Here is a 288,358-nt window from a genome sequence, read left to right as displayed (position 1 = left end):
ATGTCATATTGCACCGGGATAACTTTCTCAAAATTTATATTGAAGAATTCTTTGGAAGATTGCCTGATGGCATATAAAGCAGCTAAGGAAGCACTAAAAGATTTCCATAAGACCGATTTTGCCCATAATGACATAACAGAATCAAATATAATGATCAGAAAGAAAGGACAAAATTACATAGCACATCTCATAGACCTGGGTAATGCAGTAGACAAGACACAGAAACCCAAGCTTTACAAGAAAAAGAAGGAAAATGATAAAAAGTATTTGAAGGAAATACGCGGATTCATCCTGCAAGACAAGAAGATGACTTATTGGTGAGTTATGAAACCTAGGATCAAGTTCCACCGTTTCCTGTGATCACCGCTCCTTGAGACCACCGTTCCCTGCGACCACCGTTCCCTGCGACCACCCATCCCTGCGACCACCGTTCCCTACGACTACCGTTCCCTGCGATCACCGTTCCCTGTGACCACCGTTCCCTGCAACCACCGTTCCAAGCGACCACCGTTCCATGCAATCACCTTTCCCTGCAACCACCGTTCCTTACGACCACCGTTCCATTCAACCACCGTTCCCTGCTACCACCGTTCCCTGCGACCACCGTTCCCTGCGGCCACCGTTCCCTGTGACCACCGTTCCCTGAGACCATCGTTCCCTGCGACCACTGTTCCATGTGATCACCGTTCCCTGTGACCACCGTTCCCTGAGACCATCGTTCCCTGCGACCACCGTTCCATGTGATCACCGTTCCCTGTGACCACCGTTCCCTGTGACCACCTTTCCTTGAGACCATCATTTCCCGAGACCAATCACTCACACAGGCTTGAGTGTACTGAGGATATCGAGCCTCCACCATTCTTCAGACCACCCTTCACTAAGCCCATTGTTCCTCAAGTTTTATTAGTTCAATATCTTTATTATGTACCCTATATCCAACACGCGAGTATCAGTGAAAAGATTGCAGAAGTACATAATGGGTCCAGGGACTGTGTCGAAAGGCTTTGATAGCTGACTACTTCAGCATTGCTCGCCTCATTACCTATTTGGACATCTTGTGTAATTGTGACCTGCAAGTCTGGGTCCAGCAAGCATTGTTCATGGATGTGAACCGGCGGCCTAACCTTAAAATACTCCAAGAGTTACTGCGGATCGCTCTTAACAAACATTGAGTTTACAGTTGCCCATCATTCTGTTTATAAAGGAACTGTTATCAGAAATAAGACACCATCTGTGTGTTTTAGTTAACCAAAAAAGAAAAAAAAAAAAAAAAAAAAAAAAAAAAAAAAAAAAAAAAAACAGAGATGATAGTAAAGGAGGTGTATTTATGTAGGTGTGAAAACCTGGGTTTATTAAGATAAGATAAGATTTCGTTCGGATTTTTAACCCCGGAGGGTTAGCCACCCAGGATAACCCAAGAAAGTCAGTGCGTCATCGAGGACTGTAACTTATTTCCATTGGGGTCCTTAATCTTGTCCCCCAGGATGCGACCCACACCAGTCGACTAACACCCAGGTACCTATTTGCTGCTAGGTGAACAGGACAATAGGTGTAAGGAAACTGTGTCGGAATTTCCACCGAATTTCCAATCGAACTCCGTGTGTGAAGCGGGAGTTTTAGCCACCAGACCACCGGGCCACCGATATTAATGAATTAGTTACATGTTCATATCTGGTCACAATCGCAGTGAGTTATAAATACAGACATGAATTGGATCACCATTCCTTGACTCCACCATTCATGGATCACACATTTCTTTAACCCATTCATTAATCTCACATTTCTTTAGCCCCACCATTCATGGATCACACATTTCTTTGACCCCAAAATTCAGGGATCACACATTTCTTTGACCCACGATTCATGGATCACACATTTCTTTGACCCCACCATTCATGGATCACACATTTCATTGACCCCACCATTCAGGGATCACACATTTCTTTAACCCCACCATTCATGGATCACACATTTCTATAGTGTATGTGACGGCGATTAATGAGGCTTCTAGGCACCGTCGGCGTCTGAGGTCTGGTTCGGTGAGAACGAGTTGTGCCTCATTCCAGTTCATCAAATGCCCCGTGGAGTCTCTGTGGAGGACACAGGCGTACCTTATATCGTCTCTGTTAGAGGCATTTCAATGCTCATTCAGGCGGACTGCAAGATCTCTGCCTGTCTCGCTTACATATTTCTTGGGACAGAACCCACAGGGGATTTCATCGTCTACCCGTCCTCATTACAACATGACATTCCTCAGGTCACGTGCGTCACTCACACCTCACTCTCCGCTTATATATATAATGTCTTTCTCCCTCTTTGAGTTAGAAGTGATCAAGGTCCCAGGACCGAAACGTTTTCTAATAAATATGTCATAGTGTTTGCTTACGTGTCTTTCACCACTGAATATATCATTGCTTAGTTAATCTTAAGTTAATTTTAAGCCTGCCCATAATGCTCTGCATACAAGGGGCTTTGGCATGTTGCACTGCAATACCTGTATTCCTTTGTACTTCACTGTATCATGTTCAGATTAATAAATAAATAAATAACTCACCTACCAGACAAACATAACTCACCTACCATACAAACATAACTCACCTACCATACAAACATAACTCACCTACCATACAAACATAACCCACCTACCATATAAATATTACAACATCATAACATATGACCTCTTGCGTAATAGTGAACCACTCACTTTCCTCACTCTAGCTATATTATATGATCGTCCTTCTGTTAATTATATTATTAATCATCCCTTCTATTAACTATAATATTGGTCATCCCGTCTTGGAAATATATTATTGGTAATCTTGTGCATTAACTATATTATTGGTCATCCCTTCTATTAGCTAAAATATTAGTCATCCCATCTCTGGAATATATTATAGGTAATCTTGTGTATTAACTATATTATTGGACATCCCTTCTATTAACTATAATATTAGTCATCCCGTCTTTGGAATATATTATTGGTAATCTTCTGCATTAACTATATTATTGGACATCCCTTCTATTAGCTATAATATTAGTCATCCCGTCTTTGGAATATATTATAGGTAATCTTCTGTATTAACTATATTATTGGTCATCCCTTCTACTACTACAATATTAGTCATCCCGTCTTTGGAATACATTATCGGTATTCTCGTGTATCAAGTATATTATTGAACGTCCCGTGTGCAAAATATACTGTTGGTGATCAAGTGTATTAACTATATTTTTGGTCAACCCGTCTATTTTAGGAAAGTGCTCAGTGTTTCTTGAGATCTCTACTTGAGTTTTTCCTGAGGCAACAATCGTTTCTTCAATGGCAAAAGTGGAAGGAAGAGAAGACGATTTCTTCGCTAAGACTGCTGACGGACAAGAAGCTGACAGTGAGACTCAGCTTCTTATGAAGGACTCTCTCGATATGTTAAATGATACAGCCAGCTACGTCAGTGCAAACTTTAAGAGACCTCCCTCCACATCACCTCTCACCTCACCTTCCAAAAAGCCAAAATTGGATGTGACTCTCCTCCAGGACAAGAGTGCTGAATTTGCAGAGAATTTCTGCACCCCAGACAGTGAGACAAAGACAGGTGGATCCACCAGCGACACTGTCATCCCTGTATTATCCTGGAGCAGCCTGGATATCAAGAAAAGACTTGGAAGAGGGGGATGTGGAGAGACTTCCAAAGCTATCTTAAAACAAAATGATGGTTCCACAACCACCGTCGTCGTCAAGGAGTTCTTCGGTGACATTTATGTGGAAGAAGCTGTGAAGGAAGCCAGAGCTCTCCTGAAAGTTGATGGTGCTGGTGGAGTTCCCAAACTTTATGGAATAATTTATGAACCTTTGGCTATCGTGATGTCATATTGCACCGGGATAACTTTCTCAAAATTTATATTGAAGAATTCTTTGGAAGATTGCCTGATGGCATATAAAGCAGCTAAGGAAGCACTAAAAGATTTCCATAAGACCGATTTTGCCCATAATGACATAACAGAATCAAATATAATGATCAGAAAGAAAGGACAAAATTACATAGCACATCTCATAGACCTGGGTAATGCAGTAGACAAGACACAGAAACCCAAGCTTTACAAGAAAAAGAAGGAAAATGATAAAAAGTATTTGAAGGAAATACGCGGATTCATCCTGCAAGACAAGAAGATGACTTATTGGTGAGTTATGAAACCTAGGATCAAGTTCCACCGTTTCCTGTGATCACCGCTCCTTGAGACCACCGTTCCCTGCGACCACCGTTCCCTGGGACCACCGATCCCTGCGACCACCGTTCCCTACGACTACCGTTCCCTGCGATCACCGTTCCCTGTGACCACCGTTCCCTGCAACCACCGTTCCAAGCGACCACCGTTCCATGCAATCACCTTTCCCTGCAACCACCGTTCCTTACGACCACCGTTCCATTCAACCACCGTTCCCTGCTACCACCGTTCCCTGCGACCACCGTTCCCTGCGGCCACCGTTCCCTGTGACCACCGTTCCCTGAGACCATCGTTCCCTGCGACCACCGTTCCATGTGATCACCGTTCCCTGTGACCACCGTTCCCTGAGACCATCGTTCCCTGCGACCACCGTTCCATGTGATCACCGTTCCCTGTGACCACCGTTCCCTGTGACCACCTTTCCTTGAGACCATCATTTCCCGAGACCAATCACTCACACAGGCTTGAGTGTACTGAGGATATCGAGCCTCCACCATTCTTCAGACCACCCTTCACTAAGCCCATTGTTCCTCAAGTTTTATTAGTTCAATATCTTTATTATGTACCCTATATCCAACACGCGAGTATCAGTGAAAAGATTGCAGAAGTACATAATGGGTCCAGGGACTGTGTCGAAAGGCTTTGATAGCTGACTACTTCAGCATTGCTCGCCTCATTACCTATTTGGACATCTTGTGTAATTGTGACCTGCAAGTCTGGGTCCAGCAAGCATTGTTCATGGATGTGAACCGGCGGCCTAACCTTAAAATACTCCAAGAGTTACTGCGGATCGCTCTTAACAAACATTGAGTTTACAGTTGCCCATCATTCTGTTTATAAAGGAACTGTTATCAGAAATAAGACACCATCTGTGTTTTTTAGTTAACCAAAAAAAAAAAAAAAAAAAAAAAAAAAAAAAAAAAAAAAAAAAAAAAAAAAACAAGAGATGATAGTAAAGGAGGTGTATTTATGTAGGTGTGAAAACCTGGGTTTATTAAGATAAGATAAGATTTCGTTCGGATTTTTAACCCCGGAGGGTTAGCCACCCAGGATAACCCAAGAAAGTCAGTGCGTCATCGAGGACTGTAACTTATTTCCATTGGGGTCCTTAATCTTGTCCCCCAGGATGCGACCCACACCAGTCGACTAACACCCAGGTACCTATTTGCTGCTAGGTGAACAGGACAATAGGTGTAAGGAAACTGTGTCGGAATTTCCACCGAATTTCCAATCGAACTCCGTGTGTGAAGCGGGAGTTTTAGCCACCAGACCACCGGGCCACCGATATTAATGAATTAGTTACATGTTCATATCTGGTCACAATCGCAGTGAGTTATAAATACAGACATGAATTGGATCACCATTCCTTGACTCCACCATTCATGGATCACACATTTCTTTAACCCATTCATTAATCTCACATTTCTTTAGCCCCACCATTCATGGATCACACATTTCTTTGACCCCAAAATTCAGGGATCACACATTTCTTTGACCCACGATTCATGGATCACACATTTCTTTGACCCCACCATTCATGGATCACACATTTCATTGACCCCACCATTCAGGGATCACACATTTCTTTAACCCCACCATTCATGGATCACACGTTTCTTTGACCCCACCAGGCCCGGTGGCCTGGTGGCTAAAGCTCCTGCTTCACACACGGAGGGCCCGGGTTCGATTCCCGGCGGGTGGAAACATTTCGACACGTTTCCTTACACCTGTTGTCCTGTTCACCTAGCAGCAAATAGGTACCTGGGTGTTAGTCGACTGGTGTGGGTCGCATCCTGGGGGACAAGATTAAGGACCCCAATGGAAATAAGTTAGACAGTCCTCGATGACGCACTGACTTTCTTGGGTTATCCTGGGTGGCTAACCCTCCGGGGTTAAAAATCCGAACGAAATCTCTCTCTCTCTCTTACCATTCATGGATCACACATTTCTTTGACCCACGATTCATGGATCACACATTTCTTTGACCCCACCATTCAGGGATCACACATTTCTTTGACCCCACCATTCATGGATCACACATTTCTTTAACCCCACCATTCATGGATCACACGTTTCTTTGACCCCACCATTCATGGATCACACATTTCTTTAACCCCACCATTCAGGGATCACACATTTCTTTGACCCACCATTCATGGATCACACATTTCTTTGACCCCACCATTCAGGGATTACACATTTCTTTGACCCAGGATTCATGGATAACATTTCTTTGTCCCCACCATTCAGGGATCACACATTTCTTTGACACCACCGTTCAAGGAATATACCTGGAGAGGGTTTCAGGGGTCAGTGCCCCTGGGGCCCGGTCTGTGACCAGGCTCGCGGTGGATCAGGGTTTATTTCTTATATTTATTTTAAAACACGAAACTTCAATAGATCTCTGACATAAAATGATAAAGATAAATTATGTGAAAAGAAAAATGTTGTTGTGTTGTGACGTATATTGTGTAGTGTTGTGTTGTGACGTATATTGTGTAGTGTTGTGTTGTGATGTATGTGTAGTGTAGTGTTGTGATGTATGTTGTGTTGTGATGTATGTTGTGTAGTGTAGTGTTGTGATGTATGTTGTGTAGTGTAGTGTTGTGATGTATGTTGTGTAGTGTTGTGTTGTGATGTATGTTGTGTAGTGTGTTGTGATGTATGTTGTGTTGTGATGTATGTTGTGTAGTGTAGTGTTGTGATGTATGTTGTGTTGTGATGTATGTTGTGTAGTGTAGTGTTGTGATGTATGTTGTGTAGTGTTGTGTTGTGATGTATGTTGTGTAGTGTTGTGTTGTGATGTATGTTGTGTTGTGATGTATGTTGTGTAGTGTTGTGTTGTGATGTATGTTGTGTTGTGATGTATGTTGTGTAGTGTAGTGTTGTGATGTATGTTGTGTAGTGTAGTGTTGTGATGTATGTTGTGTAGTGTTGTGTTGTGATGTATGTTGTGTAGTGTTGTGTTGTGTTGTGATGTATGTTGTGTAGTGTTGTGTTGTGATGTATGTTGTGTAGTGTTGTGTTGTGTTGTGATGTATGTTGTGTAGTGTTGTGATGTATGTTGTGTTGTGTTGTGATGTATGTTGTGTAGTGTAGTGTTGTGATGTATGTTGTGTAGTGTTGTGTTGTGATGTATGTTGTGTAGTGTAGTGTTGTGATGTATGTTGTGTAGTGTTGTGTTGTGTTGTGATGTATGTTGTGTAGTGTTGTGTTGTGATGTATGTTGTGTAGTGTTGTGATGTATGTTGTGTAGTGTTGTGTTGTGATGTATGTTGTGTAGTGTAGTGTTGTAATGTATGTTGTGTAGTGTTGTGTTGTGATGTATGTTGTGTAGTGTTGTGATGTATGTTGTGTTGTGATGTATGTTGTGTAGTGTAGTGTTGTGATGTATGTTGTGTAGTGTTGTGTTGTGATGTATGTTGTGTAGTGTAGTGTTGTGATGTATGTTGTGTAGTGTTGTGATGTGATTATTGTGTAGTGTTGTGTTCAGATGTATATTGTGTAGTGTTGTGTTGTGATGTATATTGTGTAGTGTTGTGTTGTGATGTATATTGTGTAGTGTTGTGATGTATATTGTGTAGTGTTGTGATGTATATTGTGTAGTGTTGTGATGTATATTGTGTAGTGTTGTGATGTATATTGTGTAGTGTTGTGATGTATATTGTGTAGTGTTGTGATGTATATTGTGTAGTGTTGTGATGTATATTGTGTAGTGTTGTGATGTATATTGTGTAGTGCTGAGTTGTGATGTATATTGTGTAGTGTTGTGATGTATATTGTGTCCTGTTTTGTTGTGGTGTATATTGTGTAGTGTTGTTTTGTAATGGATGTTGTGTAGTGTTGAGTTGCAATGTATATTGTGTAGTGTTGTGATGTATATTGTGTAGTGAAAGGAAGGTGGGGTAGGGGTTGGCCTAGGAAAGATTGGAGGGAGGGACAGAGTGAGTAAAGGTTTTGTATGCGAGGGACTTCCAGCAAGTGTGCGTGAGCATGTTGGATAGGAGCAGGTGGAGGCAAATGGTTTTTGGGACTTGATGTGCTGTTGGAGTGTGAGCAAAGTAATATTTATGAAGGGATTCAGAAACCGGTTAGCCAGACTTGAGTCCTGCAGGTGGGAAGTACAATGTCTGTGCTCTGAGGGGGGCATTGGTATGTTGCATTTTTTGTTTTTAACTGTAGTGTAGGCACACCTCTGGGAAGACAGTGATTTAGTGAATGATGAAAATTTTTCTAATTTTTTGGGTCACCCTGCCTTGGTGGGGAAACAGCCATTGTGTTAATAAAATAAAAAATGCTTGTACTGTATACAGTACTATCCTAACTAAACCTACTTTTGCATCATCCAGTTTTTCTCATTCCCCTCAAGGGATGATTCCTTGATGCCAGGAAAGGGGTCTTGATAAAAGGAATTAGTGCTATCCTGCCTTTCATTTTATTATTATTATAATCAAGGGGGAAGCACTAAACCTGGAGGATTATACAGCGCCTGGGGGGGATGTGGAAGGCATTCAGGCTTAATTCGGGGAACTGGAGCACAGATCCAATTACCTAAATCAAGAGCCCCTCACCAACATCAAGGAACCTTCCTTGAAGGGCCTTTCATTTTATTAATCCTGATTGTCTCCAAGTCCTGAGGAGCTATATCTCCCTTGGGTTTAGCATTTCCTCATAAATTATTTTTTTTTTACTTTTACGAAAGGGAACCCTAAGTCGAGAGGCATCATCTTTCCCAACTGAAGAATTATTATTATTATTATAATCAAAAAGAAGCGCAGTGGCTACAGCATGAAGTAGGTAACTTGGAAGAGCGAACTGCCCGCATTATTATTATAATCAAGGGGAAGCGCTAAACCCGGAGGATTATACAGCGCCTGGGGGGGTATGTGGAAGGCATTCAGGCTTAATTCGGGGAACTGGAGCACAGATCCAATTCCCTAAATCAAGAGCCCCTCACCAACATCAAGGAACCTTCCTTGAGGGGAAACTGCCCGCAGAGCTACCTTGGGCATGTATTTGGTTCCAGATGCAACTGTGCTTATCAACCACCTCCAGGCTATCAAGATGCTTCTGTCAAAGCCTACACATATAATAATCATCCCACAAGCAGGTATTTTTACCATATATTCTCAGTTTGGGGTATACTTTCAAAAAATCAACTTTGAAGATTTGACCATAAGTTGCATTTATTTTCTACAAGAACTTGAAGGAAGCTACCAGCATTTAAGTTGCTAATCTTTTTATTAAATTTTGATCAAATACCTTCTAGGTTTTTCATCATGAAATATTTTACTTCTATTAATATTTGACAAAGTATAAGATTTAATAATATTGCCAGTAGTAATAAGAGGCAGTGTGGTTTTGGGTCATGTATTGGGGTTCAACAGTAATTTGTGAAAGTTCTGTCCTGATTTATTTAATGAGGTGATTTTTTTTATTTTAAGGTTTATTTTTTATTCAGGTAGGATCCCCAAATCCACAGGGGATGCATTCCAAGGATCTGCCATGAATAGTAGCAAACCCTGTATATAAGTCCTATACATGCATGATAATTATTATAATAAAAAAGAAGCGCTAAGCCACAAGGGCTATACAGCGCTGCAGGGCAGGAAGGAAGTGAGGGCATCAGGTGGCAAAAGGGAGATGGATGAGTAATAGGTTACGGAGAACAGTGGGGCAGTGGGTGGTGAAAGGGTAAAGGGCAGCAAGAGACTGAGCTAGAAAGGGCTGAGGGGAGTGCAAAAGGTATCATCATCAGAGTTTGTGGAGTAAATCAGTCGTTGTCAAGAAGTCAATGAGAGAGTCAGGATTAAAGGAGGGTCCATCAGAAAGAAGGGAAGGTAAAGAGAGAGTAGTAGAGCGGAGACGACGACGGAGGTAAATTCTGCGTGCTCGTTGATAGAGAGGGCAGTCTAACAGAATGTGGCTAATCGATTCGGGAACTTGACACTGCTCACAGGGTGCCTCTCCATGAGATACCCATGAGTAAGATGAGTGTGGCCAATGCAAAGGCAGGAGAGAGTGGTCTCCCAACCTCAGCACTGATGACAAGAAGACGGCCAGTAACCTATGTTCGGTTTAATAGAATGAAGTTTGTTACCAAGCAGAGTTGACCAACGTTGTTGCCAACGGGTGTGAAGGTGGGTAGCTATTACAGCAAAATAGCCCAGAAATGGAACACCTCTATATGAAATTGGTAGGTCATGTACTGCTGACCGTGCAGCAGTGTCTGGCTGTTCATTGCCCTGTACGTCGACATGGCCAGGGACACATACATGATAAATTATGCACAATAAGAGGAAAATTGCCACTTATTCACTGATGGGAAGTATTTCACAGCTTCTCTTAGACTTTGAAGAACTGCCAGCTTCTCTACTTTTGTGTTTTGGCACCAATATTATGCAAAATTAAGAGGTATTTTTGGGCCACAGTAAACCGTGGATAACTGAGACTGCGGATACTAAATCAGTAAAAAAGTGCATCTGAAATGACAAGATCTTTTAGCACTTGGGAATTACCTTAATTTCTTGTAATTTTAGTTTTTTGTTTTACATAAGCTTCTTGAAGTGGGCTTCAGTGAATCTGCAATATTAGTGAATTTTTTTTACTAATACAGTTTGTAGTGGTAATAATTTCAGTGACTACAAGAGTTTGGAAGGAAGTTTGAAAAAATAGATAATACTAAAATATGATGTTTTCATCTGTAACAATGCTTTTCTCCATTTTTATGTGGGTTCATCTCTGTGAATTGAATGGGATGAATATTAGAACATACTGCTGCAGTGTGGTTAAATGAGTCTGATTGTAAAGCATGTTAATTTTATCTTTACTCAGAATATCCTTTTCAGCTATTGACTTGCTTGATCAACAAAAGCGGGAGAGCTTGGGTGCCCGTGATGCTATCCGCTGGCTGGAGATAAAGTTCCGTCATGGCTCACGCTTTATCAAAGCCCAATGCCCACATGAAAGAACTCGCTTGCCTCTTATTAAGTACCCCAAGCGGAAGGACAAGGAAGCTTGGTAAGGCTAATGCTACTATTGTGTGTTGGTACTCTTCAATATATTTTAAGGTCGACGGTTAAAAATCTGTGCAAAGCAATCCTGTTATACACAGTACAGTAGGGATATATTGGTATTAAGGAAAAGTTAATATGTGTAAAGAGTAATTTATAATTTATATATTCCATACATTTGCAGATGTTGCAAATGTATGGAACACGAGGTAGGTCATTGAAAGCGATGAAAAGTTTTTATGAGGATAGCGAGGCTCAGGTTAGAGTATGTAGGCAAGAAGGAGATTCCTAGTGAAAGTAATCCTTAGACAGGGATGTGTGATGTCACCATGGTTGTTCAGTATATTTATAGATGGAGTTGTAAGAGAAATGAATGCTTGGGTGTTGGCAAGAGGTGTGGGGTTAAAAGACAAAAATCTGAGGAGTCTGGAGGAAAAGAACTTTATCCACGAAAGCAAAGAGGGGAATGTATGAGATTAGTTATACCAATGCTCTTGTATGGGTGTGAGGCATGGGTGGTGAATGTTGCAAGGAGGAGGTTGGAGGCAGTGGAGATGTCATGTCTGAGGGCAATGTGTGGTGTGAATATAATGTAGAGAATCCATAGTTTGGAGATTAGGAGATGGTGTGCAATTACCAAAACTATTATCCAGAGGGCTGAGGAGGGGTTACCAAGATGGTTTGGACATGTAGAGAGGTTGGAATGAAATAGAATGACTTCGTGTGTATACATCGGTAGTGGAGGGAAAGCAGGGTAGGGGTTGGCCTAGGAAAGGTTAAAGGGAGGTGGTAAAGGAGGTTTTGTGTGCGAGAGGCTTGGACTTCCAGCAAGTGTGCATGAATGTGTTAGATAAGAGCAATTGAAGACAAATGGTTTTTAACACTTGACATGCTGTTGGAGTGTAAGCAAGGTAACATTTATGAAGGGATTCAGGAAAACAGGCAGGCTGAACTTGATTCCTGGAGATGGGAAGTACAGTTTCTGTACTCTGAAGGAAGGGTGTTAATGTTGCAGTTTTATAACTGTAGTGTAAGCATGCCTCTGGCAAGACAGTGATGGAGTTAGTGATGATGAAAGTTTTTCTTTTTCAGGCCACCCTGCCTTGGTGGGAAATGGCCAGTGTGTTAATAAAATAAATGTAAAATATTAATTTTCATACATGTTTAGCACTTTTTTTTTTATATAAAATGCCTTTCATGGGGTGTCTTGATGCTGGTGAAATGTTCTTGATTTCAGGAAATGGAGCTAGCATTCCTTTCTTTGGAATAAACCTGATTGCCTCTCATTTCTCAGTTGTTTGACCCATTCTCATTTAGCTCTTCCCCATGTATAATAAACACAATATACAAATGTTGGAATACAGTGTAATATGTACACACTTGTAAACTGGTAACTATCAATCTTTTTTTATTTATTGTAGGGAGTGGTATCAAATAGTGGAATGTTGCCATTATCTGAGTGCACAAGTGCAGCAGAATTCTATCACTGTCAAGACGGCAAGTGACTCTACTGACTGCAGAGAAACACCCACCCAGTTCCACTTTCATTCACTCTGGCCTCACCCAAGCTGCAGGTTAGTGGAGGAAATGGCAAAACCTCTTTGTTTACATTTTACTTAGGAGTGTGGGTTTGTTTTTCCATAATAGATTTTTCTCTTATGACATAATTTGATAGTCATGTTGGCAAGATGATTTCCCCATATCTTAAGAATATTTCTCAGTCTCTGAGTCAATTAATGTATGTCTAGTTACTATTAAGTACACGATACAGTAACTATCTTTCCAAGGTCATATTAAAGATTGTGCTGTAGGATTTCAGTAATTTTGATATCTACATATTCTGGTATTATGGCAGAAAATAAGTTGTAAAAGTGAAAAATTAATCTAATGGTTAAATAACAAAAAGGCACAATACTGTGACTGGAACAATACACAAATAACTGGCACATTGGAGAGAGGAACTTACGACGACGTTTCGGTCTCACTCGGACCATTTACAAAGTCACACTAACAGAAAGGAGAGGGTATAATTATAACCCTAATTTTTAAAGGGGTGAACTGGTAAGCCAGGAAAAGGCCTTAGTCAGATGACCAAAAGCTCCAATGGTGGGTCATTATATGATTAAGACCTGCATCAAGAAACACTTGTCCTGTTTCCTGATGAATCTTTCCTAACCTAACCTAATGAAAAAGTATCTTTTGAAATAAAATTTTGTAGGCTTGCCTACCTATGATCCGGATGCAAAAATTTTGAAAAAATTGGTTGGTAAGTTATAAAGATATAACTAAGTTTAAGAGTATTGCAGTATTGCATATTAAAAAGCCTTTCATCCTCAGAGAGGTGTCATGGTGCATCTTATTTATCTGATATAGAAACATTTGTGTGTTGACATTATAAATTATTACTTTTTTAGGCGCAGTATTGGAACACATTGAGGAGTTCATGCGTAAATGGCAAACATCTACCAAAGGGCATAGCTGAAGAGATAAGATACAAGGCAAGTGTAGCAATTTATTTTATTTATTTATTTATTTAGTGTATTTGCAAACAGTACATTGAGATTGTGTATATACAATAGTGGGTTGCAATGCGAAGAGAGCCTCTATTATGCCTAGGCATTATGGGCCAACTTAACATTATTGGCTTGCATTATACTTAATACTAAGGAGTAGTATATCATAGTTGTACAGTAGGAAAGTAATTATTTCATAGTTGTACAGTAGAATATTAATTATAAATGAATCAAAATTTGAATAATACAAAGATATATTTATATTCTAAAATGCTTTTGTTGAAAACAATGATTCAATTGTATTGTAACCTATATTATCCTTAATATAAATTTAATATTCCAGCCTTTCCCCTCCAAGGTAAGGTAACTTGAAAAAAAGGTAACACATCATTCATTCAGTAGCTTTCTTTCATTAAGTGTGCAGACATTACAGTTTATGCATGTAATTATTCTTCTTTCAACACACTGGCCGTATCCCACCGAGGCAGGGTGGTCCAAAAGAAAACTTAAGTTTTCCCCTTTAAATTTAGTAAAATATACAGGAGAACAGGCTACTAGCCCCTTGCTCCTGGCATTTTAGTCACCTCTTACGACATGCATGGCTTGTGGAGGAAGAATTTTGCTCCACTTCCCCGTAGAGATAAGCAGAAGTAAACAAGAACAAGAACTAGTAAGAAAATGAGAAGAAAACCCAGAAGTGTGTGTATATATGTAATATCACTCACGAAATCGTAATGACACGATTGCAAACAAACCATGCCAGTGGCTAATGCGACGGTCTGGAGTTTTGAGACTCTGATCGCGGGTTCTATCCCGCCCGTGGTATGGTTTGTGTAATATCACCATGGTTGTTTAATATATTTATGGATGGGGTTGTAAAAGAAGTAAATGCTAGGGTATTAGGGAGATGGATAGGATTAACCTGTAAACGGTCCAAACGTATATAGTACCACTACAAGAATTGAGAGAAAGATGTTTTTCAGTAGTGATAGGAGTAGTATTGATATGCGAAAGGAGAGAAAGATCATGAGCTTGGGTAGCATTCGGGACAGTGACGATGCGCGTACCGCTCTTGAGAGCATGAAATGAAATATCTCTACCAACATCATGGCGCAGGAGCGCTTTGCCAATACTATGGTCAGAAAGATAAGCAGAAGAAGGAGTCGGTCTTAAAGTAAAGAATTTAGTCCATTGTGTGGTCCGAAACTGAGCGTGGAGAGGGAGTGCAAAACGTGTCGGTCTTTTCCGAATAGAATGGGAAGTTAACGAAGTAACATCATCAGGAGATTGTCGTTGGGGTTTAGGAGTAGGACCGGAGCTGGTCCGACGTGAAGCGGGCTGGCAATTCGAAAATTGCCGTACCGTAGAGGGAGAGGCCGGAAGCATAGTTAAAGGAGAGCGGAGGTCAGACAAATCAAAGGAGTCAGTGGAGGCCCCAGTACCTGAAGCGGGTGAGGAAACAGCACCAGCAAGAGGTACAGGGGCATCAGGAGTGTCCGAAGAGTGGTCAAAAAACAAGGAAGGGTCAGAATGGGGTGTGGTATCAAGAAGGGGCCTGGGGGTAGTAGGTTCATGGACTGGGTTCTCCATGATTAGGTTACTTCTTTGCATTTTGTTTTTAAGAAAAAAAAAAGAAAGAAGAAAATAAAATAAAAATAAAAAAAAAAGAATAAAAAAAAGGGGGGAGCTGGGAGGAATAGTTCCCAGGAGGAATGATAGGGCCGGAAATCTCCCTCTGCGCCTAAGAGGACCTCAGCACCGCTAGTAGCGCAGATGCAGCATGGAACCCGTGCCATACCCTATCCTTCATGCCAGTAAACCAGCAATCTGGGATAGCAACCTCACATCTGCCGAGCTACTTTGGTGGACAAAAGAGAGGGCGGCCGGATATCCACCACAAAGCATACCTCCTTCGGCCACCACCCCCGGAATCCGAAAGGTGGCTTCCAGAGATACACCCATCGCCCGAAAGACACCCAAAGCCACACTCCGGGATACCGGAGAGGGATCGAGACATCCCCCAGGCGATCCAGATTCCATGGCAAACTACACCACTGCCAAGAACCTCAACGGAATGGGATGGACCCCGGTACCCTTTCCCCTACCTAGGAACTAGTGCTCCTGTGGGAAAAATCCCAAAGACCAAAAAGAGAAAGGGCAAAAGGGAGGGGTGGGGAGGAGGAGGAGGAGAGGAGGAGGAAAGGAAAAGGGGAGGATGGAGAGACTGGGATAGGGAAGGGGGGGGGGGTTGGGAGGTAACTAGGTTCGGTCTGAGGAAGGAAACCAACAGGTCTAATTCCTCAGACCAAGAGCCTCTTCACCACAAGGAGCCTCCCTTGAAGAGGAGGAGTGAATGGAAATGAATGGTTTTTGGGACCTGACGAGCTATTGGAGTGTGAGCAGGGTAATATTTAGTGAAGGGATTCAGGAAAACTGGTTATTTTATATAGCCGGACTTGAGTACTGGAAATGGGAAGTACAATGCCTGCACTTTAAAAAGGGGGTTTGGGATATTGGCAGTTTGGAGGGATATGTTATATATCTTTATATATGCTTCTAAACTGTTGTATCTGGGTGCCTCTGCAAAAATGGTGATTATGTATGAAGTGAAAGTGTTGAATGATGATGAAAGTATTTTCTTTTTGGGGATTTTCTTTCTTATTTGGGTCACCCTGCCTTGGTGGGAGACGGCCAGCTTGTTGAAAAAAAAAAGTACATGTTTAATGTGACCTAAGTGTAAGTAGAAGTAACAAGACGTATCTGAAATCTTGCTTGTTTATGGGACAGGAAAAAGACACAAGCATGTAGTTTGCCACAAAAAAAAATTTCTTCGGAAAATATACTATTTTTTTTTCCCCACTAAGAATTTGTTATAAAGAAATTTTTTCATTTCATTGTGGCCATCAGAATTCTTGTATTTTCCTCCAGTTTGTTGAGACCTTGCTTGTGTTTAAAACTAATAGGAATGTGATATATTTTTTTTATGCCAGAATCCCATTTTTTAGAATTCCCAGATCGTCTAATGTGAAATGTGTAAATAGTTTTTTTTTTCACATTGATTAAAATTTATTGTATAATGTGAACTATTGGGATCAAGGGGCTAGTAACCCCTTCTCCTGTATACATTACTAAATTTAAAAAGAGAAACTTTCATTTTTTTTTAGATCACCCTGCCTCAGTGGGATATGGCTGGTTTGATGAAAAAAAAAAAATGAACTATACAGCTGCTGCACTAATAAAATTTTTGCTTTTATTAAACATTGTGTTATGGAACTGCTGCACTGTATTATAATATACAGTGGACCCTCGAGTTTCGGCAGCATCAACTCGTGAAATTTGGCAAGTTTTTTTTGGCAAAATTTGGCCTTGAGTTTCGTGATTAGACTAGTGATTCGGCGACCGTCCGGTACCCGTCCACCCATCGCCACACACACAAAGCCAGTCTCCCACGCCATTCACGCTCAGTGTGCCATTGTTTACCAACACGTGACCATCACCCCGCAGGTTCATACATTTCATAATAATCCATTGTTTTTTGTGCTTGCAACTGCTAAATAAGTCATCATGGACCCAAGGAAAGCTAGTGCAAGCCCTTTGGTAAATAAAGTGAGGAACGCGATCCAGAGGGATTTTGAAGGGTTTGAGGCAGACCCTGTCCCTGCCGACCCTCTGCCTGTTGTGGAAGGTGTTGTGGCATTGGGCAAGTCCATGGGGTTGGAGGTGAGTGACCGGGATGTGGAAGAGTTGGTGGAGGACCACAGGGAAGAGCTAACCACTGACGAACTGCAAGAGCTTCAACTGGAACAGCATCAGACCACAGCCAAGGATCTTGCTTCAGAGGAGGAGGAAAAGAGAGTGAAGGAGGTTCCTTCTTCAGTGATTAAAGACATGTGTGGAATGTGGAATGAGTTGCAAAGTTTTGTTTAAAAGTATCACCCTGACCAAGCTGAAACAAGCCATATCTGCAACATGTACAATGACAGTGCTGTGTCCCACTTCAGGGAAATCTTAAAGAAACACCAGAAAAAGACCTCTCTGGACAGATATTTTGTGTGACAGGGGTCCAGTGACTCAAATTGTGCCCAGTGGCATTAAAAGAAGAAGGAAAGTAACCCCAGATAAGGACTTCATACCTGAAGGAGATTCTCTTTCCAAACAATAGTGTACACCTTCCTATCCCCTCCTCCCGTCTTCCATCCACGCAGAAGTCTTCAGTAAAGGTAAGTGTAAATGTTATTATTTTTTTAAATGCATTTACTTGATTTCTGATTGTTTTCATTATGTAAATCTATTTAATTTGAAAAAAAAAAAAAATTATTTTAATATTTTTGGGTGTCTGGAACGGATTAATTTTATTTCCATTATTTCTTATGGGGAAAATGGTTTCGAGTTTCGTGAATTTCGACCTTCTGCAGGCTCTCTGGAACAGATTAATCACGAAATTCGGGGGTCCACTGTATTTCAAGCTGTAATATAACAATTTTTTTTAATTTATAATCTTTTCAATTGTATTTCTAAAGCAGTTTGAGCTAAAAATAAAAATACTAAATTACATATTCTGAGCTATAAAATTGCTGTATTATTATTAAATTTGATAAGCAATGAAATATGATTTTATTATTATTTTCCTCAAACCAATTTAACAAATAATTCACTGTTAACACATTGATGATTTCTTCAAGCACCTAATACAGTGAAACCTTGATTGAACAGACTAATAAGTCTGTTAATACTGAATGTTAAATCCAAATAAAGATTTTTTTTTTTTTTTCAACAAGTCGGCCGTCTCCCACCGAGGCAGGGTGACCCAAAAAAGAAAGAAAATCCCCAAAAAGAAAATACTTTCATCATCATTCAACACTTTCACCACACTCGCACATTATCACTGTTTTTGCAGAGGTGCTCAGAATACAACAGTCTAGAAGCATACACATATAAAGATACACAACATATCCCTCCAAACTGCCAATATCCCAAACCCCTCCTTTAAAGTGCAGGCATTGTACTTCCCATTTCCAGGACTCAAGTCCGACTATATGAAAATAACCGGTTTCCCTGAATCCCTTCACTAAATATTACCCTGCTCACACTCCAACAGATCGTCAGGTCCCAAGTACCATTCGTCTCCATTCACTCCTATCTAACACGCTCACGCACGCTTGCTGGAAGTCCAAGCCCCTTGCCCACAAAACCTCCTTTACCCCCTCTCTCCAACCCTTTCGAGGACGACCCCTACCCCGCCTTCCTTCCCCTATAGATTTATATGCTTTCCATGTCATTCTACTTTGATCCATTCTCTCTAAATGACCAAACCACCTCAATAACCCCTCTTCTGCCCTCTGACTAATACTTTTATTAACTCCACACCTTCTCCTAATTTCCACACTCCGAATTTTCTGCATAATATTTACACCACACATTGCCCTTAAACAGGACATCTCCACTGCCTCCAACCGTCTCCTCGCTGCTGCATTTACCACCCAAGCTTCACACCCATATAAGAGTGTTGGTACTACTATACTTTCATACATTCCCTTCTTTGCCTCCATAGATAACGTTTTTTGACTCCACATATACCTCAACGCACCACTCACCTTTTTTCCCTCATCAATTCTATGATTAACCTCATCCTTCATAAATCCATCCGCCGACACGTCAACTCCCAAGTATCTGAAAACATTCACTTCTTCCATACTCCTCCTCCCCAATTTGATATCCAATTTTTCTTTATCTAAATCATTTGACACCCTCATCACCTTACTCTTTTCTATGTTCACTTTCAACTTTCTACCTTTACACACATTCCCAAACTCATCCACTAACCTTTGCAATTTTTCTTTAGAATCTCCCATAAGCACAGTATCATCAGCAAAAAGTAACTGTGTCAATTCCCATTTTGAATTTGATTCCCCAAAATTTAATCCCACCCCTCTCCCGAACACCCTAGCATTTACTTCCTTTACAACCCCATTTATAAATATATTAAACAACCATGGTGACATTACACATCCCTGTCTAAGACCTACTTTTACCGGGAAGTAGTCTCCCTCTCTTCTACACACCCTAACCTGAGCCTCACTATCCTCATAAAAACTCTTTACAGCATTTAATAACTTACCACCTATTCCATATACTTGCAACATCTGCCACATTGCTCCTCTATCCACTCTATCATATGCCTTTTCTAAATCCATAAATGCAATAAAAACTTCCCTACCTTTATCTAAATACTGTTCACATATATGCTTCAATGTAAACACTTGATCTACACATCCCCTACCCACTCTGAAACCTCCTTGCTCATCCGCAATCCTACATTCTGTCTTACCTCTAATTCTTTCAATTATAACCCTACCGTACACTTTTCCTGGTATACTCAGTAAGCTTATTCCTCTATAATTTTTACAGTCTCTTTTGTCCCCTTTCCCTTTATATAAAGGGACTATACATGCTCTCCGCCAATCCCTAGGTTTTACAATAATTGGAATGATAACGGATAATTCTGGAAATTACTAATTTTGTCCATTGTTTCTGAAAATAATTACCAAGAATATAGTAATAATAATGGACAGTTCTGCAAACTGTTGTATCTGTGCACTTCTGGCAAGACAGTGATAGTATGGATGATGATGATGAGGGATTTTTTTTTTTGGGTAACTCTGCCCTGGCAGGAGATGGCCAGCCTGTTAAAAAAAAAAAAAAAAATCTGGAGGCAAAGGGCTTTGTTTCTGAAATACATTTACCCGGCAAGTAGTAAAAATGACAATCAGTTCTGCAAATGATGGACCTTATCCAGATATCTGGATTTTATCCATTCTCTGGATTTTTGTATGGTAAATCTGCTAAACTGAGGTTTTACTTGTAACAATTTCAGGTGCCCCTCCTAGAGCATTCTTCTCATTATTGACATTGTCATACTAGTTATAAGGTTTTGTATTTCTTCCATACTCACATCACTGTCATTACAATCCTTTATTTATAATTGTACAGAAATGCAGGCCTTACATTACTTTACTAAATTTTTGTAGGTTTGCTCCTGACCGGTCATCACTCATCGTCCCTACCAGCTGTGCATCGAAAGGGCTCTTCCTCCCTCTAATTGGCCTTGTGTGCACATTATTGGCCTTGTGTGCCCACCTTCGGTCTTGTGGCCATTCCTGTATACATACATGTGCACTGATGATAACCAACAGTGCAAAAGAGCCGGGTTCACATGTATGAAGGAGTGATCACATAAAATGATATGCATGCACTCGGGTGTCCTTTGTGCATTTTTCAACTCCAGGTTGTCCCATTGCATATCTGTGTGTGTGTGGAAGCTTCTGATTGGCTGTGGGGAAATTGAGTTCAGAAACCATCATGTTTGGAATGCTGTCCTTGATTATTCATAAGATATTTAATAATTCAAGTGTACTGTGCTCTTAATAAAGTAGCACACAGCTCAAATTTTGTTTGTGACAACCCATTTCAAGTATACCTTGCAGAATACGTTTTGGACGTCCAACAGTGCATGTTAAATCCGTTTGATTTCTCATGAAAATTCTGCAGTACCTGACCCTAAATCCTAACTTATCTGAAATATCTTGCAATTACCATTTAGAATTTTTTTCATTTCAACCTGAATTGGTCTTTTTATTATACACCTACCATCCGACTTACGACCTGCTCGACTTACGACCACTCTACTTACGACCGTGTTTTTTATGCCAAATTTCTGGGAAATAAACAACTATTTGTGTTGTACACAGTGTTTATTCTAAACCTTACAGTATAAAATACAGTACTAAGAACATAAAAAGTAAAGTAAAACATGAAATACCAAAATAAAACAATAAAATAAAGTCATTACAAAAATGTTTTGTTGATATTCAGTAGTAAAGTTCGACTTACGACCATTTCAACTTACGACCGGTTTCTCGGAACCGAACTCAGTCGTAAGTCGGACGGTAGGTGTATTTTGTTTTCTTGTTTTATAGATTGGCATGGTCAGAAATACACAGTACACTGTCATCTCATAAAATTACTTTTAAGCAGTGCGTGATCAGTTGTAATTTGTTTGTTCTGTAGGGGTGAAAATCATATGCAATTATGTATTTGAAAATGTGAGATGTTTGTAAAGCTAATGTTTACTTAAATTTAATTTTTTTTCTATATATTTAGTTATGCAATTGTAAAATTCTTATGTCATTGGTGTGTTCACCATTAATTTGCACACTGGAATATTTGGTGTGTAACACTGAAAATTGGGACATTGTAATATTTATCACGGTAAAAGTTGGAACATATTAAACTCAACCTTTGTGTTAATTTATAATGTGCCAAATTTTCAAGTTTTGACTTGCTCATTTTAATTGTTTTTAGTACATTTTCCCTGTAATTGCTCACAACAATTTTAATTTATTAATACTAGATGTTTTGATGAAAACTATTACATAATTTTTTTCTAGTATGAGTAATCATGTAAAGGAAAGTTTAACAGTTGCAGTGAGAAAATGTAGTCTGTGGTGCTGACAAAACATTAGACATAACAATTAGGTTGTTCTTTATGGTGTTGCATCATGACTTTTTTTGAAGTTACTTTTGTTTCTTATTTACTATCTCAATTATGTAATTTGTCCTTTTTTAATTTGTTGGATTAATAAATAAAAGTGGACTCATGTGTGTACTTATTTACCAAGGTGATGAGCAGTTTGGACTTCCAGTAAACATGCGTGAGCATGTTAGGAGCAAGTGGAGACACATGGCTTTTGACTCGACGTGCTGTTGGAGTGTGAGCAAAATAACATTTATGAAGGGATTCAGGGAAACTGGTTAGATGGACTTTAGTCTTGGAGGTGGGAGGTACACTTCCTGTGCTCTGAAGGAGGGGGCACTGATATGTTGTGGTTTAACTGTAGTGTAAGCATGTCTCTGCCAAGACAGTAATGAAGTTTCTTTTTTTTTTTCTAGTCCCCCTGCCTCAGTTGGAAATGGCCGATGTATTAATAAAAAAATATTTTAGCTTGCTTTTCTATTGGTAATGTTATGCAGAAGCAAATGTCCCATCCTTGAATGATTGTCGCAGTGCTCACTGCCTCTATTTTGTCTGCTCTCATGACCTTTGCGATCCTTCTACATAAAAGATAGTAACGAATGTTAGCAGAAGTCCATCATTTGTTCACTGCCTATGTACTCCATCCCTTTTCTCTTCGTCTTTAATTGCTCTCATCTTTTCAGTTGCTCCGTTTATATATTCATCTAGCATCTAACTTTTCACTTCCCCATTGGGAAGTTCCAACAGTCAAGTGTCTGTTCTTCCCCACTGCTGTGTACAAAAGCCCAAATCCCTACAGTCTGATCTTCACTATTTTTTGTACTGGACTGATGAAGCCACTGTGGCAAAATGTTTCCTCAGTAATGATACCCAAGTGTTGCAAGTCTAATTTATCACCATCATTAATGTACATAATTGAGAGACAATGCTGTTGAAAGGCTCTTGATTCAAGTACAGTGCTGTGTAACCCTTGTGGGTTTAACACTTAACTTTGATTATAATAATCTTTATTTAAATTATTATTATAATCAAAAAGAAGCACTAAGCCACAAGGGCTATACAGCGCTGCAGGGTAGGGAAGGAAGCGAGGGTATCGGACGGCAGGAGGGGGGAGGGATGATCAGTAGGTTACAGAAAACAGCGGGGCAGGGGATAGTGCGGGGGTAGAGGGTAGCAAGAGATTGAGGTAGAAAGGGCTGAAGGTATCAGAGTTTGTGAAGTCAGTCATTTGTCAAAAAGTCAATGAGAGAGTCCGGATGAAAGGTGGGTCCATCAGCGAGAAGGGAAGGTAAAGAGAGAGCAGCGGAGCGAAGACGACGACGGAGGTAAATTCTGCGTGCTCGTTGATAAAGTGGGCAGTCCAACAGAATGTGGCTGACTGATAATGAAACCTGACAATTCTCACAGAGAGGAGCAGGACGCCTCTCCATGAGATATCCACGAGTAAGACGAGTATGGCCAATGCGAAGACGGGAGAGAGTAGTCTCCCAACCTCGACACTGGTGACAAGAAGACGGCCAGTAACCTATACTCGGTTTAATAGATTGAAGTTTGTTACCGAGCATAGTAGACCAACGTTGTTGCCAACGGGTGTGAAGGTGGGTAGCTATTGCAGCAAAATAGTCCGTAAATGGGATACCTCTATATGAAACTGGTAGGTCATATACTGCTGACCGCACAGCAGTGTCTGCCTGTTCACTGCCCTGTACGTCAACATGACCAGGGACCCAGCAAAAAACAATCTTTATGCTTGGTAAAGATGCGGCGTAGCCAAAGTTGGATACGGAGGACTAAGGGGTGAGGTGTATCAAGTATAGCGGCACTAAGGGAGTAGACCAAAATGATTAGGATACGGATAAGGACTAAGCAGGGTAGTAGGTGTAAACACTGCTGCGAATCCTATTTCTCTGTATAGCTTGTAAAGCACCAATGAAGATCCCCAGTAGACTAAGGGAGTCTGAGACAACCACAAATGATGACACAGGCATAGATGCAATACGGATAAGTGCTGCAAGACTGGCATACAATTCAGCAGTAGAAATACTAGCCGAAGATAGTAAATGCCTTCGTACGACACTGTCCGGAAACACTGCTGCGAATCCTACGCCGTCAGAAGACTTAGAGCCATCTGTGTACACTGCAATGGCATGAGAATGAGAGTGGAAGCGGTCAAGAAAAAGAGAGCGGGAAGCGACCGTAGACAGTTGGGCTTTCGAGCAAGGGAGAGGGAAAGAACAGACTCGAACAGCTGGAACTTCCCAGAGGGGTAGGGAAAAGTGAGATGCTACATGAACATAGAAAGGTGGTAATTGAAGAGAAGATAAGAGCGAATGTAGGCGAAGAGAGAAGGGACAGAGTAAACAGGGGCGGCGAACAAATAAAGAATGTCTACTAATATCAGTGACCATTCTATATATGGAAGGATTGCGGAGATCATGAGAGCGTACATAGTAGCAAAGGCAATGAGCATCATGGCGATCGGATAAGGATGGAACGTTCGCTTCTGCATAGAGGCTCTCAACAGGGTAAGAGCGAAAAGCACCAAGGCATAAACGTAATCCTTGGTGATGAATGGGGTTAAGGCTAGAGAGAGTAGCAGGAGATGCCGCTGAATAGATCTGGTCACCATAATCAAGTTTCGATAAAATGAGGGTGGAATGTAGGCGAAGAAGGGTTTGACAATCAGCTCCCCATGAAAGATGAGCAAGGGTTTTAAGAAGGTTCAGCGTGCTGTGACAAGTTGCCTTCAGAGAGGTAATGTGAGGTTTCCAGGATAACCTACAGTCAAAGAGGAGGCCCAGAAACTTGACTGTATCACGTTCAGGGATACGGGAGCCATAGAGGTACAAAGGATGATCGGAGATGACAGAGCGTCTAGTGAAAGTAATTTGGTAGGTTTTAGTGCTGGAAAATTTAAACCCATGTGTGGTGGCCCAATTGGAAACACGGTCGACCGCATGCTGGAGAGAAACTGTAATGAGGTGACAGTCAGCGCCTGCACAGGCAATAGCTAAGTCATCAACATAGAGTGATGACCAAATATTTGATGGAAGACTAGAGGCCAAATCATTAGTAGCAAGAAGAAAAAGTGTTGTGATCAAAACACATCCCTGGGGGACACCTTCAGCTTGGATAAAGTCCGGGGAGAACACATTATTAACCCGAACACGGAAATGTCTATCAGTTAAAAAGTTCTTAAGGAAGGATGGTAGATTGCCTCGGAGTGGGCTTGGGCCAAAATATTATACCTCCAAGTTGTGTCATATGCCTTCTCAAGGTCAAAAAATACGGCAATAACTGAGTGGTTACTCGCAAAGGCATTACGAGCATACGTATCCAAGCATAGTAAGGGGTCTGTGGTAGAACGTCCCTTACGAAAGCCATATTGATGAGTGGAGATACTGTTGTGCGTCTCTAAATACCACACTAAACGTCTATTTACCAGGCATTCCATCACTTTGCAAACTGCACTGGTAAGAGCAATGGGACGATAGTGGGAGGCTTCATGTCCCATAGTGCCTGGTTTGCGGAAAGGGGGAACAATGGCAGATTTCCACAGCTGTGGAAGAACTCCTTGTGACCAAATAAGATTGAAAAGGCATAATAGGACTGCAAGGGCTGACTGATGTAAATGTTGTAGCATACGAATATGAATGTCGTCAGGCCCAGCTGCCAATGATCGGCAAGCTGAGAGTGTTGCCTCCAGTTCTTGAAGTGTAAAAGGCACATTATACTGTTCTTCTCTGAGAGAAGAAAAGTCCAAGGGTGATAACTCTCTGGCAGACTTTGAGGAAAGAAATGAGGGGCATAGATGGAGCCCCTGAGAAATACAGACCAGATGATTGCCAATTTCATTGGCAACATCTAGTGGGTTTGCTATATCAACACCGGTAACCCGCAGAACAGGAGCCGGGTCAGGAGAATATTTACCACTCAGTTTTCGTACTTTTTTCCAGACTGCATTCATAGAGGAAGCAGAGGTGATGGTGGAGACAATCTCGCCAGCAAGTGCGTTTAGCGTCACGGATGACATGGCGAGTGATCGCACGCTTCTGCTTAAAATCAAGAAGTCTCTCCGTGGTTCTATTGTACCTGTACCTGCCCCATGCAGCGCGTTTCAAACGTACTGCACGAGCACAAGCATGAGACCACCAAGGCATGCATTTCTGAGAATGCCTGCCCGAAGTTTGGGGTATAGAATGAGAAGCTGCGGTTAAAACGGAGGACGAGAAGAGGTGTAAAAGCTCATCAATGGAGGACGAATAAGGAACCTCATGAAAAACAGTTAGTTGTGAGTAAAGGTTCAAATTTGCCTATCAAATTGCTAGCGTGGGATATGAAGAGGTGGTGAATATGAAGGGGAAGTAAGAATGATTGGGAAATGATCGCTGTCATGTAAATCCGGGAGAACAGACCAGGTTAAGTCTAATGCGGCGGAGGAAGAGCAGACTCAGAGATCGATGCAAGAGAGAGTGTGAGTCCGAGGATCAAAATGGGTGTGAGTACCTGTATTTAAAACATGGAGGGGGTGGGTAGCAAGAAAAGCCTCTAACTGAATGCCATGGGAATCACAGTGAGACACCCCCAGAGGAAATGATGGGCATTAAAATCGCCAAGTAACAGAAGCGGTGGCGGTAATGACGAAACAAGAAAGGCAATATCCGGAATAGATAATGCCCGAGAAGGAGAGAGATATAAAGAACAGAGCGTATACCACCTATGCAAGTGGATACGGGCTGCTGTGTAATGCAGCGAAGTACGAACAAATAGCTGATGGTACGGAATATCAGTGCATAGAAGAAGGGCACTTTCATTAAAGGTCCCATCAGGAAAAGGATCTGAAGAATACAATAAATTATAGCCTGAGATGGGATAGATAACAGCAGAGTGTAATTTTGGTTCCTGTAATCAAACACCAACAGGGGAAAACTGGGAGTAACATCTGAAGCTCACCCCTATTACCCCTGAGGCTGCGTATATTCCACTGTAAATAGGCCATGATTGGCAATGATAAAGATACCTGAAATCCGCAGGTAAGGGTTCCTACGGACTAGAGGGGTTAGAAAAGTCCACATGCGGAGGCAACGGAAAACGTTCAAGCAGCGAAGGCACGGTGCGCTGTGAAGAAAGGAGTTGCGCAGATGGAGGAAAGGAGAGAGAAGGAACAGAGGGTGGATCAGTGTACATTGATGGTTTGGTCTCTGCAATATATTCAGAGATTGCTTCAAGTGTTTCGGAATTCAGAGACGTCGTATGGGAGACAATATTGGAGATGGTAGGGGGAGGATGAGTAAAGATTGGAACTGTAATGGACTGTACCAAGGTAGGGGGGGGCGAAAGGGTGGAGGGAACTGGAGAATAAGCATGGAAGGGGACAGAAGAGGCAGAAACCTGGGAGGTGGCAGAAGAGGAAGAAACTTGGGAGGGAACAGGGGAGGAAGGTACAGTACGAGGAGGAGGGTGAACCTCTACACTTGTAACAGAGCCAGTGAGAGGGGAAGAACCCGATACAGAGACAGGGAAGGTAAAATGAGGAGGTGGAAGAAGGGAAGGAGGGGTTAAAGGACCTTTTTTTGACTTCTGAGAAGTAGAGGGACGATTGGGAGGAGGTGTCATACGAGATCTCGTCGATACTGAGGCTTGTGAGGGAGAACATGAAGAAGCGAGAACAGACTGAGGCGTTGAAGTAGGGATGTCTGAGCCTAGGACAGCAAAAGAATTAGATACAGGAGTGACTATGGGAGAGGTAACCACAGAGGAGGCTGCAGATGGGACCCCAGAAGTGGGGGGACGTTTTGAAACACGGGAATAAGAAACACAAGGTAGTCTCCCTTGGAGGCGGAGATGCCATGGCATAAGGGAGACCTTCTGCCTCTTTGAGGTAACGGATTTCCCGCTCCTTTAAGTAGACTTGGCAACAGCAAGAGTACGAAGGGTGAGCTTCATGACAATTAAGGCAAGAGGGAGGTCGATTGCAAGATGTATTAGAATGGTCATCGGCACCACAGACTGGGCATTTGGCTATGGATCTGCAATATTTCGCTGGATGGCCAAATCGCCAGCAATTTCTACACAGTTGCGGTGTAGGGATCACCTTTCGAACTTGTAACTGATGTCCTGCTACATAAACTGAGGATGGGAGTTCACGACTTTCAAAAGTTAAACGAGCCACATTGTTAGGGTATCGTCTCCGCCCGCGGGCAGGAAGAACATAAGTGTCTACCTTGAGGATTGGGAGATCTTGGAGTTCCAGCTGTTCAAGAATGTCATTGCCACATGTCTGGAAATTTTGTTGAACTATGGTATGGGGCAGAATGACGGTACCACTACAAGAATTGAGGGAATGATATTTTTCAATAGTGACAGGAACAGTATCGATATGGGAAAGTAGAGAAAGATCATGAGCTTGGGTAGCATTCTGTACAGTGATGATGCGTGTACCGCTCTTAAGAGCATGAAAAGAACTATCTTTACCAACATGGCATAGGAGTGTCTTGCCAATACTGTGGTCGGAAAGATAGGCAGTAGAGGAAGTCGGTCGTAAAGTGAAGAATTTAGTCCATTGTGCCTTCTGAAACTGAGCGTGGAAAGGGAGTGCAGGACGTGTCGATCTTTTCTGAAAAGAATGAGAAGGTGGAGAAGTATCATCAGCAGGTAATTGTCGTTGGCGTTTAGGCATGGGACCAGAGTTGGCCCGACGTGGAATGGGCCAGCGATTCGAAAATTGGCGCACCGTAGAGGGAGAGGCCGGAAGCAAAGTCAAAGGAGACTGGAGGTCAGATAAATCGAAGGAGTCAGTCGAGACCTCAGTACCTGAAGCGGGTGAGGAAACAGCACCAGCAAGAGGTACAGAGGCATGAGGAGTGTCCGAAGAGTGGTCCAAAGACGAGGCGGGGTCAAAACGGGGTGCGGTATCAAGAAGGGGCCTGGGGGTAGCAGGTTCATGGACTAGGGCTGCCATGGTTAGGTTACTTCTTTCTTTTTGTTTTTAAGGAAAAAAAAGAAAGAAAAGAAAATAAAAATAAAAAAAGAATAAAAAAAGGGGAGACCGGGGAGGGATAGTTCCTAGGAGGAATGAAAGGGCCAGAAATCTTTCTCCGCACCCAAGAGGACCTCAGCACCGCTAGTAGCGTAGATGCAGCATGGAACCTGTGCCATACCCTACCCATCATGCCAGTAAACCAGCAATCCGGGATAGCAACCTCACATCTGCCGAGCTACCTCGGTGGACAAAAGAGAGGGCGGCCGGATATCCGCCACAAAGCATACCTCCTTCGGCCACCACCCCCGGAATCCGAAAGGTGGCTTCCAGAGATACACCCATCGCCCGAGAGACACCCAAAGCCACCCTCCAGGATACCGGAGAGGGATCGGGACATCCCCAGGCAATCCAGATTCCACGGCAAACTACGCCACTGCCAAGAACCTCAATGGAATGGGATGGACCCCAGTACCCTTTCCCCTACCTAGGAACTAGCGTGCCTGTGGGAAAAAATCCCAAAGGCCAAAAAGGAAGGGCAAAAGGGAGGGGTGGGGAGGAGGAGGAGGAGGAAAGGAAAAAGGGAAGGATGGGATAGGGAAGGGGGATTGGGGCGTAATTAGGTTTGGTCTGAGGAAGGAGACCGACAGGTCTAATTCCTCAGACCAAGAGCCTCTTCACCACAACAAGGAGCCCCCCTTGAAGAGGTTTATTTAAAGAACCCCTCAAGTGAGGCTCTTGACTAGGGAATTGGATCTGTGCTCCAGTTAACTGAATTGTCTGAATACCTTCCACATCCTCCCCCACAAAGGCGCTGTATAAATCCCCGTGGGTTTAGCATTCCCCCATAATAATTGATTCAAAGAAGTATATCTACCCTCTCTTTCCTAGGAAAGTGTGATTACCATACATTCTCAAAGGTGCTGTATGACCTCTGTGGGTTTAGCACTTCCCCATCAAAAAAAAAAAAAAAGTTACTGTAAACAGATTGTGTGAAGACTGCCATTCTTGATATGCTTTATGAAGAAAGGCCCGTATAGCAAAAATAGAATTTTTTATCACTCATTTTTTCCATATTTTGTATATAAATCTTGTGTTCCCTGGGATGGAGGTTGTGTCACTTTAGTTGAAACTAGATGTGGAAAACTTCTGTTGAGATAAATGGTAGAATAGGCATTAGGTGAAATACATGGATAACTGATCAATAAGCAACATAATTATATATTATAGTACTGCTTTGTATGACCCTTGTGGGTTTAGCACTTAGTTATGATTATAATAATGCACTACTGCTTATATTGCTATCATTATTATTAGAGAAAAAAAGAGAACAAGATATCGACCTAATTTTTTTGACCAAATTCATCATTTACTTCCAAAGTACCTGGGTGATCCACCATTCATTTGATACCTGTCTTACCAGGAGTATTCGGAAATTTCATTTCAAATAACCCTCTGAAATGCAACCCATCAATAGAGGGTCCTTGACCCTGATGAAAGGCTCTTGATCCAAGGAATTGGAATTGACCTATCCTTCCTCACAGGGCCTCAGAGAAATTTTGCAAGGCGGAATAAAGATGCTTTGGGGCCCCTGGGGGCAGGCTGAGGCCCTCAATCTAAGTACTGGCTGAACACCCCCCCCTCCCTCACATAGGCCCTGCTTCCTTGGATTGAACCCTATTGCCTCTCATTCCCTAAGGTGATGCATGACTCTTATGGGTTTACCGCTATCTCCTAGGAATTAAGTAAAATCAATAAGATTAAGGCAAAAAAAATAAAAAAATGGATTAAGCTGCAATGGAAAATCAAACAGAAAAAATAACAAATGTTTGAATGAAAGCAGCATATTTAAAAAAATTACACAAAGACAGAGTGGTGTTTGTTATGGGTGAACCAACACTAAGTGTATTAGGTACAGCTACACAAGTACAATTAACATACATAGTAATACATGTATATATGTAAATTACCTAGGATAACCCCCTCCCCCCCCAAAAAAAAAGTGAGTGACTTATTTCCACTAGGGTCCTTGGAATATCTTATTATTTAAAGTCTTTCTGTAAGTTACTCTGGAAATTAGTCATGATTATAACCCTAAGAATTAAAACAACTAACTCACTGTGAGAGCACCCATGACTGTCCAAGATAAGGTAGCCATGATGTGTCTAGCGACTTCTATGAAAATGCTGGGAACTCTATGAGCAGCCACCTTCACTTGGCGAGTCCTGGGTATTTAAGGTGACTGTAGATATATATACCTTTGGTGACTTTTGACCCTCACTACTCTCGGAGCCCGGCCATGGGCCAGGCTCGTAATTGAAGCATCACTTATGCAAAACTGCTGAGAGCTGCTCACTGTATATATTGTTTATATCAGGACAATATACACTTACCTGGGATCAAATCTGACTGAATCCATTCCACAGTAGTTGTACGATCACAAAGAGTTTAGCACTTACCCATGAATATACAGCAATCCTAAGAAAATCATAGATTTAAGAATGTAACAGCTTATATAAGGCTGGGCAAAACGTACAAGAGAGAGAGACAGAAACGAGGCATACAAGAAGCCAGTAACTTACAGAGAAATCACGACGTAGAGCTAGAAGTACTGCCAACTACTTTAGAGTTATCATATCTCTGTAAACACAAATATTAATTATATTAAAATCACGATGGGTGATTTGAGGTGGTAGGTGTGATACTGTTTATGTTTACTGATAATTGGGTGGACAGGTAGGCTAGTGTAACACCTTGATCACTGGTCAGGCCATCAAATGTTTAAGACCAATACCAGGGAACCTATATCCCTGCCGAATGAAATATATCTTCTTCCCTGGATCCAGACATGATATCCCTAATCAGGTGTCAACAAGTCTTCTGAGAATGAATAACATAACAGTACATAAATATCTTTATCCCAAGTACACTGGTCCGGAGCCTGGCTGTGAATCTCTGAAGGGGCCCTATGACCACAGACTTTTTTTTTTTTTTTTTTTGTAATTTCAACTATTTTTAATTTATTTAGAAAAGTGTGTAAAATCCACTTAGACTGGGGGTCTCAGCCTGCCCCCAGGGGCCCCAGAGCAGTCTTGATCTGCCCTGAAAAATTTCCCTTGGAGGCCTTGTAAATTATCCCTATCAGTTTCTTAAGAGAATACCCCTCCTTAGCTGCCTTAAAGGAGCATGTAAATCTAAAGTTCATGTATCTCTGTATAAGCTCATAAATGCTCACCTAGGAGAAACATATACTACATGTTTGTGGTCAGCCACAAAAAACTACAGCAACACACCCACCTTGGTAGTAGCCATGAGTAGGAAAACAACCTCTTCTCTTTTATACACTAAAGCGTCATCAAGAGCTTTATTTCCATAACTATTTTTACTCTCTATATCCAGTGGGCACTGTAAAAGAGCATTAGTGATAATTAAATTATTATTGTTATTGTTGGTTACTTACTAGGGTCTAAAACCTATCAACTACACGAGGGTCATTCTGGCTTCATGACAGCATTTTCACTACCAGGCAAGACTACATTAATCTTAAAATTGGGATTAAACTCTCAGCATGTACCTCTCTATGTATTCTTCTAGTACAACAAAATCTGAACTGTTTGGGTAAAAAGGATATTGTCAGTAGTTCTTAGTATAAGATATTATAACACATTTATGGTCTGTGAATTTAATATATTTGATGTTTTTTGTAGATATAACAATAGTGTAAACTGAATACTATTTATCAATAACTATATATATTAATACCTGGGTTTTTGCTGGGAGGAGAGCTTTAACACAGTCTAGGTGACCATTTCTTGATGCCAGTATAAGAGCAGTGTCCACATTCTTGTTATTCGTACGCAGGTTCATGCAGATGTTTCGATGACTTAACAGCTTTTCTACTACATTAAACCGGCCGTTTTCACATGCTGTGTGTAGCATCGTCTTGCCGCTGTACATCGCGTTCACGTTGTCATTGGTTTTCAAGTAGTTTGATACTTTAGTGAGGTAACCATTTCTGGCAGCGTCGTGTACTTCCTAGCAAGGAATGGTAATGCACTGATAAAATGCTCATGTATGATCTCTCTCTCTCTCTAAAAAAGAAAGAAAAAAGAATACCACAGGTGGGGGTTAGAACCCACGATCAGTCTCATAACTCCAGACAGTCGCGATAGCCACTGGGCCAGTTCGTTCTCTCTCTCTCGTTCTCTCCCTCTCATTTTCTTTCTCTCTCTCATTCTCTTTCTCTCTCTCATTCTCTCTCTCTCTCTCTCTCTCGTTCTCTCTCTCTCTCTCTCTCTCTCGCTAGAGCGAGTATAAGTTAAAACCAGAAGTAGAGTATATAAGGGTATCTACATTAGATTCGTGCCACAGATCAGCAAAAGGCTGGATCAAACCTGAAGTTCCTGAGTCCTTAGGTTATATAGGTGAGGGTAAATAGAAAAAGCGTCTGTCTAGTGGTCAGCAGATGGAGGATCAAGCCTCCACCACGTCTTGCACTAATAAAGTTACGTATTACACAGCTATTACCATCTCTTACCAAGTTATAAAAAAACTTACCTTGGCTATACCGAGTTCCATCAATATTTAACTTAAGATGAAGAAAAAATGTTGCAATAAACTACACATGAATGTAAAGTTACCTAAAAATGACTAATTTATAGACACGAAGTCTCACTGAAGGTATAAATGAGGAATTATTTTTTTTACAAGCGTTCTGATAAGATACGAATGTACTATTATCTGTGACAAAGAGTAAATGGCGACATGTACTTACATAAGGCAGGTCACCACTTGCACTGCATCGACATATTTGTGGTGTTGACTGTAGAAAAGGAGGATATTTAGTATGTCAGTTCCTCACCATACAAGTATAACTCAACTACCATACAAACATAACTTACCTACCATACAAACTTAATTCACCTACCATACAAATATAACTCACCTACCATACAAACATAACTCACCTACCATACAAACATAACTCACCTACCATACAAACATAACTCACCTACCATACAAACATAACTCACCTACCATACAAATATAACTCACCTACCATACAAACATAACTCACCTACCATATAAATATTACAACATCATAACATATGACCTCTTCTGTAATAGTGAACCACTCACTTTCCTCACTCTAGCTATATTATATGATCGTCCTTCTATTAATTATCTTCTATTAACTATAATATTAGTCATCCCGTCTGTGGAATACGTATATTATCGGTAATCTTCTGTATTAAATATATTATTGGTCATCCCTTCTATTAACTATAATATTAGTCATCCCATCTTTCGAATGTATTATCGGTAGTCTTCTGTATTAACTACATTATTGGTCACCCCTTCTATTACTATAATATTAGTCATCCCATCTCTGGAATATATTATAGGTAATCTTGTGTATTAACTATATTATTGGTCATCCCTTCTATTACTATAATATTAGTCATCCCATCTCTGGAATATATTATAGGTAATCTTGTGTATTAACTATATTATTGGTCATCCCTTCTATTAACTATACTATTAGTCATCCCTTCTTTGGAATAAATTATCGGTAATCTCCTGTATCAAGTATATTATTGGACATCCCGTGTGCAAAATATACTGTTGGTCATCAAGTGTATTAGCTATATTTTTGGTCAACCCGTCTATTTTAGGAAAGTACTCAGTGTTTCTTGAGATCTCTTACTTGAGTTTTTCCTGAAGCAACAATTGTTTCTTCAATGGCAAAAGTGGAAGGAAGAGAAGACGATTTCTTCGCTAAGACTGCTGACGGACAAGAAGCTGACAGTGAGACTCAGCTTCTTATGAAGGACTCACTCGAGATGTTAAATGATACAGCCAGCTACGTCAATGCAAGTAATGATATGTCATCCTGTGCAAACTTCAAGAGACCTCGTTCCACATCACCTCTCGCCTCACCTTCCAAAAAGCCAAAATTGGATGTGACTCTCCTCCAGGACAAGAGTACTGAACTTGCAGAGAATTTCTGCCCCCCAGACAGTGAGACAAAGACAGGTGGATCCACCAGCGACACTGTCATTCCTGTATTATCCTGGAGCAGCCTGGATATCAAGAAAAGACTTGGAAGAGGGGGATGTGGAGAGACTTTCAAAGCTATCTTAAAACAAAAAGATGGTTCCACAACCACCGTCGTCGTCAAGGAGTTCTTCGGTGACATTTATGTGGAAGAAGCTGTGAAGGAAGCCAGAGCTCTCCTGAAAGTTGATGGTGCTGGTGGAGTTCCCAAACTTTATGGAATAATTTATGAACCTTTGGCTATCGTGATGTCATATTGCACTGGGATAACTTTCTCAAAATTTATATTGAAGAATTCTTTTGAAGATTGCCTGAAGGCATATAAAGCAGCTAAGGAAGCACTAAAAGATTTCCATAAGACCGATTTTGCCCATAATGACATAACAGAATCAAATATCATGATTAGAAAGAAAGGACAAAATTACATAGCACATCTTATAGACCTGGGTAATGCAGTAGACAAGACACAGAAACCCAAGCTTTACAAGAAAAAGAAGGAAAATGACAAAAAGTATTTGAAGGAAATACGTGGATTCATCCTGCAAGACAAGAAGGTGACTTATTAAACCTAGGATCAAGTTCCACCATTTCCTGTGGCCACCATTCCTTGAGACCACCGTTCCCTGCGATCACCGTTCCCTGTGACCACCTTTCCCTGTGACCACCGTTCTCTGTGACCACCGTTCCCTGCAACCACCGTTCTCTGTGACCACCGTTCCCTGTGACCACCGTTCCTTGAGACCATCATTTCCCGAGACCACTCACTCACACAAGTGATGAGTTAAGATGCTTGAGTGTACTGAGGATATCAGACATATAGTTGAGCCTCCACCGTTCTTCAGACCACCCTTCACTAAGGCCACTGTTCCTCAAGTTTTATTAGTTCAATATCTTTATTATGTACCACATACCCATCCTGCGAGTATCAGTGAAAAGATTACAGAAGTACATAATGGGTCCAGGGACTGTGTCGAAGAGCTTTGATTGCTGAACAAGTTACAATAGTAATGAACTAGTTACATGTTCATATGTGGTCAGAATTGCAGTGAGCTATATATACAGACATGAATTGGATCACCATTCCTTGACTCCACCATTCATGGATCACACATTTCTTTAACCCATTCATGGATCACACGTCTTTGACCCATTTATGGATCAAACATTTCTTTAATCCCACCATTCATGGATCACACATTTCTTTGACCCCAGCATTCATGGATCACTCATTTCTTTGACCCCAGCATTCATGGATCACACATTTCTTTGACCCCACCAATCATGGATCACACATTTCTTTGACCCCAGCATTCATGGATCACATTTCTTTGACCCCACCATTCATGGATTACACATTTCTTTGACCCCAGCATTCATGGATCACATTTCTTTGACCCCACCATTCATGGATCAAACACGAACTGCAGACACATTCATCACCTTCAAAACTACCATTAGAAAACATCTTATCTCCCTGATAAACCCCATCAACTAACTACACAAATACCACCTGGTGGTTCACACTTACACTCACTCACCCATTTGACCATAAACAGAAATATTAATCTCAATCTTAAAATAATGAATCCTATGATACTCCAATACTGAAACTATGTACTGTGCCAAAACAAAAACATTCACATTGCTAAACTCACAAACTAGTATTTAGTCACTTAGCCATAATACCAACTTACCTCATAATTTGTAATATTTTAAAATAAAGAATTAAACTAAGTCTGCCCGAAATGCCTAGCCATGCTAGGCGTTCTAGTGGTACACTCTGTAATCATTATTTAACTATATGTAAACCACACAACAACCAAATTCTGTAAATTCAACATTGTAATCTTTATAGAGAATAAACTTTGAATTTGAATTGAATTTCTTTAATCCCACCATTCATGGATCACACATTTTTTTGACCCCAGCATTCATGGATCACATTTCTTTGACCCCACCATTCATGGATTACACATTTCTTTAACCCCACCATTCATGGATCACACATTTCTTTGACACCACCGTTCCAGGAGTATACCTGGAAAGGGTTTCGGGGGTCAACGCCCCTGCGGCCAGGTCTGTGACCAGGCTCGCAGTGGATCAGGGTTTATTTCTTATGTTTATTTTAAAACACGAAACTTCAATAGATCTCAGACATAAAATGATAAAGATAAATTATGTGAAAAGAAAAATGTTGTGATGAGATGAATATTGTGTAGTGTTGTGTTGTGATGTATATTGTGTAGTGTTGTGTTGTGATGTATATTGTGTAGTGTTGTGTTGTGAGGTATATTGTGTAGTGTTGTGATGTATATTGTGTAGTTTACCTGGAGTTTACCTGGAGAGAGTTCCGGGGGTCAACGCCCCCGCGGCCCGGTCTGTGACCAGGCCTCCTGGTGGATCAGAGCCTGATCAACCAGGCTGTTGCTGCTGGCTGCACGCAAACCAACGTACGAGCCACAGCCCGGCTGATCCGGAACTGACTTTAGGTGCTTGTCCAGTGCCAGCTTGAAGACTGCCAGGGGTCTGTTGGTAATCCCCCTTATGTGTGCTGGGAGGCAGTTGAACAGTCTCGAGCCCCTGACACTTATTGTATGGTCTCTTAACGTGCTAGTGACACCCCTGCTTTTCATTGGGGGGATAGTGCATCGTCTGCCAAGTCTTTTGCTTTCGTAGTGAGTGATTTTCGTGTGCAAGTTCGGTACTAGTCCCTCTAGGATTTTCCAGGTGTATATAATCATGTATCTCTCCCTCCTGCGTTCCAGGGAATACAGGTTTAGGAACCTCAAGCGCTCCCAATAATTGAGGTGTTTTATCTCCGTTATGCGCGCCGTGAAAGTTCTCTGTACATTTTCTAGGTCGGCAATTTCACCTGCCTTGAAAGGTGCTGTTAGTGTGCAGCAATATTCCAGCCTAGATAGAACAAGTGACCTGAAGAGTGTCATCATGGGCTTGGCCTCCCTAGTTTTGAAGGTTCTCATTATCCATCCTGTCATTTTTCTAGCAGATGCGATTGATACAATGTTATGGTCCTTGAAGGTGAGATCCTCCGACATGATCACTCCCAGGTCTTTGACGTTGGTGTTTCGCTCTATTTTGTGGCCAGAATTTGTTTTGTACTCTGATGAAGATTTAATTTCCTCATGTTTACCATATCTGAGTAATTGAAATTTCTCATCGTTGAACTTCATATTGTTTTCTGCAGCCCACTGAAAGATTTGGTTGATGTCCGCCTGGAGCTTTGCAGTGTCTGCAATGGAAGACACTGTCATGCAGATTCGGGTGTCATCTGCAAAGGAAGACACGGTGCTGTGGCTGACATCCTTGTCTATGTCGGATATGAGGATGAGGAACAAGATGGGAGCGAGTACTGTGCCTTGTGGAACAGAGCTTTTCACCGTAGCTGCCTCGGACTTTACTCTGTTGACGACTACTCTCTGTGTTCTGTTAGTGAGGAAATTATAGATCCATCGACCAACTTTTCCTGTTATTCCTTTAGCAGGCATTTTGTGCGCTATTACGCCATGGTCACACTTGTCGAAGGCTTTTGCGAAGTCTGTATATATTACATCTGCATTCTTTTTGTCTTCTAGTGCATTTAGGACCTTGTCGTAGTGATCCAATAGTTGAGACAGACAGGAGCGACCTATTCTAAACCCATGTTGCCCTGGGTTGTGTAACTGATGGGTTTCTAGATGGGTGGTGATCTTGCTTCTTAGGACCCTTTCAAAGATTTTTATGATATGGGATGTTAGTGCTATTGGTCTGTAGTTCTTTGCTGTTGCTTTACTGCCCCCTTTGTGGAGTGGGGCTATGTCTGTTGTTTTTAGTAACTGTGGGACGACCCCGTGTCCATGCTCCCTCTCCATAGGATGGAAAAGGCTCGTGATAGGGGCTTCTTGCAGTTCTTGATGAACACAGAGTTCCATGAGTCTGGCCCTGGGGCAGAGTGCAAGGGCATGTCATTTATCGCCTGTTCGAAGTCATTTGGCGTCAGGATAACATCGGATAGGCTTGTGTTAATCAAATTTTGTGGCTCTCTCATAAAAAATTCGTTTTGATCTTCGACTCTCAGTCTGGTTAGCGGCTTGCTAAAAACTGAGTCATATTGGGACTTGAGTAGCTCACTCATTTCCTTGCTGTCATCTGTGTAGGACCCATCTTGTTTAAGTAGGGGCCCAATACTGGACGTTGTTCTCGATTTTGATTTGGCATAGGAGAAGAAATACTTTGGGTTTCTTTCGATTTCATTTATGGCTTTTAGTTCTTCCCGCGATTCCTGACTCCTAAAGGATTCTTTTAGCTTAAGTTCGATGCTTGCTATTTCTCTGACCAGTGTCTCCCTACGCATTTCAGATATACGTATTGACCTCTTTTAGCCGCTCTGTTATTCTTTTCCGTCGCCTGTAAAGGGAGCGCCTGTCTCTTTCTGTTTTACATCTACTCCTCCTTTTTCTTAGAGGAATAAGCCTTGTGCATACATCGAGTGCCACCGAGTTAATCTGTTCTAGGCATAAGTTGGGGTCTGTGTTGCTTAGTATATCTTCCCAGCTTATATCGGTTAGGACTTGGTTTACTTGGTCCCACTTTATGTTTCTGTTATTGAAGTTGAATTTGGTGAATGCTCCCTCGTGACTAATCTCATTATGTCGGTCTGGGGCTCCGCGCATACATGACTGAACCTCAATTATGTTGTGATCTGAGTATATTGTTTTTGATATGGTGACATTTCTTATCAGTCTAGTGTATTCTCCAGTCTAGTAGGCTCTATTATTTGCTGGTTTAAATTGAATTTTGTGCAGAGATTTAAAAGCTCGTGTGAGTGTGAGTTTTCATCAGAGCTGCCTCCTGGTGTTATTACTGCAACAATATTATTTGCTATATTCCTCCATTTTAGGTGCCTTAAGTTGAAATCCCCCAAGAGCAAGATGTTGGGTGCAGGAGCTGGAAGATTTTCCAGACAGTGGTCAATTTTTAACAGCTGTTCCTGGAATTGCTGGGATGTTGCATCCGGAGGCTTGTAGACTACCACAATGACTAGGTTTTGGTTCTCGACCTTTACTGCTAAAACTTCCACTACATCATTTGAGGCATTAAGCAGTTCTGTGCAAACAAGTGACTCTGCAATGTACAGGCCAACCTTCCCCCCTTTTGCCTGTTCACTCTGTCACATCTGTATAGGTTGTAACCTGTGATCCATATTTCGTTGTCCAAGTGATCCTTCACGTGGGTCTCAGTGAAAGCCGCGAACATTGCCTTTGCCTCTGCAAGCAGTCCATGGATGAAAGGTATTTTGTCGTTTGTTGCTGGCTTTAGACCCTGTATATTTGCAAAGAAGAATGTCATCGGACTTGTGGTATTGTTGGTACTGGGGGGGGATTTTTTTTCCGGCATTAGTATCTGTATCTGTTGGTTTGGAGTGGAGGCCATCGACTGTGGTTCCACTCCAGGAATGACTGGATTTGGTGTACGATTTCTGCCATTTCCTGCCAGTTTTTTTTCCTTCCTGGCACTAAAAAACCTCTTCCTCGTGATGTATATTGTGTAGTGTTGTGTTGTGATGTATATTGTGTAGTGTTGTGATGTATACTGTGTAGTGTTGTGATGTATATTGTGTAGTGTTGTGATGTATATTGTGTAGTGTTGTGATGTATATTGTGTAGTGTTGTGATGTATATTGTGTAGTGTTGTGATGTATATTGTGTAGTGTTGTGTTGTGATGTATTTTTGTGTAGTGTTGTTATGCAGGGTTCTGCATGACATTGTAATGTATATACAGTAGAGAAGGGTGTCATAATAGTATGAATGCTATAATTGTAAAACATAATTTTATAATTCATACTGTACATTTGGGGGTACTGTAAAGTAGGTGAAACTGGAATTATAAAGAAATCCTGTCAGGGACTTAAAAGTGGGATACCTGGGGCCTAGAGCCTTGTGTAAGGGCAAATGTAAAAGTTACACACATCAGGCATAAACAGGCCACACAGGGCTAACCCAGTCAAAACAGAAAGTGCTAAACCTGTATTTGTTACTTCAATGGGTTGGTTAACAGGTTAGGCAAAAATCCTAGTTAGGAAAATATATCTATTTATTCATCATAACACTGTATACACACTCTAGAGAACACCTTCATGTATCTCCTATCCTAAACGCCCAAATAGCGGACACAAGCAGCAGGCGGCTGGTGGTCCAGCAACCATAACACTGGGCCTAGTCAACGTCAGGTTGTCACTACTCCAATACCAACCCCATTTCTTATTTCCTCACTCATCCCACAACACCCTGGCCATGTCAGAGCCTAGGTGAACCATAGAAGAGCCTAGTTAGGAAAATATATCTATTTATTCATCATAACACTGTATACACACTCTAGAGAACACCTTCATGTATCTCCTATCCTAAACGCCCAAATAGCGGACACAAGCAGCAGGCGGCTGGTGGTCCAGCAACCATAACACTGGGCCTAGTCAACGTCAGGTCGTCACTACTCCAATACCAACCCCATTTCTTATTTCCTCACTCATCCCACAACACCCTGGCCATGTCAGAGCCTAGGTGAACCATAGAAGAGCCTATGGCTTGAGTTAGCTAAACAAAAGGTGTACACCACTACAAAACTTAGCTTAAATGCACAGCGTCTTCTTTCTTTCTTTTCTTTGATGGGTTTATCAGGGCCACTGACAGCATACGCTGTATCGAGCCCGACTTCTCGATGGGACAAGAAAAAATTGTTGCCCAAGGCTGGGCGATGAGAGAAAAGGAACAAAAGTTCCTTTGTAAATAGAAATAGAAACTTGAAGTTTCCAATTAGATCCGGTAGACTCCCTTGCCAAGCCCCAGCAGAGAGGGACACCCACACTCCCACCTGAGTTCAGTAACCGGCTTCCCACCAAAGACCGTTAAAGAATTTTCAGCAGAGCGGAAAAAAATGGAGCTGGCTAAAGTAAGCCGATGAACAGGTGCCCCTCCTGTAGAGTGCCCGGCGGGAAAAGTAGATGAGGACATGCGTCCCAGAGAGAACGGTGGAAATTTGTCACCGATACTCAGGCGAGAGGGAGACGTCCACACCCGACGAAGGCTGACGCAGAAGTCCTCCATATCATGCTGACCACGCCTGACCCCCAAGCCATGCTTATCAGTGTATAAAAACACAGTTGGAAAATAAATCCCTGATAGGATTTCTTTATTTCATGATCGTAGGACTGGGAAATGTTATCTAAAGTAACGGTGTAGTACTCTTCAAGACAGAGGTGATGCACGATTAGTGAATGGAGGATCGAGCCTCAACCACTCCTTAATGACCCAGACGGTTTTACCGCTTCACAAAATCAGATGCTTATAGTCCCTCAATTTTCATACACAGTCATCAGTGCAATTATTTCCTAAAAAACACTTCCTCGCTCACTCTCGATAAGATAAAACCAAGCTCTTGACATCCTTAAAAGTAACTTTTGAGTCGGGTAAGTAAGTAAGTAAGTAAGTTTATTCAGGTATACACAAATACAGTTACATAGAATTATCATACATAGCAGCATATGTGTAGAGAACCTAGGATAACCCAAAAAAGTCAGACAGAGTGACAATAAGGGTACAATAAAATTTTCATGGAATTGTATAAATCGTCGTCGCCACCTAGACTGTTATATTTGAGCATGTAGGTTAGGTTCGTCAGGAAACAGGACAAGTGTTTCCTGATGTGGGTCCTTAGTCATATGGTGACCCCACAGCTGGAGCTTATGGTCATTTGACAGAGGCCTTCAGCTGGCTTACCCTTCTACCCCTTCAAAAATTATGGCCATGGTGAGAATGTAGATCATGTGACTGGATATTTCGTCACTGCAAAAAACTTTAACCTCGACGGCTTTTTGTTTTTATATGTGTTGATGCATTAAATCAGAGGCGACAGCATTTACCAGGTGGACTATATAAAGAAATGGAGGTAAGAAGTATGTGGTACATATACCTGCTGAAATTGTAGAAGCAGCAGCACTTCTAGACATTAAAATACATAAAAAAACGCCAGATAAAATAGGATATGTATTTAATTAGCAGGAAATTTGCTGTTCCAGTGAAGGTGAGTTGATATGTGAACCATCAGGTGTATCATGTACGAGATAAAGCAATGTTAGGTAAGGTTTTCTTGGAATACAGTGAAATGGAAGCTAAACGCCAGCCCTGGCCTTCAAGTTACGTCAAGCAGAACCAGCCTGACTAGTTTTATAATAATAATAATAATAATAATAATAATAATAATAATAATAATAATTACCTGGAGTTTACCTGGAGAGAGTTCCGGGGGTCAACGCCCCCGCGGCCCGGTCTGAGACCAGGCCTCCTGGTGGATCAGAGCCTGATCAACCAGGCTGTTGCTGCTGGCTGCACGCAAACCAACATACGAGCCACAGCCCGGCTGATCCGGAACTGACTTTAGGTGCTTGTCCAGTGCCAGCTTGAAGACTGCCAGGGGTCTGTTGGTAATCCCCCTTATGTGTGCTGGGAGGCAGTTGAACAGTCTCGGGCCCCTGACACTTATTGTATGGTCTCTTAACGTGCTAGTGACACCCCTGCTTTTCATTGGGGGGATGGTGCATCGTCTGCCAAGTCTTTTGCTTTCGTAGTGGGTGATTTTCGTGTGCAAGTTCGGTACTAGTCCCTCTAGGATTTTCCAGGTGTATATAATCATGTATCTCTCCCTCCTGCGTTCCAGGGAATACAGGTTTAGGAACCTCAAGCGCTCCCAATAATTGAGGTGTTTTATCTCCGTTATGCGCGCCGTGAAAGTTCTCTGTACATTTTCTAGGTCGGCAATTTCACCTGCCTTGAAAGGTGCTGTTAGTGTGCAGCAATATTCCAGCCTAGATAGAACAAGTGACCTGAAGAGTGTCATCATGGGCTTGGCCTCCCTAGTTTTGAAGGTTCTCATTATCCATCCTGTCATTTTTCTAGCAGATGCCAGCAAAAATAGAATATTTGCTTGAAATGTGTGGTATATTGTTTTTATTAATAAGGTACTAAGACATATCATGTAAGCTATTATATTTGTGTCTATTTTCCTCAATAAGATGAAAATCAAGTACATAGTTAAACAAGCGATACTTAACTCATGAACAAAAATATAAACTGCCTCAACTTACATAGTCGGAGCCCATGCTGATCAGCTAATGTACTGAAACAATGGCTAAGCTGATGTAGTGTGTAGGAAGTGTCCTCAGAGGCTAGATGTTTCAAGGAAGGATGCTTCCTGCGACGCCTGAGTGCCGTCTGAAGACCCCCAAGATAAGCTCCTGGGAACCTGGGTGCTGTCTTCAGAACGACGTAGGTAAAACTCTCAGCAAACCTGATACATCCCCTCGCTGGCTATCTGATGCATATCACTGGCACCATTGCTGGTTATCAAAAATAACACTGTGAATGTAAGCTTGGGGACTGAGCATTGTGCCTGCGCCACAAAATTAAATTATTTTATTGATTTGTTTATATAATATCAGTACTGTGATATAAATTATGAAGGAGGGTCGGCGTGGGATTTATGGGGTAAATAGATCGAGCTCAGCGCGAACAAAAACTTTGTCGAAAAATTCACAAATTGAGTTAATCATATAGAAAAATAGCTTAACTCTCTGGCAACATAATGGTACAAGAATCATTGTTCTACGACATTCCTACAAGGAATTATGGTCATTTAAAACACCTAGGGTGACGTCACCACCCGCGGCAGGTCTGCTCACCTGTCGTCAATTTAAATTTTTTTCCCCGATTTTTTTTTCCTGTATTTATTGTATTATTCTTTCTAAGATAATAATTGACGATTTGGCATCATAATACAGTGGGTGGGACTTCTTCTTCTTATGACCAGAGCTTTGGTAAGATGGGTAAGGAAGGATAGGTAAGGATAGAAATATTGGAAAAGGGTGGGAGGGGGGATTATTATTATTATTATAATCAAGGGGAAGCGCTAAACCCGGAGGATTATACAGCGCCTGGGGGGGGATGTGGAAGGCATTCAGGCTTAATTCGGGGAACTGGAGCACAGATCCAATTTCCTAAATCAAGAGCCCCTCACCAACATCAAGGAACCTTCCTTGAGGGGGTGGGAGGGGGGAGAGTTTACCTGGAGAGAGTTCCGGGGGTCAACGCCCCCGCGGCCCGGTCTGTGACCAGGCCTCCTGGTGGATCAGAGCCTGATCAACCAGGCTGTTGCTGCTGGCTGCACGCAAACCAACGTACGAGCCACAGCCTGGCTGATCAGGAACTGACTTTAGGTGCTTGTCCAGTGCCAGCTTGAAGACTGCCAGGGGTCTGTTGGTAATCCCCCTTATGTGTGCTGGGAGGCAGTTGAACAGTCTCGGGCCCCTGACACTTACTGTATGGTCTCTTAACGTGCTAGTGACACCCCTGCTTTTCATTGGGGGGATGGTGCCAAGTCTTTTGCTTTCGTAGTGAGTGATTTTCGTGTGCAAGTTCGGTACTAGTCCCTCTAGGATTTTCCAGGTGTATATAATCATGTATCTCTCCCTCCTGCGTTCCAGGGAATACAGGTTTAGGAACCTCAAGCGCTCCCAGTAACTGAGGTGTTTTATCTCCGTTATGCGCGCCGTGAAAGTTCTCTGTACATTTTCTAGGTCGGCAATTTCACCTGCCTTGAAAGGTGCTGTTAGTGTGCAGCAATATTCCAGCCTAGATAGAACAAGTGACCTGAAGAGTGTCATCATGGGCTTGGCCTCCCTAGTTTTGAAGGTTCTCATTATCCATCCTGTCATTTTTCTAGCAGATGTGATTGATACAATGTTATGGTCCTTGAAGGTGAGATCCTCCGACATGATCACTCCCAGGTCTTTGACGTTGGTGTTTCGCTCTATTTTGTGGCCAGAATTTGTTTTGTACTCTGATGAAGATTTAATTTCCTCATGTTTACCATATCTGAGTAATTGAAATTTCTCATCGTTGAACTTCATATTGTTTTCTGCAGCCCACTGAAAGATTTGGTTGATGTCCGCCTGGAGCCTTGCAGTGTCTGCAATGGAAGACACTGTCATGCAGATTCGGGTGTCATCTGCAAAGGAAGACACGGTGCTGTGGCTGACATCCTTGTCTATGTCGGATATGAGGATGAGGAACAAGATGGGAGCGAGTACTGTGCCTTGTGGAACAGAGCTTTTCACCGTAGCTGCCTCGGACTTTACTCTATTGACGACTACTCTCTGTGTTCTGTTAGTGATGAAATTATAGATCCATCGACAGACTTTTCCTGTTATTCCTTTAGCACGCATTTTGTGCGCTATTACGCCATGGTCACACTTGTCGAAGGCTTTTGCAAAGTCTGTATATATTACATCTGCATTCTTTTTGTCTTCTAGTGCATTTAGGACCTTGTCGTAGTGATCCAATAGTTGAGACAGACAGGAGCGACCTGTTCTAAACCCATGTTGCCCTGGGTTGTGTAACTGATGGGTTTCTAGATGGGTGGTGATCTTGCTTCTTAGGACCCTTTCAAAGATTTTTATGATATGGGATGTTAGTGCTATTGGTCTGTAGTTCTTTGCTGTTGCTTTACTGCCCCCTTTGTGGAGTGGGGCTATGTCTGTTGTTTTTAGTAACTGTGGGACGACCCCCGTGTCTATGCTCCCTCTCCATAGGATGGAAAAGGCTCGTGATAGGGGCTTCTTGCAGTTCTTGATGAACACAGAGTTCCATGAGTCTGGCCCTGGGGCAGAGTGCATGGGCATGTCATTTATCGCCTGTTCGAAGTCATTTGGCGTCAGGATAACATCGGATAGGCTTGTGTTAATCAAATTTTGTGGCTCTCTCATAAAAAATTCATTTTGATCTTCGACTCTCAGTCTGGTTAGCGGCTTGCTAAAAACTGAGTCATATTGGGACTTGAGTAGCTCACTCATTTCCTTGCTGTCATCTGTGTAGGACCCATCTTGTTTAAGTAGGGGCCCAATACTGGACGTTGTTCTCGATTTTGATTTGGCATAGGAGAAGAAATACTTTGGGTTTCTTTCGATTTCATTTATGGCTTTTAGTTCTTTCCGCGATTCCTGACTCCTAAAGGATTCTTTTAACTTAAGTTCGATGCTTGCTATTTCTCTGACCAGTGTCTCCCTACGCATTTCAGATATATTGACCTCTTTTAGCCGCTCTGTTATTCTTTTCCGTCGCCTGTAAAGGGAGCGCCTGTCACTTTCTATTTTACATCTACTCCTCCTTTTTCTTAGAGGAATAAGCCTTGTGCATACATCGAGTGCCACCGAGTTAATCTGTTCTAGGCATAAGTTGGGGTCTGTGTTGCTTAGTATATCTTCCTAGCTTATATCGGTTAGGACTTGGTTTACTTGGTCCCACTTTATGTTTTTGTTATTGAAGTTGAATTTGGTGAATGCTCCCTCCTGACTAGTCTCATTATGTCGGTCTGGGGCTCCACGCATACATGTCTGAACCTCAATTATGTTGTGATCTGAGTATATTGTTTTTGATATGGTGACATTTCTTATCAGATCATCATTGTTAGTGAAGATGAGGTCTAGTGTATTCTCCAGTCTAGTAGGCTCTATTATTTGCTGGTTTAAATTGAATTTTGTGCAGAGATTTAAAAGCTCGTGTGAGTGTGAGTTTTCATCAGAGCTGCCTCCTGGTGTTATTACTGCAACAATATTATTTGCTATATTCCTCCATTTTAGGTGCCTTAAGTTGAAATCCCCCAGGAGCAAGATGTTGGGTGCAGGAGCTGGAAGATTTTCCAGACAGTGGTCAATTTTTAACAGCTGTTCCTGGAATTGCTGGGATGTTGCATCCGGAGGCTTGTAGACTACCACAATGACTAGGTTTTGGTTCTCGACCTTTACTGCTAAAACTTCCACTACATCATTTGAGGCATTAAGCAGTTCTGTGCAAACAAGTGACTCTGCAATGTACAGGCCAACCCCCCCCCCCTTTTGCCTGTTCACTCTGTCACATCTGTATAGGTTGTAACCTGGGATCCATATTTCGTTGTCCAAGTGATCCTTTATGTGGGTCTCAGTGAAAGCCGCGAACATTGCCTTTGCCTCTGCAAGCAGTCCACGGATGAAAGGTATTTTGTTGTTTGTTGCTGGCTTTAGACCCTGTATATTTGCAAAGAAGAATGTTATCGGACTGGTGGTATTGTTGGTACTGGGGGGGGATTTTTTTTCCGGCATTAGTATCTGTATCTGTTGGTTTGGAGTGGAGGCCATCGACTGCGGTTCCACTCCAGGAATGACTGGATTTGGTGTACGATTTCTGCCATTTCCTGCCAGTTTTTTTTCCTTCCTGGCACTAAAAAACCTCTCCCTCTTGAGTGGCTGTGGCTACCCAGGTTTTCCCATGGCCTGGATGTTTTGTATCTTTTTGTCCCCTTTAGATGGTATGCCTGGCAATTTAAGTTATAGCACAGTCTTTCCTGTACTGAATAGGTACACGGTTCAGGGTGAAAAAGCTTACAGGAAGGGAGTTTGCATTTTCCTGTTGTCATATGGGCATGGCATTTTCTAGGGTGGTCATAGTTGCACGTCCCATCTGTTTTTCCAGATTTCCCATGCCAGCAGATACCAAGTGCATAGTATGTGCACAGGCTTGGTTTCCGTTTGCCTTGGGTTTCTGTGACTGTATTTCCTGTTGGTGCATGTTTCCCTGCCTTACTTCTATCCACCCTAGCACCAACAATGGAGCTCCCACCAGATAGGATATAAAAGATAAATGGCCCAACCACTTTGGTGTGAGACGGGTCATCGCAAGACTGAGACCCGTGCCAGGACTACGGTCTTGGCGAACATTATACATACATACCACTTTGGTGTAATTTAAAAGGTGTATGTGAAATAATAAGATATTCTTGAAGGGGTTTAATATTAACCCATCAGAGTCACATAGATATAACAGATATATAAGTACATGACTCTGAATTGGTAGTAAATATACAAGTTCCAATTGCCTTTTTTTGCGATTACACAACGGATATTTAAGCGACAATGAAGGCAATAATTTTGCTGACGTCATGGAAAATTCCAGTCTCGGGATGACCGGGGAATATGCTTCAATATAACGCTATTATAGCTTCTACGGCTTATTTATCTATCACAATGGATCTAATATGACATAATAAACAATATAAATAACAAAGAAATATGGTAAATACTCCAGAATGAATAATATAATTGTTTTACAAAACGATGTTTATCTTTTTGAGATATCATAATTTGTTTTTGATTTTTGTGAGGGCAAAAGTCAGATATTTGGCTGAATGTCAAAACCATACAAACTTTATTTTTTTTAAGAATGAAGAAAGGATAAATTACAGTAAAGCTAAACATGATAAATAGTGTTTAGCATTGTTTTATGCGTAGATAATGCCAAAACAGCTTCTCCATGTCCCACATCGACGGTACCTTGCAATATGATTATTAGTAAATAATTTTTTTCTCAGTTGTTTTTTGAGCTATCTTATTGAAACTTGGTCACATTACAATGTAAAGGTACTTCTTTACGTACAAAAAAAATGAAAGAAATCGAACGAAAAATAAAGAAGTTCAGGTGCTAAAGTTTGGTGTCCCCTTCAACCTTCGCTTGAACACGACGGGTTCAACAGGAATGAGAACCTGTGGACCTCAAGACTGTTTTAACATGAGTGGAAATATCAACACAAACCACTCCATACGTTTCATTTCAATAGTGACAAAGTTTGTGGCTTGTGGCTAGAGTAATGTCAGTTTATTTTAACCTTTGTCCTTATCGTTGCTTTTGCGTAAAAGAATGTGTGTTTGTGCACTCACTACCATTGTTTCTTGGAGCTTATCATACTTGGTATAAACCGTGGTAATAGATACCGACAAATTAGTTTCGGTCCTTGGACCTTGATCACCTCAAGGTCCCAGGACCGAAACGTGTTCTAATAAATATGTCCTAATGTTTACTCACGTGTCTTACTAAGCCTGTCATACTTACCTTGAGACAGAGGTATGATAAAGCTCACGGTTCAGGGAGAGTGACCTAGTAGCGACCAGTGAAGAGGTGGGTCCAGGAGCTCGGACTCGACCCCTGCAACCTCAACTAGGTGAGTACAACTAGGTGAGTACAGTGTGTTCGGAGTTTGTGTTCACTGCCAGAGAACTGATGAAGCATTTCCTTACAACACTGTGATCAGGTTGAATCTCTGTTGTTATATTCCTGTCCCTCTCATGCCTCTGAATATCTTGTATGTCGTGATTTTGTCTCCAATGATTCTTCGTTCTTTCAAGGCACGAGATTCTACTTCATTCCTTCAACTGGCAGACCTATCTGGTTGTGAACCTCTAACCTTCCTCAAGCCTCTATACATGGGTGATTAATTGCAGCCTGCAGTCGAAAGTTGCAGAGATAAGAACATAAGAACGGAGGAATATTGCAGCAGGTTTACTGACCCATAAAAGCCAGGTCCTTATCAAAACCACCCAGACGCTAGCTTTGACCTGACATGTATAGTAACTTCAATTACTTTTTGTTTGTGTAGGTTCCCGAAGGCTTACCAGCCTTACATTCACTGGTGATATGATGCAGTATGTGTCCCACACAGGGCCGGGTGTAATGAAGCATGCTCAACATATCCACCCGTGCCGGGGATTGAACCACGGATACTCAGTGTGCGAGGCGAGTACGTTGCCAACCGAGCCAAGGGACACATTCCACTACAACTGTAAAGAGTGTCTTGATTTATTCAGTTTAAAGATATTTATCATTAGGAAAATAACACTCCAAATTCGTCCTATGTCATTAAATATATTTCGTTCCCAAGAATAAAATACAGCTGTAAACTTATAATAGTCAGAAATGTGTCAGACATGGGTTCACGGCCGGATTTAGGCATTATGCAAATGTAAACTAAATTCTGAAATTTTGGGAAGCCCTTAATCCTACCCGGGTCCCACCAGATCCTTGCTCATTATTACATCAGTTTTTATTGTCCCATATTTCCTATTTGTTCCTCAACATATATATATATATATATATATATATTATATATTATATATATATATATATATATATATATATAATATATATATATATATAATATATATATATATACCTGGATTACCTGGAGGTTATTCCGGGGATCAACGCCCCCTGGTCCATGACCAGGCCTCCCGATGGATCAGGGCCTGATCAACTAGGCTGTTACTGCTGGCCGCACGCAGTCCAACGTACGAGCCACAGCCCGGCTGATCCGGCACTGACTTTAGGTATCTGTCCAGCTCTCTCTTGAAGGCAGCCAGGGGCTTATTGGCAATTCCCCTAATGCTTGATGGGAGGCTGTTGAACAGTTTTGGGCCCCGGACACTTATGGTGTTTTCCCTTAGTGTACCAATGGCGCCCCTACTTTTTATTGGGGGCATTTTGCATCGCCTGCCCAGTCTTTTACTTTCGTAGGGAGTGATTTCTGTGTGCAGATTTGGGACCATTCCTTCCAAGATTTTCCAAGTGTAGATTATGATATATCTCTCCCTCCTGCGTTCCAACGAGTACAAGTCAAGTGCTTCCAAGCATTCCCAGTAGTTAAGGTGCTTGACAGAACTTATACGTGCAGTAAAGGATCTCTGTACACTCTCTAGATCTGCGATTTCACCTGCTTTGTATGGAGATGTTAATGTACAGCAGTATTCCAGCCTAGAGAGAACAACTGATTTGAAAAGGATCATCATTGGCTTGGCATCTCTCGTTTTGAAAGCTCTCATTATCCACCCTATCATTTTCTTTGCACGTGCGATCGTGGCACTGTTGTGATCCTTGAAAGTGAGATCCTCAGACATTACTACTCCGCTCTATTGTATGGCCGGAGTCAGTAGTATACTCTGTTCTAGTTATTATCTCCTCCAGTTTTCCATAACGGAGTAGTTGGAATTTGTCCTCATTGAACATCATATTGTTTACCGTTGCCCACTGGAAAACTTTGTTTATATCTTCTTGGAGGTTAACCGCGTCCTCAGCAGATGACAGCCTCATGCAGATCCTAGTATCATCCGCAAAGGATGATATGGTACTGTGGTGTATATCTCTGTCTATGTCTGATATGAGGATAAGGAATAAGATGGGGGCGAGTACTGTGCCTTGTGGAACAGAGCTCTTCACTATGGCAGCCTCCGATTTAACTCTGTTGACTACTAGTCTTTGTGTTCGATTTGTTAGGAAGTTGAAGATCCATCTCCCCACTTTCCCAGTTATTCCTTTAGCACGTATTTTATGGGCTATTACGCCATGATCGCATTTGTCAAGTGCGCACATATATATGTGTCATGTGAGTTCGATAAGCGTGCCCGTTGAGGCTGGCAGACGTGACCTCTCACCTGCCGGCACCCCACAAACAATTTTCTAAAGTCTGAAATACCCGTAAATCCACTCCCACACTGCTGTCACCAATTTGTCACGTGGGTTCGATAACGTAGATGGGAGTAAGAACACTCACGTAGGCTGGTTAGTACGTATAATTATAACGGAAAGTATGGGAAGCACCATACCACCCTGCCTCTCTCTGCTCTCTATCTCAGACTGACCCACCAGTGCCTAGACTAGAGGGTGAGCGGTGTTTAAAAACATGCTATGGTCAGCAGCAACGTGAATAACAGTCAGTGATTCACACAGACGGTTGGTAGTGAGTCATCTACTGGTAACTCGTTACTGGTACTATTGATATATATATATATATATATATATATATATATATATATATATATATATATATCTATATATATATATATATATATATATATGCAAGGAATTCGCGAGAGCAGGCGAAATATACACAAACACTGATCTCTGGCTGAAGGAGACTCGAACCTACGAACCTTAGGACAAGGTACGCAGTGCTTTACCAATCAACCCACACTGGACAAGACCTTGGCGTGTAGCTTGCGCTACACGTTTGATCCAAGGCAGCCAGCTTTTAGGGAGAAGGCTTACAGCTTTTCATCTCATCCCCTGCATGCATCAGGCTTACTAGAGATTTTAACAATGCAAGGAATTCGCGAGAGCGAATATATATATATATATATATATATATATATATATATATATATATATATATATATATATATATATATATATATATATATATATATATATATATACATACATACATACATACATATATATATATATATATATATATATATATATATATATATATATATATATATATATATATATATATATATAATATATATATATATGTCGTGCCGAATATGTAAAACTGGTCAATTAGCAAGAACTCATTTAAAGTTAAGTCATTTCTAAAATTTTCTCTTATACGTTTAAAGATATATTTTTTTCATTAATGTTAATGTAAAAATTTATAATTTTGCACCAAAAGAATCTTAGAAAACTTACCTAACCTTATTATAACAAGAACAATTTATTTTAGCCTAACCCAACTAAATATATGTTAGATTTGTTTACAATAATTTAATACTAAACAAACACAGTGAAATATATTTTTTTCGTTAGATTCAGAATGATTTTGGCGAAATTATTGCATACACAAATTTTCACTTGTCCTATATGGCAAGATGAGCGTTGCTATTTAAGCCAAGATCGCAAGTTCTGCCTATTCGGCACGACATATATATATATATATATATATATATATATATATATATATATATATATATATATATATATATATATATATATATATATATAATTTTTAATTATTTTTGTACTCTGTAAAGGCATTAACTGCCGAATTAAAATTTCCAACTGTAGCTTCAATAATTCAACTCGCTACTGTACAGATTTATACAAGGTCGCGAGGGACGACCCATACATTACTTACTGCACTAATAAAGTGAAACCCCTGGCAACCCCTGTGTTGTTTCTCCCTCAGCGTGAGGGGCGAGTCCCACCCAGCTTCCCCTCACCACTACCCTAGCTTTGAATACTCTCTTGCCTCCTGACGCTGACACCAGGGTTGTGTCGACACCATGGCGCACGGCCAGACAAGTGTGCTGCAGCACTTTGAAATTGATCATTATGTGGAGAAATTAGAGTGCATGGGTATAGAAGATATACTTTCAACAAGGTTAGTCAGTGTGTTGATAGTTTGAGAGCGTCCCCCTGTTGTCATGGTGATCAACCATCACACCTGTCTTGTGCTACACCTGTCTTGTGTTACACCTGTCTTGAATGTTGCGACAACTGTTATTGCTAGTATTACTATTCTACTACTAATAGTAGTAGTACTAGTACTACGACTACTACTACCACTACTAGTATTATTACTACTAGTATTACTACTACTACGAGTAGCACTAGTACTATGACTACTAGTAGTAGTATTAATACTACTGCTACTACTACTACTACCACCACCACTAGAATTATTACTACTACTAGTATTACTTCTAGTAGTATTACTACTATTACTAGCATTACTACTACTGCTACTATTACTACTGCTACTAACTTATTATTATTATTCCTATTATTACAACAATGGGGATCGCTAAACTCGTAGGCGTCATACAGCTCCTGAGTAATGGGGAATGGGAGGTAATCAGCTCGATCCAAGAAAGGTGATGATATTTAAGCGCATCAGAAATTTATGTCACACTCTGTACTGTTCCTTTCGCATGCACTGAGGCAAAGGAGTATGGCATACGGGGCTCACTTTTCTCGGGTTGCGCCGGGACCGATACAATTCTAGTTTCATCTATATAAGGGTGTTTTTCACATGTGGGCGGCAGGTGGGCGGTATGCGGGTGTCGGCTGGTGCAGTTGGGCGTGCAGGCAGCTCTGGAGGCCACCCACGGCACCCATGACTACGTTCAGCACTCTATCACCCTTCAGAACAAGGTCAGTCTTCAGTTCGTCCTCCAAATTAAGGTCAGTCTCAGCTTAAGTTTAAGGTCAGTCTCAGCTTAAGTTCCTTCTACCCCTCAAATTTAGGCATTGTTTATATGAGTATATACAATGAGAACTTTATTTAATCCCCGTTTTAAGGGTTCGAATATTCTTGAGGTTAGCGTATGGTGAAGAGTGGTCCTCATGGCCCTAATACCCGTCATGGCCCTAATACCCGTCATGGCCCTAATACCCGTCATGGCCCTAATACCCGTCATGGCCCTAATACCCGTCATGGCCCTAATACCCGTCATGGCCCTAATACCCGTCATGGCCCTAATACCCGTCATGGCCTTAATACCCCTCATGCTGATGACTGACAACCCAACAACTCTCACATAAGGATAACTTTTTGAAACATTAATTTTCATAATGTTTATTAATATCAGCATACCATAAACATTATAGACGAGGAGTGAAATGTGTAAAAAACCATAAAAGCAAGTTTTTGAAGGTGAATCTCCCGCTAGCGTGGCTGTGTCGAACTCTAGTTCAAGTCTCCTAGTTGGAAGAATCTTATTGTAACCAATATGAGCATCTGTTGACCTTTGTTAAATTAATAAATTGAATGATATAACGGTTACTTAATAATAATAATTTACTGATTTGGAGAGTGTCAGGGAGATGAAGGTATTAACTGTCACCTACAGGGACTGACGGTGGTGTGGCACCTACTGACAGCTGAGGCCTGGAGACTGCACCTACTGCCTCACCTAGTGAACCACCCTCACCTCACACCTACCTCATCTCTGCCCTTCGTAGCAGTGGTGAGTTAACACAGACAGTACATCTTATTCGGATTATTGATCCCAGAGGGTTAATCCCAAAACAAGACAAGTTGTGTGGCTTATTTTCCACCGGAGCTTGTAGGTACTTCCCCAGGATGCGACCACAAGAGTCCACCAGCGCTTGTAAGTGGGAATAAGTGAACAAAAGCAAGTGGATGTGTTCGTGTCTTGTAAATATTTCAAGTTTCCTGATAACTACATTTTCACCCAATTATACTAGCCTAATTATTTTGGAAAATGTCGGTTCATAACTCCTGGGCCCCCGCTCTTACCTAGTCACATGTCCACCGTCATAAAGGATGTCTAACCCCGAAGGTGAGATCGTATCTATCCTCGAAACTCTGTATGATGATTGCATCCCTCTCATCTCGATCTAAGGAACTAGATCTATCCTTCCCTTTCTTGGATCGAATCTCGCTGCATCCCATTTCTCAAGACACTGTATGACCCCTGCTCGTTTGGAGCTCCTATATTAACGTAATAATAGCTAGATTCGTTGCGGTCACTGCGTGATCTAGGAAATGTACCCCGAATTAAACAAGCCTAGCCCCCTCTACCTCACTGCAAGGGAAATTAATAGTACAGAGTGCAGCGTAAGTTTCTAACGCAGTTATAATTCAGAACTGAAAATTTGAAGGTAGAAAAGGCATTCATAATTTATCGTATGGAAACTAATATATCAATTTCTTCAATAAAAAAACCTACACAGCCCAATACCAGTTCAAATCTTCCACTAAGTAATATATGCCAGTTTTAAAAGTTTACAGCCAATCAGAAGAGACATTTACTAGTTATTACACACAGACCACTATTCCCAAACTCACCATCACTTGAAGTTTGAAACCTTAGCTATAGTCTCATGCCTTGCCCTCGAAAAACCTCTCCTCCTCTTCGCTACCTCTCTTCTGCTCTACACTTCTCTCTACCTCAGCTGCACACGGAGGCGGCGGCACTGGGTCTACTGGAGAACCTGGTCTTCCACGAGGACTCAGCTGCAGCCCTGGAGGGCCTCACCCTCGATGTGATCGACTACTGTGTGAGACAACTTAACCGTCTGGTGGTCCATGCTCACAACCACCCAGAGCAACCACTCCTTTATCAACCTCAGGATGCGTGGCCCACCGCCACCCCTACAATGAATAGTAAGAGAGAGAAAGAAGGAACAGACGAAATCCTTAAAGCACTTGTAAACAATTATCAGAGTAACAAAAGTAAACAGTAGTCATTTCTCTGCTATAATTTGCAACCAAAACAGGATAAACTTGTTAGATTTCGACTTTTTGTGATTGGAATTCTCATGGGTTCGCAGTTCTGTCGCCTCTTGGAATGATTCTAAAATTATGATTTTAATGGATATTATAGGCATAACAGAGTTTTTCTCGGGTCGAAAGAAATTCTGACTCTGTTTATTCATCATTTTCTTCCGTGTAGGAAAGACGAAGACTGAGGTAGGAGGAGGTGATGACGGAGGGAATGAGGAGAACCAAAAAAGTGTAGTGATGGAAGTGTCCTCAGAGGAGCGTCGTGTAGGCCTGGCTCTGGGGTGTAGAGCAGCTGGTGTCATCCACCTGTTGGCCAGCTGTCGTCAGCGCCTTCCGTTGTGTGCTACCACCCGCCTGCTGCAAACACACGACGTACCACAGCTTTTGGCCTCCCTGCTATACCTGGCACCCTGGAGGGCGCAGCTTGGCAGCCGCCTGTATGTGTTTCAGGAGGGCCAGTGGGTGGAGCAGCAGGGAGAAGCTCCCGCCCTCACACCCACAGAATGCCAGCTGTGGGCGGCGCTTCACACTCTTCTGATGGATCAGGAGACACTTGCCATGTACGAGGTGAGCAGCGGCAGGAGGGCGGCTCTTCTCAAGCTGCGTGGTCGACTGAATGCTGCTGCCCTGGCTCAAGTGCCATCACTGGAGTCTCTCTCACGCTGGCTGGCCACCCTGGCACTCACAGCCCCCCAGCAGGCACGACCTCCGCCCCTCGTCACCACAGTCTCACAGGTGAGTGCTTCTCTCTTTCATTCTTTCAGTAACCCAATTTGTGAGGAATTAAAATCATGTGCAACACCTGGGAATCTTTATTTGAAGATTTTTCGCCCACCAGTGTTTTTTTCAATTCAATACAGGGGTGATATACGAAGGGATTCGACAGTATTTTCAAAATTGAAACTTACATTTGAAGCACTTCATTTCAGTATTATTGTAACCATATTCCTTAAAGGCTTAGAAAAAAAAGCTAGAAAATACTTTTACAGTACAGGACATGTGAATACGTGGAAGGAGCTTAATAGAGGTCAGATACCTGCTACACCAGCCTTTTGAAAGCTAAGAGGCAAATATAAGAACGGCTGTTAAAGATCTATGCAGATGCTCCTTCGGATCACTCTGCAGCACATGCGTCAAATCAATCTTCGAGTAAACAGCACCAGTGTGAGGCCCTCACCTAGGCAATCACAAAGCGAAACTCAGGGAAGTTCTCATGCATGCTACAGGCCTCTTCCCTGAGTTTAGCTATGAATTGAGACTGCCCGAGCGAAAACAAACCTTGCCTCTGGAGAAACACAGAACGAGGAATGTGATCACAACATACAAATACTCCGGGGTATAGACAAGGTAAACATAGACATGATCCTTATCAGGAAGGGAATATAATAACGAACACACCCAGAAGAGTTAAGGAAGCAGGAGGAAAGCAAAAATTTGATGTAAAAGCAGTAAGGAAGTAGAACAAAGTAGATACCGACGCAATAGAAGCCGACTCCTCACTGGAGCATTATGACCAAGATAATTCATCTATTGGAACACAGTGTAACTATCATTTATTTGGTATAAACCTTGGTAACTGATACCGACACACTGGTTTAGCAAGACACGTGAGCAAGCACTAGGACATATTTATTAGAAAACGTGTTAGAAGTGATCAATGTCCCAGGACCGTAACGTTTCCTAATGTCCTAGTGGTTGCTCAAGCGTCTTTCTTAACCGATCATTTATCAGTGTAATATGTAATATCTATAATGACTAGGATAGCCGCACATGGCTGGTGTAGGTACGTTTGGTAACAAATAGGTATTTATTAGTAAATAATAGGACTCTCACCACCACTATAACACTGAGGCCACAACACCACAGCTGGGTGCGGGCGTGGCAGGCGTGTGGGAGGACCGCTGGGAGGAGCTGGCGGCTGTGCTGGAGCCTAGGTTCCTCACGCCCACGCCTGAAGCCTTGAATATCCTCGCCAAGAATCTGGCCGCGGCCTGGGACCTAGACGCTCTGGAGGCTCTCCTGCCAGACAACCCCGTCTGCGCCCTCTGCGGTGAACCAGCTGGCCGCAGGTGCTCCAGGTGTCGCGCTCACTGGTACTGTCGCAGGTGAGATCCTTCTTGAATAACAGTTCTCTGAACTCAAAACATCTTAAGAATAAAATACCACTGAAAAATAGTATGGTGATACCGACAAGATGTGGAACAAAACACTTATGTACTATCCAGGACATGTATTCTTCAGGACTGAAGAAGTCACTCGGGGCGAAACGTTTCCTCAAATAAATGTCCAGAACTATACATAAATGTCTTTTTATCCACATAGAATACCATTTCCCCACAAATGTCTGCGTAGTTAAGCCAGTGTTTGAGAGCACCAGTCTTGATTTAGAAGAGACAGACATAGCTTTACTTAAAAAAAAAAATATGTTTTATACTGTGTCCGAAGTACAAAGAATAAAAAAAAAAGAAATTTTTCTCAGGCACGAAATCTATGGAGCCCAGAGAGTCTGAGATAACGTGCCAGAAGTTACAATGTTGACCGGGGATGAATTTTATGATTTAGCTCAACTATTGGAGATTAGGTGAGACTAGAGTGCACAACGTGTGCTCTTTCACACCCATCTGATTTTCTTTAAGAATATATTGTTTAATTTTTTAAAATAATGTAGAGACATTAGAGAGGGTTCATGTAAATAAGTCAGGCGGGTGAACCCATCACTAGACTACAACCAATATTCAGCTGTGGATCCCCATATACTACACTAAACTTGAGTTATATAGACACTAACGGGATGAAATTGTGGACCCAGTGGCTAAAGTTCATTCTTAATTTGTGTAAAACATCTTATCAGTCTGTCTGTATATCTCTGTATCTACCTGTCTATTTATGTCTCTGTCTCACCGTCTCTCTCTCTCTCACATCATTTCACGGACCGAAGAAAAGCGTATAAGCAGCACTGGTCTATTATAAAGTAAATACCGTACGGAAAAATAAGGTGTGAGCTCAAAACTGATGCAAACATGTAATAACCTATAAATACGCACGAACGAGGAAGTGAAAGGATAAATATGTTTAATAAGATACATATCCTTTGCATGAGTTAGGTTAATATGTCTCTTCTTTTTCACCTTTTTACCCAGGGAGTGTCAGGTCAAGCACTGGCCCGACCACAAGAAGCTCTGTGACCTTTTGGCCTCCGACCTCACAGCAAAGAAAAGCACTTTCATAGAGTAGAAGAAGTTACTGATCTCACACTCCTGCCGCCGGGAAATCCATTCCTAGAGTGAAGGCAGCAGCTATGTCATCTGACTCGCTATAAGGAAAGCCTCTTTCATACGGTGAAGGAAGCAGCTATGTGTGGAGTGGTTTTTGACCGCATCGCCATACAGTGAAAAAATGAAAGTATGTTAGAAGAGGTTGTGAGTCGACAAGTGGCTGTAAAAGACACAGGCACACATATAACATTCGAGGGGTAAAATGTTCCCCCTTGAAGAGGAATGTCGTTGTCATGAAGTTTTAGTTTTGCCCTTTTTCACCCGTAGAAAATATTGTAGGATAGATTCTGTGGCCTTGGTAAGTACGCATGTTGTGTTAAGAATAAATAAGGAAGATTGTTATATATTTTTTGTTTCATTACGATAGCTAGACGATGCTGGTGTATACAAGTGTGGGGTGTATTTGTTTGAGTTTTGATTTCTATTTTGCTTGATTCTGTGTGTGACTGTTTATTTCACCCGAGACGCGCACTTAGGAGAGAAACCTCATAACGACGTTACGGTCCCTCCTGGAACCACTCTCAAGTCGTATATTGAAAGGTATTCAGTAGTGACAAGTTGAAGAATTCGATACGTGTTCAACATATGGGTATCTTTATTTCTAGACATTTCGCCACTGGATGGCGAAACGTCTACAATAAAGATACCCACATGTTGCACATGTGTCTCATTCTTCACTCTCGAGTCATAAGTGCGGGTCTATGGTGAAGTGTTCCAGCCACGGTACTGTGACTTTTGTTTTTTTAGTTTAGGTGTAAGTGAGGTTGCTTCGTTAGTGTGAGTATGCCTTGGTTGGGTGAAGTTGTGGTTGTCATGGCGTCACACTCGTAGCACAGTTGTGGTTATCATGGCCTCACACTCGTAGCACAGTTGTGGTTATCATGGCCTCACACTCGTAGCACAGCTGTAGCTGTCATAGCCTCACACTCGTAGAACAGTTGTGGTTGTCATGGCCTCACCCTCGTAGCACAGTTGTGGTTGTAATGGCCTTATATAGCACAGGTTTATTGATATCATTAGCCATGAAAAGCAGAAATAAGAACTAGAGGTAATCTTCAATGTGTTTTTCTTGAGATCCATATATTTTTAGGCAGTTTAAGTGTAGATAAAAATTTGACAAATACGTGTCTCTGTTTTCCAATATCTTACAGAAATATGTAAGTCACAAAATGAAACCTTGGAAACCTATTAATTTATTGGCGTACTAATTTGTTGACAGACATCAAAGCAAGAGGTTTAAAATGCATTCCATTATTTCTCTTCTGATTATAAAATAATTGAGCCGTTATAACTACCTTAGGATAAAAACGTAATGACAAAAATGATTTGTCTAGGGCGGAGCAGGACAGACTAACTTCCCACTAGTCTCGATACGACACCTGTAACATTTATCAGAAAATCAATTAGCGGAGCCTAACTTTCTGAACTCATTACGTTGTTATACTTGTCCAATAAACGTGTTCTCAGTGGTGATAAAAATAAAACACTGCAGTCCATTTTTTGCTCTGGCTAATCGTGGTGGAACTGAGTAATTTCGTGTAATAACACGGCCTTTTTTCAGTGCTAGAGTTGAAGAGTCCAATTAGTATGTCCGGTCTGTGTTTATAGGCTATCACAACCCCAGTACATCCCACAGAATGTGCAATGAAGACACATGCCACCATTAAGGTATTCACTAGAAGACGCTTTGCCCTGGTCAGGGACTGGGCCGCGGGGGCGTTGACCCTTGGCACGACCTCCAGGTAGACTTCAGGTAGTCCTGAAGCTTTATTGACTTGATAAAACTCACAGCAGGCGTAATTGTTACTGATAAATATTCTAAGTTTACTAAATTTAAAACGAAAAACTTTCGTTTTTCTTTTTAGGTCACCCTGCATCAGTGGGATACGGCCGGTTGCTAAGTGTTGCTTGTGCACAATTTGTGGCTATATTATACGTAGTATAATATAAGGGTGTTAATGTTGCACTTTTATAACTGTAGTGTAAGCGTGCCTCTGGATAGACAGTGATGGAGTAAATGATGGTGAAAGTTTTCCTTTATCGGGCCACCCTACCTTATTTAGTGCTTGTATTGTTTCAGAGAATGATTTGCCATCGCCTGTAGGTATAATAATGATGTTTCTGCTTATATCAGTCAATTGGCGAAATTGACGGTATTGAATACCATTCTTGTACAATTTGTCAGACACTGCAACATCATGTAATCTTGATACTGAGGACATGTACATAACCTTCACGACTACGACAACTACCACTACTACAAACCCATCTCTTTGGGTAGGACCTACCTCCACTGGGGAATCCCGCCTACCAGTGACTATGCCCTCGATTGCTACACGTCCCCTTTCCACGTGACGTTAGTATATAAGCGCCAGGCTCCTTGCCTCTGCTTCAGAACCTCAATGCCTCACGTGCCTCCACCTTCCTCCACCAATGAGAAACCGCCTCCAACACGAGCCACCACATCCATCAAGACACGAGCAGCGTCCTCGTCTTCCAACACCAACAAAGGTTAGGTTAGGTAAGGTTCTAAAACAGGACAATCATCGACTTCACTTGTCGCTCACTCTAAGGATAAACAACACTATAATACGATACGTGGAGTCTCTTTCTTCACTACTCCTGAGTATCCTAAAGAAATGGATGCAAAGACATTGATCCCCCTGCTCCAGAGCGACGAAGTCAAGTTCGTCTGTAGACCATCACGTGCTCTCTTCCTTAGAGAACTCATCAATCTCCTTAATGCTCCAGAGATCGACCCAGACCGCAAATTTAAACTCATGACCATGCAAATACCGTAGCTCCAGAATCTTTGTAATGGGTCAGTAGCTTAACACACCTCAAGCCGACCTCCACCAATACAACTCATCCTGCTTGCTGCCTTCTGACACTCCCAGCTCCTGCCGCTGCCTTCGCCATCCTCCCCTATCGAGCCAAGTACCGACATCATCCAAGCCTCTCCATCTACGCCTCCAATACTTCGGTACCACATGTCCCAAAGTGGTTGGGCCACTTGCCTTGATTCCTCCTCTTCCCCTGCTTCCCATCCTTTTCCAGTTACTTCCATCCTTCCCATCTCACGACAGCTCTCGTCGTCTTCTTCGATTCTTCTTCTTGCTTCAGAATCTCCACGACCACGGTGTTCTTCGCACCAACTCCAAGGCTGAGAGACTGATTACCTCATCTTCTGTATATAGTTCTACTGTCTTCAAATTATGTCCTGGAATTTTTATTGATAAAGCCACTGGATTTCGAAACGTCTACAATAAAGATACCCAGATGTTGCACATGTCTTAATTTCATCTTGTCGGTACTGTATACCATTCTTCTACAGTCAATTGGTGTATGAGATCTAGCTCGAAAAAATTATGTAGCTACTTTAACAGATGGTGCATTTATTTTACCATTAAAGAGGTTGAAAATCATTGACTATAGCTTCTACTTGTACATCCATGGTATACAGTACCGCAAGATGATGAATTAGACACATGCGCAGCACCTGGGTATCTGTATCTGTAGGCTTTCCACCATCCAGTGGATTGCGAAACGCCTACAAATAAAGATACCAATATGTTGCACATGTGTCTAATTCTCTAACTTCTAGTTGTTTGGTGACTTCGCTTTGCGGTAGTTAAGATTCACAGTCTAACTTAATTAACCCACTCTTCAATTCTTGGCTTGAAGAAGGTCTAATTTGACAGTGGAATGATAAAAGAATGAAAAGTATGTGTTTTTTTTATACACTTGTTAAATATGCTGATAGGCCTATCTGATAAGGACCTGTTATAATTCGGCTAAGATTACAGTTTTCACAATGGAATCAAAACTGTTACACGAGAGACTCTTCAAAGGTGTTAATGACTCGCTGTCTAGAGCTCAAGATCCAGTAGGAGAACGCAGAAATGAAGATGAAGTCAGTGCCAATACCCCAGGTGATCCCAGCTAGATTAAAGATCCTGTCATACTGTGGAGGGGGTTTTTTCGGCGCAGGAGACGGGATCTTTGCTAAGGTTTTCTGGGAACTAATGCTTGACACGTATTTAAGCTCCAAAACAGTGTTAATATCCGTCGATTCTACTTCGGATGATGTGTCTCCGTCTAGATCCCTTTCACTGACTTCGTGAATGCCGTTCTCCGTCGTAGACACTTCTCCATTCTCAACCCTTTGCCTCTCTTCTCTCTTTTTGCGGCGGTTTTCAAGCAGGTAGAGAACCGAGTGGTGGGCAAAGGTCTTGAAAAGACGGACGATGAAGTAGAAGAAATACACGTCGATGACCTTGGGAGAAGAAGACTGAGGAATGGTGAAAGTGATCTGGGAGTACAGGGCCGCTATCACGATCAGGCACGAGAGCGTCACGCTGATCCGTTCACTGAAGACATAACCACAAATCTTATTAGAAACTAGAGACACAAATTAATGAATGGACACGCAAATGACGATGAAAACAAATTTAAATTAATTAGATTTCGCTGTTGATTAGAATTTTGGCGCCAGTTACTCAACAGTTGATTTGGGTGATAATGGATTTTGAGGGCGGGACCAGCTAAATGCAACAATTATATTGCAATATTTGTATGGAGTTCTCATTACAAGTTTTGTAATGTGGAAAATGTGAAACAATGATTTTTAATATAGCAAGGAAGTACGATAATGCAGTAAAGGTCCCAGATTTGCTCTGACAGATTACAGTACCTTAATTAAAGAATAACTTGGCTAGCGTAGAATGCGATAACCTGACCAGTGGTTGTAGCATTGAAGAACTTACTAACGAAGAGAAATGCCAATATATCTTTCTAAATATTGTACAAGCTGGTAATTAGTCTATTCAAAATATCGCTTCAAACGGGTTTCGTGCTGAGGATATTTACGACTCACTTTACATGGGTTCAAATCCCACCCGTTCCCTGGTTTGTTTATCTGCGTTATTGCGAGTTTGTGAGTCGTGATGACAATGCACAAAACGGGAACTAAATCTCTACCCTCAAATTATCGCTCAATAAGCCTGACCTCAATAGCAGACATTATTAAAATCAAGTATAACTGATATACTTGGAAGTCAACCCTTGACGAATATAATTTGATTAATGAGTGACAACACATAGTCACAGTGTACGACACACCTGAAGTCCGAGGTTCTGAAGTAGAGAGTAGTGAAACCAATGATTCCCAGGATCCAGCAAGGAAGGAAGGTAGTCAGCAGGTATGCTCCGAACTGACGACTCAACAACACCTGAAACACCACCATCAGTGAAGCTGTGTTGTGCTCATTAACCTTTATAATACATATGTATCTATACATCTTACAAGTATATATATATATATATATATATATATATATATATATATATATATATATATATATATATATATATATATATATATATATATATATATATATATATATATATATATATAAGAAAATTTTTTGGAGTGAGTTAAACAAGTTAAGAAAGCCTAGAGAACGAATGGATTTGTCACTTAAATACAGAGTAGGGGAGTTAGTAGATGGGGAGATGGAGGTTTTGGGTAGATGGCGAGAATATTTTGAGGAACTTCTAAATGTCGACGAAGAAAGGGAAGCGGTAATTTCATGCACTGGCCAGGGAGGTATACCATCTTTTAGGAGTGAAGAACAGGATGTGAGTGTGGGGGAGGTGCGTGAGGCATTACGTAGAATGAAAGGAGGTAAAGCAGCTGGAACTGACGGGATCATGACAGAAATGTTAAAAGCAGGGGGGGGGGATATAGTGTTGGGGTGGTTGGTATTTTTGTTTAATAAATGTATGAAAGAGGGGAAGGTACCTAGGGATTGGCGGAGAGCATGTATAGTCCCTTTATATAAAGGGAAGGGGGACAAAAGAGATTGCAAAAATTATAGAGAAATAAGTTTACTGAGTATACCAGGAAAAGTGTACGGTAGGGTTATAATTGAAAGAATTAGAGGTAAGACAGAATGTAGGATTGCGGATGAGCAAGGAGGCTTCAGAGTGGGTAGGGGATGTGTAGATCAAGTGTTTACATTGAAGCATATATGTGAACAGTATTTAGATAAAGGTAGGAAGTTTTTATTGCATTTATGGATTTAGAAAAGGCATATGATAGAGTGGATAGGGGAGCAATGTGGAAGATGTTGCAAGTATATGGAATAGGTGGTAAGTTACTAAATGCTGTAAAGAGTTTTTATGAGGATAGTGAGGCTCAGGTTAGGATGTGTAGAAGAGAGGGAGAATACTTCCCGGTAAAAGTAGGTCTTAGACAGGGATGTGTAATGTCACCATGGTTGTTTAATATATTTATAGATGGGGTTGTAAAAGAAGTAAATGCTAGGGTGTTCGGGAGAGGGGTGGGATTAAATTATGGGGAATCAAACAAAATGAGAATTGACACAGTTGCTTTTTGCTGATGATACTGTGCTTATGGGAGATTCTAAAGAAAAATTGCAAAGGGTAGTGGATGAGTTTGGGAGTGTGTGTAAAGGTAGAAAGTTGAAAGTGAATATAGAAAAGAGTAAGGTGATGAGGGTATCAAATGATTTAGATAAAGAAAAATTGGATATCAAATTGGGGAGGAGGAGTATGGAGGAAGTGAATGTTTTCAGATACTTGGGAGTTGACGTGTCTGCGGATGGATTTATGAAGGATGAGGTTAAATATAGAATTCATGAGGGAAAAAAGGTGAGTGGTGCGTTGAGGTATATGTGGAGACAAAAAACGTTATCTATGGAGGCAAAGAAGGGAATTACCTGGAGTTTACCTGGAGAGAGTTCCGGGGGTCAACGCCCCCGCGGCCCGGTCTGTGACCAGGCCTCCTGGTGGATCAGAGCCTGATCAACCAGGCTGTTGCTGCTGGCTGCACGCAAACCAACGTATGAGCCACAGCCCGGCTGGTCAGGAACCGACTTTAGGTGCTTGTCCAGTGCCAGCTTGAAGACTGCCAGGGGTCTGTTGGTAATCCCCCTTATGTATGCTGGGAGGCAGTTGAACAGTCTCGGGCCCCTGACACTTATTGTATGGTCTCTTAACGTGCTAGTGACACCCCTGCTTTTCATTGGGGGGATGTTGCATCGTCTGCCAAGTCTTTTGCTTTCGTAGTGAGTGATTTTTGTGTGCAAGTTCGGTACTACTCCCTCTAGGATTTTCCAGGTGTATATAATCATGTATCTCTCCCGCCTGCGTTCCAGGGAATACAGTTTTAGGAACCTCAAGCGCTCCAAGTAATTGAGGTGTTTTATCTCCGTTATGCACGCTGTGAAGGTTCTCTGTACATTTTCTAGGTCAGCAATTTCACCTGCCTTGAAAGGTGCTGTTAGTGTGCAGCAATATTCCAGCCTAGATAGAACAAGTGACCTGAAGAGTGTCATCATGGGCTTGGCCTCCCTAGTTTTGAAGGTTCTCATTATCCATCCTGTCATTTTTCTAGCAGATGCGATTGATACAATGTTATGGTCCTTGAAGGTGAGATCCTCCGACATGATCACTCCCAGGTCTTTGACGTTGGTGTTTCGCTCTATTTTGTGGCCAGAATTTGTTTTGTACTCTGATGAAGATTTAATTTCCTCGTGTTTACCATATCTGAGTAATTGAAATTTCTCATCGTTGAACTTCATATTGTTTTCTGCAGCCCACTGAAAGATTCGGTTGATGTCCGCCTGGAGCCTTGCAGTGTCTGCAATGGAAGACACTGTCATGCAGATTCGGGTGTCATCTGCAAAGGAAGACACGGTGCTGTGGCTGACATCCTTGTCTATGTCGGATATGAGGATGAGGAACAAGATGGGAGCGAGTACTGTGCCTTGCGGAACAGAGCTTTTCGCCGTAGCTGCCTCGGACTTTACTCTGTTGACGACTACTCTCTGTGTTTTGTTAGTGAGGAAATTATAGATCCATCGACCGACTTTTCCTGTTATTCCTTTAGCACGCATTTTGTGCGCTATTACGCCATGGTCACACTTGTCGAAGGCTTTTGCAAAGTCTGTATATATTACATCTGCATTATTTTTATCTTCTAGTGCATTTAGGACCTTGTCGTAGTGATCCAATAGTTGAGACAGACAGGAGCGACCTGTTCTAAACCCATGTTGCCCTGGGTTGTGTAACTGATGGGTTTCTAGATGGGTGGTGATCTTGCTTCTTAGGACCCTTTCAAAGATTTTTATGATATGGGATGTTAGTGCTATCGGTCTGTAGTTCTTTGCTGTTGCTTTACTGCCCCCTTTGTGGAGTGGGGCTATGTCTGTTGTTTTTAGTAACTGTGGGACGACCCCCGTGTCCATGCTCCCTCTCCATAGGATGGAAAAGGCTCGTGATAGGGGCTTCTTGCAGTTCTTGATGAACACGGAGTTCCATGAGTCTGGCCCTGGGGCAGAGTGCATGGGCATGTCATTTATCGCCTGTTCGAAGTCATTTGGCGTCAGGATAACATCGGATAGGCTTGTGTTAACCAAATTTTGTGGCTCTCTCATAAAAAAATTCATTTTGATCTTCGACTCTCAGTCTGGTTAGCGGCTTGCTAAAAACTGAGTCATATTGGGACTTGAGTAGCTCACTCATTTCCTTGCTGTCATCTGTGTAGGACCCATCTTGTTTAAGTAGGGGCCCAATACTGGACGTTGTTCTCGACTTTGATTTGGCATAGGAGAAGAAATACTTTGGGTTTCTTTCAATTTCATTTATGGCTTTTAGTTCTTCCCGCGATTCCTGACTCCTATAAGATTCCTTTAGCTTAAGTTCGATGCTTGCTATTTCTCTGACCAGTGTCTCCCTACGCATTTCAGATATATTGACCTCTTTTAGCCGCTCTGTTATTCCTCCTTTTTCTTAGAGGAATAAGCCTTGTGCATACATCGAGTGCCACTGAGTTAATCTGTTCTAGGCATAAGTTGGGGTCTGTGTTGCTTAGTATATCTTCCCAGCTTATATCGGTTAGGACTTGGTTTACTTGGTCCCACTTTATGTTTTTGTTATTGAAGTTGAATTTGGTGAATGCTCCCTCCTGACTAGTCTCATTATGTCGGTCTGGGGCTCCACGCATACATGTCTGAACCTCAATTATGTTGTGATCTGAGTATATTGTTTTTGATATGGTGACATTTCTTATCAGATCATCATTGTTAGTGAAGATGAGGTCTAGTTTATTCTCCAGTCTAGTAGGCTCTATTATTTGCTGGCTTAAATTGAATTTTGTGCAGAGATTTAAAAGCTCGTGTGAGTGTGAATTTTCATCAGAGCTGCCTCCTGGTGTTATTACTGCAACAATATTATTTGCTATATTCCTCCATTTTAGGTGCCTTAAGTTGAAATCCCCCAGGAGCAAGATGTTGGGTGCAGGAGCTGGAAGATTTTCCAGACAGTGGTCAATTTTTAACAGCAGTTCCTGGAATTGCTGGGATGTTGCATCCGGAGGCTTGTAGACTACCACAATGACTAGGTTTTGGTTCTCGACCTTTACTGCTAAAACTTCCACTACATCATGTATGAAAGTATAGTAGTACCAACACTCTTATATGGGTGTGAAGCTTTGGTTGTGAATGCAGCAGCGAGGAGGCGGTTGGAGGCAGTGGAGACGTCCTGTCTAAGGGCAATGTGTGGTGTAAATATTATGCAGAAAATTCGGTGTGGAAATTAGAAGGTGTGGAGTTAATAAAAGTATTAGTCAGAGGGCTGAAGAGGGGTTGTTAAGGTGGTTTGGTCATTTAGAGAGAATGGATCAAAGTAGAATGACAGAGATCATTTAAATCTGTAGGGGAAGGAAGGCGGGGTAGGGGTCGTCCTCGAAAAGGTTTAAAGGGGTAAAGGAGGTTTTGTGGGCGAGGGGCTTGAACTTCCAGCAGGCGTGCATGAGCGTGTTCGATAGGAGTGAATGGAGACGAATGGTATTTGGGACATGACGATCTGCTGGAGTGTGAGCAGGGTAATATTTAGTGAAGGGGTTCGGGGAAACCGGTTATTTTTATATAGCCGGACTTGAGTCCTGGAAATGGGAAGTACAATGCCTGCACTCTAAAGGAGGGGTTTCGGGATATTCGGTGGGAGACGGCCGACTTGTTGAAAAAAAAAAAAAAAAAAATATATATATATATATATATATATATATATATATATATATATATATATATATATATATATATATATATATATATAGATAGATAGATAGATAGATAGATAGGCAATCAAAGTCATATAAGCTCTAATCATAGTGACAGAGCTGTGAAATCACACAAACACGCCTTTATTAGAAATACGTAATTAAAAATAAATGAAAAGAACAACCACATTAGGTTCGTACGAACTCCCGTCTCTGTATTCTGAATAATAAAAATAATTTTAAACTTTTTACAACCTCTGACAATATTTTTTACGAGAATCCGTTCACTAGCACACACTTTTCTGAAGTTCACTGAAATTTTAATCAATCTCATGCAAGAGGTTGACTGACTTACCCTGAAGCTGATGGTAGAGATGGAACCATTCTCCCGCTGGTACACATACCGCAGCTCCGAGGCCTGGAAGAGCGTCAGCGTCGAGGGTTCTGACTTTATCCAGATACTCTGCCAAAAAAAATCTAGGACATTAATTTGCAGACAGTAGAACTATATACAAAAGATAAGGTAATCACTCCCTCAGCCTTGGAGTTGGTGTGAAGATCACCGTTATAGAATTTTTATGCCCTTCTTTGTGGTAGAATTGAAAATTAAGTATTTTATCCCAATAAAATACACTGACGGAAAATCCCACTTGAATATAACGGAGGTTATATTCACATGGTCAAATATTGCATCATTATTTTATTTGCACTGTAGCTAATAGAACCCTAACTTAGCCATTTTTCATATATCTGTAATCTAATGTACCTTTACAATGTCCAGAGTAGATATTATTAGATTAACCTCCATTAATATGCCTAGTAAACAGGCACAAAAATGCAGTTATATGAGACATTTATTGGTGACGTTAATAATGGAATACAAAACATAAGAAAAAAATAATCTTTGCAGTTAGGTCCAACTCCATGAACACAATATTTAAAAAAAAAATCATACAAAATATCATTTGTAACTCACTGCTAAAGGAAACGACCGAAAGTATTACTTTCGTTTTGGTCGAAATGAGTAACGAAGTTTACCTGCGGTTCAAAGGTGGAGTGGAAAGTGCCTCTGTTGATGATTGAAATGTTGATGTGGCACTCGTGCACATCGAAAGGGAAGTTGGTGAGATCGAAGTCACAGATGCAGGCAGCCATGAAGTTCTCTTGGCGCTCCAAGATGGCGTCAGTACTCCCGTTGTACACATAGCCTGGTGGTGGTGATTGTAGGGTCAGTGGTGATACTGGTGTTAGTATAGTAACATCTGAAGGAAAAGCTGCATTTTAAAGGCAACGTTTCGCCCACTCATGGGGACTCTATCGATACATGGCACATGCGACATGGCAATATATACAAAAAAGGTGCGGTGAAAGTAGGCATTTTGAGGTAATGATGGAGTGGTGATCTCAGGTTGCTGGATCACCTGCATAACTGTGTTTTGGAGAATTTTTCAAGGTGAGTCTAGTTAGAAATTCTGTAATGCTAAATGTCCGCTTTCTCGGTTCGATGGTATTGGAAGTTTGTTTGTGTCCACCCTCTAAATGCAGTCGTTTCCTATTTTCTTCTTTGACAATAATAATTTTAGCCGTTGTCTATTATTATTATTGTTGTCATGGGGAGCGCTAAACCCGTAGGGAATATACAGCGCCTGTGGGAGGGGGAAATGAAAGGCATTCAGGTTCAATTCAGGGAACTGGAGCACAGATCCAATTCCCTGGATCAAGACCCCTCACTAGAGTCAAGGAATCTCCTCTGAGGGGGCAACCTTTGTACTCACTTAATTGTGGTTGCTGGGGTCGATCCATAGCTCCTTTGTCCAGTCCATTAGATGCGCCTGTTTGTTCCCTTTGAATAATGCAAGTACTTTCTTTTTATGTATCTTGCAGGCATAGTTGTGTTCAAGGACTCGTGTGAAAGCTCCTTGCAGTCTCCTAGCACACCCAACACAGGTCTGGTAATATCCTCACTGGTTTAAGAAGTAGCTACTGCACTATTGATGCTATTCGTGACAAAAATAATTCTGAAAATCCTGCCATTCCATAAGAGTAATAATTTACCTCATCCGCATATAGGTTGTATATGATGAATGTAAACTGATAGACGATACAAATTAGTACATATAGTGAAGAAGCACTAAAGGGATCACACGATTCCTGTTGAATGGGAGGTAGTCAGGCTTGACCAAGAACCCTTCACCAGCGTCTAGGATCTTCAACAGAAGGGTGCGAGAAGGAGCTTTAGTCTCACCCTCGTAGCCGTCAATACAGTCAACTTTGCCTCGCGTGACCCGAGAGGCGAAGGTGACCAGGAAAGAGTTGCGGTGTTGAGCATAGGAGACACGGTCGTGAAAGACGGCGTTGGTGAGGGAGTATCTGGGGCTCCAGACAGTCTCCTCCGGCAGGATGTTATCCAAGGATGTCTCACTCAGCTGCGACAGGAGTACCCGTCCATCCCTCCACTGAGTATTGAGCTGAAAGAGTGAGAAACATGGGTTTAGCTGCCCGAAGAGCTTAGAGCATTGATACTGGTGAGATATGTAGGGACTTAAAAGCATGTAGATACACATCTGATGTATGTTTATGTGTATTTAACATACAAAGGCAATCGGTAACAAACATACCAAAAAATTTGCATGAGGGGTGTTTGTGACACACCTGGAGCCAGGCGGTGATGTGATTGTTAACAACATCAACATGGTGTACCCGCACCAGCTTGGCTGTGAGTGCCAGTGGTGTCCGGGGCAGCGGGGAGCGGTCAGCACGGTAAGACGACGGTAGCGGCAACAACACGGAACACAGCTCATCCGAGTCGTCGCCACAGTCGTTGACACCATTGCACCGAGACGACAACGGGATGCACCAGCCGTCGTTGCACGTAAATTCCTCCTTTAAAACAGAAATAGTGCCATTATGGACATCCAAATAACAGAAGTTTATTTTTCATGATAGTATTATATTTTACACAGGTTTATTGTGCATGGAAAAAATCGTAGTTATGCGTTAAAATTTTGTCTGTCACGACGTTACGGTTTTTAACTAGCAAATAGTATTCTTGTATAGAATAGTATAAAAGATGGTCTCAGTTACCATGTACATTTCTTAGTATAGGAACACTGTTTCACAGGAAAAATACATTAATAATATGTACTACTAGGGCATCTTTTAATTTCATACAGAACATCAAGATATTAAGAGATGGTATTATCTAAGTCGCTATGAACGTCTAATCAAAGTTTTGTTAGTTCTAACAAACTGTAGTGATCCTTTGCTTATTGAATGGGATGTAAAACCTAACTAGGGTAGGTCAGCAAGGTTTTATACCCCAAGGATGCTTGACCACTGCACGGGTCATCACCTCATTGAAACCCATGAAGATGCTGTGTTGCTTTACCTGGAGAGGGTTTCAGGGGGTCAACGCCCCCCGCGGTCCGGTCTGAGACTAGGCCTTCGTGACAGATGAACCACCGTCACCAGTCAGGAACACTATAGTAAAATAACATAAAGGGAACACGCGTAACTTCCCTTGATCTACAGTAATGCAAAAAGCCTCTGATAAACATTACCCTTACTAACTGACGGTCTGGTAGTTTATTGTTTTTATTTCCCGGTCTCAATTTTTTTATTCCTATTATTACAATCATAAGTAAGCGCTAAATCTAATGGGTCATACAGCGCTGCATTTTTTTTAGGTATTTCGTTTACCAGCGCCCTCTTTAGGTCTGATCTAGGCATGTTTAGTTTGATTCCTGTTTATTTCAGCCTAATTTTTCTTCTTTCTACCTTTACCTGGGTAGAGAGGAGCTGTGTGTAGAGTGGTTGTGTACCTGCTTGCAGACAGTAAGAACCATGGTCTTGGTGGTGTTGGTGTGAGCGTCCCTCCACAAGTGTCGTCCCATCGGCTTGTATGTGCTCATAGTGGCAGTCGCCAGCAGTGCTCCCTCGTAGTCATGAAGAGCAAGGCTTTCAGGCTCTGGGGAGGATATCTGGCGGCCTCGGGGGGAGAAGAACCTGGGCTCTATCCCACGGGGCTCCAAGAAGAAAAGGTCATCAGCACCTGCTGGGCCGTTGTGTCGTAGTTCAATAGGAGACGACCAAGGCACCTTAAAAGACACACAACAAGGAATATTAGACACCAGAACTCTCATTCGAAGTGAGTGTAAAAACGGCTTTAAACTGATCTGAGATACAGTAATTCACGGAAAAAATATATTGCCATAAATGAAAGATATAACTACTTTAATTATACACAAAACATGCAACAAACTAGTGTTCTTGCCGAAGACGTTTATGATTTAATGTCTGAGGAGCTAATTATATGCATGTTATTAAGCTGACTGAATGTAATTAAAGATTAGAGAGGTGCAAAGAAGCTTTGTGAAAACGTTTCTATGTACAGTTTTTCAGCACTAAGTTTATCTTGCTATTAATGACAGACACTATCGACAAGTTGATGAATACGACACATGTGCAACACTTAGGTAACTTTATTGCCCGCAGTAAAGATACCCAAGTGTTGTACATATGCCTTATTCAACACCTAGCGTGTTGATCAGTGGTGAAGCCATGAGAGTCGTACTCACCTGGCAGAGGAGTTTGTCAGCCAAGTGGCTGCAAGAGACGGACATGTCTAGGGCCTCGGCCTCCAGGGGCTGCAGGCTGACCGACCTACAGCTGCTGCTGTTGACACCACTTGACTTGATCCAGGCGAACAGCATCATGTTAGGCAACTCAGTCATCAGCTGCAACATCAGGCAACGTTTTTATTTGGTATTTATACCCTGCTTAAATATACTTAGTATTTCTTCGGAATTTTTTTATTTACTTATATTATCTATAAAATTTATAATAGTACACACACACACACACACACACACACACCAAATAACTGCTGCAGCATACGGGCGCCTGGCAAACCTGAGAATAGCGTTCCGATACCTTAATAAGGAATCGTTCAAGACACTGTACACTGTGTATGTTAGGCCCACACTGGAGTATGCAGCACCAGTCTGGAACCCACACCTGGTCAAGCACGTCAAGAAGTTTGAGAAAGTACATAGGTATGCAACAAGGATAGCCCCAGAGCTCAGGGGAATGTCGTACGAGGAAAGGTTGAGGGAAATCGGACTGACGACACTGGAGGACAGAAGGGTCAGGGGAGACATGATAACGACATACAAGATACTGCGGGGAATAGACAAGGTGGACAGAGATACGATGTTCCAGAGAGGGGACACAGAAACAAGGGGTCACAACTGGAAGCTGAAGACTCAGACGAGTCACAGGGACGTTAGGAAGTATTTCTTCAGTCATAGAGTCGTCAGGAAGTGGAATAGCCTAGCAAGTGAAGTAGTGGAGGCAGGAACCATACATAGTTTTAAGAAGAGGTATGACAAAGCTCAGGAAGCAGAGAGGGAGAGGACCTAGTAGCGATCAGTGAAGAGGCGGGGCCAGGAGCTGAGTCTCGACCCCTGCAACCACAATTAGGTGAGCACACACACACACACACTCACGGTACAGGGAGAGTGACCTAGCAGCAACCAGTGAAGAGGCGGGGGCCAGGAGCTTGGACTTGACCCCTGCAACCTCAACTAGGTGAGTACACACACACACACACACACACACACACACATACATTCAAACGAACCCACACCTGGCCAAGCACGTCAGTAAATTAGAGAAACGAAACTAGTCCTGGAGCTAAGGGGCATGTCCTGTGAGGACAGGTTAAGGGAACTCGACCTGACGACACTGGAGGACAGGAGGGATAGAGAAGACATGATAACGACATATAAAATACTGAAAGGAATCGACAGGGTGGTAGAGACAGGATGTTCCAGAGATGGGACACAGCAACAAGAGGTTACAATTGGAAGTTGAAGACTCAGAGGAGTCAACTCTCCCCAATACACATGTTAGGAAGTATTTCTTCAGTCATAGAGTTGTCAGGAAGTGGAATGGAATGAAAAATGAAGTAGTAGAGGCAGGTACCATACATAGCTTTAAGAGGTATGATAAAGCTCATGGAGCAGGGAGAGAGTGGATCTAGTGGCGACCAGTGAAGAGGCTGGACCAGGAGCTATGAATCGAGCCCTGCAACCACAATTAGGTGAGTACCCACTTGTCTCTGGTCACCCCGATCTAACACACTAACACATGACTGTTGGGTATTCAAGCTCCTACCGCTTAACACTCCTTTGCATCATTCCCCCCCCCTTTCCTAACCTTCCTAGGACGACCTCTACTACTCCCTCTTTGCACTCTCTTGGATAACCTGTTTTGCTCCATCCTCCTTAAATACCCGAACTACCTCAACAATCCCTCAGCCCTCTGAATAATACATTCACCGTCTTCCAAATTCTATGCTCCTATAATTTTTTATAATACTCACACGAAACAATATTCCCAAACTCATTATCACCGCTTCCAGCCTACTCTTCGCTCCAAAGTTTAAAATTTCCTTTTTTATCCCAATAACATACAGAATATCCCCATGGTTTATTCACTTCAGTCGCCTACGAAACCCACTGCTTACAGAGGAAGAACTCAAACAGGCTTCTCCATGCAACTGAAAGGAAATATTACAAGAGTAAGAACTAGTAAGTTAACGCAAAAGTTAGACTAGTTTGTACACACACACGTACATACACATTCATATATTTTTTACGACTATTGGCTATTAAATATTTTTTCTTAGTTTGTGTTTTACGCAAGTATAGAGGTTGTTAAAGTGTTTATTATTATAATTATTATTATTATTATTATTATTATTATTATTATATAAAAACAATAACCATAAAGTGAAGAAAAAGTTGTTTTCAACACAAAGTTTTCGAGAAACAATAATCTTCGAGTAAGAAATAATTGCTTCATCAGCGAGATCTTTACCCATTCCTGTCGACATGTAATTATTTTATGAATTATTTAAAGTGACCGATAATTACCCAGCAATTATCGAGGCACATGCACTCTATATAATTGAGTCATGGAATGGAGTAATCAACAACCAAACGTTATACCCTTCTTGTATGGAATATTTGATTAGGCAATATATTCTACGTCACTGATAACACTGTACCACACTGTGGATTGTTGGATGGACTTAGTCTTCATGCTGGGCTACGTAGCTTATATGCCAAGGGTAAACAATGTATATATTGGGAAGCTTACCTTGGGATCATGTGAAACTGGGGATATCTTTCTTGAATGGTTGAGGTACTGGGGGCTGTGTTGATGTGATATAGAGGATACTTTTCTTGGATGGTTAAGGTACTGGGGGCTGTGTTGATGTGATATAGGGGATACTTTTCTTGGATGGTTAAGGTACTGGGGGCTGTGTTGATGTGATATTGGGGATACTTTTCTTGGATGGTTAAGGTACTGGGGGCTGTGTTGATGTGATATAGGGGATACTTTTCTTGGATGGTTAAGGTACTGGGGACTGTGTTGATGTGATATAGGGGATACTTTTCTTGGATGGTAAAGGTACTGGGGACTGTGTTGATGTGATATAGGGGATACTTTTCTTGGATGGTTGAGGTACTGGGGACTGAGGTTATGTGATACCTCTCTTGGATGGTTGTGGTAGTGGGGGCTGGGGGTATGTGATACCTATCTTGGATGGTTGAGGTACTGGGGAAGGCTGAGGTTGTGATACGGGGGATACCTTTCTTGGATGGCTGAGTTTCTATGGGCTGGAGTTGTGATACGAGAAAACCTTCCTTGGATCGCATGGTGACCAAAACAAGTCTAGGTTTATGCTTCAGAAAAAAATCTTCCGATACGGCCATCGTTGGCTTACGGATTAATATGGTACGGAAAAAGTTTGTATCACATCGTAAGATGCATATATATATATATATATATATATATATATATATATATATATATATATATATATATATATATATATATATATATATATATATATATATATATATATATATATATATATATATATATATATATATATATATATATATATATATATATACATATATATATATATATATATATATATATATATATATATATATATATATATATATATATATATATATATATATATATATATATATATATATATATATATATATATATATATATATAATTATATATATAATATTTTTTTTTTCAACAAGTCGGCCGTCTCCCACCGAGGCAGGGTGACCCAAAAAAGAAAGAAAATCCCCACCACTTTGACAATTTTCTTCTTCTTATTCTTTTTAGTAATCTTTACAGGAAAAGGGGTTACTAGCCCATTGTTCCCGGCATTTTAGTTGACTTTTACAACACGCATGGCTTACGGAGGAAAGATTCTTATTCCACTTCCCCATGGATATAAAAGGAAAAGTAATAAGACCAAGAACTATTAAGATAAAATCAAAGAAAACTCAGATGAGTGTGTATAAATAAATGTGTACATGTATGTGTAGTGTGACCTAAGTGTAAGTAGAAGTAGCAAGACATACCTGTAATCTTGCATATTTATGAGACAGACAAAAGACATCAGCAATCCTACCATCATGTAAAACAATCACAGGCTTTCGTTTTACACTCACTTGGCAGGACGGTAGCCCAGGGAGGTACTACCGTCCTGCCAAGTGAGTGTAAAACTGAAGCCTGTAATTGTTTTACACGATGGTAAGATTGCTGGTGTCTTTTTTTATCTGTCTCATACACATGCAAGACTTCAGGTATGTCTTGCTACTTCTACTTACACTTAGGTCACACTACACATACATGTACAAGCATATATATACACACCCCTTTGGGTTTTCTTCTATTTTCTTTCTAGTTCTTGTTCTTGTTTATTTCCTCTTACCTCCATGGGGAAGTGGAACAGAATTCTTCCTCCGTAAGCCATGCGTGTTGTAAGAGGCGACTAAAATGCCGGGAGCAAGGAGCTAGTAACCTCTTCTCCTGTATATATTACTAAATGTAAAAGGAGAAACTTTCGTTTTTCCTTTTGGGCCACCCCGCCTCGGTGGGATACGGCCGGTGTGTTGAAAGAAAGATATATATATATATATATATATATATATATATATATATATATATATATATGTATATATACACACACAAACACTGATCTCTGGCTGAAGGAGACTCGAACCTACGACCCTTAGGACAAGGTACGCAGTGCTTTACCAATCTACCCACACTGGACAATACCTTGGCGTGTAGCATGCGCTACACGTTCGATCCATGGCAGCCAGCTTTCAGGGAGAAGGCTTACAGCTTTTCATCTCATCCCCTGCATGCATCAGCCTTACTAGAGATTTGAACAATGCAAGGAATTCACGAGAGCAGGCGAAATATACACAAACACTGATCTCTGGCTGAAGGAGACTCGAACCTACGAACCTTAGGACAAGGTACGCAGTGCTTTACCAATGGTAAAGCACTGCGTACCTTGTCCTAAGGTTCGTAGGTTCGAGTCTCCTTCAGCCAGAGATCAGTGTTTTTATATATATATATATATATATATATATATATATATATATATATATATATATATATATATATATATATATATATATATATATATATATATATATATATATATATTTTCAACAAGTCGGCCGTCTCCCACCGAGGCAGGGTGACCCAAAAAAGAAAGAAAATCCCCAAAAAGAAAATACTTTCATCATCATTCAACACTTTCACCACACTCGCACATTATCACTGTTTTTGCAGAGGTGCTCAGAATACAACAGTCTAGAAGCATACACATATAAAGATACACAACATATCCCTCCAAACTGCCAATATCCCAAACCCCTCCTTTAAAGTGCAGGCATTGTACTTCCCATTTCCAGGACTCAAGTCCGACTATATGAAAATAACCGGTTTCCCTGAATCCCTTCACTAAATATTACCCTGCTCACACTCCAACAGATCGTCAGGTCCCAAGTACCATTCGTCTCCATTCACTCCTATCTAACACGCTCACGCACGCTTGCTGGAAGTCCAAGCCCCTTACCCACAAAACCTCCTTTACCCCCTCTCTCCAACCCTTTCGAGGACGACCCCTACCCCGCCTTCCTTCCCCTATAGATTTATATGCTTTCCATGTCATTCTACTTTGATCCATTCTCTCTAAATGACCAAACCACCTCAACAACCCCTCTTCTGCCCTCTGACTAATACTTTTATTAACTCCACACCTTCTCCTAATTTCCACACTCCGAATTTTCTGCATAATATTTACACCACACATTGCCCTTAAACAGGACATCTCCACTGCCTCCAACCGTCTCCTCGCTGCTGCATTTACCACCCAAGCTTCACACCCATATAAGAGTGTTGGTACTACTATACTTTCATACATTCCTTTCTTTGCCTCCATAGATAACGTTTTTTGACTCCACATATACCTCAACGCACCACTCACCTTTTTTCCCTCATCAATTTTATGATTAACCTCATCCTTCATAAATCCATCCGCCGACACGTCAACTCCCAAGTATCTGAAAACATTCACTTCTTCCATACTCCTCCTCCCCAATTTGATATCCAATTTTTCTTTATCTAAATCATTTGACACCCTCATCACCTTACTCTTTTCTATGTTCACTTTCAACATATATATATATATATATATATACATATATATATATACATATATATATATGTATATATACATATATATGTATATATATACATATATATATATATATATATACATATATATATACATATATATATATATATATATATATAATATATATATATATATATATATATATATATATATATATATATATATATATATATATATATATATATATATATATATATATATATATATATATATATATATATATATATATATATATATATATATATATATATATATATATATATATATATATATGTCGTGCCGAATATGTAAAACTGGTCAATTAGCAATAACTCATTTTAAATTAAGTCTTTTCTAAAATTTTCTCTTGTAAGTTTAAAGATATATTTTTTTGATTAATGTTAATGTAAAAATTTTTAATTTTGCACCAAAAGGAACTTAGAAAACTTACCTAACCCTATTATAACAAGAACAATTTATTTTAGCCTAACCCAACTAAATATATTTTAGATTTGTTTACAATAATTTAATACTAAGCAAACACAGTGAAATATATTTTTCTCGTTAGGTTCAGAATGATTTTGGCGAAATTATTGCATACACAAATTTTTACTTGACCTATATGGCAAGATGAGCGTTGCCAAGATCGCAAGTTCTGCCTATTCGGCACGACATATATATATATATATATATATATATGCATATATATATATATATATATATATATATATATATATATATATATATATACATCTTTCTTTCAACACAACGGCCGTATCCCGCCGAGGCGGGGTGGCCCAAAAGGAAAAACGAAAGTTTCTCCTTTCAAATTTAGTAATATATACAGGAGGAGGGGTTACTAGCCCCTTGCTCCCGGCATTTCAGTCGCCTCTTACAACACGCATGGCTTACGGAGGAAGAATTCTGTTCCACTTACCCATGGAGATAAGAGGAAATAAACAAAAACAAGAACTAGAAAGAAAATAGAAGAAACCCCAGAGGGGTGTGTGTATATATATGCTTGTACATGTATGTGTATTGTGACCTAAGTGTAAGTAGAAGTAGCAAAACGTACCTGAAATCTTGCATGTTTATGAGACAGAAAAAAGACAGCAGCAATCCTACCATCATGTAAAACAATTACAGGCTTTCTTTTTACACTCACTTGGCAGAACGGTAGTACCTCGAAATAATATGAATGTCATCTTGTGTTTCTGACAAAGTAAAATCTGACGATAAATATTCGAGTGTATCAGGAAGTGGTCAGTAAGTGATCTTTAATCACCTCCGTCCAAAGTCTGAAACACCATATCCAGTTTCGTCGTAAAACTAACCTTTTTATAGATAAAATGTTCCCCTTGAATAAGTTATTGAGGTGATGACTCGCTGATCTAGATAATAACTACAGCCTCTGAGTGAAAATGATGCTTATTACCTACTTCCTCGGTAATTAGCAGTCTTACCTCCCTCGTGGCCTCCAGCATGTCTTCCGTGAGGGAAGGGGGTAGCGTACCCCCGTAGATAGCGCAGAGTCTCTCTGCCATGTAGTAGGTGTGCCTGTCTGCTGCTACCAGGAGGTACCTGCGGGTGGGTCGGGGAGAACACACGACCCGCGCCTCAACTCTACCCAGCACCTCCTCCACTGATGAGTGACCAGCAGCTGGCGACCCTGGCCACGACTCAGACGAATGTCTGGGCCAGAGGAATCATAAGTAATCGTGGGTTAGGGGAGAAGTACCCTCTACAGATGGGGTGGCGCTGGTAGTTGGGTGGGTGAGGCAGATGGGCAAGGCGTTATGAGAGGGTCACTGTTTACTACACACACCCTCCCCCTCCCCTCAGCGGAGAGGGGGGGAGGCGCTGACTGGTCCTGACTCGACAACACCAAATCCTCTGAAACTGCACAACACTTCAACTATTTACGCTGCACACTATGTCCGATCTTCTCAAAGCATTCACACTGAGTTCTGTTAAGTAGGGACCTGGTCAGCCTCTTTGACCAGGAGCTATCCTTGAAAATCCCGCAGCTACCTGAATAAATTTACTTTACTTTACTTACTTACTTAGCTAGCCCGTTACACAACCTGCCGTGTCGGCCATGTTGAGCCCTGTGACACAATTCTGTGACTGGAACAATACACAAATCACCCGCACATAGGAGGGTAAAGCTTATGACGGACCGAAACGTCGTCATAAGCCTATGTGCGGGTTATTTGTGTATGAATCACCCCTCAAGGAAGGTTCCTTGATGTTGGTGAGGGGCTCTTGATTTAGGGAATTGGATCTGTGCTCCAGTTCCCCGAATTAAGCCTGAATGCCTTCCACATCCCCCCCCCAGGCGCTGTATAATCCTCCGGGTTTAGCGCTTCCCCCTTGATTATAATAAAATGTGTATGAATCATACATGGTAACATACGTATCAGTTACCTAACGATAACCCCAAAAAATATCAGACATCATAAAACTATAATCCTCTATTGCTTTAGCTATGATATGAGAGAGTAAAAGCTATAATAATGCGACTAATATTATAATGGGTTTATTACATAGGTAAGAAAAATCTTAGATTTTCTTTTCAAAGTCAATTAAATATTTTAATTTTCTACCACTCCATTTTTTATTTTTTAATTCATAAACACACAACATATTGTATTATAATTAATGTGATGGTTTAACATTAATATGGGGTAATATTAGCATAATACGGATTCGTATTAAATGCATGAACAATGCTGAGACTAGATTTTTACCCGGTTAAGTTGTGTGGTTCATAGGAGTCGCTGTCCCAGGATCTACGTCGCACCGAAGCTCCTGTACTACTGCCGGGCTGCTGCTCCTGGTACCTGTGGTGGTGCTGGTAGTGGGAGTGCAGGTGCTGGTGTAGCTGGTGGTGGCTGCGGGGATTGGTTTCATCTCTATGAGTGGAGATGATTTTCCACTCTCCGCCACCACTACCATTATCATCCTCTTCACCCAACACCTCTCCTTCAGGAACTCCCGTGCAGGTAGCCAGAGCCAGTAACTGAGGGAGGTAGTTGTGGTGATAGTAACAGCCTACAGATAGGAAGCCTATCTATAAGTAGCTGGGATTATCTAAGTATACTACACAAATACAAAGTAACACTACTGACAGATGAGACTCTGATCCACCACGAGGCCTGGTCTCATTATTATAATCAAGAGCCCCTCACCAGCATCAAGGAACCTTCCTTGAGGGGGCCTGGTCCCAGACTAAGCCGCGGGGGCGTTGACCCCCGAAACCCTCTCCAGGTATACTACTGCTGCTGCTGTTGGTATTTCTGCCACTACTTCAGCTGTTATTCTTGACTTTATTTTATGCCTAACAATACTTTATTGTAGACTACATACATAATCTTTGTACAGTATACACGGAAATAAAAAAAAACTGAATTTTGAAAAGTCTGTAAACACCAACGAGGTACAGCGAATAACACTTAAACGAAGAAGATGCCTTCATTATCCACAACGTTTCGCCCAGACAGCCAACTTAGTCAACGTCACTGTGTGGGCGAGGTCGTGCATTGATGCTGTTGAAGGGCTCTTGATCTGTTGAATTGGAGTTACCATCCCCTTCCTTGGATGAAATCTAATTAGCTACCAATCCCCTAACGTGTTTATCGGTACCTTTTCAACACAGTGCTACTACTACTACTATTACTGTTAATAATCCATACCCCCGGCCGGGGGTATGGTTTATTTGCAATCGTGTCATTACGATTTCTTGAGTACTGTTAATAATGATAGGATTATCATCAAAAGCTGAAGAACAACAAAGCAAGCATTTTTCTCCCGTTATACCCAAAACAAATTAAGCTTTCTCTAACATACCAGATTTTCCCCAAATCTGTTTACCAATATTTTCAACATGTGTAACAGGATTTTTTTTTTTTGAAGTGACCTCCTGACCTCGTCCTCTGAGAGCTTCCTGAAGAAGACGCGAGGTGGCGTGTAGTAGGCGCCCACAGGTCCCATGGTGGTAAGGTCAGTAAACCCAGCCGGGACCCCCAAGGTCAGGTTCCGCGATCCCTACACAGAAAGTTTATTCAATTCAATTCAAAGTTTATTCTCTATAAGGATTACAATGCTGAGTTTACAGAATTTGGTTATTGTGTGGTTTACATGTAGTAAAATAATAATTACAGAGTGTACCACTATTCAGATACAGGTACACATAAATACAGTTACTTAATTTATCATACATTGCAGCATATGTATAGATTACCTAGGATATCCCCCCCCCAAAAAAAAAAAAATCAGTGACTTGTTTCCACTGAGCAACATTTAGGAATTTTTATTCTGGAAACAATCCGCCAGCCAGTGGCCTCTTCAGTCCAATATAGGGAAGAATAGTGGAAGATGAGGAGTTTGAGGTAATCAATTCCTCGGCCTTAAGTCGATGTTTTCAGTCCATCAATCTTGATGTAAATAATCCTGATGTAAACAATCTTGATGTAAACAATCTTGATGTAAACAATCCTGATGGAGTAAACACGTCGACTCCAGGTTGAGGGACTTAATTACTTCAAGCTCCTCCTCATCTTCCACCGATCTTCTCTGTATTGGACTGAAGAAGCCACTGGCTGGCGAAACGTTTCCAGAATAAAGATTCCCAGTTGTCTCAATTATCAACCCACATGGAGACAAACTTGGAAGGTGAATGTCTTCCGACAAATTCATCTTCCGAATTTCTGTCTCAATGTGGGTTATTACTGAGCACTGATAAGTGTTCATTACAATTTTAAAGGTAATTCAAAGTGGTTGTTAGTGAGTGATGGAGCTCCCTTTACTCACAACCCAAGTATTTTCTCAACTACCCGCGTGTACTCATCAAAGCGGGGACTCACGACAAAGAGGGTTGGTTGTCCCTGGTCTCCCTGGCGGACGCCGGGCAAGTAGCGACCTTCTATGCCCACACCCGCCTCCTCCCCCATTAGGAAGCACATATGCCGCCAAAGCCGCAGCTTAGCCACCTTCTGCGTCCACCAGAAGTATTTAGAGTTGAAAAGCGCGTAGTTGCCCTCGTATACTGAGGAAAAGAGACTGGTGAAAGATATAATGGAAAAGAGATGAAGTTACAAAAATCAGATTTTTTAAACGATATAAATGTACGCGATTCAGCGCGATGAGCTGTTGAGGCTCGACCCTCAGTCTACTAATGGCAAGAACGATGAGCTTCGCACCTAGTTCTGAAGGATCATAACAGCGTTTCGCCCATGCAGTGCTTTATTTTAAGTGATTGTCCCTTCAGGATTGACTGGAAAAAAACTCACCTCGAAACGTTGTTAATAAGGACCTCATTACACTACATTTAACTTTTTTTTCATATCCTATCGTGTTCTTTTCCTACCTACTTTATGTGAGCAGTACGGAACCCCGAGCCTCTTACTGGCAGCGAAGTGCGTGCCGTCCACCCTCAGGAGGATCGCCGGGTCGGTGTATAGGAAGAGGATGCGGAAGTGGAGGCAGACAGTGAGGTGGGTCACCACTCCAGGAAAACTCACCTCCCTCTGCACCCACGTCAGCCCTTCCCAGGGAGGCGCCTCCGTGTGCAGCCTGTACACCACCACTTGCCCGGCCTCACCCACGCCCTCAACCTCGTCTGAAAGGTTAAACAGATGTTGGTCAAATAAGCACAAATGCAGTGACTTGATAAAACCCACTGCGTGGGCTTTATCAAATCACAAACAGATCTACATGGGTAGAGTATACTAGCATATATAGTGTGGAGAGTCAGGTGGAGAATGTTGGGTAAGTTGTATTTGAAGTCTTACCTCCAGTCAATAAAGAATTACATTATACCGCATTAGTGTTTATTTTTCCATCGTGTTGGTATTCTATGCCACTTATCTCCACAGATGTTGCAAGTCAGCAACACGGAACGTACCCACCGTTCCAGAAATGGCTTCTCTTGTAATAACACAAGAATCGACCTGGTCCATTACCACTCAGATAATGATTCAATGACCAACACTCGGGTAATAAAACTATGACTACTCCCAGTAATTTGGCACAGCCACTTCAGATGCTGACAAAAATCAATCGCTAATTAGACAGTTAAATAAATCGATATACGCTGGTGATGGCAGCCTTTTTTAATCATGGTACTAGGATAACGGAAAACAAGAAGATAGAAACAAAAGGATAATCTGATGAACAAAGGCTAGAGGAAATAGAAAGAAGAAGAAAGGAAGATATTAAAAAGTACTGCCACCTGTACTTAGGTTGATTAGGATGGAAAATCAAAAGGCTCTCTCCCTAACCATTATTCCCTCTGGCTTGAAGCAGTTCTCAGGCGAAACACTGGGATGTGGTCCGTGGTACTGTATTACAGAAGTGTCTCAAAATTTGGCATTAAAGATGGAATTGCGAACCTTATCCTACTGCTATTGTTATATCTGGATACAGAATGACAACGTAAACATTACCAACACATACAAAATCAATACATAAATCTGACCAAAACATCATAAATCAACACATAAATCTGACCAAAACATCATAAATCAACACATAAATCTGACCAAAACATCATAAATCAACACATAAATCTGACTAAAACATAAATCACCAACACATGATGAACATTAATACATCACATCACCAACATCAACACGTCACAACAGCACGTTACTACTAGCACGTCACAAACACATCGTGAATATAACCAACACATCACAAGAATCAACACATGACAAACATCAACACATCACAAGCATCACGTCACCAACACATCACAAATACATAAATATGACCACATCACAATCACCAACACATCATGAATATGACGAACACATCACAAACGTCATAAATGGCAAAAAAATGACGATACTAAGGCTACCACAACACCAACAGTGCCATCACAACACAAGGGCAAGACAACATCGTTACTGCCCAATACCAACAAGAACACAACACCACTGGCCAACACAACACCAATATTGTCAAACACACCGCAGTACAATCATCACCTTCGCCATGACTGAAGGAGAGACTGTCACTCCTCACCATCATTTTCACCGTCGACAGCACCGTCACTATCGTCAGAAGCCTCATTTCCAGCACTGCCATTTTCTCTGGCCTCTCTGCTCGTCCTGGACCTCTAGTGAGGGAGGGAGGGAGAGGTACGACACTCGCTGGAGGACACAATGGTACTTGTAAGTAAACATTTGCTACGGTACTTTGGAATGAGGTATCCCTCAAGGGATACCTTTTAAGTAGTTGCTTGAGAGCACCTCATTCAATAGGCTTCAAATTTTGGACGCTGGTACTTCAGGATTCTTGCACTGGGTTCGACAACTTTTAATCGCCTCTTGTAAATGGCTTCAAACACTTAACACTGACGTATTCTACTTAGAGGAAAATAAGTGCAAATATAAGTGCACATTTACCAGTACTGTGTACAAAAAAAAAAACTATTTCTCATGGTTAAATCACTTTAATTCATATATTTGCGTAAAGCGCTAAACCCATATTGGTCACTCAAGGAGAGGACGGGTGAACAGTGTGATACTTTCAGAAAGCTTTGATCAGTTTTAAGCTTTCATTATTAGTGTTTAGCGTTTTGTTATGATTATAATAATCAGTGTTAGTGTGTCTTACTGTATGGAAGGTTTAGTGTTTGTAGTCTCTTATCTACAAATTTTATTAATGTGATTAGGCTACAGTTTAAATGTTGATTTTTTTTAAATGATGTGGTTTATTGTGTGTTCTTTCATAGTGCTTGTCTTAAGCACTGTATGATCCATAAGGGTTTAGTGCTCAAATGGAAATAATAATATTGAAAATAATAAAAATATACTACTACTAGTACAATAATAATAATAATAATAATAATAATAATGTCTGTAGATGAATGGTTCAGAGAACCGACATGTTGATAAATTAGACACATGTGCAACTCTTGGGTATCTTTATTGAGGAAACGTTTCGCCACACAGTGGCTTCATCAGTCCATACAAAGGAGAATCTTGAAGAACAGGAGGAGAATGAGGTAATCAGTCCCTCAACCTTGAGTCGATGTGGTCAGTCCATCAATCTTGAATAGAATACGGCATACGTGCTGAGAAGGAGCTTATAAACCGTTGGCAGGAGAGGTGCAGAAGTCATAGGTCGTCTAACATTTGTTCAATGCTGAAGTAGGTCGTGCCCAAGAATTAGGCAAGCGAAGAATTCCCAAGTATTAAGATCCCAAGAAGTTGCAGTGTATGACAGGTTTGTAGATGAATGGTTCGGAGAACCGACATGTTGATAAATTAGACACATGTGCAACTCTTGGGTATCTTTATTGAGGAAACGTTTCGCCACACAGTGGCTTCATCAGTCCATACAAAGGAGAATCTTGAAGAACAGGAGGAGAATGAGGTAATCAGTCCCTCAACCTTGAGTCGATGTGGTCAGTCCATCAATCTTGAATAGAATACGGCATACGTGCTGAGAAGGAGCTTATAAACCGTTGGCAGGAGAGGTGCAGAAGTCATAGGTCGTCTAACATTTGTTCAATGCTGAAGTAGGTCGTGCCCAAGAATTAGGCAAGCGAAGAATTCCCAAGTATTAAGATCCCAAGAAGTTGCAGTGTATGACAGGTTTGTAGATGAATGGTTCGGAGAACCGACATGTTGATAAATTAGACACATGTGCAACTCTTGGGTATCTTTATTGAGGAAACGTTTCGCCACACAGTGGCTTCATCAGTCCATACAAAGGATCTTAATACTTGGGAATTCTTCGCTTGCCTAATTCTTGATTTTGTACAGTAACACACGTGGAAACCGAGAAGTGAGTGTGAGTGAATGTTGCGAGATCCTGAGAGTCGAGTGAATGTGAACGAGTAACAGGGTAAAGCGAGTAAATACTAGCGAGCTGTGTACTCAGCGGGTGTGCCGGGAGAGTTGTGGTCAACCTGGGATCACTGGAGCGAGTGACCGTGTACTGAGAAAACGGATGTTTGTCTGTAGTAGTCCAGTATCGAGCCAACGCCCTAGTTTTGAGTTGCGCCTGTCATATCCCTGATTGTTTGCCTAGAACAGGTGTGTGGGAGGAGGGGAGGATGGGCCTCAAACTATTTTTTTTTTTACGCCACATACCCCCATTGAAGAGTATGACAGTCCGCGCACCCCTGTCGTCACCTTTGTCACTGTTTACAAAGGCACACTCCATGACGCATATCTATTACTTCTTTATACAAATATCGTACTCACCTAATTGTGGTTGCAGGGGTCGAGACTCAGCTCCTGGCCCCGCCTCTTCACTGAACGCTACTAGGTCCTCTCTCTCCCTGCTCCCTGAGCTTTATCATACCTCGTCTTAAAGCTATTCCAGACGGCCAACGTTCTGATATATTATGAACATAAATTATAATGAATAATAATAATAATAATAATAATAATAATAATAATAATATTATTATTATTATTATTATTATTATTATTATTATTAGTATTATTATTATTATTATTATTAAGTAGTTTGGAGAAGAGTTCTTCTCCATAATCTGGAACAATGCGGTGAAACATGAGAATGTGGCCTTATATACTGTCGAAGATGAGGCGCAGAAAATTCTTGAACACGCCAGTAGAGGCGGGGCCCACTAATAATAATAATAATAATAATAATAATAATATCTTTATTTACTACAGTTACATGTACATGGTATACAGGCCTAGCTGACAACTATGTGTGGCCCGGTGGTCTGGTGGCTAAAGCTCGCTTCACACACAGAGGGCCCGGGTTCGATTCCCGGCGGGTGGAAATTCCGACACGTTTCCTTACACATATTGTCCTGTTCACCTAGCAGCAAATAGGTACCTGGGTGTTAGTCGACTGGTGTGGGTCGCATCCTGGGGGACAAGATTAAGGACCCCAATGGAAATAAGTTAGACAGTCCTCGATGACGAACTGACTTTCTTGGGTTATCCTGGGTGGCTAACCCTCCGGGGTTAAAAATCCGAACGAAATCTTATCTTACATAGAAAGCCCCTTGTTATGCTCCGCATGTCGGGCAAATTAGGTCAGTGTCCCAGGATGCGACCCACACCAGTCGACTGACACCCAGGTACTCATTTTACTGATGGGGGACATAGACAACAGGTGGAAAGAAACACGCCCAATGTTTCTACTCTGGCTGGGAATAGAACTCAGGCCCTCGCCGTGTGTAATAAGCCTACTGGCCCAGGCTATAAGTAGGACGCTCTCAAATCCAACTTTTCTTACTTGTAACTAGTGGTTAGGCAATAAAATTGTCGAAGATGTCCTTTGTACCAAGTTACCGTTGTGATGCTGTGTCAGACACGTATTATGTAAATGCATTTACATAATGCAATTAACATATCCTGCATGCAAAGTATATATATTTTTTATCACACTGGCCGATTCCCACCAAGGCAGGGTGGCCCGAAAAAGAAAAACTTTCACCATCATTCACTCCATCACTGTCTTGCCTGAAGGGTGCTTTACACTACAGTTTTTAAACTGCAACATTAACACCCCTCCTTCAGAGTGCAGGCACTGTACTTCCCATCTCCAGGACTCAAGTCCGGCCTGCCGGTTTCCCTGAACCCCTTCATAAATGTTACTTTGCTCACACTCCAACAGCACGTCAAGTATTAAAAACCATTTGTCTCCATTCACTCCCATCAAACACGCTCACGCATGCCTGCTGGAAGTCCAAGCATAGTTCCTTGACAATGTGAGTAGTCACGAAAGCGCTTGAAATTTCACAACTCTTTCACAGTGGTTGTTTTGCATATTTATATATATATATATATATATATATATATATATATATATATATATATATATATATATATATATATATATATATATATATATATATATATATATATATATATATATATATATATATATATATATATATATATATATATATATAGAAATATATATAGATATATATATATATACATATATATACATATATATATATATATATATATATATATATATATATATATATATATATATATATATATATATATATATATATATATAAATATATATATATATATGCAAAACAACCACTGTGAAAGAGTAGTGAAATTTCAAGCGCTTTCGTGACTACTCACATTGTCAAGGAACTATGTTCCTTGACAATGCTTGGAATTTCACTACTCTTTCACAGTGGTTTTTTTGCATATTTTAAAATACCTGTCTGGAAAATCTGCCAGCTCCTGCACCCAACATCTTGCTCCTGGGGGATTTCAACTTAAGGCACCTAAAATGGAGGAATATAGCAAATAATATTGTTGCAGTAATAACACCAGGAGGCAGCTCTGATGAAAACTCACACTCACACGAGCTTTTAAATCTCTGCACAAAATTCAATTTAAATCAGCAAATAATAGAGCCTACTAGACTGGAGAATACACTAGACCTCATCTTCACTAACAATGATGATCTGATACGAAATGTCACCATATCAAAAACAATATACTCAGATCACAACATAATTGAGGTTCAGACATGTATGCGCGGAGCCCCAGACCGACATAATGAGATTAGTCACGAGAGAGCATTCACCAAATTCAACTTCAACAACAAAAACATAAAGTGGGACCAAGTAAACCAAGTCCTAACCGATATAAGCTGGGAAGATATACTAAGCAACACAGACCCCAACTTATGCCTAAAACAGATTAACTCAGTGGCACTCGATGTATGCACAAGGCTTATTCCTCTAAGAAAAAGGAGGAGTAGTTGTAAAATAGAAAGAGACAGGAGCTCCCTTTACAGGCGACGGAAAAGAATAACAGAGCGGCTAAAAGAGGTCAATATATCTGAAATGCGTAGGGAGACACTGGTCAGAGAAATAGCAAGCATCGAACTTAAGCTAAAGGAATCTTATAGGAGTCAGGAATCGCGGGAAGAACTAAATCAAAGTCGAGAACAACGTCCAGTATTGGGTCCCTACTTAAACAAGATGGGTCCTACACAGATGACAACAAGGAAATGAGTGAGCTACTCAAGTCCCAATATGACTCAGTTTTTAGCAAGCCGCTAACCAGACTGAGAGTCGAAGATCAAAATGAATTTTTTATGAGAGAGCCACAGAATTTGGTTAACACAAGCCTATTTGATGTTATCCTGACGCCAAATGACTTCGAACAGGCGATAAATGACATGCCCATGCACTCTGCCCCAGGGCCAGACTCATGGAACTCCGTGTTCATCAAGAACTGCAAGAAACCCCTATCACGAGCTTTTACCCTCCTATGGAGAGGGAGCATGGACACGGGGTCGTCCCACAGGTACTAAAAACAACAGACATAGCCCCACTCCACAAAGGGGGCAGTAAAGCAATAGCAAAGAACTACAGACCGATAGCACTAACATCCCGTATCATAAAAATCTTTGAAAGGGTCCTAAGAAGCAAGATCACCACCCATCTAGAAACCCATCAATTACACAACCCAGGGCAACATGGGTTTAGAACAGGTCGCTCCTGTCTGTCTCAACTATTGGATCACTACGACAAGGTCCTAGATGCACTAGAAAACAAAAAGAATGCAGATGTAATATATACAGACTTTGCAAAAGCCTTCGACAAATGTGACCATGGCGTAATAGCGCACAAAATGCGTGCTAAAGGAATAACAGGAAAAGTCAGTCGATGGATCTATAATTTCCTCACTAGCAGAACACAGAGAGTAGTAGTCAACAGAGTAAAGTCCGAGGCAGCTACGGTGAAAAGCTCTGTTCCACAAGGCACAGTACTCGCTCCCATCTTGTTCCTCATCCTCATATCTGACATAGACAAGGATGTCAGCCACAGCACCGTGTCTTCCTTTGAAGATGACACCCGAATCTGCATGACAGTGTCTTCCATTGCAGACACTGCAAGGCTCCAGGCGGACATCAACCAAATCTTTCAGTGGGCTGCAGAAAACAATATGAAGTTCAACGAAATTTCAATTACTCAGATATGGGAAACACGAGGAAATTAAATCTTCATCAGAGTACAAAACAAATTCTGGCCACAAAATAGAGCAAAACACCAACGTGTACTAGCCTCCACAAGCAGTACATATATTATTGTAACCACTAGTTATTGATTAAATACCACTTGTTCGTGGTTACTGGATACACCTTTTAATATTCAGTGTTCATGATTCGTTAGAGTAATAATGAATAACTAAGCAGTTATATAGTACTTGGGTACTGAATAGAGTTGTAATGGAGTTGTAATTCTCGGTATCTGACCTTGTTTTTCTGAATGTGACAGACGTTCTTTTTTTTATTAGTCCCTCTTTATCATACAGGTGTTGATGTTCACAGGCGAGGAAAGGTTAACTATGATATTTTATCATGAAATATAAGATATAGCAAAGGTTTTTAACGACGTATGTGTGTATTCATTTGCCTAACTAGACTTCATGCTGTAGTTGAGAAGATATCGTTTAGAGAAGAATAATAAGAGAAACTAATGAGAGCTTCGAGAACTCTACCACAAATTCGTTTAGAACTGCTTTCATTCTCTGTTCAGACTGGTTCTGAGGCCCTGATTTATCTGGACACCACCCATCTCCATCTCCTGCGTGACACTGTTGATCAATCAGATAGTCGAAAGTCAGTTTTGACTCCTGGAAAGCAATTTCTTCTGATTTTTTTTTTCAATACGGAAGACTCGTATGGCTTTCTAGATAGTTTCCATAAAGTCATTGAAGTTACAGACCAGACATGTGGATTCTCAGCTGGCTCCTATTCACACAAACTGGCCTATACTATGCCAATAGCTGAAGATTTATAAGTCGCAGGAGAGTGTAAACAGGCAGAGGGCCCATGTACCCATATATATATATATATATATATATATATATATATATATATATATATATATATATATATATATATATATATACATATATATATATATATATATATATATATATATATATATATATATATATATATATATATATATATATATATATATATATATATATATATATATATATATAGGTACATGGGCCCTCTGCCTGTTTACACTCTCCTGCGACTTATAATTCTTCAGCTATTGGCATAGTATAGGCCAGTTTGTGTGAATAGGAGCCAGCTGAGAATCCACATGTCTGGTCTGTATATATATATATATATATATATATATATATATATATATATATATATATATATATATATATATATATATATATATATATATATATATTATTTTGACCACGAACAAGTAGTATTGGATCAATAACAACACTGTGACTGGCCGAGGATTCGAACCCATGTAATTTTGGCCCTGCCTTGTGGTGAGCGAAAATCACATGACGCCTTAGCCCACAGGACCACACAATCCTACAAGAACCAAGCACTCAGCCAAGCTAGGTGTGTTATTCTTGGTCCGGGGACTTATGATGGTGTGGGTGTCTCTAGTCTAATTTCATTCTTAACCTCGTTTGGTGTACTAGCCTCCACACTCGTGTGGCGTCACATAGTAACTGACGTTTTTGGCATTAACTACCTTTCGCATTAGACTTATGATTGTATTTAACTACACAAGAAGTCCTGCTTAATAGTGTATGTCGAGTTCTTGACTAACATGTTTTGTTGGCCGAAATACAATGCACAGTTATTGACTTTCTTTTGTACCTATTATTGTACCGATTTATGTATGTACATTTTTTGTATGCCACAGAGAAGTAAATCATTATCATAATTATTATCAATCATTATTATAATTAAATAAATCATTATCATTATTATTAAAAGGTCCTGAAGTTCAATAACCAGAGGAGGACTTTTTTACCTGTCCTTTAGAATAGTAAGTTCGTCCCTTGAACTTGCTCAGCTGTGAGGCATCTTTCATAAACAAACTTTATTTCCTTTTCCACAATTACAAAATGTAGTTTACACGTAATAAACTATTATTAAGCACAAAAAGAAAGCCACTAGGATGCGGTGCATTGCGGGCGGCTAAGTTGAAAAGCTACAGTTTATTGGGAACGGTTAAAACAAGATCCAACAAACTGGTACATAATTCTTTTGAGAAGTCTCAATATCAGTTCATAAAAGTTTGGGGTATGTAGATGTGCGGGAAGAAAAAAAACTACAGCGTACAAAATAATTATGGGGAGTTTATTTAATATAAAAAACAGGAGTTCACACGTCTGTTATATTTTGATCTCCTAATGGGTTGTATATCCAGGGATAGTACTTAGGCTGAACTAAAGTACAGGATCCCATGTAAATAGCATCCACTTCGACGGGTAAGTTGTTTTCAGTCGTGAATTTGAAGATCTTGGTGTCGACACAGTTCGACTCCGGTTCGTAGCACCCGAATTCGTCAATGGAGTCGATATCATCCAGAGGCACCGGGTTCTTCACCCAGGCCAAGAGGCGGTCGACGGACACAACGTACACGTCCTCCAGTTTCGATAGATATTCCAGGAACCTGGTGGACATGAGCTACGTGCAAGAAAGAGACTGGGAACGAGAACATTGCCAGTCACGCTAAAACACACACACACACACACGCACACACACACACATACACACACACACACACACACACACACACACACACACACACACACACACACACACACACACACACACACACACACACACACACACACACGCACAAACAGGAAATCGGCCTGACGACACTGGAGGACAGGAGGGTCAGGGGAGACATGATAACGGCATATAAAATACTGCGTGGAATAGACAAGGTGGACAAAGACAGGATGTTCCAGGGAGGGGACACAGAAACAAGAGGCCACAATTGGAAGTTGAAGACACAAATGAGTCAGAGAGATAGTAGGAAGTATTTCTTCAGTTATAGAGTTGTAAGGCAGTGGAATAGCCTAGAAAATGACGTAGTGGAGGCAGGAACCATACACAGTTTTAAGACGAGGTTTGATAAAGCTTATGGAGCGGGGAGAGAGAGGGCCCAGTAGCAACCGATGAAGAGGCGGGGCCAGGAGCTAAGACTCGACCCCTGCAACCACACACACACACACACACGCACACATAGCTTAAGAAGAGATACGATAAAGTTCATGGAGCGGGGAGAGAGTGAACTTAGTAGCGACCAGGGAAGAGGGGCCAGGAGCTTTGAATCGACCCCTGCAACCACAAATAGGTGAGTACATACACACACACACACACACACACACACTGATATTCTGTGTTTCTTACACTAGAGAAAATAAAATACACAGAAGTAGAAATATGGCCTGGTCTCAGACCGGGCCGCGGGGGCGTTGACCCCCGGAACTCTCTCCAGGTAAACTCCAGGTAAACACTGCTGAAGTACCTTACAATATACAAAGTGGATAGTTAATGAAGAATGAAGTCTGAATCAAGAACCGTTAGTGGGAATGAAAGACAGCATGAAAGAAGTAACCACTGTAATTTCAAATGATGTAGGAAACAGGAAGAAATCCTAACTAAGGAGACAGAGGAAGTTAGTGAGGAGGAAGGATTTTTTGTGGAGGATTAATGCGAATTAAATATTTGTGTCGAGGTAGAAAAGCTAAGGAGAGAGAGACTTATAGGAGGGATTACATAAACCCGGGACCATATGCAAAGCACCTCACCCAAAACGATAATGTTGCACAATATGAGAGAAACAAGTAGGAAATAAAACCTGAGCGCTTTCGTGTGCTGACACATACATCTTCAGATATCTGAAGATATGTGTCAGCACATGAAAGCGGTCAGGTTTTATTTCCTGTTTTCATTGTGGTAATTTGTTCATATTTTCAATCAAGAGTTTTATTGTGATTTCTTCCACAAGAGAAAAAAGTGATGAAAAATCAGAATAAGCATTGTGACTCACGAAATCGTAATAACACAATTTGCAAAAAAACCACGGAACGAGTGGGGGTTGAACCCATGGCGGCTTTAAGGGGACTTGAGCTACAGTTCGCCACAGCCTCACTAGCGGGAGATACATTTGTAAAAAAAAACTTGCATTTGTGGTCACAGTGGTGGCCCATGCTAACCTCCCTATGGTGTATAAATATACCTAGTTGGATGAATTTTATTATAGCTAGCTGGCCCAGTGGCTTACGCACCGTTCCGTGGTTTAGTTAATAAGCATTGGTACTGGTGAGCAGAGGCTGAGAGCTATCATCTAAAACAGAAGCTCTAGAGAAAGACTTAACTAACCTGCACTAGAGACTTACCTAGACGAGTCTAGAACTATTCACGGGTTTGTAACTCAACGTCCCTGGCCAGAAAGAGGCAGGCCGAAGACATAGCACTTATCTGGTGTGTCACTCACCTGGTGTAGCCTACTCTTCTGGCGTCTGTGCTGTTACCTCCCTCGTAGAACCACGAATGGTGCACGTAGAGGCCGAAGGGAGCTTTGGTGGAATTGTAGTTGTACTCGAAGTTCCTCCTCAGGAAGCTCTCCACCGCGTCCGGGTCAACCAGCAGTTCGTTTTCCAGGCTGACACAGATTAGTAAGCAAGTAATTTTTTTAGCTACGGGTAGACATAAATATAGTTACACAGATTATCATGCATAGTAACATATGTGTAAATTACCTAAGATAACCCAGAAAAGTCAGATAACGTGACTTATTTCCACTGGGGTCCTTGATTTATTTCCATTATGGCGGTGAGTAAATCCGTGTGGATTGTTCACTATAAAGATCTGTACTCTCTCTTTCGAGAGAGAGAGAGACAGAGACAGAGAGAGAGGCAACAAGAAATATGCATAAGGGGTAAGAACGAGAGTAGAATCAAGAGATAAGCGATGATTGGAAGAGGGTAAACAATAATACATTGCGAGAATTCACTCATCCTATACTAACACTCACAAAAGATCAGCTATGGTAAAAAAAAAGTTATATACATATATATTATTACCAAGTTCATATTAATGCAGAATCTTGTTGGGTATAATTTTCCTTTAGACAGGTAAAAGAAAAAATTGGGCTGATACAAACTGGTGTTAAGAAAATATTAATCTGGGGTAAATTTAGAAATAAGAGTAAAAACTGGAATTGGGAGAGTGGGATGAAGGTGGGGCTTGAAAATGAGAGCTGAATTGGCACTGAGAAAGTCGTAAGATTACCTATTACAAGCGTCGAGCATAGCGCACGGCTGCCCAGTGTTGTCCTCTAGGTCCACCATAGGCATCACCCACGTTCCTTCGTAGATCTGGGTGGGACATCGTCCTAGCTGGCAGTCCTAGGTGGAAAGAAAAGCACGGGAGCCTTAACCTTAAGTCGTACTCGTAGGAGAAGAGGAGAGGAGAACGCGGGAAGGAACAGGAGAAAAATGAGGAGGAAGAGAAGCAGGAGTTATGACCTAATATTTGGCCTTCTGATTTCAGTACTATCATAAATCTTCATAATTTAACATTACACAGAAGTGAGAAGCAACATAAAACGAAGCTGAAACTGAAGGGCATTTTTTTTCAGGTTAAGGAAGGGTGCAAGAACAATTTCTACTTAAGCTAGATGAGTCTCCGGCGCACACCTTGTTGCTAGTATTTGAAGTCAACATCGCCTGACCTGAAAAGGAACACGCTTGCTTAGTGCTCACCTGGATGCTAGGGAAGTCGAGGGTGTAAGGCCACAGAGCTCCCAGGGGCTCAGTGTCGAACCAATTGGTGTAGTGCAGAGTGGGCCAAGTGCAGTCGTACTGCAGTCCAAGGTCAGTAATGGCTGAGAACATTTCGTCTCCTCCCACTTCGAGGAAGGGAGCGCGCCAGCCCTAGAACAATAATTGCTGTACTCTTTTCCCTTTCTTTCTCTCTCTCTCTCTCTCTCTCTCTCTCTCTATCTCTCTCTCTCTCTCTCTTTCTCTCTCTCTCTCTCTCTCTCTCTCTCTCTCTCTCTTACCTTTATATCCTCTGCAGGAATCCTAGCATACGTCTCAAGCATTGTCTTCAGGTCTGCCATTTCGTGTTCCCAGACACTCTGGTTGGCTACCCTCCAATAGTTGTCCACGTCATCCTTGTGTCTGGAGAAAGGCAAACGGTGGTCAGTGACGGAGACTGGCATTGGTGGATAACGGAGGAAGGGAGGGAAGGAGGAGGGAGAATGTCGGAGGAAGGAGGAAAGCTTGTGGAAGTAAGTAAGTTAAGAAGGAAGAAAAATTAGGCGAAAGGAGAAAAAAAATTATGTAGAAACTTTGCGAAGGAAGAGAAGTTGGAGGATATAGGGAATTTCTTGGATGGAAGAGAAGAAAAGTTGATGGAGGGAAGTATTGTAGGTGTTAGTGAGGGAAAATATGTGGAATGAGGGAAGTTTCAGGAAGAAAGGTTGAAAGAAATTATGTTTATCTAAAAACGAGGAGGGAAGTTACAGGAGAAGGTTAAGTTTCAAGAAGGCAGTCCCACAAAACTATATCTCTAGATTCTCGGGGGAATTGAATTATATAAAGCTCTCAGGTCTTTTAGAGGGAGATAAGCCACAGTTACTCTATATGTTTTAGAGTTCTGAAATACAGATACTGTGAAGCCTCTTGCCTGAGTCGAGGCACAATGGTTTGTAGCATTTTCTGACAAACCTCATATTTTAAGTAAAATATGTCAATTATTGCGCTTTCAAGCGAAACCGCTACTGCAGTTGAATTTCAATGGGAAAGTATGCCAAATAATTTTTTTTTTCAAATAATCTTATTTATGGATGATATTTGGAGGTTACCTCTCCCAGATCGCCCAGAGATCAAAATAATACTAGTGTTTATGTGCGAAATAAGACTAGTGTTGTGTGACTAGGCTGCTTTTTTCATTAGAGGGGTGCTGGGGAGGGAATCTTTAGTTTTTCATAATGGATAGCCCCAGTCCTTCCGAAACAAGTTAGCATTATAGGCAGGCAACCACCAGTACCCTCTGGCCTTCCTCGAACTTGGGTAGTGTTTGTATTGTAAATAATTTAAAAGAATGAGAGGTATGAGATCTCTTGTATGTTGTTACAAATGCAACTTTTTTTTTAATTTTACTGAATGAGTCATAGTTTTGGATGCATATTCAGTAGGACATAACCAGTAGGACATCACAGTGTCCGTGGTTCGATCCCCGGTACGGGTGAAAACATTGGTTATGTTTCCTTAAGACACCTGCTGTATCTGTTCACCCAACAGCAAGTAGGTACCTGGGTGTTAGCCGACTGATGTGGATCGCATTCTGGTGGGACAAAATTAAACTATGTTGCCCGAAATGCTCTGCATAACCAGGGATTTTCTATATAGTATGTCCGTGATGTCAGCTATGGTCTATATAAGTTATATCATGTACTTGTAGAGATAAAGATTATTATTAAACAGGTGATCAAGACTTACGTTAGTGTTAGGTTAGGTAAGGTTCGTCAGGAAACAGGACAAGTGTTTCCTGACGTGGGTCTTAGATGATGACCCGCCATTGGAGCTTTTGGTCATATGACCGAGGGCTTCCGCTGGCTTACCGGTCCACCCCTTTAAAAATTATGGTCAAAGTTATAACCATTTAGTATTTTTTAGGACTTACGTTACAGAGTGGAGAGCGATCTCGTGGCCAAGACGGTGCAGCTCATTCACCATGTCGTAGTAATTATAGAGGTGGGTGACGAAGAAGGTCATGGAGATGCGGCAGTAGTTGGGGTTCAGGAAGTCCTTGAAAGTCAGGTAGAACTCGTAGTTGGTGGGAGTGACGGCATCGTCGAAGGTAAGCACAACGAACTGCGGCAGCTGATCCAGAGGGAGGTTGCCTGGGTTCTCGGTGGAGGCACACAGGCAGTCTGGCAAGAAGCAGTTCACATTCTGTTGGCACTCCTCGTCACCGCTTCTCGCTCCTGGCTGTTGTAAGAGACAGCGGTTACCGTGTTGTGATAATTGAGAAGGTCCTGGCTGCTGTAAAAGGCAGTGGTTACTATGCTGTGATACTGAGCAGATCCTTCTTGTGTTTGTGGCAGTGGCCACTTTGCAATCTTTCAGATGCCAATTACATGATAGGTAAGGGGTAACTAATACATTAAAAGTACACCCAGACACGGGGGGGGGAGGTCTTACCTTAGCAAGAGCAGAGGACCCCAGCAACAGCAGCAATAGTAGAGACCACCGGCACTCCATTTCCTCACTGAAGACACGCTGGCGTCTGGATCCCGGATCCCACCAGCTCCACATTTTATACAACTGGATTAAATTCAGTCACAGCTGCTCGAATCATTTTTTTCTGAATGTCATATCTTATCTTTTTTTTCCCTCGCTCTCTTCTGGGGAATATGGTTTTGTGTTTTCGTTCATGAGAGTGGCTTAAGACGTGCTATTAAAGAAACTAATGTGAATGGCTGGACAAATTAGTTTCTGCCATGACGGTAAGAAATATGACATTGTGCTGTGGCAGACAACGACAGCCATATTACGTCACTTACGTCACATTCGTCTTCATTCTTATCGCGGATGTCGTAACTTTGTTTTTTGTTTGCTAACTCTGGCTCATTTCGCCGGCTCTCTCTCTCTCTCTCTCTCTCTCTCTCTCTCTCTCTCTCTCTCTCTCTCTCTCTCTCTCTCTCTCTCTCTCTCTCTCTCTCTCCACTGAAACCATGAACGTTAAATTAAACCTTCCTAGGAAGTCAAAAGAAAAATATTTTTTGTTATATTTATTCTGTGTTATGAAAGTCAGCTCAGATTTGACTTCTTGTAGCACTACAACGCCTATTATTTTAAGAGGAAGTCAACTATTTTGTTGCACCCAATGAGAGTATCAAGGATCCCAATGGAAATATCAGGAGATCCAATGAAAATATCAAGGACGTAATGAGAATATCAAGGAGACGAATGGAAATATGAAAGGGCTCCAATTAAAATATCAAGTACATCAATGTAAATATCAAGGACACTAATGGAAATAAAGGGATCAGATGGAAAATATCAAGGACCCAACGGGATCAGACCTAACGTAAATATCAAGGACCCAATGTAAATATCAAGGACTCAATGAAAATATCAAGGACCAATGTAAATATCAAGGACACCACTGAAAATATCAAGGGCCCAATGAAAATGCAAGGACCCCAATGAAAATAAATCACTCCGTCTGACTCTTTTGGGGGTTTACACATGTTACTATATATATCTGTAGTCACCCGGACTTGCGTAACTACTTATATGTACCTGTAACTAAATAAATTTACTTGTATCTTTCCCCATTGATGGTGTCCCTGTAAGACTAGTAGTAGTATGCTTCTGTATTTTCAAATACGGAAAGCAGGAGGGGAGAGAAAAAAAAAACACACAGTAAAACTCAAACAAGATTTTTCATGGTGGTGATGGACGCAGGAGTTCTTCCAGGACCTTTTTGTTATTAATCTGTACGTTGAAAGATGATTTTTTTTCCAGGCTGCTTCACGTGTAGCCTCTTCCTGCACAACACCTCAATGGCGGCTGTTAGCTCGCTTCCCTCTACCTAAGTTGACCTTCAGCTTTTTCACCTTTTTTTTTTTTATTCGGTACAGTCACAGTATAACACATTCGGGTTCAGTGGCTCCCTATACTCTAATAATAATAATGTAATCTGTCTCATTTTCATTTTCATAATGATTCAGGAAGGATCAAGACTCCGGTTAGTTTCCACTTTTATGGTTAGGTTAGGTTAGGTAAGGTTCGTCAGGAAACAGGACAAATGTTTCCTGACGCGGGTCTTAGTCAGATGATGACCCGCCTTTGGAGCTTTTGGTCATCTGACCGAGGCCTTCCGCTGGCTTACCGGTCCACCCCTTTAAAAATTATGGTCATTTATAACCATTGTTACTCCACTTTTATGTGTGGATTAGTGTTAATGTGTTCCTGTTAATGTGTGATCCCCTGAATCATCTCCCAAGGAGACTTTTAACAAGAGGATAATGGTAGTTATGTATCACTGCCATTACATTGGTCAACAATTTCTGAAAAGTTGTATGCTTCTTAAATGAGATTAATTAATTCTTATGTATTTTCAGGTTCTGAATCCAAATATCACCTTGAAAAATGTTTATTGGCTATAGGTTTAAAGATACGAGACATGTAATATTTGATTATTTTATTATAACGTACAATATGTGTCAGTATGTTTCACACTCTAATCTGTACCTACTCTCTGCCTTTTTGCTTGACACTTATAGTAGGCTGAAGAATCATCTCTTGCCAATGTTCAGCAATAGTATGCAAGCATTCTTGTGCCCCATTTGCAATGGTACCATTTTTCCATGGTTGAAATATCTTGGTGAAACCTTTCACCATGTTCGTCACTAACTCCTCCACAGTTCGCTGGAAAAGTCTAAATGTGAGTCCAAAAAATGGATTTTAAGACTCGACCAACCTCCATACAGAGGAACTTGGATGAACTCTCGGCTGTTTTTATCTGATAAATTTTGATAAATTAGACACATGTGCAACTCTTGGGTATCTTTATTAAGGAAACGTTTCGCCACACAGTGGCTTCATCAGTCCATACAAAGGAGAATCTTGAAGAACAGGAGGAGAATGAGGTAATCAGTCCCTCAACCTTGAGTCGATGTGGTCAGTCCATCAATCTTGAATAGATTGATGGACTGACCACATCGACTCAAGGTTGAGGGACTGATTACCTCATTCTCCTCCTGTTCTTCAAGATTCACCTTTGTATGGACTGATGAAGCCACTGTGTGGCGAAACGTTTCCTTAATAAAGATACCCAAGAGTTGCACATGTGTCTAATTTATCAACATGTCGGTTCTCTGAACCATTCATCTGATAAACTTTGTAAACATCTCCACCCAGGAGAGCGATGGCAGGTCGCATTTGCTTCTGAGGAAACACAAATGATTGGAGCCTGTAGACAGCGTGATGTCACTGTTGATGTTAGTGTAAGAATGAATGTACAAGTCTTACCACACGACACCGAAATTCATACCCTGGTGGGAAATCTGACGGCAATGGTTAAGAATCATGTGGTGACTCTTGCAAGCAAGGAAGGCAAGATGGTTACCATTGAGATATATCTCATACTATCTTGGCAGAGATGAATGCAAAACTCTACACGAGGTTCAAATTTACTATCACCCTGAGTAGGCACCACTCCCTTGGATATAAGTACAAGGCCAATTTTCTCCAGGTTCATTGTCCGATTCGAACCCGTGAAGGCAGCTGTTACATCCTACGACGGGCAGCCATCAGCAATTCCACTTTAGATATATGTACTTCTCAAAAGCAGCACTCCATCAGTGACCATTAATTCTCTAAATGACTCCCATGAGTAATACGTTTTCAAAACACACAGATATTAAAGATATTAAGTAGCCAGTGCTATCTCTGGTCCCCAGCGGGTTCCAACTTTCCTGTGTGCAGTGGCGGACCTACATTTTCGGGGCCCTGAAGCTTGAACTATTATGGGGACCCCGGGGCCTTCACAACCAGCAGCGAGGTCTGGGTAACCACTATTATCTTCTTCAATGGGATTTTTCCACGACAGATCGCCACAATTTTTTTTTTTTAAAGTTTAATCAGTACATTTCAGATTTTGAACGTTTTTCGTTTACGGCTAGCCTATATACTTTAATAACTTTTTAATTTTTAACTATTATTTGTATTGAATTACACTATATTATTATTTAAAAAAAACCCTCTCGTACAGTAGACCCAAAAATTTTCAGCAATGTGGACAAAAGTTGCTTCTGGGGCCCCTCCGGGATTAGGGGCCCTGAAGCTTAAACTTCATTAGTTTCATTGTAGATCCGACCCTGCCTGTGTGTATGTTTATGTTAAAGAGCCATCTTAAAGACAGAACTCTTAACTCGTAAAAGTAATGCAAAAATCGTAACTAAATAAGCATTAGGCTGCAGAATCACTGATAGGCTTATCATGGGCCTTTATCAGATTCCACTGGGCATTCTTACATCACTAGAGAGAAATATTAGGTATTTTATATATTACACTTACTTCACATAGCTAATGTACGCAATACAGTATTGCAATACAATCTCAGAAAATATCGTTTACCCCCCCCCCCCTAAGAAAAAGCATTGGCCATAATTGGGTAGACAAGTTGGTAAGTCATACACCTGTATAGATCATTTCACACCTCGTTCTCATCCATCTCATTCCACTAACAGCCTGGTTGATCAGGCCCTGATGCACCGCGAGGCCTGGTCATGGACCGGGCCACTGGGACGTTGACCCACCCACGGAATACCCTCCAGATATACTGTAGGTAACCATCTTGGAGCTAAAGAAACATTTCTTGGTGTCTTTGTGACACATCTGTGTCTAGCTTCTGTGTCTACTTCCTGCCGAGCCTGGTAGTTCAAACAGGCTGTCCCGGCCCGCACTGTCAAGTTCTCCGACAATGTTTTATTCTTAGAGGTGCGGTTCGTTTATTTTAAACTGTTATCGTATGTAGTCTATCAGCTCCGGCGCTAACTGAAGCTCTCTGATTGGTCGAGGGTGTATTGCTAACTAGAGCTCTATGATTGGTCCAGGGTATATTGATGTTAACTGGAAGTCTCTGTGATTGGTCGACGGCATATTGCTTGCTAACTGGTGCTCTCTGATTGGTCGAAAGTGTATTGTTAACTGGAGCTCTCTGATTAGTCGAGGGTGTATTACTTGCTAACTGGAGCTCTCTGATTCGTTAAGGGTGTATTACTTTGGTGTATTGCTTTGGTACCTGCCTACCTCTTACCTACGGCCCGGTCTTGCATCAGGCTTCCCGGATGACGACTTGGCCATTCAGGCTATTACCAAGTGCTGTTATTACCTAGTGCTGTTATTACCTAGTGCTGCTATTACCAAGTGCTGTTATTACCTAGTGCTGTTATTACCTAGTGCTGCTATTACCAAGTGCTGTTATTACCTAGAGCTATTACCTAGTGTTGTTATTACCTAGTACTGTTATTACCTAGTGCTGTTATTACCTAGTGCTGTTATTACCTAGTGCTGTTATTACCTAGTGCTGTTATTACCTAGTGCTGCTATTACCTAGTGCTGCTATTACCTAGTGCTGTTATTACCTAGTGCTGTTATTACCTAGTGTTATTACCTAGTGCTGTTATTACCTAGTGTTGTTATTACCTAGTGCTGTTATTACCTAGTGCTGTTATTACCTAGTGCTGTTATTACCTAGTGCTGTTATTACCTAGTGCTGTTATTACCTAGTGCTGTTATTACCTAGAGCTATTACCTAGTGTTGTTATTACCTAGTACTGTTATTACCTAGTGCTGTTATTACCTAGTGCTGTTATTACCTAGTGCTGTTATTACCTAGTGCTGTTATTACCTAGTGCTGTTATTACCTAGTGCTGCTATTACCAAGTGCTGTTATTACCTAGTGCTGTTATTACCTAGTGCTGTTATTACCTAGTGCTGCTATTACCAAGTGCTGTTATTACCTAGTACTGTTATTACCTAGTGCTGTTATTACCTAGTGCTGTTATTACCTAGTGTTGTTATTACCTAGTACTGTTATTACCTGGTACTATTACCTAGTGCTGTTATTACCTAGTGCTGTTATTACCTAGTGTTGTTATTACCTAGTGCTGTTATTACCTAGTGCTGTTATTACCTAGTGCTGTTATTACCTAGTGCTGTTATTACCTAGTGCTGTTATTACCTAGTGCTGTTATTACCTAGTGTTGTTATTACCTAGTACTGTTATTACCTAGTACTGTTATTACCTAGTGCTGTTATTACCTAGTGCTGTTATTACCTAGTGTTGTTATTACCTAGTGTTGCTGATACCTAGTGTTGCTGTTACCTAGTGTTGCTGTTACCTAGTGCTGCTATTACCTAGTACTGATATTACCTAGTGCTGCTATTACCTAGTGCTGTTATTACCTAGTGCTATTACCTATTGCTGTTATTACCTAGTGCTGTTATTACCTAGTGCTGTTATTACCTATTGCTGTTATTAGTGCTGTTATTACCTAGTGCTGTTATTATCTAGTGCTGCTATTACCTAGTGCTGTTATTACCTAATGCTGTTATTACCTAGTGCTGTTATTACCTAGTGCTGCTATTACCTAGTGCTGTTATTACCTAGTGCTGTTATTACCTAGTGCTGTTATTACCTAGTGCTGCTATTACCTAATGTTATTACCTAGTGCTGTTATTACCTAGTGTTATTACCTAGTGCTGTTATTACCTAGTGCTGTTATTACCTAGTGCTGTTATTACCTAGTGCTGTTATTACCTAGTGCTGTTATTACCTAGTGCTGTTATTACCTAGAGCTGCTATTACCTAGTGCTGTTATTACCTAATGTTATTACCTAGTGCTGTTATTAGTGTTATTATTACCTAGTGCTATTATTACCTAATGTTATTACCTAGTGCTGTTATTAGTGTTATTATTACCTAGTGCTGTTATTATCTAGAGCTGCTATTACCTTGTGCTGTTATTACCTAATGTTATTACCTAGTGCTGTTATTAGTGTTATTATTACCTAGTGCTATTATTACCTAATGTTATTACCTAGTGCTGTTATTAGTGTTATTATTACCTAGTGCTGTTATTATCTAGAGCTGCTATTACCTAGTGCTGTTATTACCTAATGTTATTACCTAGCGCTGTTATTAGTGCTATTACCTAGTGCTGTTATTACCTAGTGCTGCTATTACTTAGTGCTGCTATTACCTACTGCTGGTTAGCAACTTTTTCCACCATCTCGCCTTCAAGGTGACAGTGGGAAGAGTCAGCTGGCTGTTATCACCATGGAGAAAAACAGTTCAAATTGGCCTTCGGAGACCCGATTTTTATAGTCTGTAAAAGATCTGCTGGAAAAATACCAGTTGAACTCGCAGCAAGTACAGAAAAAAAAACATTACATTACCATCTGGCGTAACAGGAAAACATAGTTAGGTCTTGTACCAGCCTTGTGAAATGTTGATATGTGGATCAGTGTAGTAGTTATAATAATAATAATAATAATTATTATTTCTACATGTACATGTACAAGGTATACAAGCCTAGTTGACATCAATGACATATTACTAAATAAAAAGCCCCTTGTTCTGCAGAGTATTTCGGGCAAATTAGGTTAGTTTTATCCCCAGGATGCGACCCACATCAGTCGATTAACACCCGGATACCTATTTTACTGATGGATGAGCAGGGACAGCAGGTGTCTTAAGGAAACACGTCCTACTGTTTCCACCCGTATCGAGGATCGACCCCCGGACCTCAGTGTGAGTGCACTATTTAGTTCATCTAGTTATGTTAGTGGATTTGTGTTACATATTATTTACAGTGCTTCACAGTAACGTAAACAACTAGCACGGTAAGTACTATTTACCCAATATTCTAATTCAAATATATATTCTATTTTTTTCAGAATTAGAATATCTGAGTCAAATGATATCTAAATTAAGGCAGCATCGTCTCATTAGAACTTATAGAGAATAAAGGTTAATAGAAACAATATGAAGTTCAACGATGAGAAATTTCAATTACTCAGATATGGTAAACATGAGTGGTGGCTAAAGCTCCCGCTTCACACGCGGAGGGCCAGGGTTCGATTCCCGGCGGGTGGAAACATTTCGACACGTTTCCTTACACCTGTTGTCCTGTTCACCTAGCAGCAAATAGGTACCTGGGTGTTAGTCGACTGGTGTGGGTCGCATCCTGGGGGACAAGATTAAGGACCCCAATGGAAATAAGTTAGACAGTCCTCGATGACGCACTGACTTTCTTGGGTTATCCTGGGTGGCTAACCCTCCGGGGTTAAAAATCCGAACGAAATCTTACAAAACAAATTCTGGCCACAAAATAGAGCGAAACACCAACGTCAAAGACCTGGGAGTGATCATGTCGGAGGATCTCACCTTCAAGGACCATAACATTGTATCAATCGCATCTGCTAGAAAAATGACAGGATGGATAATGAGAACCTTCAAAACTAGGGAGGCCAAGCCCATGATGACACTCTTCAGGTCACTTGTTCTATCTAGGCTGGAATATTGCTGCACACTAACAGCACCTTTCAAGGCAGGTGAAATTGCCGACCTAGAAAATGTACAGAGAACTTTCACGGCGCGCATAACGGAGATAAAACACCTCAATTATTGGGAGCGCTTGAGGTTCCTAAACCTGTATTCCCTGGAACGCAGGAGGGAGAGATACATGATTATATACACCTGGAAAATCCTAGAGGGACTAGTACCGAACTTGCACACGAAAATCACTCAGTACGAAAGCAAAAGACTTGGCAGACGATGCACCATCCCCCCAATGAAAAGCAGGGGTGTCACTAGCACGTTAAGAGACCATACAATAAGTGTCAGGGGCCCGAGACTGTTCAACTGCCTCCCAGCACACATAAGGGGGATTACCAACAGACCCCTGGCAGTCTTCAAGCTGGCACTGGACAAGCACCTAAAGTCAGTTCCTGATCAGCCGGGCTGTGGCTCGTACGTTGGTTTGCGTGCAGCCAGCAGCAACAGCCTGGTTGATCAGGCTCTGATCCACCGGGAGGCCTGGTCGTGGACCGGGCCGCGGGGGCGTTGATCCCCGGAATGCCATCGAGATATGCGTCAAGTATAGAATTGTTGAATTTAACTCTCAGAACTTGTCATTAAAGTGAGGTCGTCATTCCCCGTGACACCAAGTACATGTATGTGGCATGACCTGGCCTACCAGCACCGGTACCCTAGGCCTAGTGAACTTAGTGGAGGATACCTGGCTATCTTTAAGATGTAGCATGAAAGACACTTGCCTGGAGAATGAATATTAGTGACCCAGCAGTCGCTGGGTCACTAATATTCAGCTGCCTGGCTTTCACATACAACCTGCCTTGTCTGCAGCAGTACGCAGACTATATTTAACATCTCTGTTATGACGCTTACCTGGAACAGTGAGGAAGATACACATGTAACACTTATGTATCTTTATTGTCGAAATGTTTCGCCTACGCAGCAGACTTCTTAATTCGAATACAAGCGATTATAACACTGGAAATATTAGAAGTGGAGAGAGAATTCTGAGGTGATCAGTAGTTCAGCCTTGTTAGGTGACCAGGGACATGTGTTAGACTAGAAATGAGGTGTAGCATTTGAAGATTGCGACACAAGTGAGCGGGGCCTCCTAGTGGAAGTAGATGATGCTAAACAAATGTTAGAAGTAGAGTTGAAGACCTCTGTACCATGATGACATTATTGTTGTGTCAGACAGGTGTCATATTTTCTATGGTGTACAATATCGACAAGTTGATGATGGATAAGGCACATGTGCAGCACTTAGATATCTTCATGGTCGAAACGTTTCGCCTGTCAGAGGCTTCAGTAGAAAACAAGTGATTGTAACATATAAGACAGTAGAAGTGGAGAGGTAATTTTGAGGTGGTCAGTCCCTCAGCCTTGATAGGTGGTCAGTCTCTTAGGCAAAGGAAGAGACAAAAGGCCATACTGGAGCTAGAAGTGTAGTGTAGCAGCTGGAGACGACCTTAGAAGTGAGTGAAGCCCACTAGTGAAGCAGATCATACTAAACAGTTGTTAGCAGTACACCTAGAAAAGGGAATGACCACCTCGAGGCTTCTTTTTAATGTTTCCAGTGATACAGTTGTCTATATTCGACTGAAGAAGTCTGCTGTACAGGCGAAACCTTTTGTCAGTAAAGATACCTAAGTATTATGTTGAAAATGGTATAAAATACCGACAAGTTGAAGATTAAGACACATGTGCAACAGTTGGGTGTCTTTATTGATGAAACGTTTCGCCTACACAGTAGCCTTCTTCAGTCAAATACAGACTGAAGAAGCCATCAACCTTGGATTATTATTATTATTACAATCAAGGGGGAAGCGCTAAACCCGGAGGATTATACAGCGCCTGGGGGGGATGTGGAAGGCATTCAGGCTTAATTTGGGGAACTGGAGCACAGATCCAATTCCCTAAATCAAGAGCCCCTCACCAACATCAAGGAACCTTCCTTGAGGGGACATCAACCTTGGAGAAAAAGTATTTGGGTTGATCGGTCCCTCAGCCTGGAGAAGAGTTCAGCTTCATGGAGCTGAGCCCTAATGAACTAATGCCCTGTTTCTCCTTTCTGCCTCTTGACGTCTTTGTGCCCTCTCTTTCTCATATGCTCTCGTTCCTTTCTTGTTCTGGTCTGGTCGAGGTATATCTGGCGATATTTTTCAGTGTCCCTTAACTGTGGTTTCCGCTGCATGATCTTGTCTCGTACCATTTCTGTCGTGAGGGTTAATTTGATTGGGCGACTTTTCTTCCCTCGAGTACTTCCCAAGTCTGAAAATTTGTCACCTGGGACATACTCTCCCTGCCCAATATTGTAATACCATTAGTTTCCGTTTTCTCTGCCTGTCGTGTATGTGTAGGCTTGGTGTTATTAGTTGACTGTAGTAAGGTTCCCTAGGGTCTTCAGAGTCCTCGGCAGGGGGCGTCAGTGGCGCCATCTAGTGAAGCGATTCTTTCACTTTGTTTCGTCGTGCGTCTTCTTTCTTCATTATTCTTGTGGTTTTCTATTCGATTTTTTATTCGTGGGAAGTATCTTCCTCCTGACTAGACCCACACCAAGTAAACATGACCCGCACTGGGCTGGTGATAAGATTGCTGCTGCCTTAAGTCTCCAAGCAGAATTCTTTGTCTAGTATTTTGGCCTTTAACTGTGTTTATTTAACCACTTGTTACCTCCCAGCCCTCAGTTCGTGTTTTGGTCGCCCATGGAGCTGGACGGGAACGAAACCTAGTACCAAACTGCACGTATCGTAAAGAAGGACAATATGCCTGGAGATGCTGCTGCATCTCCAGGCATATTGTCCTTGCTGTTTTACTAACCTGGATGAATGTATCATTAGAAGCCTACGAAACTTAGACTGTTCGGCCGAGAAATAAACTTCAAGATCCTGGTCATTAACTTGGGATACGAAGTGGTACTTTTATCAAGACAGACAAGTAGTGATGTTTATCACCTGTAGCAAAACTAAAATACATAAGATTCCAGTTATAAGTAAGGTTGTCTTGTGAGTGTACCTCTGGTTCGGGATTTTTTTTATAAAATAGCATTGCTTGGTCCTTTTGGTTTCATTCAGGTCTTGATAAAATTAAAACTCAAAGCATTTGATCCTCTTTCCTTTTATTATTTCTTTTTTTTTTCATTCTTTCCTATAAGAAAACGCCAACAGCTCTTTCTCTCCTTAGTTATCACCTATCTCTTTTCAGACTATTTATCCATACATTTTGTGTCTTCCGAGACTGTTGTCTGTCTTCGACTATTGGTATAGCACAAATCTGCATGTATAAAAACTATTTACAAATCCATCTGAATTAAGAAACTAGGGTGACTTTATGGACACTCAAAAAAAACTAGTAAGATTCTCCTGTGTGTGGACAAAAACGGACCCGAGTCATGCGTGCTGTGGGAACTGATGACAAGCGGTACTTCTTGTACTGTATTTCGTTAACTGCTAAACTCGTGTGGTTAGCTGAAGGGAGTTACTCCGTACGGCAATCTCTACCTGGTTTCGTCCAGTGAAGCTAGGGAAATAGATCTAGTCTGAAACCCCGAATAAAAGCAGTGCTAAACGAACTTTCGGAGTGAGTTCTAGGAGGCTGATTTTTTTTTTACTTCAAGGTCCTGATTTTCCGTAAACAGATTTCTCTTCGTATCGTTCATTTAACTAGCATGTGTTTCTCAGTGACTTTTTTGCGTTTTTAATGTTTATTATGCACCCCATACCCATCCTGTGGGCGGTAGTCAAAGGATTACAGAGATAAATAATGGGTCCAGAGACTGGACCCATTATGTATCTGAACAAGGTACAAAGGTAATGAACTCCAGGACCTTCCTGAGCTGTGAGGAATCTCTCATGGGTTGAATAGACATTTTGAGAATGATTAAAACAAGGTCCAGCAAATTCACTGGAATTTCTAAAAAGTTTTGCTTTATAAATGCGCAGAAAAACCCTAGAATGCATAGAATATCTATGGGAAAATTATTTAATATAAAAACAAAAAAAAGATGTCTTGCAGACTCATAAAGACTTCAGAATAAGTTCAGCAACTTGGAGACCGACTCTTGGAGTTCATGGGATGGGTACATATTTGTCTCCTAATGGATTGTACAACCAGGGGAAGTACGGAGGCTGCTCAGAAATACAGGATGCCATATAAAGAGCATCTGTATTCACAGGCAAGTTACTTTCCGGCCCGAATTTGAAGGTAGTTGGGTTAGGGCAGTTCGTAGGAGTGTCGCTGCAGCCGAACTCAGGAAGTGAGGTGAGCTGGCTCAGAGGCACCGGGTTCTTCATCCAGGCCAAGACGCGGTCAAGGGCCACAACGTATACATCGTCCTTCTCCGACAGCCACTCCAAGAACCTGTTGGGCACGAGGTTCTTGCATTAAGACTGTGAACGAAGGAAAGGGCCAAGCAAGCAAGCAAGCACACACACACACACACACACACACACACACACACACACACACACACACAGAGCAACCAAATAACTGCTGCAGTATATGGACGACTAGCGAACCTAAGAATAGCATTCCGGGATCTCAGTAAGGAGTCCTTCCGGACCCTGTACACCGTGTACTTCTGGCCCATATTGGAGTATTTAGCTCCAGTTTGGAACCCTCACCTGGCTAAGCACGTCAGGAAACTAGAGAAAGTGCAGAGGTTTGCAACGAGACTAGTCCCGGAGCTACGGAGCATGTCCTACGAGGAGAGGAGGAACAAAGGGGGACATGGTAACGACATAAAATGCTGAGAAGAATCGACAAAGTGGACAGAGACAGGATGTTCCAGAGATGGGACACAACAACAAGGGGTCACAATTGGAAGCCGAAGGCTCAGATGAGTCACAGGGATGTTAGAAAGTATATCTTCAGTCATAGAGTTATCAGGAAGTGGAACAATCTGGAAAAGTGAGGTAGTGGAGGCAGGTACCACACATAGCTTTAAGAAGAGGTATGATAAAGCTCAAGGAGCAAGGAGACAATGGACCTAGTAGCGACCAGTGAAGAGGCGGGGCCAGGAGCTGTGAATCGACCCCTGCAACCACAACTAGGTGAGCACACACACACACCAACTAATTGGCATTATAGGTTCCTTACACTCAAGAAAATTAAGTACAGAAATAGAAATATGGGATAGTCACTCAACATCAGTACAGCCTAATGTATAAAACTGAGGGCAGATACTGAGGAAGGATGGAAACCGAATGGAGAACTGTTATAAGGAATAGAAGACATTATCCAGGGGTCAGAGCATGAAGGAAGTGATCAGGGTAACCAGAGATAAGGTAGGATAGAGGAAGATAATTCTAAAAGGAGATAAAGCTGAGGAGTCAGGAGGAAGAGAGAGAATAATCTTGGTTTTAAAGCCTTGACGAACTTGAAGAGAGTATAGCCAGATGAAACATGATCACCACATACAAAGTACTCTGGGATTTAGACAAGGTAGCGTTATTCAGACTAATGAACATGGAGCGGGCCTGAACAGAGAGGAAGTTCAACTCCGAGGCGTGTCACATAGTGTAAAATCTTCCTCCAGTGTCACTCAGGTGTGTCACATAGTGTAGTCTTCCTCCAGTGTCACTCAGCTGTGTCACATAGTGTAGAGTCTTCCTCCACTGTCACTCAGGTGTGTCACATAGTGTAGAGTCTTCCTCCAGTGTTACTCAGGTGTCACACAGTGTAGAGTCTTCCTCCAGTCTTACTCAGGTGTGTCACATAGTGTAGAGTCTTCCTCCAGTGTTACTCAGGTGTGTCACACAGTGTAGTCTTCCTCCAGTCTTACTCAGGTGTGTCACAGTGTAGAATCTTCCTCCAGTCTTACTCAGGTGTGTCACACAGTGTAGAGTCTTCCTCCAGTCTCACTTAGGTGTGTCACACAGTGTAGAGTCTTCCTCCAGTCTCACTCAGGTGTGTCACACAGTGTAGTCTTCCTCCAGTCTCACTCAGGTGTATCACACAGCGTAGTCTTCCTCCAGTCTTACTCAGGTGTGTCACACGCTGTAGAGTCTTCCTCCAGTCCTAGGGTATTAATCTATATTGTTATTATTTTAATGGGAAAGCTCTAAACACGCACGTGTCATATAGCGCTTGATTAAAGGGACAACCTTAATTCCTTGGATCAAGAGCCCTTTTCTAAGATGAAGGCACTCCTTCCTCCCTTGAAGTAGACAAGAGTGAACTAGAGAAACACACTGTATACTTTAGACCCATTCCAGGATTTAAAAAGAAAAATTAGATCACGTCAATCCCCAGAAAGAGAAGAAAGTCCAAGAGCTAGAGGTCAACTGGTGCGCCACTGCTATCATAAGGCTGTAAACGGCACATCACTTGTACACACTCCGACACTCCTTCGGGAGCCACTGCCGGGTCATGAAGACCCAGGCCAGGACCCGTCCTGGAAAGCCTACATGAACATGGTGCACCACTCACCTGGTGAGGCCGACGGTCCTGGCGTCTGAACCCTCGTTGAACCAGGTCTGGTGCATGTATATACCCATCGGAGCCTTGTTGGAATAGTAGTTACTGTTGAAGTTGTTGATAAAGAACTGTTCCACCGCGTTGGCGTCAGTCAGGAGCTCGTCTGTCACGCTGAGGCAGGAGACAGTGTCAGCAGCTAAACTCAGAGTGTATCATTTAATAAGTCACTTAGTCTGACGTATCTTGGGTTATCCTAGATGATTTGCATATATGTTATTATGCAGTTAGATCACTGTGAACAGGTGATATCACAATATGCAAAAATAACCAGTGAAAAAATTAATGAGATTCCTAGCGCTTTCGTGGTTTCTCACAGTATTCCTCGATAATGTGAGAAATCGCGAAAGCACTTGGAATTTCACTATTTTTTCACTGTGGTTATTTTGAATATGTTACTATGTATGGTGATTGTGTAACTGTACCTAAATAAACTTACTCTCAAGAGTAAGCGCGGGACCGAATCTCTATCTAGCTCATTACAGTTGTGACCGGGTGTGGAAGTGTGAATTGCTCATTACTCTGTAATTTGTTCATGATTGTACCCATGTATAAACGTAAGTAACCATTCTTACAGGATTAATTACCTTTGTAACGTGTGACTTCATTACCTTTGTACTTAGTTCAGCTATCAAAGTTTTGATAGCCCAGTCCCTGGACCCATTACGTACCTCTGTAATCTGTAAATACCTTTGTAATTTGTCATGATTGTGACTAGACCTACCTGGAGTTCATTACCTTTGTAAATTGTGAGTTCATTACCTTTGTAAATTGTGAGTTCATTACCTTTGTAAATTGTGAGTTCATTACCTTTGTAAATTGTGAGTTCATTACCTCTGTAACTTGCTCAGCTATCAAAACTTTGGAGTCCAGTCCCTGGACTAATTATGTACCTCTGTAATCTTTTGACTACCGCCCACAGGATGGGTATGGGGTGCATAATAAACATTAAACTATCTAGCTGTACTCGAGAGGAAAGAGAAAGCGACATGAAGTGTGGATAAGGGAAAAGGAAGAGTGGAAGGAAGAGAAAGGCGAGGATATAATCTGAAGGTTCAGGCATTCACTCCTAGCAATGGGTCAGGTCAAATTAGAAGAGGTCAGATGAGGTGAAACAAAAGCCATATGAAATAAGACCAAGTGATATTTAAAGAAAAAATACATTTTTTAAGTAGAAAAGAATAAAAAGGTACAATACCGTGAATGGAACAATACACAAAAAAAAACCCGTTTTGGACCGACTTGGTCCAAGTCGGTCCAAAACGTCGTCGTAAACTTCTTTCCCATGTGCGTTTTTTTGTATGAATTTTTATGTAGATCTAATAAAATTAGGAAAAGTGAATGGGGTAAAAAAAAAAAGATATTATTATTGAAGGGTTACATTAGTGCTTCGAAAAATGTAATTAGGTGTAGCTCAATTTTCGACAGGAAAAAGAATAACTAGAATTGAAATAAATCAAATTGGGGTTAAAAAATAAATAAACGAGGCAAAATAAGTAAAATTTAGAAATAAAAAAGAGAGGTCAAACATGGAATTGAAAAAGTGGAATGAAAAGGAACTTGTAAAAGAGAGCTGACAACAGAAATTTAGAAAATGGGCTGAATAATTAAAAAATGGAGAAAGGGGGGACTGAAAACAAGAATTGGAGGAGAGAGAACTAAAAATAAGAGTTAAGGAACAAAGCTGAAAATTGGAATTGAAGGAAAAAAAAAAGTAAAAGGAGGACTACCTCTGACAGCCGTCGAGCATAGCACAGGGCTGACCGATGTCATCCATGAGGTCAAGCATGGGCATCACCCACGTCCCAGGGTATAAATTAGTGGGGCAGCGTCCTACGAAGCACTCCTAAGAAAAACGACAAGTTTGGATCTTTAGTTTTAAGACGTACTCCTGCGAAGAGGAGAAGGCAAGGTGATGTGAGGTATGGGAAAAGGAGGAGAAAGACAATGGAAATAAAGAGCAAAAAATGTACAGTACCGTGACACATAAGCAGTACACAGAAGAGAAAAGCTTTTGATGACGGAACGTCGTCAGAAACTTGTCTCTCGTATGTGCGGGTTATGTGTATTGGAAATGTCTTAATCTTTGTACTTTTGACGTTATACCTTTGAAAATTCTTTGCAATTAAGCATCACTGAAAGAAATAAGAAGCAGCACGCCAACATCACATGTAAAATGAGACTGAAACTGAAGTATAAAGCTTCTTTCAGGAGGAACAGGAAGAGGAGGAACCATTTCATACATAAACTATTGCATGCCTCGTTGCTAGTATGTGCAGGCTGAAGTCTATGGAAAGCCTGCATGATCTGAGACAAGACACTCTTCCCTCGGTCCTTAATACTCACTTGGAAGCTAGGGTAGTCTAGGGTGTAGGGCCATAGAGCTCCCAGAGGAGGACTGCCGTACCAGCTGGTGTACAACATGGAGGGCCACGAGCAGTCGTACTGCAGGCTGAGGTCGTGAACGGCGCCGTACATGTCGTCTCCTCCAACTTCAAGGAACGGAGCGCGAATGCCCTGGAGAGGATGTTATGGTGATGAGGTTATGGTTGCTATTTATTTATTTGAACATGATACAGTGAAGTACAAAGGAATACAGGTATTACAGAGAAACATGCCAAAGCCCCTTGTATGCAAAGCATTATGAGCAGGCTTACGATTAACTAAGCAATGATATATTCAGTGGTAAAAACATTATTGTAAACAGATAACAATTTAGCACAAATGAGTATTACAAAGACAGGTCATATGGTCATTTACTGTGTTGCTGAGCATTCAGTAGAATGGAGTATTCTGTTAGGTAATGTAATTAAAAAATAAAGTTTGATTGGGTCACAGGTTAGACATTTATGAGATACAATAATGAGAAACATTTACGAGATACAATTTATGAGATACAATTATTCAGTAATTATTTAGTTGTGGGTGAGTAAGTGATTTTTGAGAAGAGACTTGAATTTATAAACAGACAGTGTTTCTTTTATATTCACAGGTAATGAATTCCAGATTTTAGGGCCTTTTATGTGCATTGAGTTTTTGCATAGCGTGAGATGGACTCGAGGAACATCAAAGAGTGATCTGTGCCTTGTGTTATGGTCGTGTGTTCTGTTGAGGTTGGTAAGGAGACGTTTGACGGGAGGGTTTATATCAGAATTAAGTGTTCTATGAATGTAGTAGGTGCAGTAATAAGTATGGATGTTTTGAATGGTGAGTAGGTTTAGAGTTTTGAATATTGGTGGAGTGTGCTGCCTGTTGTGGGAATTTGTTATCATTCTGACTGCTATTACTGTTACTTTACGTTGCTTGCTCTCTTTCTCACTCATCTTTCTCTCTTTCTTACCTTAATGTCATCTCTAGGAATGAGGGCAAATGTTTCGAGTATTGTCCTCATGTCGTCCATTTCTTGCTGCCACACAGACTGGTTAGCTACCCTCCAGTAACCCTCCTGATCATTCTTATGCCTGGCGGAGAAACAGACAACAGTGGGTGAGGGAGAGGCTTTAATTAAAATAACGTTTTTTTTTTATTGGTTAACGTTATGGTCACCATCTTTTATTTTCTTGTTTTAGAGTGAGCAAAAGAGGAACAGGATTTATCTGAGGCGACTGATGCTTTGCATATTAATTATAAACTATAGGTTTTAAATATGACAGCTATACTAATAGTGGACTCCACTGTAGACACCTCAATATTAAGTCACTGAGAGGGACTACCTGCAGTGCTTGTCAAAAATTATAATTTTTTTTTTAATTTTCCCACCCCTCAAGGGAGGTTCCATGATGCCTGTGATGGACTCTTGATCCAAGGAACTAGACTTGCCCTCCCCTTCCTTGCATCTAACTTCATTGCCTCTCATTGCCCAGACGCTCTATGACCCCTACAGGTTTAACGTGTTCCCTAAATATAATGTAGCGATACCTTGCTAATGCCTTCTCCGAAAGGCTTCAAACTTTAAACACAAATGCATATTAAGGAAGTTTTTTTTACCTATAGGTTATGTAAACTTCGTGTAAATTTAATAATTTACAAACATAATTTAAAATGTGAGAATAAATTATTTTTTTTCGATTGTTATTGGGATGTGTAAGTCTCATTTTCTTCATTTTATATAAGTAATTGGGCTAATTTTTGTACGATAACTGGAGAATGCCTCTTGCGGTAGGTTTAAAACTCCTAACACTGGTGTATCGTATTTAGTGGATCAGTCTGGTTGATTTCAACTCTGTTCGTTCTAATTTATCAATTTCATTGTTCAAACTGTGATGCTAAGGTTTCGTTTGATTAATTGGGCCTGTTTTTCATATCGGCTTGAGACTGTCAACTTTGATATATCTCACCTGAAGAAAGACTTCCATTTATATTGACATTTTAAGGTTAGGTTAGGTTAGGTAAAGTTAGGTTAGGTTACGTTAGGTTAGGTAAAGTTTGTTAGGAAACAGGACAAGTGCTTCCTGACGCGGGACTTAGTGATGGCCAGCAGCCTAAAGTTTTGGTCATCTGACCGAGGCCTTCTCCCGGCTTACGGTTATGATTATAACTGTTAGGAATATTCATTTTAGGTTCCAATTTGTCAGTTTTACTACAAACGTTGAATTATCATGCTTATCCTTCAGAGGCACTTATTTAAATTTTTCAACATTTCTAAATAAATAAATACAGTTTTCTTATAAGATAATAGAGCATAAAAAAACAAATATAACTACGAAAAAAATAGTGATAACTTACCATTTTAGAGGATGCTGAAATTTTGACATAATAAAAGATTGCCCTTTTCTTTGAATTTTACGAATTATTAGTGAATAAATATTCTCTGTGACTAGGCACAATATTATTATTATAATCAAGGGGGAAGCGCTAAACCCGGAGGATTATACAGCGCCTGGGGGGGGGATGTGGAAGGCATTCAGGCTTAATTCAGGGAACTGGAGCACAGATCCAATTCCCTAAATCAAGAGCCCCTCACCAACATCAAGGAACCTTCCTTGAGGGGATGACTAGGCACAGCGTTTGATTTTAACTCTTAGGTCTTTTAAAGCGAATTGATTTGTAAGTCTTCTGTATCTCTGGACTCCAAGCCACCGAAACAAGATTAGTTTTTATTGTGATTGGAACAAGGCGGCAACCCGTAGGGGCGAGAGAATATGTCGGTGTATTGTTTAACTAGGCTGCCTTCAGCAGGTGGTCGTTGTTTCCCCATATAGGCCCAGCTACTCGGAAACAAGCTAGCATTCTAAATAGGTTAACAACAGCAACCTCTGGAGAGATAAATCTGTTTCCTCGAGCAAAAGCTTATGATGATTTTTGAAAAATAACTATGCCTTGGGCAGTGTTTGAATATAACTGAAGACAAACTAATATTACTTTTGTCAAAAAGTACAGTAAGTGGAAAGGGAGACGTATCTGTATATTATTATGATTGCAAATTATTTTGAAGTTTATTGAACTATTCATGGTTTTTGGTATAAATTCGATAGGGCACATCCAGTCACGATACACGCTAATAAATATTGTACTAATGTATTTAGCGGGAGTAAGAGGACTTACGTTACTGAGTGGAGAGCGATCTCATGACCAAGACGGTGAAGCTCATTCACCATGTCGTAGGAACAGTAGAGGTGGGTGACGAAGAAGGTCATGGACATGCGACAGTTGTTGGGGTTAACGAAGTCCTTGAAGGACAGGTAAAAGTCATAGTTGATGTAGTTGACAGCATCGTCGAAGGTGAGTACAACGAACTGTGGCAGCTGATCCACGGGGATGTTGCGTGGGTTGTTGGTAGAGGCGCATACACAGTTAGGCAAGAAGCAGTTTACTTCCTGTTGGCAAGTATCAGCCTCGACCTTGGCTCCTAGCTGTTGTAAAAGACAGTTGTTACTGCATTGTGATGCTAGACAAGTCCTCGCTTCTGTATTTGTGGCAGTGTCGCCATTTTGCATTTTTTTCAAGTATCGACTAAATGATAATTATGGGGGGCGCATAACAAAGGCAATCAAATCAAAAGTATATCCAGACATGAAAAGGATAAACTTACCGAAACAGCCAGCAGCACCACCACTAAACACCAGCAACACTTCATTGTCCTACTTCAGACACTCACGTCTGGATCACAAGGCAACCCTCACCACATTTTATACCACTACCAGAAAAATTCTGTCGCAGCTGTTCAATTATTTTTTTTTTTTTGTAAATGTCATATCTTATCACTTTTTTTTCAAGAGAAAAATAGTTTTGTTATTTTCGTCCTTGAAATGCAAAACAAATTAATCACAGTAATGATGAACTAAGACAGCCAAAATACGTCACTCCTGTCATGGCTGACCTCACTTATCTCAGAAGTAAACAAAAATTATTTTATTTCAGATTTGTTCACGTCCACTTTGCCAGCTCTCGTAACAACGCCATTACTGAAACCAAGAGAGTAACGCTAATCTTTCTATCAAGATATAAATATTTCTGTTGGTTCTAAATTGTAAAATGGACGACTTAAATTCAGTGTTTTGTATCACCACAATGAATATTATATTGTGAAGGTGAATTAACGTGAGAAGCACCTGTTGTGTCACCCTCTGTGATGCCACTTTTCTCACTGGTGATTTTCCAGTGAGTTTAGTGTTTTTTTTTATATTATTTAGCTGATAAATGAGACACGTGTGCAACATTTGGGTATCTTTATTCTGGAAACGTTTCACCATGCAGTGGCTTCTTCAGTCCAGTGCAGAGAAAGGTGGAAGATGAGGAGGTAATCGGTCCCTCAGCCTTTCAATCCAGATGGACTGAACACATCGACTTTAGCCTGAGGGACTGATTACCTCAAACTCCTCCTCATCTTCCACCTTTCTCGGCATTGGACTGAAGAAGCCACTGCTTGGCGGAACGTTTCCAGAATAAAGATACCTAAATGTTGCACAAGTGTCTCATTTATCATTTTGTAAACTGTTTAGTCACATATTAAGTCTCCCCTTCAATTGGCTGCCGGATTTCTTCCAGTTTACCTTTGTTATTTCGCTCAAAAGACTAGAACGCCTTATTCGATCGGCTTCCAATTTTCCACGCTGGTGTACGGTAACTAGGACAAAATTCAAGAAACAGTTAGTATATGCATGTGCTTAATGACCAGAGTTATTGAACCCATTCCCAGCATCCCGGAATGACTCTGATAACTACCAAAAACTCAGTTTTGTGTGAAGATGCCTCGTAATTCGACGAGGGCGGAGAGTGAAATTCAAGAGTGTAAGACGCGCATCTGTCAATTTTTCTGTTAGAAATAGCGTATTTTTTTTTTATTCCCGTTAAGTTATGTTAAATGTATTTGAGTGTATATCTACTGAACGGCCTCAGTATTTAATGACTGCTGTATCTTATGGTCATGATAGTGCCTATTAAGTTTAGCTGTGTATGGGCAAATTTGTCTTTGCATTATTTTTTTACATAAAACTTGCGATTGCTGGAATCCTTGCAATAACTGAAAAATGCGTCTTCCGATCGACTTCAGATTTTTAGTCCTGGTATTTTTTTTTTCCAGAAAGCAACGTTCACCTTGTAATTAACCAGTATGGGTCCTAGTTTACCAATGTTATTAAAGAATGATGTGTATTTCCATTCAGTAACTGAACACTGCCACACCAGCTACAAAATATTATTCCATAAGAAGGCAGACACCCCGTCATTGTCAATAAATTTGGAATCGGATGGGGGAAGGGGGGAGAAATTTGGAAAATTTAAATACTGCTTTCTATGAGATAGTAATTTTTGAGTTTTGCTTTCGATGGGCTTCATCCCTTCAGTGCTGGTAACTTGATAATGCAACTTCCGAGCGACTTCAAACTTAATGTGCTGATGTATTTTAGGATATCGGTCTCTCTGAGACAACGAGAGAATGCTTCGTCAGTTTAGCTTCAAAGGTGGTGTTTTGTAGTGGAAGATTTGAATAAGATTTGGGCTGTGCAACTCCTAATTTACCGTTTTTATTGAATAAATTGGGAGATGAGTTTACATGTTATGACCTGTGAATCCCTTTGCTGGTTCACTGTAAATCTTCAAGGCTAATATTTCTTTGCATTGGAAGCTCATCCGCCACTCTGCACTGTTGCAGTCGCGTGCATTGAGGTATAGGAGGAGAAGTAAGGGAGGGAGAAGATAACAGTGGAAGAGAGTGGTAGAGGAACAGTGAAGAAGTGAGAGAGGGGGAAGAGGAGAGCTGTGAGGAAGAAAGAAGGTAACAGAAATCCATAAAAATTCGCTAAATTTTCTGCGTATTCTTCAGGGAGCAGTTGAACTGGTCTAGCTCAATGTTATTTGTGATTAACTTGAACCTTTCTTCCTGCAGTCAGGGCAAAAGACAATGTCGTGCCAATCTTTAAGAAACGGGAGAGACAGGAAGGTATAACGGACATGCATATTATTAATGGCAATGGAGAAGAATATGATCTACCCTCCGTTCCTCACATTAAACCTGAACCTCCAGTCCCCCAGGCGCTGCATGAGGACCTTTATACTAGTGTACGCAGTGTACAGACTCCCCTGACCTCCGTACTAGTGTACGCAGTGTACAGACTTCCCTGACCTCCATATTGGTATATCCAATGTACAGACTCCCCTGACCTCCATATTGGTATATCCAGTGTACAAACTTCCCTGGCCTCCATACTAGTATATCCAATGTACAGACTTCCCTGGCCTCCATACTAGTATATCCAATGTACAGACTTCCCTGGCCTCCATACTAGTATATCCAATGTACAGACTTCCAGGGCCTCCATACTAGTATATACAATGTACAGACTTCCCTGGCCTCCATACTAGTATATACAATGTACAGGCTTCCCTGGCCTCCATACTAGTATATACAATGTACAGACTTCCCTGGCCTCCATACTAGTATATACAATGTACAGATTTCCCTGGAGGGTACACAAATTTTCAGTATAATAATTATTGTTCATGGCCTCAAACAACTCGCATACAAAAGGACCTTGATGGGCTCCTTGTTGCTTTTATCTGATAAGTTTCGTAAACATGTCCACCCAGGAAAGCGATATTCTAAAGAGTGCAGATAATGGCAGTTCGTAGAGAACACTACGTCACTTAAATATATATTTTTTAAATATTTTCCCCTGAAGCTAAAACCTTGTGTAGGTTTAGGAATAGGTTAGACAAGTACATAAGTGGGTGTGGATGGGTGTGAGGTAGACCTGCTTAGCCGGGGCCAGTAGGCCTGGAGCAGTGCTCCTTCCTTATGTTCTTATGTAACGTCTTCTCAGAATAATATATTAAAAAAATCACCCTAATTGATCATTGTGAGCTCTGGTCCACAGCGAATTTCAATTCCACTCTCTTCTCTGTATGTACGGTCCTTCATATTAACTGACTGTAGCTAGGCAAGATAAAAGTTCTTAGATGCGAAACATAAAGCAGTAACTGGGTATAACCTGTGTAGATCCCGTAACTCAATAAGTAAAAAGGCTGCAGAAGCCATCTGCATGCGATGATAGGTACTGGAGGGCCCTGCTTTACAGAGCCTCGCTTTACGGCGTTTCGCTAATGCAGCAGTTTTCAATTATACCCAATCTTCATTCAGATTTCCTACAATAAATATATTCACCACTTACTATAAACTATGGATGAAAATATTTTAAGGTAAGTAATATGCGTACTATATATGCATTTTTTAGGCCTAGCTCTATTGCTCACTTAATATACGATAGTGTAAACATGTTATCAGACTTTTATATGCATTTGAAAGTGAAAAAAGGCTATGTTTCACTTTACAGTGATTTTTGCTGTATAGCTGTAGCCCGGAACCCAACCTGTCGTATAAGCAGGACCCTCCTGTACAACAAAGTTTCGACGATACAGGAAAACTCCCAGGGTGATACACCTTATCGAAGACGGTGTGTCTGTTGTGCTGGTTGCTGGGGCACAGAATACGAAGGCCAACACCTGTCTGATCTACACTGTCTTTACCTACTTGTACTCGCCTGGTTGTACTCGGTTCTACCCACCTAGTTGTATTCGCCTAATTGGACTCGCCTAGTTCCACTCATCTAGTTGGTATTAGGAGTCGAAGCTTGGCTCCTGCCACTGCTTCTTTAAGTGCTCATGGCCGAGTTTTCCTCGTTTCCAGCCACTTGGACTCTATCATACTTATTTATAAAGCTGTGTAGATCCTCTCACACCTGGTACTCGTTCATTTCACTCCACTAACAGCCTGGTTAATCACGCCCTGATCCACCGAGAGGCCTGATCATGGACCGGGCTGCGGGGGCGTTGATCTCGGGAACAGCCTCCAGGTATACGTCAGGTAACCATCCTGGAGCTAAAGAAACATTATTAATATATCTGTGACACATTTATATCTAGCTTCCTCCTGTGTCCACTTGCACTGTCAACTTTCCTGAATATCTTGTACGGCGTGATCATGTTTCCTCTAGTTTTATCCTCCAAGGTCATCAGTTTTCAGTTATTTTACTCTTTCCTCATATGTAGATCCCATTAGCTCTGGTGTGCTGCATATTTTATCACACACACACAAATGCTTTATATATATATATATATATATATATATATATATATATATATATATATATATATATATATATATATATATATATATATATTGTTGATGCAAAATTTGTATTTAATGATAAGTTTTACACTCAGAAGTTTGGTATGGCAATGGGAAATCCTCTTTCACCTGTTCTTAGTAACCTATACATGGAATTTTTTGAAACAAGGTTGCTTAACACAATCCTCCCTAATAGAGCTAAATGGTTCAGATATGTTGATGATATTTTGTGTCTTATGCCCAAAAATGTAGATATACATCATTTCCTTGGAAAATTAAATAGCTTAGCCCATTCTATAAACTTTACTGTTGAGTTTGATGAAAATAACTCATTGCCTTTTCTAGATGTTTTAATTATTAAGGGTAATAATGAATTCAAATTTAAAATTTACAGAAAACCTACAAATAACTGTTCCTATGTCCACTATTATTCCTCGCATCAAGATAGAGTCAAACTGTCTGTTTTCTCATCAATGTTTTTGAGAGCTTTACGAATTTGTAGTCCTGAGTTCATAGATGAGGAAATATCCAAAATTTATGAAATAGGTAATGATTTAAAATACCCAAGAAATGTAATTGATAAATCTTTTAAAGTTGCTAGAAATACTTTTTACAATCCAAAAAGGGACAACTAGCCTTATTCAACTAAAAATATGTTGGTTCTCCCTTACCATGAAAACTTGGTTGATATGCCTTCTCTTCTTAAGACTTTTAATATTAAAGTTGTATTCAAAAATCTTGATACAGTAAAAAAAACTTTTGATAAAGAATTCCCCCAAAATGCTGATGGATGTGTCTATAAGATTCCTTATAAAATTTGCGATAAAGTTTATTACGGTCAAACTGGTAAAAATCTCGAACTAAGATTAAAACAACATAAATATAGCATTAGAACTGGACAAGATTCCAATGCTCTATTTATTCATGTAAGAGATTTTAACCATCCAATTGATTTTCAAAAAGTTGAGAAAGTAGTATCAAGCAAGTCCATGGTCGACAGGAATATAATTGAATCTTGTTTCATAAAAAGCAGTTTTGACAATAATATGAATATTTCCTTTGGTTTATATAAATTAGATCCATTTATAATTAATAGAATTTGGGAAGAATTTAATAATACACTGGACAAATAATATTTTTTAAATTTTCTTGGGTAGAATAGTTTGTTGGTGAGTTGTGCAAAGGACCTGTCCAGTTGGGCCGGCGCGCGTCAGGTGTTTAACCGTTATGGGATCTCATAGTGAGGTGTTGGCCAGACCCCTTATATAGCTTCCTTGGATGCTTTACTTTCATAGTTCCTTGATAATGTGAGTAGTCAGGAAAGCGCTTGGAATTTCTCTATTCTTTCAGAGTGGTTGTTTTGCATATATATACATATATATATATATATATATATATATATATATATATATATATATATATATATATATATATATATATATATATATATATATATATACATATATATATATATATATATATATAAGGGAGTGAGGTAAAGAAGGTGGGAAGTAGAGAAGAACACAGGAAGGGATGGGAGGAAAGAGGTAGAAAGAGAGGAAGACAGAGAAAAAAAAAGCAGGAGGGGGGTGAAAAGATGGGGAGACACAGGTGTCATCCAAATTGCAGGTGTTCACCCACTAACAGCTGTTGGTATGTTGGAGCTCTCGTAGCTGTTAGTTGTGTCTTCACACACCACTAGAACCACTGACTACAGCAACACCACAACAACAACGGGACTACAGCACCGCCACCACCACCACCACCACGACCTAAAGCAAAACCTCAACAACCACGACCTACAGCAGCACTACAACCACCACGACCTACAGCAGCACCACAACCACCACGACCTACAGCAACACCTCAACAACCACGACCTACAGCAGCACTACAACCGCCACGACCTACAGCAACACCTCAACAACCACGACCTACAGCAGCACCACAACCACCACGACCTACAGCAGCACTACAGCCACCACGACCTACAGCAGCACCACAACCACCACGACCAACAGCAGCACCACAACCACCACGACCTACAGCAGCACCACAACCACCACGACCTACAGCAGCACCACAACCACCACGACCAACAGCAGCACCACAACCACCACGACCTACAGCAGCACCACAACCACCACGACCTACAGCAACACCTCAACAACCACGGGACTACAGCAGCACCACGACAACCACCGAAACAGAGAAGTACGTCTTCGTGGCTACTTTACATGGTTAGGAGGCACTCTTCTACTTACTCTTCACAGTGCTCACCTATTTGTGGTGGCAGGGGTCGATTCTTAGCTCCTGGCCCCGTGTGTGTGTGTCATATAATCTTTAACCAAAGTTATTAATAACCTTGTCAGATCCTCTTGATAAGGTGAATAAACAGGCTATGCCACGATATAGTGTGAAATGTATATATTTTTGCGGGGTATTTACGAGGATGAATGGAAGGTGTAAGGGACATCTGAGGAAGGGTTGGAGTTGAGAGTGGAAAGAGGTGTTAAGATGCAGGGGCTTGAACTCCAGCAACCATATCTTAGCCTGTTAAATCGGAATAACAAATATTTTTTTGAGATTTAAAGTGCCGTTGCATAGTGAGCATGGCAGTATCTATGAAAGGATTTTGGGAAACCGGTTAGTCGGATATGAGTTCTGGAGGTGGTAAGTACAGTGCCTGCACTCTCAAGGATGGGTGGGGATGTGGGGGTTCTGGAGGTGGTTTACCTGGAGTTTACCTGGAGAGGATTTCGGGGGTCAACGCCCCCGCGGCTCGGTCTGAGACCAAGCCTCATGATGGATCAGGGTTTGATCAACCAGGCTGTTACTGCTGACCGCACGCAAGCTGACGTACGAACCACAGCCCGGTTGGTCAGGTACTGACTTTAGGTGCCTGTCCAGTGCCTACTTAAAGACAGCCAGGGGTCTATTGGTAATCCCCCTTATGTTTGCTGGGAGGCAGTTGAACAGTCTTGGGCCCTGGACACTTATTGTGTTGTCTCGGTATACTCGTGGGGCCCCTGCTTTTCATCGGGGGAATGTTGCATCTCCTGCCGAGTCTTTTGCTTTCATAGGGAGTGATTTTCGTGTGCAGGTTTGGTACCAATCCCTCCAGGTAAGTACAGTGCCTGCACTCTCAAAGATGGGTGGGGATATGGTGGTTCTGGAGGTGGTAAGTACAGTGCCCGCACTCTCAAAGATGGGTTGGGATGTGGTGGTTCTGGAGGTGATAAGTACAGTGCCTGCACTCTCAAAGATGGGTGGGGATGTGGTGGTTCTGGAGGTGATAAGTACAGTGCCTGCACTCTCAAAGATGGGTGGGGATGTGGTGGTTCTGGAGGTGATAAGTACAGTGCCTGCACTCTCAAAGATGGGTGGGGATGTGGTGGTTCTGGAGGTGGTAAGTACAGTGCCTGCACTCTCAAAGATGGGTGGGGATGTGGTGGTTCTGGAGGTGGTAAGTACAGTGCCTGCACTCTCAAAGATAGGTGGGTTTGTTGCTGTTCGTTGGGCCATCACTAGACCATGAAATATTTACCCTACTGGAAATAGACAGAAAGCGAACTAAAATTATATAATTTTAAATTACCTATAGTATGAGAACTAAAATCGTCTGACTAGGTTCCATCAGGGCTGTGGATCAATGATACGAGATATTTCCCCTGCTACAATTTTCTAAGAAATTACTTCTTGTCGAATTACGCCGCTGGCTGTCTAAGATCATTTATCTTGTGATGTGGCATAGGCGTGTCCTCCAGACTAATGTGGCCTCTAGAGTAGTGTGACCTCCGAAATAACGTGATCCCCAGAGTAGGATGACCTTCAGAGTTTTATTGTGACCCGCAGGACCATAAAGAATGATGGGAGAGTCTGCAACCAAGGGTCTAGTTACCTTCGATGAGAGTCATGTCAACATCAAGCTTCCCAACAGGTGAGACTAGACAAAGTTCTTACACTAACATTGTTTTCATGTTTGAAATCAATACTAAAAGTTTTGTTATTATTATCAGAGTTGCTTATTATTCGTTGAAGAAGAATTTGGCTTGTTTTTTTTTTTATTGATTTGAGACTTATGGACTGCAGGATTATTAATATCTACAGACTGCCAGGTTCATTAAGATCTATAGATTGCCAAGGTCATTAAGGACACAATGGACCTACGTACTAACAATCAAGTACACTTTAATATCAAGCATAAGGAATAAAATAAACTTTGAATTGTAATTGTTTTGTATAATTAGTATACACGGACAGAATAAATACACTGACCTTTATTCAAGGAATCAATTTCTCCAATTTGTTTCGATTTTCATTTCTAAGAATAAAATATTGCTTTTTGAGTGCATCATTTACTTATTTAGCCTTTGTTTATTGAGTTATGTGTTAATATTTGAAATTGACCTGATTATTTCCTAATAGTTCTTATTTGTGTAATATTTCCTTTCTCGTTCAAGAGGCCTAGTCTGAGACTGGGCCGAGAGGATGGGGGGATATGATTCCGAAACCATTAAATGAAAACATTTTTATGGGTGTCCCGTGGCCTGGTAGGCAACGCTCTCGCCTCACACACTTTAGTGTCCGTGGTTCAATCCTCGGCAAGGCTGGAAACATTAGGACGTGTTTCCTTAAGACACCTGCTATCCATGTTCACAGTAACATAGGTACCTGGGTGTTTCTCGACTGGTGTGGGTCGCATCCTGGGGACGAAATTGACCTAATTTTCCCGAAATGCTCTGCATAAGCGGCTTTCTATATAGCGGTATGCCATTGATGTCAGCTAGGCTTGTATACCTTGTACATGTACTTGTAGAAGTAAACATTATTATTATTATAATTATTATATTATGAAACATGGAAATAAGTCACTCTGTCTGACTTTTTTGGGTTATCCCAGGTTCTCTACACATATGCTGCTATGTATGATAATTCTATGTAACTATTTGTGTATACCTGAATAAACTTACTTACTTACTTACATTTTAGGTATTTACTGTTGGTGTTGGGGTTTATAGGGCCACTGACAGCGTACGCCGTACGCTGTCAGTGTCACTAGGAATTCACTGAACTTCGCTCCTTCCCCGAGCAGGTGTCGGCGATGTCACTTCTTCAACGAGGACCCTAGTGCTCCTTCCCTGAGGGAGAGTTATGTCATACTTCTGCAGCTGATGATGACCAAATCCATAGGGGACGTGTGCTTCCTGCTGTGTCTAGCCCTGCCTTGCCTGGCCCTCACGGTGGTGTCACTGACAATGCTGATGCTAGCAGGGTATGGCACTCTCGCCGGGGCACTCTTCCACAGCGGTGTCTTTCTCTTCATGACGTGGGTGTGTGTGGTGAGGTACTTCGGGCGTCGATACTCCACAGTGTACTCCACTGAGAAGGACCTACTCCACCTCAACGCTCCCATTGTTATGTGACTACGGGGAGGACCACGTGTGCATGACTGTTTCACTGCACTGAGGACCACGTGTGCGTGACTGTTTCACTGCACTGAGGACCACGCGTGCGTGACTGTGTTTCACTGCACTGAGGACCACATGTTACATCAGCATCATGTCACTGCCTGGCCTGAGCAGTTTAATATCATGTTGGAAATGGTATAAAATACCGAAAACTTTATGATTAAGACACATGTGCAACAGTTGGCTATCTTTATTGTTGAAACGGTTCGCCTACACTTCGTCAGTCAAATACAGAGGCAGCAGATGTAGTAGTGAAATGAAAATGTAATCAGTCCATGAACCTTGGAGAAATAGTATTTGAGGTGGTCAGTCCCTCAGCCTGGAGAAGAGTTCAGCTTCATGGTCTGGAACGATATGAAGCTGAAACATGAGAATTGAATTTTAAATACTGTCGAAGGTGAGGCATTTAAAGCTTCATTCACATGTTTCAGCTTCATATCATTCCAGAAAATGAAGCTGAACTCTTCTCCAGGCTGAGGGACTGACCACCTCAAATACCATTTCTCCAAAGTTGATGGGACTGATTACATCATCTTCATTTCACTACTACTACACCTGTTACCTCTGTATTTAACTGAAGAAGCCTACTGTGTAGGCGAAACGTTTCAATAATAAAGATACCCAACTGTTGCACATGTGTCCTACTAATCATTCTGACGTCAGTCACTCTGTTGTAGCTTCTTGTTTGAATGCTAAAGTGCGTCACATTTTAACTAACGTCATCAGCACTTGAGTGTTATGTTGTAAAGTTGTCAGCGATAGTCCATAATCCCTGGGAGTTGCTGCAGCCGCCCAAGAACAATCGTCAAGCATGTGAAGGTCGCCACTGAGGTACGTTCACAACAGTAGAGCGTCATCTTAAAAAATGGTATAAAATACTGCCACTTGGTGATTAAGACATTTGTGCAACATTAGGCAAGTGTCTTAATCACCAGCGTCTTACTGAACACAGGTGTTTTGTTTAATAATGTTCAGCTGAACAATGCAGATCATGTTTTTGGACAAATCGGACATTGAGGTCAGTTGATTTTTTTTTCTTCTTCGTTTCCTCAAGGGAGGTTACTAGACATCAGTAGGGAGATCTTGATCCAAGGAATCTAACCTGACCGCCCATTCCATGAATCAGACCTAACCCTCCCTTCCCCAGCAATCAAAGTATGACCCCCTACCGGTTTAGGTAGGTATAATGTTTGTCAGGAAACAGGACAAGTGTTTCCTGACGCGAGTCTCCGCCATATGATGATGACCCATAGCTGGAACTTTTGGTCATCTGACCGTGCCTTTCCCTAGCTTACCGGTCCACCCCTTTAAAAACTATGGTTATGATTATAACCATTTCTTTATAGTGTATATATAACGGTTAAGAGCTCCCCCTATTATTATTATATTAATTATTATTATATTATTATTATTATTATTATTATTATTATTATTATTATATTACTCCTTCATTTACGACGTTCTTCGTATTTATGTCTTATAACCGGAAGACATGAAATGTGTGAATATTATATATTAAATTCTATAAAATATATTGCCTTTTTAATATACCTTTACTTAATGATAGTTGTGTATCTTCATTATAAGTATATATATATATATATATATATATATATATATATATATATATATATATATATATATATATATATATATATATATATATATATATATATATATATATATATATATATATATAATATATATATATGTGTGTGTGTGTGTGTAAAATATTTTAATTTTCCGAAGCTATTGCGCCTAATAGGTGTTTAATGTGTCGATATGAGTTAAAAATGTATTTGACAATAGGACAGAACCAAGAGTTCCCTTTGCGCATGCGCGGATGTGCGGGGGTAGAGGTCGACTCAGGGCATGGGAGAGGCGGGAGTGTTTTGAATGTAGTGAGGAGGCTGGGAAAGCATGGAACCAGGAAATTGGCGTTGACGGCGGCCTAAGGATTAATATAGGCCTCATTTCATAATAGGAAGTGTCGTGACTGTCCCTGGTGAAGAGTGAGGGAACGTGATTGATGGCACCGCTGTAAATAAGGTGGTAAAATGAGTGAATAATGGTAGGACCGGGGGTGATTGGCGCGTCGCCATGGACTGTGTCCCGGGGAAAATTACCCGTGATCTAATCATCACTCATCGGTCTCAAATCTTAATGGAGTGGCCTCCAATGTGTATAATAATTATGAGACATTAAACCGTCTTGTAAATCGTAATGTAATCAGTGATAATAACACTAAGTTAAGGAATTGTTGAAGCGATATGAACTGCCATTCCCAGAGTGTGTGTGCACATGTTTACCTCGTTGTTCCTGTCCCGAGGATAGTGAAGGCTTTATGGAGTCACAAGTAAGTAAGTTTATTCAGGTATACACAAATACAGTTACATAGAATTATCATACATAGCAGCATGTGTGTAGAGAACCTAGGATAACCCAAAAAAGTCAGACAGAGTGACTTATTTCCATTGGGGTCCTTTTACCTTATTATTATAATATAAAGGTTATAATATTTTCTTATTATTCTACAATGAAGATAACATCTTATTATCATACTAAAAAGACTATCTACTACACCAAGGTCATTAAGACTATCTACAATACGAGGGTCATTACTAGGAATAAGGTAAAATTTACACGTATGTTAGCTAAAAAATAGAAAATCATTCCCCTCCCTTTCTGTAGCTACATTCATCAGACACCTTTTGGCACTCTTCTTGAACTGGTTCATGCTATGACTGGCTTTGACATGTGCGGGCAGTCTGTTCCATTCCTTTATTGCTGTACAATAAAAGGTGTTTGAAGCCTGGCCACTGACTGTGGGTACTACAAAGTTGTGCTCTCTCCCCCTAGTACTATGATTGCTTTGGTTCCCAACCTTGACAAAATTGACAGCAAGATATTCTGGACATTGTTTGTGAGCAATTTTATAAACATGATTTAGCTTCAGTTGTTTTACTCTGTCTTCAACATTCAGCATATCCAACTGCTGTAATTCATCCTGGCCTACATGTTCTCTTGGTCCCAGCCCCAGGATGAATCTTACGATTTTGTTCTGGGTGATTTGCAGTCTATCTTTCAGTTTTTTTGTCAAGACAGAGTACCAAGAAGAGCAAGCGTAATCCATATGGCATTGTATAAGGGCTAGACATAGGGTCCTGCGAGCCTCAGTAGGTAGACTCTGTGCTTGTCTATACAGGAACTTCAGTCTGGCATTCGCTTTCTTTACTACACTGTTCCCTATCAATTCTCCTGACATGCATGGGTCAAAGGGGATTCCCAAATATTTTACTGATGAAACCAAAGTGATGGGCTCCCCATTACATTGAACATTAAAATTATTTACCCTTCTCAGTTTATGTTTCGTGCCAAAGAGAATGGCTTCAGTTTTCCCTAGGTGTAATGATAGTTTGTTGTCTACTAACCATTTGCTGCAGGACTCCAGTTCCAGTGTTAAAACATTAGCAATATCTTGTGGGTCTTTACCTGACACTAACAGAGCACTGTCATCTGCATACAGTAGGAGTTTGCACTTGACACTGATAGGCATATCATTGACATAACATAAGAATAATAAGGGACCCAGAATACTACCTTGGGGAACTCCACATGTTATCGGCAGGGGTTCTGATTCTGTTTTGTTGATTTTGACTATTTGTCTCCTGTTGCTAAGGTAGGACTTAAACCAGTCTACAGAACCTATACCGATAGCTTGAAGTTTATTACATAATATATTGTGGTTGACAGTATCGAAGGCCTTTTGCAGGTCTAAGGTTACCATACCTATGAGGTTCCCCTTTGACATTTCAGTTTTCAGGTACTCCATCAGATTAATAAGGGAGGTGTCGGTTGAGTAGGATCTTCTAAAGCCCGATTGATAGCTATGGAGAATGTTGTTGTCATTAAGGTACTTAACTACTTGAGAATACACCGCCCTCTCTAGAATTTTAGATATTATACTGAGTATACTAACAGGCCTATAGTTGCTTACATCAGACCTACTATTTTTCTTGAAGATAGGAGTAACTCTGGCCTCCTTGAACCCCTCCGGTACGGTATTAGTGGTGATTGATAGATTTATTATGTGAGCAATAGGGATTGACAGTTCAGAAGCACCATCTTTTAGGAACTTAGACGGGATGTTATCAGGGCCTGTGCTCTTAGTTGGGTTTAACCTACTTAGTTCTTTTTGAATAAAGTCATGAGATACACTTACTAGTTGATAACTGTTTGGGGTTACCCCTTTATTGGTACAGTATGTTTGAAACTTATCAGAGTCTGTGTTAAAGGTATTTGACTTCTAAACCGGGACAAACCGACGGATACCTCGTCCTGCTGGAATAAGAACCGTGTCGGTGTAGCAGGACATCGAAATGAGATGGTGAATGGAGGAAATAAGGAGTATCAATCACCCACAGTTAAGTAACCCTTCTAGTTATAGCAGACTGATACTGGCCAGTTAGGTATGTTGTAATTGGATAGGTTATGAGTGATCCAGCTACATCAAGTGACCACCAGAGAATATCTGGTAAGTAATTTAAGCATACAAACCGAGGTACAAAAAATACAGGTAAGAGCAGCATGCCAAAGCCACTTATATGCATAGCATTACGGGCTGGCTTAAAATTAACTTAAGATTAACTAAGCAATGATGAAATCAGTGATAAAACATTATTGTAAACAGATAACTATAAAGCACAAATGAGTATTACAAAGACAGGTCATATGGTTGCTTGCATTGCTGTACATTCAGTCGAATGGAGTATTCTGTTAGGTAGTGTATTTAAAAAAATAATAAAGTTAGATTGGGTCCTAGGTTTAACATTTGTGTGATATAATTGTGAGTAACATATAGGATATACAATTTATAAGGTTCAGTTATTCAGTATTTATTTGGTTTTGAGTGAGTAAGTGATCTTTGAGAAGAGACTTGAATTTATAAACAGGTAGTGTTTCTTTTATATTTACAGGTAATGAATTCCAGATTTTAGGGCCTTTTATGTGCATTGAGTTTTTGCATAGCGTGAGATGGACACGAGGAACATCAAAGAGTGATCTGTGCCTTGTGTTATGGTCATGTGTTCTGTTGAGGTTGGCAAGGAAATGTTTGAGGGGAGGGTTACTATCAGAGTTAAGTGTTCTATGTATGTAATAGGTGCAATAATAAGTATGGATGTTTTGTATGGTGAGTAGGTTGAGTGTTTTGAATATTGGTGGAGTGTGTTGCCTGTAGTGAGAATTTGTTATCATTCTAACTGCAGCCTTTTGTTGGGTAACTAGTGGTCTGAGATGGTTAATTGTTGTTGAGCCCCATGCACAAATTCCATAGGTGAGATAGGGGTAAATAAGAGAGTGATAAAGGGCCAGGAGGGCTGACTGTGGAACATAGTACCGTATCTTCGATAGTATGCCTACAGTCTTGGAGATTTTCTTAGAAATTTGTTGTATATGTGTATGAAATTTGAGTCTATTATCGAGGTGGATTCCTAGGAATTTTCCCTCTGTTAGCTTTGTGATAGGTGATCCGTTTATTGTTATGTTAAGAGGTACATCTGTAGCTCTGTTACCAAACTGAATGAAGTAGGTTTTGTCAATGTTTAGTGTAAGTTTGTTAGTCCTCATCCAGGTAGATATTTTCTGTAATTCGGTGTTTACAGTATTGCCTAGCGTGACTGGGCTCGGGTGAGAGAAGGCGTATGTAGTGTCATCTGCAAAAAGTGTGGGTTTGAGTAATTGCGAAGCATTTGGTAGGTCATTTATGTATAGGAGAAAGAGAAGAGGGCCAAGGACACTTCCCTGTGGGACACCAACTGTAATTGGTTGTGCGGAAGAGCTTGCCCCATTTGCATACACATATTGGCTTCTGTTGCTGAGGTAAGACTTGAGGTAGTTGAGGGAGTGCCCTCTAATACCATAGTGTGACAATTTTACGTGGAGCAAGTCATGGTCAACTGTATCAAAACCTTTACGTAAGTCAATGAAGATCCCCAGTGGGACTTCTTTTTTCTCTATTGCAGTGTATATATGTTCTAGCATGTGTATAATAGCATCATTAGTATTTTTATTAGACCTGAATCCAAATTGGCAGGGGTTGAGAATGTTTTGGGAGATGAGGTAGGAGCAGATTCGTTTATGAATTAATTTTTCGAAGATTTTTGAGAGAGGGTGTAAATTGGATATTGGCCTATAGTTATTCAACTCTGTTTGGTCTCCTCCTTTATGGATCGGGGTGACCCTTGCTATTTTGAGAACTGTAGGGAAGGTGGAGGATTCAATGGATTTGTTAAAGAGTGTTGCAATGATTGGTGATAGTACTTGTGACGCTTTTTTGTATATAAAGGGTGGTAAGGTATTTAAATCTCCTGCCTTGTTTTTCAGTGTGTTGATAATAAGGGAGACTTCGTATGGGTTAGTCGGAGCTAGGAACAGTGTGTTCGGGTAGTTGCCAGTGAGGTAGTCATTTGGTGGGGTATCTGAGCTTGGGATTTTATTGGCTAGGTTTTGACCTATAGTGGAGAAGAAATCATTGAGTCTGTTTGCTGTTTCTGTTGGTGGGAGTTGGGGTTCATCTGATTTTGCTAATTTTATTTCGCTATGTCGTGATATCTTTTTTGTTCCCAGAATTTCTGATAGGGTCTTCCAGGTCTTTTTTATATCACCTCGTAAGTTGGATAATCTGTTCTCATAATACAATTTTTTTTGCCCTTCTTATCAGGCTGGTTAGGATTGACGAGTAACGTTTTGTTTGGTCTCTGGTTATGTGACCTATTCTGTACTGTTTTTCATATCGGTGTTTTGTATTTATGGATTTGAGAATGCTGGGTGTTAGCCAGGGACTGTTCAGTCTCTTAGCTGTCATCTGTTTAGTTTTTTTAGGGCAGTGCTTGTTATAAAGGTATTGGGTCTTTTTTAGAAAATTATTAAAACATTCGTCAATATCTGTATAGATTTCTAGCTCAGTGTGCCAGTCAATGTTTGTTACTGCTGTTGTGAAGTTATTAATGGCTGCCTCATTGTGAAGTCTGAAGGTGACTTTAGTAGTGTCTTGGGGTATTTTACCAAGAGTTGTTATGAGGAAAGTAGGGTAGTGATCTGTGGTATTATCTGTAATTATGCCTGATTTTAAAGGGGATATGGTGTTGGTCCAGATGTGGTTAAGTAGGGAAACACTAGTCTGTAACTCTTGTAGGTTTTGTTACTGTTGGTAGCAACATACAGTTACTCATTGTGTTTGTGAATTCAGTAACGTGTGGGTCCTGGTCTTGCAGGAGATTTATATTGAAGTCACCTGAGAGTAGTAAGTGATCTTTGTTCATGCGTGCATCAGTTATCATACTTCCTAGGTTTTGACTAAATTGGCTAATGTTTGGTTGTGGAATTCTGTAGATGTTTATCACTGTGAGAGGTTTTTGTAGGTATTTGGATCTGAATTTAGCTATTATATATTCCCCATGTTCATCCCTTGTGCAAGTATTAGTGATACATTCTAATTGGTCTGAGTAGTATATGGCTATGCCACCCCCTTGTTGGTCTGGCCTACATTTGTGTATGGCTGTGTAACCAGGAATGGCATAGACATCTGTAGTATCAGGCTTTAGCCAGGTTTCAGTTAGTGTAATGATGGACATATTGGCATGCAAGGAATTTAGTAATGCTAGGAAGTCATCATAATGCTTGCTTAAAGATCTGATATTGTAGTTAAAGATAGTTATGTTGTTGTTAGCTCTGATAAGTGCCTTTGATTGTTCTGCTGTGTAGTAATTACAGTAACTGTTTGATTCATTTAAGTCATTAAATAAGAGGTTGGTATCAGGATCAATGCTTGTAATCATAAGATTTGTAGTGAATCTATAGTTAGAATTAAGTAAAAAATAAAGTAAATATTCTAAAGTTAAAAAAAATAGCACCTGAATTATTTAACAAATGTAAAAATAATGAGCTAAGGTAGTTTTTTAAAGCTAAAATAAAGGAGATTATGTACAAGTGTTTTTCCTTGATGGATATATCCATGTGTAACCTACCCCCCCCCCTTCATTCAGTTACACTAATATAATCTATACAGTCCACAATTAATTAGTAGCACCGTACTTGTGGGTGCTATCCAATCCATACTGGTCTCGGATAGATATGGATAAGATTGTGAGGTCGAAGGAACCACCTGCCGTGACCAGGGGTGGTTTTAAGTTTTCTCACATGTCTACACGGGTTGACTACGGTAAACAATATGGTTGTCTCCCAATGAGTTTACTTGTATGCATGTAATGTTGAGGTACATAAAGGTAATCACCCTAGAAAATTTTCCACACACACACACACACACACACACACACACACACACACACACACACACACACACACACACACACACACACACACACACACACACATACACACATACACACATACACACACATTCATATACAACAGGCCTAGTGTCTAATCGACATGTGCCTAGGACAAAATGGTAACTAACTAACACACACACACACACACACACACACACACACACATATACACATATACATATACATATATATATATATATATTTATATATATATATATATATATATATATATATATATATATATATATATATATATATATATATATATATATATATATATAATGTGTGTGTGTGTGTGTAAAATTCAAGTATCCTTGATTAGTAAGTAAGTAAGTAAGTAAGTTTATTCAGGTATACACAAATACAGTTACATAGAATTATCATACATAGCAGCATATGTGTAGAGAACCTAGGATAACCCAAAAAAGTCAGGCAGAGTGACTTATTTCCAAAAGTGAATAGCCACGTAATGACCCTCTTGTAATTTGTAACAGCCATTATACTTAACGTCTGTGGCGACCTTGCTTGAAATTATAGTTTAACGCTTAAATAAATGATGATTTTATTTGTCATCTTTTTTTATATTAAAATCTGAGGTAAGATGAAAGACAATTGTTGGCTACTTTATACACATGATTTAGCTGTTGTTCTACGGCTTGTGGAGGAAGGCGGTCACTAACTCTAAAATTAGAAAAAAAAAAAAAAAAAATGTAAACTTTTTTAGATGTATACGGATTTTTGAAAGTAATATTCACTCTTTATTTGTAGTATTTGTTCTATTTATTCATAGATTTTTGTAATATCTCAACTTTACTTTAAATATTTGTAAGGTATAAGATTATAACTACGTTTCTCACTGTGTTAGCCCTTAACGACAACAACAACATTTATACTGTGGGTCTCTTTTTAAGTTCATTTAAATGACTGTCAGTCCAGTACAGTCGATCAGCAAGTTGTTTGAAGGCAGTTTAGTCAACCCATCCCAGTCAAGACAACCCAGTCCAGTTGAGTGAATCCGCTTGAGTGAACCCAGTTCAGTCAACCTTGTCGTTTGTCCAGCCCAGTTCAGTCAACCTTGTCGTTTGTCCAGCCCAGTTCAGTCAACCTTGTTGTTTGTCCAGCCCAGTTCAGACAACCTTGTCGTTTGTCCAGCCAAGTTCAGTCAACCTTGTTTGTCCAGCCCAGTTCAGACAACCTTGTCGTTTGTCCAGCCCAGTTCAGTCAACCTTGTTGTTTGTCCAGCCCAGTTCAGTCAACCTTGTCGTTTGTCCAGCCCAGTTCAGTCAACCTTGTCGTTTGTCCAGCCCAGTTCAGTCAACCTTGTTGTTTGTCCAGCCCAGTTCAGTCAACCTTGTTGTTTGTCCAGCCCAGTTCAGTCAACCTTGTTGTTTGTCCAACCCAGTTCAGTCAACCTTGTTGTTTGTCCAGCCCAGTTCAGTCAACCTTGTTGTTTGTCCAGCCCAGTTCAGTCAACCTTGTTGTTTGTCCAGCCCAGTTCAGTCAACCTTGTTGTTTGTCCAGTCCAGTTTAGTCAACCTAGTCGTTTGTCCAGTCCAGTTCAGTTCACAGACACTAGAGGAGATATAAAAAAAGACCTGGAAAACACTCTCAGATTCTAGGGACCCACAAACTGAAAAAAAACAAGAATATTGTCCTAACTAAACCTAATGAAACACCACTACATCCCACTGACACAGCTAACAAGATAAACGACTTCTCAACCATAGGATCTAATCTCGCCAATAAAATCCCACATACCAATGCCCATGCCGGGGACTACCTAGATGGGAATTTCCCAAATTCCTTCTATCTTGCACCAACTGAGCCCTCGGAAGTCACCAAGATTATAAAGTCACTTAAAAATAACTCAGGGAATCTGTCTCATGTCCCACCATTACTGTACAAGCGAGCGGCCCATGTCCTTTCGCATGCTATTTCATTACTTTTTAACAAGTCACTAGAAACTAGCACCTTCCCGAAACTACTCAAGATGGCAAGGGTTACACCAATACATAAAGGTGGTGACCCTACAGACTTAAACAACTATAGGCCAATATCAAACTTACCATTGCTATCCAAAATCTTTGAGAAACTCGTGCACAGGAGACTATATTCATTTATAATGGCACAAAACATACTCAACCCCTGCCAATTTGGATTCAGGAAAAATAAAAGCACTAATGATGCAATCATAAAAATGCTAGATCTGCTTTACACAGCATTGGAAAATAAGGAATATCCACTAGGAATTTTTATTGACCTAAGAAAAGCTTTTGACACAGTAGACCACGACATCCTACTCCACAAACTTGACCATTACGGTATAAGAGGCCATGCGCTTGCTTATTTCAAATCTTACCTTACTAATAGGTATCAGTATGTCACCATTAAAGACACAGCATCAACAACACAGCCACTTGATACTGGAGTTCCGCAGGGAAGTGTCCTTGGTCCCCTGCTCTTCCTCATATACATCAATGATCTTCCATACGTATCCCAACACCTGAAACCCATTCTCTTTGCTGACGACATGACTTATGTCATCTCTCACCCTAATCTTGCCACCCTCAACACCATTGTTAACGAGGAGCTGATCAAAATATCGACTTGGATGACAGCCAATAAACTTACGCTTAACACTGACAAAACCTACTATATTATGTTTGGTAGCAGAGCAGGAGATGCACAAATTAACATTAAGATCGACAACACACTAATTACCAGACATAATGAGGGCAAATTCCTAGGCCTATACCTTGACAACAACCTGAATTTCAGCACCCATATCCAACACATAACCAAAAAAGTATCCAAAATGGTTGGGATCCTCTCCAAGATACGATACTACGTGCCGCAAAATGCCCTTCTCACACTATACCACTCATTATTTATCCATACCTCACCTATGCTATTTGTGCTTGGGGATCAACTGCAGCAACACACCTAAAGCCAATAATAGCCCAACAAAAAGCTGCAGTAAGAATAATCACTAAATCCCATCCCTGGCAACACACCCCCCACTCTTCATATTTATTTATTTATTTATTTAGTAATTTTAGCATACATACAGAGGTACAAAAAAAATACAGGTAAGAGCAGCATGCCAAAGCCACTATATGCATAGCATTATGGGCTGGCTTAAAATTAACTTAAGATTAACTAAGCAATGATGAAATCAGTGATAAAACATTATTGTAAACAGATAACTATAAAGCACAAATGAGTATTACAAAGACAGGTCATATGGTTGCATGCATTGCTGTACATTCAGTCGAATGGAGTATTCTGTTAGGTAGTGTATTTAAAAAAATAAAGTTAGATTGGGTCCTAGGTTTAACATTTGTGTGATATAATTGTGAGTAACATATAGGATATACAATTTATAAGGTTCAGTTATTCAGTATTTATTTGGTTTTGAGTGAGTAAGTGATCTTTGAGAAGAGACTTGAATTTATAAACAGGTAGTGTTTCTTTTATATTTACAGGTAATGAATTCCAGATTTTAGGGCCTTTTATGTGCATTGAGTTTTTGCATAGCGTGAGATGGACATGAGGAACATCAAAGAGTGATCTGTGCCTTGTGTTATGGTCATGTGTTCTGTTGAGGTTGGCAAGGAGATGTTTGAGGGGAGGGTTAATATCAGAGTTAAGTGTTCTATGTATGTAATAGGTGCAGTAATAAGTATGGATGTTTTGTATGGTGAGTAGGTTGAGTGTTTTGAATATTGGTGGAGTGTGCTGCCTGTAGTGAGAATTTGTTATCATTCTAACTGCAGCCTTTTGTTGGGTAATTGGTGGTCTGAGATGGTTAATTGTTGTTGAGCCCCATGCACAAATTCCATAGGTGAGATAGGGGTAAATAAGAGAGTGATAAAGGGCCAGGAGGGCTGACTGTGGAACATAGTACCGTATCTTCGATAGTATGCCTACAGTCTTGGAAATTTTCTTAGAAATTTGTTGTATATGTGTATGAAATTTGAGTCTATTATCAAGGTGGATTCCTAAGAATTTTCCCTCTGTTAGCTTTGTGATAGGTGATCTGTTTATCGTTATGTTAAGAGGTACATCTGTAGCTCTGTTACCAAACTGAATGAAGTAGGTTTTGTCAATGTTTAGTGTAAGTTTGTTAGTCCTCATCCAGGTAGATATTTTCTGTAATTCAGTGTTTACAGTATTGGCTAGCGTGACTGGGCTCGGGTGAGAGAAGACGTATGTAGTGTCATCTGCAAAAAGTGTGGGTTTGAGTAATTGCGAAGCATTTGGTAGGTCATTTATGTATAGGAGAAAGAGAAGAGGGCCAAGGACACTTCCCTAGATCTAAACTTACTCCCTGTTCAGTACATCCACACTTACTACTGTGCAATCTACATCTACAGGACCTTAAACTCCAATATCAACCTTGACCTAAAATGCTTTCTTGATAGTTGTGACAGAACCCATAGGCATAACACCAGACACAAACATCTCAACGACATTCCCTGTGTCCGACTAAACCTTTACAAAAATTCAATGTATGTCAAAGGCCCTAAAATCTGGAACACCCTACCTGAGAACTCTAGAACTGCAGACACATTCATCACCTTCAAAACTACCATTAGAAAACATCTTATCTCCCTGATACACCCCATCAACTAACTACACGAATACCACCTGGTGGTTCACACTTACACTCACTCACCCATTTGACCATAAACAGAAATATTAATCTCAATCTTAAAATAATGAATCCTATGATACTCCAACACTGAAACTATGTACTGTGCCAAAACAAAAGCATTCACATTGCTAAACTCACAAACTAGTATTTAGCCACTTAGCCATAATACCAACTTGCCTCATAATTTGTAATATTTTAAAATAAAGAATTAAACTAAGTCTGCCCGAAATGCCTAGCCATGCTAGGCGTTCTAGTGGTACACTCTGTAATCATTATTTAACTACATGTAAACCACACAATAACCAAATTCTGTAAACTGAACATTGTAATCCTTATAGAGAATAAACTTTGAATTTGAATTTGAATTTGAAAACCTTGTCGTTTGTCCAGTCCAGTTCAGTCAGCCTTGTCGTTTGTCCAGTTCAGTCAACCTTGTTTGTCCAGTTTAGTCAACCTAGTTGTTTGACCAGTCCAGTTTAGTCAACCTAGTCGTTTGTTCAGTCCAGTTCAGTCAACCTTGTCGTTTGTCCAGTTTAGTCAACTTTGTCGTTTATCCAGTCCAGTTCAGTCAACCTAGTCGTTTGTGCAGTCCAGTTCAGTCAACCTTGTCGTTTGTCCAGTTCAGTCAACCTTGTTTTTCCAGTTTAGTCAACCTAGTCATTTGTCCAGCCCAGTTCAGTCAACCTTGTCATTTGTCCAGTTTAGTCAACTTTGTCGTTTGTCCAGTCCAGTTCAGTCAACCTAGTCGTTTGTTCAGTCCAGTTCAGTCAACCTAATCGTTTGTTCAGTCTAGTTCTGTCAACCTAGTCAGTTCAGTCAACCTAGTCATTTGTTCAGTCCAGTTCAGTCATTCCAGTCCAGTTCAGTCATTTCAGTTCAGTCAATCCAGTCCAGTTCAGTCAACCCAGTCCAGTTCAGTCAATGAGGTAAACAGTCATAAGAACAACATAACAAAAGAAAGAAGGAACACTGTAGCAGGCCTACTGGCCCATTCGAGGCAGGTCCAAGTCTCCTACCGGCTTAAGCCAATGCACCCAACCTAGTCAGGTCAGGTCACATTCACTTAAAGAAGGAACACGGCAACTGACCCAGTAGCACAAGCTAGTCAGGTCCAACTCACACCCACCCACACCCACTCATGTATTTATCTAACCTATTTTTAAAACTACGCAACGTTTTAGCCTCTATAACTGTACTTGGGAGTTTGTTCCACTCATCCACAACTCTATTACCAAACCAGTGCTTTCCTATATCCTTCCTGAATCTGAATTTTTCCAACTTAAAACCATTGCTGCGAGTCCTGTCTAAGCTAGATATTTTCAGCACGCTATTTACATCCCCTTTATTTATTATTGCTTTCCATTTATACACCTCAATCATATCCCCTCTAATTCTAAGCCTTTCTAGAGAGTGCAGATTCAGGGACCTCAGTCCATCCTCATAGGGAAGGTTTCTGATACATGGGATCAACTTTGTCATCCACCTTTGTACGTTTTCCAGAGCATTTATATCCATTCTGTAATATGGTGACCAAAACTGTGCAGCATAATCTAAATGAGGCCTAACCAAGGATATATGGAGTTGAACAACCTGAGGACTTCTATTATTTATGCTTCTTGATATGAAGCCAAGGATTCTGTTAGCTTTATTGTGAATACTTATGCACTGTTGTTTTGGTTTCAGATTACTGCTAACGAGAACTTCTAAATCTTTATTGCAATCCATAATATTAAGATCTACATTATTTAGTTTATATGTGGCATGGTTATTGTCCTGTCCAACATTTAGAACTTTGCATTTGTCTATGTTAAACTGCATCTGCCACTCCTCCGACCACTGCATCAGTCTATTCAAATCTTCTTGGAGTGCTCTAATGTCCTCGTCAGAATGAATTTGATGGCCTATTTTGGTGTCATTGGCAAACTTGCTTGTGTCGCTCTTTATACCCTCATCTATGCCATTTATGTAGATTGTGACCAACAGGGGACCCAACACTGGGCCTGGGGATTTGCTAGGTTTTAATTTATCTATTTGCCTAAGGACAGTGTCACTAGTGACCCTAATCGTGCATAGTTTATTATTGTTCTGTTCTACATAATTTGTTATTTCTGGAATATCGCTAGTATCTTCCTGCGTAAAAACTTAGAGGAAGTTATTTCCTTATCACTGTCCGTGAGCTGACCCGAGTAACTTGTGAGTGGGCCTATCTTGTCCCTGATCTTACTTCTGTACACCTGAAAGAATCCTTTTGGGTTAGTCTTCAGTTCTCTTGCAACTTTAACCTCATAATCTCTTTTTGCTTTTCTTATTCCCTTTTTATTTTCCAGAGCATTTATATCCATTCTGTAATATGGTGACCAAAACTGTGCAGCATAATCTAAATGAGGCCTAACCAAGGATATATGGAGTTGAACAACCTGAGGACTTCTATTATTTATGCTTCTTGATATGAAGCCAAGGATTCTGTTAGCTTTATTGTGAATACTTATGCACTGTTGTTTTGGTTTCAGATTACTGCTAACGAGAACTTCTAAATCTTTATCGCAATCCATAATATTAAGATCTACATTATTTAGTTTATATGTGGCATGGTTATTGTCCTGTCCAACATTTAGAACTTTGCATTTGTCTATGTTAAACTGCATCTGCCACTCCTCCGACCACTGCATCAGTCTATTCAAATCTTCTTGGAGTGCTCTAATGTCCTCGTCAGAATGAATTTGATGGCCTATTTTGGTGTCATTGGCAAACTTGCTTGTGTCGCTCTTTATACCCTCATCTATGCCATTTATGTAGATTGTGACCAACAGGGGACCCAACACTGGGCCTGGGGATTTGCTAGGTTTTAATTTATCTATTTGCCTAAGGACAGTGTCACTAGTGACCCTAATCGTGCATAGTTTATTATTGTTCTGTTCTACATAATTTGTTATTTCTGGAATATCGCTAGTATCTTCCTGCGTAAAAACTTAGAGGAAGTTATTTCCTTATCACTGTCCGTGAGCTGACCCGAGTAACTTGTGAGTGGGCCTATCTTGTCCCTGATCTTACTTCTGTACACCTGAAAGAATCCTTTTGGGTTAGTCTTCAGTTCTCTTGCAACTTTAACCTCATAATCTCTTTTTGCTTTTCTTATTCCCTTTTTTATTTCTCTCTTCAACTGAATACAGTGGACCCCCGGTTAACGATATTTTTTCACTCCAGAAGTATGTTCAGGTGCCAGTACTGACCGAATTTGTTCCCATAAGGAATATTGTGAATTAGATTAGTCCATTTCAGACCCCCAAACATACATGTACAAACGCACTTACATAAATACACTTACATAATTGGTCGCATTTGGAGGTGATCGTTATGTGGGGGTCCACTGTATATTGATTTCTTAATTGTCGCTCTCCTCTTTTGATTTGCCTATATATGCCTCTCTTTTGACCAGTTAGATGTTTTAATCTATTGTTCATCCATTTAGGATCATTTTTGTTTGATCTGATATCCCTATTTGGAACAAAAATTGTCTGAGCAGCTAGAACTATGCCCTGGAAAACGTCATATCGGCAGTCGTCACCACCTACCTGATCCATAGTCAGTTCATTCCAGTTCAGCCCACCCAAGTAATTTTTCAGCCCTATGAAATAGCCAAGCGGAAGTCAGGGACAGAGACTTGATTGCCATTATTAGGGGAATTCCATGATATATTAAAACTAAGTGATTTGTGATCACTTTCCCCAAGCACATCATTAACCTCAAGATTATTAATTAGTGTTTCCCTGCTGGCAAGAACTGAGTCAAGTAGGTTATTTCCTCTAGTAGGTTCTGTCACAGACTGTTTTAAAAAACAATCCCGAGTCGTATCAAGAAAGTCACCGGCTCCAGTCAATCTGTCTATAGTTGAAATCTCCTATTAGCACAACATTTTCATATGTAGATGTCTTACGAATTTCGTCCCATAGAAGTTTACTGCACTCCCTATCAAGGTTTGGGGCCATGTAAATCACACCCAAAATTAGTTTTTCACGGCCCTCGAGAAGTCCAGTTCAGTCAACCTAGTCCAGTCTAATCAACCCATCATATCAACAACCTGGCACAATCAAGATTCCACCAGAGTTTTCTCTCTTATTTTTAAAATGTTTTTTATTAATGTGAGAAATAATGTGTAAGCAAGGTTTAAATCTGCAGTGACTTCACACAGTCTTAACTCTCTGAAGAAAAGAAGCACTGTAAATATGAGTACAAATAATCATTAGTTATTGTAGAAATAAAGATTATTATTATTATTATTATTATTATTATTTATTTTGTTTTGTTTTGTTTATTTTACTATTTTATTATTCATTTTGAGTTTTGTTACTTTGGCTTTAGGCTTAGTTAGGTTAGGTTACTACTAGGGTCATTATTGACCTTTTTTTTTTTTATCTAGAGCTGAGCAGCGCTGTTTGACCCTTGTGGGTTTAGCGCTTAATTTTGACAATAATAATAATCAGAACTGAAATCAATTACTCTTTTATATTCTAGATAACCAACTTTCCCTCTTTTCTGAAGTTACACTAATTAAGTTATTAGGTGTATTTTAAACAGATGGATTTATACCTACAAAGGTTTTTGCATACTTGGCCGAATTAATGCCAAATCAAGGTATATTATAAGCTCTGTGTACCTCTGTATGACCCTTGTGGGTTTAGCACTTACTTTTGATTGTAACAATAATTATAAGCCATATACTAGTGCAATTAAACAAATACAGTTGTTAACTGTATCTGATATCATTATTTCAGACTAGTAACTGTAAAAATCAATGGGAGTGAAAGAACTATGGAGCTTGGTGTCACCTACTGGGCAACTGCTGCCCTTGTCTTCTCTAGAAGGCCAAGCAGTGGCTGTGGATCTCTCATGCTGGGTGGTAGATTCCCAAGCGCTGCACGTGGGATATGTAACTCGCCCTCATCTCAGGTTAGTTGTCTCCGACTGTTGAGTCATCACTAAAAACTTGCGGTTAGTTTCCAATCTAATCCACATAAGTCACTTTGATTTTTTTGGGTAATTCTAGGCAGTTTACACATGTTACACTATGTACGATAATTGTACTTGCTAGTACAGATACATTTACAGTTGTAAAGTTGCTATCATTTCTGATTAATTTTTTTTCTCACTAGCCATCTTCCATGAAGTTGAGCTAACTCAAAAATTTAAAAAAAAAAAAAAAAAAAATTCTCTATCACTCATTTAATATTTTAGTCTAGTGGGGGATGGGGGGTTCTTAAGTCCTTAATTCAGCTTAAGCATGTGCTATGAATTATTTTGCAGGAATTTATTTTTTCGCACATCAGCTCTCTTGAATGCTGGAGTACTCCCAGTATTTGTATTGGAAGGTGATGCACCGAGCTTAAAGTGGGACACCATCTCATCACGTAACCAGAGAAATTTTCACCCTTCAGTTGCTTCAAAGAATGTCTCCTTGAAGACAGGAAAAAGGTCTCGGTTTAAATCGATTCTTAAGGAGGTTTGTCACATCGATTGTCATTTCTTTTGTATGTTCTATGTAATTTTGGATTAAAAACAGGGTATTACTGTGTTTATCACATTAAAACTTTCCAGTTGTGCATAGTAAGATAAAGCAGTCATTCCTTTAGTGAATGGTACTTTTCACAATGAGAACAAAAAAAAAAAATGTATATATAAGCCCAGATGCCCAAATAGGGTTTCTTTCACACTGCTTTTCTGAGGCATTGCATAAAAGTCCCATATGGTAAAATTGAAGATAAGAGATCACTATCATTCTCCTCTTAAAATAATAGAAGGATGAATTCATTTATCGAGTTTTCATGAAGCTAAGTTTGCTGGTAATCCACTTGAATTTATTTGATTTTATTATAAAAAAAAAGCCTTTTAATTCTAAAAGCCCTGTTGTACTGTACATTGATTATTCTTATTTTTTTGTAATTATTTCTTCTCATTTTGTTATTGTACTGTTAATGATCTGTTTAATTGTAGTTAATCCCTTGATGTCAATTTTGCACACCTTATTCCTTCCTTTTCATCTACCTTATTCTGTGGTTAATCTCACTTTGTTCTTATTCAGTTAATCTTCTGTCTGGTGTTTGGCCTCAGTATATTACAGTATAAACATTCTTTCTCATTTTTATATGCCACGTGCAGAAAAAATGTATGTTTTTTACTTTATTATGCAAAAAGTTTGGAAGAATGCTTCATTAGAGCACCTAAGATTTAAAAACATTGCAGTGTGACAAAGCGTCTATGCATTAATTTTAATGTAACACTAGAGTCCTTTTCTTTGTAGTGCAGGGAGCTTCTCGACCTTCTAGGTGTGCCCTGGGTCCAAGCAAGTGGTGAGGCCGAGGCAACCTGCGCTGCTTTAAGCTACCATGAGGTTCGTTTCCTGTTAGTTTCCTCCATTGAATCATAACTTAGGGACTAATCATACAAGACTGCACCTTTTTCATATCAGTTTGCAAAAACATGTACTGTACAGGTATACTACAATATAAGATTTTTTTTTTTTACCTGAAGTGACAATCTGCCAGGTTAAAGGGGCATTCAACTATGTTTTTTTTTCGTATGTTGCTAACTGATTTTGTTAACTATTTCATAGTTTTCTTTTTTTATCACAACTATTCAGTTACCTTAAATGTACAATCTCATTCTGATATGAGTGTTAGTTTGGAATTATAATTTTTTATTAACACATAAGCCATCATTGTCTTGCCAGAGGCATGCTTACACTACAGTTATAAAACTGCAATGTTAACACCTCTCCTAAAGAGTGCCAGCACTGTACTTCCCATCTCCAGGAATCAATTCTGGCCTGCCAGTTTCCCCTGAATCCCTTCATAAATGTTACCTTGCTTACACTCCAACAGCATGTCAAGTCCTAATAACCATTTGTTCCTATCTAACATGCTCATGCACCCTGCCTTCCCTCCACTACAGATTTAAACACTCTCAAAGTCATTCTATTTCATTCCAACCTCTCTACATGTCCAAACCATCTCAGTAACCCCTCGTCAGCCCTCTGGATAGTTTTGGTAATCCCGCACCTCCTCCTAATTTCCAAATTACGGATTCTCTGCATTATATTCACACCACACATTGCCCTCAGACATGACATCTCCATTGCCTCCAACCTTCTCCTTGTTGCAACATTCACCACCCATGCCTCACACCCATACAAGAGCGTTGGTATAATTATACTCTCATGCATTCCCCTCTTTGCTTTCATGGATAAGGTTCTTTGTCTCCACAGACTCCTCAGTGCACCACCCGCCTTTTTCCCCTCATCGGTTCTATGAGTCGCCTCATCCTTCATAGACCCATCTGCTGACACATCCACTCCCAAATATCTGAATATATTCACCTTCTCCATACTCCTTCCAATCTGATATCTAATCTTCTGTTACCTAATTTTTTTTTGTTATCCTCATCACCTTACTCTTTCCTATATTCACTTTTAATTTCCTTCTTTTACATACCCTACCAAACTCATCAACCAACCTTTGCAACTTCTTTTCAGAATCTCTCAAAAGCACAGTGTCATCAGCAAAGAGCAACTGTGACAACTCCCACTCTTTTTCTTTTAACCCCACACCTCTTGCTAACACCCGAGCATTCACTTCTCTTACAACTCCATCTATAAATATATTGAACAACCATGGTGACATCACACATCCCTGTTTAAGGCTTACTTTTACTGGAAAATAATCTCCCTCTCGCCTACATACTCTAACCTGAGCCTCACTATCCTCGTAAAAACTCTTCACTGCTTTTAGTAACCTACCTCCTATTCCATACATTTGCAACATCTGCCACATTGCCACCCTATCCACCCTATCATATGCCTTTTTCAAATCCATAAATGCCACAAAAACCTCTTTACCCTTATCTAAATACTGTTCACCTATGTTTCACTGCAAACGCTTGGTCTACAAACCCCCTACCCTTCCTACAGCCTCTTTGCTCATTATAATTTTTAGTTTTCAAAATTCAGAATCTTTGTAACCTGTGAAAGTCACAAAAGCAGTATTAAGACATTTATTTAGGAGACATTTACCCAGTCAGTTGTGTGGGTGTAGGGCTTGTTAACCCTTTGAGGGTAGACAGGCCCTCTCCGAGACTCGTTCTCAGGGTCGGCCAAATTTAAAAAAAAAAAATAATAATTTTTTCTTATGAAAAGATAGAGAATCTTTTCCCGATCACAATGACACCAAAAATATGAAATTTGATGGAAAACTTACGGAATTATGCTCTCGTGAAGTTAGCGGTCTCGGCGATGTTTATGGATCGGCGATTTTGCCCACTTTGAGCCCCATTTTCGGCCAGTTCCACTGTACTAGTCGACAAAAAACATTAATATTTCGCTAGAACTCCATTTTTTCTATTGAATGAGTGCAAGAAACCATCCATTTACTAATTTCAACTATCCAGTACAGTGGTCAGAATTTAGCAATTTTGCCAATTTCATACAAATTTCAAAAGATGCCAATTTCCGAATAGGGTCCAGAACAAACAAGAAATACATTCCTGGCACTAAAATGATATTTCCTCTGTTCATTAGTCATGTCTCAAGGCCCCTCTTACATTCTTTTGCTTTCCACTTAGAATTTTTATTCTCACAAAAAATAGAAGATTTACTGTTATGCAGACTACTGCATTAGTGTAAAAAATGGTATGAATCATATTGGCGCACTTGCAAAAGAATATTAGGCTCACCAGTTGACGTGTATTGGACGCTTGGCATGATTTGTTTACTTTTGAACTTTGGTAAAAATTGAACATTTCTGCTACTTTGAGCTCAATTTCAAGGTACTTTTCATTGTAAAACCAGTCAAAATCATCTCAATTTCTATGATATGCCTTCCATTCTATAAAATGAGACCAAGAAAACTAGAATACAACAATAAATACCATACGAAAATACAGTGCAAAGTCGCTGTTTTATTCCAAAAAAAACGGTCAAAGTTTTTTTTTCTCATTATGCACTGTGTGCTGCAGGATTTTTTTTATACCATGCACACTGACCACATAGACCCATTCTTTCATATGGAGGCCTACCAGCTTTCTCCCACTAGATTTGAGGGCGCTAGAATTTAGGCGTACTAGTACGTCAAAAACCCTGGGTCGTGAGTTGTACTAGTACGTCCGAAACTCTCAAAGGGTTAATGGCTGTGTTTGGTGCAGGCAGGGATAGAAATTTTCTGTGTTCTCAAGTAGAATCCCATGATATCTCTTAAGATAATATAGCATCTCTAGCCTTGCTGTTCTCGAAGAAAAATGTAGTTGCACACACCAGGCTTTTTCTGAGCTTCAATAGCCAATGCACTTCATTAACAATTTTGGATCATATGAGATAATCATCCACTACCAGACACTGGATAGATTCTCTTAGTACTTTCAGTTAACCAGCAATAAGCTGTTCTACAGTATTTGTCATCTCTTGCTGTTCAGTCACATTACTTAGTAATTTTACCATAAATCTGGGGATCTTGGCCATGTGCCCATGAATTCTTCATTGCCTGTCTAGGCTTTCTAAAATGCTTACTTAAAAATCTCCTTATTAAAAGATAACTTTTGGAAAATGTTCTTTATTTGTAATTTTAGCCATCAGCTAATACATAAATTATATTAGTAGTCAGAACCAAAGCAGGTAAGATATTAATTTTTTGGGGTTATTTAAAATGTTTATGGTTTTACCTTCACCTTTCCATTTAAACTACCATACACATATGGGAAAGTGGAACAAAATTCTTCCTCTGTAAACCATGCATGTCATAACAGGCGACTTAAATGCCAGGAGCAAGGGGCTAGTAACCCCTTCTCCTGTATACATTAAAGTTAAAAAGAGAAACTTTCATTTTTGTTTTTAGGTCACCCTGCTGTGGTGGGATATGGCCAGTTTGATGAAAAAAAAAATGTGCATATACAGTGGACCCCCGGTTAACGATATTTTTTCACTCCAGAAGTATGTTCAGGTGCCAGTACTGACCGAATTTGTTCCCATACGGAATATTGTGAAGTAGATTAGTCCATTTCAGACCCCCAAACATACACGTACAAACGCACTTACATAAATACACTTACATAATTGGTCGCATTCGGAGGTAATCGTTATGCGGGGGTCCACTGTACTGTATTTCTCAAAAATAACTCTTTAAACACTTGTAATGAGAAGGGAAAGCATCTACAGAGACAAAAGTAAGATGTGTACAAGGGATGCTTCAACAAGACAGCCTAAACACTTATTTTTGGCTGCCTTAGTTAATTGGTGATTATTTTTCATTAGCACCCCAGAAGGATGTTTTATGTCCTTCATATTTTTTTTTAAGAACTAAACATTTGCTGAGTTCCATAATTCTCCACAGATGGTAAAAGGAGTCATCAGTCAAGACAGTGACGTCTTCTTGTATGGCGGTCAGACAGTATTCCGAAATTTTACTGCAAATCAGAATAAAGCAACAGTCGAGAGGTTTAGGTAAATTCTTGTACAGTATTGTAAATGTAGAATTTTGTTTGTATTGACTGCAGTTATTTTTGTATATAGTTATTTATTTTTAAAAGAAAAATATTTTATAAATTGAAAAGATTTTAAAGTTTTTTTTTTTTTTTTCAACAAGTCGGCCGTCTCCCACCGAGGCAGGGTGACCCAAAAAAAGAAAGAAAATCCCCCCCAAAAAAATACTTTCATCATCATTCAACACTTTCACCACACTCACACATTATCACTGCTTTTGCAGAGGTGCTCAGAATACAACAGCTTAGAAGCATATACGTATAAAAATACACAACATATCCCTCCAAACTGCCAATATCCCAATATGCCAATATAGTTGAGTAAAACCTTGATTTAATGAACAGATTTTACATAACTGTCTCTTATTGTTGCAGTTTGCTGGGTAAGTTAATTTCAGAAATAGACCAAGTTCTTTGTTTATGGTATTGTTGATTATTGTTACAGTCACGGCAGAATAATCTCGTTCAGATTTAATGGAAAGTGTGCATTACTGGGCATTCTCTCCCTCCCCTTAGTCCATTGAATCAAGGTACTACTTTAATTTTATTTTCAACAATACTGTATGTAATATGCTTTTATATTCTAGGATTTTGTGTTCCATTACATTTAGTATATACCAAAACCTCAAGTTATGGGAATGTATACAGCATAATATATGGCTCAGTAAGTAGAATAACCATTTTCTATGCAAGAAACAAATAGGGTCATAGTCAGTTCTTTGAATTCATGCTAATTGTAGCAAGGTTGGAAAAGATAGACAAAATTTGCAGAGAGGAACTTTGAGACATTTTACCTGTGGAATGGATTTCTTCAGTAATTGCAAAGGGATGTACAAACGAGCATATAAGTGTATTCAGGTGAGCGGCTGGGTCAGTGAGGGGTGGATTGCAAGATATGGGCACGGAAGGAGGTCTACCAGTCCCATCAATGATCGGTTTATGTAAAAGAATTTAGGCTGAAGGTTTGGTTAAATTAAAAGCTTGATTCTGTTGGATTGTATTTTTTATGTACATAGTTCAGAACAAGGGAGCAAGGGGCTAGTAACCCCTTCTTCCTGTATACATTACTAAAGTTAGAAAGAGAAACTTTCGTTTTTCTTTTTGGGCCACCCTGCTTCAGTGGGATACGGCTGGTTTGTTGAAAGTAGTTCAGAACAACTTTCACACTTTTTTTTTTTCTCATTCCTCGATGACTGGCTGGGTTTCTATCCAGGGCGTCAGGTCTTCAGTCTTGTCCCTTTGTGTAACTAAGGCATTGTTATTGTTGCAAGTCCTGCATGCATGTTCTTACAAGCTGATCTGTAGGCTGCAGGAAAACTTCTCCATGTACTTCTGGTCACAACCATTGCCTACGTTACTGTAGTCTGGGCTGTTGTCTTTAGTGATGGTCAAGCCTTTGATGATGCTAGATGTGATGGTAGCAAGGTTCTGTATGACTGTACCATATACACACTTCATTCCTTGTGAAATGTGTGTATATGGTACATTCATGTGTATATTGCACAATCCTTGTGGAGTGTGCAATAGGTGGAGGAAAGGTTGCTGTTCAGTGGTGTGAAGTTTCAAAAACAAAATTGTGCATGTGGGAGAATGATAATAGAATCAACAGTGTGCTGGGATGCCGTTCATGAATGGTAAGAATAAACAGTTTCTCTCGTATGCTATTTGCAGCGAATAGCATGACAGAATCATCATAACTATGCTATGAATATGTCTTGCCTATCAAACCACAGAGCATGATAACTTTGCTGTAAAATTGTTTCCCTCCCTCTCTGTTTTCTGAAAAACATTGTCTGGCTGAAATGCTATGCATCCTATAGGCATTCTCATTTCCCAGATGCTGTATGACCTCAAAGGGTATAGTGCTTGCACTCTGAAAGAGGGGGTGGGGACATTGCAGTCAGAGGGCAATCTGACCCGTGATGTCAGGACACTTCTGGCAAGACATTAAATGAATGATGGTGAATGTGTTTTCTTCTTTGGTGGGAGATGGCTGTAGAGATAAAAAATATAATAAAAATTATAAAGTACTCAATGGCTGTTTCCCACCAAGGCAGGGTAATCCAAAGTAGAAAACACATTCTCCATCATTCATTCAATTGCTGTCTTGCCAACAATGCACTAAAATCACAATTCACATTACCCACCAACTGCAGCATCCCTACCCTTCCTCCAGAGTGCAAGCACTGCCCTTCTCTCAAAATTCATTTCCAGCTTACTGGTTTCCTTGAATTTCTTCATTCCAACAGCACATTGATTAACAGCCCCTCATCTTCATTGACTTCCATCTAACACACTTACATTGTATCCCTGCATCCTCAACATGCCCTAACCATCTCGGCAACTCTTCCTCAGCCTTCTGAATTATGTGCTTGGTGACACTACATATTGCTTTCCAACTTGACATCTCCACTGCATCTAACCTCCTTGCTGCAACATTCAAAACCCATTCCTCTTGCCCGTATGCAAGTGTTGGTACCATGGAATAATAATAATACAGTGGTCCCTCGCTTTTCGTAGTTCTCGGGAATCATAGATTTCGGAAATCATAGGGATATTTTTGTATAAACATGGGCTCGCTAATCATAGGTTGACTTGTGAATAGTAGTTCGTCCGGGACGCGTACGCATGGTGTGAGCCGGGGCGGCCTCCCTACCCAGCCAGTCTGGCATTGTTTACCAGTGAGCGAAGGTCCCCTCACGTGCTCCTACGAAATATTTCATAATATTCCACTCATTTTAGTGCTTGCAAGTACTAAATAAGCTACCATGGCTCCAAAGAAAGCTCCTAGTGCCAAGCCTGTGGTGAAGAAGGTGAGAAATACACCAAAGCAATGTTTCACAGGTGCTTGACTGTGACCACAGACACTCACTTGACCCTAAGGGAATTTTGGAAAGAACACTTCAGCATCCTCCATTGCATAACCCTTATAGGTATGGCTTGGGAGGGAGTGACTACCAGGACTTTGAACTCTGCTTGGAGAAAATTGTGGCCAGATTGTGTTGACAAGAGGGATTTTGAAGGGTTTGGGACTGACCCTGATGAGCCTATATCTGTTGTTAAATCAATTGTGGCACTGGGGAGTTCCATGGGGTTGGATGTGAGTTTGGAGGATGTGGAAGAGTTGGTGAAAGACCACAATGAAGAGCTCACCACTGAGGAGCTGCAAGAGCTTCAGCAGGAAGAGCAACAGATCGCAGCTCAGAATCTTGCTGCAGAGGAGGAGGAAGAGAGATGGAAGAAGGTGCCTTCTTCAGAAATTAAAGAAATTTTTGCTATGTGGGGTAAGATGGAAAGCTTTATGGAGAAACATCACCCTGACAAGGTTGTTGCAAGCCATGTTGGCAACATGTACAGTGACAAAGCCTTGGGCCATTTTAGGGAAGTGTTAAAGAGACGCCAGAAACAGAGCTCTCTCCACAGTTATTTTGCGAGACAGGACTCCAGTGACTCTCAAGGTGGTCCTAGTGACATTAAGAAACAGAGAAGAGAAGCAACCCCAGAAAAGCAATTGGTACCTGAGGTGTTGCTGGAAGGGGATTCCCCTTCCAAACTGTAAACAATCCAATCTCTCTCCTCCTCCAGTCTTCCATACACTAAGAAGAATCTCCAATAAAGGTAAGTGTTATGCTGTTAATGTTTCATTCATCATTTCCCATTGTATTGTTTATGCACTACATCTATATTTCATGTAAAAAATTTTTTTGTTTTAATACTTCTGGGTGTCAGGAACGGATTAATTGTATTTACATTATTTCTTATGGGGAAAATTGATTTGCAAATAGTAGATTTCGATAATAGTAGCAACTCCAGGAATGGATTAACTACGAAAAACAAGGGACCACTGTAATGCATTCAAGCAGTGTAAAGAATGTTGGGGGAACCCATGAGCAGGAGCCTCACACACAAAAGGTCCTAAGATTGAATCCTAGACAGTCAGACTGGGGCAAATCTCCTTACACCCTCTGTCTTATTTCATTTAACAGTAAATAAATATATATCTGGGTGTTAGTTGACTATTGTGTTTTTTTTTTATCCCAAGCGGTGATTAAAAATCCTGACTTGTTGAGGGACCTCAGTAAGTCAAGAACCTCCTGTTTTCAATACCATTGTAGTACTGTATACTGTACAGCACCATACTGTTTTGTATGAGAAGGAAGTATAGTATTGCCCATTGTCAATAGGAATATAATTGAATCATGTTTCATAAAAAGCATTTTTGAATATATGAATATATCCTTTGGTTTATATAAATTAGATTCATTTATAATTAATAGAACTACTGTACAACTATGATAAATTTCTTTAGTGTTAAGTAGTCAGTAAACCATTAAAATAAGTCGGCCCCTTAATGCCTAGGTATAATAGAGGCTCTTTGCATTGCAACCCATTATTGTAAATACATAATCTCAATGTACTACTTGCAAAGAAATAAATTTGAAAATTTGAATTTGAATTGTATTCTATACCAATTAGATAATTGTATTGTAGTTTCTATCTACTGTACTCTGAAACATTATTTATATCATACCTGGATTGATTCTTTTCACAGTATGGAAATCTTAGAAGATCGACTACAACTGACTCGTGAAGGATTAATAGTTCTTGGTATTCTGCTTGGGTGTGACTATATGCCAGGTGGTGTGCAAGGAGTTGGTAGAGAGACAGCAATGAAACTTCTAAGAGCCTGGTATGAGGCTGGTGAAAAAAAACCATTGCAAAGGTATAGTGTTTGTTTTATATTTCATTGAGCATCATGACAGCTAATTTTTTTCTTCAGGCTCTTGCCTGGAATATACTATATGTTGATCTATTAATATAGAACTCTTCAAGGAGGGAGGAGTTCTTTTTATGCTTAGTAAAAGACTCTTGACCAGAGAATTGAAACTATCCTCTCCTTACTAAAATCAAATTTGATTATCTCCCATTCACCAGGCACTTTATGATCCATGCAGTTTTAGTGCTTCCCAATGAATATAATAGCAATCATATTATTTAAATGCTTTTAGATGTTGAAAGAGCTTATAAATTTCAGATTGTGCAAGTGATTAGTAATTTTGTCTTCTAGAATGTGTTCCTGGACAGCCCAAGATAGCGCAGTTTCTCAGCAACAACTGAGTCACACAAAATGGAAGAAAGGGTGAATATCAGTAGCAAAAATGTTTGAAATGTTGGAATCTTATAGGTGAGAGAGAGAGAGAGAGAGATAGCAAAAAAAGAGAGAGAGGGGAGAGAGAGAGAGAGAGCAAAAGAGGGCCAGGGGAGAGAGAGCAAAAAAGAGAGCCAGGGGAGAGAGAGAGAGAGCAAAAAAGAGAGCCAGGGGGGAGAGAGCAAAAAAGAGAGCCAGGGGAGAGTGAGCAAAAAAGAGAGCCAGGGGAGAGAGAGAGCAAAAAAGAGAGCCAAGGGAGAGAGAGCAAAAAAGAGAGCCAGGGGAGAGAGAGAGAGAGAGAGAACAAAAAAGAGAGCCATGGGAGAGAGAGCAAAAAAGAGAGCCATGGGAGAGAGCAAAAAAGAGAGCCAAAGAGAAAGGAAGAGAGCAAGAGAGGGAGAGCAAAGAAAGGCATTAAATATAGAGAGGAATAGAATAACCCATGTTTATCTAATGTGGTTTTTTGCAAAGGTAATTGCTCTTTTATAATAAAAACTACATATTAATATCCCATAATACCTTGTGTTTTGATTAGTCATCATTGTTTAGGAAGTAACACACATTATTTAATGCATCTTCCCAGCCATGTCATGTAGACTTTATATCAAGCATGATAGCTTGTGAGAAAATTTCCCTTTAACAGCTCTCTTGCTGTACACTTGTCAATATAATGAATAAAGTGTTTTTAACTTTACTGTTGTCTTATTTCACCTTTTACTATTTAGGAGCATGGAAGAACTAGAAGGAGGAGTGAGGAAAAGGGTTCTGGCAACAGATGGGTTCCCTTTCACAGAGATCATCCAAGAATTTCAACAGAAGCTTAAACGTCCAGCTTCTAAGATTCAGTGGAGTCAGCCGTGCTATGAGGAACTTGTGGTAAGTAACAAAAAGGCACAATACCATGAAGAACAATGCACAAATAACCCGCACATAGAACTGTGCGAGTTACATATTTGTAAGTGGCCCAAGTCGGATCAAAACATCGTCGTTAGCTCCTCTCTCCTATGTGCAGGTTATTTGTGTAACTTGTGGTAAGCTAGTGGGTTAAAGGAAATGAGCTTGATTTCGTATTGAAACATATAGCAAGGTACTTACAGGACACTGGTACCTGACTCTGAGTTAGTAGCTGAAAGAAAATTACGTACAGAGTACCTGCAGTACCTCACTTATGAGGGTAATGTGTTTGAGTAAATTGTGATGTGTATGTAATCTGTGTAATGATTCTTTGTAAAACAGCTAATTTTCTTGTTGAAATTAGAAATGATGTAGACTTAGTTATGCATGCTAGTGTATCATAAAAATGATTTAAGCTTTTAACTGTGTCCAGTGTACTAATACACAGGTGATATCAATGCATCCAACATACTAGCATGCATAACTTTGTACCTTCAAATCGGCCACCTGCCAATATTTTTGACCTCAGCACAACTATTTGAATCTCAACTTTTTTCATGCCTCTGAAAAAATCTAAAGATCAGGTGGGTCCATCATGGGTAATGCTACATAACTAGCATTAGTAAATAATGAAAACAGGCCCTATTGTTCCATCCACCAGTTTTCCTACTAGAAAACAGGATCTGCAACTGCCAGGAAGTTGTTGTGTTCATTCCAAATTCATTACAGTTTTGATTCAGCCAAAAAGTGCTATGTACATTTCACATAGGATAATCTAGTATGTTCAAACAATGTGACTTATTTCTATGGTTCAATGAGTATTCCACCTTGGAACGATTGTAATACAAGATTTTCTCGTAAATATATGTTTACAGGGGTCTTGAATAAGTAAGTAAGTTTATTCAGGTATACACAAATACAGTTACATAGAATTATCATACATAGCAGCATATGTGTAGAGAACCTAGGATAACCCAAAAAAGTCAGGCAGAGTGACTCATTTCCATTGGGGTCCTTTTACCTTATTTTTTTTTTTTTTTTTTCCAACAAGTCGGCTGTCTCCCACCGAGGCAGGGTGACCCAAAAAAGAAAGAAAATCCCCAAAAAGAAAATGCTTTCATCATCATTCAACACTTTCACCACACTCGCACATAATCACTGTTTTTGCAGAGGTGCTCAGAATATAACAGTTTAGAAGCATATACGTATAAAGATACATAACATATCCCTCCAAACTGCCAATATCCCAAACCCCTCCTTTGAAGTGCAGGCATTGTACTTCCCATTTCCAGGACTCAAGTCCGACTGTGAAAATAACCGGTTTCCCTGAATCCCTTCACTAAACATTACCCTGCTCACACTCCAACAGATCGTCAGGTCCCAAGTACCATTCATCTCCATTCACTCCTATCTAATACGCTCACGCACGCTTGCTGGAAGTCCAAGCCCCTTGCCCACAAAACCTCCTTTACCCCCTCTCTCCAACCCTTTCAAGGACGACCCCTACCTCGTCTTCCTTCCCCTTTAGATTTATATGCTTTCCATGTCATTCTACTTTGATCCATTCTCTCTAAATGACCAAACCATCTCAACAACCCCTCTTCTGCCCTCTGACTAATACTTTTATTAGCTCCACACCTTTTCCTAATTTCCACACTCCGAATTTTCTGCATAATATTTACACCACACATTGCCCTTAGACAGGACATCTCCACTGCCTCCAACCGTCTCCTCGCTGCTGCATTTACCACCCAAGCTTCACACCCATATAAGAGTGTTGGTACTACTACCTTAGTTTTATAATATAAAGGTCATAATATTTTCTTATCATTCTATAATGAAGATAACATCTTATTATCATACTAAAAAGACTATCTACTACACGAGGGTCATTAAGACTATCTACAATACGAGGGTCATTACTAGGAATAAGGTAAAAGATTCCATGATGTTGCAGTGTCTGACAAGTTGTGCAAGAAAGGTATATAGTTCTACTGTCTTCTAATTATGTCCTAGAATCTGTATTGATAAAGCCACTGGATGGCGAAACGTCTACAATAAAGATATCCAGATGTTGCACATGTGTCTTAACTTTCATATTGTTGGTATTTTATACTTTTCTTGCACAACTTGTCAGACACTGCAACATCATGGAATTTTGGCTCAGAGGACATCTACAAGACCTTCTTCACGGCTGCTACAACTAACCCATCTCTTTGGAAAGGACCTACTTCCACTGGGGAATCTCGCCTACCAGTGACTATGCCCTCGTCTGCTGCACATCCTTATCCACTGACGCCTATATAACCGCCAGTCTTCTTGCCTTTGCTCCAGATTCTCCTCCACCACGATGCTGTGAACACTAACTCCAAGGCTGAGGGACTGATTACCTCATCTTTTGTATATAGTTCTACTATCTTCTAATTATGTCTTAGAATCTGTATTGATAAAGCCACTGGATGGCGAAACGTCTACCATAAAGATATCCAGATGTTGCACGTGTCTTAATTTTCATAATATATTGTGGTTGACAGTATCGAAGGCCTTTTGCAGGTCTAAGGTTACCATACCTATGAGGTTCCCCTTTGACATTTCAGTTCTCAGGTAATCCATCAGATTAATTAAGGAGGTGTCGGTTGAGTAAGATCTTCTAAAGCCCGATTGATAGCTATGGAGAATGTTGTTGTCATTAAGGTACTTAACTACGTAGTATAATACGTAATATTAACCTAGGATAACGCAAGTTTTGAGGAGTATTGCACCTTGAAACAATTGTCAGCTTGTAAGTATTCATTGTACATAGTGTTAGAAGACCAAAGCAGTAAAAGAAATAAAGAAAATTATTTGCACCAATTTATATTGTATATTCCAAGTGGAGTATCGTCAGGCTATGCATTTCCCCGTGTTTGAAGTGTTAAAACACCGTGAAATACATCTAATATCCTAAGAAACTAATGTACATGTTCATGTTAAACATTAAAAAATAAACAAAATAAAACCCATTCACAACTTGACATCAATAAATTGTAAAATGTAAATATTGCTGGTGAATTTACACCACTGTTGCCAACAAGTGTTCATTTTTCACTAACTTGAATATAAATATAATTTATGATTTTATTACATTATCACAACAAAACACTCATCTCTGTTCACTACAATCACCATCACTGGCCACCCATTCTTTCCTCTATTCCTCTGTTAAATCAAGTGTTTACTATACACTACTGCACCATTCTTTAAACCACTTATGCACAACCTGATAATTATAGGTTTAGCCTTGCGTTGTTTTTTACTTCATAATTTCCTTATTTGAATCACATAAGCAAGTTTACTCATTGATTATTTTATTTACAGCACCAGTACTAAAATGTTCACATAGGTTGTGCACTGACTTGTGTTTATCTAACTTCTGTTGAATCTGAACTTGCTGCGTGTGTGTTAGTGTAATGTGTTTTCTTTTCATACCAATATGCTTTTTACTTGACCTTGAATACTTATGAGAAGACATTAAAAAGGTCAAAAATCACAAATGCCTTTTATATATACAATATATTGGACAACTATTGGCTTAACCAATAGCCAAAAACCAGTGACTGGGCTATACTACACCTGGATGACAAACGGGTACATTTCAAGAATGAGCAATATTGTGATTGTGTTAGATGCCTTCACACTGGTCAGTACTGAATTATAGGGAATATTCAAGTATGGAATGCTAGACTGGGGACATTTTACTGTTTTAATTTTTTTTAAACAAGTTGGCCATCTCCCACCGAGGCAGGGTGACACAAAAAGAAAGAAAATCCCCAAAAAGAAAATACTTTCATCATCATTCAATACTTTCACCTCACTCACACATAATCACTGTTTTTGCAGAGGTGCCCAGAATACAACAGTTTAGAAGTATATATGTATAAAAATACACAATATATCCCTCCAAACTGCCAATATCCCAAACCCCTCCTTTAGAGTGCAGGTACTGTACTTCCCATTTCCAGGACTCAAGTCTCGTTATATAAAATAACCGGTTTCCCTGAATCCCTTCACTAAATATTACCCTGCTCACACTCCAACAGCTCATCAGGTCCCAAATACCATTCATCTCCATTCACTCCTATCTAACACGCTCATGCACGCTTGCTGGAAGTCCAGACCCATTGCCCACAACACCTCCTTTGCCCCCACCAACCTTTTCGAGGACGACCCCTACCCCGCCTTCCTTCCCCCACAGATTTATACACTCTCCATGTCATTCTACTTTGATCCATTCTCTAAATGACCAAACCACCTCAACAAACCTTCTTCAGCCCTCTGACTAATACTTTTATTAACTCCACACCTTCTCCTAATTTCCACACTCCAAATTTTCTGCATAATATTTACACCACACATTGCCCTTAGACAGGACATCTCCACTGCCTCCAACCACCTCCTCACTGCAGCATTTACAACCCAAGCTTCACACCCATATAAGAGTGTTGGTACTACTATACTTTCATACATTCTCTTCTTTGCTTCCATAGATAACATTTTTTGCCTCCACATATACCTCAATGCACCACTCGCCTTTTTTCCTTCATCAATTCTATGATTAACCTTATCCTTCATAAATCAGTCTGCTGACACAACTCCTAAATATCTGAAAACTTTCACTTCTTCCATACTCCTCCTCCCCAATTTGATATCCAATTTTTCTTTATCTAAATCATTTGATACCCTCATCACATTACTCTTTTCTATGTTCACTTTCAACTTTCTACCTTTACATACACTCCCAAATTCGTCCTCTAACCTTTGCAATTTTTCTTTAGGATCTCCCATAAGCACAGTATGATCAGCAAAAAGTAACTGTGTCACCTCCCATTTTGTATTTAATTCTCCATAATTTAATCCCACCCCTCTCCCGAACACCCTAGCACTTACTTCTTTTACAACCCCATCTTTAAATATATTAAACAACTATGGTGACATTACACATCCCTGTCTAAGACCTACTTTTACCGGGAAGTAGTCTCCCTCTCTTCTACACACCCTAACCTGAGCCTCACTATCCTCATAAAAACTTTTTACAGCATTTAGTAACTTACCACCTATTCCATATACTTGCAACAACTGCCACATTGCTCTCCTATCCACTCTATCATCATATGCTTTTTCTAAATCCATAAATGTAATAAAAACTTCCCTACCTTTATCTAAATACTATTTACATATATGCTTCAATGTAAACCATTGATCTACATAACCCCTACCCACTCTAAAACCTCCTTGCTCATCTGCAATTCTACATTCTGTCTTACCTCTAATTCTTTCACTAATAAACCTACCGTACACTTTTCCTGTTATACTCAGTAAACTTCTTTCTTTCTTCTTTCAACACACCGGCCGTATCCAACCAAGGCGGGGTGGCCCAAAAGGAAAAACAAAAGTTTCTCCTTTTACATATAGTAATAAGTACAGGAGAAGGGGTTACTAGCCCCTTGCTCCTGGCATTTTAGTCGCCTCTTACAACACGCATGGCTTACGGAGGAAGAATTTTGTTCCACTTCCCCATGGGTGTAAGAAGAAATAAACAAGAACAAGAACTAAAAAGACAATAGAAGAAAACCCAGAGAGGTGTGTATATATATATGCTTGTACATGTATGTGTATTGTGACCTAAGTGTAAGTAGACGTAGCAAGACGTACCTGAAATCTTGCATGTGTATGAGACAGAAAAAAAAGACACCAGCAATCCTACCATCGTGTAAAACAATTACAGGCTTCCGTTTTACACTCACTTGGCAGAACGGTAGTACCTTCCTGGGCGGTTGCTGTACTCAGTAAACTTATTCTTCTATAATTTTTACAATCTCTTTTGTCCCCCTTCCCTTTATATAAAGGGACTATACACGCTTTCCGCCAATCCCTAGGTACCTTCCCCTCTTTCGCACATTCATTAAAAAAAAATACCAACCACTCCAACACTATGTTTCCCCCTGTTTTTAACATTTCTGTCATGATCCCGTCAGTTCCAGCTGCTTTACCTCCTTTCATTCTACATAATGCCTCATGCACCTTCCCCACACTCACATCCTGCTCTTCTTCACTCCTAAAAGATGGTATACCTCCCTGGCCAGTGCATAAAATTACCGCCTCCCTTTCTTCGTCAACATTTAAAAGTTCCTCAGAATATTCCAGCAACCTACCCAGTACCTCCATCTCCCCATCTACTAACTCCACTACTGTTTTTTAACTGACAAATCCATTTATTCCCAAGGCTTTTCTAACTTGTTTAACTCGCTCAAATTTTTTTTCTTATTCTCATTAAAATTTCTTGACAGTGCCTCTCCCACTCTATCATCTGCTCTCCTTTTGCACTCTCACCACTCCCTTCACCTTTCTTTTACTCTCCATATACTCTGCTCTTCTTATAACACTTCTGCTTTGTAAAAACCTCTCATAAGCTACCTTTTTCTCTTTTATCACACCCTTTACTTCATCATTCCACCAATCACTCCTCTTTCCTCCTGCCTCCACCCTGCTATAACTACAAACTTCTGCCCCACATTCTAATACTGCATTTTTAAAACTATTCCAACCCTTTTCAACCCCCCCACTAGTCATACTTGCACTAGCCCACCTTTCTGCTAATAGTTGCTTATATCTCACCCAAACGTCCTCCTCCTAGTTTATACACTTTCACCTCTCTCTTCCTTGTTGCCATTTTCCTCTTGTCCCGTCTACCTCTTACACTAACTATAGCTACAACTAAATAATGATCCGACATATCAGATGCGCCTCTATAAACATGTACATCCTGGAGCCTACCCAAATTACTTTCATTACGTGCTATATCATACCTTGTATATTTATTTATCCTCTTTTTCATAAAATATGTATTACTTATTACCAAACCTCTTTCTACACATAGCTCAATTAAAGGTTCCCCATTTTCATTTACCCCTGGCACCCCAGATTTACCTATTATTCCCTCCACAACATTTTTACCCACTTTAGCATTGGAATCTCCAACCACAAGTATTCTCACACTTGGTTCAAAACTCCCTACGCATTCACTCAACATTTCCCAAAATCTCTCTCTCTCTCCTCTACACTTCTTTCTTCTCCAGGTGCATATACACTTACTATAACTCACTTTTCACATCTAACCTTTATTTTACTCCACATAATCCTTGAATTAATACATTTATAGTCCCTCTTTTCCTGCCATAGCTTATCCTTCAACATCATTGCTACTCCTTCTTTAGCTCTAACTCTATTTGAAACTCTGACCTAATCCCATTTATTTTTCTCCACTGAAACTCTCCCACCCTCTTTAGCTTTGTTTCACTTAAAGCCAGGATATCCAGCTTCTTCTCATTCATAACATCCACAATCATCTCTTTCTTATTCACACAACATTCACGTACAGTCAGACATCCCACTTTGACAATTTTCTTCTTCTTATTCTTTTTAGTAATCTTTACAGGAAAAAGGGTTACTAGCCCATTGTTCCCAGCATTTTAGTTGACTTTTACAACACGCATGGCTTACGGAGGAAAGATTCTTATTCCACTTCTCCGTGAATATAAAAGGAGAAGTAATAAGAACAAGAACTATTAAGATAAAATCAAAGAAAACTTAGATGAGTGAGTATAAATAAATGTGTACATGTATGTGTAGTGTGACCTAAGTGTAAGTAGAAGTAACAAGACGTATGTCACCTGTAATCTTGCATATTTATGAGACAAACAAAAGACACCAGCAATCCTACCATCATGTAAAACAATTACAGGCTTTCGTTTTACACTCACTTGGCAGGATGGTAGTACCACCCTGGGTGGTTGCTGTCTACCAACCTACTAGTGTTATGTGAAATAATCATAAAATGATATCTTTCAGAAATGGTGCATCCACAAGCTAGAGTGGGAACCAGATTATGCTGTCGAAAAATCCTCACCAGTTGTAACACGATGGATTGTAACCCATGGCACCATGCTTAAGTGTCTTCAGGTATATATATTTTTTTTTAACACTAGCCATCTTCCACCGAGGTAGGGTGGCCCGAAAAAATGGCACTCTCATCACTCACTCTGTCACTGTCTTGCCAGAGGTGTGCCGACATTGCAATTCAGATGCACCTGCAAGTTGCACTGTCTCCACCCTTCCTTCAGAGCACAGGCACTATACTTCCCACCTCCAGACTCAACCCTGGTTAATGGGTTTCCCTGAATTCCTTCATAAATGGTATCTTGCTCATGCTCCAACAGCATGTCAAGTCATAAAAACTAATTGCCTCCACACCTATCTTAACACATTGGATGTCCAAGCCCCTTGCATACAAAATCTCCTTCAGACATGTTTTCATATTAACAATTGTCATTTAATCACAAGTCAAGGCTAATATTTATTTATTCTTATTTTAAAGCTGGTTAAATCATAACCCTAATGAAATAGTGACCTTCCTAGTACTGTATTAATAAAAATGGTTAGAGGTTAAGAGCCTTGGCATATGTGACTAACAGTGCACATTCTTTGCTATTTAATATCTTGTCACTTATCTGAAATATTCTGCATACAAGAGATCTTTCAAATGCCATTGCCCAGAACAAACCTGGCTGTATAAATCTTGTAAATCCCATGTATTAAGTATAAAAACCTTTGTTCATTTACTGACTTTGACTAAGAGAACTGTAGATATGCCCTAAAGGGGGTTCCTTGATGACAGTAAGAGGCTCTTGATTTCAGGAATTGAACTTGTGCTTCCCTTCCATGGTTCGAACCTGAATGCCTCCCATTTCCCAGGCATCGTATGACACTTATGGGCTTAGTGCTGCCCCAATGTAATAATAATACAATGGAACCTCAATTTTCATGATTAATCTGTTCGAAAAAGTCTGATGAAAACTGGATTGTACAAAAACTGAAGCTATATTTCCCATAAGAAATAATGTAAATCCAATTAATCTGTTTCAGACACCCAAATATATTAACAAAAAATACATTTTATAGAGAATAACTATAGTTTTACATACACAAAACAATGAGAAATACAGTGGTACCCCGAGTTTCATACAGCTTCCAACTCGAACAATTATGTAAGTGTATTATTGTAAGTGTATTTTTGGAGGTCTGAAACTGACTAATCTAATTTACATTATTCCTTATGGGAACAAATTCGTTTGGTAATGGCACTTGAACAGCCTTCTGGAACGAATTATGTATGAAACTTGGGGTACCACTGCAAATATGAATGACTAATGAAATGAACATTTAACATCACTTTTACCTTCATTGAAGACTCTTGTTGGTGTATGGAAGATGAGGAGGAGGAGAGAAGAGGGAGGAGAGGTTATTGTTTGGAAGGTGAATCTCCATCCATGAGGAATTCAGGTATTGAGGCCCTATACACAAATAACCCGCACATAAAAGAGAGAAGCTTATGACGACGTTTCGGTCCGACTTGGACCATTTACAAAGTCACACTGACCAGAAGTGGAGCAGGACGGCTATATATAGGCAGGAAGAGGTGGTGGTGGTGGTAGTAGTAGTAGTAGTAGTAGTAGTAGTAGTAGTACAAGAATGGTATATAATACCGACAAGATGAAATTAAGACACATGTGCAACACCCGGGCATCTCTATCGTAGACGTTTCACCATCCAGCCAGCCACTGGATGGCGAAATGTCCACAACAAAGACACCCAGATGCCACACATGTGTCTTAATTTCATCAGTAGTAGTAGTAGTAGAAGAGGTAGTAGTAGTGGTAGAAGTGGGGAATAAGGAGGACGAGCCAGTCAAATACAAAGGAAGGGGAGCACTGCAAGGGAGCTAGGTGCCCACAGAGGGAGAGCAAGCGCACAGAGGTGTGTGAAAGGGGAAGTGGTGAAATAAATGAAGAAGGAACAGAAACACGAGACAGAAGAGAGAAAGACAACCCAGAGGAGAAGAAGGAAAGAGGAAAGGGGAAGAGGGAGAAGAAGAAAAAGAAAAAGAAAAAATGAGGAGTCAGGTTAAGTTACGGGTGTTCTGAAGTTTGGAGCATTTTACAATGTAGTGGGAGAGGAAGGCATCTACAGAGACGAAGCCAGGGCTAAGATTCATACAAGGAAAGTTGTGTATTAGAGAGGATTCAACTAGACAGCGACTGTTCAAGTTGGAAATAGAGAAGACAGTTTTAGCAGAAGACCAGTCAATGGGATGGCTATGATCTCTGACGTGACAGAAAAGAGCATTGTTAGTGTCGGCAAGCCTAACACTATTTTTGTGCTCCCTAAGTCTGTCAGAAAGAGATCAACCAGTTTCTCTGAAGTATTGAAGAGGACAGGAGGAGCAAGAAATAGAGTAGACACCAGGAACATCTGTAGAGGGAGGAGAGGTATGAACAAGATTAGTGCGAAGAGTGTTAGTCTGGCGGAAGGTAAGCTTGATGTCTAAGGGGCGGAGAGAATTGTTGAGATTAGAAAGACCGGAAATGTAGGGAAGGCAGAAGATAGAAGAGTTCCCAGGAGTAGAGAGTTTGGGAGAGTAGAAATTACGTTTAGCACGTGAGAGGGCAGAGTCTATGAAATGGGAAGGGTAGCCAAGACGGGAAAACGAATTATGAAGAGTGGAAATTTTTGCTGGAAGGAACTGAGGATCACAGATGCGGAGGGCATGGAGAAAGAGGGAGATAAGAACACTTTTCTTGACAGGGGAAGCATGATAGGAAAAGTAGTGAATGTACATGCCACTGTGCATAGGTTTTAGGTAAACGGAAAAGGAAAAACCTGTATCTGAGCGGTGGACATGGACATCAAGGAAAGGAAGCAAGGAATTAGATTCCCATTCCCATTCCGTCCCTTAGACATCAAGCTTACCTTCCGCCAGACTAACACTCTTCGCACTAATCTCGTTCATACCTCTCCTCCCTCTACAGATGTTCCTGGTGTCTACTCTATTTCTTGCTCCTCTTGTCCTCTTCAATACTTCGGAGAAACTGGTCGATCTCTTTCTGACAGACTTGGGGAGCACAAAAATAGTGTTAGGCTTGCCGACACTAACAATGCTCTTTTCTGTCACGTCAGAGATCATAGCCATAATACTGACTGGTCTTCTGCTAAAACTGTCTTCCCTATTTCCAACTCGAACAGTCGCCGTCTAGTTGAATCCTCTCTAATACACAACTTTCCTTGTATGAATCTTAGCCCTGGCTTCGTCTCTGTAGATGCCTTCCTCTCCCACTACATTGTAAAATGCTCCAAACTTCAGAACACCCGTGACTTAACCTGACTCCTCATTTTTTCTTTTTCTTTTTCTTCTTCTCCCTCTTCCCCTTTCCTCTTTCCTTTTTCTCCTCTGGGTTGTCTTTCTCTCTTCTGTCTCGTGTTTCTGTTCCTTCTTCATTTATTTCACCACTTCCCCTTTCACACACCTCTGTGTGCTTGCTCTCCCTCTGTGGGCACCTAGCTCCCTTGCAGTGCTCCCCTTCCTTTGTATTTGACTGGCTCGTCCTCCTTATTCCCCACTTCTACCACTACTACTACCTCTTCTACTACTACTACTACTGATGAAATTAAGACACATGTGCGGCTTCTGGGTGTCTTTGTTGTGTACGTTTCGCCATACAGTGGCTGGCTGGATGGCGAAACATCTACGATAGAGATGCCCGGGTGTTGCGCATGTGTCTTAATTTCATCTTGTCGGTATTATATACCATTCTTGTACTACTACTACTACTACTACCACCACCACCACCACCTCTTCCTGCCTATATATAGCCGTCCTGCTCCACTTCTGGTCAGTGTGACTTTGTAAATGGTCCAAGTCGGACCGAAACATCGTCGTAAGCTTCTCTCTTTTATGTGCGGGTTATTTGTGTATCGTTCCAGTCACAGTATTGTGCCTTTTTTTTGTTATTTATTGAGGCCCTATCTGGAGTTACTTCCCTTCTTTGTCTTTTACTGGTACTAGGACCAGCTTGAGTCACTGGACCCCTGTCGCACAAAAAAAAAAATCTGTCCAGAGAGGTCTGTTTCTGGCGTCTTTAAGATTTGCCTAAAATGGGACAAAGCATTGCCATTGAATATGTTGCAGACATGGCTTGCAACAGCTTTGTTAGGGTGATATTTCTCCACAAAACTTTGCAGCTCATTCCACTTTGCACACATGTCCTTAATCACTGAAAAAGGCACATTCTCCACTCTCTCTTCCTCCTCCTCTGAAGCAGTTTCCTCAGCTGCAGTCTGCTGCTGTTCCAATTGAAGGTCTTGCAACTCTTCAGTGGTTAGCTCTTCCCTGTGGTCGTCCACCAACTCTTCCACATCCTGACCATTCACATCCAACCCTATGGACTTGCCCAAAGACACAATATATTCCATAACAGGCGTAGGGTCATCAGGGTCAGCCTCAAACCCTTCAAAATCCTTCTCAAGGACATTCTGGCCACAATTTTCTCAAGCAGAGTTCATCGTTTCAGAAGTCACTCCCTGCCAAGCCTTATCTATAAGGCTTATGCAGTTGAAGATATTGAAGCGATTCCTCCAGAGCTCTCTAAGGGTCAGTTCAGTGTCTGAGGTCACTTCAAAACACCTTTGCAACAGTGCTTTGGTGTAGAGTTTTTTGAAGTTTGAAATGACCTGCTGGTCCATGGGCTGGATGAGAGGAGTGATATTACGGGGCAAGAACTTCACTGTGATGAAACTAAACTCCTCCAACAATTGGTTGTCCAAGCCTGGAGGATGAGCAGGAGCATTGTCCTTTACCAGGAGGCAGTTAAGTGGCAATTAATTTTCCAGGAGGTATTTCTTCACTCATGGGCCAAACACTTCATTGACCCACTCAATGAAAATTTGCCTTGTGATCCATGCCTTATTGTTAGCCTTCCACATAACACACAATTTACTCTTGATGACATTGTTTTTCTTGAACATTCAGGGATTTTCAGAGTGATACACTCTCTTGTTCGTTAGCACATTTACCCCTTTCGCAACATCAGCTTCCTTGATTTCTGTTTTCTTCACCAGGATGGAACTGATCGTTGATGAGGACTTCTCGTATGTCCTGGCAAGATCAGCCACGCGTACGCCACTTTTGTACTTTGCCTTCTCGCCTTCTTTATCAAAGGGCTGGCACTTGGAACTTTCTTTGGCCCCATGATGGCTTATTTAGCAGTCGCACTCAATAAACAAGCACAAAAAACGATGGATTATTACAAAATGTTTCGGATGAACATGCGAGGTGATGCTCACTCAACGAGAAACAAAGGCAGACTGAGTCATGAATGCATGGAATTCTTTGTGTGGGCGCTCGATTATGGGAAATGGGTGGCTGAGTCATGCGGGCAGGCGGACGAATTTGGTATGGACCATTTTCAACTGTATGAAAACTGAGCAGATGTATGAAAACCGGGACAAAATTTTTATGAAAAAAGTTGTCGAGAAGTGAATCGTACAAAAACTAGGGCATACGAAAACCGAGGTTTGACTGTAATAATAATAATAAAGCCAGGTGAGCAGTAGACCTCACCCTGTAGCTGCCACTTGATATGCTTTATTTACCGAGTCACCTTGGGTATTTTAGAGAGGTTCATTCCCATTTAAAAAGAAGCTTAGAATAACAATACATTGTCTCGCATTCAACAATTATTATTATTCTTTGCCTCCATAGATAACGTTTTTTGACTCCACATATACCTCAACGCACCACTCACCTTTTTTCCCTCATCAATTCTATGATTAACCTCATCCTTCATAAATCCATCCGCCGACACGTCAACTCCCAAGTATCTGAAAACATTCACTTCTTCCATACTCCTCCTCCCCAATTTGATATCCAATTTTTCTTTATCTAAATCATTTGACACCCTCATCACCTTACTCTTTTCTATGTTCACTTTCAACTTTCTACCTTTACACACATTCCCAAACTCATCCACTAACCTTTGCAATTTTTCTTTAGAATCTCCCATAAGCACAGTATCATCAGCAAAAAGTAACTGTGTCAATTCCCATTTTGAATTTGATTCCCCATAATTTAATCCCACCCCTCTCCCAAACACCCTAGCATTTACTTCCTTAACAACCCCATCTATAAATATATTAAACAACCATGGTGACATTACACATCCCTGTCTAAGACCTACTTTTACCGGGAAATAGTCTCCCTCTTTTCTACACACCCTAACCTGAGCCTCACTATCTTCATAAAAACTCTTTACAGCATTTAATAACTTACCACCTATTCCATATACTTGCAACATCTGCCACATTGCTCCTCTATCCACTCTATCATATGCCTTTTCTAAATCCATAAATGCAATAAAAACTTCCCTACCTTTATCTAAATACTGTTCACATATATGCTTCAATGTAAACACTTGATCTACACATCCCCTACCCACTCTGAAACCTCCTTGCTCATCCGCAATCCTACATTCTGTCTTACCTCTAATTCTTTCAATTATAACCCTACCGTACACTTTTCCTGGTATACTCAGTAAGCTTATTCCTCTATAATTTTTACAGTCTCTTTTGTCCCCTTTCCCTTTATATAAAGGGACTATACATGCTCTCCGCCAATCCCTAGGTACCTTCCCCTCTTTCATACATTTATTGAACAAAAGTACCAACCACTCCAACACTATATCCCCCCCTGCTTTTAACATTTCTGTCATGATCCCATCAGTACCAGCTGCTTTACCCCCTTTCATTTTACGTAATGCCTCACGTACCTCCCCCACACTTACATTCTGCTCTTCTTCACTCCTAAAAGATGGTATACCTCCCTGACCAGTGCATGAAATTACTGCCTCTGTTTCTTCCTTAACATTTAAAAGTTCCTCAAAATATTCTCGCCATCTACCTAATACCTCCATCTCCCCATCTACTAACTCCCCTACTCTGTTTTTAACTGACAAATCCATATTTTCCCTTGGCTTTCTTAACTTGTTTAACTCACTCCAAAATTTTTTCTTATTTTCATTAAAATTTCTTGACAGTGCCTCTCCCACTCTATCATCTGCTCTCCTTTTGCACTCTCTCACCACTCTCTTTACCTTTCTTTTACTCTCCATATATTCTGCTCTTCTTATAACACTTCTGCTTTGTAAAAACCTCTCATAAGCTACCTTTTTCTCTTTTATCACACCCTTTAGCACCCACCCTCCTATAACCACAAACTTCTGCCCCACATTCTAATACTGCATTTTTAAAACTATTCCAACCCTCTTCAACCCCCCCATTACTCATCTTTGCACTATCCCACCTTTCTGCCAATAGTCGCTTATATCTCGCCCGAACTTCCTCCTCCCTTAGTTTATACACTTTCACCTCCCTCTTACTTGTTGTTGCCACCTTCCTCTTTTCCCATCTACCTCTTACTCTAACTGTAGCTACAACTAAATAATGATCCGATATATCAGTTGCCCCTCTATAAACATGTACATCCTGGAGCCTACCCATCAACCTTTTATCCTTTTATTATTATTATTATTATAATCAAAGGGAAGCACTAAACCCGTAGGATTATACAGCGCCTGGGAGGGGGGATATGGAAGGTATTCAGGCTTAATTCACGGAACTAAAGCACAGATCCAGTTCCCTAGATTAAGAGCCCGTCACCAGCATCAAGGAACCTTCCTTGAGGGGCCATATTCAACAAGGAATTGTTAAATAGGACTGTTTACCAAGAGTTGCCTGTAGAAACAAATAGTGTAATCTTTCTGCTTGTAGCTATAGGAACAGCTGTGTTTGTGGTATCTGATTGTGATGTTAGCCCACTTGTGGAAAGACAGTAATTGATTGAATAATGATGAATGTGTTTTCTTTAGCTCACCTTGCTTTGGCAGGAGATCACTGTTAAGTTAAAAAATATACATATGTATGTTTTTTACGATTTCATATGGTTTTAGTGCATACGACTGCCTCTTGTGATACATTTCATTAGTCTACCACTCTATCTGCAAAGAAAAAAATTATAGTATCCTCTTAGACCCACTTTTTCTTAATTTAAAACTGACTTCTAGTTATCCTTGTTGCAGGTTTGAAAAAATCTGTGATAGTAGGTGGCCTTTCAATCATGCTACTTCATTAACAGTGCTCATCATTAAAGTGCACTGGATGGTCGGCACCCATCATAATTCAGTGTCCAAAGTAACATCCCACCCTATTAAGTTTGTTGATGAGATGAGAAATTATGCTGGCCTTGCAACTCTACGTGGGACCCCTCATGATTCCATGAGGCTACTAGTTACATCTCGAGTGCCTCCTAGGCTTGGTGGATGGTTTTGTGTCCATGGTGCTTCTGTGAGGGGCACAATGGACACAAAACCTTAAAGGGTTGAGTTGTTAGACATTTTTGGCTATTGGTGAATTAACATGGGTAGAAATAAGTCATGCAAGATACAGTTGCAAAGATCATCGGATTATATGAGGTAGGCCGTCAAATTAAGGAAATACAGAAGCCATCAATGTGTGCAAGTGTCCAGCGAGGACCTGGTTGTGTCAGGCTCTTGAGGACAGTGTTCATGACTTGCACACACCAAAAGCACATCAAGGAAAACCTTGAGTAATGTCGCTGCTTATGTTAACTGTAATAACTTGCCTAGAATCCCTGTTTTCATCTTTGCCAGATTTGAATGCCATTGAGAACCTCTGGGCTGTGATAGAGATCTGCTTGGGTAAGTACATCAGCTCACTCCCATGGCTTTAGGATGTCTTTCATAAATTGTGGAGAAATTTACCCCATTTAACCCTTAAGATGTTAACCTCGTAGACAGTTGAAGATTGTCCTAAAGAGCAAGGGATGACCTAATTTGTGGTCGAGGTTTCAGAGGGGGTGGCCAGCATACTTTAAATGATGATTATTATTATTATAATCAAGGGGGAAGCGCTAAACCCGGAGGATTATACAGCGCCTGGGGGGGGGGGGATGTGGAAGGCATTCAGGCTTAATTCGGGGAACTGGAGCACAGATCCAATTCCCTAAATCAAGAGCCCCTCACCAACATCAAGGAACCTTCCTTGAGGGGTTTAAATGATGAGCATTGGATATGCTGATGCATAAAAAAAGCCTGTCATTATGTTAAGAGATACTGTTGATCATTTATTTAGTGTTCCAGCCTCTTAGAGACCAATTTGTTTATGGTTGAAATCTCCAGTGACTGACTTTATAATTATCTTTGTCACTTATCATAAATAGTTCCTTTTTTTTATACAGTGGAACCTCGGTACTCTAACAATTTGGTATTCGAACGCTTTGTTCGGTAAACAAATCATTCGGTAGTCGACTGTTTGCTAAGCACTTTGACCAAACAAACACGACCTGCCAGAACTTTGCTGTAAACTATTTCGTGTTTCCTTGCATTTTTTTTTATTTGTTTAATTACATCAGTCAACATGGGGCCTAAGAGGATAAGTGATAACAGGCAACCAAAAAGAAAATTGGTTGGGAAAAATTTGTTCAGTACGTACTTGGACAATTCAGCACTCGAACAACCTTCTGGAATGAATTAAGTTCGAGTGCCGAGGTTCCACTATATTATGTAATCTCTCGTGTTAAATCCCTCCCCCCTCTCCCCTGAAAAAAAAAAAAAGTTATTAAATGGTGGACTGTGTGCATTGCCTGCCAAACTTTCTTATCTTCATTTTGGCTTTCTACATTATTGGTAGTATTTGTTTTGGATTTTAATTCCTAATGCTTGTAGAGTAATTTCTGTTTACCAGTGTTGCCACTTCCCATCCTTTCTTACACACTATCTCTTCACACTAAGTAGTTTCCATCAAATATGACATTTCAGATATGTTTCAATTTATTTAGACTATCTTGTTCTTTACAAGTTTCTCTCAGTTTACCTTTTTTTCATTGATAGTGTATACAGTTGCTAGATACTTAATGAACTTCCAAACAGTTGAGTTTGCTTTTTGTGAAGAAAGGCATTGCAGTGCTTGTAGACAGTGTGTTTTGGACTTATGTATTTGTAATTAATTCATGTATGTATGATGATTGTGACTGAACAAATAAAAAATAAGAATAAATACATAAGCCTCAAAATATAAGAAAATTTATATTTTGCCCACAAAAATGTGACTTCACAATCTGAAAAATCATGCAAATACAATGATTTGCTAAACAGGAATTTAATTTTTTTTTTTTGTTACACTGAACAGCCAGTTGGTATTGTGAAGCAGTGTGTCCGAGGTGGTGTGGCGGCGTGTAAACTACAATGGAAAGTTGCAACCTGTGGCCTTCCTAAAGACACTGCAGGATGTCTTACTATTGTTGAACCTTTATATCTTGTTGAAAAGTCATTACCTCACCTCCTGCATGAATTTAAGGAAAAAAACATTGCTACAAACAAAGGTAATATTTTAATTATATATATATACTGTATTATGACAGTTTGTGTTAATAATGCATCATGACATTTAGTAAAGGAACGTTTTGCAAAGAGTTTCTTCAGTCGTAATACTGAGTGTGTAGAACAAGCAGTATGTTATAGCACAAGACGACAAAGTGGTTGTGGGTCATAAGTTTACCTGTCTTTTATATTATATGTACTGTATGTTTATGTACTGTATGTTTATGTACTGTATGTTTATGTACTGTATGTTTATGTACTGTATGTTTTAGCTAGTGTGTATTAGGACTGAAGCAGCTGCTCACAATGAAATGTTTCCTTATTAAATGTCTTGAGCACTGCACATGCATCTTTTACTTACAACTCATCACTGTCATGCTACCAGTGCCTGAAAAGTTTTGATTATGCATGTTGTGTGTTGCTTACCTTACCTTAATCTTGAAAAGTTTATTTCTTAACATTGTGTTGTTTAAATATTTTACTGTACTTGTAAGCCTAATTTAAAAAAAAAACTGCTTTATTATGTAATATCAAGGCATTTTTTATTTTTTTCAAAGGTAAAAATAAAAAGAAGCCCAAAGATGCCAAGATGCCTGTAAAGAATTATGATAAAGGATTAGTTAAAGATAACTCCAACAAATTGACCCAAGAGGATTCCATTCTGTTGATCCAAGACAACTTAAAGAAACTGAGTAAAAATGGCATAAAACATGCTAAAAATGAAAACCCGAAAATTGTCAATAATATTAGCTCCATGCCTTACACGAACAGCCAAGGTAATGAGTTTACCAAGAAATCTGTCAAAAACCAGTCAAGTCACATAAAAGAACAAACAAATACCTCAGGAAAATTAACTTGGTCAGGTGGTCATTTTATTGAGGAAATGTTGAACCAAACTCTGACAGATGAAGAGGAGAATGAAGATTTGTCATTCATCATTGACAAAATCATTAACATCAAAGTTAATAGCAATCCAACTGAATGCCGAATTAGTCAACAAACAGGTATTCAAGGTGAGAGCAAGAATCAGAAAATTGGTATGAGAAATTCTACTCAAAACCACGGAGAAATGCAGATTGAAGAACATTTAAAAAGTTATAATCTATGTAAAGAAAATATGTACTTAAAGGATATGAATAACGAGAAATTGTTTGATTCTGAAAAAAAAGACCAATTGCAAGAAACATCCTGCAGGGGTGATGAATATGAAGATAAAGAGAATAATCCTGAAAATTTCTTTGATAGAATATATAGAAAGCTTTATAAAAGAAACAAGGAAAATAATTTAACAAACCCTGTTCAGAACAGGTTATCTTGCAAGCTAAACAAGGCTTTATGTACCAATCCTAATGATGATTCTTTAGAAGATAAATCATACATATGCAAGGATGAAGAGATGGGCATAAGAAATCCTAACATATACACAAAGAAAGGTGACAGTGATGAACTTTCTGATGCTAGAAAGTCTCACTGTGAACTTAAACAGCCTTCACAAGTTTTGGTGCAAAAGGCAATTTTGCATGAAAATCATACAGCCAATGAATTTCTTGCAGACTTGTACCATGATTTTTGCAGCCCCAAATCCGAGGTCAATTCAAGTTTCTGTCAGGTGTCCAAAGACATGTTTGATGACACTGATGATCTTGGGGTTGTTGCCTCTCATACCTCATTACCCAACCTACAGTCCACTCCATATTTAATAGGTAATGGAGCCTCAGATATGCCACTTCACCTAATTGAACAAAGTCCAAATGCATGTGTAATTAAAATGGATAGCAGGCTGTCTTGTTTATCTTATACTTCTCCATTGCAACATAATTTGGAAGATAGCTGTAAAAAATTACTACATGATAAATGTCTACTGTCATCTACTCTTTTATCTTCCAATATTAGCGACATATTAAATTATTCAGATTCAAGATTAAACAGGCAGAGTTCTGCAAATACTTGCAGTCGGCACATAAAATATAAGAATGATGCTGTTTCTTCAGGCAACTGTAACCCGCCTATCTGTTGTAATACTCCAAGAATCAACAAGAGGCCAAATATGTCAAAACTTTGCTTCCAGCTGTTTGATAGCTTTAGTGATTGTGAAGACAGTATATCAAAGGACTCGAGACCAGCTCAGGTCAACATTTCATACGAAGAAAAATTACAACAGCTTTCAATGATAAAAATTTCTCATACGCATGAGAAAGAAAACAATTTATACAGCAAATACAGTAATAAAGAGTCATTTGCTCTTCATACCCAGAGTAAAGAAAATGAACAAAACTGCAATAGTAACGAGCTGGAAATTAATGAATGTAAATCAGTGAATTTAGCAGTTGGCAAACAAGACAGGGGTGGTAAAGCAAGCATCTGTCCTGGAACTGATGATGAAACTATGCCTTGTGATCCCTTTTCTCCATTTGGAGTCAACTTAACATTAGCTGAAAGACTCAGAATGAAGTTTCCCTATAAAACCTTTGTAAAACTCCTTGATGATATCTGATATGAAAATGTTAATGCATGACTATTTACATTAAATTTTTTAATGATTTAGCCTCTAATGACAAGCTTATATTTACGAGGAATGCGTGTTACAAAGTACGTACAGTACACTAGAAGCATGGAAGAATCTGTTGACTTCAGCACATAATAAAAGTAAGTTTTAATGTTAAATTTGTTTTGTATACCCTTTTTTTGATATACATCTGCTCTCTGCACCCTATAAAAAAAAGGGGGGGGCATGATGCTTAGGAAGGTATCTTGAGTTAAGGAATTGTTCTTTTACTTAGATAAAGCCTGATTACCTCCCATTTTTCAGGTGCTGACCCTCCAATGTTGGAAGAATAGATGCTGCCAGTTTTATGAGTACTCAGGATTTTTTTCTCTATAATTTAGAATAAAATATGAAGGTCAATTTAGTTGTCAAAAGATTATCAGATCATCATCATCTTTCAACAAACTGGCAGTACCCCACCAAAGCAGGGTGGCTCAAAAAGAAAAACTAAAATTTCTCTTTTTAAATTTAGTAATTTATTCAGGAGGAGTTACTAGACACCTTGCTCCTGGCATTTTAGCCACTTCTTACGACACGCATGACGTACGGAGGAAGAATTCTGTTCCACTTCCCCATATCAGATATCTTCAATAAAAATACAAATACTGTACTTAGTACTCTTAGAACTGGCAGCAAAACTGACATACCTAGTCTTACCCACTAGTAAACTCTTCCAACAAATAAATGTTGAGCCAAACTGACATTAAAGTAGCTGTCACAACCTCCGTGATTCATAACACTGTAAGGCACAAATTAAGCAGTTGCATACCAAGAGCAGTTGCTGTTCATGAAATCCCTCTTTAAGGGAGGCTCCTTGTAGCGGTAAAGAGGCTATCGGTCTGAGGAATTGGACCTTTTGGTCTTCTTCCTCCAACTGAACCTAATTATCCCCTAATCCTCCCTTCCCTACCCCATCCTCCCCATACCCCCCTTTTTTTTCCCTTTCCTCCCCTCCTCACCCTCCCCTTGTTTCCCATCCCATTTGTAGCCTCTGGGGTCCCCCCCTCTGGCATTAGTTTCTAGGTAGAAGGTTCGTCCCACTCCGTGAGGTCCTTCGGGGGTGGCGTAGTTTGCCGTGGAATCTGAATTGTCTGATGATGCCCTGCTCCCTTCCCGGGTCATGGGTGTGGTGCCCTTTAGATGATGGGTGTACCTCCGGAAGCTGCCTGTTGGTTCTGGGGGGGGGGTGGCAGCCGAGGTAGCTCGGTGGATGTGAGGCTGCTATCCCAGAGCACTGGTTTACTGGCATGAAGGGTAGGATATGGCATGGGTTCCACGCTGCATCTTCACTGCCAGTGGGCTCAAGGCCCTCTCGGATGAGGGAAGGAGCTTTTGGCCCCTCCATATTTCCTAGTGACTGTCCCTCTTTTTTTTCCTTTCCTTCTTTCTTTTTTTCTTAAAATAACAAGAAAGAAAATATTACAGAAGATGCACCTATTATTGTGGAATCTTCACACTGTGAAACCCTTCCTCCTCCTAGGTCCCATTCTGATCCCACACTGTTCTGACCTGGCTTCGTTATCAGACCATTCTCTCGACTCTTCTCATACCCCTGTGCCTTCTGCCGGTGACGCCTCATCACCTGCTTCAGGTGCTGCGGCGGTACCCATTTCTGTTCGTGCTGCTGCTTCACGCATGCCTTCCACAATGTGTCCGGCTTCCCCCGAATATGGTGCGCTGGTTCTTGGATCGCCCACCTCCCCCGGGTCAGACTGCCCACGGTTCTACTCCTAGGCATCCAAGACAACCTACTGACGACTGTTCATTGATGACCACTCAAAAATGACCTACACGACACTCACTGCCTTTGCTTACCAGACTAAGGAGTACACAATGGACAAAATTCTTTTCTTTACAGCACGTTGGCCAAAATATATCCTTCCACGCTCTTCGAAGCGGTGCGCATGTCATAACGGTGCAGAATTCAGAGCAAGCTCATGCTCTCTTCTGCATCACTTCCATAGACAACATACCAGTCACTGTTCGTAAGCATGCTACTCTTAATTCTTGCAGCGGTACTGTGATCTTACCACATACCATTGTACAGTGATTTTTTTTTGTCTTATGGCGAGGATATTTTAGAACAGTTAGCCCTTCAGAACTTCCCTATTCTCAAGGTAGATACGTACATCCTGCCTGCTCATGGGCAGAGGTGTTTTCCTAGTAACATCGCTCATTTAACCTTCGACTGCCGTGAGCTTCCGTCCTCTGTCTATATTGTGGGACATTGCCTAGAGGTCTGTCAAGTAGTTCCCACTCCCCAACAGTGTCGTAATTGCTAGCGTTTTGGACACCCCGCTTAACACTGCAGATCTGCGGCAGAATGCCCGGTCTGCGGTGCAGCAGATCATTCCAATACGGCTTGTAGTCTTACCCCCTCTTGTCTCAATTGCAGGGAACCTCATCCTTCCTTTTCACGCTGTTGCCAGGTTTATCGTAAGGAACGAGAGATCCGTTATCTTAAGGAGCGTGAGGGCCTCGCACTATGGCTGTCTCGGCTCCGCCTTCAAGGTAAACTCCCTCGTGTCCCGTATGCTCGAGTAGCCCGAAGACCTCCAACCTCGACAGTCCTCCTGCCTCCCAATCCCTCTGCATCTGTGTCTTTCGGGGTTGCCCCAGTTTCTAATTTTTTTGCAGTTTTATCCTCTGACACACCTACCTCCACACCACTTCCTACTTCTACTTCATCTCACTCGCTTGCTTCTCAGTCTACGAGACCTCGTAGACCTACACTTTCTTCACTTCCATCACTTGCACAGAATACATCTACCTCAGAGCCTCGTTCTCACCCCCTTTCTAGCTCTCACACAAAGATTAGAGGTTCACCTCCCCCTCATGTAGTCCCCTCTTCCCCCCCCCCAATCTTCCTCCATAGTTATCTTCCAACCTCCTTCCTCTCCTGTTACACTGCAGGCCTCTCTACCCCAACCGGCGCATCTCTCCAGGTTCATACTTCCTGCCCCCCTCAGACCTCTTTAGTTGCTTCCATAATTATTCCAACCTTTCCTTGCAATGCCCCTCCTGTCTCTGACATCATGGCATCATTGGCTTCCTTAACAACAGAGACATTAGTTGTTATCTCCAGCTATATTGCGGAGATGACACCCCTTTCTATTTCGCGACCCTTGCAATACATTATTCCTCCGCAACATTCACATTCTTCCTTGCTTACACGCTTACCGTTACCCCCCCCCACACATTGACATTACAGATCCTAAAGCCCATAGGTTTTTCGTTTCTTATTGATGCCAATTTTATTTCTGTACATAATGTCTCTTTTACAGTGGAATATTCGTGGCATTAAAGGCAATTGAGGAGAACTCCAAGTGTTGCTCTCCCAGTTGTCCCCAGTATGTATTGGGTTGCAAGAGCCCAAAATTCAATGCTGTCATTCGCCCCGTTTCAGGCTACATGTTATTACATTCTTCAGATCCTTTACCTGACGAATCATTTAATGAAAGCGCGCTTTAAATCTCTGCACAAAATTCAATTTAAACCAGCAAATAATAGAGCCTACTAGACTGGAGAATACACTAGACCTCATCTTCACTAACAATGATGATCTGATAAGAAATGTCACCATATCAAAAACAATATACTCAGATCACAACATAATTGAGGTTCAGTCATGTATGCGCGGAGCCCCAGACCGACCTAATGAGATTAGTCACGAGGGAGCATTCACCAAATTCAACTTCAATAACAAAAACATAAAGTGGGACCAAGTAAACCAAGTCCTAACCGATATAAGCTGGGAAGATATACTAAGCAACACAGACCCCAACTTATGCCTAGAACAGATTAACTCGGTGGCACTCGATGTATGCACAAGGCTTATTCCTCTAAGAAAAAGGAGGAGTAGATGTAAAACAGAAAGAGACAGGCGCTCCCTTTACAGGCGACGGAAAAGAATAACAGAGCGGCTAAAAGAGGTCAATATATCTGAAATGCGTAGGGAGACACTGGTCAGAGAAATAGCAAGCATCGAACTTAAGCTAAAAGAATCCTTTAGGAGTCAGGAATCGCGGGAAGAACTAAAAGCCATAAATGAAATCGAAAGAAACCCAAAGTATTTCTTCTCCTATGCCAAATCAAAATCGAGAACAACGTCCAGTATTGGGCCCCTACTTAAACAAGATGGGTCCTACACAGATGACAGCAAGGAAATGAGTGAGCTACTCAAGTCCCAATATGACTCAGTTTTTAGCAAGCCGCTAACCAGACTGAGAGTCGAAGATCAAAATGAATTTTTTATGACAGAGCCACAAAATTTGATTAACACAAGCCTATCCGATGTTATCCTGACGCCAAATGACTTCGAACAGGCGATAAATGACATGCCCATGCACTCTGCCCCAGGGCCAGACTCATGGAACTCTGTGTTCATCAAGAACTGCAAGAAGCCCCTATCACGAGCCTTTTCCATCCTATGGAGAGGGAGCATGGACACGGGGGTCGTCCCACAGTTACTAAAAACAACAGACATAGCCCCACTCCACAAAGGGGGCAGTAAAGCAACAGCAAAGAACTCCAGACCAACAGCACTAACATCCCATATCATAAAAATCTTTGAAAGGGTCCTAAGAAGCAAGATCACCACCCATCTAGAAACCCATCAGTTACACAACCCAGGGCAACACGGGTTTAGAACAGGTCGCTCCTGTCTGTCTCAACTATTGGATCACTACGACAAGGTCCTAAATGCACTAGAAGACAAAAAGAATGCAGATGTAATATATACAGACTTTGCAAAAGCCTTCGACAAGTGTGACCATGGCGTAATAGCGCACAAAATGCGTGCTAAAGGAATAACAGGAAAAGTCGGTCGATGGATCTATAATTTCCTCACTAACAGAACACAGAGAGTAGTCGTCAACAGAGTAAAGTCCGAGGCAGCTACGGTGAAAAGCTCTGTTCCACAAGGCACAGTACTCGCTCCCATCTTGTTCCTCATCCTCATATCCGACATAGACAAGGATGTCAGTCACAGCACCGTGTCTTCCTTTGCAGATGACACCCGAATCTGCATGACAGTGTCTTCCATTGCAGACACTGCAAAGCTCCAGGCGGACATCAACCAAATCTTTCAGTGGGCTGCAGAAAACAATATGAAGTTCAACGATGAGAAATTTCAATTACTCAGATATGGTAAACATGAGGAAATTACATCTTCATCAGAGTACAAAACAAATTCTGGCCACAAAATAGAGCGAAACACCAACGTCAAAGACCTGGGAGTGATCATGTCGGAGGATCTCACCTTCAAGGACCATAACATTGTATCAATCGCATCTGCTAGAAAAATGACAGGATGGATAATGAGAACCTTCAAAACTAGGGAGGCCAAGCCCATGATGACACTCTTCAGGTCACTTGTTCTATCTAGGCTGGAATATTGCTGCACACTAACAGCACCTTTCAAGGCAGGTGAAATTGCCGACCTAGAAAATGTACAGAGAACTTTCACGGCGCGCATAACGGAGATAAAACACCTCAATTATTGGGAGCGCTTGAGGTTCCTAAACCTGTATTCCCTGGAATGCAGGAGGGAGAGATACATGATTATATACACCTGGAAAATCCTAGAGGGACTAGTACCGAACTTGCACACGAAAATCACTCACTACGAAAGCAAAAGACTTGGCAGACGATGCACCATCCCCCAATGAAAAGCAGGGGTGTCACTAGCACGTTAAGAGACCATACAATAAGTGTCAGGGGCCCGAGACTGTTCAACTGCCTCCCAGCACACATAAGGGGGATTACCAACAGACCCCTGGCAGTCTTCAAGCTGGCACTGGACAAGCACCTAAAGTCAGTTCCGGATCAGCCGGGCTGTGGCTCGTACGTTGGTTTGCGTGCAGCCAGCAGCAACAGCCTGGTTGATCAGGCTCTGATCCACCAGGAGGCCTGGTCACAGACCGGGCCGCGGGGGCGTTGACCCCCAGAACTCTCTCCAGGTAAACTCCAGGTTATTGTGCGCATTGATATACCATATCAACAAGTTTTTGTTCGTTCCCCACTGCATTATACTGCAGCTCAGATTTATTTACACAGATGGCTTACAGTTTGCTCACTTTATCTTTCCCACTCCCATGCATTCTGTATCTCTGATATCGTGTTTTTAATTTCTTTTCTACCGCCGCCCATCTTGTTGGGTGATTTTAACGCTCGCTATCACCTGTGGGAGGGTCCCACTGCAACTCTCGTGGTGATCAGTTGGAGACTCTTCTCGCTTTTCATCCTCTTCATGTTTTAAATACAGGTGCTCCTACCCATTTTGACTCTTGCACTCAGCTTCTCTCCTCCATTGATCTTTCTATCTGTTCCTCGCCCATTGCACTTGATTTCACGTGGTCTGTTCTTCCAGATTTACATGATAGTGATCACTTTCTTATCCTTCTTACTTCTACTACATATACCCAACCGTTTCGTAACCCTCGTTGGCAATTTGCTCGAGCAGATTGGGACTCATACTCCCATCTTACCACCTGTTGCGAGGACCCCCTTTCGTCGTCTATTGATGAACTGGCACACCAATTTTCGACCTTAGTCCTAACTGAAGCGACTCGTTCTATCTCCCAAACCTCAGGTAGGCATTCTTAGACATGCCTACCTTGGTGGTCTCCTACATGTGCCCTCGCGGTGCGTTTAAAATGTGCTGCGTGGGGCCCGTTATCGATATACCCGTACCACGGAGTGTATGTTGGAATTTAAGTGGGCAAGGGCAGTTGCTCGCCGCATCATATGCAACACTAAACATGCTTGTTGGCAAGACTACGTGTCTGCTATTACCTCATCTTCCCCTATGTGCGCGATTTGGAAAAAGGTGCGGAAATTGTTTGGCAAGTACACTCTTGGCCCAGCTCCCGTTTCGCGGGTTGCTGGAGTTGATGCCGCAGAAATCAGGAACTATCTTGTCCATATCTCCCAAGGGCTTCACCTTTGTCCCTCATTTCTTGTGGTCTAGGCCTACCAAAGAGCAATTGCCCTCAGATTTCTCCTCCGATGGATTGGAGCTGTATAACATACCTTTTACTCTTCTAGAATTAGAGTCTACGCTTTCCATGTGCCGGCCATCGGCACCGGGACCTGATGATATCCACATCAGTGTGCTACACCATCTCCATTCTACGGCCCTTCCCGTTCTTTTGTCTTTTCAATCTAATTTGGGAGTGAGGGTTTCTCCCACAACACTGGAAATCAGCTATTGTACTACCGTTTCACAAACCAGGTGCCTCAGGGCTTGACATCTCTCACCGTCGTCCCATTGCCCTGACCAGTGTGGTCTGCAAGGTGGTGGAACGATTGGTGAATAGACGACTGATGTGGTTCTTAGAGACACGACAGCCTTTCCCCTCGTCAATATGGCTTTCACAAAGGCTGCTCTACTTTAGACCCCCCCCCTTGCTCCACTTCAATATGTATATTCAAAATGCCTTTGCTAACAACCCCTGTCCTAGCAGTCTTTTTCAATCTAGAGAAGGCATATAACACCACTTGGAGGTATAACATTTTAGCCCAAGCCCACTCCTTAAGCCTCCATGGTAATCTACCAAGCTTCATCGCTGCTTTCTTGTGTGATAGACATTTTCGGGTCCGTATTGGCGCCTCGCTTTCCTTGGACTTTGTACAAGCCGAAGGAGTCCTCAGTACTACTCTTTTTCTCTTAGCTATAAATGACCTGCCTTCCATTTTCCTTCACATATTTGGTCATCACTTTGTTGATGACTTCGCTATAGCTTACTCGGGCGCTGACTGTTGACTTGTAGCAGCCTCCCTTCAGGTTATGATAGTCTCCCATTGGACCACTTCTCATGATTTTAAATTTTCCAATACAAAAACCAGATTCATTACCTTCGCTAAACGCTCACTTATACTAGATACTCCCTTGTACTTATACGGTTCGCATATTTCGGCATGTGATATGGTCAGGTTTCTGGGCCTGCTCTTTGATTGCCGGCTGACGTGGAGACCTCACATTTCCTCGTTAAAGACAACTTGCCATGTTCAGCTAAATCTTAACATTCTTGCACATCGTTCATGGGGAGTGGATCGTTGCACTCTCCTCCGTTTGCATTCCACCCTAGTCTTGTCCAAGCTAGATTATGGTGACCAAATCTATTTTGCAGCCTCTCCCGCAACTCTAAGTTAGATCCTATACATCACCAAGGTCTCCGTCTGTGCCTTGGTACCTTTCGCTCATCCCCTGTTGAGAGCTTCTATGCAGAAGCGAATTTTCTATCCTTGTCTGATTGCCGTGATGCTCATTGCCTTCGCTATTATGTTTGATCTCATGACCTCTACAATCCTTCCGTATATAGAGTAATCACAGATGTTAGTAGACGTTCTTTATTTGTTCATCACCCATTTACTCCGTCCCTTTTCTCTCCACCTACATTCGCTCGTCTCATCTTCAATTACCACCTCTCTATGTTCATGTAATGTCTCACTTTTCCCTGCCCCCTTGGGAAGTTCCAGTTGTTTGTGTCTGTTTTCCCACTGCCATGCACGATAGCCCAACTACCTATGGTGGATTCCCGCTTTCTTTTTCTTGACCACTTCCACTCTCATTCTCATGCCATCACGGTGTACACTGATGGTTCTAAGTCTTCTGATGGCGTCGGATTCACAAGTGTGTTTCCGGACAGTGTCGTGCGAGGGAATTTATTACCCTTGGCTAGCATTTTTATGGCTGAATTGTATGCCATTCTTGTAGCACTTATCTGTATTGCCTGTGTCACCATTTGTGATCGTTTCGGACTCCCTTATTGCTTTACAGGCTATACAGAAATTAGATACATCTCACCCCCTAGTTCTTTGTATCAAACTTTGGTTAGGCTGTATCTCCAGCGAACGCAGAGATAGTTTTTTTGTGGGGTCCCTGGTCATGTTGACGTAAAGGGCATTGAACAGGCAGACACTGCTGCGTGGTCAGCTGTACACGACCTCCAAGTTTTATATAGAGGTGTTCCATTCACGGACTATTTTGCTGTAATTGCTACCCATCTTCGCACCCGTTGGCAACAATGTTGGTCTGATCTGCTCCATAACAAACTTCATTCTATTAACCCTTTCAGGGTCCATCCCGTAGATCTTACGGCTTTACGTTCTGGGTCCAAACTGTAGATCTACGTCATGAGCTCAGCTCACTCTGATAAACTGTGAGTGGTACATTTGGGCCTAGATATGAGAGAATACATCTATGTGGTATGTGTGCACCACATAAAACAGATCCTGCACTGTGTATAATGAGAGAAAAAAAACTGAAATCATGATTTTTCGATTAAAACAGCGACTTTGCGGTGTTTTATCGTATGTTTTTTATAGTTGTATTTGCGATTTCTTGGTCTCATTTGATAGAATGGAAGACATATTACAGAAATAGAGATGATTTTGATTAGTTTTAGCACTGGAAATGGCTTGAAACTGAGCTCAAAGTAGCAGAAATGTTAAATTTTTGCCGATATTCAAGAGGAAACAAATGACCTCACACGTCTAATACACGCCAGCTGGTGGGTCTAATATGCATTCACAAATAGGGTGATGATATTTATACAATTATTACAGTATTGCAAAACAGTAAATCTTCTATTTTTTGGTGTGAATAAAAATTCATTATGTGAATAAAAAATCAAAATGGAATTTATTTGTAAAGCCTCAAAACATAACTAATGAACAGAGGAAATGTTAGTTTAGTTCCAGGAATACCTACATTGTTTATTCTGGACCCTATTTTGAAATTATTTTGAACTTTGTGTTAAATTGGCCAAATTAACAATTTCCGATCACTTTAATTTGTAGTTGAAACAGTTGACTTTGCGGTTTCTTGTGCTCAATCAATAGAATAGAAGTAATACTAGTGAAATAGCTAAGAATTTGGTTGACTGGAATAATGTAATTGGCCTAAAATGGGAGTCAAATTCGGCAAAATCGCCGATTCGTAAATATCGCTGACACATCAAAATTTGTGAGAGCATAATTTCATCAATTTTCCATCAAATTTCGTACTTTTTGTTTTATTACCTTCACAAAAAGATTCTCTACTATTTCATAAGAAAAAATAATTTTTTTTTTTGAAAATTCTTGGACACTGGGGCACCACTTCAGATTTGGGCCTTGGACACTGGGGCACCACTTCAGATTTGGGCCTTGGACCCTGAAGGGGTTAAACCGAGTATAGGTTTCTGGCTGTCTTCTTGTCATCAGTGTCAAGGTTGGGAGACTACTCTCTCCCGTCTTCACATTGGCCACACTCATCTTACAGGCATCTCATGGAGAGGCGTCCTTTTCCTCTCTTTGAGAAGTGTCAAGTTTCAGTACCTGTTAGCCACATTCTGTTGGACTGCCCACTATCAACGAGCACGCAGAATTTACCTCCAATGTTGTCTCTGCTCTGCTGCCTTTTCTTTACCTTCCTTTCTTGCTGACGGACCCTCCTTTAATCCACTCTCTGACTTTTTGACAGCAACCGATTTACTACACTCTGATGATGATGTGTCTAGCACTCTGCTCAGTCCTTTCTACCTTAATCTCTAGCTACCCTCTACCCCTGCACTATTCACTGCACTTCAAAACTTAATAATCATCCCTCTCTCTCTTGCTACCCATTACCCCTGCATCCTTCCTGGCCCTGCTGCGCTGTATAACCCTTGTGGTTTAGCACTTTTTTGATTTTAATAATAATATTCATGAAATCTCAAGTGAATGTTTTATCAAGGTGTACATGTGAAGCTGGCAGGATTCTACCTGTCTAAATAATTATTATTATAATCAAAAAGAAGTGCTAAACCTACAAGGGTCATACAGCATATTTAAACACTATAATCAAATTGTGCCACACCCGAGAGGGAACTGTATCTACAGACTTACCAAACATGGCCCCGTAAACTGACTGCTGCTGCTCAGTATTTGCTTTACGCTTGTATTCACTAACTAAACTCCTGTTATCTGCCTATAGTATACTGTGCCACCACCTAGTAATTACTTAAAAGCCTGAAGCACAGGCAAAATATTCTTAGTTTTGATAATACTAAAGCAACAATTTGAAACTAAGTGCTAAACCCACAAGGGTCATACAGCTCTGCAAGGTTGCTTGTGTATCAACTGCCATCAAGGAATCTCCCTCGAGTTTTTTTTTTTATTAAATGCGCTGTCAAGAAAACTGCTTTAATTTTTTTTCTCCACAAGGTGCTGATTTGCTTAACCCTTTGAGGGTTTTCGTCGTACTAGTACGTCTTACGCGTAGGGGTTTTTGACGTACTAGTACTCATAAATTCTAGCGGCCTCAAATCTAGTGGGAGAAAGCTGGTAGGCCTTCATATGAAAGAATGGGTCTATGTGGTCAGTGTGCACAGTCTAAAAAAAATCCTGCAGCACACAGTGCATAATGAGAAAAAAAAACTTTGACCATTTTTTTTTAATAAATCAGCGACTTTGCAGTGTATTTTCGTATGGTATTTATTGTTGTATTCTAGTTTTCTTGGTCTCATTTTATAGAATGGAAGACATATTACAGAAATTGAGATGATTTTGACTGGTTTTACAAAGAAAGGTGCCTTGAAATTGAGCTCAAAGTAGCAGAAATGTTCGATTTTTACCAAACTTCAAAAGTAAACAAATCGTGCCAAGCGTGCAATACACGTCAACTGGTGAGTCTAATATTCTTTCACAAGTGCACCAATAATATTTATACCATTTTTTACACTAATGCTGTAGTCTGCATAACAGTAAATCTTATATTTTTTGTGAAAATAAAAATTCAAAGTGGAAAGCAAAAGAATATAAGAGGGGCCTTGAGACATGACTAATGACTAAAGGAAATGTCATTTTAGTGCCAGGAATGTCTTTGTTTATTCTGGACCCTATTCGGAAATTGGCATCTTTTGAAATTTGTGTGAAATTGGCAAAATTGCTAAATTCTGACCACTGTACTGGATAGTTGGATTTCATAAATGAGTGGTTTCTTGCACCCAATCGATAGAAAAAATGGAGTTCTAGCGAAATATTCATGTTTTTTGTCGACTAGTACAGTGAAATTGGCCGAAAATGGGGCTCAAAGTGGGCAAAATCGCCGATGCGTAAACATCGCCGAGACCGCTAACTTTGCGAGAGCATAATTCCGTAAGTTTTCTATCAAATTTCAAACTTTTGGTGTCTTTATGATCGGGAAAAGATTCTCTATCTTTTCATAAGAGAAAATAATTTTTTTTTTTTTTAAATTTGGCCGACCCTGAGAACGAGTTTCGGAGAGGGCCTGTCGACCCTCAAAGGGTTAATTAAAAGAAATATTTGTATCAATGTACTATAAAAATCCAGTTTAGAAAATTAATGTATCTAGCGTTATGCTATACTTAATTTGGACAATTAAAGTGTGCCTTTAACAAAGTTCAAAGTAATCATAATCATGATAAAATATACATGTATGAAGGATATATAAAAAATTTATTAAAAGAAAAGTAAAAATGCAGATTACAGTAAATAACCTGAAATTTCCTATTTATAATGTTCTGAATGCATGTGTATGCTATCACAAGAACAGAACCTAAAATCATTTTTACTGCCTTTCATATAAGATGTTCGGGTCATACAAACTCCATTCCAAAACATTTCCTGAGCACAGAACTTTTAAATGCAATTTTGCTTACACTAAGGCACATGCTTTGCTATCACAACCATGAAACTTCCTCAAATTTTTTGCAAAAGACATTTCCTAGAAAATATCTGAATTTAATAATTATAACTACATTACTAATATGATGGAAATTTGGTATACAAATTTTTTTTTAAAATATTAACATAAAATCCACCCTGTGTTTATATGGCTAAAGAAAAAAATTTTGCTTATGACAGTATTTTTTTTTTTTCCCCCCTTTTTTGAAGGCAAGATTTGCCAATGGTCAAATTCACTTGTTTGAATTTCTAAAATTAAACACAGGCACAGTACATGTGCAACCCTAAAAAAGAAAAGCTAGAGTATTATCAAATAATGGCCACCATTTGCAACAGTTGCTTATAATAGCTTTAACATTGTATTTGTGGAGTGTGTCGAGTCCAGAACCAAAATGCTTTCAAGCTAGCTACTGATGTGTTGTCCAACAGCCTTTCCTCCTTAATGCATAAATTTACATTGCTTATGGCTGCAAAGCAAGAGTTACTTATATTATCGGATATAAACATGTTCCTGTCATGACTGTCAACATGAAAGGAGGAAAACTAATCATTATGAAAATACACTCTAGAGTAAATAAGTTTTTCATTAAAAAAAAAAAATTACAGGAAAGTAATATTGTTGTTGATGTTTCAGTCTAATTATCTATACCCATATTAAACACTACACTAAACCGATTAAAATTTTTTAGAAATGTCCAAACTAATACAATCTGAAGATGTCTTTACACACATTGCTTATTATTATGCATTATGAATTTTATAAACCTTGGATATTTAAAAAAATATAAAAATTAATAATACACTTTCAACAAAACTATATCAAAAGAATCTGAATAAACAAAATATACATGAAAAGAAAATATCTACTACCTTTGGCACATATTTACTGCTTCATTTTCAGCAAGTAAACCACACATACAGTGGTACCCCGAGTTTCGTACAGTTCCCAACTCTAACAATTATGTAAATGTATTATTGTAAGTGCTTTTTTACATGCATTTTTGGGAGTCTGAAATGGACTAATCTAATTTATGTTATTCCTTATGGGAACAAATTTGTTTGGTAACAGCACTTGAACACCTTTTGGAATGAATTATGGCCAAAACTCTGGGTACCACACTGTATTAGATTAACAACTATACACATTAATTTTATATGTAATGACTATTTCTTGAGGGTTAATTCCACTCCAGTACTGTTACAGACCTACAAGTGAATGTACACAGTATTTTTGACAGTGGCCATCTCCCACCAAGGTAGGGCTACCCAAAAAAAAAAAAAAAAAAAACACATTCACCAGTATTCATTCAGTTGCTGTCTTACAATGAGTGTGTGTAATAAATTTACACACACACAAAAGTAGCATATCATTATCCTCACTAAACTGTTCCAAGGTGGTGCAAGTATATAGTGAAGATGCTGGCTGCAATGGCAAACCAACACTAGTTAGACAACTTGTACCACACCACAAAACTTTGCAAGTCTTAAAGTTTCCTTATTTATGTAGCACATAAAAGCACCACAATATATTCTGAATAAATAACACTTGATGTTTTAGGATTTCAACATTTACTAAATGCAAACTTTTGTCACAATTCAAGTTTAGTATTTGATATTATTAGCCACTAGTCTTATTCCCCCTCCCCCTTATACTGGATTTTATTAGTACTACAGAACACCCTTGGTCATCTTACTTCTCAATGATATTTCAAGAACTTCAGTAATTTCTTTTGTAAACACTGCCATGCCAATGTCTGTCTTTGTAGGAATCTTTTCATTATCTAGACTTTCATTTTTACAAGAATTTGCAAGAGTCCAAACTCCATCTGGATTTGACTGATGACTTTCACTTCTACTGAAACCATCATCTTCTGATAGAGATACAGATTTCTGTTGAAACACTTCATAAGGCATTTCTATAGAATTTTCAGATTTACAGTAACTTCTATTATTTTTTGTGGCATTAACAGAACCTTCACTACTGTTTTGTCTATCTAGAGTAACACTCTTGGCAATATCACCAGTTAGTACTTTACTTTTCTTGGATGTAAAATATGAATTTTTATTAACATCAAGAGATGCTGATTTTCTTTTCTTGCATTCTTCAAGATTGACAGAAATAGAGAGCTCAGATTCCTTCAATATGCTTTTCTCTTTGGTGCAATCCTCAGCTTGTTTTTGGGCACATTCTCCTGTACTATCACCCCTCTTACCTTCTTTTAGTGTTGAGATACTTTTTGACCTAGCTCTTCTCTCTCTGCAATACTCAGTAAAAGCAGACATTTTGGATCGTAGGAAATTCATTTCTTGATCTGTGTTTTTTAACACATATTCCTAAAAGTAAAAATTGTAAATAAAAATGGAACAGATAATAGTAAAATATATATATTTTTTAACACATCAGCCGTTTCCTACTGAGGCAGGGTTACCCAAAAATAAAAAAGAATTTCATCATCATTCAACACTTTCACCATCAATCATACATAATCAGTCTTTGCAGAGACGCTCAGATACGACAGCATAGACGTCCCTCCAAACTGCTAATATCCCAAACCCCTCTTTTAAAGTGCAGGCATTGTACAGTGGTCCCTCGTTGTTCGTAATTAATCCGTTCCTGGAGCCGTTACTATAAACGAAATTTATGATTTGCGAATCAATTTTCCCCATAAGAAATAATGTAAATACAATTAATCCGTTCCAGACACCCAGAAGTATTAAAACAAAAATTTTTTTAACATGAAATATACATGTAGTACATTAACAATACAATGGGAAATGATGAATGAAACATTAACAGCATAACACTTACCTTTATTGGAGATTCTTCTTAGTGTATGGGAGACTGGAGGAGGAGGAGAGAGAGTGGATTGTTTATAGTTTGGAAGGGGAATCCCCTTCCATCAACACCTCAGGTACCATTTGCTTTTCTGGGGTTGCTTCTCTTCTGTTTCTTAATGCCACTAGGACCACCTTGAGAGTCACTGGAGTCCTGTCTCACAAAATAACTGTGGAGAGAGCTCTGTTTCTGGCGTCTCTTTAACACTTCCTTAAAATGGCCCAAGACTTTGTCACTGTACATGTTGCCAACCTGGCTTGCAACAACCTTGTTAGGGTGATGTTTCTCCATAAAGCTTTCCATCTTACCCCACATAGTAAAAATCTCTTTAATTTCTGAAGAAGGCACCTTCTTCCATCTCTCTTCCTCCTCCTCTGCAGCAAGATTCTGAGCTGCGATGTGTTGCTCTTCATGCGGAAGCTCTTGCAGCTCCTCAGTGGTGAGCTCTTCATTGTGGTCTTCCACATCCTCCAAACTCACATCCAACCCCATGGAACTCCCCAGTGCCACAATTGATTTTACAACAGACTTAGGGTCAGTCCCAAATCCTTCAAAATCCCTCTTGTCGACACAATCTGGCCACAATTTTCTCCAGGCAGAGTTCAAAGTCCTGGTAGTCACTCCCTCCCAAGCCATACCTATAAGGGTTATGCAGTGGAGGATGCTGAAGTGTTCTCTCCAAAATTCCCTTAGGGTCAAGTGAGTGTCTGTGGTCACAGTCAAGCACCTATGAAACATTGCTTTTGTGTAGAGTTTTTTAAAGTTTGCAATAACCTGCTGGTCCATGGGTTGGAGGAGAGGAGTGGTATTCGGGGGCAAGAACTTTATTGTGATGAACCCAACTCCTCGAAAATTAGGTCATCCAAGTTTGGAGGATGAGCAGGCGCATTGTCCATTACTAGCACGCACTTGAGATCCAATTTCTTTTCCAGGAGATACTCCTTCACACTAGGGCCAAAAACTTCATTGAACCACTCGACGAAAATTTCCCTCATGACCCATGCCTTACTATTAGATTTCCAAAACACACACAATTTACTCTTCATAACACTGTTTTTCCTGAACACTCTGGGATTTTTCAGAATGGTACACTAGTAATGGCTTCACTTTGAAATCCCCACTAGCATTAGCGCAGAACATTAGCGTCAGCCTGTCTTTCATAGGCTTATGTCCTGGCATTGCCTTTTCCTCTTGTGTAATGAAGGTCCTCTTTGGCATTTTCTTCCAAAAGAGGCCTGTTTCGTCATAACTGAACACTTGTTCAGGTTTCAGTCCTTCACTGTTTATGTACTCCTGGAATTCATGCACATATTTTTCAGCCGCCTTGTGGTCCGAACTGGCAGCCTCACCATGCCTTACCACACTGTGTATGCCAGTACGGTTCTTAAATCTCTCAAACCAGCCTTTGCTGGCCTTAAATTCACTCACTTCACCACTATTTGCAGGCAATTTCTTTACCAAATCTTCATGCAACTGCCTAGCCTTTTCACAAATAAACGAAGTCATAAGAGTATCTCCTGCTAATTGTTTCTCATTTATCCACACCAATAATAACTTCTCAACCTCTTCCAGTACTGGTGATCTCATTTTTGTCAGTATAGTTACTCCCTTTGCAACAACAGCATCCTTTATTTCATTTTTCTTGGCCACTATGGAACATAAGGTTGTGTAGGGTTTCTTATACATCCTGGACAGTTCGGCCACACTTGTACCACTTTCATATTGTTCAATGATGGTTTTCTTAAATTCAATCGTAGTTCTCACCTTCTTTACCACAGGCTTAGCACTAGGAGCTTTCTTTGGAGCCATGGTAGCTTATTTAGTATTTGGAAGCACTAAAATAAATGGAATATTATGAAATATTTCGCTGGAGCACGCGAGGGGACCTTTGCTCACTGGTAAACAATGCCAGACTGGCTGCCGCCCTGGCTCACGCCGTGCGTACGCATCCCGGACGAACTACGACTCGCGAGTCAACCTATGAAAAGCGAGTCCATGTTTATACGAAAATACCCCTATGATTGGCGAATTTTACGATTGCCGGGAACTATGAAAAGTGGGGGACCACTGTACCTCCCATTTCCAGGACTCAAGTCCGGCTAACCAGTTTCCCTGAATCCCTTCACAAAATATTACCCTGCTCACACTCCAACAGCTTGTCAGGTCCCAAAAACCATTCATCTCCATCGAGTCCTATCTAACACGCTCATGCACGCTTGCTGAAAGTCAAAGCTTCTCGCCCACAAAACCTCTTTTACCCCTTCCCTCCAACCTTTTCAAGGATGACCCCTACCCTGCCTTCCTTTCCCTGCAGATTTATACGCTCTCCAAGTCATTCTACTTTGTTCCATTCTCTCTAAATGACCAAACCACCTCAACAGCCCCTCGACTAATATACTTTTAGTAATTTCACACCTCCTAATTTCCACACTAAGAATTATCTGCATTGCTCTTAGACACGACATCTCCACTGCCTCCAGCTGCCTCCTTGCTGCAGCATTTATAACCACACTTCACACCCATATAAGAGTGTTGATACCACTATACTCTCATACATTCCCTTCTTTGCCTCCATGGATAGCGTTCTTTGTCTCCACAGATACCTCAATGCACCATTCACCTTTTTTTCTTCATCAATTCTATGGTTAACCTCATCCTTCATAAACCCATCTGCTAACAAGTCAACTCCCAAATATCTGAAAACATTCACTTCTTCCATACTCCTTCCCTCCAATGTGATATCCAATTTTCCTTTATCTAAATCATTTGATACCCTCATCACCTTATTCTTATCTATATTCACCTTCAACTTTCTACCTTTACACACCCTCCCAAACTCATCCATTACCCTTTGCAACTTTTCTTACAATCCCCCAAAAGCACAGTATCATCAGCAAAAAGTAACTGTCAACTCCCATTTTTGTATTTGATTCCCCATAATTTAATCCCACCCCTCTCCCCAACACCCTAGCATTTACTTCTTTTACAACTCCATCTATAAATATGTTAAACAACCATGGTGACATCATACATTCCTGTTTAAGACCTACTTTTACTAGGAAATAATTTCCCTCTCTCCTACACACCCTAACCTGAGGCTTACTATCTTCATAAAAGCTCTTTACAGCATTTAGTAACCTACTACCTATTCCATACACTTGTAATATCTGCCACATTGCTCCCCTATCCACTATCATATGCCTTTTCTAAATCCATAAATGCAATGAAAACTTCCCTACCTTTATCTAAATACTGTTCACATATTGTATATGCTTCAATGTAAACACCTGATCTACGCATCCCCTTCCCATTTTAAAGCCTCTTTACTCATCTGCAATCCTGCTCTCTGTCTTACCTCTAATTCTTTTAATAATAACCCTGCCATACACTTGACCTGGTATACTCAGTAAACTTCCCCTATAATTTTTACAATCTCTTGTCCCCCTTCCCTTTATATAAAGGAATTATACATACTCTGCCAATCCTAGATACCTTCCCCTCTTTCATACATTTATTAAACAAATATACCAACCACTCCAACACTATCTCCCCTTGCTTTTAACATTTCTATCATGATACTGTCAGTTCCAGCTGCTTTACCTCGTTTCATTCACCGTAATGCCTCTTGCACCTCCCCCACACTCACATCCTGCTCTTCTTTACTCCTAATAGATGTTATACCTCCCTGGCCAGTGCATGAAATTACTTCCTCCCTTCGACATTTAAAAGTTCCTCAAAATATTCCCGCCATCTACCCAATACCTCCAGCTCCCCAACTACTAACTCCCCTATTCTGTTTTTACGAGATAAATATATAAATGAAGCTCAGTCACTCGTTAAAAAAATTATTTTCCAAAATGTCTCACATGAACACCAATATACAAATAAAGAATAACAAACCTTATATTTTTGGACATGACGAGCTGACTGAGGATGAAGGACAGCATCATCCGTGTTCCAAAAGATGCTATCACACAGCTCACAAAAGAAAACTTTGGTTGAGTGAAGAAACTCGACCCCTAGTGAAATGTACAAACGCAAAAGGTTTAAACTGTAATTCTTTAGTAAAATTGCAAATATTACCCATGAATCATAATCAATGAACTCACTTTAAACAGATAGGTAAAAATGAAGTGTATGCATATTATTTTCATTATAGAGAAGAGCTAAACCCACAATGGTCATACAGTGCTTGGGGAATGGGAGGCAGTCAGGTTTTATCCAAGGAAGGAAGAACAGGTCCAATTCCTTGGATGAAGAGCCTCCTCACCAGCATCAAGGTTCTCTCCTAGAGAGGAATGCATTATACTATATCTGTATAATCTTCACACACGCTGTCTCCACCGAGGTAGGGTGACCCAAAAAAAGAGGCAACACATTCACAGTCATTCACTCAATCCTCTTTCCAGAAGTGCACTGACATCACAGTTCAGATGACTCTGAGCTATAACATCCTCACTATAGAATTCAAGCACTGTACTTTTCCCCACCAGGAGTCAAGTTTGGTTAGCCAGTTTTCTTGAATCCTTTCATAAATGTTACAGTGCTCACACTCCAACCTGTCATTGTGAAAAACACTCCAATCTAATACTCACACGAGTCTGTGGAATATTCACGCCCCCCTGACACTCAAAACTTCCTTTGCCCTGTCCATCCAACTCTTCCTGAGATGGCCCCCTTCCCCTCCTTCCTTCCATCTTGTAATTTTACTATGGTACATTCCCCCCTCCTTGTTTTTTTTGCTTCAATGGATAAGGTTCTTGGTCTCTACAGATGCCTCAATGCACCACTCACCTTAAATCTCTTGTCTATGCTATGGTTCACCCCATCTTTCATAAACCTATCTGCCAACAAGTCTGTTCCTAAATATCCGAATACATTTACTTCATTGGCCTGCTCTTTCCTATGTTCACTTTTAATTCCTTGTTTTACATACCCTTCCAAATTCATCTACCAGTCATGACCACTTGCCAAGAGCCAAAGTAGTAAGGAGTATCTCATCCTACATTCTTGCCTAAGGGAGTCTGCACCACTGTTACTAGGTTGCCACCAGAGAGCAAGAGCGAGAGCGAGAGCGACAGAGAGAGAGAGAGAGAGAGAGAGAGACAGAGAGAGAGAGAGAGAGAGAGAGAGAGAGAGAGAGACACACAGAGAGAGAGACACAGAGAGAGAGAGACACAGAGAGAGAGAGAGAGACAGAGAGAGAGAGAGACACAGAGAGAGAGAGACACAGAGAGAGAGACAGAGAGAGAGAGAGAGAGAGAGAGATAGAGAGACACAGAGACAGAGAGAGAGAGACAGAGAGAGAGACAGACATACATCAGGAGGACCAGTGTCGGAAGAAAAAGGAACTTGACAGACAGGACCACCTGTTTAGAGACTCGTTCTCAGAACAAACCAGCAGGATATCTGAATTGTTGAACACTCACGCGTCACCCACTCAGCTACTCCTATCCCAGCATAGCAGGTGGTATTGTGCCTTATACAAGACCACAGACCTACATCCCTGCAGCTGCCTCAGTACCCTACCTCTCTTAAGGGCAGGCACCTTACATGCCCTACACACCCAACACCTCAAGCTGACCACATCATGAGGAGCCAGTCTATCAGCATCCTGTCGGCCAACATTAGAGGTTTCATTACTAATGTTGGAGAGCTCACACATAGTTTTGTGAACACTCGACGTCCCGACATGATAGCCGTTGTTGAAACATTTTTAGATGACAGGATTCCAGAAAATTTTGCAAGAATTGCTGGCTACACCTCATGGATGAGAAGAGACAGGCAAGGACAAGGAGGAGGTGTTGCTGTGTGCTTCTCTAAAAGTGTTCATGCCCAGCACATTGATGTTGCCACCCCTACACATCTTGAAATGATGTTCTTCAAGCTATGCATAAACACTAGTACCTCTGTACTAGCATGTGCATTGTACAGACCTCAGTGGCACCATGCAGACCCCATCAACTTCCTAATGGAAAATATTGACTCCCTTCTGCTACAACACAACTGTCAACATATCATAATTGTTGGTGACCTCACCCAACACCTTATACAGAGGGACTTTGATGACCTTCTTGCAGTATTTGACATGAGAAACTTTGTTGATTTCCCTACTCATCTCTGGCTCCTCCCTTGACCCAGTAGCGAGTGATCTGGCAGAAGGCATAGTCACTTGTCAACCCCTCGGCTATGTTGGATTGTCTGACCACAAGGCTGTTTTTACGACACTTAAGATCCCAACAGAACGAGGTGAGGAGTCCACACGCAGAACCTGGTTATGGGAAAGAGGTAATCGGCCAGCCCTTTGCTCTGACCTCGCCACCTCCGATTGGAATGCTCTTCTCCAAGGGGATGTTGACAACCAAGTGAAAGCCTTCACTGGACATATCCTTAATCTACAACAAGAACACATTCCTCACTGGCAATATGTGACAAAGCCTACAGATCAGCCTTGGTTTGGCTTTCGTTGTAGAGAGGCTGCTACTGCTAAGCACAAAGCATGGCGAAGGTATAAGAGACATCCTACCACCTATAACAGGAACTTGCACAGGCAAGCCTGTAGGCATATGGGTGACGTTCAAAAGTGGGTCATTACTAAATGGGAGGTGGACACTAAAATAAAGCTAGCATCAGGTAGGGTAGGCTCCAAAACCTGGTGGTCCCTGGTCAAGGACAGACAAGGTTATCTGCCTGATGAACTCATTCCACCTCTAAATCAACAGGATGGGACCACCTCTACTAGCAGTCAAGAGAAGGCGGACCTCTTTGCTGAACACTTTGCTACCAAAATGCAAGTTCCTGATCCAGCAAGGGACCCTCCTTGGCTAGCTGCAAGAACTGTGTCAAAACTGTCAGTGGTGACAATAAGGCAGGAGGAGGTGCATTTCCTTCTTAAATCGCTTGACCAAGAAAAGGCTGTGGGCCCAGACAAGTTGAGCCCAAGATTGCCGAGATGTGCAGACCAGCTAGCAGCACCTCTAACTCGCATCTTTCAGCACTGCCTAGCACAGTGTAAATGGCCCTCTCTATGGAAAGAGGCAAATGTAGTCCCTGTTCACAAAAAGAAGAGCAGAGCAGAAATCAGCAACTACAGACCAGTGTCACTCCTGTCAATCACTGGTAAGATCCTTGAGACAATAATCTCAAGACAAATGACAGAGTTTTTTGACTACCACTCGCTACTTTGTGATCGTCAATATGGCTTCAGGAAAGGTTACTCTGCTGCTGATCTGTTGTTACACCTCTCCACTAAGTGGCACCAGTCACTGGATGAATCCAAAGTCAGCTGTGTGGTAGCACTGGACATAGCTGGCACTTTCGACCAGGTGTGGCACCAGGGCCTCTTAGCAAAACTTCAAGCACTGGGAATTGCAGGCTCTACGTTACGTCTCCTCAGTGATTACCTTCATGGTAGATCTCTAAGTGTAGTTCTCAATGGAACGGAATCAGCAAGACATCCTATTGGGGAAAGTGTTCCACAAGGAAGCGTAGTGGGACCATTGTTATGGAATGTCTACTTCAACGACCTTCTTCATCTCATCCCAGAATCACATGCATATGCAGATGACTGTACACTGACATTCACTTATCCAAGAGAAGAAATGCCAGCTGCTCTAAGCTACATCAATCACCAGCTGAGAGCTATATCAGCTTGGGGAAATAGATGGCAAGTAACATTTGCACCTGAGAAAACGCAAATGATGATCGTTTCTAGGCACCATGATGGAAATGCTGGTGCAGTAGTAAGGATGAATGGGAGGGTGTTGGCACCTGGAGGAGAAGTTGATATCCTTGGGGTGAAATTCGACTCCAAACTAACCATGAAGAACCATGTTCTAAATCTTGCAAACAAGGCAGCCAGGAAGCTTACAGCACTTCGCCGTATCTTGCATCTGCTTGACAGTAGGGGTTGCAAGATTCTGTACGAGGCACAAGTACGCTCACACCTTAAGTATGCTCCACTTTCTTGGTTTGCCTGCCCCCCCCCCCCCTCTCATCTGCGACTGCTTAACAAGAGTAGAGAACAGAGCAAGACGTCTCATCTCTCGCCTGGACCCATCCTGGATAGATCTGTCATTTCAGCAGAGCCTTCAACATAGGAGGGATGTGGGTGGCCTTACTGTTATGTACAAGGCCAATATTGTCAAAGTACCACACTTGGATCCACTTTGAGGACAGCGTGAAACAAGCTTTTATGCCACAAGACGGGTAGAAAGCAGCAACTTCACACTGGCTGTACCCTTCTCCAGAACATCACTCCATCTGAGATCCTATATACCCAGGATGACTCGAGTATGGAACACATTCGTACAGCATAATGATGTCAACGAGATAAAGTCAGTTGATCAAATGAAAATGCTGGCCCACAGATGGCTCCAACTTCATCCTGTTCCCTACTTGTATGTCTCATAACAATAAAAATGCTTTCAAATGAGCTGATGTAGGTAACAGCTCTTAGCTTGCCAATAAAGTTAGGAATCCTTAACCTGTAAATAGCTTGTCAATAAAGCTAGGGATCCTTAACCTTGTCAAACCCTGTGTAAAAAAGAGAGAGACAGAGAGAGAGAGAGACAGAGAGAGAGAGACAGAGAGAGAGAGAGAGACAGAGAGAGAGAGAGAGACAGAGAGAGAGAGACAGAGAGAGAGAGAGAGAGACAGAGAGAGAGACAGACAGAGAGACACAGAGACAGAGAGAGAGAGACAGAGAGAGAGACAGAGAGACAGAGAGAGAGAGACAGAGAGAGAGAGACAGAGAGAGAGAGAGAGACAGAGAGAGAGAGACAGAGAGAGAGACAGACAGAGAGAAAGAAAGAGAAAGAGAGAGAGAAAGAGACAGACAGACAGAGAGAAAGAAAAGAGAGAGAGAGAGAAGACAGAACATGTATACAGAAGTCACTGAAATAGCACTAATGAGGTTGGAAATATGTAGCAAGGTAAATGTTATTTGTTGCAGTGTAATATTTGTATCATTCTGTTGCAAATATTATGAACTGTGTACCTACCTACTGTTTTCTGGTGACCTTCGTTGATTTCAGGCTTTTTCTTGCTTTCTTTTTGTGGAGTCTCTTGTTTACGTGGATTGATACTCCCATCCTACCCAGACAAATAACAGATGAATCAGAATCTACAGAGTGAAGTGCTTTCTAAAATAATCAACTGCAATTTATAAACTGGCAAACCAAGCAGCCACTGAGAAGTCCAAGATACAGAAAAACATATTTAATTTGCATAATTAAATACAAAAATTATGATTTTCTAATTATAAGATTCATGCTAAGATCATAAGTTTCTAGATTTCATCAGTTAATGATAGAATAAATTAATGATAAGTCATGGATAACTGAACAGCATACTCCATGATCAAGCTGAATCAAGAAAATATCACAACCTTGCATAATTTACAATTAAGATAAAGAATATGATGCAAATGATAATTACCATTAATTTAATGAAAATTATAATTACCTTTAATTTGCTCATGTGTGCCAATGATTCCAGGTGTTTTACAAAGCCATACACATTAGTGAAGAAAACATTGCATAATTTACACCAGTGTGTGCTGAGATCTTTTGACAAATCTGACATTTTCTCTTTGTTAACTGCATTGTCTTGACTTTTCTGGTGAGGATTTTTTTCAAATTTACAAACATCCCTGCTCATCTGTTTGTTACATTCAGTGTGGTTATTCTCTACACTACTCGTGTACAAAGTTTGTTTATACTGTTCCTTCTGAGATCTCTCTCTTTCACTTGAGCAACTTTTATTGGTCTCCCTCTTCATATGCTCAATTGGAGGAACTCTTACCATCTCAGCTTTATCATTCTGCTTAAATGCTGCTTTCTTTGGCTTATGTTTCTGAATGTTAAGATTTTCTTCATGTCCATTGAATATTCTGATTCTCTGTTCATCTGGAGATTTGACATTTTCTAATCCGACAAAAATGTTTTGCTCATTAGAAAGTTCCTCCCTTTTAACCTTCTCGCTTTTAAACATGCTCTTGTTGGTGTCACAATATTCTTGGTCACCCTGAACACTTTTTTCTGATGAAATTTCCCATTCTGCATTGGTGTCCCACTCCCTCAAAATAGTAGTCTTAATTTTATTTTCCAAGTCACTTATTTTCTGATTGGTAAATTTAATTTGTGCATTAACCTTGACAATGTATGAAGATATTTTTTTAGAAAGTTGGGAATATTCTTTTAAAATCTGAGAGAATTTAGCAGTGTCACCTGAGAAATTGCTCATAATAAGATCCCTTTTTGCACTGATGTCGTTCTTTTGCTTTATGAAGATCTTTACCTGGTTCACTAACTGTTTTTTCTGTGATAACAGTGCCTTTAATGTATATACTTCATCTCTACATTCGTCTCCTACACTCCTAAGGGTTTCATATAACTTTGCTGGGGACAAAGAATGGGAACCCATTACAGGCCAGCCTTCTTTGGATAAAGCATTAATATTCTGGCTCAGGCAATGGTTATTCAAGATTTTAGAAGTTGGTTTATTTGTATCCCTGCATTTCAGTTCTTGAAGTACTTTGTTTAATTCCTCCGAAATTGTAGATACGTATGTAGAGTTTTCAGTTTCTTTTGTATCACCAGCTGAATGAGAAACTGTTTCATCTAGAGTTCGAGTCTTTACATCAACATGCTCTCTACGATCAACAGAACTGTGTTGTAAAGTATGCGAGTTACTAGACAATCCCAAATAATTCTCTTCTTCTGAGTGGTTATTTACATTTAGATTATTAGATTCAACAGCAAGTGGGGGTTCTAGAGAGGTGACAGGAACAGCTTGAGCTTTAGAATTAGTGAAAACTTGTTGAACTTGCTTCTCCAACTGCATAACATCCTTATGAGATTTTAACTTTACAGTTTCATTTGGGGATTTCAAAATTACATTCTGTAAAACTTTTGCAGTTTCCTCAGTCTTTTCAGGTCTTTGCCTCTGAACAAGTCCTCCTGAATGACTGAAGGTTTCATTTGTACTTGTCACTTTCTGAGAATTTCTGAAAGTTAATAAAACTAATATTATCTTTTATCCTTACTGGGTATATAATATTTGCAGACTGCTATATTTTAGAGACAATTTATTATAATATTCAGAGGGATAGTTGTCATACAATGATTGGGAATAGGAAGTAATTATATTTAAGAATGGAGAAGTAAAGGAGAAACTCCAATTCCTTATGTCAAGAGCCCTTCATCAGTATCAAGGCACCTCCCTTGAAGGGAAGAGGCAACATAGGTATACATAAAGGCAGAGAATATTACGAAATGAACAGCTAAAGTAACAATTGAAAGGTTTTTCAGTCAAATTGCTATCCAACCTTCATAGGTGGGATCTTCTAAAAACTTTTGGATCGTTACAAACATTTATTACATTTTCATAGCTCAACGACGATAAAAAAAGAGACCGAGACTTTACCTTAGGTATGCCTGTGGTATGCTTTCTGTAAAAATGGAAGTTAGGTTACAGCTCATGGCCAGTGCAAGTTTCCCAATTTACAGAATGTGGCAGATTTGAAAGCATCCTATTAAGGTGGGATAAAGTCTCACACACAAACGCACAGAAGGGTATGGGGGAAGGCTAGCACATTTTCAGAGGCTCACATAAACTAAATAACCTCTGCAGCCAATGCTCGCCTGGGAAATCAGAGTGCCTTTAGGAATCTCAAAGTCATTCCGGATACTTTGGACAACATATGTCAGGCCCATCTTCACAGCACCAGTATGGAACTCTAACCTGAAAAAGCATGATAAGAAATGGGAGACAATGCAGAAGCATGCAATGAGGCTTGTTCCAGAATGGCAAGGAGAGGCTAAGTGAAATGAATCTACAACACTGGAAGGCAGAAGAACCAGAGGAGACATTGTAACATACAAAATACTCAGATGAATGGATAAGGTAGACAGGGATAGGCTGTTTGAAACATGAGAAACAGGTACTTGGGAATACAGCTGTAAATTAAAGACGGTTGAGAGGCAGAGCCAGGAGCTCAGACTTGATCCTTGCAGCCACACACAAGTGAATACACACAGGTGAGAACACGTGCCTGCGCACATGCAGTCACACACACAGCAGCGACCAGCAAAGAGGCAGGGCCAGGAGCTGCGACTTAACCTCTGCAACCACATATAAGAGAGCAGACACTTTTTTTAAGAGGTTGGCTGTTTCCCCACTGAGGCAAGGTGACCCAAAAAGAAAGAAAAAACTTTCATCATCATTTAACACCATCATCACTCATACATAATCACTGTCTTTGCAGAGGCACTCAGATATGACAGCTTAGATGTCCTTCCAAACTGCCAATATCCCAAACCCCTCCTTTAAAGTGCAGGCATTGTACTTCTCATTTCCAGGACTAAAGTCTGGTTAACCAGTTTCCCTGAATCCCTTCACAAAATATTACTCTGTTCACACTCCAACAGCTCGTCAGGTCCCCAAAACCATTCGTCTACGTTCACTCCTATCTAACACATTCAAGCATGCTTGTTAAAATTATACAATACGTATACTATGTACAGCCTCTCCTCACTTAACGATGGAGTTCTGTTCCTAAGACCACGATGGTAAACGAATTTGTCGTTAAGTAACAAGCATACCATAATGGCAGTGGGTTTGTGTCAACCATCTTTGATATTGTTTTAATGTCATCTCTGCACCATTTATAACATTTCTGGTATGTTTTTAAATGTTTATACAGTAGTGTAATGTATATTAAAAACCAGAATAGAGGAAATCAGCTCTAATATACATTATTTAGGTATGAATACTGGTCAGATAGCCTGTCGTAAGTCCGAGGCATTGGAAAACAAGTACATCGGTAAGTGAGGAGATGCTGTGTGTGTACGTGTGTGTGTGCATAATATAATATATATACAGTGGACCCTCAGCTACCAATGGCATCACCTAATGTTAAATCTGGCTAACGATACATTTTAACGTAAAAATTTTGCCTCAGCTAACGCTAAAAAACTCGCCCAATGCGATTCATTCAAGACGCATCCACGTGTGGCCTCAGCACCAGTGTTTACAAGCCAGCCAGTGCAGTCGCATCTACGCATACATTCGGTACATTTCACATTATCTCAGTGTTTTTAGTGCTTGTAACTACAAAATAAGTCACCACGGACCCCAAGAAAGCTTCTAGTACCATCCCTGTGGTAAAAAGGGTGAGAATTAGTATGGAATTGAAAAAAGAGATTAAGGAAATGTGTGCAAAGTGGTTTGAAGTGCAAACCTTCATGGATGAAAATCACCCTAACACAGCTATTGCAAGCCGTGCTGGTGACTATAACAATGACAATGTTGTGGCCCATTTTAGGCAAATCTTAAAGGAATGGGAGGTACAGACCTCTATGGACAGATTTGTTGTGCGACAGAGGTCCAGTGACTCTCAAGCTGGTAATAGTGGCATTAAAAGAAGGGAAGTAACCCCGGAAAAGGACTCGATACCTCAAGTCCTAACGGAAGGGGATTCCCCTTCTAAACATTAACAACTTCTACACTCTCCCCTCCTCCCATCCCATCAATCATCACCAGATCTTCAATAAAGGTAAGTGTCAGTTTGTGTGTATTAAAATTAATATTTCATATGGTAAAATTTTTTTTTTTCATACTCTGGGGTGTCTTGCACGGATTAATTTGATTTCCATTATTTCTTATGGGGAAAATTAATTCAGCTAACGATAATTTCAGCCAACGATGAACTTTCAGGAAAAGATTAATATCATTAGCTGAAAGTCCACTGTGTGTGTGTGTGTGTGTGTGTGTGTGTGTGTGTGTGTGTGTGTGTACTCACCTATTTGTACTCACCTATTTGTGGTTGCAGGGGTCGAGTCACAGCTCCTGGCCCCGCCTCTTCGCTGATTGCTACTAGGTCCTCTCTCTCCCTGCCCCATGAGCTCTATCATACCTCGCCTTAAAACTATGTATGGTTCCTGCCTCCACCACATCACTTTCTAGGCTATTCCATGGCCTGACTACTCTATGACTGAAGAAATACTTCCTAACATCCCTTTGATTCATCTGAGTCTTCAACTTCCAATTGTGACCTCTTGTGTCTGTGTCCCATCTATGGAACATCCCGTCTTTGTCCACCTCGTCTATTCCGCGCAGTATTTTATATGTCGTTATCATGTCTCCCCTGACCCTCCTGGCCTCCAGTGTCGTCAGGCCGATTTCCCTCAACCTTTCTTCATAGGACAATCCCCGTAGCTCTGGGACTAGTCTTGTTGCAAACCTTTGCACTTTCTCTAATTTCTTGACGTGCTTGACTAGGTGTGGATTCCAAACTGGTGCTGCATACTCCAGTATGGGCCTGACGTAGATGGTGTACAGAGTCTTAAACGAATCCTTACTGAGGTATCGGAACGCTATCCGTAGGTTTGCCAGGCGCCCGTATGCTGCAGCAGTTATCTGATTGATGTGCGCCTCAGGAGATATGCTCGGTGTTATACTCACCCCCAGATCTTTTTCCTTTAGTGAGGTTTGCAGTCTTTGGCCATCTAAACTATATTGTGTCTGCGGTCTTCTTTGCCCTTCCCCAATCTTCATGACTTTGCATTTGGCAGGGTTAAATTCTAGGAGCCAGTTGCTGGACCAGGCTTGTAGCCTGTCCAGATCTCTTTGTAGTCCTGCCTGATCCTCGTCCGATTCGATTCTTCTCATTAACTTCACATCGTCTGCAAACAAGGACACTTCTGAGTCTATCCCTTCCGTTATGTCGTTCACGTATACCAAGAACAGCACAGGTCCTAGGACTGACCCCTGTGGAACCCCGCTTGTCACAGGCGCCCACTCTGACACCTCGTCGCGTACCATGACTCGTTGTTTCCTCCCTGTCAGATATTCTCTGATCCATTGCAGTGCCTTTCCTGTTATGTGTGCCTGGTCCTCTAGCTTTTGCAGTAACCTCTTGTGAGGAACTGTGTCGAAAGCCTTCTTGCAGTCCAAAAATACGCAGTCGATCCACCCCTCTCTCTCGTCTTACTTCTGTCACCTTGTCATAAAACTCTAGTAGGTTTGTGACACAGGATTTTCCTTCCCTGAAACCGTGCTGGTTGTCAATTATACACTTGTTTCTTTCCAGGTGCCCCACCACTCTCCTCCTGATGATCTTCTCCATGACCTTGCATACTATACACGTTAGAGATACAGGTCTGTAGTTTAGTGCCTCATGTCTGTCTCCCTTTTTAAAAATTGGGACTACATTTGCCATTTTCCATACCTCAGGGAGTTGCCCAGTTTCAAATGATGTGTTGAAGATCTTTGTTAATGGCTCACACAATATCTCTGCTCCCTCTTTAAGGACCCATGGAGAGATGTTGTCTGGTCCCACCGCCTTTGAGGTGTCAAGTTCGCATAGCAGCTTCTTCACCTCCTCCTTGGTTATATGTACCTCATCCAGCACTTGCTGGTGTGCCCCCCTGTTCTGATTTCTTGGAGTCCTACTGGTTTCCACTGTAAATACCTCTTTAAATCTTGTGTTGAGCTCCTGACATACCTCTCGGTCGTTTCTTGTGAATTCCCCATCACCCTTCCTCAGTCTGATTACCTGGTCCTTGACTGTTGTTTTCCTCCTGATGTGGCTGTACAACAGCTTCGGGTCAGTCTTTACTTTTGATGCTATGTCATTTTCATATTGTCTCTGAGCCTCCCTTCTTATCTGTGCATATTCGTTTCTGGCTCTTCGGCTGATTTCTTTATTTTCCTGAGTTCTCTGTCTTCTGTACCTTTTCCATTCTCTATTACACCTAGTTTTTGCCTCCCTACACCTTTGGGTGAACCAAGGACTCGTTCTGTTCTTCCCATTATTTCTGTTTCCCTTGGGAACAAACCTCTCCTCTGCCTCCTTGCATTTTGTTGCTACATAGTCCATCATTTCTTGTACTGGTTTTCCTGTCAGTTCCCTCTCCCACTGAATGTCTTGAAGGAAGTTCCTCATGCCTGAGTAGTTCCCCCTTTTGTAGTTTGGTTTTTCCCAGCCTATTCCTGCTACTCTCTCCACTTGGAGCTCAACTATGTAGTCGAAGCACAGAACCACATGATCACTAGCTCCCAGGGGCCTTTCATACATGATACCCTCGATGTCCGAACTACTCATGGTGAATACAAAGTCCAACCTTGCTGGTTCATCCTCTCCTCTCTCTCTGGTAGTGTCTCTAACATGTTGATGCATGAGGTTCTCCAGTACCACATCCATCATCTTGGCTCTCCATGTTTCGGGACCCCCATGGGGCTCCAGGTTTTCCCAGTCAATCTCCTTGTGATTGAAATCACCCATAACTAGTAACTTTGCTCCCCCCATGTGTGCTCTCCTGGCCACCTCGGCTAGTGTGTTGATCATTGCTCTGTTGCTCTCATCGTATTCTTCTCTTGGCCTCCTGCAGTTCTGTGTGTGTGTGTGTGTGTATGTGTGTGTATGTGAGATGTGTGTGTGTGTATGTGAGATATGTGTGTGTGTGTATGTGAGATTATATATATATATATATATATATATATATATTAGTAGTAGGTTGGTAGACAGCAACCACCCAGGGAGGTACTACCGTCCTACCAAGTGAGTGTAAAACGAAGCCTGTGATTGTTTTACATGATGGTAGGATTGCTGATGTCTTTTGTCTGTCTCATAAATATGCAAGATTACAGGTATGTCTTGCTACTTCTACTTACACTTAGGTCACACTACACATACATGTACACATTTATTTATACACACTCACCTGAGTTTTCTTTGATTTTATCTTAATAGTTCTTGGTCTTATTAATTTTCCTTTTATATCCATGGGGAAGTGGAATAAGAATCTTTCCTCCGTAAGCCATGCGTGTTGTAAAAGTCAACTAAAATGCCGGGAACAATGGGCTAGTAACCCCTTTTCCTGTAAAGATTACTAAAAAGAATAAGAAGAAGAAAATTGTCAAAGTGGGAAGTCTGAATGTGCGTGGATGTTGTGCAGATGATAAGAAAGAGATGATTGTGGATGTTATGAATGAGAAAAAGCTGGATGTCCTGGCTTTAAGTGAAACAAAGCTGAAGGGGGTGGGAGAGTTTCAGTGGAGAGGAATAAATGGGATTAGGTCAGGGGTTTCAAATAGAGTTAGAGCTAAAGAAGGAGTAGCAATAATGTTGAAGGATAAGCTATGGCAGGAAAAGAGGGACTATAAATGTATTAATTCAAGGATTATGTGGAGCAAAATAAAGATTGGATGTGAAAAGTGGGTTATAATAAGCGTGTATGCACCTGGAGAAGAGAGAAGTGTAGAGGAGAGAGAGAGATTTTGGGAAATGTTGAGTGAATGCGTGGGGAGTTTTGAATCAAGTGTGAGAGTAATGGTGGTTGGGGATTTTAATGCTAAAGTGGGTAAAAATGTTATGGAGGGAGTAGTAGGTAAATTTGGGGTGCCAGGGGTAAATGTAAATGGGGAGCCTTTAATTGAGCTATGTGTAGAAAGAAATTTGGTAATAAGTAATACATATTTTATGAAAAAGAGGATAAATAAATATACAAGGTATGATGTAGCACGTAATGAAAGTAGTTTATTAGATTATGTATTGGTGGATAAAAGGTTGATGGGTAGGCTCCAGGATGTACATGTTTATAGAGGGGCAACTGATATATCGGATCATTATTTAGTTGTAGCTACAGTTAGAGTAAGAGGTAGATGGGAAAAGAGGAAGGTGGCAACAACAAGTAAGAGGGAGGTGAAAGTGTATAAACTAAGGGAGGAGGAAGTTCGGGTGAGATATAAGCGACTATTGGCAGAAAGGTGGGCTAGTGCAAAGATGAGTAGTGGGGGGGTTGAAGAGGGTTGGAATAGTTTTAAAAATGCAGTATTAGAATGTGGGGCAGAAGTTTGTGGTTATAGGAGGGTGGGGGCAGGAGGAAAGAGGAGTGATTGGTGGAATGATGAAGTAAAGGGTGTGATAAAAGAGAAAAAGGTAGCTTATGAGAGGTTTTTACAAAGCAGAAGTGTTATAAGAAGAGCAGAGTATATGGAGAGTAAAAGAAAGGTAAAGAGAGTGGTGAGAGAGTGCAAAAGGAGAGCAGATGATAGAGTGGGAGAGGCACTGTCAAGAAATTTTAATGAAAATAAGAAAAAATTTTGGAGCGAGTTAAACAAGTTAAGAAAGCCTAGGGAAAATATGGATTTGTCAGTTAAAAACAGAGTAGGGGAGTTAGTAGATGGGGAGATGGAGGTATTGGGTAGATGGCGAGAATATTTTGAGGAACTTTTAAATGTTAAGGAAGAAACAGAGGCAGTAATTTCATGCACTGGTCAGGGAGGTATACCATCTTTTAGGAGTGAAGAAGAGCAGAATGTAAGTGTGGGGGAGGTACGTGAGGCATTACGTAAAATGAAAGGGGGTAAAGCAGCTGGAACTGATGGGATCATGACAGAAATGTTAAAAGCAGGGGGGGATATAGTGTTGGAGTGGTTGGTACTTTTGTTTAATAAATGTATGAAAGAGGGGAAGGTACCTAGGGATTGGCAGAGAGCATGTATAGTCCCTTTATATAAAGGGAAAGGGGACAAAAGAGACTGTAAAAATTACAGAGGAATAAGCTTACTGAGTATACCAGGAAAAGTGTACGGTAGGGTTATAATTGAAAGAATTAGAGGTAAGACAGAATGTAGGATTGCGGATGAGCAAGGAGGTTTTAGAGTGGGTAGGGGATGTGTAGATCAGGTGTTTACATTGAAGCATATATGTGAACAGTATTTAGATAAAGATAGGGAGGTTTTTATTGCATTTATGGATTTAGAAAAGGCATATGATAGAGTGGATAGAGGAGCAATGTGGCAGATGTTGCAAGTATATGGAATAGGTGGTAAGTTATTAAATGCTGTAAAGAGTTTTTATGAGGATAGTGAGGCTCAGGTTAGGGTGTGTAGAAGAGAGGGAGACTACTTCCCGGTAAAAGTAGGTCTTAGACAGGGATGTGTAATGTCACCATGGTTGTTTAATATATTTATAGATGGGGTTGTAAAGGAAGTAAATGCTAGGGTGTTTGGGAGAGGGGTGGGATTAAATTATGGGGAATCAAATTCAAAATGGGAATTGACACAGTTACTTTTTGCTGATGATACTGTGCTTATGGGAGATTCTAAAGAAAAATTGCAAAGGTTAGTGGATGAGTTTGGGAATGTGTGTAAAGGTAGAAAGTTGAAAGTGAACATAGAAAAGAGTAAGGTGATGAGGGTGTCAAATGATTTAGATAAAGAAAAATTGGATATCAAATTGGGGAGGAGGAGTATGGAAGAAGTGAATGTTTTCAGATACTTGGGAGTTGACGTGTCGGCGGATGGATTTATGAAGGATGAGGTTAATCATAGAATTGATGAGGGAAAAAAGGTGAGTGGTGCGTTGAGGTATATGTGGAGTCAAAAAACGTTATCTATGGAGGCAAAGAAGGGAATGTATGAAAGTATAGTAGTACCAACACTCTTATATGGGTGTGAAGCTTGGGTGGTAAATGCAGCAGCAAGGAGACGGTTGGAGGCAGCGGAGATGTCCTGTCTAAGGGCAATGTGTGGTGTAAATATTATGCAAAAAATTCGGAGTGTGGAAATTAGGAGAAGGTGTGGAGTTAATAAAAGTATTAGTCAGAGGGCAGAAGAGGGGTTGTTGAGGTGGTTTGGTCATTTAGAGAGAATGGATCACAGTAGAATGACATGGAAAGCATATAAATCTATAGGGGAAGGAAGGCGGGGTAGGGGTCGTCCTCGAAAGGGTTGGAGAGAGGGGGTAAAGGAGGTTTTGTGGGTAAGGGGCTTGGATTTCCAGCAAGCGTGCGTGAGCGTGTTAGATAGGAGTGAATGGAGACGAATGGTACTTGGGACCTGACGATCTGTTGGAGTGTGAGCAGGGTAATATTTAGTGAAGGGATTCAGGGAAACCGGTTATTTTCATATAGTCGGACTTGAGTCCTGGAAATGGGAAGTACAATGCCTGCACTTTAAAGGAGGGGTTTGGGATATTGGCAGTTTGGAGGGATATGTTGTGTATCTTTATATGTGTATGCTTCTAGACTGTTGTATTCTGAGCACCTCTGCAAAAACAGTGATAATGTGCGAGTGTGGTGAAAGTGTTGAATGATGATGAAAGTATTTTCTTTTTGGGGATTTTCTTTCTTTTTTGGGTCACCCTGCCTCGGTGGGAGACGGCCGACTTGTTGAAAAAAAAAAAAAAAAAAAAAAAATATATATAAAATGTACAGTGGAACCCCGGTTTACGACCAGCTCCCAATGCGACCAATTATGTAAGTGTATTTATGTAAGTGCGTTTGTATGTGCATGTTTGGGGGTCTGAAATGGACTAATCTAATTTACAATATTCCTTATGGGAACAAATTCGGTCAGTACTGGCACCTGAACATACTTCTGGAATGAAATAATACCATAAACCGGGGATACACTGTATACATATTTGTGTGCGTGTGTATGTGTATATGTATGTATGTGTATATGTATGTATATGTGTATATGTATGTATATGTGTATGTGTATATATATATTTTTTTTTATTATTATCACACTGGCCGATTCCCACCAAGGCAGGGTGGCCCGAAAAAGAAAAACTTTCACCATCATTCACTCCATCACTGTCTTGCCAGAAGGGTGCTTTACACTACAGTTTTTAAACTGCAACATTAACACCCCTCCTTCAGAGTGCAGGCACTGTACTTCCCATCTCCAGGACTCAAGTCCGGCCTGCCGGTTTCCCTGAACCCCTTCATAAATGTTACTTTGCTCACACTCCAACAGCACGTCAAGTATTAAAAACCATTTGTCTCCATTCACTCCTATCAAACACGCTCACGCATGCCTGCTGGAAGTCCAAGCCCCTCGCACACAAAACCTCCTTTACCCCCTCCCTCCAACCTTTCCTAGGCCGACCCCTACCCCGCCTTCCTTCCACTACAGACTGATACACTCTTGAAGTCATTCTGTTTCGCTCCATTCTCTCTACATGTCCGAACCACCTCAACAACCCTTCCTCAGCCCTCTGGACAACAGTTTTGGTAATCCCGCACCTCCTCCTAACTTCCAAACTACGAATTCTCTGCATTATATTCACACCACACATTGCTCTCAGACATGACATCTCCACTGCCTCCAGCCTTCTCCTCGCTGCAACATTCATCACCCATGCTTCACACCCTCACACACTCACCCTTTTCCCCTCATCAATTCTATGATTCACCTCATCTTTCATAGACCCATCCGCTGACACGTCCACTCCCAAATATCTGAATACATTCACCTCCTCCATACTCTCTCCCTCCAATCTGATATCCAATCTTTCATCACCTAATCTTTTTGTTATCCTCATAACCTTACTCTTTCCTGTATTCACCTTTAATTTTCTTCTTTTGCACACCCTACCAAATTCATCCACCAATCTCTGCAACTTCTCTTCAGAATCTCCCAAGAGCACAGTGTCATCAGCAAAGAGCAGCTGTGACAACTCCCACTTTGTGTGTGATTCTTTATCTTTTAACTCCACGCCTCTTGCCAAGACCCTCGCATTTACTTCTCTTACAACCCATCTATAAATATATTAAACAACCACGGTGACATCGCACATCCTTGTCTAAGGCCTACTTTTACTGGGAAATAATTTCCCTCTTTCCTACATACTCTAACTTGAGCCTCACTATCCTCGTAAAAACTCTTCACTGCTTTCAGTAACCTACCTCCTACACCATACACTTGCAACATCTGCCACATTGCCCCCCTATCCACCCTGTCATATGCCTTTTCCAAATCCATAAATGCCACAAAGACCTCTTTAGCCTTATCTAAATACTGTTCACTTATATGTTTCACTGTAAACACCTGGTCCACACACCCCCTACCTTTCCTAAAGCCTCCTTGTTCATCTGCTATCCTATTCTCAGTCTTACTCTTAATTCTTTCAATAATAACTCTACCATACACTTTACCAGGTATACTCAGCAGACTTATCCCCCTATAATTTTTGCACTCTCTTTTATCCCCTTTGCCTTTATACAAAGGAACTATGCATGCTCTCTGCCAATCCCTAGGTACCTTACCCTCTTCCATACATTTATTAAATAATTGCACCAACCACTCCTAAACTATATCCCCACCTGCTTTTAACATTTCTATCTTTATCCCATCAATCCCGGCTGCCTTACCCCCTTTCCTTTTACCTACTGCCTCACGAACTTCCCCCACACTCACAACTGGCTCTTCCTCACTCCTACAAGATGTTATTCCTCCTTGTCCTATACACGAAATCACAGCTTACCTATCTTCATCAACATTTAACAATTCCTCAAAATATTCCCTCCATCTTCCCAATACCTCTAACTCTCCATTTAATAACTCTCCTCTCCTATTTTTAACTGACAAATCCATTTGTTCTCTAGGCTTTCTTAACTTGTTAATCTCACTCCAAAACTTTCTTATTTTCAACAAAATTTGTTGATAACATCTCACCCACTCTCTCATTTGCTCTCTTTTCACATTGCTTCACCACTCTCTTAACCTCTCTCTTTTTCTCCATATACTCTTCCCTCCTTGCATCACTTCTACTTTGTAAAAACTTCTCATATGCTAACTTTTTCTCCCTTACTACTCTCTTTACATCATCATTCCACCAATCGCTGCTCTTCCCTCCCGCACCCACTTTCCTGTAACCACAAACTTCTGCTGAACACTAACACTACATTTTTAAACCTACCCCATACCTCTTCGACCCCATTGCCTATGCTCTCATTAGCCCATCTCTCCTCCAATAGCTGTTTATATCTTACCCTAACTGCCTCCTCTTTTAGTTTATAAACCTTCACCTCTCTCTTCCCTGATGCTTCTATTCTCCTTGTGTCCCATCTACCTTTTACTCTCAGTGTAGCTACAACTAGAAAGTGATCTGATATATCTGTGGCCCCTCTATAAACATGTACATCCTGAAGTCTACTCAACAGTCTTTTATCTACCAATACATAATCCAACAAACTACTGTCATTTCGCCCTACATCATATCTTGTATACTTATTTATCCTCTTTTTCTTAAAATATGTATTACCTATAACTAAACCCCTTTCTATACAAAGTTCAATCAAAGGGCTCCCATTATCATTTACACCTGGCACCCCAAACTTACCTACCACACCCTCTCTAAAAGTTTCTTCTACTTTAGCATTCAGGTCCCCTACCACAATTACTCTCTCACTTGGTTCAAAGGCTCCTATACATTCACTTAACATCTCCCAAAATCTCTCTCTCTCTCTCTCTCCTCTCCATTCCTCTCTTCTCCAGGTGCATACACGCTTATTATGACCCACTTTTCGCATCCAACCTTTACTTTAATCCACATAATTCTTGAATTTACACATTCATATTCTCTTTTCTCCTTCCATAACTGATCATTTAACATTACTGCTACCCCTTCCTTTGCTCTAACTCTCTCAGATACTCCAGATTTAATCCCATTTATTTCCCCCCACTGAAACTCCCCTACCCCCTTCAGCTTTGTTTCGCTTAGGGCCAGGACATCCAACTTCTTTTCATTCATAACATCAGCAATCATCTGTTTCTTGTCATCCGCACTACATAAGAACATAAGAACATAAGAAAGGAGGAACACTGCAGGAGGCCTGCTGGCCCATACTAGGCAGGTCCTTTACAATTCATCCCACTAACAAAACATTTACCCAACCCAATTTTCAATGCTACCCAAGAAATAAGCTCTGATGTGAAAGTCCCACTCAAATCCAACCCTTCCCACTCATGTACTTATCCAACCTAGATTTGAAACTACCCAAAGTCCTAGCCTCAATAACCCAACTAGGTAGACTGTTCCACTCATCAACTACCCTATTTCCAAACCAATACTTTCCTATGTCCTTTCTAAATCTAAACTTATCTAATTTAAATCCATTACTGCGGGTTCTCTCTTGGAGAGACATCCTCAAGACCTTATTAATATCCCCTTTATTAATACCTATCTTCCACTTATACACTTCGATCAGGTCTCCCCTCATTCTTCGTCTAACAAGTGAATGTAACTTAAGAGTCTTCAATCTTTCTTCATAAGGAAGATTTCTGATGCTATGTATTAATTTAGTCATCCTACGCTGAATGTTTTCTAACGAATTTATGTCCATTTTGTAATACGGAGACCAGAACTGAGCTGCATAATCAAGGTGAGGCCTTACTAATGATGTATAAAGCTGCAGTATGACCTCTGGACTTCTGTTGCTTACACTTCTTGATATAAATCCCAGTAATCTATTTGCCTTATTACGTACGCTTAGGCATTGCTGTCTTGGTTTAAGGTTGCTGCTCACCATAACCCCCAAGTCCTTTTCGCAATCTGTATGGCTAAGTTCTACATCATTTAATTTATAAGTACTAGGGTTATGGGCACTCCCAAGCTTCAGAACCTTGCACTTATCTACATTGAACTGCATCTGCCACTTTTCTGACCAAGAATAGAGTTTGTTTAAGTCCTCCTGAAGTTCCCTAACATCTACGTTTGAATCAATTATCCTACCTATCTTTGTGTCATCGGCGAATTTGCTCATATCACTAGTAATTCCCTCATCAAGATCATTGATATATATTATAAACAACAACGGGCCCAAGACTGATCCCTGTGGAACGCCACTTGTTACAGATCCCCACTCGGATTTAACCCCATTTATGGACACTCTCTGCTTCCTGTCAGTGAGCCATGACTCGATCCACGAGAGCACTTTTCCCCCAATGCCATGGGCTGCCACTTTCTTTAACAGTCTATGGTGCGGAACTCTATCAAAAGCCTTACTAAAATCTAAGTAAATAATATCAAATTCTTTATTGTGGTCAACAGCCTCAAAAGCTTTACTGAAGAAAGTTAATAAATTAGTTAGACAAGACCGGCCTCTTGTGAATCCATGCTGAGTATCATTAATCAAGCTATGCTTATCGAGATGGCTTCTTATAATCTCAGCTATAATTGACTCTAGTAATTTGCCTACAATTGAGGTCAGGCTTATTGGGCGGTAATTTGACGGTAACGACTTGTCCCCTGTTTTAAAAATAGGAGTTACATTAGCCATCTTCCACATATCAGACACTACACCTGTTTGAAGAGATAAATTAAAAATATTAGTTAATGGTTCACAGAGTTCCATTTTGCATTCCTTAAGAACCCTTGAAAAAACCTCATCAGGACCCGGCGACTTATTTTGCTTCAGTCTGTCTATCTGCCTCACAACCATCTCACTAGTGACTGTGATGTTACATAATTTATCTTCTTCTAGCCCACTGTAAAAATTAATTACTGGAATATTGTTAGTGTCTTCCTGTGTAAAAACTGAGAGAAAATAATTATTTAAAATCAAGCACATTTCATTCTCATTGTCAGTAAGGTGCCCATAGTTATTTTTAAGGGGACCTATCTTATCTCTAACTTTTGTTCTATAGACCTGGAAAAAACTTTTTGGGTTAGTTTTAGAATCCCTAGCAACTTTAATTTCATAGTCCCTTTTAGCTTTTCTTATCCCCTTTTTAATGTCCCTCTTAATGTCAATATACTGATTCATAAGATGACCCTCACCTCTTTTGATACGCCTATAAATTCCTTTCTTATGCCCTAGTAGATATTTGAGCCTATTATTCATCCATTTTGGGTCATTTCTATTTGATCTAATTTCTTTATATGGGATAAACGCTCTTTGAGCAGCATGTATAGTGTTCAGAAAACTGTCATATTGATAGCTCTCTTCGTTACCCCAGTCAACAGATGATAAGTGTTCTTTAAGCCCATCGTAATCTGCTAAGCGAAAATCTGGGACTGTTACTGAGTTATCGCTACTATCGTACTTCCATTCAATGCTAAATGTAATTGATTTGTGGTCGCTAGCACCCAGTTCCTCTGAAATTTCTAAATTATTAACAAGGGATTCATTGTTTGCCATAACTAAGTCAAGCAGGTTATTTCCCCTTGTAGGTTCTGTCACAAACTGCTTCAAAAAACAATCCTGAAATACTTCTAAGAAGTCGTACGATTCTAAATTCCCAGTCAAGAAATTCCAATCAACATGACTAAAGTTAAAGTCTCCTAGAATTACTACATTATCGTGCCTTGTGGCCTTAACAATTTCCTCCCATAGTAGTTTCCCTTGGTCCCTATCTAAGTTAGGGGGACGGTATATCACTCCTAAAATCAGTTTTTCATGCCCCTCTGAAAATTCTATCCAAACAGACTCTGTATGTGTTACTTCAGACTTAATACCCGTTTTTATGCAACAGTTCAAGCGATCTCGGACGTACAATGCCACCCCACCCCCCCTCCCAATACTTCTATCTTCTTGGAACAATTTAAAACCCTGAATATGACATTCCGCAGGCATGTCCCGACTTTTTGAATTAAACCACGTCTCAGTTAAGGCAAATACATCAATGTTACCTACACTAGCAACTAATCTCAACTCGTCCATCTTATTCCTAGCACTACGGCAATTAGCATAATAAACATTGAAAGACTCTCCTTTCTCTTTACCCTTCCTGCTCATTTCTATTTTTCTACTAAACCTATTACCGTCTTTATCACCCAAGGTCCCTGGCTTTTCAATATCTATCTCGTTCTTATTATTACTAGTTCCCCTAGAACTCGTAATATTACTACACTGGGACTTCACTGTTTTCCTGCCAAAACCCATACCACTAACTATTCCTAGTTTAAAGTCCTAACTGCTCCCTCCACTGCAGTTGCCAGTGCTCCCACCCCACACCTAGATAAGTGAACCCCATCCCTAGCATACATGTCATTTCTGCCATAGAAGAGGTCCCAGTTGTCAATGAATGTTACCGCATTTTCCTTACAGTATTTGTCCAGCCAGCAATTGACACCAATTGCCCTGGACAACCATTCACTTCCAACTCCCCTCCTTGGCAAAATACCACATATGAGAGGGTTCCCACCCTTACTTCTAATTATTTCTATTGCTGACCTATACCTGCTAATCAGGTCCTCACTCCTACGTCTGCCAACATCGTTGCCTCCAGCACTGAGACAGATAATAGGATTGCTCCCATTACCTCTCATGATGTCATCCAGACGGCTAACAATATCCTCCATCCCAGCCCCAGGAAAGCAAACTCTCTGTCTCCTACTCCTGTCCTTCAAGCAGAACGCCCTATCCATATACCTAACTTGGCTATCCCCAACAACAACAATATTCTTACCTTCCTTAATGTCTTTCGTCGTGTCGTTCCCAGTAGTCAACTCACATTCGTCGGGTAGCACTGAGAATGTATTGGATGTTTCCACAACAGTTTCCACGGCAGTCTCTTTCTTCTTCATCGTTTCTACCTTTCCATTCGTCTTCTTGATCGTCAACTTCTTTCCCTGCTGTCCAGCCACTGACCAGTTTCCCTTCTTGACCTGAGGACTCAAAACAGGAGGACTACTACGAATCTTCTTGTTCTCCTCGGTCAATCGCCGAATTTCCAAATTCGCCAACCTCAATTCTTCCTTAAGCTGTTGGTAAAGTTGCTCGATGGAGGGCATCTTGCTTCAATTCTAGAGAGCGCGCAAACAGGTCTTCACAGAGCCAAGTACACGTCAACACTCACAGAGCCAAGTACACGTCACATTTAAGCATCCCAGTTTTATAAAGTTTTTCTTCTTCTCTTTTTTAGTAAATGTCTACAGGAGAAGGGGTTACTAGCCCATTGCTCCCGGCATTTTAGTCGCCTCATACGACACGCATGGCTTACGGAGGAAAGATTCTTTTCCACTTCCCCATGGACAATAGAAGAAATAAAGAAGAACAAGAGCTATTTAGAAAAAGGAGAAAAACCTAGATGTATGTATATATATATGCATGTGCGTGTCTGTGAAGTGTGACCAAAGTGTAAGTAGGAGTAGCAAGATATCCCTGTTATCTAGCGTGTTTATGAGACAGAAAAAGAAACCAGCAATCCTACCATCATGCAAAACAGTTACAGGTTTCTGTTTCACAGTCATCTGGCAGGACAGTAGTACTTCCCTGGGTGGTTGCTGTCTACCAACCTACTACCTACATATACCTATAAGCATATATGTGAACAGTATTTAGATAAAGGTAGGGAAGTTTTTATTGCGTTTATGGATTTAGAAAAGGCATATGATAGAGTGGATAGAGGAGCAATGTGGCAGATGTTGCAAGTATATGGAATAGGTGGTAAGTTACTAAATGCTGTAAAGAGCTTTTATGAGGATAGTGAGGCTCAGGTTAGGGTGTGTAGAAGAGAGGGAGATTACTTCCCAGTAAAAGTAGGTCTTAGACAGGGATGTGTAATGTCACCATGGTTGTTTAATATATTTATAGATGGGGTTGTAAAAGAAGTAAATGCTAGGGTGTTCAGGAGAGGGGTGGGATTAAATAATGGGGAATCAAATTCAAAATGGGAATTGACACAGTTACTTTTTGCTGATGATACTGTGCTTATGGGAGATTCTAAAGAAAAATTGCAAAGGTTAGTGGATGAGTTTGAGAATGTGTGTAAAGGTAGAAAGTTGAAAAAGAACATAGAAAAGAGTAAGGTGATGAGGGTATCAAATGATTTAGATAAAGAAATATTAGATATCAAATTGGGGAGGAGGAGTATGGAAGAAGTGAATGTTTTCAGATACTTGGGAGTTGACGTGTCGGCGGATGGATTTATGAAGGATGAGGTTAATCATAGAATTGATGAGGGAAAAAAGGTGAGTGGTGCGTTGAGGTATATGTGGAGTCAAAAAACGTTATCTATGGAGGCAAAGAAGGGAATGTATGAAAGTATAGTAGTACCAACACTCTTATATGGATGTGAAGCTTGGGTGGCAAATGCAGCAGCAAGGAGACGGTTGGAGGCAGTGATGTCCTGTCTAAGGGCAATGTGTGGTGTAAATATTATGCAGAAAATTCGGAGTGTGGAAATTAGGAGAAGGTGTGGAGTTAATAAAAGTATTAGTCAGAGGGCAGAAGAGGGGTTGTTGAGGTGGTTTGGTCATTTAGAGAGAATGGATCAAAGTAGAATGACATGGAAAGCATATAAATCTATAGGGGAAGGAAGGAGGGGTAGGGGTCGTCCTCGAAAGGGTTGGAAAGAGGGGGTAAAGGAGGTTTTGTGGGTGAGGGGCTTGGACTTCCAGCAAGCGTGCATGAGCATGTTAGATAGGAGTGAATGGAGACGAATGATACTTGGGACCTGACGATCTGTTGGAGTGTGAGCAGGGTAATATTTAGTGAAGGGATTTAGGGAAACCGGTTATTTTCATATAGTCAGACTTGAGTCCTGGAAATGGGAAGTACATTGCCTGCACTTTAAAGGAGGGGTTTGGGATACTGGCAGTTTGGAGGGATATGTTGTGTATCTTTATACGTATATGCTTCTAAACTGTTGTATTCTGAGCACCTCTGCAAAAGCAGTGATAATGTGAGAGTGTGGTGAAAGTGATGAATGATGATGAAAGTATTTTCTTTTTTGGGGATTTTTTCTTTTTTGGGTCACCCTGCCTCGGTGGGAGACGGCTGACTTGTTGAAAAAAAAAAAAAAAAGCGCTAAACCATAATGGCTTTACAGCTCCATATACTTGCAACATCTGCCACATTGCTCCCCTATCCACTGTATCATATGCCTTTTCTAAATCCATAAATGCAATGAAAACTCCCCTACATTTATCTACATACTGTTCACATATATGCTTCAATGTAAACACTTGATCTACACATCCTCTACCCACTCTAAAACCTCCTTGCTCATCCTCAATCCTACATTCTTTCTTGCCATTAATTCTTTCAATAACCCTACCATACACTTTTCCTGGTATACTCAGTAAATTTATTCCTCTATAATTTTTACCATCTCTTTTGTCCCCCTTCCCTTTATATGAAGGAATTATACATACTCTCTGCCAATCCCTAGGTACCTTCCCCTCTTTCATACATTTATTCAACAAAAATACCAACCATTCCAACACTATATCCTTCCCCCTGCTTTTAACATTTCTGTCATGATCCCCTCAGTTCCAGCTGCTTTACCCACTTTCATTCTACATAATGCCTCACGCACCTCCCCCACACTCACATCCTGCTCTTCTTCACTCCTAAAAGATGGTACACATCGAGTGTCTCCTACCAAGGTAGGGTAAAAACAACAACAACAACAACAAAAAAACTTTCACCATCATTCACACACAACCAACAACGAATTACAGCAGCTAATGCAATTAGAAAAACAGAGTGAAATGACATCTCACCTGCTCAATTTGTATGTTGTTTCAGAATCTTTTCCACACTTGAACAAAGAATTATTATAAGGTGAAACAGTATCTGGAGAAGACTCGTCTGAATGATGTTTAGTCAAATTTATTGCTTCATCCTCACACTTGCGGTTTTCCGATACCTCCTCTGCAAATCGATCCAACTCCAGTCCAACTTCTTCCAGGCCCTGACATAATTCCTCATCAAAGTCCTCCAATGGAGGAGAATTGTCCTTAACTCCAGCAGAATTAAAATGCCAGGGTGATGAATCCGATGACCTCTCAGACTGTGGAATGCTAGTTTTATGATGCTTTTTTCTTTTATGTATGGCACTTTGTTTTTTTAATACTGCATGCTCAGCTGTTTTATTCTGTAGTTTGAGCAAATAACCAAATTGAAATTAGTTAAAATTATATTATACAATTAAAGAAAATAAGCTGTGGTTATGAGCAATATATGCATGCAAGTATACATATTGCAGATATGCATTAGGAAGCTAATGGGTCAGTAGGCCTGTTGCAGTGTTCCTTCTTCGTTAATGCTTATAACAGTAATCTTATGCATTTTCACAAAGTTCCATTACTGACACCCTTGCCAAATAATTTTGTATAGTGTATTTATAAAATTTTAAAAGGTATTTTAATTATTCAACAAGATGTGTTTTTTCATTTTTATGAGGAAAATTATGTCCCCCCTGCAAGATCTTCCTACACAAATAACCTACACTTAGGAAAATATTGCTCTTACTTGAAAAATTAACTAAAAATTCTTTTTAATGGCATTCTCTATTTGGAAAAGCTGAATTATGATTTTCAGGCCTAATTATTATTATAATCAAGGGGGAAGCGCTAAACCCGGAGGATTATACAGCGCCTGGGGGGTGGATGTGGAAGGCAATCAGGCTTAATTCAGGGAACTGGAGCACAGATCCAATTCCCTAAATCAAGAGCCCCTCACCAACATCAAGGAACCTTCCTTGAGGGGTTTCAGGCCTAAAATGTTGATCATCTTACTTGGAAAATTTTAAATCTCAAAAATCTTTCCAATAATTAAGAATTTGTTAGAATTCCTACTAGAAGTCATGCATTTGTGCAGCACAGTAGAAATGCATTCTCCTCTTCAAAAAGAGGCCTTAATTTCAAATCTTAGCATGAGAAGTTTCTATAGTTTTAATACTGTATGGGTCAGAAGCCTCCAATTCAAGACTATCCTCAAGTCTTCCTGTTTTATTTAACACAAAAGGGGTGTTCATGAATAGAAAATACCATACCTTCTGAGGTGGCAATTTTATGCCGGGCCAATCAATATGGAGGAGGGTGCATGTTAACTTTTTACATTTTATACTGTCTGGACAATAATAGCTGTGGATATATGGACAGACGTGTGGAAGTCTTCTGCATCTACCATTTATCCAGAACTTGCATGTTATATGCTTCTTCCCTGGTATTCCAAGGCTCTTCATCTGAAATAATTAACAATATGAAGAATGTTTTACAAAGTCACAGGAACCTGACTTTCTTTTAGCCATATCTGGATATTTTATCATTTAGTTCCATTAATTATAACAATATTAAAAAAAAAAAAAATTACAAATAGAATTAACAATTAAAAATAAAAGAGGGTTATTAGATGGGGAAGTGGAAGTATTGGAAAGAGGGCAGGAATATTTTCAGTTGTTAACCCTTTCAGGGTCGGCAGGCCCTCCCCTAAACTTGTTCTCGGTCAGAAATTTTTCAAAGAAAAAAAAAAAAAAAAAAAAAAAATTCTTATGAAATGATAGAGAATCAATTCCCGATCATAATGACACCAAAAGTATGAAATTTGATGGAAAGCTTACGGAATTATGCTCTTGCGAAGTTAGCGCTCTTGACGATGTTTACGCATCTGCGATTTCGCCCACTTTGAGCCTTATTTTCAGCCAATTCCAATGTACCAGTCGTCAAAAATCATAACTATTTCACTAGAACTCCATTTTTTCTATCGAATGAGTACAAGAAACCACCCATTTACTGATTTCAACTATCCAAAAGTGGTCAAAAATTGGCAATTTTGCCAATTTAACACAAATTTCAGAAGATGCCAATTTCCAAATCGGGTCCAAAACAAAAGACAGACATTCCTGGCACTAAAATAACATTTCCTCTGTTTATCAGTCACGTTCCCAGGCCTCAGTTACATTTCTTTTGCTTTCCACTTTGAATTTTTATTCTCACAAAAAATAGAAGATTTACTGTTATGCACACTACTACATTAGTGTAGAAATGGTATAAATAATATCAGTGCACTTGTGAAAGAATATCAGACTCACCAGTTGATGTGTATTGTACACATGGCATGATTTGTTTACTTTTGAAATTGGGCAAAAATCAAACATTTCTGCTACTTTGAGCTCAATTTCAAGGTACTTTTCATTGCGAAACCAATCAAAATCATCTCAATTTCCGTAATATATCTTCCATTCTATAAAATGAGACCAGGAAAATTAGAATACAACCATAAATAGCATACGAAAATACACTGCAAAGTCACTGTTTTAAACCAAAAACACGGCCGGAGCTTTTTTTCTCTCATTATGCACTGTGTGCTGCAGGAATTTTTTTATACTGCGCATGCTGACCACATAGGCCCATTCTTTCATATGTAGGCCTACCAACTTTCTCTCACTAGATCTGAAGGCACTAGAATTTATGTGTAGTAGTACGGCACCAACCCCACAGACCGGGCCGCAGGGGCGTTGACCCCCGGAACTCTCTCCAGGTAAACCCTGGCATGCAAGCCGTACTAGTATGGCACCAACCCTGAAAAGGTTAAGTGTTGAAGAAAGGAAGGCAGTGATTTCATGTATATTGGACAGAGGCAAACCATCTCTTAGGAGTGAGGAAGAGCCAGAATCGAAGTGTGAGGAAGTGCGAGAGGCAGTGAGCAGAAAGAGGGGTAAAGCAGCTGGGATTAATGGGCTCAAGACAAAAATGTTAAAAGCAGGTAAAAATGTAGTTTTGGAGCAGCTGGCACATTTAATCAACAAATGTATAAAAGGGGACGAGGTACCTAGGGATTGGCAGTGTGTGTGTGTGTGTGTCTAGTTCCTCCCTACACAAGAAAGAGGTTAAAAGTGTAAGAATTATAGGGAAATATGTTTGAGTATACAGGTAAAATTTATGGTAGAATTATTACCGAGAGAATTAGGGGCAAGACAGAGCAGGATTGCAGATGAACAAGATTTTAGGAGGGATAGGGGATGTGTAGAATAAATGTTTACATTGAAGCACATAAGTGAACAATATTTAGATAAAGACAAGGAAGTTTTTATTGTATTAATGAATTTAGAAAAGGCATTTGATAGGGTGGATAGGGAAGCAATGTGGCAGATGTTGCAAGTGTATGGAATAGGTGGTAAATTACTTGAGGCAGTTTAATAGTGAGGAGGATTATGTAAAAGAAGAAAATTAAAAGAACATAGGAAAGAGCAAGGTGATAAGTATAACAAAATTTAGGCAATGAAAGACGAAGGTGGAAGTATGGAGGAAGTGAATGTGTTCAGATATTTAGGAGTGGACTTGTCAGCAGATGGGTCTATGAAAGACAAGGCGAACCGTAGAATTGATAAAGGGAAAAAAGTGGGTGGTGCATTGACACAACCGTGGGGACTGTCATTCACGAAAGCAAAAAGGGAAATGTACGAGAGTATAGCAGTACCAGAACTCTTATATGGATATGAAGCAAGGGTTGTGAATGTTGCAGTAAGGAGGCTGGAGGCAGTGGTGATATGTCTGAGGGCAATGTGTAGTGTGAATGCTATGCAGGGAATTCGTAGTTTGGAGATTTGTAGGTGTGGGGTTACTAAAAGTATTATTCAAAATGCTGTGGAGGGATTGTTGAAAAAAATCAACTATTTTTATATGCAGTCTGATTAGCAAAGTGTTTTTATATAAAATTTACCCATATGGATGCTAAGAATGCCTATTCTAGAGCAGTGCATTCCTGTGGGAAACCTTGGTCAAGTCTTAAATGTTAAGTCAAGATGTGCCACTGAGTACTAAACATACTAAAAAAAAGACCCACATCTGCTCTCTTTTTATGCTACTAACTGTAAGACCAATTACAATGTAATACAAAGAGGAAAATGTTCCAAACTAAAACCCCTCATGGAAGGTTCCTTGATGCTGGTGAGGGGCTCTTGATTTAGGGAATTGGATCTGTGCTCCAGTTCCCCGAATTAAGCCTGAATGCCTTCCGCATCTCCCCCAGGCACTGTATAATCCTACGGGTTTAGCGCTTCCCCTTGATTATAATAATAATAATCCTAACTAAAAGTAGAGCACAAACTAATTTCCTTAAATTTTGTGGATTGCTAGGTAGCAACATACAGATAAAGGACTTATTTCAATGGAGAGAAAAAATCAGAAATACATTACCAAAAAAAATGCAGCTTAGCCAAGCAATCAAGGGTGAATGATTACTACAGAAACATCAGACCAAGTGAAATTATTTTTTCTCCCTTTTTTACACTTATCACAGGAAGGGAACAATAACAGGAGTAACAGTTTTTATCCACCTAATTTTAGCAGTAAAATGCTCTTCTTTACATAGGCTCAATTAAAAGAATAACACTGGTATGCTGCCTCTTGTGATGCATTGCAAAATTTCACTTTTAGTGAAAATTTGCACAACCAAGTACATGGTATATGGTATACCTCTGCTAGGAAGCCTGTGGCTTGTACAGGTCATCCAAGTCAAGGGTGACCTAATATAAATCACTAGTACAGTAGATTTTTTCTTTCAACAAGTCAGCCGTCTCCCACTGAGACCTGGTGACCCAAAAAGAAAGAAAATCCCCAAAAAGAAAATATTTTCATCATCATTCAACACTTTCACCTCACTCACACATAATTACTGTTTTTGCAGAGGTGCCCAGAATACAACAGTTTAGAAGTATATACGTATAAAAAATACACAATACGTATATCCCTCCAAACTGCCAATATCCCAAACCCCTCCTTTAGAGTGCAGGCACTGTACTTCCCATTTCCAGGACTCAAGCCCGGTTATATAAAATAACCGATTTCCCTGAATCCCTTCACTAAATATTACCCTGCTCACAGTACCCTGTGAGCAGGGTACTGTAGTACAAGCTACAAAATATTTAAAATGATACTGTATTAAAATAAGTACAGTACACATTACTTACATCCATTTTTTTTTTCAAAGATGCTGAGCACACCTTCCTGAAAAAGAACAAAAAATACATTTTGTATCATATCCAAGATTTCTGGAATTATTTCTTGTGGTCTGTGAATCATTAAAAAGCTTATGATTAAACCTAGCTTAAAAATTATAAGGAAAAGATTAAGGACTAAGCATCAAAAGGTGCCAGCATAGGACTACAATACAAAAGAGGTCACCAAATGATTACAGATGAAACCTAAGTGCTTCTTCAAATCAAATGGTTATCTCCATTAGTGATTATATAATGAAGATTAATCCCATATGTGTGTGTGTGTACTCACCTAATTGTGGTTGCAGGGGTCGAGACTCAGCTCCTGGCCCTGCCTCTCCACTGATCGCTACTAGGTCCTCTCTCTCTCTCTCTCTCTCTGCTCCCCGAGCTTTATCATACCTCGTCTTAAAGCTATGTATGGTCCCTGCCTCCATTACATCACTTGCTAGACTATTCCACTTCTTGACAACTCTATGACGGAAGAAATACTTCCTAAAATCCCTATGACTCGTCTGAGTCTTCAACTTCTAATTGTGACCCCTTGTTTCTGTGTTCCCTCTCCAGAACATCCTGTCTCTGTCCACCTTATCTATTCCAAGCAGTATTTTGTATGCATCCATCCTCTACACAACCTGGCTATGAATTTAGTCAAAATTTAAACCAAAAGTAGTACAAAAAAGAAAATTCTTGTAAAAGTAAAATCCTGAACAATTATTTACATAAAAAAAAATAAAAAAACAAAAAAAAAAAGAAAGTGTTGGTTTGGTAACAGTGACTGAGGGGTTAGATAAACTGCCGAGCAATTTAAGTGCAGCAAATTCTGTACTCTGGAGCATTTTAAAAATAGGTTGGATACACAAATGGGTGGCTAACTCTCCGGGGTTAAAAATCCAAAAATCTTATTTTGGGCCTGCTGCATCGATCTTTTCATTCTTTCATTCCTACAGTGGTATCCCGAGTTTCAGCCATAATTTGTTCCAGAAGGCTGTTTGAATGCCGTCACCGAATGAATTTGTTCCCATAAGGAATAATGTAAATTAGATTAGTCTGTTTCAGACCCCCAAAAATACACTTACAAAAGCACTTACATAACTGTTCGAGTTGGGAACTGTACGAAACTCAGGGTACCACTGTACTTCTATAATGCAATGGAACTAGCCGATAACAACTCTAGTTGTGGGTGCTAGGTAATGGAAGTCTTCTTGCTCATACATAACATCAGCATTAAATTCAACATGTTGACAACCATCAAAACTAGCTAACATGTCTCTCCTGATGAAAATAAGTCAGTCTGGCTTTTTTTTTTTTTTTTTTTGAGGGGGGGGGGGTTACCCTAGGTAATTTACACTATGTATGATAAATGTACTTATGTGTACCTGTGCCTAAATGACCTTACTTACTTGCTACACATTTCTAGTCAAATTTACTAATATTCAGTACTGAAAGACAGTCCCTTGTAAAACTCACAAAAGTTAGTAAGTTTATTCAGGTTAACACAAATACATAATCATACATAGCAGTATATGTGTAAAGTTTGCTGCTGTAATGTAGATTACACACGACTTAATTTATTAGAAACAAAATTTTCAACACAGGTTTCAGAAGTGTTAAGTTTATTTAGGCACAGATACACAAAATTATAATTATCATACATAGTGTAAATTACCATTACATGTATTACATAAGGTACAAGATATTGACAAATGTATACATTACTGTTCATTTATTATTAATCAATGTATGCGATAAACACGAAAGGGTCGCGTTTATAAACTATTGGTGGATTTTCCTAGATAAAAACTTCCTTGTATAGACCCCAATGGGTTATCCTAGGTAATTTACATATGTTAGTGTGCAAGACAACTGTACTCAATCTATAATTGTGTACATCAATTTAATTATTATTATAATCAAGGGAGAAGCGCTAAACCCGTAAAATTGTACAGCGTGTGTTGGGGGGGGGATGTAGAACGTATTCAGGCTTAATTCAGGTAACTAGAGCAGAGATCCAACTCCTTAGATCAAGAGCCCCTCACCAGTATCAAGGAACCTCCCTTGAGAGACAATTTACTTGTAACTTGTGTCGAGCTCTGGGAAGAAGCAATAACAGGAACACATACTTGTACCAATGGGTAGACAGTTACAAATGTCTGTCTGTGAAGTATGAGTCGTGTATGGAGACTTGTGGATGACTGTGATGGTGGTAGAACATGAGACCACAACGTTAATGCACCATAATCACCTTTATCCTACGTATGGTGGAACTGTTCTCAACCTGACTGTTGTTTGCGTCTCCCTGACGACCTTCGCAACCTCTCACTGACCCTGGCTTCAGCTTCTACGCAATGGTATATAGCAGCAATAGCGCAATAGTTTTCATATGCGAGAACTTGGATTATCTTTAGGAAAATACAAAGCATCGTATTAAAACGTTGGTAAATCGGTGTTTTAATCTTGTTTTTCTGAACAAATTGAGGTTGACTCATCTGGACACAGGAGGCCTTGCCAGCGGGAAATTTGAATACACGGATGAAACATGGCGGGAGAAATGCATACTCTGCTATTCTATTTATTAATGCATTTTTCCAGTTGTCAATGCATTTCCAAATTATATTCACTCATGGCTCAATAAGAAACAAATGGAAATAAGTTACGTTGCTTGAATTATCTTACGTACTTCTGCATTTACTATATGAACTAATAGTTTATACTATTATTATAATCAAAAAGAAGCGCTAAGCCACAAGGGCTATATAGCTAATAGTTTATAATTATGTGGTTAACCTAAAGAGGAAGATAAAATAGCTGTTAACCTTAAATATATACTGATCATGGTTGCCAAACAATGTGTTTTGTCTAATTCAGAAAATTAAAAACTAGGATTTCATACTTCGAACTGAAAGGGGTTTCACAAACTACAGAATCTAAATTTGGTCCAATAGAAGGCTGCTTGTAGAAAGTTTGTAGCTCCCAACAACAACGTATGGCCTGCAAAGAACCAGGGGAGACATGATAACAATATACAAAATACTTAGAGGAATTGATAGGGAAGATGATTACAGGCTGTTTGAGAGGTGGGAAACAGATACTCAAGGGAACAACTGGAAGATAGACACAGATGTATCACTGGAATGTCAGGAAGTAATTATTCAGTTTCAAGGTGGTTGGGAAGTGGAATGACTTCAGTGAAGGAGTGGAAGCATACTCCATATATAGTTTTAAGAATAGGTACGATAGAACCCATGAGCCTAGGAGAGTGAATCTGGCAAGCAGCAAGTTGAAAGGTGGGGGGACAGGAGCTAAGACTCAACCTCTGCAACCACATATAGGAGAGTACAGGTTTGATTTGCAGGCAAGACCAAACATGTCATGGCTTCTTATAACTGCTCTGTTATAAAGGTACAAAATTAAAACTTAGAACACCAACTTAATTCGTTTCACCCACTGGGGGCTTTAAAATAAATCTCCCAATATACAGCAGGCATGCATATATATAACATATTTTTTTAGCACACTGGCCATCTCCCACCAAGGTAGGGTGACCCAAAAAAGAAACACTTTCACAGTCATTCACACTATTGCTGTCTTGTAAGAGGAGTGCAGATACAACAGTTCAGATATCCCACCAAACAGCAAATATCCCAACCTCTCCATTAGAGTGTAGGCACTGTACTTCCTATCTCCACCCTTCCCTGTCCACACTGCCAGAGAACGTTTCGTGCGCGGATTGGCCTGACAAGTCATCTGCGTACCCACCAACTTCGACCCCAGGATGACTAGATGGTCCTCGTCGAATCGACGGACAAACATGATGATCTCCAGCTAACTGGTTTCCCTGAATCCATTCAAAAATGTTATCCTACTCACACTCCAACAGCTCATCTGGTCCCAAAACATTCCCCCCCACACACATGCACACATTTGTTAGAATGCAATGAACATTTGTCAACATTGAGAGAAAAAACATGTTGACAAACAATATAACATATAATAGCAATTTATTTGTTGTACAATTTCAAAAAGCGTGCCAGCGTGCCCCGTTGTGCTCCGGGTTTTCTCGTGTTTTCACGGTCGCTCTTACGTGCTAGAACTTGAATTTGTGTCATCAATCTTATACGATACATCCCTCTAGCGCCTGGAACCAATCTTGGGCGGAAGACATTATATACTGAGTCAAAAACAGGAGAATTAGTGTGCACTACCTAGCAGAGTTTACTGCCAGAGGGGAATAGGCCTAGTGTGCCGTGTGTTAAATAATAATAATAAAACCTTTCTTTGTCAGAGGAAAGAAATTCTCCCTGATAATATTGTGTATACATAGTGTATAGTGTATACTACAGTGGCTCCCTAGTATAGATAATAGTATATAGATAATAAAGGCTAAGTGTCATCTGAAAACAGGTGAATTTGTAAATGAAGTGATAAGCCTATAGAGGCAGGTGCCAGAAGTCGCCAGAAACTTACCACACTGGTCAGCTGTTTTAAATCTTCCTGGCCTGCTAGTGTACTCGCATATAATCTAGGGATACCAGTGATTAGCAGAGTACAGTGTTGTAGTAGCAACTAACCAGTATTGTAATAGTACTTAGTGGAGTGGAGTGACTTTCATTAGTTTCTATTTTCTCGAAATACCAGACGTGAATCTCATATAACCTGTAGTTACCAGCGGTCGCAATATACATAACGAGAAGCAAATATTACTACAGAAAAAGCGTCCTTCCTCCAAAATTTCCACCAGTCAACTATAGTGATAATATAGCAATTATTGTGATGGAGACGGAAAAAACCTAGAAAAGCTCGACCGTTCGTCATTGTACCTAGTTCAGCTATTAAAACTTTGGGGGCCCAGTCCCTGGACCCATTACGTACCTCTGTAATCTGTAAATACCTTTGTAACTTGTCATGATTGTGACCAGACCTACCTGGAGTTCATTACCTTTGTAAATTGTGAGTTCATTACCTTTGTAAATTGTGAGTTCATTACCTTTGTAAATTGTGAGTTCATTACCTTTGTAAATTGTGAGTTCATTACCTTTGTAAATTGTGAGTTCATTACCTTTGTAAATTGTGAGTTCATTACTTTTGTAAATTGTGAGTTCATTACCTCTGTAACTTGCTCAGCTATCAAAACTTTGGAGTCCAGTCCCTGGACCAATTATGTACCTCTGTAATCTTTTGACTACCGCCCACAGGATGGGTATGGGGTGCATAATAAACATATTAAACTAACGTCATTGTAGGAGCTGCCAGCAATCACCGGTTCTTCAACACGCAAGTTATACTTTCTGTATTAATCAAATCACATATTACTCGGGTAGATAACTTCCAGTAGATCCTTCATGTGTTAGCCCAAATCACCGACCAGTATGTTTTAAATAAGTGACCCACTGATCAGATCAGACTGGTTCCGAACCCTTGACTGGTCCGAACCCTCGACCGATTTCAAACGGATTCGTTGGACAATAAAGCAGACTGTAAACGGATGGGGTTGTAGGCGCCCTTATAAATACAAACAATAAATATAAAAGGAGCGTACTCCGGTAAGCTGTCCAATATACAAGTACAGTTAGAAATAGAAATACAAATAGCTAGAGCTTCATTTAAGGAGGTTATTAATAGAGTATTCAAGAGGTTGCTAGTAGGATTACAGTAAATCAACCATTCAAATCATTATGAAGCTCTGTGTAGTCTGCAATTAATCAAACAAACGAGCTTCCACATGGATACCCCTCAAGGAAGGTTCCTTGATGTTGGTGAGGGGCTCTTGATTTAGGGAATTGGATCTGTGCTCCAGTTCCCCGAATTAAGCCTGAATGCCTTCCACATCCCCCCACCCAGGCGCTGTATAATCCTCCGGGTGTAGCGCTTCCCCTTGATTATAATAATAATAATAATCCACATGGATAAATTGTCATTTTTGTGGAAATTGGTGTCATGCCCCTTGTGCAAATATCCAAGAACTAGCTACGAGAAGTATTAAAACAGGGAAGTGTTTCTGGGTATGTCCAAATGAGATAAATCTGTGGACTAATATCACATTTGTATTAAAAGAGGATAACATCAAAGCTGCTTTCATAGAAAATCTGGAAGCTTTCTACAACAGATGGGAACATAAAAAGTTTGGGCTGGATGGTACTGCCCTTGATGCTGGTCATGTAGACAGAAACTGTAAGGCTGGAGGTGATGTCCTGGTAGTCAGTAAATGTGGGGCTGATAGTGCTGTCCTGGGAGACAGTAATGGTGAAGCTGGAGGTGCTGTCCTGGGAGACAGTAATGGTGAAGCTGGAGGTGCTGTCCTGGGAGACTAATGGTGAAGCTGGAGGTGCTGTCCTGGGAGACTAATGGTGAAGCTGGAGATTTTGTCCAGGTAGTCTGGAATTGTATGCAGGATGGAATGCACATAAATGACCTCATGGGAGACAGGAGCCATAGTGGGGAAACAAGTGTAGTCAAAGATAAGATAAAACCAATATTGCAAACTAGAAATACCACAGGAAATAGCAAACAAGAGGACTCCACTAGCAATAGTGAGGATATATTACCAAAAACAACTGGTGGGAGCTCCATTGTTGGTGCCAGGGAGGATAGGAATAAGACAGAGAAAAATGCACCAACAGGGAATACAATCACAGAAACCCAAGGCAAACGGAAACCAAGCCTGTGTACATACTATGCACTTGGTATCTGCAGACATGGGAAATCTGGAAAAACAGATGGGACGTGCAACTATGACCACCCTAGAAAATGCCGTGCCCATATGACAACAGGAAAATGCAAACTCCCTTCCTGTAAGCTTTTTCACCCTGAAATGTGTCCCTCTTCAGTACAGGAAAGACTGTGCTATAACTTAAATTGCCAGGCACACCATCTAAAGGGGACAAAAAGATACAAAACATCCAGGCCATGGGAAAACCTGGGTAGCCACAGCCACTCAAGAGGGAGAGGTTTTTTAGTGCCAGGAAGAAAAAAAAACTGGCAGGAAATGGCAGAAATCATACACCAAATCCAGTCATTCCTGGAGTGGAACCACAGTCGATGGCCTCCACTCCAAACCAACAGATACAGATACTAATGCCGGAACCCCCCCCCCAGTACCAACAATACCACCAGTCCGATGACATTCTTCTTTGCAAATATATAGGGTCTAAAGCCAGCAACAAACAACAAAATACCTTTCATCCGTGGACTGCTTGCAGAGGCAAAGGCAATGTTCACGGCTTTCACTGAGACCCACATAAAGGATCACTTGGACAACAAAATATGGATCCCAGGTTACAACCTTTACAGATGCGACAGAGTGAACAGGCAAAAGGGGGGGTTGGCCTGTAAATTGCAGAGTCACTTGTGTGCACAGAACTGCTGAATGCCTCAAATGATGTAGTGGAAGTTTTAGCAGTAAAGATCGAGAACCAAAACCTAGTCATTGTGGTAGTCTACAAGCCTCCGGATGCAACATCCCAGCAATTCCAGGAACAGCTGTTAAAAATTGACCACTGTCTGGAAAATCTGCCAGCTCCTGCACCCAACATCTTGCTCCTGGGGGATTTCAACTTAAGGCACCTAAAATGGAGGAATATTGCAAATAATATTGTTGCAGTAATAACACCAGGAGGCAGCTCTGATGAAAACTCACACTCACACGAGCTTTTAAATCTCTGCACAAAATTCAATTTAAACCAGCAAATAATAGAGCCTACTAGACTGGAGAATACACTAGACCTCATCTTCACTAACAATGATGATCTGATATGAAATGTCACCATATCAAAAACAATATACTCAGATCACAACATAATTGAGGTTCAGATATGTATGCGACTGGAGCCCCCAATGACAGTCGATGACATAATGGGTGGCTAGATTATCTTATCTTATACTCAGTCACGAGAGAGCAGCCCCAGACCGACATAATGAGATTAGTCACGAGGGAGCATTCACCAAATTCAACTTCAATAACAAAAACAAAGTGGGACCAAGTAAACCAAATCCTAACTGATATAAGCTGGGAAGATATACTAAGCAACACAGACCCCAACTTATGCCTAGAACAGATTAACTTGATGGCACTCGATGTATGCACAAGGCTTATTCCTCTAAGAAAAAGGAGGAGTAGATGTAAAATAGAAAGGGACAGGCGCTCCCTTTACAGGCGACAGAAAAGAATAACAGAGCGGCTAAAAGAGGTCAATATATCTGAAAGGCATAGGGAGACACTGGTCAGAGAAATAGCAAGCATCGAACTTAAGCTAAAGGAATCTTATAGGAGTCAGGAATCGCGGGAAGAACTAAAAGCCATAAATGAAATCGAAAGAAACCCAAAGTATTTCTTCTCCTATGCCAAATCAAAGTCGAGAACAACATCCAGTATTGGGCCCCTACTTAAACAAGATGGGTCCTACACAGATGACAGCAAGGAAATGAGTGAGCTACTCAAGTCCCAATATGACTCAGTTTTTAGCAAGCCGCTAACCAGACTGAGAGTCGAAGATCAAAATGAATTTTTTATGAGAGAGCCACAGAATTTGGTTAACACAAGCCTATTTGATGTTATCCTGACGCCAAATGACTTCGAACAGGCGATAAATGACATGCCCATGCACTCTGCCCCAGGGCCAGACTCATGGAACTCCGTGTTCATCAAGAACTGCAAGAAGCCCCTATCACGAGCCTTTACCATCCTATGGAGAGGGAGCATGGACACGGGAGTCGTCCCACAGTTACTAAAAACAACAGACATAGCCCCACTCCACAAAGGGGGCAGTAAAGCAACAGCAAATAACTACAGACCGATAGCACTAACATCCCATATCATAAAAATCTTTGAAAGGGTCCTAAGAAGCAAGATCACCACCCATCTAGAAACCCATCAATTACACAACCCAGGGCAACATGGGTTTAGAACAGGTCGCTGCTCTCTGTCTCAACTATTGGATCACTACGACAAGGTCCTAGATGCACTAGAAGACAAAAAGAATGCAGATGTAATATATACAGACTTTGCAAAAGCCTTCGACAAGTGTGACCATGGCGTAATAGCGCACGAAATGCGTGCTAAAGGAATAACGGGAAAAATCGGTCGATGGATCTATAATTTCCTCACTAACAGAACACAGAGAGTAGTAGTCAACAGAGTAAAGTCTGAGGCAGCTACGGTGAAAAGTTCTGTTCCACAAGGCACAGTACTTGCTCCCATCTTATTCCTCATCCTCATATCTGACATAGACAAGGATGTCAGCCACAGCACCATGTCTTCCTTTGCAGATGGCACCCGAATCTGCATGACAGTGTCTTCCATTGCAGACACTGCAGGGCTCCAGGCAGACATCAACCAAATCTTTCAGTGGGCTGCAGAAAACAATATGAAGTTTAACGATGAGAAATTTCAATTACTCAGATATGGCAAACACGAGGAAATTAAATCTTCATCAGAGTACAAAACAAATTCTGGCCACAAAATAGAGTGAAACACCAACGTCAAAGACCTGGGAGTGATCTTGTCGGAGGATCTCACCTTCAAGGACCATAACATTGTATCAATCGCATCTGCTAGAAAAATGACAGGATGGATACTGAGAACATTCAAAACTAGGGATGCCAAGCCCATGATGACACTCTTCAGGTCACTTGTTCTATCTAGGCTGGAATATTGCTGTACACTAACAGCTCCTTTCAAGGCAGGTGAAATTGTTGACCTAGAAAATGTACAGAGAACCTTCACAGTGCGAATAACGGAGATAAAACATTTCAATTACTGGGAGCGCTTGAAGTTCCTGAACTTGTACTCCCTGGAACGCAGGTCGGAGAGATACATGATTATATACACCTGGAAAATCCTGGAGGAACTAGTACCGAACTTGCACACGAAAATCACTCACTACGAAAGCAAAAGACTTGGCAGACGATGCAACATCCCCCAATGAAAAGCAGGGGTGTCACTAGCACGTTAAGAGACCATACAATAAGTGTCAGGGGCCCGAGACTGTTCAACTGCCTCCCAGCATACATAAGGGGGGGATTACCAACAGACCCCTGGCAGTCTTCAAGCTGGCACTGGACAAGCACCTAAAGTCGGTTCCTGACCAGCCGGGCTGTGGCTCGTACGTTGGTTTGCGTACAGCCAACAGTAACAGCCTGGTTGATCAGGCTGTGATCCACCGGGAGGCCTGGTCACAGATCGAGCCGTGGGGGCGTTGACCCCCGGAACTCTCTCCAGGTAAACTCCAGGTAATAGGTATATGTAATACAGGAGAACCCCTTTTGTAGAGCAGGTTAGGCCCTAGGCTATCACTGTAAAGTGAATCATAGCCTTTTTAATAACAAAAAAGGCACAATACCGTGTGACTTTGTAAATTGTCCAAGTCGGACCGAAACGTCGTCGTAAGCTCCTCCCTTCTATGTGCGGGTTATTTGTGTATGGTCTTTTTCACTTTCAAATGCCTATAAAAGCCTGATAACATGTTTACACTACCATATATTAAGTGAGAAATATAGCTAGGCATAAAAAATGCATATACAGTACACACATTACTTACCTTAAAATAGTTTCATCCTCAGTTTATATGAGTGGTGAATATATTTATTGTAGGAAGTTTGAATAAATGAAAAGTGGGTATAATTGAAAAGTGCTGTATTCAAATTCAAATTCAATGAAATGCTGTAAAGTGAAGCAGGGCCTGCTTGTACTTTTTTACCTACCTTACAAAAAATTTTTGTTCAATAAAAAAAATGACATAATAAAATATTGTTAAGCATAAAATGACATGTAATAAAATATTGTTAAGCATTTTGGGTCTGCTTGATACCCCCATGTTGTGCCAAGTTTGTGCTTATCAAACCTGATCCTTCATTCCTCACTCATCTTTATTTCCTTTCTACCTACCACTGTCCATCCATTCCTCTCTTCCTCTTATCTCTCTTTTATCATAATTTTTAAAGGGGTGGACCAGTAAACCAGTGGAAGACCTGTCAGATGACCAAAAGCTCCAGCAGTTATCATGTAACTAAGACCCGCATGAGGAAACACTTGTCCTGTTTCCTGAGAAATCTTTCCTAACCTAACCTTTTGAATGATGTTGAAGGTTTTTCTTCTCTCTCTCTCTCTCTGACAAGCATCATCTCTCTTCATTCTTCTTCCATCTATTGTCTCAACCCAGAGCCACATTTTGTAATATTCATAATGTAAATTATAATATAAGTAAGTACCCACTAAGCTTATGCTCACACAGGTAAGGTCACAAATTAAACATCATCTTCACTAACACTTACAAATCCATACAGATAACTGAGAGACAATGAGTTTGCATGTGTGACAGCTGGAAAAATATTTCTTTTTTTTATAACTGGATATAGTACACTGTTATTGTTGCATTCACCAGGGAGCACTAATCCTCTAGAGGTCAGAGAGAGAGTCTAGGAAAATGTGAAGCAATCAAGTTCGTTCCATGGAAGTTGAGTTCCTTGGATCAAGAGCCCCAAACCATTATCCGAGATTCTCATTTGAAGGGGAATGAATAAATGGAAATGAAACTCTTACATCTTACTATTTTAACATTTTATATGATAAAAACAACAGGTATTATAATAAATTCATTATAGATAAATTAACAAATAATGTAAAAGAAACATTAGAAGTCCAGTTCCATACATAATCAAAACTGAAATTTAAAATTTTTACTATTTTATTAGTTTTCATAATAAAATACAGTGAAAATTGAAGCTAAGACATTTCTTTCCATATTGATCAGAAAATAAAGAATTTATTGCAACTAAATAGAAGAAGTCAAACTACAGGTCTATTTGATTTATACCATTTTCCATAATTTTATTTCTCAAAAAACAATTTTAATTGACAAAATTACTGAGAATGAATTTTTTAGTTGCTTAATTAAATAATTATTTATATTTGACATTTAGAGCAAAGGGCTAGTAACCGTTTCTCCTGTATATACATAGTATTACTACCTAGATGGGAATTTCCCAAATTCCTTCTATCTTGTTCCAACTGAGCCCATGGAAGTCACTGAGATTATAAAGTCACTTAAAAATAACTCAGGGAATCTGTCTCATGTCCCACCATTATTGTACAAGAGAGCGGCCCATGTTCTCTCGCATGCTATCTCATTACTTTTTAACAAGTCACTAGAAACTAGCACCTTCCCGAAACTACTCAAGACGGCAAGGGTTACACCAATACATAAAGGTAGTGACCCTACAGATTTAAACAACTATAGGCCAATATCAAACTTACCATTGCTATCCAAAATCTTTGAGAAACTCGTGCACAGGAGACTATATTAATTTATAACGGCACAAAACGTACTCAACCCCTGCCAATTTGGATTCAGGAAAAATAAAAGCACTAACGATGCAATCATAAAAATGCTAGATCTGCTTTACACAGCATTGGAAAATAAGGAATATCCACTAGGAATTTTTATTGACCTAAGAAAAGCTTTTGACACAGTAGACCACGGCATCCTACTCCACAAACGTGACCATTACGGTATAAGAGGCCATGCGCTTGCATATTTCAAATCTTACCTTACTAATAGGTATCAGTATGTCACCATTAAAGACACAGCATCAACAACACAGCCACTTGATACTGGAGTTCCGCAGGGAAGTGTCCTTGGTCCCCTGCTCTTCCTCATATACATCAATGATCTTCCAAACGTATCTCAACACCTGAACCCCATTCTCTTTGCTGACGACACGACTTATGTCATCTCTCACCCTAATCTTGCCACCCTCAACACCATTGTTAATGAGGAGCTGATCAAAATATCGACTTGGATGACAGCCAATAAACTTACACTTAACACTGACAAAACCTACTACATTATGTTTGGTAGCAGAGCAGGAGATGCGCAAATTAACATTAAGATCGACAACACTCTAATTGCCAGGCATAATGAGGGCAAATTCCTAGGCCTATACCTCGACAACAACCTGAACTTCAGCACCCATATCCAACACATAACCAAAAAAGTATCCAAAACGGTTGGGATCCTCTCCAAGATACGATACTACGTGCCGCAAACTGCCCTTCTCACACTATACCATTCACTTACATATCCATACCTCACCTATGCTATCTGTGCTTGGGGTTCAACTGCAGCAACACACCTAAAGCCAATAATAACCCAACAAAAAGCCGCAGTAAGAATAATCACTAAATCCCATCCCTGGCAACACACCCCCCCACTCTTCATAGATCTAAACTTACTCCCTGTTCAGTACATCCACACTTACTACTGTGCAATTTACATCTACAGGACCTTAAATTCCAATATTAACCTTGACCTAAAACGCTTTCTTGATAGTTGCGACAGAACCCACAGGCACAACACCAGACACAAACATCTCTATGACATTCCCCGTGTCAGACTAAACCTTTACAAAAATTCAATGTATGTCAAAGGCCCTAAAATCTGGAACACCCTACCTGAAAATTCTAAAACTGCAGACACATTCATCACCTTCAAAACTACCATCAGAAAACATCTTATCTCCCTGATACACCCTGTCAACTAATTACACGAATACCACCTGGTGGTTAACACTTACACTCACTCACCCATTTGACCATAAACAGAAATATCAATCTCAATCTCAAAATAATGAATCTTAACTAGTCATAAGTTGGCCTGTGATACTCCAATACTGAAACTATGTATAGTGCCAAAACAAAAGCATTCACATTGCTAAACTCACAAACTAGTATTTAGTCACTTAGCCATAATACCAACTTACCTCATAATTTTGTAATATTTTAAACTTATGATTTAATTTAAGTCTGCCTGAAATGCCTAGCCATGCTAGGTGTTCTAGTGGTACACTCTGTAATTATTATTTTACTACATGTAAACCACACAATAACCAAATTCTGTAAACTCAGCATTGTAATCCTTATAGAGAATAAACTTTGAATTTGAATTGAATTTGAATTTGAAATGTAAAAGGAGAAACTTTCGTTTTTCTTTTTGGACCAACCCACCTCGGTGGGATATGGCCGGTGCGTTGAAAGAAGAAAGATTTGACATTTTTTATATACACAAAATCTTTTAAATAATATTACTGCACATAGTAAAGCTGCATCGAAGACTTCAAAATTATGAAGAAAATATTAGAAAACTTAAATAAGAATACAGTACATTTTTAATGAGAATGAATATTTTGTCAAAATTATCAGAATCAAAACATACGACACTTAACTCATTCGAGCTACCATACTAAACATTGTAAATAAACATTAAATTTCTGCCGCTGGAACAGCAAGAGGCCACAGCTGTAAATTGAGAAAAAAATTGGAGCTGAAGGGATACAGTAGGACCCCTATATCTGCGGGTCTAGTACCCCCAGTTTCAGTTATCCACAGTTTACCGTGGCCTGCAAATAACCCTTAATTTTGCTTAATAATGGCCTTAAAGTGCAAAAGTAGTGATGGTGGCAGTTCTTCAAAGTCTAAGAGAAACCGTGAAATGCTTCCCATCAGTGAAAAAGTGATAATTCTCCACTTATTGTGCATAATTTATTAATTAAAATTTATAATAGGTATGTATAGGACATAAAACATAGAAAAGAGTAAGGTGATGAGGGTATCAAATGATTTAGATAAAGAAAAATTGGATATCAAATTGGGGAGGAGGAGTATGGAAGAAGTGAATGTTTTCAGATACTTGTGAGTTGACATGTCGGTGGGTGGATTTATAAAGGATGAAGCTAATCATAGAATTGATGAGGGAAAAAAGGTGAGTGGTGCGTTGAGGTACATATGGAGTCAAAAAACGTTATCTATGGCGGCAAAGAAGGGAATGTATGAAAGTATAGTAGTACCAACACTCTTATATGGGTGTGAAGCTTGGGTTGTGAATGCAGCAGCGAGGAGGTGGTTGGAGGCAGTGGAGATGTCCTGTCTAAGGGCAATGTGCGGTGTAAATATTATGCAGAAAATTCGGAGTGTGGAAATTAGGAGAAGGTGTGGAATTAATAAAAGTATTAGTCAGACGGCTGAAGAGGGGCTGTTGAGGTGGTTTGGTCATTTAGAGAGAATGGATCAAAGTAGAATGACAGGGAGAGCATTTAAATCTGTAGGAGAAGGCAGGCAGGGTAGGGGTCCTCGAAAAGGTTGGAAGGAAGGGGTAAGGGAGGTTTTGTGAGCGAGGGGCTTGGACTTCCAGCAGGCGTGCATGAGCGTGTTTGATAGGAGTGAATGGAGACGAATGGTATTTGGGACCTGACGATCTGTTGGAGTGTGAGCAGGGTAATATTTAGTGAAGGGATTCAGGGAAACCGGTTATTTTTATATAGCCGGACTTGAGTCCTGGAAATGGGAAGTACAATGCCTGCACTCTAAAGGAGGGGTTTCAGGATATTAGCAGTTTGGAGGGATATGTTGTGTATCTTTATACGTATATGCTTCTAAACTGTTGTGTTCTGAGCACCTCTGCAAAAACAGTGATTATGTGTGAGTGAGGTGAAAGTGTTGAATAATGATGATAGTATTTTCTTTCTTTTTTGGGTCACCCTGCCTCGGTGGGAGATGGCCGACTTGTTGAAAAAAAAAATGTATAGCACTTATATATAGGGTTCACTACTATCTGCAGTTTTGGTATCTGCAGTAGGTCCTTGGAATGCATCCCCCGTGGATACAGGGGGTCCTACTGTACTAGGAAATTTTGTCTTGCACAGTGGTAGATCAACAGAATGAATTACAGATGTAGAAAGTGGTACACCCATTGGAATTGTTTTAAATTATATGAAGAACAAATTATTGAAGATAGGACACCAAGAGCATATTTTAAAAATTATATGATGAGCAAACTATTAATAATTATAGACACCATGAGCATATCTCTGCTCCTGCAGCTACAAACAAGTAATTATAAATAGGTAAATACACCCTGCCTCGGTGGGATATGGGCAGTTTGTTGAAAATAAAAACACAATACATTACAACCTCTCCTCACTTAGGGACGTACTCGTTTACCGATAATTCAGACTTATGATGGGTTCTCTGACTAGTATGCATATGTAAATAATGTACATTGGAGCTTATTTCCTCTATTCTGTTTATTACAATATACAGTAGACTACTGTATAAACATTTAAAAATATAGTGCAAAGGTGACATTAAAACAATATCAAAGATGGCTGACACGAACCCACTACCAATATAGTATGCTCCTCACTTAGCTATGTATTTGTTTACCAACGTGGTCTTAGGAACAGAAATCCAGCGTTAAGTGAGGAGAGGCTGTATAATGTAATGATATAGTACAATACTGCATTATTTTCTCATTTATGTACTTCATTGTCCACCACCAATATGGCTCTTCATTATTATTTTTTTTTTTTCAACAAGTCGGCCGTCTCCCACCGAGGCAGGGTGACCCAAAAAAAAAAAGAAAGAAAATCCCCAAAAAGAAAATACTTTCATCATCATTCAACACTTTCACCACACTCGCACATTATCACTGTTTTTGCAGAGGTGCTCAGAATACAACAGTCTAGAAGCATACACATAAAGATACACAACATATCCCTCCAAACTGCCAATATCTTGTTCTATTGCTCCTGTCTTCTGGCTTCTTAATTATAGGTACCTTTAGCTGCTCAATTTTTTCTTCATTATATCTTACACCATCCAGCGAGGATCTTCGCTAGGCCTGACAACACTGCCTGTCAAGCGTGAATGTTCTGCTGCAAATGTCAGAAGATGTGTTTCTAAAGACACACTTGGGCCTGAAAAAAGAAATACTGTATAAAGTAACTTCAGCCTTTTACTGATTAATTTGCTCGTTGCTTTTCTTTTGAAAAATGGCAAATATATATTTTTTTTTATCCCAAACTTCACCCACAGGCATAGTGATAGTAGTATTCCTAACAATGAAGCCACAAACTACTAGAACAAGATGCTGTACTGTTCTAGCCAAAATAGCACTTAGAACAACTTTAAAGTGATAAGTAATGGGATATAACTCATTTAGAATCATTAAAATGATACAAAAAACTAATCATAGACTATTCTTATGGAAAGAGGATAGATAAATACCCATGACCTGCTGAACCCTTCTTGGTTACCTGATTTATTGATTATCTATAGAACCCCACAGGGTCTGGTACTTCCCAAGGACAAACATACATTAATGATGAACAGTTAATTACCTAATTCTTCCTCCGTAAGCCATGCATGTCGTAAGAGGCGACTAAACTGCCAGGAGCAAGGGGCTAGTAACCCCTTCTCCTGTATACATTACTAAAATTAAAAAGAGAAACTTTTGTTTCTCTTTTTGGGCCACCCAGCTTCGGTAGGATGTGGCCAGTTTGTTAAAAGAAGTTAGTTACCTGATAAGATACATTCTCGGTCGCCCTCTGCCACTGCTTTTGCAAATGCTTCAATCAAGAAGAAATCTGCACCATTATGTCCCCACCCAGGAGGAGCTCTCAAACTCTGCAACAAAAGTAACTAATAATTTATGTCAGCTCTTAGAAAATTGAAATATTCAATACACAGAAAAATGATTATTTTCTGAGGGTAGTATTTATGATGCACTTTTTAAATTAGTCTGAGCTTCTATTGGTAGTTTTATTACTCTTAATGACTAATAATTTAAAACAAAATCATAAGATATGCTTAGAACTATGATAAACTCAGCAATTCAAGTGGTTTTAGTAAATATATTTTCTTGTAAATTTTGATAAAAATGTCTTAGACATGCTTTCCTCTAACTCCAAACAATGACCAGTTTCAGGCAAACCACCTCAAAGGTCATAAACTGAAAATCTCACTTCTATTCACCAGTACAGGAATTCACTAAAACAAGAAGTGTAAAATGCACCTATTTTTAATGTGAGCAGGGTAATATTTAGTGAAGGGATTCAGGGAAACCGGTTATTTTCATATAGTCGGACTTGAGTCCTGGAAATGGGAAGTACAATGCCTGCACTTTAAAGGAGGGGTTTGGGATATTGGCAGTTTGGAGGGATATGTTGTGTATCTTTATACGTATATGCTTCTAAACTGTTGTATTCTGAGCACCTCTGCAAAAACAGTGATAATGTGTGAGTGTGGTGAAAGTGTTGAATGATGATGAAAGTATTTTCTTTTTGGGGATTTTCTTTCTTTTTTGGGTCACCCTGCCTCGGTGGGAGACGGCCGACTTGTTGAAAAATAAAAAAAAAAAGACATTTTTTTAAAATATATTTAGAGTCTGCATAGGAAACCTCTGAGTGAATGGAGGGGAAGTAAAGCTGAACCTGAGAGTTAAGTCATGCTCACTGCTCGTTATGCAGATAGTCTGTGCAAGGTGACACCGAGTACCAGCTCACTATCTAATGGTTATAATCACAACCATAATTTTTAAAGGGGTGGACCAGTAAGCCAGTGGAAGGCCTTGGTCAGATGACCAAAAGCTCCAGCTCACTCAATATACAAATACAGTATATCAAACCTATCATACAATATTATAAAAATGGAAATATAAAAAAAATAATAGGGTTATTATAACAAAGAGTCTAGACTTTATATCAGTTGTCAGACAATGAAAGGTATCACTTGTGATAATAACAACTCTAACAGTAATATTAATAATTAAATACAAAACCACCAGACAACCATCCCAGACAAATGCCAAAATAAAATACAGACATATTCTACACTATTGAGCATTGTATGACCATACAGCAGAACCCCTGTATCCACTGATTTGGTATCTGCAGTTTCAGTTATTCATGGTTTACTGTGGCCCACAAACAAGTCTAAATTCTGCATAATAATGGCCCAAAGTGCAAAAGTAGAGAAGCTGGTAGTTCTTCAAAGTCTGAGAGAAGCCGTGAAGTGGGAAGCACTTCACGGCTTCACTTCCCATCAGTGAATAAGTGATAATTCTCCACTTATTGTGCATAATTTATCAATTAAACTTTATAACAGGTATGTATAGGACCTATACATAGGGTTTGCTACTATCCACAGTTTCAGTATCCACAGCTGGTCCTACTGTATATAGTATTCTTACTTCCTCACACTGATGAGCTTTTGAGACTCTGGACAGGAAGTCAAAATGCTGAACTGTATGACCAAGTGACTCGTCCCATACTAACTGTCCACGAGTACCATACACTTCTGTCTTTCTTGCACATAAATTCTTCGTGAAGGCGATCATTGTAAGAGTTGCAGTTGCACCATCACTAAATTCAAAATTAACAACCTGAAAGAAATAAACCAAAGGTGTACTTTAATAAAGTTACACTTTACAGGATATTGCAGATATGAAATTTTCACTTTCATGAAACAAATTCTTTTAATTAGCCCTCTGGTTCTGTATTTCTATATTCAACATACTAAATGGTACCATATTTAGTACAGTACTGGATTTTGTAATCTGTATCTTCCCAGCTAATAACATCCATAAATTTTTTTTTTTTTTTTTTTTTTTTTTTTTCAACAAGTCGGCCGTCTCCCACCGAGGCAGGGTGACCCAAAAAAGAAAGAAAATCCCCAAAAAGAAAATACTTTCATCATCATTCAACACTTTCACCACACTCGCACATTATCACTGTTTTTGCAGAGGTGCTCAGAATACAACAGTCTAGAAGCATAAACATATAAAGATACACAACATATCCCTCCAAACTGCCAATATCCCAAACCCCTCCTTTAAAGTGCAGGCATTGTACTTCCCATTTCCAGGACTCAAGTCCGACTATATGAAAATAACCGGTTTCCCTGAATCCCTTCACTAAATATTACCCTGCTCACACTCCAACAGATCGTCAGGTCCCAAGTACCATTCGTCTCCATTCACTCCTATCTAACACGCTCACGCACGCTTGCTGGAAGTCCAAGCCCCTTACCCACAAAACCTCCTTTACCCCCTCTCTCCAACCCTTTCGAGGACGACCCCTACCCCGCCTTCCTTCCCCTATAGATTTATATGCTTTCCATGTCATTCTACTGTGATCCATTCTCTCTAAATGACCAAACCACCTCAACAACCCCTCTTCTGCCCTCTGACTAATACTTTTATTAACTCCACACCTTCTCCTAATTTCCACACTCCGAATTTTCTGCATAATATTTACACCACACATTGCCCTTAAACAAGACATCTCCGCTGCCTCCAACCGTCTCCTCGCTGCTGCATTTACCACCCAAGCTTCACACCCATATAAGAGTGTTGGTACTACTATACTTTCATACATTCCCTTCTTTGCCTCCATAGATAACGTTTTTTGACTCCACATATACCTCAACGCACCACTCACCTTTTTTCCCTCATCAATTCTATGATTAACCTCATCCTTCATAAATCCATCCGCCGACACGTCAACTCCCAAGTATCTGAAAACATTCACTTCTTCCATACTCCTCCTCCCCAATTTGATATCCAATTTTTCTTTATCTAAATCATTTGACACCCTCATCACCTTACTCTTTTCTATGTTCACTTTCAACTTTCTACCTTTACACACATTCCCAAACTCATCCACTAACCTTTGCAATTTTTCTTTAGAATCTCCCATAAGCACAGTATCATCAGCAAAAAGTAACTGTGTCAATTCCCATTTTGAATTTGATTCCCCATAATTTAATCCCACCCCTCTCCCAAACACCCTAGCATTTACTTCCTTTACAACCCCATCTATAAATATATTAAACAACCATGGTGACATTACACATCCCTGTCTAAGACCTACTTTTACCGGGAAGTAGTCTCCCTCTCTTCTACACACCCTAACCTGAGCCTCACTATCCTCATAAAAACTCTTTACAGCATTTAATAACTTACCACCTATTCCATATACTTGCAACATCTGCCACATTGCTCCTCTATCCACTCTATCATATGCCTTTTCTAAATCCATAAATGCAATAAAAACTTCCCTATCTTTATCTAAATACTGTTCACATATATGCTTCAATGTAAACACCTGATCTACACATCCCCTACCCACTCTAAAACCTCCTTGCTCATCCGCAATCCTACATTCTGTCTTACCTCTAATTCTTTCAATTATAACCCTACCGTACACTTTTCCTGGTATACTCAGTAAGCTTATTCCTCTATAATTTTTACAGTCTCTTTTGTCCCCTTTCCCTTTATATAAAGGGACTATACATGCTCTCTGCCAATCCCTAGGTACCTTCCCCTCTTTCATACATTTATTAAACAAAAGTACCAACCACTCCAACACTATATCCCCCCCTGCTTTTAACATTTCTGTCATGATCCCATCAGTTCCAGCTGCTTTACCCCCTTTCATTTTACGTAATGCCTCACGTACCTCCCCCACACTTACATTCTGCTCTTCTTCACTCCTAAAAGATGGTATACCTCCCTGACCAGTGCATGAAATTACTGCCTCTGTTTCTTCCTTAACATTTAAAAGTTCCTCAAAATATTCTCGCCATCTACCCAATACCTCCATCTCCCCATCTACTAACTCCCCTACTCTGTTTTTAACTGACAAATCCATATTTTCCCTAGGCTTTCTTAACTTGTTTAACTCACTCCAAAATTTTTTCTTATTTTCATTAAAATTTCTTGACAGTGCCTCTCCCACTCTATCATCTGCTCTCCTTTTGCACTCTCTCACCACTCTCTTTACCTTTCTTTTACTCTCCATATACTCTGCTCTTCTTATAACACTTCTGCTTTGTAAAAACCTCTCATAAGCTACCTTTTTCTCTTTTATCACACCCTTTACTTCATCATTCCACCAATCACTCCTCTTTCCTCCTGCCCCCACCCTCCTATAACCACAAACTTCTGCCCCACATTCTAATACTGCATTTTTAAAACTATTCCAACCCTCTTCAACCCCCCCACTACTCATCTTTGCACTAGCCCACCTTTCTGCCAATAGTCGCTTATATCTCACCCGAACTTCCTCCTCCCTTAGTTTATACACTTTCACTTCCCTCTTACTTGTTGTTGCCACCTTCCTCTTTTCCCATCTACCTCTTACTCTAACTGTAGCTACAACTAAATAATGATCCGATATATCAGTTGCCCCTCTATAAACATGTACATCCTGGAGCCTACCCATCAACCTTTTATCCACCAATACATAATCTAATAAACTACTTTCATTACGTGCTACATCATACCTTGTATATTTATTTATCCTCTTTTTCATAAAATATGTATTACTTATTACCAAATTTCTTTCTACACATAGCTCAATTAAAGGCTCCCCATTTACATTTACCCCTGGCACCCCAAATTTACCTACTACTCCCTCCATAACATTTTTACCCACTTTAGCATTAAAATCCCCAACCACCATTACTCTCACACTTGATTCAAAACTCCCCACGCATTCACTCAACATTTCCCAAAATCTCTCTCTCTCCTCTACACTTCTCTCTTCTCCAGGTGCATACACGCTTATTATAACCCACTTTTCACATCCAATCTTTATTTTACTCCACATAATCCTTGAATTAATACATTTATAGTCCCTCTTTTCCTGCCATAGCTTATCCTTCAACATTATTGCTACTCCTTCTTTAGCTCTAACTCTATTTGAAACCCCTGACCTAATCCCATTTATTCCTCTCCACTGAAACTCTCCCACCCCCTTCAGCTTTGTTTCACTTAAAGCCAGGACATCCAGCTTCTTCTCATTCATAACATCCACAATCATCTCTTTCTTATCATCTGCACAACATCCACGCACATTCAGACTTCCCACTTTGACAATTTTCTTCTTCTTATTCTTTTTAGTAATCTTTACAGGAAAAGGGGTTACTAGCCCATTGTTCCCGGCATTTTAGTTGACTTTTACAACACGCATGGCTTACGGAGGAAAGATTCTTATTCCACTTCCCCATGGATATAAAAGGAAAATTAATAAGACCAAGAACTATTAAGATAAAATCAAAGAAAACTCAGATGAGTGTGTATAAATAAATGTGTACATGTATGTGTAGTGTGACCTAAGTGTAAGTAGAAGTAGCAAGACATGCCTGTAATCTTGCATATTTATGAGACAGACAAAAGACATCAGCAATCCTACCATCATGTAAAACAATCACAGGCTTCGTTTTACACTCACTTGGCAGGACGGTAGTACCTCCCTGGGTGGTTGCTGTCTACCAACCTACTACAATTTATGGAATTGGTAGTAGGTTACTTAATGCAGTAAAGAGTTTTTATGCAGATAGCAAGGCTCAGGTTATGGTACACAGATGTCACTAAAAGTGGGCCTTAGACAAGGACTTGTAATATCACCAATGTGGTTTAGCATAGTTACAGATGAGTTGTAGAAGAAGTGAATGCTAGGGTGCTGGGATAAGGTATAAGTTTAAAAGATAACAAATCTGATACAAAGCAGAAGTTATCACAGTTGATCTTTGCTGAAGACACCATTCTTTTGAGAGATTCTGAAGAGAAATTAAGAAAATTAAAAGGGGAAAATAAAGAAGAAGGTGATGAGAATAACAAAAAGTATAGGCAATGAATAATATGATATCACTGAATGCAAGTGAATGCATTCACTTGCATTCAGTGAATGCATTCAGATATTCGGGAGTGGACACGTCAGTAGATGAAAGTTGAGATGAACTACAGAAAATACAAAAAAAAAAGTACTGTTAAGCTTGTGTTGAGACATCTTTGGAAAGAAATTTATCTTATCTATGGAGGCAAAAAAAGATATGTAACAGAGTATAGCAGTACCAACACTTATATGGATGTGAAGCATGGGCTTTAAATGATGCAGCAGTGAAGATGTCATGTTTGAGAGCAATGTCATGTTCATATTTTACAGGGAATTCAAAATGTACAAATTAGAATAATGAGTGGGAGTTATCAAAGGTATAATTCAGAGGGCTGAGGATGGGTTGTTAACATGGTTTGGGCCTTTAAGAGAGGATGGAGCAGAACAAGATGCCCAAGAGTGTTTATAAATTGAGTGGAAGGAAGGAAGGTAGGGGTTGCTCCACAATGGGTTGGAGGAAGGAGGGCTAAAAGAGGTTTTAAGTGCTAGGGACGTGAGAGTCCAGCAGCTTTGGGTTAACATGTTAGATTGGAATGAATGGAGACAAATGGTTTTTATGAGGTGACATGCTGCTGGAGTGTGAGCAAGGTATCATTTATGAAGGGGTTTGAAAAACCGTTTAACCAGACTCGACTCTTGAAGGTGTGAAGTACAGTGCCTACACTCTAAAGGATGGGTAGGGATGTTGCAATTCAGAAAATCATCTGAATTGTGATGTCTACACAATTCTGGGTATCTCCCACCAAGGTAAGGTGATTAAAAAAAAAAAAAAAAAACCACCTCCCATCCCTCCTTCTGAGTGCAAATACTATATGTACTGACCTCATTCCCAGGATGCAAGTCCAGCTCAGTGGTTTTCCTGAATTTCTTGTTGCTCACACTCCAGCAGCATATAAAGCATTAAAAACCATTCCAGAATTTTTTTTGATAAGGGGCATAACAAGAGATCCTATTAATTAGTTACCTGGTTGTCACAAACATCATTATCAGTGTCGTACACACATTTTCCATAAGGACCTGAAAATATTTAAATGTATAAATAAACTATTTACTGAAGGCACAGCGCATTGATTAGAATATAGGTTCATAATTTTAATGTTGATATTGGAAATTTTAGGTATTAGATTGGTAGACAGCAACTGCCCAGGGAGGTACTACTGTCCTGCTAAGTGAGTGTAAAACGAAAGCCTGTAATTGTTTTACATGATGGTAAGATTGCTGGTGTCTTTTGTCTGTCTCATAAATATAGTACAAGATTGCAGGTACGTCTTGCTACTTCTACTTACACTTAGGTTACACTACACATACATGTACAAGCATATATATACACACCCCTCTGGGTTTTCTTCTATTTTCTTTCTAGTTCTTGTTCTTGTTTATTTATCTCCATTGGGAAGTGGAACAGAATTCTTCCTCCGTAAGCCATGTGTGTTGTAAGAAGCGACTAAAATGTCGGGAGCAAGGGCCTAGTAACCCCTTCTCCTGTATAAATTACTAAATTTAAAAAGAGAAACTTTCATTTTTCTTTTTGGGCCACCCTACCTTGGTGGGATACAGCCAGTTTGTTGAAAAAAAAAAAACTGGAAATTTTAGGTATTAGATTAGTAGACAGCAACTGCCCAGGAAGGTACTGTACTACCATCCTGCCAAATGAGTGTAAAACAAAAGCCTGTAATTGTTTTACATGATGGTAGGATTGCTGGTGTTTTTTTGTCTGTCTCATAAACATGCAAGATTTCAGGTATGCCTTGCTACTTCTACTTGCACTTATGTGACACTACACTTAGATGTAAAAGTGGTGAGAGTGGTGAGAGAGTGTAAAAGGAGAGCAGATGATAGAGTGGGAGAGGCACTGTCAAGAAATTTTGATGAAAATAAGAAAAAATTTTGGAGTGAGATAAACAAGTAAAGAAAGCCTAGGGAACAAATGGATTTGTCAGTTAAAAACAGAGATGGGGAGATGGAGGTATTGGGTAGATGGCAGGAATATTTCGAGGAACATTTAAATGTCGACGAAGAAAGGGAGGCGGTAATTTCATGCACTGGCCAGGGAGGTATACCATCTTTTAGGAGTGAAGAAGAGCAGGATTTGAGTGTGGGGGAGGTGCGTGAGGCATTACGTAGAATGAGAGGGGGTAAAGCAGCTGGAACTGAAGGGATCATGACAGAAATGTTAAAAGCAGGGGGGATATAGTGTTGGAGTGGTTAGTATTTTTGTTTAATAAATGTATGAAAGAGGGGAAGGTACCTAGGGACTGGCAGAGAGCATGTATAATTCCTCTTTATAAACGGAAGGGGGACAAAAGAGATTGTAAAAATTATAGAGGAATAAGTTTACTGAGTATACCAGGAAAAATGTATGGTAGGGTTATTATTGAAAGAATTAGAGGTAAGACAGAATGCAGGATTGCAGATGAGCAAGGAGGTTTCAGAGTGGGTAAGGGATGTGTAGTTCAAGGGTTTACATTGAAGCATACATGTGAACATTATTTAGATAAAGGTAGGGAAGTTTTCATTGCATTTATAGATTTAGAAAAGGCATATGATAGAGTCCTCCATGGGGAAGTGGAACAGAATTCTTCCTCCGTAAGCCATGTGTGTTGTAAGAGGCGACTAAAATGCCAGGAGCAAGGGCCTAGTAACCCCTTCTCCTGTATATATTACTAAATGTAAAACGAGAAACTTTCGTTTTTCCTTTTGGGCCACCCCGCCTTGGTGGGATACGGCCGGTGTGTTGAAAGAATATGATAGAGTGGATAAGGGAGCAATGTGGCAGATGTTGCAAGTATATGGAATAGGTGGTAAGTTACTTAATGCTGTAAAGAGTTTTTATGAGGATAGTGAGGCTCAGGTGAGGGTGTGTAGAAGAGATGGAGACTACTTCCTGGTAAAAGTAAGTCTTGGACAGATGTGTAATGTCACCATAGTTGTTTAATATATTTATAGATGGGGTTGTAAAAAAAAAGTAAATGCTAGGGTGTTCGGGAGAGGGGTGGGATTAAATTATGGGGTATCAAATACAAAATGGGAATTGACACAGTTACTTTTTGCTGATGATACTGTGCTTATGGGAGATTCTAAAGAAAAGTTGCAAAGGTTAGTGGACTAGTTTGGGAGTGTGTGTAAAGGTAGAAAATTCAAAGTGAACATAGAATAGAGTAAGGTGATGAGAGTATCAAATGATTTAGATAAAGAAAAATTGGATATCAAATTGGTTAGAAGGAGTATGGAAGAAGCAGATGGATTTATGAAGGATGAGGTTAACCATAGAATTGATGAAGAAAAAAAGGTGAGTGGTGCATTGAGGTATATGTGAAGACAAAAAAACATTATCAATGGAGGCAAAGAAGGGAATGTATGAAAGTATAGTGGTAACAACACTCTCATATGGGTGTGAAACTTGGGTTGTAAATGCTGCAGTGAGGAGGCGGTTGGAGGCGGTGGAGATGTCCTGTCTAAGGGCAATTTTTTTTTTTCAACAAACTGGCCGTATCCCACCAAGGCAGGGTGGCCCAAAAAGAAAAATGAAAGTTTCTTTTTTTAAATTTAGTAATTTATACAGGAGAAGGGGTTACTAGCCCCTTGCTCCCGGCATTTTAGTCGCCTCTTACAACACGCATGGCTTACGGAGGAAGAATTCTGTTCCACTTCCCCATGGAGATAAGAGGAAATAAACAAGAACAAGGACTAGAAAGAAAATAGAAGAAAACCCAGAGGGGTGTGTATATATATGCTTGTACATGTAAGTGTAGTGTGACCTAAGTGTAAGTAGAAGTAGCAAGACGTATGTGAAATCTTGCATGTTTATGAGACAGAAAAAGGTACACCAGCAATCCTACCATCATGTAAAACAATTACAGGCTTTCGTTTTACACTCACTTGGCAAGACGGTAGTACATCCCTGGGCGATTGCTGTCTACCAACCTACTACCTAGATCTAAGGGCAATGTGTGGCGTAAATATTATGCAGAGAATTCAGAGTGTGGAAATTAGGAGAAGGTGTGGAGCTAATAAAAATATTAGTCAGAGGGCTGAAGAGGGGTTGTTGAGGTTGTTTGGTCATTTAGAGTGAGTGGATCAAAGTAGAATGACATGGAGAGCATATAAATCTGTTGGGTAAGTAAGGCAGAGTAGGGGTCATCCTTGAAAAGGTTGGAGGGAGGGGGTAAAGGAGGTTTTGTGGGCGAGGGGCTTGGACTTCCAGCAAGCATGCGTGAGCGTGTTAGATAGGAGTGAATGGAGTCGAATGGTATTTGGGACCTGATGATCTGTTGGAGTGTGACCAAGGTAATATTTAGTGAAGGGATTCATGGAATCCGGTTATTTTTATATAGCCAGACTCGAGTACTGGAAATGGGAAGTAAATGCCTGCACTTTAGAGGAGGGGTTTGGGATATTGGCAGTTTTGAGGGATATGTTGTATACAGTACGTATCTTCATACGTATATGCTTCTGAACTGCTGTGTTCTGGGCACCTCTGCAAAAACAGTGATTATATATGAGTGAGGTGAAAGAGTTTAACGATGATAAAAGTATTTTCTTTTTGGGGATTTTCTTTCTTTTTGGGTCACCCTGCCTTGGTGGGAGACGGCCAACTTGTTAAAAAAAAAATATCTATATATATATACACCCCTCTGGGTTTTCTTTTAAATTTCTTACTAGTTCTTGGTATTGTTTATTTCCTCTTATCTCCATGGGGAAGTGGAACAGAAGTCTTCCTCCATAAACCATGCATGTTATAAGAGATGACTAAAATGCCAGGAGCAAGGGGTTAGTAACCCCTTCTCCTGTATACATTACCAAAGTCAACAAGAGAAACTTTTGTTTTTCTTTTGGGCCATCCTGCTTCGGTGGGATATGGCTGGTTTGTTGAAAGAAAGAAAGAAGAAGAATTTTAATGTTGATATTGGAAATGCTCATTATTATGCACATTTCCAGTAGCTCTGTACTACAATTAAAATATTCTGAAAAGGTGTTAAAGGGTTAGAGACAGCACTTTTATATGTTAGATAGGAGTAGTAGAGACAAATGTTTTTTATGACTTAACGTGCTGTTAGAGTGTGAGGAGGTGGAAAATACAGTGCATACACTCTGAAGAAGTGGTGAGGGATATTGCCATGTGGAGGGACATCTTAGCAACAATGATGACATGCCTCTGACAAGACAATGATAAGAGTGAGTGATGGTGAAAGCATTTTTTCTTTTTTGGATCATCCTACCTCAGTGGGAGACAGCCAGTGTGTTTAAAAAAAAAAATTGAGAATGAAGTTAAAATGTAATCACACCTAATATAGAACTGATATTAAGGATTAAGGCTTAACAAATGATTTAGGAAATGATTAGATGATATACCATACAACTACAACAAAGTTCATGAATAATTGAGGTAAGATAGCATGGTGTGTAATTTAAGACAACCTAGAGACAAGCTGTGTAGCATACATGGGCAGGAACATAGTTACAGAACGTGATAGGAAAAAAAGGGGATACATAAAAGTCACATATAACATAATATGTTGCAGTTTTTGAACTGTAGTATTGGCATGCCTCTGGCAAGACAGTGATGGAGTGAGTAATGATAAAAGTGTTTCTTCTTTTTCAGGTTACCCTCCCTCAACAGGGAAAATGGCTAATATCCTAAAAAGAAAAAGAATTCATAAGGAAGATTTGTGTTTTAGATAACAAGGAGACAAAGAGATCACATTTGTAAACTGAGGAAGAAATGCCAAAAGGGCAATAAGATCTTCACAAAGTTGGGAGAAGCTTGGAATGGGATACAATAGGAGGTACTAAGTGTTACAACTGGAAATCTAAACAACTTCCATTATAGATTATATACTGAAAATGGAAAACCCACAAGTAGAGCTCTGCTTTTGTAGCTACAAAAGAGATAATTACAAATACACATATATATATACATAATGAATGTAAACATATAATGCAAATAAAATCTTACCTGTTTCGATAGCTTGAGTCAACTTTTGCAAGTAGCCCTCAGGTGCATCCTCAATGTCACACACGGCACTCATGGGCCAGCGTGGGCTAAGTGGTGCAGGATCAAGGTAAATCTTCTTGGCTGAGAAGGCACAGATTTCCTCCACTTGGCACTGCAGACAGCGGGACCCAGAACCCATGGGCTTTTTTTCCTTTCTGTTAACATTTTATATGAATACAATACTTTACATCGGTGGGATACGACCAGTTTGTTGAAAGAATGCTTTACATACAAAAAGCAAAAAGTTATGAGACTACAGCACTGTACATATACAGGTACCATCCGACTTATGACCAAGCTTGGTTCCGACCAGACGGTAGTAAGTCAAAACAGACGTAAGTCGAACCTTACTACTGAATATCAACTTCACATTTCTGTAATGATTTTATTTTATTGTTTTATTTTGGTATTTCATTTTTTACTTTACTTTTTATGCTGTTAGTACTGTATTTTATACTGTAAGGTTGAGGATAAACACTGTACAACACAAGCAGTTGTTTATGTCCCAGAAATTTGGCATACAAAACATGGTCGTAAGTCGAGTGGTTGTATGTCAAGTAGGTCATAAGTCGGATGGTAGGTGTATTTATGACAACTCAAGTCGAAAGGTATACAAATTTTTGCATTGTTAACTTTCATGTACATGCAACACAATAAACATTAAAATTATCAGCAATCTTAAACATGAAACAGAGGACATTATATAAAAAAAATTATATTTTGTAAACATGGAGGATTTTCTATGAACAGTTCCTTCACTTACCTAAAATGTTGCAAAGAGCCAAATGAAGAAAGTTTAACACACTTCTTGTTTCTCATCCAATAAGAAATGAGATCAACATCATGACAACACTTGGCCAGTAGTGAAAATGTGCTTCTCTTTGTATTACCCCAGTTTCCTGAGTCATAACAAGAACAAAAATTTCAACAATATTCTACATTTTCATTTAAAATCATTTAACAACACAAACATTAATAATAATAATAATAATAATAATAATATTAGCAGTTTGGAGGGATATGTTGTGTATCTTTATACGTATATGCTTCTAAACTGTTGTGTTCTGAGCACCTCTGCAAAAACAGTGATTATGTGTGAGTGAGGTGAAAGTGTTGAATGATGATGAAAGTATTTTCTTTTTGGGGATTTTCTTTCTTTTTGGGTCACCCTGTCTCAGTGGGAGACGGCCGACTTGTTGAAAAAAAAAATAACAACAACATCTAGGTAGTAGGTCGGTAGACAGCAACTGCCCAGGGAGGTACTACCGTCGTGCCAAGTGAGTGTAAAACAAAAGCCTGTAATTGTTTTACATGATGGTAGGATTGCTGGTGTCCTTTTTTCTGTCTCATGAACATGCAAGATTTCAGGTACGTCTTGCTACTTCTACTTACACTTAGGTCACACTACACATACATGTACAAGCACATATATACACACCCCTCTGGGTTTTCTTCTATTTTCTTTCTAGTTCTTATTCTTGTTTATTTCCTCTTATCTCCATGGGGAAGTGGAACAGAATTCTTCCTCCGTAAGCCATGCGTGTTGTAAGAGGCGACTAAAATGCCGGGAGCAAGGGGCTAGTAACCTCTTCTCCTGTATATATTACTAAATGTAAAAGGAGAAACTTTCGTTTTTCCTTTTGGGCCACCCCGCCTTGGTGGGATACAGCCGGTGTGTTGAAAGAAAGAAAGAAAGATCTAGGTAGTAGGTCGGTAGACAGCAACTGCCCAGGGAGGTACTACCGTCGTGCCAAGTGAGTATAAAACAAAAGCCTGTGTACTTGTTTTATATGATGGTAGGATTTCTGGTGTCTTTTCTCTGTCTCATAAACATGCAAGATATTAGGTATGTCTTGCTACTTCTACTTACACTCAGGTCACACTACACATATATGTACAAGCATATATATACACACCCCTCTGGGTTTTCTTCTCTTTTCTGAATAGTTCTTGTTCTTGTTTATTTCCTTTTATCTCCATGGGGAAGTGGAACAGAATTCTTCCACCATAAGCCCTGTGTGTTGTAAGAGGTGAGTATAATGCCGGGAGCAAGGGGCTAGTAATCTCTTCTCCTATGTACATTACTAAAGTTAAAAAGAGAAACTTTCGCTTTTCTTTTTGGGCTACCCTTCTTCGGTGGGATACGACTGGGTTGTTGAAAGAAAGAAGAATTTGTAGTATAGAAATTAGAAAGAAGTGTAGGATTACCAAAAATATTACTGGTATTCAGAGGACTGAGGAGGGGTTGTTGAGGTGTTCTGGACATATAGAGGGGTTGGAGCAAAATAGGATTACTAGGAGAGTATATAAATCTGAAGTGGGAGGAAAAGAGTAATAGGGGTCATCTTAGGAGAGGCTGGAGGGAAGGGGTAAAGGTTTTGTGTGCAAGGGGCTTGGACATAAAAAGGCATGTGTGAGCATGTTAGTGAGGAATAATTGGAGGAAAGTGTTTTTTATCTTTTTAAGTACTGCTGGAGTCTGAGCAAGATAAGATTTATGAAGGGATTCCAGGAAACCAGTTAGCTGGATTTGAGTCCTCGGTGCAGAAAGTACAGTGTCTTTTCTCTGAAGAAGGAGGGTGGGGGATGTTGCAGTTTGGTGGGTCATATGAGCTGTAATGCCAGCATGCCTCTGGCAAAACAGTGATAGAAAGAATGATGGTGAAAGTGTTTCTCTTTTTCGGATCACCCTACCTTGGTGGGAGACAGCTGGTATGTTAAAAAAATAATAATAATAATAATAATTATTATACAGTAATACTGTACATACCTGCTAGTTCAGCATTTCTACTAATTTTCAACATACTGTATAAATCTTGCATTTTATTATGCAATTAATAAATTAGATTAGAAAATATAAGCACAGAACATAATTGTTTTTTCTTATCATACTTGTCTGACAAATCATAATCAAGAAAGGAACTATTCTGAATGACTGTTGTGTATATCGCAGCTTACTATCACTGGAAACTAAAATAACTGGTTTAAATAAAGCACTGATAACTCATAGGTGTATACAAATATTTACCTCTAACAAAAGAATGAGCAAAATGCCAAAATCCAACAGGCTCTGTGTGGTTGATGTTGACAACCTCCCCAATCACTCCCGAATCAATCAGTTCCTTCAACTTTTTAGCAGGAGGATGGTACCTGAATTAATGATACACCATACTACAGTATCATGAATGTCCTGGTATCTCTCCACCATGGAACATTAGCAGGCAGATAATTGACGGTTAATGGAGTTTAAAGCCTTTTTGCTACATGAAAGTTATTAAGGCTGCCTGTCACCTGTTTACTACCAGTAAAGAAATCTTTAATCCCTAAAGTAGAGAGGGAGAGAGAGAGGGAGGGGGAGAGAGAGAGAGAGAGAGAGAGAGAGAGAGAGAGAGAGAGAGAGAGAGAGAGAGAGAAAGCGAGAGACAGAGAAAGCGAGAGAAAGCGAGAGACAGAGAAGGCGAGAGACAGAGAAGGCGAGAAACAGAAAGAGAGAGACAGAGAGACAGAGACAGAAAGAGAGACAGAAAGAGAGAGAGAGAGAGAAAGAAAGAGAAAGAGAGAGAAAGAGAAAGAGAGAGAGAAAGACAGAAAGAGAAAGAGAGAGAGAAAGAGAGAGAAAGAGAGAGAAAGAGAAAGAGAGAGAAAGAGAAAGAGAGAGAAAGAGAAAGAGAGAGAAAGAGAGAGAAAGAGAAAGAGAAAGAGAGAAAGAGAGAGAAAGAGAAAGAGAGAGAAAAAGAAAGAGGAGAAAAAGAAAGAACGAGAGAAAAAGAGAAGAGAAAAAGAGAGAAAGAAAGAAAAAAGAGAGAAAGAGAGAGAAAAAGAGAAAAAGAGAGAGAAGAGAGAAAAAGAAAGAGAAAAAGAGAGAAAGAGAGAAAAAGAAAAAGAGACAGAGAGAAAGAAAGAAAAAAGAGAGAAAGAGAGAGAAAAAGAGAAAAAGAGAGAGAAGAGAGAAAAAGAAAGAGAAAAAGAGAGAGAAAAAGAGACAGAGAGAGAGAGAGAGAGAGATAGAGAGAAAGAAAGAAATATACATGTATATATATATAGATATACGACATATATCACAGTGTATATATCTGTCTGATGCACAAATAACCTGCACATAGGAGAGAGAAGCTATGACAATGTTTCGGTCCGACACGGACCAAGTTGGGCTGAAACATCATTGTAAGCTTCTCTCTCCTATGTGTGGGTTATTTGTGTATTGTTCCAATCACACGTGTCTTTTTGTTCCTTACATCTGTCAGATAGTTTAAAAATATCACCTGGACAGAACTGCTTTGCATGGGATAAAACAGACACATTTTCCAAATACCTCCGAGTGTCCTGTTTATTTTTCCAAAAAAACATATGTAATATTTTATATATTATAGCAGTTATTAAAATCTGTTTTTCATTAATATGAAGCCAAAAATCAAACCAAGAAAAACATGATTTCCAAGCTGCAACTGAAGACTGACTTGTGTATACTGGAGCCTGGATATTTGGCATTTTATCTGGACTAACAATTGTAAAGTTCAACAATTATTTTTAGAAGGAGCATTGCATATGGTGAGAATTTGAAATTATAGTATCAATAACTTTTTAGAAAAAACTCGCATTACAGTAAAGCATCTGCAACAATTTAGGCATAACTAAAACAAACAAAAATATTACAGAACTAATGTGATAAAAAAATAATGTGTAATATATATGAGGAGAATTATTACTATTGTCATTATATTTAAAAAAAAAATGCTAAAAAGAAGAACATCCAATGATTATTGCTATACAGCACAGGTTTTCCTAGGTAGTAGGCTGGTAAATAGCAACCACCCAGAGAAGTATTGCAGTCCTGCCAAGTGAGTGTCAAACGTAAGCCTGTAACTGTTTTACATGACGGTAGGATTGCTGGTGTGTTTTTTTCTGTCTCATAAACATGCAAGATTTTAGGTACGTCTTGTTACTTCTCCTTATACTTAGGTTACACTACACATGCATGTACAAGCATATATATACACACACCCCTCTGGCTTTTCTTCTATGTTCTTACTAGTTCTTGTTTATTTCCTCTTATCTCCATGGGGAAGTGGAACAGAATTCTTCCTCCATAAGCCATGCGTGTCATAAGAGGCGACTAAAATGCCAGGAGGAAGAGGCTAGTAACCCATCCTCTCCTGTATATATTATTATATTTCAAAGGAGAAACTTTCGTTTTTCCTTTTGGGCCACCCTGCCTCGGTGAGATACGGCCGGTATGTTGAAAGAAGAAGAGTAGTAGTATAGGCTTTACAGGTGGCTAGTAATCCCTTCTCTTGTAAAAATTACTAAACTTAAAAAGAAAAAAACTTTCATTATTCTTTTTAGGTCACCCTGCCTTGGTGGGATATGGCAGGTTCGTTGAGAGATGACAGTATAGGTTTTAGGTTTTTCCTTGGACTCTGTTTATTAGGGCACAGGTTTAATTTCTTCACGTACACTCTTTTATACTACAGACCTTTTATTTTAATTAATTGGAATTTCTACTTGGATTAACTCATACAATTGAGATATCAGTGTTTTTTATTTTGTGTTATACCAAATAAGTAATCCCTTAATTCATCAATATTACTCTCTTGATTTTCCCAGATAGAGTTACTAACCTATATTATGATTTTTTAATGTCTTTCTTATTCACTTAGTAAAACTCCTGCTACAATGTATTCATGGTCATATATCAGTTAAATGTTAAATAGTGTAACATCAGCTGGTGATAACTAACTGATATTATTAAAAAAGGCTACATACCTAAGTACATGACAAATAGCCAATATGACACCAGCCTCTCGGCACACTTCATAAATAGAACGGCAGTCCTCCTCTGTCACTGCCATTGGCTTTTCCAACAGAATGTGGTACCTGAAGTCGTATTACAGAAAACACAAGTGAAACAATACTATTCATTATATTCTGAACAATATCTTATTTTAAACATATCTGTGCATGCATATCATACTCAAAATAGCATAAAAAAAAAAAGAGGAAAAATTCATAAGTCAAATAGTAGACAACAAACTCAAATTTAACCCTTTGACTGTCGCAACCCCCAATCCTGAGGTGTCTCCTGGTGTCGCAAAATTTAAAAAAAAAAAAAAAAATATTTTTTCTTATGAAATAATAGAGAATCTTCTCCCGATTGTAATGACACCAAAAACAAAAAAAGAAATTTGATGGAAAACTGACGGAATTATGCTCGCGGTTAGCGACCTCAGCGATATTTACAAATCGGAGATTTCGCCCACTTTGAGCCCAATTTTCGGCTAATTCCATTGTTCCAGGCGACCAAACTCATTGCTATTTCTTTAGAATTCCGTTTTTTCTATCGACTGAATACAAGAAACTGCCCATTTACTGATTTCAACTACCTAATAATGTGGTCAGAAATTTGCAATTTGGCCAATTTCACGAAAACTAAAAAAATATGACAATTTCAAAATAAGGTCCAGAATGAACAATGCAGACATTCCTGGCTCTAAAATAACGTTTTCTTTGTTCATCAGTCACGTCTCCAGGCCCTTCTGATATTACTCTTGCTTTCTATTTTGAATTTTTATTCAAACAAAAAATATTAGACTTACTATTATGCAGACTACTGCAATGCTGTAATAACTGTATAAATAACATCAACCCATTCATGACTGCATATTAGAATGGCTAGTTGGACATTTATTGGACAATGGCATCATTTGTTTACTTTTGAACATTGGCAAAAATCAAACATTTCCCCTACTTTGAGCTCCATTTCTAGGTTCTTTTATAGTAAAATCAATCAAAAACACCTCTATTTCTGTAATATGTTTTCCATTCTATCAAATGAGACCAAGAAAACGAGAATACAACCATAAATACTATACGAAAATAGACCACAAAGTCGGCATTTTAATTAAAAAAAAACGGTCTGAGTTTTTTTTTCTCATTATGCACTGCGTGCTCCAGGATTTTTTTTATACAGTGCACACTGACCATACAGACCCATTCTCTCACATGTGGGCCTACCAGCTTTCTCCTGCTTGATTTGAAGCCGCTAGAATTTATGAGTATATATACGTCAAACACGGCACCTCGTAAAACGTATATATACGACCGCGACAGTCAAAGGGTTAATACTCGTCACCAACACACATCAACAAAAGCTTCTGAGACAGTATACCTGGAGAGGGTTTTGGGGGTCAACGCCCCTGAGGCCTGGTCTGTAACCAGGCCTCGAAGTAGGGATACTCTCCAAAATTCACTATTATGTTCCGCAACCCACACCCCTAACACTTTACTTTTCCCTCATCTACCCATACCTCACTTATAGAATCCATGCTTGGGGATCCACTTCAGTTACACACCTCCAAGCAATTATAACTCAACAAAAGGCAGCTCTGAGAAATCACAAACTCTACCAATAGGCAACATACTATACCCCTTATTAAAATCCCTAAACCTATTAATCAGCAAGATTAACAAATGCTGGTAGGTATACCTGGAGATACCTGGAGAAGGTTTTAGGGGTCAATGCCCCCCACAGCCCGGTCTGTGACCAGGCCTCAAAAATTAATACCCATGCTGGGAATTGAACCTGGGCCTCCTGGGTGAAGGCCAGGTATAGACTTTCCTACAATATTAGTTACTCACCCCTTCCTGGCAAGTGCAATGGTGGGTTGAAGATGTTGCTGATCTTGTGTAGCAATAATTGCACAATCTGCTAGTTTGGGTTCCTCAGCCAGAAGTTCCCAGTCATCAAAACATCTACAAGTCATGGAAAACATCAGTACAGTCTACAACACTAAAAATGACAAGAAATACTGTAAGCTGTTTATTAATAACTCTTAAATTTTATTTTTAATATCTTTCATCAACTAGTATAAAAGAACAGGGCAAGTCCACAAAATACATCTTCCATTGGCGAAGCTGTAAAATTTAATCTCAGACCACGTACTTGTAGAAATAAAGATTATTATTATTATTAAGTTTTTGTTATTCACTCCAGTGTGTTTGCCAACTTTTAGATGGTAAGATTTTTGGTTACAATATTTGTTTCAGAATTCAACATTGTAATATGGAGTAATGGAGATGACACTACATACGTCTTCTCTCACCCGAGCCCAGTCACACTAGCCAATACTGTAAACACCGAATTACAGAAAATATCTACCTGGATGAGGACTAACAAACTTACACTAAATATTGACAAAACCTACTTCATTCAGTTTGGTAACAGAGCTACAGATGTACCTCTTAACATAACAATAAACGGATCACCTATCACAAGGCTAACAGAGGGAAAATTCTTAGGAATCCACCTCAATAATAGACTCAAATTTCACACATATACAACAAATTTCTAAGAAAATTTCCAAGACTGTAGGCATACTATCGAAGATACGGTACTATGTTCCACAGTCAGCCCTCCTGGCCCTTTATCACTCTCTTATTTACCCCTATCTCACCTATGGAATTTGTGCATGGGGCTCAACAACAATTAACCATCTCAGACCACTAATTACCCAACAAAAGGCTGCAGTTAGAATGATAACAAATTCTCACTACAGGCAGCACACTCCACCAATATTCAAAACACTCAACCTACTCACCATACAAAACATCCATACTTATTATTGCACCTATTACATACATAGAACACTTAACTCTGATATTAACCCTCCCCTCAAACATCTCCTTGCCAACCTCAACAGAACACATGACCATAACACAAGGCACAGATCACTCTTTGATGTTCCTCGTGTCCATCTCACGCTATGCAAAAACTCAATGCACATAAAAGGCCCTAAAATCTGGAACTCATTACCTGTAAATATAAAAGAAACACTACCTGTTTATAAATTCAAGTCTCTTCTCAAAGTTCACTCACTCAAAACCAAATAAATACTGAATAAATGAACCTTAAAATTATATCACATAAATGTTAAACCTAGGACCCAATCTAACTTTGTTATTTTTTTAAATACACTACCTAACAGAATACTCCATTCTACTGAATGAACAGCAATGCATGCAACCATATGACCTGTCTTTGTAATACTCATTTGTGCTTTATAGTTATCTGTTTACAATAATGTTTTATCACTGATTTCATCATTGCTTAGTTAATTTTTTTATTTATTATCACACCGGCCGATTCCCACCAAGGCAGGGTGGCCCGAAAAAGAAAAACTTTCACCATCATTCACTCCATCACTGTCTTGCCAGAAGGGTGCTTTACACTACAGTTTTTAAACTGCAACATTAACACCCCTCCTTCAGAGTGCAGGCACTGTACTTCCCATCTCCAGGACTCAAGTCCAGCCTGCCGGTTTCCCTGAATCCCTTCATAAATGTTACTTTGCTCACACTCCAACAGCACGTCAAGTATTAAAAACCATTTGTCTCCATTCACTCCTATCAAACACGCTCACGCATGCCTGCTGGAAGTCCAAGCCCCTCGCACACAAAACCTCCTTTACCCCCTCCCTCCAACCCTTCCTAGGCCGACCCCTACCCCGCCTTCCTTCCACTACAGACTGATACACTCTTGAAGTCATTCTGTTTCGCTCCATTCTCTCTACATGTCCGAACCACCTCAACAACCCTTCCTCGGCCCTCTGGACAACAGTTTTGGTAATCCCGCACCTCCTCCTAACTTCCAAACTACGAATTCTCTGCATTATATTCACACCACACATTGCCCTCAGACATGACATCTCCACTGCCTCCAGCCTTCTCCTCGCTGCAACATTCATCACCCACGCTTCACACCCATATAAGAGCGTTGGTAAAACTATACTCTCATACATTCCCCTCTTTGCCTCCAAGGACAAAGTTCTTTGTCTCCACAGACTCCTAAGTGCACCACTCACTCTTTTTCCCTCATCAATTCTATGATTCACCTCATCTTTCATAGACCCATCCGCTGACACGTCCACTCCCAAATATCTGAATACGTTCACCTCCTCCATACTCTCTCCCTCCAATCTGATATTCAATCTTTCATCACCTAATCTTTTTGTTATCCTCATAACCTTACTCTTTCCTGTATTCACCTTTAATTTTCTTCTTTTGCACACCCTACCAAATTCATCCACCAATCTCTGCAACTTCTCTTCAGAATCTCCCAAGAGCACAGTGTCATCAGCAAAGAGCAGCTGTGACAACTCCCACTTTGTGTGTGATTCTTTATCTTTTAACTCCACGCCTCTTGCCAAGACCCTCGCATTTACTTCTCTTACAACCCCATCTATAAATATATTAAACAACCACGGTGACATCACACATCCTTGTCTAAGGCCTACTTTTACTGGGAAAAAATTTCCCTCTTTCCTACATACTCTAACTTGAGCCTCACTATCCTCGTAAAAACTCTTCACTGCTTTCAGTAACCTACCTCCTACACCATACACTTGCAACATCTGCCACATTGCCCCCCTATCCACCCTGTCATACGCCTTTTCCAAATCCATAAATGCCACAAAGACCTCTTTAGCCTTATCTAAATACTGTTCACTTATATGTTTCACTGTAAACACCTGGTCCACACACCCCCTACCTTTCCTAAAGCCTCCTTGTTCATCTGCTATCCTATTCTCCGTCTTACTCTTAATTCTTTCAATTATAACTCTACCATACACTTTACCAGGTACACTCAACAGACTTATCCCCCTATAATTTTTGCACTCTCTTTTATCCCCTTTGCCTTTATACAAAGGAACTATGCATGCTCTCTGCCAATCCCTAGGTACCTTACCCTCTTCCATACATTTATTAAATAATTGCACCAACCACTCCAAAACTATATCCCCACCTGCTTTTAACATTTCTATCTTTATCCCATCAATCCCGGCTGCCTTACCCCCTTTCATTTTACCTACTGCCTCACGAACTTCCCCCACACTCACAACTGGCTCTTCCTCACTCCTACAAGATGTTATTCCTCCTTGCCCTATACACGAAATCACAGCTTCCCTATCTTCATCAACATTTAACAATTCCTCAAAATATTCCTTCCATCTTCCCAATACCTCTAACTCTCCATTTAATAACTCTCCTCTCCTATTTTTAACTGACAAATCCATTTGTTCTCTAGGCTTTCTTAACTTGTTAATCTCACTCCAAAACTTTGCATCACTTCTACTTTGTAAAAACTTCTCATATGCTAACTTTTTCTCCCTTACTACTCTCTTTACATCATCATTCCACCAATCGCTCCTCTTCCCTCCTGCACCCACTTTCCTGTAACCACAAACTTCTGCTGAACACTCTAACACTACATTTTTAAACTTACCCCATACCTCTTCGACCCCATTGCCTATGCTCTCATTAGCCCATCTATCCTCCAATAGCTGTTTATATCTTACCCTAACTGCCTCCTCTTTTAGTTTATAAACCTTCACCTCTCTCTTCCCTGATGCTTCTATTCTCCTTGTATCCCATCTACCTTTTACTCTCAGTGTAGCTACAACTAGAAAGTGATCTGATATATCTGTGGCCCCTCTATAAACATGTACATCCTGAAGTCTACTCAACAGTCTTTTACCTACCAATACATAATCCAACAAACTACTGTCATTTCGCCCTACATCATATCGTGTATACTTATTTATCCTCTTTTTCTTAAAATATGTATTACCTATAACTAAACCCCTTTCTATACAAAGTTCAATCAAAGGGCTCCCATTATCATTTACACCTGGCACCCCAAACTTACCTACCACACCCTCTCTAAAAGTTTCTCCTACTTTAGCATTCAAGTCCCCTACCACAATTACTCTCTCACTTGGTTCAAAGGCTCCTATACATTCACTTAACATCTCCCAAAATCTCTCTCTCTCCTCTCCATTCCTCTCTTCTCCAGGTGCATACACGCTTATTATGACCCACTTCTCGCATCCAACCTTTACTTTAATCCACATAATTCTTGAATTTACACATTCATATTCTCTTTTCTCCTTCCATAACTGATCATTTAACATTACTGCTACCCCTTCCTTTGCTCTAACTCTCTCAGATACTCCAGATTTAATCCCATTTATTTCCCCCCACTGAAACTCTCCTACCCCCTTCAGCTTTGTTTCGCTTAGGGCCAGGACATCCAACTTCTTTTCATTCATAACATCAGCAATCATCTGTTTCTTGTCATCCGCACTACATCCACGCACATTTAAGCAACCCAGTTTTATAAAGTTTTTCTTCTTCTCTTTTTTAGTAATTGTATACAGGAGAAGGGGTTACTAGCCCATTGCTCCCGGCATTTTAGTCGCCTCATACGACACGCATGGCTTACGGAGGAAAGATTCTTTTCCACTTCCCCATGGACAATAGAAGAAATAAAAAAGAACAAGAGCTATTTAGAAAAAGGAGAAAAAACCTAGATGTATGTATATATATATATGCATGTGCGTGTCTGTGAAGTGTGACCAAAGTGTAAGTAGGAGTAGCAAGATATCCCTGTTATCTTAGCGTGTTTATGAGACAGAAAAAGAAACCAGCAATCCTACCATCATGCAAAACAGTTACAGGTTTTTGTTTCACAGTCATCTGGCAGGACGGTAGTACTTCCCTGGGTGGTTGCTGTCTACCAACCTACTACCTACTTAGTTAATCTTAAGTTAATTTTAAGCCAGCCCATAATGCTATGCATATAAGTGGCTTTGGCATGCTGCTCTTACCTGTATTTTTTTTGTACCTCTGTATGTATGCTAAAATTTCTAAATAAATAAATAAATGTTGAGTGTTAAGTTTCATTATCCTAGCACAGACATTTGGAATACTAAACTCATTTTTACATTAACTATAAGGGTCAATGAATTATGTATTGTATGTATTAACCCCTTCAGGGTCCAAGGCCCAAATCTGAAGTGGTGCCCCAGTGTCCAAGAATTTAAAAAAAAAAATTTGTTATTTTTCTTATGAAATGGTAGAGAATCTTTTTGTGAAGGTAATAAAACAAAAAGTACGAAATTTGATGGAAAATTGACGAAATTATGTTCTCGTGAATTTTGATGTGTCAACGATATTTACGAATCGGCGATTTTGCCGACTTTGACTCCCATTTTAGGCCAATTACATTATTCCAGTCAACCAAATTCTTAGCTATTTCACTAGTATTACTTCTATTCTATCGATTGAGCACAAGAAATCAGCAAGTCAACTGTTTCAACTACAAATTAAAGTGATCGGAAATTGTTAATTTGGCCAATTTAACACAAAGTTCAAAATATTCCAATTTCAAAATAGGGTCCAGAATAAACAATGTAGGTATTCCTGGAACTAAACTAACATTTCTTCTGTTCATTAGTTATGTTTTGAGGCTTTACAAATAAATTCCATTTTGATTTTTTATTCACATAATGAATTTTTATTCACACCAAAAAATAGAAGATTTACTGTTATGCAATATTGTAATAATTGTATAAATATCATCACCACATTTGTGAATGCATATCAGACCCACCAGCTGGCGTGTATTAGACATGTGAGGTCGTTTGTTTACTCTTGGATATCGTCAAAAATTTAACATTTCTGCTACTTTGAGCTCAGTTTCAAGCCATTTCCAGTGCTAAAACCAATCAAAATCATCTCTATTTCTGTAATATGTCTTCCATTCTATCAAATGAGACCAAGAAATCGCAAATACAGCTATAAAAAACATACGAGAAAACACTGCAAAGTCGCTGTTTTAATCGAAAAATCATGATTTCAGTTTTTTTTTCTAATTATATACAGTGCGCTGCAGGATCTGTTTTATGTGGTGCACACATACCACATAGATGTATTCTCTCATATCTAGGCCCAAATGTACCACTCACAGTTTATCAGAGTGAGCTGAGCTCATGACGTAGATCTACGGTTTGGACCCTGAACGTAAAGCCGTAGATCTACGGGACGGACCCTGAAAAGGTTAATGGCAAGGTGGTTGATCATGGAGTTGATTAAAATCACATAGAGCATAATACATAATTTTCTTGTATTAACACCCTCTCTGGAGTTGTAGCTAGACACAACTCTCAAGAGCCTTTAGCCTGTCTTAACATTTCTTTATTAGAGTTGCATTATAAGGGATTTACTAAGAGATATGTGAACACAAAGATTTAGATCAATCTGATGCCACAAAGTGGTACTCTAGCTGATGAACTCATTTTGTAGATAAATATAGAGTACATATGTATACATACAGTAATTTGTTAATTGATTTAGTGTCTGTTTTAATAAATAACTAAACACTATATAATGCAAATAAGCTAAAAGCTCAGCTGAAGATTTCAGCATACCGGTCCAGGGGCAAGGAATGCTTTCTTTGTATATACTCTCTGGCATGCACTTTGGGCTCGGCTACAGCAACTACTTGGAACAAGTGGGGAAAATCTTCCGCATATTTTGCGTAGTTCTTTCCTCTGTTACCTGGAAAAAATGAAGTATTCTGTTATAAAGTCTCATTAATAAAAAATCTACCAAGTTTTAGACTGCAATTCAATTTTATTGTATCCATATCAGTTATGATAAATTACATTCATGGATATGAAAGTTTAGCATTTAAATAAAGATAATGTATCTCTAAATTTTTTTACAATATGTATAGTACTGTATTAAAATTATTTGATGCATGCTTTTTTTCGGCTAATATATAGTGTAAATATTTTATTATTATTATTATTATTATCACACTGGCCGATTCCCACCAAGGCAGGGTGGCCCGAAAAAGAAAAACTTTCACCATCATTCACTCCATCACTGTCTTGCCAGAAGGGTGCTTTACACTACAGTTTTTAAACTGCAACATTAACACCCCTCCTTCAGAGTGCAGGCACTGTACTTCCCATCTCCAGGACTCAAGTCCAGCCTGCCGGTTTCCCTGAACCCCTTCATAAATGTTACTTTGCTCACGCTCCAACAGCACGTCAAGTATTAAAAACCATTTGTCTCCATTCACTCCTATCAAACACGCTCACGCATGCTTGCTGGAAGTCCAAGCCCCTCGCACACAAAACCTCCTTTACCCCCTCCCTCCAACCTTTCCTAGGCCGACCCCTACCCCGCCTTCCTTCCACTACAGACTGATACACTCTTGAAGTCACTCTGTTTCGCTCCATTCTCTCTATATGTCCGAACCACCTCAACAACCCTTCCTCAGTTGTGATGAATGGTTTGAAAAACCGACAAGTTGAAGATTGAGACACTTATGCAGCATATGGGAATCTTTATTCAGGAAATGTTTCGCCACACAGTGGCTTCATCAGTCCAATACAAAGAGGAAGGCGTAAGGTGAGGAGGAGTATGAGGTAATCAGTCCCTCAGCCTGGAGTCGATGTGTTCAGTCCATCAATCTTGTAGAATGTACATTCCCATATGCTGCATAAGTGTCTCAATCTTCAACCCTTCCTCAGCCCTCTGGACAACAGTTTTGGTAATCCCGCACCTCCTCCTAACTTCCAAACTACGAATTCTCTGCATTATATTCACACCACACATTGCCCTCAGACATGACATCTCCACTGCCTCCAGCCTTCTCCTCACTGCAACATTCATCACCCATGCTTCACACTCATATAAGAGCATTGGTAAAGCTATACTCTCATACATTCCCCTCTTTGCCTCCAAGGACAAAGTTCTTTGTCTCCACAGACTCCTAAGTGCACCACTCACCCTTTTCCCCTCATCAATTCTATGATTCACCTCATCTTTCATAGACCCATCCGCTGACACGTCCACTCCCAAATATCTGAATACATTCACCTCCTCCATACTCTCTCCCTCCAATCTGATATCCAATCTTTCATCACCTAATCTTTTTTTTATCCTCATAACCTTACTCTTTCCTGTATTCACTTTTAATTTTCTTCTTTTGCACACCCTACCAAATTCATCCACCAATCTCTGCAACTTCTCTTCAGAATCTCCCAAGAGCACTGTGTCATCAGCAAAGAGCAACTGTGACAACTCCCATTTTATGTGTGATTCTTTATCTTTTAACTCCACGCCTCTTGCCAAGACCCTCGCATTTACTTCTCTTACAACCCCATCTATAAATATATCAAACAACCACGGTGACATCACACATCCTTGTCTAAGGCCTACTTTTACTGGGAAATAATTTCCCTCTTTCCTACATACTCTAACTTGAGCCTCACTATCCTCGTAAAAACTCTTCACTGCTTTCAGTAACCTACCTCCTACACCATACACCTGCAACATCTGCCACATTGGCCCCCTATCCACCCTGTCATACGCCTTTTCCAAATCCATAAATGCCACAAAGACCTCTTTAGCCTTATCTAAATACTGTTCACTTATATGTTTCACTGTAAACACCTGGTCCACACACCCCCTACCTTTCCTAAAGCCTCCTTGTTCATCTGCTATCCTATTCTCCGTCTTACTCTTAATTCTTTCAATAATAACTCTACCATACACTTTACCAGGTATACTCAACAGACTTATCCCCCTATAATTTTTGCACTCTCTTTCGTCCCCTTTGCCTTTATACAAAGGAACTATGCATGCTCTCTGCCAATCCCTAGGTACCTTACCCTCTTCCATTCATTTATTAAATAATTGCACCAACCACTCCAAAACTATATCCCCACCTGCTTTTAACATTTCTATCTTTATCCCATCAATCCCGGCTGCCTTACCCCCTTTCATTTTACCTACTGCCTCACGAACTTCCCCCACACTCACAACTGGCTCTTCCTCACTCCTACAAGATGTTATTCCTCCTTGCCCTATACACGAAAACACAGCTTCCCTATCTTCGTCAACATTTAACAATTCCTCAAAATATTCCCTCCATCTTCCCAATACCTCTAACTCTCCATTTAATAACTCTCCTCTCCTATTTTTAACTGACAAATCCATTTGTTCTCTAGGCTTCCTTAACTTGTTAATCTCACTCCAAAACTTTTTCTTATTTTCAACAAAATTTGTTGATAACATCTCACCCACTCTCTCATTTGCTCTCTTTTTACAATTAGTAAATAAAATACAAATATATGATACAATTTAGGATGACAATTTGTTTATGTACATTCCAAAATGTCTAGAATTATGCACAGCTTTTCAAGGGAACAAAACTAAAACTCAACTATATACAGTAATATCTATGTATAGTAAATATATCTCAATAACTAAACACGCTACACTCACCCCATGATACTGTTTTGTTCACATATTTTCACTTGTTAATTTTACTCACTGTGTTGCAGCTTCACATCTCAATGAGAAATCCTGCTTGGTACTACATATAAGTCTTAACCCCCTCATATAATCTACATCTTTCATTTTCATAATTCACTAATACGGGTGTATTAACATTACTGATTAAATGCCTAATAAAATAAATTTATGTCCAAATTCTGGGAACCATTTGAACTGACATTTAGAGAACACCGCCAATTAGTGGGTAATGGGATGTATCAGCTCACCATTTTACAATAAATAGAGTGAAATTCTTGAAAGTATTTCTTCTCAATTTTAAGGATTATAAAAATATGTACCACACCAGAAATACATAGAAGCCCCACTTATAGAGCAGGTTAGGTTCTGGGCTACTGTCGTAAAGCAAAAATTGCTGTAAAGTGAAACATAACCTTTGTTCACTTTCAAATGCATATAACATGTTTACACTATCATATATGAAGTTAGCAATAGAGCTAGGCCTAAAAAATGCATATACAATACACACATTACTTACCATAAAATATTTTCATCCTTAGCTTATAGTGAGAGTTTAATATATTTATTGTACGAAGTCTGAATAAATGAAGAATGGATATAATGAAAACCGCTGCATTAGTGAAATGCTGTAAAGTGAATTGCTGTAAAGTGGGACCCTCCAGTACTTCTCTTATTGTCATTCACAAAAACAAAAGCAATTACTACAGCTTCAGGCATTCTCTACTACTATACTCACACCAGCAATAACTCTGATTTTTTACTTGCATATTTGCACAATTTAGAGTTTTTACCTCTTTCAGTCACTTGCACAATTGTACCAGTTACATTTAGCATCCTGCATCATTTTTCTAATATGTATTTTACCACCATACCTGCACCAATGACAACTGCTGTCACTTTCCTATGACTGGTCAAGTGGGAGGGCTCATGTCCTTCATGTTCAAATTTCTCCATTTTTGCTGAGCCAATGGTTTTGTTTTTCCTCTTGCTCACCAGATCTGTTAAAGAAATGTATATTACAAGATATTAAATATGCAGTGAAGCCTTGTTTTCACTGAATAATAGGGAGGAGGTGGAGGAGGTGCCCATTAAAGCCGAATTATGAGAATAGAGCCTCTCCTCACTTAATGATGGAGTTCCATTCCTAAGACCACGTTGGTAAATAAATTTGCCGCTAAGTGAGGAGCATACTATGGTGGTGGTCGGTTTGTGTCAACCATCTATGATATTATTTTAATGTCACCTTTGCACCATTTATAATATTTCTGGTATATTTTAAAATATTTATACAGTAGTGTACTGTATATTGTAATAAACAGAACAGAGGAAATCAGCTCTAATATACAGTAAGTCTGAGTTGTCAGTAAACGAGTACATCGTTAGGTGAGGAGAGGCTGTATTATTCCAAATAAAAAATAAATAAATAAATAAATAAAAAGTAACAGACAATTTTACAATTTGACGTACTAAATCCATTAACTCCGAAAATAAATTTACTCAGCATACTGCAACAATAATGGGTGATTCTGGACTTAGCCTGTTAAATCTAGAATTGTCCAAATTAAATAATAGATAATTCTGATCAAATAAATTTCCTTGACAGTAAAAAATAAGATAATTCTTGATTTCACTGACTCGAAAAGTTGCTTCCAAATTTTGTATAACCTCAGATTTTATCCATTAAACCCAAAATCTGTTAAATCAAGTTTTATTGAATTAAGGCTTAACTAGACATACGTATCTAAAGTATGTATATATGTACAAAATGCTATCAGAAAGTTTCCAAACCACCGAAAAAAAAAAAACTTAATCACCTAAGTGAAGTAGTTGGTCAGACCTCAACCATCGTTTATTATACAGCAATAAAAAAGTGGAACAAACTGCCTGACCATATCAAGGTCAGTCTTGGCATGACCTAGTTTAGGCAGGTAAAAAAAAAATTGTTCCTAATGAATGAAGCTGCAGAAAATTATTATAATAATCATAACTAAGCGCTAAACCCACAAGGGTCATATACAGCGCTGTGTAGTTAATATTTTATTTATTTATTTATTAACTTGTTAACTAATTTGTTAATTAATTTGTTAATCAATTTATTAATTAGCGTACCTATTACGTATTAATCAAAACAAAGCGCTAAACCCAAATTACGTGTATTATATTTATTTTTCCTACTTAATATTCCTATAAATTAGTCCAGTTAACTTTTTTTTTTACTTCTTTTTATCGTAATGTGATTTTCATGTAGTATAGTTACACAACTTTTTTTTTGTGGATATAATCATGACATAAAACTATATCTAATAGCTAGACTGCTGATAAGATATTACTAGGATCCTTATTTTCGCTGCTAATAATAAGATATTACTAGGATCCTTATTTTCGCTGCTAATAATAAGATATTACTAGGATCCTTATTTTCGCTGCTAATAATAAGATATTACTAGGATCCTTATTTTCGCTGCTAATAATAAGATATTACTAGGATCCCAATGCAAATAAGTTACTTTGACTGGTGTCATCCGAGATAACTGACACAGTAAACTTACCATTAAAAAAATTATGAATGTTGACATACTTTCTTCTCGCCGGGGTTATTCAGGGCCACCAAAGCTGAAGCTTTATTGAACCCAACACCCGGGAGTCACGATAAGAGATCAGAGTTTGTTCGGATTTTTAACCCCGGAGGGTTAACCACCCAGGATAACCCGGGAAAGTCAATGCGTCATCGAGGACTGTCTTATTTTCATTGTGGTCCTTTAATCTTGTACCCCAGGATGCCACCCACACCAGTCCACTAACACCCGGGTACCTACTTATTTGCTAGGTGAACAGGGACAGTAGGTGTGGGGAAACACGCCCAATGTTTCTATCCGGCCGGGAATCGAACCACGGATACTCCTTGTGTGAGGCGAGAGTGTTGCCTACCAGGCCACAGGACACTGTGTCTGACTTTTTTGGGTTATCCTAGGTTCTCTACACATATGCTGCTATATATGATAATTCTATGTAACTGTATTTGTGTATACCTGAATAAACTTACTTACTTACTTACTGACTGATTCTACCGTATCTAATATCTATGATGCTAATAATAAGATATTACAAGGACTCAAATGAATATAAGTTACTTTTGACATTTTTGGGTTATCCAATATCATTTGCGCAATAAACTTACTTAATTACCAATAAAAAATAATGAATGTTATACTTTCTTCTTGTCGGGGTTATTCAGGGCCACCAAAGGTGATGCTTTATTGACCCCCCAACACATGGAAGTTCGGAAAATATATATAACATCTAAATTTAGATGGGAATGAGAAAGGAAACATTAAATTACCGACTTAGATAAGGTGGATTCCAGGCCTGAACACCGGAAGAACCAGGTGTCTTACTCCTTGGGAAAACACCTCTGCACTCCACTAATGCTGTCGCCTGAGAGGCTAGTTTTGTTGTACACCACCATGAAGTTCTGTCATGTCTTCCTCCTCCTCACTCCCCTCTGATCTCCCTATAATCCTCCTCCTCCTTCTCCTCCTCTTCCTTCTCCTCCTCCTCCTCGCCCTTCTCCGCTTTAGATTTATATGGGCCACTGACAGCTTACGCAGTATTGAACCCTGCTTTCCTGTCAACAAATATTTTTAGGTGTAATTACGAAACAGTACATTTAAACAAGTTTTGGATGATTACAACTGTCTCAAGACATATGAGTAGATTACCTAGGATAACTCCAGAAAATCTAGACTAAGTGACTTTATTTCCATTAGGGTACTTGTAATATCTTATTCTTAGCAGCCTGGCTATTAGATAACGTAGAAATCAATCAACTATACAAACAAAATAAATCAGATGCATGAAATCAGTTACAGACGATGCAACATCCCCCCAATGAAAAGCAGGGGTGTCACTAGCACGTTAAGAGACAATACAATAAGTGTCAGGGGCCCGAGACTGTTCAACTACCTCCCAGCATACATAAGGGGGATTACCAATAGACCCCTGGCAGTCTTCAAGCTGGCACTGGACAAGCACCTAAAGTCGGTACCTGACCAGCCGGGCTGTGGCTCGTACGTTGGATTGCGTGCAGCCAGCAGTAATAGCCTGGTTGATCAGGCTCTGATCCACCAGGAGGCCTGGTCACGGACCGGGCCGCGGGGGCGTTGACCCCCGGAACTCTCTCCAGGCAAACTCCAGGAGTAAAGCAAATCGAGTAGTTTACATGAACATTTAATAGAGGAAAACTGCTTAAAATAATGAATATTAAGTATACAAAAAATAATTTTACCTCCTGTGGAAAACTGCATTTACTTGGATGTATAATTATATACATAACAGTAAATGAAAAATGATAACTATTATTTATCAGTTAGACAAGTAGGAATTTGGGACATTTAAGTCGCAAAAAATGTCCCCCTTCGATACCTACCACTGTCATATCCACAAGTTGCTCTGGACCTATTAATTAAATGAAATATACATACACCAGGAATGCTGGTAAATATATAAATTTGTGGACTGTATATTAAAAATAATAAATGGTTATATATATACACAATTACATAACAGAAGGAAAATATATCTTAATATCACTCACCAATTTGCCTGGAGATTAATGTGTCATGTACAGGACCCCCCCCCTCCCCCCTTTTGCCTACATTTATGAAAATTTTTCTCTCCAGAAATTAAACATAAATTAGACAGCTTATCTGAGGTTCCTGGAGTTGTCCTGTCCTGTCGCCTGATATCTCAAGTTATGCAGGAATGCACATCCAACAATTTCGCCTCCTATTTGAGAGGTGTCAACCCAATTTTAACCTCTAGAGCACGAAAACTTCTTCCCATTACACTAACGTTCTATTCAATTCAAAACCAAGATGGCGAGTCTCCTCCGCAGACGCAGACTCCCCGTTTTCTATGATATAAATATTATTAAATACAGTATGGCCATCTATATACATATAAATACTGAATTTCTGGAAAATATATACAGCATTTTCCACACCTCCCTTTCTTAATCCTCATTCATTAGGAACTGTTTCTGTTAAGACTGATCTTGACATGATCAGAAAATCCGTTTCACTCCTTTATTACTGTATAATAAAAGGTGTCTGAGGCCTGACCACCTACTGCAGAAACTACACTTTCTCAAGTACCATACTGGTTTTGGTTCCTAATCTTGACAAAATTTGTGAAGAGATAGTCTAGACAATGTAAGCAATTTTATATTTAGTTTCATCTGCCTTACACTCTTCCATACTCGGTAATTCCAGCTGTAAATCATCGTGACCAACATGTTCTCATTTATACAGGTCCAGGATGACTCTCCCCGTCTTATTCTGGATAATTTGCAGACTTTTATTTTTTTTACTACACTGCTCACTGTCAACACAACTGTTGTGTAGAATAAAATGAGACAATTTACCTGTTTCGTGGCATATCGCGTTATCGGTATTTAGCACTATGTTGAATAGATCTACTGGTTTATGCACAAATAACCCGCACATAGGAGAGAGGAGCTTGCGACGACGTTTCGGTCCGACTTGGACCATTTACAAAGTCACACAGCGTGGCTTTGTAAATGGTCCAAGTCGGACAGTCGGACCGTTAGTCGTCGTCAGCTCCTCTCTACTATATGCGAGTTATTAGTGTGTTGTTCCAGTCACGGTATTGTGCCTTTTTGTTATTTCCTGGTTTATGGCTATACCACAGTTCCAGCAGTTGTTGCGTAAGCTTTCTAGGATTGTTTTTGTAGTGCCTAAAGTTAGGCGATGGAAGAAAATGAAACAGGCATTGTCTTTGCAAATAGAAACAGAAACACAGGTTCCTACTAGTTCAGGTGGTTCCTCTGGCCTCGCCCAGTGGAACGGGCACCTACACCTTTACCTGAGTACAGTAACCGACTACACACAAAAACCGTTAAAGAAATGTTCATGGGGGTGGAAAAATGGAACTGACAAATGGTGCTCCTCCCATTTATGGGGCGCAAAGCAATATTATGGGAACCCATAGCCTAAACTCCAACCTAAATGAAAAGGTAATTGCTCTAGCAACTTTCAAAAATCAATGTAGAACATATTAACACTAAATACAAACATCTAAATATCGAAATTTCCACAAATATTTAGGTCGTTAAGGTTGTAAACAGAGAGATTATATAAATATACGTATGTATGTACATGCGCGCACGTGATCTTACATCTAGACAGTTAGGTAAGTTAGAGAGAGAGAGAGAGACAGAGAGAGAGAGAGAGACAGAGAGAGACGGTGTTAGACAAAATGCATTGGGTTCTAAAAATAGATATGACGAAGCTCATTTGTATCAGTCGATCGAAAGGAAAGAGGTGGAACTAAGAGCTAGAGTTCAACACTCTCCCCCCCCCAACTCAAATAGATTACAAATAGTTAATTACAATATTCAAGTCGGAGGTTGCAAAACACAGCCTTCAAGACACAGGTTAATATACCTAGGTGGCAAGACACGGGTTAATACACTTAGGTGGCAAGACACAGGTTAATATACCTAGGTGGCAAGACACAGGTTAATACACCTAGGTGGCAAGACACAGGTTAATATACCTAGGTGGCAAGACACAGGTTAATACACCTAGGTGGCAAGACACGGGTTAATATACCTAGGTGGCAAGACACGGGTTAATACACCTAGGTGGCAAGACACAGGTTAATATACCTAGGTGGCAAGACACAGATTAATACACCTAGGTGGCAAGACACGGGTTAATACACTTAGGTGGCAAAACACAGGTTAATATACCTAGGTGGCAAGACACAGGTTAATACACCTAGGTGGCAAGACACAGGTTAATATACCTAGGTGGCAAGACACAGGTTAATACACCTAGGTGGCAAGACACAGGTTAATACACCTAGGTGGCAAGACACGGGTTAATACACTTAGGTGGCAAGACACAGGTTAATATACCTAGGTGGCAAGACACAGGTTAATACACCTAGGTGGCAAGACACAGGTTAATACACTTAGGTGGCAAGACACAGGTTAATATACCTAGGTGGCAAGACACAGGTTAATACACCTAGGTGGCAAGACACAGGTTAATACACCTAGGTGGCAAGACACAGGTTAATACACCTAGGTGGCAAGACACGGGTTAATATACCTAGGTGGCAAGACACGGGTTAATGCACCTAGGTGGCAAGACACAGGTTAATATACCTAGGTGGCAAGACACAGGTTAATACACCTAGGTGGCAAGACACAGGTTAATACACCTAGGTGGCAAGACAGAGGTTAATACACCTAGGTGGCAAGACACAGGTTAATATACCTAGGTGGCAAGACACAGGTTAATACACCTAGGTGGCAAGACACAGGTTAATACACCTAGGTGGCAAGACACAGGTTAATATACCTAGGTGGCAAGACACAGGTTAATACACCTAGGTGGCAAGACACAGGTTAATATACCTAGGTGGCAAGACACAGGTTAATATACCTAGGTGGCAAGACACCAGTTAATATACCTAGGTGGCAAGACACAGGTTAATATACCTAGGTGGCAAGACACAGGTTAATACACCTAGGTGGCAAGACACAGGTTAATACACCTAGGTGGCAAGACACAGGTTAATATACCTAGGTGGCAAGACACAGGTTAATACACCTAGGTGGCAAGACACAGGTTAATATACCTAGGTGGCAAG

General features: G+C 40.2%; 9 protein-coding genes and 1 long non-coding RNA gene across 24 annotated transcripts in view; 4 read left to right on the top strand and 6 right to left on the bottom strand.

Moving 5' to 3' along the window:
• Positions 1-44,816, bottom strand: part of LOC128689346 (ankyrin repeat domain-containing protein 1) — an 82,736-nt gene extending 37,920 nt beyond the window's left edge. Inside the window, exons 1-6 of one of the 8 annotated variants that reach the window (XM_070086144.1) lie at positions 44,451-44,816; positions 34,031-34,078; positions 33,019-33,347; positions 32,554-32,661; positions 31,839-31,896; positions 24,438-30,405 (exon numbers count right to left, since the gene is read on the bottom strand). In XM_070086144.1, coding sequence (XP_069942245.1) covers positions 27,997-29,238 — 1,242 coding nt within the window. In that variant the 5' untranslated portion in view covers positions 29,239-30,405; positions 31,839-31,896; positions 32,554-32,661; ... (1 more) ...; positions 34,031-34,078; positions 44,451-44,816 and the 3' untranslated portion in view covers positions 24,438-27,996. Of the gene's footprint in view, positions 1-24,437; positions 30,406-31,838; positions 31,897-32,553; positions 32,662-33,018; positions 33,348-33,896; positions 33,964-34,030; positions 34,079-44,450 lie in introns of those variants that run through there. The other 7 variants (XM_070086142.1, XM_070086146.1, XM_070086147.1 and 4 more) reach the window with 7 other exon arrangements.
• LOC138852858 (nonsense-mediated mRNA decay factor SMG5-like) lies at positions 8,697-22,401 on the top strand. The gene is made up of 5 exons (XM_070086137.1): positions 8,697-9,328; positions 11,067-11,238; positions 12,653-12,805; positions 13,646-13,729; positions 20,773-22,401. The coding sequence occupies exons 1-4, from the start codon at positions 9,229-9,231 to the stop codon at positions 13,665-13,667; spliced, it is 447 nt and encodes a 148-aa protein (XP_069942238.1). The 5' UTR covers positions 8,697-9,228; the 3' UTR covers positions 13,668-13,729; positions 20,773-22,401.
• Positions 44,817-54,216: 9,400 nt separating the features above from the next.
• Zmynd10 (zinc finger MYND-type containing 10) lies at positions 54,217-63,032 on the top strand. The gene is made up of 7 exons (XM_053777524.2): positions 54,217-54,382; positions 55,047-55,155; positions 55,854-55,970; positions 56,923-57,133; positions 57,423-57,988; positions 59,120-59,358; positions 60,394-63,032. The coding sequence occupies exons 1-7, from the start codon at positions 54,285-54,287 to the stop codon at positions 60,485-60,487; spliced, it is 1,434 nt and encodes a 477-aa protein (XP_053633499.2). The 5' UTR covers positions 54,217-54,284; the 3' UTR covers positions 60,488-63,032.
• Positions 63,033-64,357: 1,325 nt separating this feature from the next.
• Positions 64,358-88,360, bottom strand: LOC128689344 (uncharacterized). Its single transcript, XM_053777522.2, has 14 exons — positions 88,181-88,360; positions 86,599-86,811; positions 86,057-86,238; positions 85,119-85,238; positions 83,942-84,213; positions 82,655-82,883; positions 75,190-75,348; positions 74,434-74,709; positions 73,265-73,495; positions 72,858-73,080; positions 71,651-71,820; positions 70,968-71,075; positions 65,650-65,759; positions 64,358-64,898 (listed from the first exon to the last, which is right to left on the bottom strand). Exons 1-14 carry the CDS (start codon positions 88,278-88,280, stop codon positions 64,358-64,360), a joined length of 2,934 nt encoding a protein of 977 aa, XP_053633497.2. The 5' UTR covers positions 88,281-88,360.
• A 7,924-nt stretch (positions 88,361-96,284) lies between these two features.
• On the bottom strand, positions 96,285-102,335 carry LOC128689343 (chitin deacetylase 8). Its single transcript, XM_070086136.1, has 7 exons — positions 102,179-102,335; positions 101,658-101,965; positions 100,030-100,150; positions 99,731-99,901; positions 99,258-99,373; positions 98,461-98,628; positions 96,285-96,621 (listed from the first exon to the last, which is right to left on the bottom strand). Exons 1-7 carry the CDS (start codon positions 102,290-102,292, stop codon positions 96,330-96,332), a joined length of 1,290 nt encoding a protein of 429 aa, XP_069942237.1. The 5' UTR covers positions 102,293-102,335; the 3' UTR covers positions 96,285-96,329.
• Positions 102,336-111,794: 9,459 nt separating this feature from the next.
• Positions 111,795-122,752, bottom strand: LOC128689342 (chitin deacetylase 7-like). Its single transcript, XM_053777520.2, has 7 exons — positions 122,593-122,752; positions 122,106-122,413; positions 119,902-120,022; positions 118,908-119,078; positions 118,292-118,407; positions 116,517-116,675; positions 111,795-114,446 (listed from the first exon to the last, which is right to left on the bottom strand). Exons 1-7 carry the CDS (start codon positions 122,635-122,637, stop codon positions 114,155-114,157), a joined length of 1,212 nt encoding a protein of 403 aa, XP_053633495.2. The 5' UTR covers positions 122,638-122,752; the 3' UTR covers positions 111,795-114,154.
• A 14,124-nt stretch (positions 122,753-136,876) lies between these two features.
• LOC128689340 (XPG-like endonuclease) lies at positions 136,877-183,140 on the top strand. Of its 3 annotated transcripts, none has more exons than XM_053777516.2 (11): positions 136,877-137,019; positions 150,377-150,551; positions 150,906-151,101; positions 151,900-151,989; positions 155,975-156,084; positions 160,675-160,845; positions 161,191-161,262; positions 161,997-162,147; positions 170,053-170,163; positions 180,298-180,490; positions 181,046-183,140. In XM_053777516.2, the coding sequence occupies exons 2-11, from the start codon at positions 150,397-150,399 to the stop codon at positions 182,980-182,982; spliced, it is 3,186 nt and encodes a 1,061-aa protein (XP_053633491.2). In that variant the 5' UTR covers positions 136,877-137,019; positions 150,377-150,396; the 3' UTR covers positions 182,983-183,140. The 3 variants fall into 3 exon arrangements, with proteins under 3 accessions (XP_053633491.2, XP_053633492.2, XP_053633493.2); XM_053777517.2 differs by lacking the exon at positions 136,877-137,019 and adding an exon at positions 141,813-141,951; XM_053777518.2 differs by lacking the exon at positions 136,877-137,019 and adding an exon at positions 146,505-146,516.
• A 12,320-nt stretch (positions 183,141-195,460) lies between these two features.
• Positions 195,461-236,354, bottom strand: LOC128689544 (putative leucine-rich repeat-containing protein DDB_G0290503). Of its 3 annotated transcripts, none has more exons than XM_070086134.1 (8): positions 236,256-236,354; positions 233,984-234,020; positions 230,066-230,257; positions 228,792-229,165; positions 208,007-209,549; positions 207,544-207,634; positions 202,442-202,560; positions 195,461-198,039 (listed from the first exon to the last, which is right to left on the bottom strand). In XM_070086134.1, exons 2-8 carry the CDS (start codon positions 233,987-233,989, stop codon positions 197,374-197,376), a joined length of 2,991 nt encoding a protein of 996 aa, XP_069942235.1. In that variant the 5' UTR covers positions 233,990-234,020; positions 236,256-236,354; the 3' UTR covers positions 195,461-197,373. The 3 variants fall into 3 exon arrangements, with proteins under 3 accessions (XP_069942235.1, XP_069942234.1, XP_069942236.1); XM_070086133.1 differs by having other exon boundaries at positions 236,134-236,270; XM_070086135.1 differs by lacking the exon at positions 233,984-234,020 and having other exon boundaries at positions 236,256-236,340.
• Positions 236,355-239,312: 2,958 nt separating this feature from the next.
• LOC138852859 (uncharacterized) lies at positions 239,313-263,479 on the top strand. The gene is made up of 2 exons (XR_011392135.1): positions 239,313-239,553; positions 263,121-263,479. It is a non-coding gene; the product is annotated as an uncharacterized lncRNA (long non-coding RNA).
• Positions 245,550-284,155, bottom strand: LOC128689339 (putative oxidoreductase YteT). Of its 4 annotated transcripts, XM_070086141.1 has the most exons (13): positions 283,228-283,308; positions 281,551-281,676; positions 277,777-277,906; positions 271,148-271,261; positions 269,276-269,386; positions 266,541-266,662; positions 264,277-264,412; positions 263,475-263,668; positions 258,483-258,535; positions 253,030-253,221; positions 251,360-251,465; positions 250,618-250,756; positions 245,550-248,300 (listed from the first exon to the last, which is right to left on the bottom strand). In XM_070086141.1, exons 2-12 carry the CDS (start codon positions 281,630-281,632, stop codon positions 250,650-250,652), a joined length of 1,347 nt encoding a protein of 448 aa, XP_069942242.1. In that variant the 5' UTR covers positions 281,633-281,676; positions 283,228-283,308; the 3' UTR covers positions 245,550-248,300; positions 250,618-250,649. The 4 variants fall into 4 exon arrangements, with proteins under 4 accessions (XP_069942242.1, XP_053633490.1, XP_069942240.1 ...); XM_053777515.2 differs by lacking the exon at positions 283,228-283,308 and adding an exon at positions 284,019-284,155 and having other exon boundaries at positions 245,550-250,756; XM_070086139.1 differs by having other exon boundaries at positions 245,550-250,756.
• Between the last annotated feature and the right edge of the window lie 4,203 nt (positions 284,156-288,358).

Source organism: Cherax quadricarinatus, chromosome 18 (genome assembly GCF_038502225.1).
Source record: "Cherax quadricarinatus isolate ZL_2023a chromosome 18, ASM3850222v1, whole genome shotgun sequence".
Taxonomy (NCBI): domain Eukaryota; kingdom Metazoa; phylum Arthropoda; class Malacostraca; order Decapoda; family Parastacidae; genus Cherax; species Cherax quadricarinatus.
This window is presented reverse-complemented; position numbering and strand designations above follow the sequence as displayed.

Coding starts and splice junctions, on each gene's coding strand:
- LOC128689344 (XM_053777522.2), bottom strand. CDS start 88,280: ATGGCAGTGCTGGAAATGAGGCTTCTGACGATAGTGACGGTGCTGTCG. Junction 86,812..88,180: donor CTCCTTCAGTCATGGCGAAG/GTGATGATTGTA, acceptor TTAACCTTTCAG/ACGAGGTTGAGGGCGTGGGT. Junction 71,821..72,857: donor CTGTATTGACGGCTACGAGG/GTGAGACTAAAG, acceptor CACCACCACCAG/GCTATGTGTACAACGGGAGT.
- LOC128689343 (XM_070086136.1), bottom strand. CDS start 102,292: ATGTGGAGCTGGTGGGATCCGGGATCCAGACGCCAGCGTGTCTTCAGT. Junction 101,966..102,178: donor GGTCCTCTGCTCTTGCTAAG/GTAAGACCTCCC, acceptor CTCTTACAACAG/CCAGGAGCGAGAAGCGGTGA. Junction 99,902..100,029: donor TTCCTGCAGAGGATATAAAG/GTAAGAGAGAGA, acceptor TTATTGTTCTAG/GGCTGGCGCGCTCCCTTCCT.
- LOC128689339 (XM_053777515.2), bottom strand. CDS start 281,632: ATGGAGAAATTTGAACATGAAGGACATGAGCCCTCCCACTTGACCAGT. Junction 271,262..277,776: donor CATTCCTTGCCCCTGGACCG/GTATGCTGAAAT, acceptor CATGACTTGTAG/ATGTTTTGATGACTGGGAAC. Junction 253,222..258,482: donor ATGATGTTTGTGACAACCAG/GTAACTAATTAA, acceptor TATTTCTTTCAG/GTTGTTAATTTTGAATTTAG.
- LOC128689544 (XM_070086134.1), bottom strand. Junction 209,550..228,791: donor ACAACATACAAATTGAGCAG/GTGAGATGTCAT, acceptor ATTAACTTTCAG/AAATTCTCAGAAAGTGACAA. Junction 207,635..208,006: donor CACACATGAGCAAATTAAAG/GTAATTATAATT, acceptor TTGTCTGGGTAG/GATGGGAGTATCAATCCACG.
- LOC138852858 (XM_070086137.1), top strand. CDS start 9,229: ATGTATTTGGTTCCAGATGCAACTGTGCTTATCAACCACCTCCAGGCT. Junction 9,329..11,066: donor AATAATCATCCCACAAGCAG/GTATTTTTACCA, acceptor TATCCTTTTCAG/CTATTGACTTGCTTGATCAA. Junction 11,239..12,652: donor CGGAAGGACAAGGAAGCTTG/GTAAGGCTAATG, acceptor TATTTATTGTAG/GGAGTGGTATCAAATAGTGG.
- LOC128689342 (XM_053777520.2), bottom strand. CDS start 122,637: ATGAAGTGTTGCTGGTGTTTAGTGGTGGTGCTGCTGGCTGTTTCG. Junction 119,079..119,901: donor TTCCTAGAGATGACATTAAG/GTAAGAAAGAGA, acceptor CATCCTCTCCAG/GGCATTCGCGCTCCGTTCCT. Junction 114,447..116,516: donor AGGACCGTCGGCCTCACCAG/GTGAGTGGTGCA, acceptor CGTGCCCAACAG/GTTCTTGGAGTGGCTGTCGG.
- LOC128689340 (XM_053777516.2), top strand. CDS start 150,397: ATGGGAGTGAAAGAACTATGGAGCTTGGTGTCACCTACTGGGCAACTG. Junction 150,552..150,905: donor GTAACTCGCCCTCATCTCAG/GTTAGTTGTCTC, acceptor ATTATTTTGCAG/GAATTTATTTTTTCGCACAT. Junction 156,085..160,674: donor GCAACAGTCGAGAGGTTTAG/GTAAATTCTTGT, acceptor TTCTTTTCACAG/TATGGAAATCTTAGAAGATC.
- Zmynd10 (XM_053777524.2), top strand. CDS start 54,285: ATGGCGCACGGCCAGACAAGTGTGCTGCAGCACTTTGAAATTGATCAT. Junction 55,156..55,853: donor CTATCACCCTTCAGAACAAG/GTCAGTCTTCAG, acceptor TGTCACCTACAG/GGACTGACGGTGGTGTGGCA. Junction 59,359..60,393: donor GCTCACTGGTACTGTCGCAG/GTGAGATCCTTC, acceptor CTTTTTACCCAG/GGAGTGTCAGGTCAAGCACT.